Source organism: Euprymna scolopes, chromosome 6 (assembly GCF_053919585.1).
Source record: "Euprymna scolopes isolate OS-2025 chromosome 6, ASM5391958v1, whole genome shotgun sequence".
In the NCBI taxonomy this organism is placed as follows: domain Eukaryota; kingdom Metazoa; phylum Mollusca; class Cephalopoda; order Sepiida; family Sepiolidae; genus Euprymna; species Euprymna scolopes.
Window position 1 is genome coordinate 73,413,907 of NC_136487.1, and position 240,000 is coordinate 73,653,906.

At 33.4% G+C, this 240,000-nt stretch overlaps 4 protein-coding genes and 1 long non-coding RNA gene across 9 annotated transcripts in view; 4 read left to right on the forward strand and 1 right to left on the reverse strand.

Moving 5' to 3' along the window:
* Positions 1–67,978: 67,978 nt before the first annotated feature.
* Positions 67,979–87,367, forward strand: LOC145277694 (uncharacterized). Its single transcript, XR_013868196.1, has 2 exons — positions 67,979–68,114; positions 87,106–87,367. It is a non-coding gene; the product is annotated as an uncharacterized LOC145277694 (long non-coding RNA).
* A 2,035-nt stretch (positions 87,368–89,402) lies between these two features.
* Positions 89,403–204,482, forward strand: LOC145277690 (intraflagellar transport protein 52 homolog). 4 transcript variants are annotated; one of them, XM_080129376.1, is made up of 2 exons: positions 89,403–89,863; positions 199,728–204,482. In XM_080129376.1, exon 2 carries the CDS (start codon positions 199,746–199,748, stop codon positions 201,063–201,065), a length of 1,320 nt encoding a protein of 439 aa, XP_079985502.1. In that variant the 5' UTR covers positions 89,403–89,863; positions 199,728–199,745; the 3' UTR covers positions 201,066–204,482. The 4 variants fall into 4 exon arrangements, with proteins under 4 accessions (XP_079985502.1, XP_079985504.1, XP_079985503.1 ...); XM_080129378.1 differs by lacking the exon at positions 89,403–89,863 and adding an exon at positions 179,880–179,949; XM_080129377.1 differs by lacking the exon at positions 89,403–89,863 and adding an exon at positions 188,836–188,930.
* LOC145277689 (uncharacterized) lies at positions 93,424–111,424 on the forward strand. The gene has a single exon (XM_080129374.1). The coding sequence runs from the start codon at positions 94,100–94,102 to the stop codon at positions 96,275–96,277; it is 2,178 nt and encodes a 725-aa protein (XP_079985500.1). The 5' UTR covers positions 93,424–94,099; the 3' UTR covers positions 96,278–111,424.
* LOC145277693 (uncharacterized) lies at positions 175,521–181,813 on the reverse strand. Of its 2 annotated transcripts, none has more exons than XM_080129382.1 (2): positions 181,454–181,813; positions 175,521–178,391 (listed from the first exon to the last, which is right to left on the reverse strand). In XM_080129382.1, exon 2 carries the CDS (start codon positions 178,254–178,256, stop codon positions 177,465–177,467), a length of 792 nt encoding a protein of 263 aa, XP_079985508.1. In that variant the 5' UTR covers positions 178,257–178,391; positions 181,454–181,813; the 3' UTR covers positions 175,521–177,464. The 2 variants fall into 2 exon arrangements, with proteins under 2 accessions (XP_079985508.1, XP_079985510.1); XM_080129384.1 differs by having other exon boundaries at positions 181,446–181,813.
* Positions 204,483–225,391: 20,909 nt separating the features above from the next.
* Positions 225,392–240,000, forward strand: part of LOC145277692 (uncharacterized) — a 335,325-nt gene continuing 320,716 nt past the window's right edge. Inside the window, exons 1-2 of the mRNA XM_080129379.1 lie at positions 225,392–226,225; positions 229,681–229,785. The gene's annotated coding sequence lies outside the window, so the exon portion shown is untranslated. The remainder of the gene's footprint in view (positions 226,226–229,680; positions 229,786–240,000) is intronic.

Below are 240,000 nucleotides of genomic sequence, written 5' to 3' on the forward strand. Positions count from 1 at the left end.
AATGTTGCATCCCTTTATCCCGTTTGAAGAGTATTTTAATGGTGGATGCTCTGACGAACTACGCAAATACCCCCCCTCCGACAAATTCGACAAACAGCAAACAGCAAAGTCCCACCCCTACACAATAGAGATTCCTAGATTTAAAAAGGCCTTCTACTTTAATAGTTTCTTCCCCAGAACTGTTAAACTCTGGAACTCCTTTCCGGGTCCATGCTTCCCTGACTGTACTGACATGCAAAAGTTCAAGTGTAATGTGAATAGACATCTTGCTGCTCGACTCCCTACATAGTATCCCTGCAACTACTGTCTCCGATAGTAGCCCCCTACATCAAAGTGGCACTGTGCATATATATATATATATATATATATATATATATATATATATATACATATATATATATATATATATATAGCGAGAGAGAATACTAAGATCACTATATTAATACAATACATTCTTCTGCTTTCCTGTTGTATATCCTACATTTTATTTCTAATTAATAACTACACACACACGCACATGCACACACGTATATATAAAGAAGAAAATTATGGGCAGGATGAAATATATGTGAGTGTATATGAATTTCTTTGTTAGTTCAATAAGAAAAAACCTCAATAAGTGGGGTGTTATAAATACTCTTTATATCTAGGCATTTTGAAGTCTAATGCTTCTCATCAGAAGAGGATAAAGTGCTAGGTTACAGATTTTAAGCTAGGTGTCACATTTTCCCATATCTGCAACATAGCTTCCTTCTCTTCTTCTGATGAGAAGCGTTAGGCTTCGAGATGCCTAGGTATAAAGAGTGTTTTGAACCCCTCTTTCTGTTTGATGTTTTTGCTTTATAAGTGTTTATTGGCATTGGGTTTGAAGACGACTGCGTTGTAGAATGCAGTGAAGCAGTTCTGTAGTAATGTGTTCCACGGACGATAATCCCTTGTAAATAAAATCCGATCGTTGAAATTCTGCCTGCAGCTATACGTATGGAGAAGATGAACGTTCTCTCTCGTCGTTTAAGCGATCGATAGATAGATAAGAAATATTTAAAATGAGACCACTTCAAGCTATAAATGATTTTGCGCATGCAGAAAAGTAATAGAAATATGTCGGCAAATTTAAATTAACATTTTGTGTTTCAACTTGCCAATGTGTTTATGTACGAGTTATTCATCCATCCAAACAAAGATTTTACTCGTTATAAACCATGATGATTATATAGTATATTAGCATAATTATTATGTCCTTATAATTTAAGCGTTATGTGACCAATAGTTTAAGAGTTTGTCGATCAAATATTTACACACATACATTTTTACAGGCTTTTTAAAAGGTAGGATTTACAGGTGAATTCATTTTGAACCCCATTTGTCTTTTTGCGTATCAACTGTTTTATTTATATATATATATATATATATATATATATATATATATATATATATATATATATATATATATAAGTGAACGTGCCTCTGTGTGTGTCTGTGTACATTTCCCTACGCAATAACTCTGTCAATTTTTAGTCTACAGACTCGAAATTTGATATACAGGGTACTGAGATTTGGGAAAATCGATGTGATCGTTTTTGGCCAGAAATTTGGCGATTAAGGGGTCAAAGTTCAACGATTTGACCTTTGAGAACTCTACCAAACTCCTCCGACAATTTTGGGTCTACGCACTTGAAAATTTAGATATAGGTTCTTTGGATATGGATCTAACTTAATAACTTGATTTCAGCCCAAAACAATAAATTTTAAGGGTTCATAATAGGAGTCAAAGTTTTAAAAAAATTGACGTCTGCGGTCTCTTCCAAATTACTCAGGCAATTTCTGGTCTAAATATTTGAAATTTTACATAATGGGTATTCAGATATAGGGCTAGCTTTTTCATCAGTTTGGGTCGAAAATTTTTAGTTACCAATATATAAATGTATGTATGTATGTCTGTTTGCATGTCTGTCTTAAACTTTCAATAGAGGCGACAGATTTTACCAAGATCAGTATCGTTTTAAAGTTCAACCTTTCATACGATAAATATCGGAAAATTGGCTAAAAACATTAATATCTTCTCCTTCAACTAGGCACTTTTCTACAGGGGGGGTCGCTTTTTTCGCCGATATTTTTTAAAGTAATCCTCCCCTTTAAATTGTCTAGCCTTAATTTAAAAAAATGTCGCTTCCGGTTTGGCGGTGGTCGTAACAGCATAAACGTTACGTTTTACCCCGTTCTTTTTCTGCTTTGCGGTACGGGTTCGAGTCTGCCTTCCTACTATCACTTTTTTTCTTTCGTTTTTTTTTTTTTTTTTTTTGCTCAACATACACATCCAATCACCCGGGCAACGCCGGGCTGAAATGGTACTATATCTATAAAAGTGAACGTGTCTGTGTATCTGTGTGTCTGTGTACATTTCCCTACGCAATAACCCTGTCAATTTTTAGTCTACAAACTAGAAATTTGATATACAGGGTACTGAGATTTGGAAAAATTGATGTGATCTATTTTTGGCCAGGAATTTGGCGATTAAGGGGTCAAAGTTCAACGATTTGACCTTTGAGAACTCTACCAAACACCTCCGACAATTTTGGGTCTACGCACTTAAAAATTTAGATATAGGTTCCTTGGACATGGATCTAACTTAATAACTTGATTTCAGCCCAAAACAATAAATTTTAAGGGTTCATAATAGGTGTCAAAGTTTTAAAAAAATTGACCTCTGCGGTCTCTTTCAAATTACTCAGTCAATTTCTGGTCTAAATATTTGAAATTTTACATAATGGGTATTCAGATATAGGGCAGTTTGGGTCGAAAAATTTTTAGTTACCAATATATAAATGTATGTATGTATGTCTGTTTGCATGTCTGCCTTAAACTTAGGTTTTACCCCGTTCTTTTCCTCCTTTGCGGTACGGGTTCGAGCCTGCCTTCCTACTACCACTATTTTTTTTTTTTTGTTCAACATGCACATCCAATCACCCGGCGCAACGCCGGGCCGAAATGCTAGTATATTTATAAAAGTGAACGTGTCTGTGTGTGTATCCGTGTGTGTGTCTATGTGTGTGTCTGTGTACATTTCCCTACGCAATAACTCTATCAATTTTTAGTCTACAGACTAGAAATTTGATATACAGGGTACTGAGATTTGGGAAAATCTTTGTGAGCAGTTTCCGGCCAGAAATGTGACTGTTAAGGTGTCAAAATTCAACAATTTGACCTTTGAGAACTCTACCACCTCCTCCGACAATTTTGGGTCTAAACACTTTTAGATATAAGTTCCTTGGACATGGATCTAACTTAATAACTTAAGTTGATCCTAAAACAATAAATGTTAAGGGGTCATAATAGGGGTCAAAGTTTAAAAAATTGAACGCTTTTTTTTTCTTTTTTTTTTTTTTCTCAACATATACCTCCAACTATCCGGGCAACGCCGGGCTGAAATGTTAGAGTCTATATATGTATCTACTGTTTTATTTATATAGATAAGAAAATCAAATTTTATGATGAGGTAGACGGGAGAGCCGGGAGCCACCATGATTTTAGAATATGTTAAAACTCAATTCGACTACCGAGATTTTGTATTCAAAATAAAACATTTCAGTTTCGCTAAAAATATCTCCACACAGACATGCAAGTATTATAGATCCACTGTTTTATTTGTATAGATTATTCAATTACTTATTTATTATTGCTCATTTGATGTTTAGTTCTCTGTTTTATTATTTGCCTTATATTTTGTTTTGTTTTTATCTCTCTCGGCATTGCGTTGTTCCTTGTCTATTAACAGCTGAATCGGGGCGTTTAGTTTTGTCTTGCCAACAATGACAAATGCGGAAAGAAGCCCATTGGCGGCCATCTTACTTATAACGCCATTTCCTCTCTCTTGTTGGTGTTCGCAAATTTCCCATCAACGTTGTCATTCATAGCTTGACTGCTTTTCTGAGAATCTTAATTTGTATCATTTTACTTACATTCAACTTTGTTTTTTATTTACAAGCATACATATACATACACAATTACTTATATATATATATATTCATTCTTACAGAACATTGAAATGGCGATGGATAATGGTGTTGAAAATGAGTGAATGCGTACTTAGAAAGAGAAGATGCCATTTCTTAAATATACAATATGTCGAAGATTGCTGTTATTCCCATAATCAGACGTGAAACGTTCCAATTATGCGAGGTATTTATCTTTGAAAATGTATATGGATTGAAAATATGCATTCATTATGCCAAATTTTGATTCAGATTTTTTCATATGTGCCTTCCATAGAGAATCATATTTATTAAGAATCGTGTACATGTCTTTGTTCCTTTGTTTGTACTGTTTTATGCTTTTTATGGATTCTGTATCAATATGCGTCGTATACACCATATCGTGACCAGATTATGTAATAAACAAAATCCTGTATAGTTGTTTGTTATATATATTTACAATTGCTCAACGCCGACTTTTGGCACTGGTTAGACATGTATCTCGACACGATAAACTTGCTAGAAAAATGTTTCTGTGGTTCTCAGAGGTCAAGCCACGTGTATAATGAATTTTCTTTTGGAGAGGGACGCTGTCCTTTCGGAATTGAAGCTTCTGGTCGCAATTAGTTAGCGGGCATCATGGTACTTGGTGAATGTTTCACGATCGATTAGTTGATCATCCAAGCACCGTTTTCTGGGCTTACTACTTCCCTGCTGACTCGTGCTGAATTCGAAGCGGATGTTTTGTTGGTGACATCATCACTAGTATATCGCCGTTCAGAGCAATGAGCTCCCTCTATGCGGTTTGTTTTTTTAACAAAGGCCCTTTCCTAGATGCATTGCCTCTCACACGACTGAAGAGCTGCATCTACACCCCTCCCCCAGTATGATATCTTTCTGGTATATCAGAAGGAGGCTAACAGGTTCTATATATTGCACAAGGCTGACCTGGATGTGTGCAAGGTAAAGGCGTTCATTTCCCTTAGATATTATACATACTCGCTTACTTGAATACATACAGTGCCTAGTATTCCGAAATTGTCACCCATCTCTTACTGGACAAGGTGAATGTTGCTTAACTTCGGTAATCTACCGAGAATCAGTGTGTCAACATGATTATGATGTATATCTAAGCCTTGCTTAGTATATACTAGCGGGAGTGGCCGACGTTGCCCAGGTGTTTAGAGGGTGTAGTAAGAACCCCTGGGGGAGGGGTCAAAACAACAGTAGCGAGGGTGCCCGGGAGGGTGCCCGGGTGTCTGTAGATGGTGTAGTAAGGAACCTCGAAAAAAGTGGTAGTAGGGGGTGGGACGAAAACAACAGATGTGTTTAAAAAAAGTGGTACTAGTCAGTTAAGCTCGAACCTGTACCGTGAAAGAGAAAAAAAAAGGTTTAAAAAGACGTGACGTCTTAGCCGATGTCTCCATGGCCCGATCGGGAGTGTAAAGTGTTGAAATTAAGCGTAGTCAATCGAAAAGAAAACGATGACTTGCTAAAATGGCGACGCAAAAATCGACCCCTAATTATACAAAACGGCCGAGTTTAGAGGGAGGAATTAATGTTTGGGCCAATTTTTCGATATTTGTCGTCTGAAGGATCAGACTTTAAAACGATACCGGTTTCGTCAGGTTCCATCGCCTCTGTCGAAAGCTTTTGCGAGACATACAAACGCACATACATTTTGCCTTTTATATATGACTATCCTGGGTGCCCGACGTTGCCCGGGTGTTTTGAGGTGTGGGTTGAGCAAAAAAAAAAAAAATGTTGTAGTAAGCAGGCTCGAACCCGTGACGCAAGGGCGGCAAATAAAGTGCAGGTGTGTGTAAGGGTGTTGGTTGTGCAAAAAAAGAAAAGGAAAATTGCGAGTGCACAAAAAAGAAAAAGCGGTAGTAAGCAGGCAGACTCGAACATTTACCGCGAAGGAGGTAAAGAAAGTGAGAAAAAAAACGTGACGTCTTTGCTGTTGCGCCCATCTCCAAACCGGAAATGACGTAGGTTTAAATTAAGACTACTCAATCGAAATGAGGTGATGACTTTCGAAAATATCGGCGAAAAAAAGCGACCCCTCCCAAAAAAGTTGAAAAGTGCCCAGTTGAGAGTTGGGGAATTAATGTTTTTAGCCAATTTTTCGATATTTGTCGTCCTAGGGTCGGGCTTTAAGCTGATACCGATCTCGTGAAAATCAGTCGTCTTTGTCGAAAGTTTTAGGAAGACATAAAATATACATACATTTAAACAGACAGGTGAGATTTATATTATAGATTTATCACATCATATAACGCACTGTCTGGGCTGAAACTGTATTTTCAAAGTAAATAATCTTTTAATGCATAAAGAAACGTTGTAATACTGTGCCATAAATACGATTTTCGTTGATCTGCCATATTTTAAAGTTTAAATCAGCATTTTAGGGGACTGTCACACTAAGTCTAAAATAACATTTTCATTATTCTGTTAAGCTGAAGTTTTAAACACCATTTTCGTAAGTCTAGCATGCTTAAGTTTTATATAGCATTTTTGTTAAACTGTAAAACTGAAGTTTAAAATAACATTTCCCTTAATCCGTCAAGCTTAAGTTTTTAATTGCATTTTGTTTTCGTCGGTCATGCTTTAGTTTGAAATAGAATTTTCGTTAGTTTTGATCTGTCAGGATTAAATTTGAAATAGCATTTTCAAAATCGAATTAGCAGGTTGAGCGCCTTTTAAGGATATAGTGGGATCTCTAGATACGAAAGACTCAGCTTACGAAATTTTCAGCTTACGAAACATCGTGTGAAAATTCTTTTGTCTCTGCATACGAACAATTTTTAGGATACGAAACATACGAGTGACAGAAAACTATTTCCAGGCATCTAATTCTTCGAAAATCTTTTTTTTTTTTTAATCGGAGTTTTATTCGATTTAACATGTTTTTTTAGTAATTTTCTAAAAATATTTTTGTTGATTTTTATCTAAAAAAAAATTTTTTTCTTGGGCTTGAATTTATTTTTCAACTTCTCCGGCCATAAATTAAAATTATTTTAAACCTTGAAAAAAATTAAAGTAGTGATATGTCGTGTATAACGCTAAGTAAACGTTGAACAACCAACCCATTCTAGTTGGTCTCAGTTTATAAATATGAGCTATCTGCTCATATGCAAATTAAGTATAATTTGCATATTACTACGAATAGGCATTACAATTTTCATTACATTTAAAGAATATGAATTGAAGAAAGATCTTCTGATTTAATTTTCATCGTAAACTCTCTGAAAATTTTGTAAGAGGTGGAATAGTTTGTTATTATTGTCTTAGAAATCGCAAATTAGCTGTAAGGGAGTAAATAGTCCATTTCTTTTTTAATCCTTTTTCTTTCGCGCGCCTTCCTGTCCATAGATTTGATTGAGGTCGTGACCTTATGCTTAAAAATGAAAATAACAATTAAAAATTGTATCATATCTCTCAGTCGTTATTTATTAAAAAGAATTTTATATTTGGACTAGCGGGAGTACCCGGCGTTGCCCGGGTGTTTGGAGGTAAATCAAAACTCCAGGAGGGGGTGTCAAAATAAAAAAGTTTTGGTAGGTGAGTATGAGGATCGAACCCAAACCCTTGAAGCGAAGTTTGAAATTAAAGTGTAAAAAAAACGTGCGACGTTAACCATTGGGTCACCGCGACATACCAACGGAAGCACGTTTGAATTCATTTAATTACTTAGATTTGGCAGGTGCACGTTTTAATGACTTAATGAGGTCAACTTTGCTGGTTTTTTATTTCTATTTTCCCAAGATGTTGGGGGACCAGCTCCCCTTGTCCAATTTGAATAGCAATTATCTGATATAAGGAAAATATTTCCACATTGATCAAAGCTGATTGCTTTCGGACATTTCCGGCGATGGCGACCGGAAAAATACCGCCAGAATTAGTGTCGCTTTTATTATAGGAAAAAGCCTAATCCACATGCGGCGAGCGAAAACTGTTGAATATTTATCTTCCCGAACTCGAGCAAATTAAATAGACAAGTGAAATCCGCTGTTAACTCAGAGATATTATGATTTATATGTGATATAAAAAGTTTGAAGAAGTTGTGAGCCGATCGAGCGCTTCTCTGAAAAAAAGCCTTTCTTGGACATACACAAAAAGCGAACATACACACATTTTCGCTTTTATATATATATACTAGCGGGGGGGGGTACCCGGCGTTGCCCGGGTGTTTGTAGGTGTGTGTATGGAGGGGGGTAATTAATAATTATGCTTAAATATTATAAAAAAGACGATGTAAAAAAAAATCCAAACCAAAATGGAAAAAAAATGGCATAAATAAACCTGCGTATGGGGGGGTAAACTAAAGAATAAGCGAAGTAATAAAAAACGTTTGGTCGGAGGGAGGGATTGAACCCGGAAGCTTTGACGCAGAAACCAATACCAACTACTTAACGGTCTCGACCACGAGTGAGAATAATTGATTAGCGTGTTAAGTTAAAGCTTATAAAGCTAAAAGAGGTTTGATTGACAGGACGACGCTAAATGATCGTTATTTTTAGTTTTCACTTCACCCCAGATGATGGTGGGAAGGGGGGAAAGCAGAGCAAAAGCCGAGAACGTTTTTCACTGTATTTATACTAAAATGCAGGACGAACCGGACACAAATCGAAATAGCGCGAATCTCATAAAAGTCTACGTAAATATATCTAGAGACGACCTGCGTTCCGAAATCCTACATATTATGATATAGGACTCATATAAACAGTTGTAAGCGATAGTAACGAACCCGGGAGCGTGTGCTCGAACAGCCTTTTGAAGACATACACGAAATGGTCACACACATTTTGCCTTTTATATATATACTAGCGGGGGGTACCCGGCGATGCCCGTGTGTCTTGAGGTAAATCAAAACTCCAGGGGGGTGTTAAATAAAAAAAATGTTTTGGTAGGTAAGTATGAGAATCGAACCCGTACCCTTGAGTTGGAAATTAATGTGTGAAAAAAAAACCGGGCGACGTTACCCATTAGGCCACCGCGACATACATAAAACATATCCAGGTTTGAATTTATTTACTGAACTATAAAAACAGGCGTGCGCAATAAAAGTTAACTCTGCTGCTTCCATTTGACCTAATTAAGAAGGTCAAATAGAAGTCACTGTTTTTGTTTTTCCTCCCAACAGATGTTGGGGGGGAATCACCTCCCAATTGTCCAGATTGAATAACAATTGTCTGATGTACCACATTGATCAAAGCTGATTTTCCCGGCGCAATGCCGAGAACGTTGTTAACTTTCAATTAGTTTCGCTATTTATACGAAAAAGCCTCATCAACATGCGAGAAGCCAAAATAGCAATAATTTTGTAAAAGTCGACGTAAATAAATCTAGATGCGATGCACTTTCCCAAATCGTACATATTATTATTTAGGACCCACATAAACAGTTGTAAGCGATCGTAACGACATCGGAACCGTGTGCGAGAAAAGCCTTTTGAAGACATACACGAAATGGTCACACACATTTTGCCTTTTATATATATAGAAAGAAGAAGACGAGCGGGGGGTACCCGGCGTTGTCCGGGTATTTGTAGGTGTGTATGGGGGGTTAATTATTAATCCTGCTTAAATATTATAAAAAAGACGATGTAAAAAAAGGCAAAACCAAAACGAAAAAAAAAAAAGCATAAATAAACCTGCGTATGGGGGGGGGTAAACTAAAGAATAATCGAAGTAATAAAAAAAAACGTTTGGTCGGGAGGAGGGATTGAACCCGGAAGTGGAAAACAATACCAACTACTTAACGGTCTCGACCACGAGTGCGAGTAATAGATTAGCATGTTAAGTTAAAGCTTATAAAGCTAAAGAAGTTTGATTGACAGGAAGACGCTAAATGAGGTCATCGCACGATCGTTATTTTTAGTTTTCACTTTCCCATGATGACGGTGGGAAGTGGGGGGGGGAAGCAGCGAAAGCCGAGAACACAACGTTTTTCACTGTATTTATACTAAAATGCACGACAAACAGAGGACAGAGCGAAATAGCACGAATCTCATAAAAGTCTACATAAATAAATCTAGAGACGACCCGCGTTCACAAATCCTAGGTATTATGATATACAAACAGTTTTAAGCGATAGTAACGACCCCGGGAGCGTGTGCGAAAGAAGCCTTTGCGAGACATACACGAAATGGTCACACACATTTTGCCTTTTATATATATAGACTAGCGGGGGGTACCCGGCGATGCCCGGGTGTCTTGAGGTAAATCAAAACTCGGGGGGGGGGGCGGTAATAAAAAAATGTTTTGGTAGATAAGTATGAGAATCGAACCCGTACCCTTGAGTTGGAAATTAATGCGTGAAAAAAAAACCGGGCGACGTTAGCCATTAGACCACCGCGACATACATACAACACACTCAGGTTTGAATTTATTTATGAAACTATAAAAACAGGCGTACGGAATAAAAGTTAACTCTGCTGCTTCCATTTGGCCTAATTAAGAAGGTCAAATAGAAGTCACGCAGTTGTTTACTCAAGTTTTACTGTTTTTTTCCCCCAACAGATGTTGGGGGAAGGGGAACCAGCTCATAATTGTCCAGATTTAATAACAATTGTCTGATGTACAACATTGATCAAAGCTGATTGCTTCTGAACATTTCCCGGCGCAATGCCGAGAACGTTGTTACTTGTTAACTTTGAATTAGTTTCGCGTTTTATACGAAAAAGCCTCATCAACATGCGAGAAGCCAAAATAGCAATAATTTTGTAAAATTCGACGTAAATAAATCTAGATGCGACGCACTTTCCCAAATCGTACATATTATTATTTAGGACCCACATAAACAGTTGTAAGCGATCGTAACGACCTCGGAACCGTGTGCGAGAAAAGCGTTTTGAAGACATACACGAAATGGTCATACACACACAAACTTTTTAAAAATTAAATTCTTGTTTTTATTTTTTTACACATCTACACACTTTTCTTTATATTCGTGTGGAAGGTTTTAATCATATGTTTACCTTTTTTTTCGGTGCTCTGATACAACAATTCCGTCCATAACTTTCTGTCGTTTATTTATTTAAATATTACATACTCTGGTTAATAGACACATGAAAAACCATTAATTTCTGTCAGCTTCCAAGTTTTCAATAAATAAAATCTTTCTGTATTAACAGGTTTCTAACAGTTTATTCACAGTCAGTATTTTACGTGACTCGGACGCGTCAAATAATCATGCTTTACTTTGATTACGAGGTGAGGGAGATCTGTTGCCGAATCTGTTATGGTTTGTACCATTTTTCTACCGGGCAACGCCGGTACACGGGTTCTGTTAGTATATATATATATATATATATATATATATATATATACACACGCACACACACACACACACACACACAGGGTGACCCAAAAAAAACAGGCTCCAACTCTTTTCTTCGTGTTTTGTTTGAATGAGATGAAACTTTGGTCATAACTAGTTTATTATATTGAAAACATCACATCAAAACACTAGGGTCTTTGGTCTTTTTTTCTTCGTTGACTATAAAATGCTCAGAAAAACAATTGAATGTGCTCTGTTTTTTTTTTGGTCACTCTGTATATATATATATATATATATATATATATATATATATATAGAGAGAGAGAGAGAGAGAGAGAGAGAGAGAGAGAGGGGGGGATTCAAATTTAAGACTGTAAAAATATATTTTACATGAATTTATTGTTCGACGGGATACTCAAATAAGATAGGTGGAAATTTCCTTAATCCGCGGAGTTTCAAAGAAATGCGTTCCTCTCATCACAGGAGAGATATTAGCAAATGAATATTATAGTAAATTATGAAATGCATGACAATATAACGCTGCAAGAAGAAAATGTTTTTCTATCTAAGCAAAGAATTTCTATTTTTCTGAAGATTATATGCACGAAAAGAGACGGTATTGACGTAGTAATAACCGTTTCTTTCTTCATGACGAAACGGTATCTGTAAAGAAGAAAAAATGTACAAAAATTTTAACATGCTGGAGGAGCTGTTTTGCATGAAAAATAAATATTTGGATCTTGGAATGTAACTATATTGTTATTTTTTTTTTTTTTATATATATATATATATATATATATATGCTGTTGTTATATTTAACATACATTGAGCTTATAAACAAAAACGATTGGTATACTCAAAAACTGAAATGTAATTGAAAATTTTTTTACAAAAACAATACATATACATACTTTTTATTTGTTTTACATATGTCGCTATACATTTATGAGCATGTTTATATATATAGTGTTTTATTTGTCTATCTATATCTGTCTTTTCATGTAAGGCTATCATTTTCTCTATTTATCACAACTTTTTTCACACCAATGCGATGATTTCAAAGCCTTGTGTCATACACACCTGTCTGCCTGTCTCTTTGCCTGTATATCTGTTTGTGTATAAATCCGTCTGCCTCTCTTAGTAATAAGATCGTCTTTTCTCGCATTTAAAACTGGTCTACTTGCGCCGTGCAGTGACGCGCCACATTTTGTAAAAGGGCACTTCAGATCTGTCGTAAAATCGAAAGTGAGTGAGAAGAAGAAGAAGAAGAAGAAGAAGAAGAAGAAGAAGAAGAAGAAGAAGAACGAAAGAGAGTTAACGGTGCAACAAAGCCGACAACGAAAAGCCAGCAACCAGCCCCTAATTGGTCCGTTGGGGAGTCTCAGTTGTTGTCATCTCAAACTTAAGAATCAATTAAAAACGTTGAAGATAGCGGTAGGGAGAGCCCAGGAGACCGACGAGGTAGACACGCTGGCGATGTGAGCTGCAGCGTTCTGGAAAGACTACGCCAGGTAAAATCAGGGTTCCCGCATCGAGCGTTGTATATCATGGCTGTCACACGATATCAGAATTCCAGTTGACATGAAAGACTGGTAGAGACGAAAACGAAGTCTCCGTGGTCCCTTCATTTTGCGTCGTGGATAAACTGTTTCATTACGCATTGTGTGGTATCGACTGTAATAGGCGTGGATGAAACGGTAGTGGCCCGGATGATGACGTAATAGACTCCAGGGAGATTTGAAGACTGTGTGGTTTTATGGTTAGAGACCGTAAGAGATTGATTAGTAGATAGACAGATAGAAAGAAGAAGAAGAAGAAGAAGAAGAAGAAGAGGAGGAGGAGGAGGAATAATAAGAAGAAATGGAGAGTAGACAAAAATGCGAATAGAATGTTGTAAAAGAAACGCAAAAAGAAAAAAAGAAGGAAAGAGAAAGTTCGACCAAATAAAGAAGAATTATAATTTTCATAATTTCTTCCATTCGCGAAAATATCTCTGTCTTTGTCTGGAGGGATTTAATGATTGTGTAGTTTAGATACATGCATACATACATGATGATTGTACCGTCTTATCAGACGAGTGCCACTCCCTCAGTCACTGAAAGTCCATGTGCCCGAAGATGTCTTTTCAGTACTGACAGCGACTTGCACACCCTGAAGCAGACGTGACACTGTAGACGGTCATTGCTTTGGAAGAAACTAACAGCAACAGAACCTACATACATGCATGCATACATACATTGGTAGGTAGCTAGCTAGTTAGAAAGGCAGGTAGATAGGAAGGTAGGAAAATAGATTGTGATGTTGTATTTCTGATATTTTTATTAAATATAAACTAAAAATAAAAATGTATCTATATATAAATGATAATAAACTTTAAAGAATAAAAAAAAATAGAATAATTAACCTTTTTCTGATTGGTCTAAAACTTTTGGTTATTTGGAGCCGCCATAAAAAAGAAATAAAAGAACTGCCATATGTTAACATAGCTAGAAAGCAATCGTCACCTTCCCCCACCTTCGGCCAGCTATACTCTGGTAAGTTGGCCCGTTATATCCTACATTTTTTTTTTAATTTAATTTTTCAAGTTGGATCCAATTTTGCGGTGCGTTAGTTTATTAACGATGAAGATACAGAACAGTAACGAATGGATTTCTACATAACACCGTTGTTCCAGCGCGGTTCGTGTTCTGCATAAGTATCGAAGTGCGTTAAGGTCCTTTCCTGATCCTGGTGAACTTGAAGAAAGAATCTGATTAACTTTAATCATCCTTCTAGTATAAGGGATTACCTGAACAGATAAAAACCAAGTGTATTAAGTTTTGTAGGCCTATCTAATCTCTTGAAAGTATTCACAAAACCTACAGATAGATAGAATAAGAATAATAATAAGTAGAAGAACTGTGTGCATGTTGTGTGAATCAGTGTTGACCTGATGGATTCTATTGTAATCATTTATTTCCACTGATCTTTCAGGGGGGGGGGCACATGAAGGTTTCTGAAATGTGGCCATAGAATCGGCATTATTCGAACTTGCCACCTCCCAGTATTGTACGAATTGGAATATATGGTAATACATTCATCTCGTATGAATCAGATGATTCTGTTCTTGGTATTGGTTTCCCCGATATCTTTCTAGCTGGAATTCTTTCTAGAAGTACGTCGGAGAACATGTGAAAGTTACCAACATCCTAAGTAAAAGCGTCCTGTGGAAGGAACTGAATTCGAACTTTACACACCCAGGTTGTCAGTCTATGTCGTTAACCACTTAGCCACTGTCACCTGCCATAGCCGGTTAATAAGATGAATCAGCGTTAAGGCTGGATGCGGTAGAATTTACATTTTATTGTGAAATCATTTTAACACGAAGCACGAGATTTGTACTATTACTAATGTAGATGTCATAAGATAAATGGATACAAAAATGTTCATATATATATATATATATATATATATATATATATATATATATATATATATATATATATAATTATATATATATATAATTTAAAGGAGATTAGAACAATAGTCTAAAGAGCTGAGTGTATTTCAATGTAACAGTGAAGTTACTAGTTTAATTATAATACAGGAAAGAGAAAGTGCTCAACCACATTACTTTATATATATATATATATATATATATATATATATATATATATATATATATATATATATATATATACTAGCAAAGATACCCGTGCTTCGCACGGAGCTTTGTTGCGCACTCGGGTACCAAAATCTGTGGGCACCTTTCCAGTAAGTTGATGTTGTAAGAGCAACGATTGCATAAGGTGATTAACATTTTAACTACCTCTTGTAGTGACTGAAATTCAATCAGGAACTTCACAAAACATTTTCATCAAAAAGGAAGGTTACTTGATGTTACATAGTAAATTTTTCATTGAAGTAATTTTCAACTCTTGCTTAAATTTTATCTTGCACATTCAATACTAAAAACTTACCACAATCAGATCATGTCAGTTTTTCCTCATATCCATTTCTCGAACTTTTCACTGAAGAGCCTCAGGGTAAACTACATTTCTGCTGCTTTGATTTAGAGCCAGAATGTAGAGTTTTTCTGAACTTCCTGTCCGGCTGATGGAGACGTAGAACATACCGTGACTGAAGCAGTCTGATGTCAAGTCTACGCCAATGGTGTTAAATGTCTGACCTTGACTTTTGTTTATGCTCATTGCAAAACACACCTTCACAGGAAATTGGAGTCTCCGGAATTTAAATGGAAGTTCTGAGTCCGATGGAACTAAGGGGATCCTTGGCAGTAGAACGGTTTCGCCTTTGTAGGGACCACAGGAAATGATGGCCTCAAGTACATTGGTGTGCAATCTGGTGATAACACATCTGGTTCCGTTTGTTGTTTTTGGCGGTTCCAAGGATCGAAGAATCATGATTGGCGATCCAATTTTGAGATTTAAAATGTGTGGAGGCATTCCAGATATCTCCAAAGAGTTTAAAAACTCCACATGGTAGTGAACAGCTTCATATTCATTAGTAGCCGAATCAACTGACTTGTATTGCTTTGTGTCTCCTGGAAATTCATCCATTATTGAATTGTTCAAATGATTCACGTTGCTGTTTAATGGCGAAATAATAGCCCTCTCAGCAAGCCAATCCGGTGATTTTCCATTGTTTTGCAGGTCTGGGTACACTTTGTCTTTCAGTTGCTTCTGATTACCGACACATTTACCAAGCGCAGTTGGAATCTTAATTGTGTCAGGTGAAGAAGTGATAGGAAACTGACCATTACCGATTTGGAGAAGCAATTTTGAGAAGTCTGCTGCAGCTGTGTTATCAGAGATATAGGCTCTCATATTAGTAGTCAGTCTCTTCACTATAACGTGCCTCCAGAGATAGGATTATTTCAAACTAGCATTGACAATGTTAGCCCTTGTGCCATTTTTAACCACTAGGAGGATTTGACGGAAATCACCGCAAAATAAGGTTGGAATGCCACCCATGGGATTCTTGTTTCCTGTGATGTCTTGCAGTGTTCGGTCAATTGCTTCATAAGCACTCTTGTGCGTCATTGGGGCTTCGTCTACAATGATTGCAGAGGTGTCTCTAATTACATTTGCCAAGGCTGAGTTACCAGTAATTTTGCAAAATAGCTGATCCATTCGATGAGTATCCAAGGGTACTTTAAAAGTGCTGTGAAGAGTGCGGCCACCTTGTAGTAGAGTAGCAGCAATGCCACTGAATGCTGTTGCAAGCACAATCTTTCTCATGGATCTAATCTTTGCAAGGATCAAATTGATTACAAAAGTCTTGCCCGTACCACCTGGAGCATCAAGAAACATCATGTTTTTGTTCATTTCACCTTGTGCTTCCAACATTGCCATGAATGAATTGTAAACTTCTCTTTGAGAATCGGTCAGTTTTTCTTGCATATTTTCTGCTTGTAGGGAAAGTTCTTCAAGATTATAAGTAACTTCACGTTGATACTCTCTCGCGAGTCTTTCATCTCTCCCTTGCATTGGTGCAGGTAATCCATAGCTTGCCAATGGTTGACCGCACATAAGGAGAACTTTTTCTTCAATTAGACAAAGAGTTTTATTGTAGATGTCCTCATTAAAATCTGCTTCTGGATTGTTAACTTCTTGCCTGTATCTGTGAAGAATGTCTTCAGATATTACATCACGAAAAGCCATCCAGATCTCAAGAGGATTTCTTGGCTCACAGGCTGTTAAAATTATCACAAATAGGCTTCGCAAATTTGAAGGTGATTGAGTGGCACTTGCCTCTCCTACTGCTTGATGCAAGTGATGGTCATTTTCTAGAAGGCCTCGAGCAAGGCACGCTGCTCTGTATGTTTCAAACACCTGACCATTGTATGCTCGCAAATTTTGAAATGAAGTTGGACCAGCAACCTCATTGAGCAACAGGCGTAAGAAATAACACTCCCCTGCTTTTGGACTAATCGTGTAGATTCTCCCAATGCATGGTGCCTTCCATACATCATCATTTTCAGTACCTTCAACTTGTACCCCACGCATTCTTCTCATCCATTTCTTTGTCGATTTGTTCCAAGTGTAAAACTCAGGGACTTCTGCGTATTTGAGACCCCTTGCAAAGTCATCCTCATGGCAGAGTTGAAAAAATGCTGTCAAAGTTGTGGCAGGCGGTGGACCTTGGGCTCGTTCCAGAGCAGTATCAGCTGAGAACATGACACGCTGCCCATTTTCAAGATGAACAGAAAGTTGTACAATTGGGGGGAAATGTTCATAGATGGGATGTTCCAATATCCTCCAGGCCGCCTCTGAACTGCCGACATACCTTGCATTCTGGAACTGCTGGATCTCATCCACAATGTGACTTTGTACTTGGTCTTGTTGGTTAGCTGCTCCATCAGTTCTTTGTAGTTCAAACACTGCTTGATCACATCCTTTATTCACGTATTTGAGGACATATTTGATGCTTTGGATCGAGCTGCAAATTTCTACATTAATGTGAGCGTTGAACTGCTGAAGGAGGACCTTGTTGTACGGAACAATCCACTGGTTTGTTATTTCTTGATTAACATACCGACCATTTCTCTTCATCCTTATTGTACCAGTCTGGCCTCCATCTTCTGGTTTTCTTCGCCTGTACTTGGGGTAAGAGTCTTGACCTTGCTCGGTACACTGAAGAAATTCTTTTGGGTATTTTTTGGAACATTTGTTGTCAATCATACATGGACAATTTGGATTAAATGGTCCACAAGGTCCATGCACCATATGTGCCATCACTTTAGCATGAAGATCAGGATCTTCCTCTTTGTCAGGGATCTCTGCATATCTGCAGAGATCCATTTTTTCTGGTAGAAGTTTGTCCTCTGGGGCCTGCCAGGTAAGGATGTGTGCATGCGGCAGTCCTCTTTTTTGATATTCAATACTGTACAGGAAAGCCCTCAGCCTGCCAAATCCTCCCTTTTTAATAAATTCAAGTAACTTTTTTAGCTTCTGCCTGAAAACCCTGGCAACAATATCTGGACGATAGACAATTTTCTGTAATTTCTGTCCACTTTTGATTTGTTGTGAACGTGATGAAGAGGTCGGCTCGGCCCATTCGCCGAACATATGCCATGGCATCACTTTGACGCTCAAACATGTATCGAGGGCCTCCTGTATAAGTTGCCGGAAGTACAACTCGTTGACCAAACTGTTCTGGATTCCCATCCTCCCTAAGAATTGAATCTCTCAAGTTGCTATAATTGTCAGCTCTCAGGGTCTGTTGCTCACGCCTCAGGAACTGTAAACGTTCTGTTTCAATCTTGCAGTACACATCCACCAGCCATTGTTGAAATAGCCTTCGGTACCAGAGAAAATAGTTTCCAGGCCGAGTCATTAAATGGTACGAATAAAATTGCTGTTGGGTAACTTTTCGCCCATTGGATGCCTTCATGTAGATGTTGTAAGATGGAGAACCATAGGGGTACATTAACGGGTACATTAAAGTATCGTAGAGGGGATGTAGTTCGGAGATCCATTTTAATGTATCATTTCTAAAACGCAAGACAATATCCCGGTTAGCTGTTGGTTCATTCTCCATTAATATTCCAATCTCATACGTTGTTGTTGGAGCATTGAATCGCCGTGGATGCTCTTCTTGCGGTCTTCGGTCTTCCCTTATGACAACTTTATGTTCTACCAAGTGTTCTTCTTCAATCCTCTCCTTTGTTGTTTTCAGCTGACAAATAAAGCTGTTGTTCTCATGTAAAAATTCAGTCAGACTTTGGAGAATGTCTCTATTGAGTCTACTGTCACGTCCCCGATTATGTAGTTCCTCTTCCAGACTATCCAAGAAGTAGACTTGAATAAACTTTGCTGTTTCATCTTCAGGTGGTAAAAGACTCCCAATCTGGTGGCAAACCTGGCCTCGAATTCTAAAAGAAGGATTCCACCCATGTACTGCACCAATTTTGTGACCAAATGATGTCATTGCAAAACAATTGTTATAACAGCGTAGATTTTGCAGAAAATCTTTAGAGATGGGACCATTGCCGGAGAGCAAATCTTGAAGCAACTAAGGCAGTGGTGGAAAGCTATCAAGCACAACTTTGCCAGAAGAACAACAACAACCAGGGGTTTCTCCTTTAAATTTTACAGCTGAGCAATGTTGACATACTTTGTCCATTTTTCCTATATCAGCTGTAGTGAGAGAGTCATTTTTGTTGTAGAGCAATCCTTTTCTATTGCAGTGTTCTATTTCATGGTGTCTCTAAGCAGTCATTCGTTGTCTAGCTGCCTCGTTTTCTGTCAATTGCTGGGGCAAAGTCATACTCTCTCTCCATGCAGCCTCTCGTTGTTGCCCTTGGTATAGGCGAAAGCTTCGTTGGGTTTCCGATTCATTCTGATGTCGTTGAGCCACTCTCAACTGACCTTGTGTACGTCTACTTACCTCATATAATTCATTCGATCGTAATATTGCTTCTCTTTCCAGTGCATATCTTTGCCTTTCTTGAATTTCATCTTGTGATGAATTTAACCGCCTTACAGCATGTCTAGTTCTGTCAGCTTCACGTTGGGTTTCTCTTTCCAAATCTGACAGTCTTGCTCTCCTTTCTCTTTGACGTATCCTGTTAAGTTCTAGACGTCTTTCTCTATCTGAATTGTTTTCATTGGAGCGAATTGCAGCAACGCTTAGTCTATTAGCTTCCAATCTTTCCATTCTTTCTTCCTCACTTTCGTTTCTACTTCGTTTGGGTGGCATAATTTCGGTTTTAAACGGAATTGTTTAACGATATTAATGATTGTAAATTAATTAAGCGTAAAGGAAATGTATACTAACTGAAATGGACGAACTATAAATAATATTTCTGAATAGTACAATTATAAACAATTATATTGTACCTATTTACTATGCCTCCCCACGGGACAGAGTTAGACACCAGGGTCGTTTTTTAACGTGGAGAAAAGGTACAAAAATAAAAATTGTCTCAGTCGTGAAGGATTTCTCCTCCACCGAAAGAGAACAAGAAAATGAAGTGCAGCATCTGAAGAACAGATACTACACTTTGATCTTGACCAAAAGGAATGAATAAAAGCGACCTACGTGTGACTCATTACTTCCGGGTGTAAACGTCACAATCTAAAAGTAATAATTAAAAAAAAAAAGTAAATGTAAAATAAATGTAATACCAACTTAGGTTAACTAAGTAAACAGTACAATTAAAACAGTTCTATTAAAACAAATAATTACTAAGATCTAGGTAATTGTTAGTCTCATTGTTATGGTTTTAAAGAAAAAAATGTGTAAAAAAAGTTCTGCTTTTGTGAGTACGTGTATTTCTTTTAAATTACATAACCTTTTTATTTTATTAATTATATCTCTTTTAAATTTATATATTTTGTTAGTAAACTGGAAGAAATTCAGTTGAATAAAACCTTGTTCGTGTTCTTTACGTTAAACTCATATTTTTATAAAAGGTTCATCCGGTTTAAAGAAAGCGCTAAGTTTAAATAAGACTGGAAATAACTAATTCAATATATAAATAGAAAAATGAAATAAATATAAGCTTTAAGTCTTAAGATAGTAATAATCAAAATGTAATAAATTATTTGTAGTTCAAATCTATGATAAGACAGGCTTTCGAAATAGGCTCGACCAGAAAGATTAAATTGGAACGAAATTATAATCTCCGTGCCATTTTCAAAACAACCCCACAAAAGTAACGATATCCTGCAGTTGGTTAAATGACAATGGTTGTAAGAAAAATGTAAAAGAAAATGCGCTTATCTGTTTATTTTGACCTGTTTTATTTAATTAAAAAAACATTGGCTATAACTGGAAGAGAGCGTTATGTTTTGGGGGTTGTTTAAAAAATAGAATGGAAATAAAGTTAGTTCCGTTTTAATTGTCTTTAATTGCGGCAAGCGCTAACAAAATCGAAAAATCACTGTTTACATTCGAAATGTTAACTTTTATAGGTTTACAGGTTTGCTGACAAGGCTGGGGGTGTTTAATACAATTATTTTACTAAATTGATTTTTTTCATTTAAAAATAAAATTATTTCTTTTTTAATAAAGTTTTATTTTAAAATATTTGTTTTTGTTTATTTATATAAAATTACGATAGTTGAATTGTATTCTTTCAATTATATTGGCAAGTAAAATATAAAAGATTAAAACGGAACGAAATTGAAATTTCCATTACATTTTCAATACAATCCCAAAACATAAAGCTTTCCTCGCCAATGAATTGTTTTGATAATATACGTAAAGTGAAATAAATCGAATATAAAATTAAATGAAAATATATTAAATAATTAAATGTTAAATAGATTTTGTAAATAGTACAGTTGAAATGATTAGAATATTTCCAATATGTAATAAGGTCGAGGTAATTAGTTAAAGAGATTTAATATAATGTGATATGCAAATGAGCATAAGTCATTCGATATGGGGGTGGTTTGTAGACTAGTATATAAAGAAATTAGGCATTGATTCTTATGTCTCCTATAACAGAAACATCCTAAAATGGGTTCTAATGTTTCTCTACCAGGAGAGATCTACCCTCTTACCTCCTTTATATTTCGTTGATGATGGAGAGCTGTACACACAGACAGAAACACACGAACCCTATTACTTTATAAAAATATATATATATATATATATATATATATATATATATGATTCGCCGCTTATCAAGGTCCGAAGAACACTCTCGAACATAAGGTTTAATGAGTGTCAAGGGGTCGGTGAGACAACACAGTAGTTAAAACTTGGTATAATCTGATTATTTAAGAGGATGGTTCAACAAGAACTTTTTTACACTGGAGTTAAAAACGACTATATTGTAGTCAGCCGGAAAGCAGCCTCACGATATAGAGTTCCACGGGCGGGAAATTCTAGGAAAGCTCTAGAAAGTTCCAGAAAATTTGTTATAGGCACAGATCGAGAGTATGAGAAAATGATGACTGAGGTTGTAGCTAGACGAACGTTTATGATCTCTTTAACTCTTAAAGTTAGAGTAAACAAAGCAGTGAAGAATATTACTTCCCCACTCTCCAGTTCTTGTGATTTTTGCTTGCTTTGGCCGAATTCCAAAACAGAAATTCATTTGGTCTAGTAAGGTACCCAGCTTATTAGTGTTACTTGGGGTAGGAACAATAGTGTTACATATTAGGGATTCTACGTTAGTAACGATTGAGTTAGTGTGATTTTTGAATAGCTTCACCTTGAGTGATAACCCAGATCTGTGAAACAGAATCGTTTCCATAGTTGAATGAAAGGCGGATGGCTTAAGGTTGAGGCAGAAGGGAGCAGAGATCAAACACCGGAGACAAAACAGAGTGACAACGAAGAATAACGTCACGTTTTTCAGAACTAAAGTTTTCAGATCAGTCTCTCTCGGGAAGCCGTGCAAGTGGGACGTGGCCAGTAATGTAGAATAATATAGGGTGAATGTTGCTTTGATGTCCGTCCGTCTGCATCAATCATTCAGTTAAGTTTGAAGAGTTAAGTTTAGGAAGTAAAGAACTGGATAAGATAATAATAGTTTCTTTCTGTCTCTCCCTCTCCCTCTTTCTCTCTTTCTCTTTCTCTCTCTCTCTCTCTCTCTCTCTCTCTCTCTCGAGTTCATTCTCTTCAAATGAAACCTTGTATAAGACTCAGCAAACTTTTCCGTGTGTCTTTCTTGTATAAAGAGTTTAGTCGTCTTAATTTAAAGAACGAGATCGCCGAGAGCTATTCATGTAACGTGGCGAGAAAAAACAGCAACGATGAAGAGAATAGAAACGAGGCTCGGAGCAATAAGAGCATATGCGATTGGCAGGTTATTTTCCCCAACTATCTCTACAACATAATTTATCAAAACGAATACTTGTGGTCTGGTTAAATATAAAAAGAAAAAAAATCGAATGAAAATACACGTATTTTTTTTCATAATACGAAATAATATGCGCACTATCTTGCATTTTAAGATGTTTGTTTTGTTTATGAAGCTATATCGGTCAATGAAATAAAGGAATATTGCTACACGTGTGTATGAACACCTTTAGTTGGTTTATTGATTACTCATTAATGAAAATATACTAACAGGAGACAGTGTAGCATTCTTCGTATACAATGAAATGATGAGAGAGAAAAAAAAAGAAATAAAGACGTAATTTTTTATGCATATTTTGCATTTCTATTTTAAACTAACAACACTCGTGTCTCAGTGTTTCAAGAAAAAAATTGAGCAACCTAATAAACTCCTTCTCCCGCCCCTGAATCCCATATTACGCTATATTTTTTCTCATCACGCTTCCATTGTGCAAGCAGTGAGCATTAACGTAATGGTGGTTTTACTTATTAAATAATAATTTAAAAAAATATGAGTATATAAACTAATTCTCAATAATTGCCCAAATAACATTCTCCACAAATAATAACCATTAAAAGGAAACTGAAGTAACGAAAAAAAAAATCTTTGAAACTTTTATGCATTGGTGTAGTAGGAAGCAACTTGAAACCTGCATTTAGAAACTCCTGTGTTCTGCGACGCATAAGGTCGTCAAAGTAAACCGTCGTTTTCGATCTGAAACCGGATCCAAAGCGTCTCTCCAACATCTGTCTGTTGCAATCAAATTTCTTTCGCTGTCTCCTTCCAATTCATTCTTGATCTTCCTCTCTTTTCCCATCAGAGGTCCATTGTCTACTTGCAGTTCATTTTTCTTAAACGTCATTTGCAGGTTATTAACGATACTACCTGTTAGTTAGCACAGTTTCTGACTTCTAAAAGTTGCTGATTCATAATTTTGATCTAAGGATGATTTTTTTTAGATCTAGACAATCTGAAACCAGATCCAGAGCATTTCTCCGGCTTCTTCCTTTTGCAATCAAATTTTTTTCGATTGTCTGTTTCCAGTTCATTTTTGATCTTCCTCTTCTTTTTTCCCATCAGGGTTCCATTGTAGCACTTGGTTGGCAATTCTCTATGTGGTCAATCTTAGAGTATTCTGATCTATCTTAAACTTCCTTTGTAGACTAGTAAGGTTTCTGACTTCTTGGTTGGTGATTCGATCGTTTCGCTTGATCCCTAGAATCTTTCAAAGGCTGATCTCTAATTTATGATCCCCCCTGCCAAACTTCCACGAAAAACACTCGTCTGTCTGAAACCACTATCAATAATTTCCCCCACTTTATCTGTGCCTAAACCTAAATGTAGATTCCATGAACAAAGCTTCTTTCTTAGACCTGCACGCATGTGGAACTCTCTTCCGTTTGCCTGCTTTCCAACTGACTACAATTAAGTCGCTTTCAAGTCCAATGTAAACAAATTCTTGTTGAACTGTCCCCTTAAGTAATCCAATTTATCAAATTTCCGCTACTAACAATTACTACGACATTATCCCGTTGACTACTGTACACTCATTAATCCTTATCCTCGAGTGCCTCCGGGCCTTGATAAGTGGTGGCTCCTATGTAAAAAAAAGCACTTGGAATCAAATGCGTCTAATTTTCTTCTCTTGGCTGATTTTGAGATGCTAAGTTTCACTTCCATATTAGCAGTACTGATAAACATTGCTGTTATAAAATCTTAGTTTATATCTGAAGGTGATTTTTTTCCGGGTCTTGTCAAGCTCATTAAGCAATTTGAAAGCCGATGAAACTTCCGAGAACCGCACACAAAAGAAAATCCTTTTTTTTTTTTATGAATATGTCATATCGAGGGCACTGTCGCGGCTGCTGCGAGGAGGGTACGCTGTATTTATTTGCTTCCCCACGAGAGCAAATTAGGCATGAGGCCGTTTTTTAATGTGGAGAGGGGGAGGGAAAAGGGGACCAGCTCCCGAGAGGTGGGAAATGGGAGCTGGATAGTGAGAGTCTCTAGGTATATAGGGTTGCCCCTACATGGATCAGAAGTCCATTGACACAAGGACAATGGTCTTTGATTGCAGCATCTGCCGGAACAGATACTACACTTTGAGCTTGGGCAAAAGTCCAAAAAGACCCCCTTGCAAGTATTTTAATGGTGGATGCTCCGACGAACTACAAGCCCTTGAACTCCCCCGACGTAAATATCCCCAATAAACCTGACATGCAGCAAAATCCCACGCTACACATTAGAGATCCCTAGTACTTGCAATAACCCTTATCCCTGAGTGGCTTCCGGGCCTTGATAAGTGGTGATCACTGTGTAAAAAAAAAAAAGATGTCAGAAAGTCTTCTACTCTAATAGTTTCTTCCTCAGAACTGCTACACTTTGGAATTTCCTTCCGGGTCCCTGCTTCCCTGACTGTACCAACATGCAGAAATTTAAATGTAATGTAAACAGGCATCTTGCTGCTCAACTCCTTACATAGTATTCCTGAAAATTATGTCTCAGATAGTAGCTCGCTACATCAAAGTGACGCTGTTTTAGGTGGAAATGCAATAAATAAAAAAAATGCAGTGTGTATTTGATGCGTGAATTTAAAATACAGGGTGTTTCAAAAGTCTTGGGAACATTACAAAGTTATTAAAAATCGTTATGTTCCCAAGACTTTTGAAACACCCTGTAGTATATATAAAGTTCACCAATTAATAAATTACGACTAATAAATAGTCGCTGCTTGTTTAAAGTAAAAAAAATTACCCTTAATGAATGAATATATATTTAAGCATCAGTAGAGTTTAGAAGTGGTGAAGCAAATACTTTATATCTTTCGAAATATATAAGCCCAGTGATGCGAGTAGCGGTAAGAGAGTATATAACTGACAGAAGGGGATCTCTTTCGACTATCTCTATAACATTATTAATTAAAAAGAAACCTAATGATCGTCATTCCCATAAAAAGGAAAATTCGAATGAAAATACAAATATTTTTGTTCTTAATACGAAACAATATGCGCACCATCTTACATATTAAGATGTTTGTACATGTTTTGTTTATGAAGCTATGTCGGTTAATAAAATAGGGGAATCTTAGTGTACTTTATATAAGACAAGCGGGGCTACCCGGCGTTGCTCGGGACCGTATAAATAATGAGAAAATTGAAGTTGATTTTGAGTATAATTGTTATTCTTTGAAGAGAAGAATTTCTAATGCCTATGTATCATTTGCTATTTCGAGCAAAAGAATATTTTACCTACCCTAGGACGGCTATTATACATGTATAAAACAATTGTAACTTCCCTAGGACAAGTAATTTACAGAATGTATATGAAATAATTTTACTTTTTTGGGACGGGTAATTTACAACACATATTTAAAATATGTTTACCTATCTTCGGACGTATAATTTATATACATATATGAAACAATTTAACATACTCTCGAAAGGAATTGTACAACATATATGAAATAATTTCTCTTCCCACCAAGGCACCATAATTTTAAGAAAATTGAAATCATTTTTAGAAGATGGATCATTAGGATTTCCAAATTAATACATAAATAAATTGTGTTGGTTAATGAGTTCGCAACCCTTGCTTCATCATAAATTTCTTTCCTTCTTCACTATCGGCACAATTATTGTAAGAAAATTATGTCATTTTTGGACGATGTCTCAGCAGAATTTTAAAATAAATGCATAAATACATTGACACAGTTAAGTGATTAGACAACCCTTGCTTCATTATCAAATCCACATTACTTTGTTTCATGTTTCCCCACTACCGACAACAAAAGTTTTTGAAAAAAAAATTCATTTTCGGTTGATTACTCAGCAGGCTTTACAAACAAATAAATCAATATGTTGAGAAGGTTTGTTATTAGGCAACCCTTGCTTCACTACAAAATTCCACATTACTGTATTCTTTCCCTCCCTACTACTGACAGCATCATTTTAAGTGAAATGACATCATTTCTTGGCCATAACTCAGCAGGTTTTCCAAATAATTACATAAATGCATTGAAGCGAATGATCATTAGGCAACTTTATTTTACCACAATTTTCAATATAAATATAGTTCTCCCCCCTTACTACCACAACCGCCAACAACACATTAGTAAGAGAAACAATGTCATTTCCTGAATATGATTCCATACTTATTCCATATTTTTGGAATATGACATTGTGGGAGATTGCATAGTGACCTCAAAATGGACATTACTCTCTCCAGCCTCACCCCAAAAGTGAAGGTTTGTTAATTGCCAGAGAACTCAAGAGCACGTTAAAAAGCAACATAATCATGTGTGATTCTACTCACCACTACAACTCTGACGTCATTCCCAGAAGTTAACATTGAAAATTCAGAAAAATATTGTTGACCACCTACAGAAACTGATAAATTGTCTGTGCTTATTATTTCATTACAAACACACCAATCAACTCACATTTCATCATTTTTCATAATTCTTGGATATGTTACTAATTTCAAAAAGCACTTTTCATAATTTTTACCAACATTTTCTCCCCACCCACTTACGAAAATAATAACTGTGATACATTGTCTGGGCTGATTATTTAATTAAAAACGCGCCAATTAATTAATATTTTATCATTTTTCATAATTCCTGGATATTGTACTAATTTCGACAATCATATTTTATAATTCTAACCCACACTGTCGCCCCCCCCCCCGTTACGAAAATAATAACTTTGATATATTGTCTGGGTTTTTATTTCATTACAAACGCACTAATCAATTAACTCACATTTCATCATTTTTCATAATTCTTTGATATATTACTAATTTCGACAATCATTTTTTCTAATTGTAACCGACATTATGTCCCCCCCCCTTTCGATAATAATAACTGATATATTCTCTGGGTTTATTATTTCATTACAAAAACACCAATCGATAAATTCACATTTCATCATTTTTCATAATTCTTGGATATGTTACTAATTTCGACAATCATTTATATAATTGTAACCCATATTATGCCCCCCACCTAACGGAAAATAATAACTTTGATATACTGCCTGGGTTTATTTTTTCATTACAAACACACAATCAATTAACTCACATTTAACCATATTTCATAATTCTTGGAAATGTTACTAATTTCGACAATCATTTTCATAATTTAAACCCACATTATTGACACCCCTTGCGAAAATAATAACTTTAATATATTGTCTAGGCTAATTATTTTATTACAAACACACCAATCAATTAACTCACATTCCATCATTTCCCATAATTATTGGATATGTTACTAAGTGTACATAATTTTAACCTCTATTATTCCCGCTTACAAAAATAATAACTTTGATATATTGTCTGAGTTGAGTATTTCATTAAAGAAAACACCAAACAATTAACTCAGATGTTATCATTTTTTTTAATAATTCTTGGATATGTTACTAATTTAATTTTCATAATTTTAACCCACATCATCGCCCCCTTACGAAAATAATAACTATGTAATAATGTCTGTTAAGAATATGCATGAAATAAAGTAATGTTTAAATCGTAAACTGTTTCAGCCATTTCCGGCACTGACTTATTATCCCCACCCCACTGTTAAAAATATACATTAAATAAATTAATGTCTAAAACGTAAAATGTTATAGCCATTTCCGGGACTGACTCTATATATTCCCCACCCCACTGTTAAAAATATTTGTTGGTCCCGAACAACTCCAAACATATCAAAACATCCGGTTACCACCTCTCTCTCTCTCTCTCTCTCTCTCTCTCTCTCTCTCTCTCTCTCTCTCTCTCTCTCTCTTTCTCTCTCTCTCTCTCTCTCTCTCTCTGGCAGTCCATCGATTTCGATGATGACGCAGAGGTAGGTTAGTGTCCATGTCGAAGGTGTGAAGTGAGTCCGATCGGAGCTCTCTTCAGCAAGAGCACGACCATCATACTCCAATCGCCTGAGTGCAGAGATCACACCGCGGCTTCCAGTCCATCAAACCTGCCGGCACGCCCTCACTTCATCGCCACAGGACTTTCACCTCTCTCCCAGCCTAGGCAAAGTAGGAATAAGCAGATTGCCCAGTACTGCTAACATCCTCTCCGCTGAAAGCAAAAGTACAACAGGCAAGGACGGGACAGGACAGTCTGCACACATGCAATCAGCCGATGGCTGAGGCAGACCCGAGTCGAGTTGTACATCACCCTTGTTGACCGCGTCGGCACTGCGGTGCTGGTTCATCCGCTGCACAAGCCGTTGGGATTCCTTCCTCATCCGCCAAGAGCATCGTTGACCAGGCTTGGATTTTTTGTGACCCTTAATAGGGGGGGGGGGGCTAGTGAGTACTACACCTTGACCAAGGGTGACCCAGTACTGCAACGACTAAGGGGTAGTGACATTCTCCACAAAACCCTGGAGCTCCCGCACCAGGTCCTGGTTGCCGGATGTAGTTTTGCGTCATACCCAGGACACACACCCCACATCACACTAACTTACCTAATATAATACAGTAATGTTAGTAAAGACAATTTTATTCCTTCCTGACAAAGACCAGTGAAACAAAATATTCTGTTAGCTCTTTCCGCCCTACCTCACTTACTATAGTAAGCCAATGTTAGTAAGGGTGCTTCACAGCATTGCCAACAGTACGGTTCAAATCAAATTATGAAGAGAAATTATGTTGATAAAGACAATATATTTGCTATCAGACATAATCACGTTGACACACCGGTTCTAGTTAAATCACCGAAGTTGAGCCTGGTCAGTACCAGATGGGTGGTCAATTTGGGAATTTCAGGCGCTGTATGTAGTAGAACGTCGACACCTCCTTGCAAGAGTTGCAAAAACCTAACGTCGCGTCATTCCCCCCTATCTGGGATATACATGCGACTGGGGACCACTTGTGAATTTCATACTCATATGGAACTTCCTCCTTTGGAGGAAGATGGTTAAACCCGCATACGGTTAGTGCGGTTTCTATTTTTGTTCATCAGGCAACACCGAGTAGAACAAAAGTTGCGGCTACCCCCATCACTTAATAAGTATTACTGTACTTTATATAAAAAGAAAAGGTATTTGATTATTGATTAGTAAGCATCAGTTAAAGTTTTTGTTAATGTTAATAGTATGCGTTATAAAAGATCAGTATCCTTACATAATTAGCATATTTTTACAAAAGAGTCACCACTTATCTAGGCCAAAGGCTACTCGAAGATGAGGGTGGGTTAATAAGTGTACAGTGGTCAATGGGACAATGTCGAAGTAATTACTAGTGGAAATTTGGTAAATTGGATTACTTAAGGGGAACGGCTCATCAAGAACTTGTTTACGTTGGACTTGAACACGACCATATTGTAGTCAGCTAGAAAGCAGGAAAATGGAAGAGAGTTCCACAGGTGTGCAGTTCTAAGAAAGAAGCTTTGTTCATGAAATCTACGTTTAGGTTTTGGCACAGATAAAGAGTGGGGGAAATTATTGATAGTGGTTCAAACTATACAAGTGTTTCTCGTGTAAGTTTGGCGACTGGAATAGAAGTTAACTCTAGGAGCTTATTAAAGAAGGTTGTTTCCTTAAGGAAAGAGCTATTTGTTTCAACGGTAGGAGGAGGATCCAATCGATAATGAAGATGGACAGAAGCTTGGTTTTAAAAGTGTTAAAAATAAAAAATAAAAAAACTTTTTTATATTGCACCACGTCGAAAGAGTAAGAGAGAGAGAGGGGGGAGAGGGAGAGAGAGTCAGAAAAATCTTGGTCTTCAGTGCTCTTTGAAGTGCTGCTATAGATAGCTGCATCATCTTCATAGATATAAACGAATGATCTCAAAATACGATTTGGAAGATCATTTATGAAGATCAGCAAGAGAGTTGAGGCCAGAATAGATTCTTGAAATATGCCGTCATTGATGTTATAAGATTCGGACTTCTACCTGTTAACAATTACGTTGGTTGGTTGGTTTTGTTTTACGGCATATCAACCCTTTTCAGGTTATTTAATGCCGAATTCATTGATATTAAAGAGAACATTTTTAATAGAAAATATTTGTTTTTTCTTTTTCAAGTCGGTTTCTATTAAACCCATAGTTGGTACCCTAACAGGTACTACCACTCCGATTAGGGTAACCTGGGAGCAATGGCAATTAAAGGGTGGCTCCATACTCCCCAAAGCTAGCAGCTAGGGCCTCACCATCGGATATAGTTTAATGTCATATCCAGGACCGTTAACAATTACGTAAATAGGCTTATCGAAGAGAATGAAATATATTAAAGTTACAGATATTCCATAGCTAAAACGTTTGTGAGGCACATTTTTGCGCCAAACCCTATCGAAAATATTTGATATATTTAGACCTATCGCCATAGAAACGAAGTCCCATAGATTACTGAAAGAAAGGTAGAGGGCCAAAAAGAAATTGAAGAAAGGGAAAGAAAGGAAGACAAAAATAAAGAAAGAAAGAAAGAAAGAAAGAAAGAAAAATTAAGAAAAAGACTAAAAAACTTTTTAAAATGAAAATGTAAATAGTAATAATTTCAAACGACAGGGACTAAGTCACAAAAAGAAAGGAAATAAAGAAAGAAAGGACGAATGAAAATGATAATGAAAGAGGTGTTAGAAGATGAAATATATAAAAAGAAAACAATATAAAAAGGACAAATAAAAAAGAAAGAAACATAAAAATGTTACAAAGAATCGAAAACAGAACTGACTACTAAGAAGGAAAGACAGAAAACCGAAAGGAAGAAAGATCATGATAAAAATAAGATAGAAATAATAATATGATATTATTAAGGAAAACATATTTAAGAAAAGTAAAGAAAATAATAAAGAAATGAAATGTTATAAAAAATGAGAGAAAAGAATAACAAGGCAGAAGAAAGAAAGAAAGAAAGAAAAAAGAAAGAAAGACAAGACAAAAGAAAAGGGTTATGAAAAAAAAAGGAAATATATAGAAAATAATCTAAGTAAATGGTAAACAAAATAAAAGAAAAAAGAAGAAACGAAAAAAAGGTACAAAGAATCAAAAATAGGATTGAATACAAAGAAGAAAGAAAAAAGAAAGAAAGATAAAAGAAAGAAAGATAAAAGAACAGAAAGATTTTTTTTTTTTTAATTTAAATTGAGCGAAAATCTAACTGAACACAATCAATTGAATCAACAAAGCCGAATGAAACGAATGAAAAAAAAAACTAATATTTTCGTACGAAAAAAAAAAACTTCTGCTAAAACTCGGCGTTTTATTATTTTGGAGAGCAATGTAACTTTTTTTAATAAAATCTCCAGGAGAATATAAAAACATATTTTGTGAACGTGATCTGAATTCAGTGTGACATAAAGGAAATATTTGTTTATTTGATTGCGAAAAATATGAAAACTGAAGCAAGATTCAATAAAATATTGAACATTGAACGAGTTTAAATGTGTATACTTTACTTTTTATTATGTGGAGTATTAGATATTTAGATATTTGAAAAAACAAAAAAAAGTCAAAATGGTGGAATGACGATAAAGAAGTGAGCGATTTGTAACAAAAAGAAAACGTGATAAAAGAGTGAAAGAAAGAAAGAAATACAAAGAAAGAAAGAAAGAAGACAGGGTGGTTGATAGGAAAGGTGCACAAAAGTGAGAAAAAGACGGAGAAGGACAGAGTGAAAATTTGAAGAACCGAAGAAAGAGGAAAGGAAAAGAAAGAAAGCGACAGAGAAAGAATAAAAAACTGAGAACTCGAAGATAAAACTAACGAAGAGAAGAGGGAATTATAAAGAGAAAATTTCAGAAAAAAAAAAGAATGATTAAAAGATATTAAGCGACAATAGAAGGAATGAACGAAATAATAAGGAAATGAAAAGAAAGAAAACCGTCCGAAAATGGCGAAAAAAGATCAAAATAAAGACTAAGGAAGAAGAAGAAGAAGAAGAAGAAGAAGAAGAAGAAGAAGAAGAAGAAGAAGAAGAAGAAGAAGAAGAAGAAGAAGAAAGGGTAGGGGGAAACGAAATCGAGGCCACCAATAGAAAAGGCAGGAAATACTTATAAAAGAAGTTGAAGATCGGGTTAAAATGCGTCGAATTTAATTCTCTACGTTGGGAAAAGTGAGATTAAAGCAAAGAAAAACTGCAATTTAGACGGAAAAACTAAATAAATGAAACGAATAATAAAACAATCGTACGGAATCAAATGTCATAACCGTGGATTTACTGACAGTGATTGTATTTTCCACTTTTCTTTTTAAAACTAAACATTCTTAAAATGATCCTAGCAGCGCCATAAAGAACGGGCGAATCAAAAGGGTTTCGTTTCTGCAAACAATAGAAAAATGTATGGAGGATAAAAAGAAGGAAGACGAGGCAAATCAAAATAAACAGAGATTGTAGAACATTGGGAAAATATTAGGCAAGCGCATAACAAAAAGGAAAAGGTTGTTCCAGAGGGAAAGTTCCAGAAAGATGTGTAGCGGGGATGGAGAAAAAAAAGCGTAGAGGCAGACCACCTGAGAAAATACTTCTAGAGATGAAATGTATGTGAGAAAAATAGGGGGGGGGGGATGTCAGCAGGCAAAAGATGCGTTTAACACGGGGGGAAATAAAGAAAGAATTTTTTTTAAATATTACAAAAAGAAGAAATAAAAAAAACACAACCAGGTTTTCAAAGAGTCTAAGACATCTGGGGGCTAATACAATCGAACCGTTAATGGAATAAACTGGAATCCCGCTTTAAAAACTACCATCATGGCTTTCCGTGGAATTTTATTTACAAGAGAATCACTGCTTATCAGGGCAATAATAAGTGTAATAATAAGTGTAATTTTTTTTTACACAGTGGTCACCACTTATCAAGGCTCGGAAGCCACTCAGGGATAAGAGTTATTGCAAGTACATTACGTTAGTGTGGAGATTTGATGAAGTGTTTACTTAAGGGGGCGGTTCATTAGGAATTTGTTAACGTTGGACTTGAAGACATCCAAGTTGTAGTCATTATTAATAATATGTAATATGTAATATTATATCCACTACTTATTACTACAATTGGCCAAGAAGATTGTTATCTTTTTTGTATTTTTTTTATATAAATAAAAAATGTTTTAAAATTGGGCTTAAGTATGCACTCCCCCCTCCCACCACACACACATAAATACAAATTTAAAGGGGTAACCATGATAAAAGAGGCTGGCTGAGAGAAAAATCATTTAAAATTTACAACAGAGACGAGATGGATCAACCAACCTCACCATCCTCCCTTCTTTTGAGTTGGCCTTGTGCCTAAGTTTTTTGTTCATTTTCCCAATTGTATTTTTTCCTGTGAATAAAATATTTAATATCTTAAAGTGTAGTATCTGTTCTTCAGATGCTGCACTTCCATTTCTTGTTCTCTTTCGGTGGAGGAACAGTCCTTCACGACTGAAACAATTTTTTATTTCTGTACCTTTTCTCCACGTTTAAAAACGGCCCTGGTGTCTAACTCTGTCCCGTGGGGAGGCATTGTAAATCGGTACAATAATAAGTGTAAGGTGGTCACTGGGACAACAGCTTAGTGGTCGATGGTGGTGAAAGTTGGGTAGAATTTGATTATTTAAGGAGACGTGACATCAAAAAATTTACATTGGATTTGAAGACGACCATGTTGTAGTCAGCTGGAAAGCATGCCAGCGGAACCGAGTTCCACATGCTGGCAGTTCTGGGAAATAAGGTTTGTTCATGGAATATGCGTTTAGATTTAGGTACAGATAAAAAGTATTGGAAATTGTTGATTGTGGTTGTAGCTAGACGATTGCTCTTTTGTGAAAGCTTGGCGTGGGAAACAATAGACTGAAGCTGAGGTAAGCACTTGCTATAAAAATAATGATAGAGAAGAGATAGACTTACAACATCTCCTGTGTGGGAAAGGTTGCAGGGAGAAGAAAATGGCATCATCTACTAGGTTTCGAAGACAGTTCTGAACTCTGTCATGGCAGGATAGAGTGCTCCGAGCTGTAGAGACGTTTGGATTTTCAAAGTTTTCTATTTTTATTTATTTTTTATATTATTTTATTTATTTATTTATTGTAATCATCTTTTTAACAAATTCCACAAAGTTATCCAGCACTAGTGTTGTCGCCCTTGGATAAGAGTGAAGTATAGTTCTGTTTGATCCTAGGATGCCATCCTCCTCTGCATTATCTTCTCTGTCGGAAGCGTGATTGTAGTAGCCGTAGTAGTGCTGAGCCTGGTTTTAGATAGTGTATTCTGGTGTCAGTAAAGTCTTTGAAAAGTGCTAAGAACATCGCTAACAATAAATATAAATGTAGTTCACCCTTTACCGCCAAATTGTATATTAAAGAAACCTTTCAAAAAAAAAAAAAAAGAAAAAAGAAAAACAATATTTTATACTTTTATGGTTTGTCAGCCCAACTAGTCTTCAATGTACAGGTCTAGTTTCTCAGGTTCAACGTGCGTCAGTTCCACACTAACTTCCGTCACGTGTAGGTTTCATGATTAAAAAAAAGTTATTTATTGCATAAAAAAAATTCTGGCGATAAAAGGTTAAATTGGTGAATGAAAAAGATGGATAAAGACATGAATGTTATGAATGTGTCACCAGTTGGACAGTGCTTAATCAACAATGGGATTTCGAAAATAAAAGAGTATTACAAAAAGAAAGAATAAAAAAGCGATCGATCGATCGATGCCTCCGTTCAGTCTCGAAAGACAAAGGATACCCCTGTAGAGGCAGTTACGCATGTAATTGTGAGGCAAGGGTCGCGCAATCTCTAACCACACGTCTCCTGAATCGACACTGTTTGGGTCCAATGGCAAGGAGAAGACCAGGACGACTGGAAACAATGCCGAGATAAGCGGAGAGCATATATAGCGCCTGGAAGTCCCAAATAGTCACCCATTTAGTACTGACCAGGCTTAACGTTGCTTAACTTCGGTGATCCAACGGGAACCGGTGTGTCAACGTGATTATGCCGTATGTAAATAAAAAAGCGCAACCAAGTTTTCAAAGAATATTAGACATTGTGGTGTGGGAATAGGGGCTAATACCATCGGACCTTTAATGGAATTAAATATGTGTTAAATCTGAACTAGAACCGTGCTTTAAAGATTAACATTGTGGCATCAGGTTTCTAAATTATTTAGTTGGGGATTGATGATTCATATTATTTGAATAAATCGGACTACTATTCACAACCTGGGTGTTATTTCTAATCTACTACAACGGATAATGTTCTAGTGTGAATTTAAAGAGACTTAAATCTGTTCTTGTTTTTAGTTATGCATTATTATTCCTTACAATATATTATTATTTATTACTAAATATTATTAATATATATATATATATATATATATATATATATATATATATATATATATATATATATATATATATATATATATATATTAGTGTTGTGTTGAGACGATTAATTGGAATCAGGATTCGAAAAAAATCGAAATTTGAGGGGCATCAAAAGTTGGTATCGGAATCTGAAAAATTTTGTACCTATTTTCCAATGCCCAAACCGATTCTTTCAATTGTCTTTTCTTTTCTTTTTCTTTTTTTTCTTTTACTTTGTTTGACTACTGGTAGTAATGAAAAATAATAAATATTTATTGATTTTCAAACTTCCATTAAAACTAAAATCTATAGATTATTCACCACAAGTATATTTCTACACCTGAGAAAATATGTTTTTACTGTAATCGGAAATAAATAACAACTCCATTGTTAAACATTAAAAGATTTATAAAGCATCTGAATTGGAATCAGAATCAGGGCTTTAGTACGGAAGACGTAATTGTGTAGGAATCAAGGAAAATATTAGAATCGTCTTGAAGTTTTTTGATGTTTGTATTTTCATTCCATCAACTACAGTCGGCAACCTTTTGATATCAGGAATATTGCAGTGTCCAAGAATTTTATGCCATATCTGTAGATCATGGCAGGCAGTTTTCGATGGGACTACGTTATTTAAATAATATAGTCTTCCATTTTCTTTAATGTCGAATACAGTTCCATTCGGGTACACCAGTTTTGATTTATTGTGGCTAAAGTTCATATTTGCACCTTGTTTAATGGCAGCTTGTACAGAAAATATATTTTGTTTAAATTGTGGGATATGAAGAGCGTTTTCTAGAATACAGAAAAACAGTTCACCTTTATTGTTTCTTAACGAGATTTTAGCATCGCCTCTTTTCAAAACGATATCATTTAATTGACTCCCGTCAGCTAGTTCTACAAAATGATTTTGTGACTTAAAGTTGGGATCAAAATTGATAAAATCAGATTCATTTGTAATCACATGTGCCGTGGCACCACAATCGACGAGAAAATTATTATTCTTTGTTGAAGTGTTAAACTTACATGCAAATAAGAATGTATGTTCGCTAACGGAACTCTCCACATTTTTAATGGAGTTGCCATTTTGAATCCTGCATCTACATTGGAAACTCGGCCAGGGCCAAACACTAAATAACCTGTTGTTCTTGGCCTTCGGGCCGGGATTAAAGTGTAGTTCTGTTCCGGTAGATATTGCAAGCAAAGACCATATGTGGGGGCAACCCCACATATAAGTTATTGGTCAATGTAGGGGAAACCCTTCATACTAATTGTCACTATCCAGCTCCCCTCTCCCCGGGGAGCTGGTCCCCATTTTCCCTTCACACTCCACATTAAAAAACGGCCTTGTGCCTAATTTGCTCAGTGGAGAAGCAAATAAATACCATCTACATTGGAAACTCTTGTGATTAGGTCGTCCACAATTATAGCAAATAATTTTTGTGCTTTTCTTACAAGAAAAATTGTTTAAGTTGCGGTTCTTATTCCCGGCATGGGTATAATTTAATTTTGGTGTTTTTATGTGTGTATTTTTAAAATTCATGATATTTGTAGATTCGTTTTTTTCTGTGATCATTTTTTCAGTTTCCTCGTAACTTCTGAGTGCTACCTTGAATTGGCTAAAAGTCATGGGTTTTTCTTTCTAGGTTATCACGGTGGTAAATGGCTTGAAATCACTCGGTAATCCCTTAAGAACCATGGAAATTAACAGACTGTCGCTTATAACTTTAGACATTTTTAAAGAATTTGCAGTCGCTTCAGCTCTTATAATATAATTAGTAATGGTTTCGGCTTCCATTTGTTTTAGAGAAGTGAGTTCAGTATATAAAGAAATAATTTTGGGTTTTCCTTTCGATAAATAATGCTCTCTCAATATGTTCAATGCTTCGCAGCCATCGTCCAGGGCTTCTCTCATTATCAGTCAGTCATCTAAGCACTGTATTAATTCCGCAAAGACAGTTACGTTCTTTTCAATGAAGTCGGGGTCGTTTCTGTTTTCAGGTTGAGTTTGAAGTAGTTTGTGTAGCTTTTGAATTCGTAGATATCCGAGAAATTTTACTTGCCAGAATTCGAATGTTGATTCGGATCCATCGAAATAAAGACACGCGTTGGGTCCATAACCTCTAGAAGTGTAAGCCATGTTTAGTTTCAGAACAGTTTCTGATTGGTTGGTAGCAGAACGTGAATTAATTCGATTCGACAGTTCCTAACAGCATCATTAAATAATAGAATCGCCCGACTGTGTAGGATCCTACCCCATTATTAAAATGGGATGTGTCTCCTAGCAACTTCGGCTGCAGGGAGACAAGGTAGTCGTAACTCGTCAAGGATCTGTTCTTGACACTCAGCCTGACAGAAATGAGGTACACTGCTTCGGACTGAGGTACACCGCTTGGGTACTACCTAGGAGGTCCACCCTCCCAGGCCTTGCCACCGGACTTTCAGGTGGGGCAAGTTAATTGCTTGTCGCCTGAGGCGCCCCTACCGGAGAATGCCGACCGAGGTGCCCAGGCAATTTTTGTTGAGGCGAGAGTGCCCCTTCTTTAGGGAAGCTCGCCTGTTCTCCACCTTCCGGCCTTGTGTCACATTTTACTGTGGTGGGCAAATAAATAACTACCGCATTATTAAAATGAGATGTGTCTCCTAAGTTTATCGTTTACTGCCTGAAGCGCCCCGACCATGGGATGCCGACGGGGTTACTCAGGTAATTATTGCAATTGCAGGCGTGTCCCTCCTATAGGGGAGCCTGCTTGTATCACCACCTTCGGCCTTGTGCCACACATTGCTGTGGTGGGCAGCAATTAAATATCTACCCCATTATTAAAACAAAAAATATTGTAACACTGTTGAATTTATATGCTGGACATTTCTGATTATGTGGCAATAAAACTTCTTAAATGTGCGTGTGATGTTAGGTTGCGTAAGGTGTTCACTTTCGTCAAAATCACTTGTTCCTTCTTTCATCGGATTCTTTGGATTTTATTTCTTACATATATACATATATATATATATATACATATACATATATATATATATATATATATATATATATATATATATATAAGAATATAGATATTTCTTATATATATATAGATATATATATATATACAATATATATATATACATATTTCTTATATATATATATATATTTCTTATATATATATTTCTTATGTATATATATATAACTTATATATATTTCTTATATATATATATACATTTATATATATATATATATATATATATTATTTTCTTATATATGTATATATATATATTTCTTATATATATGTATATATATATATTTCTTATATATATATATTTATATTTCTTATATATATATATATATTTATATTTCTTATATATATATATTTCTTATATATATATATATATTACTTATATATATATATATTTCTTATATATATATATATATTTCTTATATATATGTATATATTTCTTATATCTATAATATAAAGCTGAATGTCTCTGTGTGTGTATATGTGTGTGTGTGTGTGTGTGTGTGTTTGTGTGTGTGTGTGTGTGGTCACGAATAGGCTCTTATATGGTTGACTATTTAAAAAAAAAAACTGATTGCGTATAATGATAGAAGATGTATCGAGACACAGGAATGGGTATGTTTGATCTGACAGAACGGTGGTTCATTAAAATTGTGGGGTCTGCGTACGCGCCTGGTCCACAAATATGGAAATAAAAAAGTTAAAAATTTTAAAAAAATGTTTACAAGTGTTTTTGATATAGATTTACATAATAATACTTTGATAAGTATGTTTTAACTTAAATAGGGATGGTATAATAAAAATGTTGGAGTCTGCGTTCAGGCCTGGCCTCCATAGAATGGAAATAGACACAAACTTTAATAAAGACTTTTCATATCTATCTGCGTAAGTATACTTTGATAATTATGTTTCAGTGTGAATAAATATGGTATAATAAAATTATGGAGTGTTCGTTCGCGCCTGACCTCCATAGAATGGAAATATGTCACAAAGTTTAACAAGGTTTTTTTTTTAATATAGATCCACAGAATATTTTGATAAGTGTTTCAGTGTGAACAGGTATGGTATAATAAATTATGAGGTTTATCTATTTTATTTTTACTTTCATCATATTTTGCTTTGGTTTTGATACCCCCAAACTTCGAAGCTATCTCTTTACAACCCTTCCTTTTCATAACCTATGATAAATCAAAGTCCATTTTCTGTAGGCTGTTTTTGAACCCAGTCAACGACGGATACTTTTGCTAGTATATATATATATATATATATATATATATATATATATATATATATATATATATATATATATATATATATGGATGAGTATTGGCTGAAGAGAGCTTTGTATGGATATCTGAAACGGTCCCTAATTATAAGGCTTGAAACCAACAGTACCGATGACTTGTCCCATCTAAGCTTTCTGTAAACAAAACATAAATAATACGCTCTTATTTTCGGATTTCCAAAAAAAAAATATAACTAATTATATACAGCCACTCTGATGAGTCGTAGACGACGAAACACGTGTCAGTGGATAATTACATTTTAAAAATAATATATATATATATATATATATATATATATATATATATATATATATATATATATATATATATATATATATTACTCGATGATTTGTACAAAAATGTCCATGTTTTTCCATGGAAGACGTAAAATCTAATATTGTGATCCAGATTAGATCAAAATGTTATGGAAACTCTATGAGTTTGTGTGTGTGCGTGCGCGCACGCGTGTGTGTTCTGATGAATATCGGAGAAGAGAACTAATGGGAAAATATCCACAAAAATGAAAATATGGAAACAGGAATACTGAAAATGAACTCTTCAAATTATCGGCTGTCTTCGGGGATAAAAACAATTTTCCAAATATTGTAATTCTTTGGAGAGTAATATAATGAAATTAATTAATGAGATTAATTAAATAAACTTGAATCGTATTGAAAAAAAAATAGAGCAGGAGAGAAATGGAAAATTGGGAATGAACTGTTGAAGAAGAAGAAGAAGAAGAAGAAGAAGAAGAAGAAGAAGAAGAAGAAGAAAGGAGGAGGAGGAGGAGAAGAAGAAGGGAGGAGGAGAAGGGGGAGGATGTGAATGAAGAGGGAAAGTGAAGAATTATATAAGAAGGAGGCGGAAAAGAAGAAGTTGAAGAAGAACAGTCTTAGAAGAAGAAGAAGAAGAAGAAGAAGAACAACAACAACAACAACAACAACAACAACATTCTGAAAAAGTTAGGAAAAAGAATATTTTAAAATGTAACCGATGTAGAGCAAGAAATGGAGAACGGAGTAACAGGAACGAAAAAAGATAAGGATTAAAGAATAAATAGAACAAAAAAGAATAAGGAAAAAGGAAAATAAAAAAAGAAAGAAAGAAAGAAGAAAAGTAAAACATTGTAAAATATTACACAAAAAAGAAAAAAAGAAAAACACGAAAGTGGTAAGTGTCATATATTAAACTAGCCCGCGTGCCCGGCGTTTCCCGGGTGTTTGGAGGTGTGTGTTGAGCAAAAAAAAAAAAAAAGTGTTAAGAGGCAGGCAGGCTCAAACCCGTACCGCGGAGGAGAAAAAGAACGTGAAAAAAAGTGATGTCTTTGCTGTTGCGCCCATCGCCAAACCAGAAGTGACGAAGATTAAAATTAAGGCTAGTTAATCGAAAAGAATGGATGACGTTCGAATATATCGGCGAAAAAAGCGACCCCTCCCTGTAGAAAAGTACCCAGTTGATGGTGAAGGAATTAATGTTCTTAACTAATTTTTTGATATTTGTCGCCGAAGGGTCGAGCTTCAAAACGATATCGATCTCGTGAAAATCGCCTTCGTCGAAAGTTTTAGGCAAACATACATACATACATACATACATACATACATTTAAACAAACAGGTGAGATTTATATAATAGACTAGCCTAGGTGCCCGGTGTTTGGAGGTGTGTGTTGAGCAAAAATAAAGTTATCGCAGGTAGGCAGGCTTGAACCCGTACCCGAAGGAGGAAAATAACGTGAAAACAAAAACGGGGCGTCTTTGTTGTTGCGCCCATCGCCAAACCGGAAGTGGCGTAGGTTTAAATTAAGGCTAGTCAATCGAAAATAGAAAAGAGGTGATTTTCGAAAGTATCAGCGAAAAAAGGTGCCCAGTTTAGGGTGAAGACATTAATGTGTTTAGCCAATTTTTCGATATTTGTTGTCCGAAGTGTCGATCTTGTGACAATCCGTCGTCTCTATTGAAAGTTTTAGGCAGAATACATACATACATACATACACACATACATTTAAATGGGCAGGTGAGATTTATATTATGGACTAGCGGGTGTAACCGGCGTTGCCTGAGTGCTTGGAGGTGTGTGAGGAATTGGGTAAATCGGAACAAAATGGAAAATAAAGAATAAGCGAACGGAAATGTTAAAACTTCTTTAAAAATTGGAAAAACAGAAGAAAAAAATCAGCGAACGGATGGAAAGGTAGAAAAAAAACGAACGAAAAAATGGCATATAACCCTGTTTCAATATATCGAAAAAAATATATCTGATATCTCGGCTCAAACGTGCAATTTTAAGATAGCGACGCTGCCACTACAACAACTGATCTATGATTGCGAGAGCGAGGTTAGGTCGCGTTTTTTAATATCTAAATTAATTCAAGAAAGAACGTTTTTGCGCATGCATGTTAGGCTAAATTGTCATGAAGGAACGATTTTTTGCTGCCCCTCCCTGTAGAAAAGTGCCCAGTTGAGGATGAAGGAATTAATGTTTTGGTCCATTTTTCAATATTTGTCGAGCTTCAAAATGATACCGATCTCGTGAAAATCCGTCTCCTCTGTGGAAAGTTTTAGGCAGACATACATACATACATACATACATACATACATACATTTAAACAGACAGGTGAGAAAAGAAAGAAAAATCGGAGAAACTATTAAATAAAGAAACAATGAACGGATGAATTCATCCAAAAAGAAAGAAAGAGATATGAAAGAAAGAAAGATAAAGAATAAAAGAAAAAAGAAAGAAATACAAAATTAAAATGGAACAAAATAAAAAAAAGAAAAGAAAAGGATATAGACAAATATATTTTGTAAAAAAATGTTATGATAAACAGAAAGAGGGACAATACGAAAGAAAATGGCTAAATCCTTTGCGATCTTCAAGTCAACCCTTCCCACAACTCAATTTATTGACGAAGGAATTAATTGGTTTGAATTCCAATTGTCTAATTTCGAATGAAAAAAAATCTGTGAAAAACTGAAATCTTGAACAAATATCTGAGCGAATGATCGTTATGTTCGTTTCGCTTAATTTATTTGTTTTATATAGCAATACAAGGGTTTTTTTTTTTTGGGGGGGGGGGTTAAACTCCGAAACACAATATCGAGAAGACATCTTATTACAGCAAAAATAAACCTTCATCATCAACGGTCTTCAAGAAAGAAACAACTTGGTTATATCTTAGAAAACATAATTACGTAAGTTTAATTTGAAAAATTAGAAACCAAATAATGTTCCCATTTACGAGGGCATTATCTTTTCTTTTATTTTGTTTACAGAAAAATCTTCTACTGTTGACAGTCATGATAAAGTAATAAATATTTATTTATTTCAAACTACTATTAAAACTCAAATCCATAGATCATTCCCTCACAAGTGTATTTGTATACGTGGAAAATATCTGCACATCTAAGGTATGTTTTTATGGTAATCGGGAAAACATAACGACTCTATAGTTAAATAACTAAGGAATTATAAAGAATCGAAATCGGTAATTGTATCGAATTTGAGAATTTAGGACGGAATCGGTAATTGTCTCAGAATCAGGAAAAATATTGGAATCGTCCCATCACTAATATATATATATATATATATATATATATATATATATATATATATATATATATATATATATATATATATATATATGACTACATCATTTAATCACATGAATTAATATACGAAAGTATAATTTTATGCTTAAACTTCAAGTATTTACTTCAACAGTGCTAAATACATAGGTAGAGCTAGGTAATAATTGCCATAAATTATATATAACTTTTATTGCTCATTTTTTTATTTTATATATATATATATATATATATATATATATATATATATATATATATATATACATATATATATATATATATTATTATTTTTATTATTTTTATTTATTTTTATATTTTTATTATTTTTATTATTATTTATTATTATTGAAAATAAGAAATATATATATATATATACATATATATATATATATATATACATATATATATATATATATATATAAAACAAATAAATGACAAATGTCTATATTCCAAATTTCATGATGTTGACCATCTTACAATTTATTCCTGTGATTCCGTTGACACTTACAATTCTTGAGAGTAACTGTTTCACAGCGCAAAATCACTCATTTAATTATTATATCAATCAATGAATCTGTTTTGCCCTTAACTCATCAGAATAAGTAGCAACTATCAATCCACCAAGAGAAAATGAAATACATTTGGGCATAAATACAAAATCCGAAAATTTGAAGAAAAGTTGAAATCACCTTATTTTTAGCTTACATTACGCCATTTTGAACTTATAAATTGAGTCACTAACATTTAAATATTCGTATAAATAAATGTTATTAATTTTTATATATACTACTGAAAATGTTCTATTAAGTATTAAATCAATTTATTATTTATAATTAATCTATTTATATTTACTAAGATGATATTAATAATTACAATATATCTACTATATGTCTATATATTTATTAAATTTTTATACGTAAATATAAATATATATACATATATATGTATATATATATATACATATATATATATATATATATATATATATATATATATATATATATATATATATATATATATATATATATATTCTATTCCTGGTTCTATTAATTGCTGATTTAACCTGATTTTTAATCCATACATAATTCAATTTTTATTACTATTTTAAATTAAATTTATTATTGCATAAATTATAATTCTTTATTGTCATTTAATTATTTTTCGTGAAGCTATTTAATTGCAATATAAGACTTCAATACCTTATATCTTATCCTATATATTTACATTTAGTTAAAAGACCAATAATTCGTATTTAAATTCAAGAGTTGTTTCTCTTTATTGAAACCGATTTATTATTTTTTTTATCCTTATATTTATAAATAATATTTACGCAGTTTTAATGCTATATTATTTTATATTATTTGTTGGTTGATTCAATTTGTACTATAAATTTAATTAACTGATTCATTAAAAAGTATATATTAATATTAAAAAGATTTCAATATAACATATATTATCTATATTTATAAGTTTTATATAAACTAAGCTAAATTGCAATTTTTTCGATGAATGATTAATTATCATTCTTATTATTTCTATTAGTTATCTAATATAATTATAATTCACCTACTCTAATTTATTGAATTCAAATATACCCCATTTTTTAATTTTACTTGTATCCTAATATATTGAAACTAGATAACAAAATAATTTATTTTACATTTTATCTGTCAGTTCTAAATTGATAATAAATCAATATGATATCTTTTAAGCTATTTATTTGTATTAATATTATTTAGTTGTGATTATTATCGATGGGTATTTTACTTTAAACTATTATATATTTATTAATTAATTTGCATATTATGTTCAATTTTTATTTTTTTCCTCGTACTTTCTTTCTTTTTATTTCTATTTTTAATTTTATTTTGTTTTAATTTAATTTATCTTCATGAATAGAAAAAAAAATTATTTTTCATATTTTAATTTGAACTATTAAATATTTATAGCCTTATCAGCTTAATATTGAATTTAATTTATTTAATTACTACTGCTTTATTTTTATTTATATAATTTATCTATAGTAGTAGTAGTAGTAGTAGTAGTAGTAGTTAGAAAATAATTGTTTAAAAAAAGCTTTTTCCCTATAATTATTATATATTTTAATATTCTTAAACCAAGTATTCATAATCATTTCCCAAACTGGTTAAAATTGTTTAGTACAATTTTCTATTTAACTTAAATAAATTTTTATTACACTTTTATTTGAATTTAAAAGTACACTAATCACAAAATATGTTATTTTAATCAATTAAGTGAGTGTTTAAATAAAATTTAATAATTTTATTCTTATTTTGCTTTTATTATTTTAGGATTGTTTATATTAAAAATTTTAACATAATATTATATATTCACTTACCTACTATTTCCCTTTTCTATAGACGTAATTTTAATTTAAACTCATATTTAACATGTTTAAGTACTGTAATTAGACTAACAGTTAGAACATTTCAAACCTCACTACCTCAATTACATATCTTAATTTAATAGTTTAATATATTTTTTCAACCTATAATTCAAAAACAAAATTAACGTTTAATTAATGCATATAAAAAAGACTGCCCTGATTCATGTTCAAATTTCATCCATAGATATATCTGCTTATAACTAATGTTTTTATGTCTATTTTTACAATTTGGCTTATTTATTTGGGTCAACACATCAATCATATAATGCTTACTTATTTCAACTAATTGAACGAGATTTTAAATCCACAATAAAAATTTGTCATTACAACTCAATTTCTAATATTCTTACCCTCATTCATTTGCTTTGCAATTGATTTATCAATAAAAATATTTTTTTATGTTTTATTTTATTTTATTTTTATCATTAAAGACTAATGTTTAACATTTCCAAGTATTGCAATCAAGTCAGTAGTTAGAACATTACGAGTTACTTCTGTTCCATGTGCTAATTAAATATTTAATTGATTAACTACATATAATTATAGAATTTAATTTATTAACTACCTATAATTATAGAATACAATTACTAGCTCTTAGCTATCAATTTTAAATTAAAAACTATATTATGTAAAATATATCATCATAATAGATTCCTTAATAAATTTTAAATATAAATCTGATTATGACTATTTATAATATTTGCTATCATTATATTCTTACATTTGGGTATTTTATTTTGTTTGTTATGATTTACTATTTCCACTTTATTTTACCTTATTTACTAACTTTTTTATCTTAATATATTTATCTCTATAAAGAAAACTGTTTCATTTTTCCATGCTATGATATTTTAATATATTATACTCTAATCTATTCTTCTAATCAGGTTTTATTCAAGACAAGATATACTTAGATCTATGTCAATTATATAATGTTTAACATATTTCAACTAATTAAACGAATTTTAAACTAACATTCGAGAATTTAATTCTACTTTTAGTTTATTATGTTGTTATTATTATTAGGGATTTATCATTACAACATAATATCTAATATTCATAACCTTTCCCGTTTACTTTTTATTTTATTTATTATTAAAAATATTTTTATTTGCAACTTATATTAAACATATCCAAATATTGCAATTAGATAAATTGTTACTTCTATTCCACATACTAATTCAACATTTAATTTAATTAATTACATATATGCATAGTGAATACAGTTATTAGTTCTTAGTTAAATAATTATAACATTATGTAAACTATATCATTATACTTCCTAATCTCTTCCAAGTATATATATTATAAATAGTGATTATAAATAGTGATTAATATTTGCTATCATTATATTATTACATTTAGTTAATTTATTTTGTTTATTGTGATTTATGATTTCCAATTTATTAAACCTTATTTGCTATTTTTTAATTTTATTTAATATATTAATCTCTATAAAAAGAAACATATTTAATTTTCAATGCTTAGATATTTTAATTAATTTAACTTAAACTATGCTTCTAGTCGAGACAAGGTATACTTAGATCTATGTAAACAATTTTGAATTACTTCTTATCGTTTGTTAAGAAGATTTTCTTTAGATATTACTAGCAAGGCCACCCGACGTTGCTCGGGATCGTATAAGACGATGAGAAAAATTTGGAACATACCTGTTATTCTTGGAATAGAGGAAGTTTTTATGTCTAATTATCATTTGGCATCTTGAGCAAAAGAATATTTTACCTACCCTAGGACGAGTATTACGCAACATATATGTGGAATAATTGTACCTTCTCTAGGACAGGAAATTTGCTGCACATGGGTGGAAAAAAATTTCCTCACCTAGGGCGGGGTAATGTACAACACATATTTCAAATTATTTACATAATTTTCTATTGTGCTAAATTTTCTGCATGTCATAGGTAATATTTTGTTTGTTTTTACATCAGAGTGCTATAGTGAAGAAGCACCGGATTTTTTTATATAAATGTCATACTACTCGAATATATTGCATGATTTTCGATTTTGATAACTTATGTACGTCACAGATAAGAATTTCTTTGTTTTTCATATGGGTACTTCACTATACATATACCTTATTTCCTGGGTAGGATACTGTAGAAGTGCCCTTTTTTCTAATTTAAAAATAAAAGAACTCAGTACTTTTTAAGTAATTTTCTGTTGTGCTAAATTTTCTGTGCGTATAGAGTAAGAATCTGTTTGTTTTTTCATCTGGGTAATATAGTGAAGAAGCACCTTATTTCTCATTTAAAAATCATGCTATTCAAATATATAACGTGATTTTCGGTTTTAATAACTTTTATGCACGTCACAGGTAAGATATTCTTTGTTTTTCATATGAGTACTATACTGCACAAGTACTTTATTTCTTGAGTAGGATAATGTACAAGTACCTTATTTCTAATATATAGATGAAACTACTCGATGATTTTCATAGTTTTCTGTTGTATGTCATAGGTGAGAGTTTGTTTTTATATTAGAGTGCTATATTAAAGAAGCACCTTATTTCTTATAAAAATGTCATACTACTCGAATATATTACATACCTTTCGCTTTGGATTACTTTTATGTGTGTCACAGATAAGATTTCCTTTGTTTTTAATATGGGTACTATACTGTACAAGTACCGTATATCTCGAGTAGGATACTGTACAAGTACGTTTTTTTCTCATTTAAAAATGAAAACTCAATACATTTATGTAATTTTCTGTTGTGCTAAATTTTCTGTACACCAGGGGTAAGAATTTGTTTGTTTGTTTTTTTTATCTGGGTACTATAGTAAAGAAGCGCCTTATTTTTCATATGTAAGTCATACTACTCGAATATCAAACGTGATTTTCGGTTTTAATAACTTTTATGTATGTCACAGGCAATATTTTCTTTGTTTTTCATATGATTACTATACTACACAAGTACCTTATTATTTTGATAGAATTTTTTGTACACATAGATACATTAAAAAGTAAGGGATCATTGTATGTGATTTTTTGTATACGACATCTATACAAATATAAAAACATATATAATAACTTAAATTTATAATGATCAGTTAATTAGTGTGAATAGGAGAATATCCAATACATAAAAATATATAATCATATACGCATACTAATCATTCATAATGATCGGTTAATTAGTTTAGGAGTGAATCAGATACATAGAAATATATAATCATACACATAATTAAAATTCACAATGATCGGTTAATTAGTTTAGGAGTAGATCCAAGACATACAAATATATAATCGTATACACATAATTAAAATTCATAATGATCGATTAATTAGTTTAGGAGTAAATCCAATACATAGAAATATATAAGCACATACAAATAATTAAAATTTATAATGATCGGTTAATTAGTTTGAATGAATCGAATGCATCAAAATATATACACATAATCAAAATTCATAATGATCGGTTAATTAGTTTAGGAGTGGATCCAATACATACAAATATATAATCATATAAACATATTTAAAATTCATAATGATCCGTCAATGAGTTTAGGAGTGCATACAAGACATAAAAATATATAAACATATACACATAATTAATATTCATAAAATCGGTTAATTAGGTTAGGAGTAGGATCATTACTTGATCTTTTTACGTGATTTTTGGAATGTAACAAATAAGCTGATATATCATATTTATTTTGAATATGACAATTTTCTTACGTAAATCAAAAACACTCTTCTGTATTTTTTTAATAAAAGTGTTCTTGTGTATTTATTACATAACATTTAAAAATCAAGAATATCGAAATGTGTAAAAAAAAAAAAGAAGCAAATTATGGAGATCGAAACCGCAACACTTGTGTTAGTAATCGGTCACGATAGCCATTGCACTAAAGGGACAACCGCTTTAACAACGTTGTGAAATATCTAAATAAATATATTTCTCTTTTATTCGCTGTACGCATGCACAGAATGACGCCATTGTGCTACGCTCGTCAAGGTGTCATTACTTTCAAGTTTGAACCCCTTTTTGAAGCCCTTAGCAATTATTTTAATCGATTAAATACCTCTAATAAAATTATGCATCAAAAGTGGAGCTATTGCACGCCGTCCAACGATCATCTGTCTATGAGGAGATACAATGGAGACAGACACATACACACACACACACAGTGTGATTAATGTATTAGATTATATGATAAGATTCTAGATTGCAAAGATTACATCTGCCTGACTTGTTTGGAGAGTATTTACTAGCATTTCCTAGTATCGACCATTTCAATTTGTATTCCATTTTATTCTTTCTTAATTCCCTAATCTAATTTGTTAATGATGTTTTTTTCATATTGTTAACTTCTTGTACTTTCAAGGACGCTATATGGTTGTTAAATCTATCTTTAAATCTACAGTTTGTGGCCCCAATATATGTTCTGGTTCTATTATTATCTATTACTTCACATTTATATACTACTAGCAAAAGTACCCATCGTTGACTGGGTTCAAAAACAGCCTACAGAAAATGGACTCTGATATATTAAAATATGATAGGTTATGAAAAGGAAGGGTTGTAAATTTGGGTTGAATTTTGGGGTATCAAAACCAAAGCAAAATATGATGAAAGTAAAAATAAAATAGATAAACCCCATAATTTATTATACCATACCTGTTCACACTGAGTCACTTATTACAATATTTTGTGGATCTATATTAAAAAACCTTGTTAAACTTTGTGACATATTTCCATTCTATGGAGGTCAGGTGCGAACGAACACCTATAATTTCTTCAAACTGAAACATAATTATCAAAGTATACTTACGCAGATTGATATGAAGTCTTTATTAAAGTTTGTGCCTATTTCCATTCTATTGAGGTCAAGCGTGAATGCAGACCCCACAATTTTATTATACCATCCCTATTTAAGTTAAAACATACTTATCAATGTATTCTTATGTACATCTATGTCAAAAACACTTGTAAACGTTTTTTTTTTTTAATTTTTAAATTTTTTATTTCCATACTTCGTGGACCAGGTGCGAACGCAGACCCCACAATTTAATGAATCATCATTATGCCAGATCAAACATACCCATTCTTGTGTCTTGATAGATCTTCTATCATTATATGTAATCAGTTTTTTTTAAATAGTCAACCATATAGGAGCCTATTCGTGACCACACACACACACACACACACACACACACACACACACACATTCAGCTTTATATTATAGATATCAGACATGAGGAATTTGCCCTACAACGGGCATTCATCAATATTTTTACAGTTGCAAAGTGAATTCCTTTCAATGTTTTGATCAGTTAAGAAACCCCCTTTAGTCTCTTTATCTATTTTTGCACTGCTAAAACTTATACTTTTCACTAAGTTAGTGGTAGTTGAAAAGGATAATTTAACATTATTTCGGTTTATGATTTTACTTAGATTAGTTTCTTTTGGAAAATTTTTTCAATAATTTGAAAAAATTCCTTTGCCAAATTATTTTATTATGTGTGAATTAAGGCGAATTAAACTTAAACGCAATTTTTACGTCTACTTTTCTTTTTATTTATATTACCGTCATTATATTATGTTCTTATATTGTGTTCTACAAAATTATTTTTACAAGTTTTATTTTTTATACTATTTTTAAACTTTTTTACAATTTACCCGTTGCCATATTGTATAAGATAACATGTGATGGTTTCGGTGTTGATACTTGCCCTTGTATTAATATCATATTTTCATTTTTAATATATTTTATTTCATCTCTATATCCTGATCTAACATTTAATTATAGTCATTAAATTCTTACTATTAAATATATGCTCATTATGTGATAATCTGGGTATTCTTTTTGATATGCTAGGTATAATTGATTTTTTTCATTAAGATTGGATGATTTGATTTATAGTCAATGTAATATAAAGTTTGATTAGGTTTATAGTATGGTTCATGTGTATTGTTAATTAGGTTTATAGTATGGTTCATGTGTATTGTTAATTAGGTTTATAGTATGGTTCATGTGTATTGTTAATTAGGTTTATAGTATGGTTCATGTGTATTGTTAATTAGGTTTATAGTATGGTTCATGTGTATTGTTAATTAGGTTTATAGTATGGTTCATGTGTATTGTTAATTAGGTTTATAGTATGGTTCATGTGTATTGTTAATTAGGTTTATAGTATGGTTCATGTGTATTGTTAATTAGGTTTATAGTATGGTTCATGTGTATTGTTAATTAGGTTTATAGTATGGTTCATGTGTATTGTTAATTAGGTTTATAGTATGGTTCATGTGTATTGTTAATTAGGTTTATAGTATGGTTCATGTGTATTGTTAATTAGGTTTATAGTATGGTTCATGTGTATTGTTAATTAGGTTTATAGTATGGTTCATGTGTATTGTTAATTAGATTTATAGTATGGTTCATGTGTATTGTTAATTAGGTTTATAGTATGGTTCATGTGTATTGTTAATTGGGTTTATAGTATGGTTCATATGTATTGTTAATTAGGTTTATAGTATGGTTCATGTGTATTGTTAATTAGGTTTATAGTATGGTTCATGTGTATTGTTAATTGGGTTTATAGTATGGTTCATATGTATTGTTAATTAGATTTATAGTATGGTTCATGTGTATTGTTAATTAGGTTTATAGTATGGTTCATGTGTATTGTTAATTGGGTTTATAGTATGGTTCATATGTATTGTTAATTGGGTGGACATCTAAAAAATTTACTATTTTATGATTTTTATCTATAGTTATTTTTGAATCAATATCTTTAAAACAAATTATATCGCATTTAAATAGTTCTTCCTAAATTTCTACCCCCAAAGTTGATGAAAAATAGTGCATTGTCTCTATACAGACCACCCTCCCCCTTTATAATTGATTACTTTATAGCTAACTTATTTAGTGTAGAGACCAACCAAGTCAGTGACCTGTGCAGAGTCTGGTACCCATCATAATATCAAAGTTTAATTCTCTGTTGTTCCTAGTCCAGTATTTATTATTGTATTTAATTAAGGTTCTTATGGCTAATTTTACTGTGTCAAGTTCTAATTTTGTAATATTTGTTTAAGATTTCGCAAATTCTAATGCCTTATCTAACAATTTCAGAGAAATTGATAGGTAATATGAATTAATGTCGAACATTATAAACTTACTATTCTTATATTTAGGTAATGTATGTATATATAGATATAATATATATATATATATATATATATATATATATATATATATATATATATATATATATATATATATATATATATATATATATATAATTATTATAATAATTTTTTTAATACCTACAGATACTAGAGTTTCATCCTTCCAGGAATGAACGTTGCAGGGTATCATGATTACTGCCTGTCGGGAGTTCCAAACCCGGCAACCAAGCCATCTCTGACTCCATTAACAAGGAACAAACCCACAATGTTAACCGTGAAATTTAATCATTTATTTTTAAATGTAAAGACGGTGATAATGATTATGACATCACGAGCCGAGTGTGTAAGCTTAAGTGACTGCCTTTTAACTTCAACTTAGATTGCTGAACAATAAGAACCGAGTTCTTAAAGGGGCTGACGAAATAAGTACTATAATAATTTTTTAATACCTACAGGTACTGATGTTTCATCCTTTCGGATATATATATATATATATATATATATATATATATATATATATATATATATATCCGAAAGGATGAAACATCAGTGTCTGTTGGTATATATATATATATATATATATATATATATATATATATATATATATATATATATATATATATATATGAGCAAACAGTTAATGAAATATGTTAAAAAACACTTTGAAATGAGTTAAAAACATATTTAATCTGAAAAGGAAACACTAGATAAATGGATAGTCCTTAATCCGCGGAGTTTTGGAGAAATACTCTCCTTCTCATCAGAGGGTAGGAATTAGCAAAATGCGGGATCGGATTTTGCATGCAGAAGTATTTGATGAAACAACAAATAAGTCAAAGATCTTACTTGAAAACAAAATAAGTTAAGCAGAGGGAATATGGTAAATAAAAAGGTGATTATACATTAATGGATAGTCTGGTGGAAGATAAAAAATCCAGTGACGGTAAAATCCAAATGTAAAACTTCAAGAAAGTTAAAAGAGTTTCCATTTGTACAAGTAAAATCCAAAGAAATCCCGTAATTGGAAGAAGATGATCCATAATCCAAACGCAGAAATCCGTGGAATAATTCACAAAAAAGTGTGTACAAAGAAAAAATAATATTAATAAAAGAAAAATAAGATGTGCTTTTCACTCTACTTCCGAGATACAACTATAAATAAAAAAAAATCTGGGAAGAGAAAGGAGAAAAAAAAAAGGATAAAGTTAAATATAAAATAAAGCGAAACAAAAGTCAAACTGCCCCAGACAGGAAATGTTAAAGCCACGAAAATATATATAGGGCAAAATAATATAGGTCAACTGAAAATGTACAGGTCACTTATAAAAAAAAAAGTGTCAGCAAGAATTGTTACACGACATTAAAAGGAAAATAAAAATTAAATAAATAAATAAATATATAATAAATAAATAGAAAATAAATAAATAAATAGAAAATGAAATATAATAAAAAATAAAATATAAAATATAATATATAATATAAAGTAAAGTAAAATAAGAATAAAATTAAAAAATAAAAAATAAAAAAATAAAAAAATAAAAATAAAAATTATTTAAGGGGAGAAGATTGCCGGTATCTGCAATTTCAGGAAAAAAATATATATATAAAAAATAAATAAAAAAATAAGTAAATTCATATAGTAAAATTTAAGTAAATATACATACAAGATATGAAAGTGTGGGTATATTGATATATTAGATAGATAGGAAAGTTTAAAGAATAAAACAGAAAATGCAGATAAAAAATAAATAAATAAATAAATAAAACAGAAAATGCAGATAAAAAAAACCGGCCATACAAAGAAGAGATAAAGAATTAAAATAAAGGATTATTAAATTATAAAGTATTAAGAAGTATATAGAAAAACGATAAAGTTAAAGGAAAAATAATTTATATCTATATAAAGGGTAAAAGTACTAACTATGTAATGTCAAAAATGCCATAATTAAATACATAAAATATATAAACAAAGTTAAGTCTTATATTCCAGGCTCTATGTCATGTCGCCTCTGCACAACCGAAGCTATAACTATAATTACTTCCCCTCTAAGTAACAATATAATAAATTCTAAAAATGAACTGATCTCTTTCTGTAAACATAAGTCCAAATTTAATTATGGCAATTTTGACATTACATAGTTATTACTTTTACCCTTTATATAGATATAAATTATTTTTCCTTTAACTTTATCGTTTTTCTACATACTTCTTAATACTTTATAATTTAATAATCCTTTATTTTAATTATTTATCTCTTCACTGTATGGCCGGTTTTTTATCTGCATTTTCTGTTTTATTTATTTATTTATTTATTTTTTATCTGCATTTTCTGTTTTATTCTTTAAACTTTCCTATCTATCTAATATATATATATACCCACACTTTCATATCTTGTATGTATATTTACTTAAATTTTACTATATGAATTTACTTATTTTTTTTATTTATTTTTTATATATATATTTTTTCCCCTGAAATTGCAGATACCGGCAATCTTCTCCCCTTAAATAATTTTTATTTTTATTTTTTAATTTTATTCTTATTTTACTTTATTTTATATTATATATTATATTTTATATTTTATTTTTTATTATATTTCCTTTTCTATTTATTTATTTATTTTCTATTTATTTATTATGTATTTTTATTTTCCTTTTAATGTCGTTTAACAATTCTTGCTGACACTTTTTTTTTATAAGTGACCTGTACATTTTCAGTTGACCTATATTATTTTGCCCTATATATATTTTCGTGGCTTTAACATTTCCTGTCTGGGGCAGTTTGACTTTTGTTTCCCTTTATTTTATATTTAACTTTATCTTTTTCTTTTTCTTTTTCTCCTTTCTCTTCCCAGATTTTTTTTATTTATAGTTATGTCTCGGAAGTAGAGTGAAAAGCACATCTTATTTTTCTTTTATTAATATTATTTTTCCTTGTACACACTTTTTTGTGAATTATTCCACGGATTTCTGCGTTTGGATTATTAGGAACCATCTTCTTCCAATTACGGGATTTCTTTGGATTTTACTTGTACAAATGGAAACTCTTTTAACTTTCTTGAAGTTTTACATTTGGATTTTACCGTCACTGGATTTTTTATCTTCCAACAGTTGAAGTAAATAGTGAAACATTTATGCATAAAACTATTTATGAGATTAAATGAAGTAATCATACATATATATATGTATATATATATATATATGTGTGTGTGTGTGTGTGTGTGTGTGTGTGTGTGTGTGTGTGTGTGTGTGTGTGTGTGTTAAATGAAAGATGAGGAATAAAATTATATATAATTTTATTATATCATCAGAACAATTAGAAAAAGTTATGGGTAAAACTAAGAAAAGACCTTTTTAGACCATGGCATTTCAAAGCTAAATGCTTCTCATAATTCACATTTATTGCCATTGCTCACACATATTCTTTATCTCTAGCCCTAGCAACACGTGTCTACTTTGTATAACCTATTATCTACATAATTACAGGTTTCCGTAGTTCCTTTAGCTCTCTCTCTCTCTCTCATATATATATATATATATATATATATATATATATATATATATATATATATATATATATAAGATAATATAGAATGTATACAATCACAAAAAAGCATAAAAATACGATAAACTGATTTTTATTTTTAATTAAAATTCTAGTCTTCCCTAATTTTTTGTACAGATGTTATGAAAAGGGACAGGCCTCAGTAAGTAAGAAGGCAAACTATATAAGTTTCAAAATGAGATTTGGAAAAGGTTAGAATCGAACCCAGTAAGAAAAGTTAAAAAAGAATGCATATTGGAATCTTAGGAATGCAGAACGATTGTCATTGTTCTTGCAAATAGCTAAATATTATTTTTGTCAGAGATAGATGTTTGATTTATGAATGCAGTCGATTGTTCATTCTTTTATAAATAATGATTAACAAATAGGTTTGATATTGGACAATTTAAATTGGGAATTCTTTGTCTGCCAAAAGTGTGTTTGGACATACATAGGTAAAATCCATGTGATTAAATTTAATGTGTCAAAACAGACTTTGATGTCATGAATAAAGGGGATCCCCAATACAATGAGACAGGGTTCGAACTTAGTCAGAGAAATCACAGTCACAGAGAGTCAGTCAGGCAGACAGTGAGAGACAAAGCCAGAGAGAGCTCCAGTCAGCCACACTGGAAGCTGATGGGGTGAAGAGGAGACAATATAGTCGTAAAGGCTTGAATCACTGACAATCATCAATCATCCAGCTGTTATAATTAAAGAAATCATCTAATATTTGTAAACTGTTGTCTTCCTCTGCCGTCATTCCACCCAAAAAGGAAAAGGTAAATGCATTTTGATCATCATCTTAAATAAACTTTGTATAACCCTCCTCCATCATCAGTAATGATTCTCCCCGTCTGATGTAAAAGAACTGTATTACACACACCCCCCTTCAATAATGAATTCACATCTCCTATGTGTTTAAATATGAACTGTGTGTGTAATACATGGTAATGTTATTATCATCTTTGTTCGGAGTCCCCAAAATATATGCCCCCCTGCAACCTCTCCGCTTTTGCCATATATATAAGTATATCAAAGAGATTTCCTGTTAATTTAGTTTGGAACTGCGAATTATACTTGCACGTTTTTATATACAAACACCGTTTTTTTTGGGGGGGGGTTATGTGTGACCCCATGTTACATTTTTTTTTTTTTTACTTTTCTTTCAAGGTAATGATTGAAAGTATATTTTTGGCTAAATTACTAAATCACAGCGTGAGTTTATTGCAAGAAAAATTTCTGTCTAGGCATTTTTTTTTAAAGGCACTTCTGCATTACACGGACGGCGCCATTTTTGTTGTCAGGTGGCGCTTCTCAGTCAAAAACTATAATATATAACATATATAACTTTATATATATTATTCCTTAATTGGAATTCATTTTTTTTTTTTTAGATGAGCATTATATATTAAAAAGATCCAAAAACAACAACTAATAAAGATGAGACTAATAGTCCAAAATAAAAATTAAAATTAATATATAACTTTGTTGACCCTTCAACAGGTGCCACAAAATATTTAAACTATATTTTGTTACAGTAGCAATTTTACTTTAATTTAAAAAACGTTTCGGAAAAAAAAAATCCAATGTTGTTTTAATTCCAAAATTATTTTATTAAAATTATATTTTCTTACGCAGACATTTCAATAAATGTTTTTACAATTATATATGGATACATTTTATGCAACGTTTTGGTTTTCAAATATTTTTGTGTTCGGAAAAAAAAAATCTTATTTGCAATGTTATTTGACCAAGAGAAAATTGGGTTTATCACCCCCTAACAATGGCGCCGTCCATATGATGCAGATATGTGGAATCTTTTCAAGTTTAAATCATAAATATCTAAACGCTAGGTAAAGAATATATTATCCAAAATAACCGTCTTTTGAATCCATATTGGATAACTTTAGCTAATGTTTACATATTTAAAATGTGTATTTCTCAATACAAAATGAGTATTTCTCAATAGATTTTAACTTTGAAAGATTCCTCAAATAATATTTAACAAAAAAATAATGCTTACACAGATTTTTTTTTTTTTTTTCGCAATAAACTTACGCTGTGATTTAGTGACTTTTTTCTTTACAGAAAAAATAAATTGATAAATAAAAATAAAAATAACACCCGGCAATAAATGTCCATCAACAGTGGATTGATATCGTTAGTTAAAAAACGTTTGTTAAAACGTTTTTACTTGCACTTTTGTAAATGTTTTGTGTGTGTGTGTGTGTGTGTGTGTGTGTGTGTGTGTGTGTGTGTGTGTGTGTGTGTGTGTGTGTGTGTGTTTGTGTGTGTGTGTGTGTGCGTGCGTGCGTGCGTGCGTGCGTGCGTGCGTGCGTGCGTGCGTGTGTGGTTTTAGGTTTTTGTTTTTAATTGTTGTTGTGGTTGTTTTTTCATTTTTTTTTTTTTTTACTCACAAGGAGTAATCACACAAGCCATCATCAAAGATTTCTCTTTGAGAACAACTTGTGGTGTTCCCTGGAATCTGAATAACAACATGTCTCCCCAGATTTCCAGTACTCTCCACCTCTTTCGATAACCTTTGCAGGTGAATTTGCATTACTGCAACAGTCGCTTATCATTGATTGCTTTCGGGTATGCTGAAAACAAATATCACATTTAAATTTGGTACAGACAAGTAGTTTTTTTTCTGGATATTAAGACTTTTATTATCCAATGTAATCTCACTGGTGACCATATTTTCCCAACTGAAAAGTACTAATGCGCATGCATGTTACAAAACATACCTCTCCTCCTTATTCATTAAGTAATGCATGAGAAAAAATGTCTTACTATCCAGAAAACAACTTGTTGGCACACAATTTAAATGTGATATTCGTTTTCAGCATACCCCAAAACCTTTTAAAGTCATCATTTTAAAGGTGAGTGTTAAGATGGAAAGAAAATAAACATTTACCTTATTTTACTAAACATGTGCACAAAATGATTCCAGCTTCGAAATTGTTACGGGGGAGGGGGAGGTGTACGCAAATACACACACGCATTTAAAGAACATATAAAGGTAGAAAGAGTCGTCTCCCTTGTATATATAACTTCGTTAAATTTACATATTTTATCTTTTATATATTTATACTTAAGTTCATTTGAAAATAATTCGAAATGCAAGTAAACTTTTAATAATATCGCTAGAGTAAAAAAAAATTTTTTTTTTTTTACAATATTTAAATTTTCGTCTCAAAACAAGAGAAGATTTCTTTCCAATATATAAATATAAATACAAAGTCTAAGGGGCATTACTCTATTTTATTTGGTTTCAAATTATTTCCCTTGATTCTAAATGATTTTATTGCTTGTTGTGTCTTTATTTTAAAAACTAGTACTTATGCACGACAGCGATCTGCAGTGATTTTTTTTATTTCACCTATAGAAGCGTGATGGTGGTGGGTGGGGGGCGATAACTCCTACTTTTTAACTTATTTTTCTGAAAATGGATATTAACTCTTCACATTTGGGTGATATTTTCTTTTTGATGTCGGAGCCCAGGAAACCAGTGACACCACTGTGTATCAGAATTTTTGTAGGAATTTTTGACACCCCTAACACGAAACTGCGAATAAAATATAAAAATCTCGTAATTTCTCTGTTAAAAGTGGGTTATTTATTTTCTTTATGGATTATACTTCCAAAATAAACTATTAAAGTTGTTTTAAAAGTAATAGAATTTTTTTTTAAACAGTAATGAATTTTCCCAACTCAATATTTTTCAATTTTTAAACTTTAAAAATCTATCAAAATTTTTCTATTGATTCTATTTTTACTATATTTTCAGGGTCAATGTGAAATTTTATGTTCTTTCCGATAAACTAAATGTAATATTTTAGACAAACGTTTTTTTTTTAATTCACGCCACCCCCATTTTCAAGTTTCTATTAAAAAGTAAATAATTAATTTACTCACCGAAAAGTAAATAATTAATTTACTCACAAATTGAAGAGAAAAGTTCAATAAATAATATATTCAAATTCAAACAAAAAAAACGTAGTGTTTTTTAGAATTTTACCTGTAAAGTTTGAAGTTTAAAACCTTTTTTTAAAACCACGTTATTTGTTTTTTCTTTTTTTTTTTAAATGGAACCTTGGTCCTTGCTCCTTTAATTGAAAAAAAATTAGGGCTTGAATTACATTTTTCGAGGAGTTATAAGCTTGGAAAGACAGGGGGTCGAATAATTCACACCTCCTATTTTGAAATGTCTATTAAAAAGTAAATAAGTAATTTATGTACTAAAGTGTTATATATCACAAATTGAAGAGAAAAGGTCAATAAATAATATATTCAAATTTAAAAAAAAAAAAATATTTTTTTAGAAATTTACCTGTAAAGTCCGAAGTTTAAAACCTTTAAAAAAAAAAAAAAAAACAAACAAAAAAAAACACGTTGTTTTTTTTTTTGTTTGTTTTTTTTTTTTTTTAATGAAACCTTGGTCCTTGCTCCTTTAATTGAAAAAAAAACTAGGGCTTGAATTACATTTTTCGAGGAGTTATAAGCTTGGAAAGATGGGTGGAATTAGTCACTATTTCCACGAAATTTCTGACACACCTACAGCACTAGGTGTATCAGAATTTGGGGGGAATTTTTGACACCCCTAACACAAAACTGCGAATAAAATAAAAAAAAAAAATTTTAACTCGTAATTTCTCTTTTTAAAGTGGGTTACTTATTTGGTACTTGTACAGTTTAGTCAAGGCATTAAAAAATGAAAATATGGAAAAAAGTTATATTCTACGTACCCGTTATAGTCTGAAGTTCTCTGAAAAAAAATTCACTTCATTTTTTACAACGAAAACAATTATTTATGACGGCCAAATAAAGGTAGCCATCTTGTAAATATTTGACCACGAAGCAAGGGGGGGGGGCACCAAAGGGAGATAACTGATCCCCCCCTTTTGTCCAAATTTCGTGAATTTAGCCTTTTTTAGCCCTCTTTTTTTTTTTTTCAACAAAATACTAGGAATGGACATTAATCAGCTATATAAAAAAGGCGCACATATGGAAGCTTTGCACTTTTTTATTTTTATTTTTTTTTGGGGGGGGGGTGCAATAATGAAAAAAATGCAAGAAATCCAATATTTAAATATTTTTAAACCATCGATTTTTTCTTGGCGCAATTAGCCTGTTAGACATTTACAATTTGGAAACAGAATACCCCAAAACGTCAAAGGTTTGTAATAACAATTTTGTGTGTGAATAAATTGAAAAAGAAAAAAGAAACGAGAAAAGAATACAGGGAAGGGGGGGTCACCGCTTTCACTTGTGCAGTTTGGGGGTGGGTAATTAAAATTGTAAAAAAAAGGCTAATTAAGCGAAATTTGGCCAAAAAATGGCGGGGGGGGGGTCTGTGATTTAGGTAGAGTTATCTCGCCGTGGCACGCCCCCCTCTCCCCTCTTGTTTCATCGTCAGACATTTCCAATATGTCTACCTCTATTTGGCCGTTATAAATAATGCTTTTTCGCTGTAAAGAAAAAAAAACTACTTGATCAAATTAAGTGAATTTTTTTTCAGAGAACTTCAGACTATAACAGGTACGTACAATATAACTGTTTTTCAATACTTTCATTTTTTTAATGTCTTGACTAAACTGTATAAGCGTCGTTTATTTTATTTATGGAGTATACTTACAAAATAAACTATTAAAGTTGTTTAAAAAATAACAAATATTATTTTTTATTTAAAAAAAAAGTATTCATGCAGCCATTTTTTTTTTTTTACGTAATGAAATCAATTGAATTTTACGAGTTTAATATTTTTCAATTTTTAAACTTTAAAAATCTATCAAAATGTTTCTATTCGTTCAATTTTTACGATATTTTCAGGATCAATGGGAAATTTTATGCTCGTTCCAATAAACTAAATATACTATTTTAGACAAACGGGTTTTTTTTTAAAAACCCCCCGCCCATTTTTAAATGTCTATTAAAATTTTAATAATTAATTTACTATTCAAAGTTTTATATCTCACAAATTGAAGATAAAAGATCAATAAATAAAATATTTTAATTTAAAACAAAGAAAAAGAGGTGTTGTTTTTTTAATTTACTTGTAAAGTCCAAAGTGTAAAAGGGGGCTCAAATTAAATTAAAGGTTTTTATCCATGTCCAGGTAACCTACATCTAAAATTTCAAGTGTTTAGCCCCAAAATTGGTGGAGAAGTTTGGTAGAGTCTTCAAAGGGCAAATCGTTGACAGACAAATTTCTGGCCAAAATTTGATTAAAAAGATTTTCCCAAATCTCAGTACCCGGTATTTCAAATTTCGAGTCTATAGACTAAAAATTGACAGTTATTGCGTAGGGAAATGTACACAGACAGACAGACACACAGACAGACAGACAGACAGACACGTTCACTTTTATAGATATATAGATATATCTATAAAAGTGAAAATGTGTGTGTGTGTGTGTGTGTCTGTCTGTCTGTCTAGCTGTCTGTCTGTCTGTCTGTCTAGCTGTCTGTCTGTCTGTGTACATTTCCCTACCAAAATAACTCTGTCAATTTTCGGTCTACAGACTCGAAATTTAACATACAAGGTAGTGCGATTTGGGAAAATCTTTTTAATTGGGTTTCGGCCGGAAATTTTGTTGTTAAGGGGTCAAAGTTCAACGATTTGCCCTTGGAAACTCTACCAAACTCTTCTGCCAATTTTGGGTCTAAACACTTGAAATTTTAGATATATGTTACTTGGCATGAATCTAACTTTATAATTTGAATTGAGCCTAAAACAGTAAATGTTAAGGAGTCAAAATTGGGGTGAAAGTTACAAAAAAATTGATCTCTGCGGTCTCTAACAAATAAGTCAGCGAATTTTTGGTCCAAACATTTGAAATTTTACATAAAAGGTATTCAGACATAGGTCAAGCTTTTTAATCTTTTTTTGTTTTTGGCTGAACAGTTGGCTTCCATTTTACCTTTGCGGTTTCTAGCAAACTATTCAGCCAATTTTGGGTCTAAACATTTGAAATTTTACATAAAGGGTATTCAGACTTTCAGCAAGCTTTTCATTTTTTGGGCAAAAGTTTCACTGCCAAGAGGTCAAAGTTGAAAGAGTTGACCTTTGCCGATTCTACAAAACTCCTCCGCCAGTTTTGGGTCTAAACACTTGAAATCTTGGATGTAGGTTACTTGGATATGGGTCAGACATTTTAATTTGATTTGAGCCCAAAATAATAAATGTTAAGGGGTTAAAATTAGAGTCAAAGTAAAAGAAAATTTGACCACTGTGACAACTTTTCACTATGGTAGTTAAGGAAGCCTAATATATAGAAAGGGATTACCATACATATGCACACTTTTTAATATATACATATGCATATAAAGTTATTAACAGTACATAGGGCTAAAGCAAAGACGAGCTGAACTGCTAGTATATATATATATATATATATAAGTGAAAATGTGTGTGTGCTCGTGTGTGTGTGTGTACATTCCCCTACCAAAATAACTCTGTCAATTTTCGTTCTAGAGACTCACGATTTGACATAAGGAGTATTGAGATTTGGGAAAATCTTTTTAATTGGTTTTCGACCAGAAATTTAGCTGTCAATAGGTCGACGTTCAATGATTTGCCCTTGGAAACTCTACCAAACTCCTCTGCCAATTTTGGGTCAAACACTTGAAATTTTCAATGTAGGTTACTTGGACATAGATCTTACTTTTAATTTGATTTGAGCTCGAAAAAATAAATGTTAAGGGGTCAAAATTGGGGTCAATTTTTTTTAATTTGATGTCTGCGTTCTCTACCAAATTACTCAGCAAATTTCTGGCCTAAACATTTGAAATTTTACATAAAGTGTATTCAGAGATATGGCAAGCTTTTTAGTCGGTTTTGGTCGAAAATTTGAGCAGCCAAGGGGGTCAAAGTTCCAAAGATTTGACCTTTGCGGTGTCTAGAAAACTACTCAGCCCATTTTTGGTCTAAACATTTGAAATTTATACATAATGGGTATTCAGACATGGGACAAGCATTTTAATCAGTTTTCAGGTGAAAATGTGGCTGCCAAAAGGTCAAAGTTGAAAGTATTGACCTTTGTAGATTCTACCAAATTCCTCCACTAATTTTGGATCTAAAGACTTGAAACTTTAGATGTAGGTAATTTGGACATGGGTAAAACTTTCTATTTGGATTTGAGACAAAAATAATAAATGTTAAGGGGTCAAAATATGGGTCAAAGTTTTAAAAATTTACCTCTACGGTCTCTACGAAATTACTCAGACAATTTTTGGTCTAAACATTTGAAATCTTAGATAAAGTGTATTCACACGTAGGGCAAGTTATGAACAGTACATTGGGCCCAAGCAAGGATGGGATGAACTACTAGTATATATATATATATATATATATATATATATATATATATATATATATATATATATAATATAAAGCTGAACGTCTGTGTGTGTGTCTGGTCACGAATAGGCTCCTATATGGTTGACTATTATAGAAAACTGATCACATATAATGATAGAAGATGTATCGAGACACAGGAATGGGTATGTTTGATCTGGCATAATGATGATTTATTAAAATTGTGGGGTCTGCATATGCACCTGGTCCACAAAATATGTAAATAAAGAATTTAAAAATTTAAAAAAAAAAAACGTTTACAAGTGTTTTTGATATAGATGTACATAATAATACTTTGATAAGTATGTTTTAACTTCAATAGGGATGGTATAATAAAATTATGGAGTCTGCGTTCGCGCCTGGCCTCCATAGAATGGAAATAGGCACAAACTTTAATAAAGACTGTGGAAATTTTTAATAGAGAAAAAAATTTTATTTATTTTTTATTTATACCCATTCAACATCTCCGCATTTGAGTCAAGGATCGCATTCCTTGACCGGCAGGTCACTTCTATTATCATCAGCAGCAGTTTAGGTATAGTTCGCTTTCTAGCAGCCAGCCCCTCTCCTACCCTCTGGAAGGGGGAGGAGGAGGAGGACGACGACGACGACGATGGGCCTTTTGCCCTTTTTTGTCAGTTCGAATCGAGCCGGCCAAGAAGAAGGACGCTATTCGGCTCCGTCAGATCAGAAAGGATTCTTGACGTTAAATTCCACGGTTTTTGTCTCTCCTCCTTTGGAGAAAGACGTTTGTTTAGAACTAAACTATTAACGTTATTTTATTCTCAGTCATTATAAGACAACAAGGTCTTACGACGGCAAGATTAATACCGGTTATTAAAAGACAATCATGTCTTACAACTGGTAAATTATTATTCTCAAAGGACTAACGAAGGAAACTACCATGTGTTGAGGAGTTCTTTTCTGTAAAGAACAAAAATTAATTTCGCCGACGAGACGAGCAGAATATCGCCCCTAGAAAGGAAATCCCCTCTTTGAAAGATTTTTCAACAGAAGTTTCCTTCAGAAAGGAAATCTTCCATGATTCAAGAATTTACCCCGTATTTGTACACATAAAGCCTACCAAAGCAGCTTTATGGTCTTCTCTCGCCTTTGAATTAAAAGGCACATGAGCCTTCACAAAGGAAATTACTTCTTTCTCCTATTTTAGGTCAAAGAAACTTTTGTTTGTCCTTTCGGAAAAGAAAAAAAAAGAACATTTTGTCAAAGAGAGACTGAACATTTCGTTAAAAGGACTGTTTTCCGTTTTTTATATTTTTTTTTTCTTTCAGCCTTTCTTGCAAATAAGGATTGACGCCTTTTTTGTATTTTTTTTATATGTATTTTAAATGTTTCTTAAGGTGTTTTTTTTTTAACCCCAGCCTTGGGAAATAAAGGCAATCGATAACTTTTTGTTTTAATAAACTTGGATCATTTTAAACTTAATCGGGTCTGTATTTCTTTTGCTCATTTCCTCTAGTTACTCTTTCTGAGAAATTTGCCATAAATGCTTTTTTCCCTTTTTTTTTCTTTCCTTTTTGTTACTATGAAAAGCGGATTTTGGTGACGAACCCAAAATTTCTTCACTGAGTGTATCGTTGTGTCTCCACAGAAAAAAAGATAAAAACTTGAATATATAACTTGAAATAAATAAGAAGTAAAAAATATTCATATTATTTCGATTCTTCACACTTATGCTCTCATCTAGAGTGCCAGTAGTCTGAAGAAACCAAATAATACGAATAACCAATCTTTATCTCAAAAATTCAGAAACATAAAAAAGTATTGTATTATGAGCTGGCCATTTGAGATTCCTCATTCAACCCAAGACAACATTGAATCTTCCCGTTTTTGTCCAAACTTCATTCAATATTAAAAAAAAAATGTAAGAAAAATATGTATGATATATGTACCAGTGACAGAAAGAAAATATCGTCTTCCAAAATATCACGTAAATTGATCAAATAGCTTTATTTTTTAATAAGAAAATCAAATCTTATGACTAACCGAGGAGCGATTGTTTCACGATGCCATTTTAAAAGCAGTTTCAAAAGACAAGGGAGATAACTCAACATAATTTAAACTTGCGAGATTTTTTATTGTAATGGCTACGAATTCCCATTATAATCGCCTTAAAATTATTTTATTTATAGAAATAAAAATACTTAATCAATTTAGGTGATTATTGAAATACGATATTTTCTTTCCGTCGCACATATTTTATTCATTTATTTATTTATTTATTTATTCTAATATAGAGGAAATTCTGGACAAGCACCAGTTTTCTTGCTAACTAACTGTGGGAACTAATATGAACGGTGAACTTTTCTCGGTCTTCACCGGTCGTTATTTATTTTTATTTTTCGGTGTATTTTTCTGTTTTGGGGCTTCAACATGAATCCTGATGATTGTGACACCGGAGGTGGAGGAGGAAGAGGTTTGTTATTATTTCGTTGTTGTTTATTTTTTTAAATAATTGAATGTCGCTTTTTATCACGAGGAATTTTGAAATTACGAATATCTTTTTAATATGTTAAGTGTTTTTGAAGAAATGACAATAATGATATGATTATGAATTCGTTCGATGTTTTCCAGGAAGAAATATTGGCTGCCATGCTAAGCCGTTTTAGAATGACTATACATTCCATCAGTTATTCATGCCTTGGGGCTTTTATTTATTTTTTATTTTATGAAGATTTTTCTTTCTTGGTTGTATTCGGGTTTATTTATTAAGGAAAAGAGGAAGAAGAAGACTTGTGAATGGAGTGATGCTGAATAATATGTACTGGTCAAACTTAATTGGTTTCTTGGCATATTTTTTCAAGGCCATCCAGTTAGCAAATCAATCATCTTGGCCCAGGCCGATTATTCGGATATTAAATATTGCGAACATGACATTTAGAGAATAGAAGAAATAAATGGTGCTATGCAGAGACGGTACCGTGCTATAATATATATGTGTGTGTGTGTGTGTGTGTGTGTTTTTAATGTAGTATTTTCAAATTTTACTGTATCTTTTGTTTATTAAATTGCTTAGTGAAAGTGCAGAATAGTTACAAAATACCCTCCCCCTCCTCATGTTAAGAATGGGTTTCTAAATAATAACGTTATTATTTCAACACGGTTCAGTAAATAAATTATTTACATTGCCTTTTGCTTTACTGATATTTACATTGTTGCATTTTAATTTTGTAGTATATTTTTTTGTAATTGTTTTCTAGTGTAATTTTTGTATTTCAGTCAGATGCACTACTGCAGATATTTTTTTTTATTATTCATTTTTATTTTAGTTTTTTGCTATTTTTTTTTTTTTTTTTTTTTTTTTTTTTTTTGGTAAATTTTTACGACGTGCCCCGCCCCACTGCCCCAGTGCCCCACTCCCCAGCGTATTATAAACACCCCAACCTAACCTCCCCTTTTAAGGACGGCTTTCGGAATAAACACCCCCAACCTTGAAAGCCGTTCTTAACATGGGGGGGGGGTTTATTCCGAAAGCCGTTCTTAACATGGGGTGGTTGGGAGTGTTCATACTACGCTAGGGCAGGTCGTAAAAAATACTTTTTTTTGTTTGTTTGTTTTTAATTTTTTTTATTTCGATGTTTGCTTCAGCTTTTCGTCTACGACTTTACATGAATATCGTTTCGATTTGTTTATAAAGATGGCGACTATTTATTTATTTTTTTGTCGAGCGAGTTTTCATTTCGGCGTTTTTTCTATAACTTGCTACTTTTTATTGGGGGGGGGGTCTACTTATGCAGAATACGGACCATGCTGAAATAAACTATATTATTTGCGAGAGCATTTCCGTTCACTTTTTTTTGTAACTATTCTGTACTTTCATCTAACAATTTAAGATGCTTGTTGAGATAATCGACAGATCGATTTAAAAAAAAAAATTGTCGTTTTAAGCCGTCAAGTCGAAAATAGTAATATATCCAAATTCATCAAATAGAACAACTGCTAATTGGCTTTTAGTAAAAAAAAAAAAAAAAAAAAAAAAAAAAAAAAAAAAAAGCCTATCTATATAAGCTGTAGCAACCGCTATGCCCGGCAGGAACATTTTGCAGCGATCACCTCCTTGATATATCTATGGCCTGGGTATTTATAAAAAAGGATTAGAGGTGGGAAAGGATGCCATAGAGGCCACAACCAAGAATACATGACATGAATAACGTTGGAAGTGTGTAGATTCTGACGCCATATAGTTAAAGACAGACGAATATTGAAGGTTGAGAACCGATTTTATTTACTACCAACAATTTGTATTAGGAGAGGCGAAGTGTTCATAGGATGGAATGTGATTTAACAAAGGAGATGAATGTTCGTAAAATGTTTGTAGGTATGTATGAATTGACAAGGAATGAATGTTCGTAAACTGTTTGTAGGTATGTATGAATTGACAAGGAATGAATGTTCGTAAACTGTTTGTAGGTATGTATGAATTGACAAGGAATGAATGTTCGTAAAATGTAACTTATCTTTTGGACGATGGAGAGGGTTAGAGTAGGCCGGTCATCCTGCTGTTGGTGATGCGTGTCCTGGCTTGTAACTGGAAAGCAAGTGACTCCTTTCATCAGCGCTAGCAGCCCGGTGTCTTTGTCTTCTTTCTCCTCCTCTCTTCTTTGGTTTGTGTGAATTAGGCATTGTTTAGAATTGAAGGTGTTTGGCCCATAACATGAGAGCGTAGTCGGCTTCAGTTCACTGGTTCCTTATTTCTTTTTCTTCTTCATCTCTTTAGGTCGGGAGGGAGAATCTGTCCATGCGTTCACTGACGCAGTAGGGCGAATCTCCTCTTTCCACCTTTTGTTTCCCTCAAACACCCTCGTTTTATAGTGACAAACCGGCTCCCAGTGACTGTGATATTTGAGGTGTTTATTTTAGGCGCGGAGCTCTGCCATTAATCAATAATTATTTTGTGGTTATCTTATTTTTTTTTTCTTCCCAAGCGGAAGCAATGCGTGGAGCCATGTGCAAAAGACGATTTTTCATTTTGTCTCACATGGTGGATGTGTTAACATCCGGTTCGTTGCTAATTCTCATCATGTTCCCACATATCCACACGTACGAAGAACGTGTAAGAAGATGACGTGATGCAACCACCGCACGCATAAAACAGAAGGAACTATGTTATGTTTCTTCGCATATAAATACAGTAAACAGGCTGGAATGTTCGAGAAGGCCTGTATATAAAGATTTGCCTGTTAAAAATCAAATCGGTTTTCTCTTCAATTTCTCAAGTGTTAGCGCATGTTCAAGAAACACCATGAAGGAAAGTATACCAGGCTGGACAGTTTTGCGAGGAAAAATATTTGTTCTTTGTTGTTTGCGTGAGCTTCATTATTAAAAGATTGAGTAATTTATCCGTTGCAGTTTGAATTTGGTTTTCTTGACGGTGCAGTTTTTACGTCCTTGGACAGAGTCTAACGCAAGCAACAACTACGGGCAGCAGCGATGATGACTTTAAAAAAATTTTTTTTTTATCATATTTTCACCCCAAACAAGGCACATTGCCACTTTGATGTAGGGGGCTACTATCAGGGACATAAGCTACAGGGGTACTATGAGGGGAGTTGGGCAGCAAGGTGTCGGTTCACGTTACATTTGAACTTCTGCATGTCAGTGCAGTTGGGGAAACAGGAACCCGGAAGGGAGTTCCAAAGTCTAGCAGTTCTGAGAAAAAAACTACTGGAGTAAAAAAAAAAAAAAAAACTCTCTTACACCTAGAGATCTCTACTGTGAAGGGGTGGGATTTAGCTGCTTGTCGGGGGTATTTACATTGAGAGGGGTACAAGTGCTTGCAGTTCGTCGGAGCATTCACCATTAAAATACTTGTAGAACAGGCAGAAGGATGCAACATTTCATCGATGGGACAGAGGCTAAAGCTTAGATGACAGTTCAGGACCTATCAGCTTGGCGACTCTCTTTTGAACCTTGTCTAGGAGCGACAGATTAGTAGCAGATGCACCCGCCCACTATGACTTGTGGGCACTAGACTGTTTTGTTTTTGGCACGCTGGCCCTTTTATATCGAGTTTCTAGAATATTTTGGCCTGTTTTACGCGTTGACAGAACTGAGTGGCCGACCGGTGACAAAATCAAATTGTTTCTGAAATTAATAAATTCCAGACGAATAGTCTTCTGATTACGTGACGAGTGATTTGATTTAGCTGGTCACGATATATAACCATGTTTTTGTTTGTTTTTGGTTTTTTTGTATGGAGGGCATGGATTTAGAGTTAGTGGTAGGATTATGGGATGGGGATGTTGTCACTCGGATTTAAGGTTAGTTGTAGAGTTAAGGGATGGAGAAACCTGAATCTCCACCCCTCAAAAAAACTTTTTTTTTTGTTTAATACGATTTATTTCTCATAACAAAAATTATTCTGGTTATATGCCCTTAACATCTTATCCAGTTAGTGATGGTTCTCATTAGATCACCGAAGTTAAGCAACGTTGAACCTGATCAGTACCAGATGGGTGACCAATTTAAGAATTCCAGGCGCTATATGTAGGACGTTGACATCTCCCTGCAAGAGTTGCAAAACCCTAACAATGTCATCCATCTTAATGGGGATATACGTGCAGCTGGAAACCGCTTGTGAATTTTATACTCCCATGGAACTCCCTCCTTTGGAGGAAGCCGGTTAAACTCATATAGGGTTAGTGCCATCCCAACTCCCAACAGCTGTAAATGGGTAATCATCTAAAAATCAAAGAAAATTTCACTGGCGGAGGGGAGGTGCTATCTGAGAGCCCTAAATTCACAAAACTTCTACCATTGCTAACTGGCAGAGCATTACCACCAAGTGTTTGGGTCAGTCGGGAAAAGAAATATGCATCAAATGAGTTTAAACTTCCAGACAAGAGAGTGCATTCCTCTAATATTGGGCAGAGTAATTCAAGGGAGATTTAGTCAAATTGTGGGACAACAGGATTATGGCAGAGCATGGTTTTTTTGGTGCTTGTTAAGGTAGAATCGACAGATTGTTTTTTTTTTTAATATGTGGTTTTAAGCAAAACCAACAGTACTTATCATGTCCAAAATAGTAATATATCCAAAAATTATGAAAACTCATTGAGTAGAAAATTATAGTTACAAGTAATTTTTACGGTAAGGTGGGGGAAATTTTGACAGTAAAGTAGGGGGGGAAACACCTCGAAAATTGCGAATGCAGGGGACACACTTATCTCCCTTTTTGTCACTTTAATAGCTGACATACTGTTTCAAACCATGGTGATGGACTTCTTTTTTATATCTAAAACACTATAGCAGTTGTTCTACTCAATGAATTTTTGTAATTTTTGGATATACTATTTTCAACATAACAAGTAAGTACTGTTATTTTTGCTTAAAACCACATATTTCAAAAATGAATCTGTGTCAACTCTTAATAAGAACAGATTTTTTCTTTTTTTTTTCAAATACTGAAAAAAGTGCAAAGTACAGGTGGTGGGAAGGAAGGGGTCCTACCAGTTCACAATTCACAATTTTTTTTTTTTTTTTTTTAAATTGAAATATTTTTTTTAAATTTCTAAATATTTCTAGCGTGCTGACATGTAATCTAAGTTTTCGATTATTCAGACTACAGCTTTCATCTTGAATGTTACTGTCACAATGTTTCGACAGCAGCGACTCAATGTTTTGGGAATCTGTACATTTAATCCAGGGGGGGATTTGTTCTTGTTTCTTGTTCCGACAGTCATCACCAGGTAGAAGTTTTAAATAATATGCAGTTTGGTTCCTGAGTTTGACAAGCTGCATCTGAAGAAGGTCGTGGGTTACGTCAGCCAAAATGTAGTGAGAATAACACTCAAGATGAGAACAGTAGTTCGAATAATCCCAATGATGCAAATTATCAATCATCATCTAAAGCAATGCAGAAACATAATCTCATTTTTACATTTTGTTGACAACAGTTTTTGCCTTTTTTTTTTCTGTGAAAAGTGTTAAAAATATTATTCTTTTTTTTTTTTTGTTCCATTCTTCATGTTAAAAAAAGGCCTTGGTGTCTAACTCTGCCCTCATGGGAAGGCAAAGTAAACAGGGACACTCAAGGTCAGAACAGTAGTCCAAATAATACAAATTATCAATCATCATCTAAAACAATGTAGAAACATAATCTTAATTTTATGTTTTGTCGACAACATTTTTTGCTTTTTTCTTTTTCTGTGAAAAGTGTTAAAAATATTGTTTTATTTTTGCACGTCGTAAAAAAAAAAAAGATTAATTGTCCGTATAACAGTTGTCCTGGATCTGTATTCATTACTAGCGCCCGATCATAAAATATGCTTAAATATATTTTAATTCATGCAGATTTCACGTTTATTACAGAGCCAGTTCTCTATTGAATATTATAGTATTGATTTCAAAAGTTTTTTAAAAAATGACTTAGGTGCCATCAGCTAGAATCAAAACCAAAACATTCCAGCCACATTCTCTATCATTTAAGCTATCGACAGATAGATACAAAAAAAAAAAAAGATTTAAATCACTTTTAACTATGATTGAATTTGCACATGCATAAAACTAATAGAAATATGCCGGCAAGTTAAAATGAACAGTTTGCATTTCAACTTACCAACATATTTCTGTACTCATTATAAACTATCCTTGGTGTATGATTACTATTTTGTGTTAATTTCAATGTGACCAGTAGTTTAAGAGTTTATCAATTAAATATATTTACAACATTTGAATCGAATGCAGTGGACAAATCAATGAAACACAATAGTTACCTGCTGGTAAAACCATCTTTGCTCGAGTAACCCCCATAAAAGATTAGATCAATGCAACCTTGCTCTCTGAGGAAGCCACATTGGTTGGTCTGAAAGTATTGGAGAAGAATGATCAAAAATATTTTGGATGCAACATCAGTCGGACTTATGTCTTGGTAGTTATTGCATATTCAGCGGTCACCTTTTTTGAAGAAAAGTAGGGGGGTGCCATGATACCAGTTCTGAAGAGCCAGCTCTGAGTGCTAGACACTGTTGAGGATTTGATGTAGCATCTTTGTCATTAGATCAGGACAACATTTGTATATCTCTGCCGGGAGATCATCTTCATCAGCAGCTTTGTTGTTTAGTTTTTTTTTGTTTTTTTTTATCACCTCTTGAATTTCACCTTCGGTTAGGCGAACGCAGTCTTATCCATAAGTGTGATCATTTGCAGTAATGCGATTGGACGGAGGCTCATGATTAAGAAGATTTGCAAAATGTTGCTTCCAGTCGTCGGTGTGACTGGCTTAATTAACCCTATCAGACCGATATTAAAAACCAACCTTGTGTCCAACTCTGCCCTTGTGGGGAGACAAGTAATTAGGAAAAACACTTGAGATGATGATGCTATGCAGTGATCAATCCATTTTACTGAAAAAGTTTCTTGCTTTCAAAAAAGACTTAAGATATTCTGAATCTTTGCAGTTTCTCTCTCTCTCTATTTGGGGGTCACCGTTTATCAAGGTCCCAAGGCCACTTTAGTATAAGGTTTAATAAGTGTTAGGTAGATGGTGAGACAACGTGATCAGTAATGGTGAAACTTAGGTAGAGCTTAATTATTTAAGAGTATGACGCAACAAGAACTTATTTACATTAGATTTGGAAATGACCATGTTATAATCAGCTGGGAAGCAACCGCACAGTATTGTGTCCCACACCTTTATCCTTGAGTGGGTTTTTACCTTGATAAGTGGTGATTCATTAGTAAATAAAAAAAAATATGCCAGTCCATATCATAGCTTCACTCTGTTCTTCACTTCAAATGATGGTGACACACATTTTTAAAATACACCCAACAATTTATCCTGCTGTTGAGTCCATCAAGAGTCGTCCAGGTATCCTCAATAAAAAAAAAAAATGCAAATTATGTCTACCTGCAAATATTTCCTTGCCCATTCTATCCTTAAACGGTTATCTTGGTCTAAGCGGACACATTTTTAATGGAATCTATGACTCTCCCTCTAATCAGATTTTTATTTTTTTTTTTTTACTTAGGTATGAAGCATCCTCCAATCGAAATATCTTAATATTTTAACTACTCCTTCAAGTACAATTGTTTGTATCTCTCTTGCACTTGGTTCACTGGGTATGTTTTCCAGGTAGTTTTTGGAATGATTTTTCATGAATCCAGTTGCTCCTATAATTACTAGAATAATAGAGATCTTCCTAAAATTCCAGTTTCTTTTCATGTCATACATAAAACTTTGGTATTTGATTATCTTTCCCTCTCACTACTGTTTAAACCAGCATCATTGGGAACGCTAACTTCCACTAAGGTTGCTGCTTTCTCCCTCTTGTCCCATATCACTATGTCAGGTTTAATAGTTCTAGGTCTGTAGCTGTAGGAATCGCATAGTCATAGTGGATGGTGTAGGACTTATTTTCAACTGTTTTTACTGGTAAACATATTCCCAGGATTTGCTGCTACATTTGATATTCAACTTTTTACTGATAGTTCTGTGGAGATATTTACACACTCCCTTGTGTCAAATGGTCTAAAAAAATGTAATTTCTTGTGCATTTTGATATGTCAAAATGACCTACTGTACTGAAAATAACATCTGGGTAAGGGATTTTCAACTGGGTCTGCTTGACTCTGAGTGTTGTATATATATATATATATATATATATATATATATATATATATACATGTTTTTAAGGACCCAAATCTGTTGTATCCGTGGGTGTTTATAAAATGTTCTTCTAATGAATGCGTGTATACAGAGTGTGATCAGTCTCAGTGTTGATGTGTGTGTCTATCAGACATGTATTTACGACATACCTTTTTAACTTCGTCATTGGCCCTATATCTTTCGGTCTACCTGAGAATTTTATCTGTTTTTGCAGAAGCTGGAATCTATTGGGCAAAGACGTTTCAAACATTCCAAAACGATGATTGATTTTATGTAAAGATTTTATTTCACTTCCCAGGTGTCGTTTGCAGAAGAATGGGAAGTGAGTATCTGGCCTCTGGGTTTCAGCTATTCTCCATTTTGAGACACGTCACCTCCCTCTCAGGTCTCAGGGGGAGGAAGACCATCTAATGCTCTGTTTGACGTTTGAATTCCAACTCAACACTATGTCCAGCAAACCAGAGCACGAAACGTCAACTTTTGTTCTTGTTCAGACCTTCTGGTGCAAACTTGACTAGGTCCAGTTTGACAAGGTCTGACATGTTTTGATAACCTTATCAAAACATAGATCACGTCTCTTATTTAGATTTAGTTAGATAAATAGGTAGACAAATGGATACATAGATGGATACACCGATAATTAGATAAGTTTAGCATCCCAACCCCATTTAGCCTCAAAAGTCCCTAAGGGACGTCAAATCCTGGTGAAAATGAACAAACAGTGCAGTTTTAGGCTTTAACATATGTAAATTTGAGTTCTGCACTATGCAAAAAAATGAAATGACTAAGTCTATCATTTGCACCCTACCCCATTTAGCCCCAAAAGTTCCCACCGCCTTAACATATTTAAATTTGAGTTCAGCACCATGCAAAACTGTTAAATAGACATACACCGAAAATTTTGGACAAATATGGTAAAATAGTCCCAAAAATGGAGTGTTTTTATTAGCCCTAAAAGAGTCCCTGGGGCACACCCAAGAGTTATTGCGAAGTATAAACAAACAAAATTATATAGAAATAAGTTAATTACAACTTTTCAGAAAGTTTTGTAAAAATCCAAGGCATCAATTTTTTCTAAGTACAAAAGTGTCAATTTTAGCCATTTTAACCTGAAAGGCACCTTTTGGGGATGAGGGGCAACCGGAGTTTTCTCAGAAAATCCGTTCTGTTACTTTATTATTCATATCATGTTTAATGTTTGTGCAAAATTTTAAAACATTCCAAGGTGTAGTTATTGGGAAAAGTGCGGACAGACGAACAGACAAGGGTGAATTTACAGGTCCACCCTCCTTTTGTAGGGGGACCAATAAAAATGCATACAAAAGGTTCACATATTTTCTTCATGCAAATTTGCTTATTTATTTTAAAGTAAAACAAAAAATTCAGTTTCGAACATTTTTATATCAAAGTTAGATTTTCACCTGACACCAGTATGGACAGACTTAGGTTCGCCTATGCTTCTGAATTGCTGGATATAATATAATTGATTCATTGTTAATCTTTACTTTCTTAGAAACAAATATTTGATTTTTTTTAAATTACTAGCAAAGGAGCCCTGCCTTGCCTGGTCATAAAATATGCTTAAATATGATATATTAATTTATATTTCATATATGTTATTATAGTGTCAATTCTCTATCGATTATTATATATTATATTGTACCTAATATATATATTAATGATTTCAAACGTAAAAAAAAAAAAAAAATGACTCGGTGCCATCAGTTAGAACCAAAATGAAAACTTACGCAGAATTTGGTAAAATTATTTATTACAAGATTCCAGCAAGTAAGGACACCCAAAGTGTCCACAGAGTTCAGGAATTGGAAAAATCCTAACTTTTAGGGGCATCAGTAATCTTTGATTCCAAAAACAATTCTTTGCATACTTTTTCAAACTTAATTTTCCATTGTTTGTACTACTGATGAATATTTACTGTTTTGAACGGTTAGTAAGACTAGAATCTGGAAATCATGATAACAAAAATATGATGTCAATTTTTTTTATTTGTGTAAAATACGCAAAGCTACTTGCAATTTTACATAAATTTGCTAGGTACACTTTAGAAGAATGCTGTTTATTTACAATGTTCGAAAAAATGTTTTAAAACTTAAAGAAATTTTTGTCAAGAAAAAATACTATCAGACATTATTGATAACTAGCAGGGGGTACCCGGCGTTGCACGGGTTTTTAGAGGCGTGTAAGCGAAGTAATAACCCTGTTTAAATATTATTAAAAAAAACAATGTTAAAACTATTTAAAAAACATTGTGAAAAAAGCAATTATACAAATTAATGTGATGCAATATGAACGGTCCAGCGGTGCCCGTATGTTTGACAAATCCCCAAAAAGTTCGGGGGAGGGGGGGGGGCTCGAACTGTAATCATTGAGGCGGAAGCGCAAAAAAAAAAAAAGAAAATGTGATGAATTAACCAAAAGTGAATTAGGTCAAATATCAATTCCGCAATGAAGTTTGTTTTGGTTTAGTTTCAGTAGTCACGCATCACACTCGAATTCTAAATGAATTTATTTGTTTTAATTTTAATGTACGTCTAATGCAAGTGTAATCACGATATCGTCGCGTTGTAATAATAAATGTTAAAGAATGAATTCTTTGTGTATAAGTAAATGTTGAGTTGAAAGTAGTAATAAATAAAGGTCATAGTTAGATTTCATGGCTAGAGTCGGTAAAACCGAAAGTAAGAAGCGGTTAGTCCCGCAGGTTGCGTCTTACACTAACTAAAAAAAAGCAAAAAAGAAAATAATATTAATAATCGCATTTTCTTTTTAAATTTTTTTATTTTTATTTTATGATGGGAAAAACAAAAAGCATAAATCAGGGAAAAAAGATTTAAAAAAAAAAAAATGGCATAAATAACCTTGTACAAATCCAAACCAGTGTTTCCTTGTACTGTCCTTGTGAACGCATCTGCTGCGGTGTAAATGGAGAGTGGGGAAAGGAGGAATCTAATAGAGAGAAAAGATGTTGCAACTTCTATTGAATCTGACCGATTTTGGCAGTGGACTCTCACCGGAAAAAATATAGGAATGTACCATTGTCAAGGAACTGTAGAGGTAATAGGCCTATAGCACATCTCAGATAATGTGCTACAGTTTGTACGCATTACATTTGCATGTAATGTCATGATTTTTAATCCTATTAAGGTCAAAGTCAGAGGGGGAAAAATGGGTTCCTTTTATTTATATAGAGATTAAATCAAAAATAGAATATAAAGTTTTTTTTTTCAAATCTTTTTAACATATTTATTTTATGCTCTCCGCTTTTGTCCAGCTGGATTTAGTTTGGTAAACTTTTTTCCATCCCTCATCTAGCACTTGCAAATATTACAAGAAGTGGACAAAACTTATGAAAAAAGCTTAACTTTAAATTGAATGAGATATAAATCAATTTTGGAATTTTCACACTTTCATGTGAGATCATGTTTGGCTTTGATTCTTCTTTGATTCTGTCTGTATTACTTACTTAGGAATTCCTTTGGCGCTCTAGGCAGTCAAAGTAATTCATAGTTTTCAGCTGTGAAGCCAGATCCACTTCCTAATCACATGTCTGTATACAGATTGTAAAATAAAATTAAGATTGTTTGGGATGAATATAGAAAGCCATAAAATCGAGACTACTAATAGAAAATAATTCTTGGTTTATTGAAACCTTTGAGTAGTTTATTTGTCACAGAAATGTTCCACTGACTAGACCCATGTGAAAGACTGAAATTTTGCTAAATTTAAGTGTATTTTTAAATATTAGTCTAAAGACATTTAAATTGTGTTTTATGAATTAAAAATTAATTACTAATGTTTTCCTAATTATTTTTTCATGCTTAAACTTATATTTTAATGAATCTTTATGGAAATTGAATAGATTCTTTTTTCTATGGACAAACTTTTAAATATTATTATTATTATTATTGTAGATTAACACCCTCAGCTAAATCACCCCTTCAAAGTAAAACGAGATTCAACTTTTTTAGGCGATTATGTGTTAACACCCTGACAAACTTGGGAGGAAAAACAAAATAAAATCGATTATTTAAGAATATAGGAGGGAAGATCTGCTTCATGTATTAATTTAACGTAAAAATGAGTTTCATTTCCGATACATTGTAGCATTTTAGAGCAGTTAACCAAAAATTATTAGTTTTCTCTGGGAGATAAATTTTGTACGTTTTTTTTTTTTTTTTTTTTTTTTTAGAGAGAGGTTTACACGACCTTGTCAGTCAGACTTAGTTACTACTAAAACATTTAGTGAACATCCCTATAAAAGTTAGATCATCTAAGAAATGATGATCATTATACATTAAACTTATATACAAAATTTAATTCCGTCTCATTTCTAAAATTATTATTGTTTTTACTTTCTGCCAAATTTTTCTAGGTGTTAACATATAATCACCTAGAACAAAAAGAAAATCTCATTTTTAGCTGAGGGTGTTAATCTACAAATTTAGCATCTATAATATAAATCTCACCTATCTGTTTAAATGTATGTATGTTTGTATGTCTTGCAAAAACTTTCGACAGAGGTGACGTATCATTTTGAAGCCCGACGTCTCAAACAACAGATATAAAAAAATTGGCCAAAAACATTAATTCATCAAATGATTATAATATCATGATCTACACGTGTGAGCTTAGGTGACCGACTTTCTATTTCAATTTTAGAGTGCTCAACAATAAGAGCCGAGTTTCTTAAAAGGGCTAACATAATTATTACGATAATAAATCTACTAATTACTGATTTAAAAACTATGGCTGTCAGATCAAGTAGCAGAATGTGCATGTCCAGCGCTAAACAGTACGTCATTTGGTATTACTAATATGAGGTTAAATTGGTTAAAGTCGAATAAAAAAAAATTAAAAAAATTTGAAGAGACCTCAGTTGATGATGTCACGAATATCAGGCTGGAAAGAAACAATGATTTTCAGATCTGTTTGCTGATGGGATGTTGTGCAAGAGAGTTGGCCAATGATGCTATAATAACTAAAGAAAAACTTTGATAATCCCCAGGAGTGAAATACTACCCTAAGATTTCTGTTTGCTGTGTCCACCCATTTGTCAGCTAATAAGATAGTTAGCAAATTAGTTAAAAGAATACTAGTCTCTCTCTCTCTCTCTCTCCGTCCGTCTCTCTCGTGTGTGATATTTCTTTCCAAAAATAAACTAATACTAAACTCACAATAAACGTTCTACTCTTTATTCTGTATATACATATAAAAACGTTTTCATTAAAACATTACAGACACGTATTATCATTTACTTATTTAAAGCTTCTTTCAAGTTGAGAAATTTGAGAGAAATATGACAAATTTCTATTTAAGCAATACTGTGAAAATCGCCTCTCCTGCAGTAAGTCTGAACACTTTCTGAAACTTACTATATTTGTAAACTAGCGGGGGTACCCGGCGTTGCCCGAGTGTTTGTTTCCGGGACGGGGGGGGGGGGGGTTAAAAAATGTTATGGTAGGTAAGTAGGAAGGATCAAACCCGGAGTCATGAGTAAAAGTAGGAAAATAAAGTGTGAAAAAAAAAAAAAAAAAACATCTGCAACGTTAACAGTTCGGCCACCAAGAAAAGTCCATTCCAGTTGTTTAGGAAAAAAAAAAACGACTACGGTAGGTCGGCGCGAACGTGAAAATATAATGTGAATTGTCCAGCACGCTAACCACTACGCCACAGAGCACTGCAGCTTAGTTTAGTGATTTTAAATAACTTCACATGAAAGAACTACGAAGCCAAACCGGTGTTCTCTTCTCAACTGTTCCTTGTGAACGATCCCCAAACGGTGTTAAGTGGTGGCAGAGGGAGGAGGAATTTATTAGAGAGAAAATATTTTACCACTTCCATTGATCTTAACCGATTTTGGCCGTGACTTCTCAGCAGAAAAAGTATAGAAATCTAAGATTATCGAGGAATTTGAGAAATAATAAGCCTATAACACACCTCAGATATTGTTCTGCCGTTTGTGCATATTATATTTGCATGAAATATCTTGATTTTTAATCCTATTAATGTCAAAATCAGACAGGAAAAACGAGTTCATTTTATTTATATAGAGATAAATAAATACAGTACAACCTTGGGATACAGTGTTTTGTTTTTGTTTTTTGTTTTTTTCAGGTTACGACATGGAATACAATGTTTTTCCGGCCCCTAGTTACGGTATTTGCTCCACCTTACTGTGTTATTTATAATGTTATTTGATTATATACATGTGTATTATATACTGTATTGTATTTTGTTACTAATTTTTAATGCCGTAACCCAGGGTTCTACTGTAGAAAGTTTATTTCTCTCATTTTCAATATAGCTGTCATATTGGTTGAATATGTAAGGATGTAGAATTGGAATCAATGGTGATTCAAGTCCAGAGTTCAAATCATTATGAAGGAAGAAACGAATTGAGGAAAATACATTAAATTCCGTAAACAGTGATGGAATGTCAAAAACTGTTTATATTGCTATATTGGATTGGTAATGAAGTTTCCGACATTTTTTAAATTTAAAAGTTTCAATTAAAAGTAACAATTAATAATGTATTCTCTCTTGTTAATTACAACTTCTTCCAATGTTCAACAAAATATTCAGTGTCTTCAAGTCCAATGTTAACAAATTCCTAATGAACCGCCCCCTTAAGTAAACACTTCATCAAATCTCCACACTAACGTAATGTACTTGCAATGACCCGTATCCCTGAGTGGCTTCCGGGCCTTGATAAGTGGTGATCACTGTGTAAAAAAAAAATAAATAAATAAATAAATCTATCTTGTTCTATAACTATTATATAATATATATATATATAAATATATAATGTCTTGGAAACTTTTTTAACCATGAAAACTATATAAAAAAAAAAAAATTATTTTTTAGTTCTGTGTGAAAAAATTATTTTGTCAGTAAGTCATTTAATCTCCTGCAATCGCTGAATAAACTTGCTTTTTAGAACTCATAATAGTCCTAAGTTTTCAGGAATCCTCAGTTGTTTACCATGAAACACTGTTTGGGGGATTTAAAAATCATAACTCCCTAGCATATATCTATTATAATATAAAACTCAAATCATCTTGCTTGGGTGTTGAAACCATCCATCCACTTTACATCTTCCGGTTTCCAAAATTCTGCACATGCATAAATAAATAAAAACAAAGCCTTAAAAACTTTTTGTAATCAACAATTTAGGGAATGTTTTCTTATTTTATTTATTTTTAAAATAGATTTATACATTTTATTTTTCTACACTCCGAACATAAACAAAACGAATATAAATGAATAAATAAAACCGAAAATATTTTTTTTTAAAATTGGTTTGCGTTACAAATAAAAAAAAAAAAACACTGGCAAGATTGGAGATTCAATTGATAATTGTTCCTTATGTATATGAAATAGACTGAGATAATCACAAACACACACATACTGGGACTATAAGCTGGCTAAAGGATGGATCGCTCCACTATGACCAGGAGAAGTTTATAATAGCTGCCCAAGATCAAGGCTTGATGACCAATGCGTTTAAAAAGATGAGTGGTCTCAGCAAAGACAACAAATGCAGGTTCTGCCACACAGAAGTAGAGAGTGTGAGCCACCTGATTTCTAGCTGTAAGGTTCTGCTAGGGGGCAGCTACTATACAATGCGACACAATGAAGTATGCAAATATCTCCACTGGACGATCTGCAATAAGTTAAATATCGAATGCAGCAAGAAGTCATGGGAACATATACCCGAAAGAACAGTCGGAAACAAGTCATATACCATTCACTATGACTATGCAATCCCTAGAGCCACGTACCTAGAAAACGGAGCTATAAAACCCGACATTGTAATATGGGACAAGAAGGAGAAGGAAGCAACCTTGGTGGAAGTTAGTGTCCCGAATGATTCTGGGTTAAACAGAGCTGAGAGGGAAAAGATTACCAAATACCAGGGTCTTATGTATGACATGAAAAGAAACTGGAACCTTAAGAAGATCTCTATCATTCCAGTAATTATAGGAGCAACCGGACTTATGAAAAAGAATTTTACAAACTATCTTACAAATATACCAGGTAAACCAAGTGCAAAGGAGATTCAAACAATTGCACTTAAAGGGACGGTTAGAATCTTAAAAAGATCTCTCGGTTGGAGTGTCTAAAATAGCAGGTGTATGTTTGGCATCTGGTAGGATGCCCCATCCCTGGCTTAAACAAAATGATAAGAAAAATGAAAAAATAGAGAAAATGGACTATAATTAGGTTTATTGTTGAAATGACTCTGAGAAATCTATCTCTATTTTTTTTCATTTTAATATACTTTCACATGAATGTTTCTGCTATTTAACAAAAGTATATATATATTCTTTACGTAATTGTTAAAAAAATATAGCTAGCTATAACATATACTGACCCAACACGTCACGGGTGGTCTAGTATATAATAAAGACCTTGGCCTTCTGCTATTCATTCTTCAAGCCATTTTAACATTGTATTTAGGTTGCTCAAAGCAATGGGCATTCTGTTTCTCTTACAACGTTCTTTCTGCAAACTTGCTCCTGAAATATTTCTCCCTTTTTGTCTCCCTTGTTAGAATATGGTATCAAGGCCTCTTCTCTATATCAGATAAATGATATCCAGCATCTTGTGAAAGTTCAAAGACTGGCTACTCTAATGATGCAGGGTCTATCAGATTTGCCCTGTGGAAGCTGACTTAAAAATCTTAACATTTTCTCCCTTGAGTGCTAACAATTATGTAGTGATCTCCTCTTGACCTACAATCTCATCAGTGGACATTATGATATAACCCAGAACCTATTATTTACTCTTGCTATGTGGACACTACAAGAAATTATTTCACCATCAATTTTGGATTTAATCAGAAACCCTAAACCTTAGAATAGATTTGCAATCGAGGTACTATGCATCCAACAATGCAACAATTCAAGGCTAGGCTATATGAGGTCTTTGTCTTTTTGTAAATTTCCACTATTCTTTCCCTACAAGTTTTTAGTTTATTTTTATTTAATACTAGCAGATGTACCTGGTGTTAAACGTAACATTAAATTCCTTTAAAAAAAAATGAAGTAAAAAAAAAAACGGAAAGAAACTGAGGCATATGCATGCAAGTATTATGTTTTTTCTTAATAGTTCACTTCCTGTAAGTAAAAAAAATATATAGATACCCGAGCTGAAATCAAAACCTAAAAACAGTGAATCAAATATAACTATTAGGTCAGCTTGCCACGATCTTTAAAAAGTGTTTTCAAACCTACTTATTCTTAGCATAAGGAAGCTGTCATGTGAACGCTTCACGTATGCACAGTCATGAAAGAGTTGGAAAAACAGGTAAAATCCAGTGACCCCCCCCCTAGAACTTTTTTTTTTTTCAATTTTTGACCCCTTTAGCAGCTCTTTTTGTCCAGAAGAAAACCGATTAAAAAGTTTTCCACATGTCTGAATACCTTATATGCCAAATTTCAAGTCTGTAGATCAAAAATTCGTTAAGTATATAGGTTGAGAACTGCCCTCACACACACTCACATTCTCACTTTTCTAGATATATAGATTTGTCATGAACATAAATTCCGTTCAGAATTCAGAATCAAACTTAATAGGAATGTTCAAAATTAACCAGCATTTCAATTTTATATTAAAACAAAGACAAATAAAAAAAATGTTCAGTATTTATTGAAAAATAGCATGGATACCTGATGTTGCCCAGGATTGAATGAGAAATCCTATGTCTTCCTACAGCTTATGTCTTACCTTTTTTTTATTTTTTATAATATTGCTCGGTTCTCGGGGGTGTACCTTCCCAACCTAATTATATTATATATATTAGGTTGTCCGAAAAGTTTGTAAACATTTGCAAAAATTAAAATTTAACAAAAAAAAACAAAATTAATCCTCAAAATAAAGACCATCATTTTCCAAGACTTTCTGCCATCGATTTGCAAGTTTTCAGATCTGATCAAAGTACCTTTTAGCCGGCTTTGAATCAAAGAACTCCTGACATGCTTCCTCAACTTCATCAAACAAGTCAAATCGGCAGCCGTTCAAAAGAATTGCATTGAGCGGAAAAGGACATAATCACTTAATCAATCTTGTTTTATAACCGACTATGTCTCTTGCCCTTTTTGAGCCCATCGCTGGTCTCAATTGTGCTGGATCAGATAAACCCATTTTTTGTCCGATGTCACAATGTGCTTCCAAAACCTTTGAGATCACCGCATATGCAATTGTTCCTTCACTTTTGACAGCACAAATATCTTCTGCAGCTTTTCTGGTTGAACGACCTCACTTTCAGCAGTAACGAATCAAAACTCACAGCTCAGTTTTATCGATTGTCATCTGGAACAGAAAAATGATCACTAAAAATATTAAAATTGCATAAAAATTCAATGTTTTGTAAGTGTTTACAAACTTTTGAGGCAAATTTAATTATATATATATATATATATCTCACTTCAAGTTCAAAAATCAATAACAATAACTAGATAGATTCTGACCTGGAAAACAGTAATTCTTCCTCCTTTTTGTTAGAAACAACACTTATGGAATGTGAGGACTAAATAAAGGAAGCAAGAGCTAGAATGCTACCAAAAGTAAACCAAAGGTCTACTTTTTACTCTTATTTAGGCTAGTTTCTTATATTCACTTATGTGTTTCATTGTTTCATCTTGTCTACAGAATCTATCTTTGCTGTTTTCCTTGCTCTTATCTTTATTTTAATCTGATCAATACTTCTTTCTATATTTTTCTATAAAAACATTTAATTTATATATATAATTTTTTTTTTTTTTTTTTTTTTTTTTAGGTTGCAGACGATGAGCTGAGAACTCAGGGGTTACGGAGCTGGTATGATAGAATCCGTAGAATACTTCTAACAGAATTATTTCAAAAGCCAAAGATAAAATGATACCGCACAAAACCAATTGGAAACCATAAATGTATTTTTATATCATGAATTAATACAATTGAATTAAACATGTCTTTCTGAAAATGTTGCAATGAGTATCAACATTGTCGGTTGATTTTGATTCAAATCGATTTAATTTTTTTTTTTTTTTTTTTTTAAACACAGAAGGAAATACATAGAATTATCTGCACACCACGATAAATCACCATTGACAATTGCAAATAGCATGAGATACCTGTTGTGAGATTTCATATTAGTATATATATATAATAAATTGATCTAAATTTTTTTCACCCTCTACATTTAATAATTATACGAAAATAACCAAACTCTTGCTATGCAAATCTTTTCCACTCAACACCAACATCACTTTCTTCGGTGTATTTCATGAAAATATTTCTACATTTTAATTATTACAAAATTTATTACCATTTATTCCAAAATTTTTGCCTCACTCTAAAACATGTTCTAAATAGAGGGTAGCAGCCATATTCCTTCCCTCTAAAATAAATACTAACACACCACCACTCAACACTGAGTCATTTGTATATATATAAAATTTTCTAAAATTTGTTACCTTTTTACCCTGTTCACTGGCTTCCCATTTTATATCTTTTATACAGAAAAGAAAACGATTCCTTTTGTAAACCTTGTAAATAACAAAACAAATGCTTGCTTGTTTGTTTTTCTTTAAATGTTTGTTGATTTTTTATTTGTTAATAACACTGTTTGCAACTTTATTATATATAAGCATTGTTGATGACCATTTCTCACCAAAGTATTAGTTTTTCTGTTTTTTATACTTTTTGTAAATATTTTAGATAGACACCACTTGTTTTTATATTTGTCATTTGTTTTTTTGATCAATGACTGTGTATATTTGATAAACTAAAACAGAAAAATAAAAAAGTTCATATACACAGTTTTGAAATTTTAAATATAAGTTACACTCATTAAAATTATATTATTTTGGGGGGAAGGTCGCATTAAAAAAAAAAATATTACAGTTCCATTGTACCTTTTGTTTTCTTGCACAACACTCATTATTGATAATATTATGTATATATACATGAAAAAATAAATTATATATATATACACAGAATTAATATAATTAATATTATTCAATACCAAGTTTCTGTTTGTTAGTAGTTAATCCAATAGTGCTCAATACATTTGTGTGGAGCTGTTTAATAATAATATTAGTAAATATTATTATTATTAATAATAGTATTATTAATAATAATAATAATAATATCAATGGCGTATAATCCTAAGATTGCCCTACAAAAAAATTTCCAATTTAAAATTTGTTTTATTTGATTAAATTTAATATTATATAGCATTTTTGAACTTCTATATATTGGCATATATAATATATATTATATGAAAATCGAATTAATATAATTCAGTATCAAGTTGGTATTTATTAATATTTAGTCCAATACATAATTTTTATATAGCTATATTCTTTCTTTCTTTCTCTCATATATATATATATATATATATATATATATATATATATATATATTTCTATCTATATACTAGAAGTGTCACCTGGCCAGTCATAAGATACACTTAAATAGGATATTTTAAGGTATGCGGGTTTCAGTATTTCTTATTATAGAGCCAATACTCCATTGATTATCATATTGCACCTAATGTATAGTAGTGATTTCAAAATTTTTTTTTTTTAATTATTATTTTGGTGCCATCATCTAGAATCGAAACCAAAACATATAGCACTCCAGCCTTAGTTGTTAAGTTTGAAAAGTTTACTAGAAATGACGTCATGACATTAAAATTTGAGACGGTGACAAATTCAGATTTTAGTATAATTCAAGCAAGCAAGGACGGACAGAGAGTTCACAGAATTTTATAATTGTAGAAGATATATTTCTATCTATCATCACCTCTCTACCATCTCTCTCTCTCTCTCTATACCTCTCTCTCTATATACCTCTCTCTATATATACCTCTCTCTCTCTCTCTCTATCTATACCTCTCTTTATATATATATATATATATATATATATATATATATATATATATAATCTTTTTATACCTCTCTCTCTCTCTCATAAAATAAAGCAGTGTCATTTTTTTTAAGTTCGCCTATAAAATATGCATTCAATTAAACATCTTTTTTATCTTCTAGAATCCCATACTTCGAACTTCACCATGGAATATACAACTTTTTAATCGCAGTTACAGTTTTCTACCTTCGTACAGAATAGAATATATTCCTTCTAAATGCAAACAAATAATTTATAGTTGTCCCCCTTCCCCACTCACTAATAATGCAACACTTCAAGCCCAGAATTGAGGTCACTCGCAGTTGGTTTGGATAGTGTTAAATTTCAATAGCACGCATTAACACTTGTCAGACAACAACATATCTAGTTGAGAATTTATTCAATGAACAAATGCTGTTGAACATTGGATCTATGATCGTGAATTTAATAGATTGGAATTTCTAAAAAAAAACAACAAAAAAACAATTATTTTCAAACTGAATATGGAGTAAAGTAGCAATATCATCCATAGACATGTGTTTTGTCTTTTGAGGACTCATCAGGGTGGCAAGACACTATGACCACATCAACCTCAACGGTTAAAGAACAATTTGTGCAGTCAAAATGTGACAATTCATGTCCAAGTAGGTGTATTTCCTCATTAATGTTTTAAGTTATTTTTTATTTCAGAATTCATTATTTTTTAACTGTTGTAAGAAAAAAAAAAAAAGCAATGGATTTTGAAATGGCCAAAATATTGTGAGAATAACACCTGTCGTCCAAATAATCCAAACAATACGAATGATCAATCTTCATCTCAAAAATTCAGAAACATATTAAATTGTTGAATTAGACAGTTATTTCTGCCTTCAAAATTCATAGGCAATTCTCATGTATTAATAATTTTGAATCTTGTGTTTGTATTTAAAAACAGAGTTCTTAATAAAATGATTTTGAAACAATTGTAAGTAGACTCTGCTATTAATTTTCCTTTGAAAATTAGCTAAACAAACAAAAATAACTATTTACATAAACTTACGTATGTTTATCTGATGGTATATACACTAGCAGAGATGCTCAGCATTTTCAAGAACTGAAAGTAGTTTTTATGAGATGAGAGAAAAGTAAATTCCTGTAAAGTAAGTGCTTGGATTGAATACTAGCTTAATAATTTCAACCTGCATTGTTTAAAACAGCAATTTGTGTTCAATTAATCATATATATTGAATCTTTCTAGTCAGTATTGTTTCAATATTAAATAACACAAAAGGGTTTGTTATGCCATAAAACAGACAAGCCTGACTTGATGATCAAGATCTTTTTATGAACTGATAAGGTTAAAAAAATGTGATAAACTAGCCCCATTAACTGAATCAATGAATCTTGACTGTAAGATATTAATAATTTAAATTCCTCTTTCTCTCGCATTAATAAAGTAAGTTATTACTTATTTATGCATTTATTGTATATTTTATGTCTCTAGATCGTTGCCTTAACTGAATGAATATTTGAAAATACCTCATTTTTAACTTAACATGTGATCATGTTCAATCAAGCATAGGCTGTTTTGTTTGTTTTTTTTTTGGTAATTTTTTTCACGCCATATTTAAAGTATTAAATTATAAATTGTACGAACCATTGCTGGTTATTAGTTGCTTCATAAGTTCCCAGAACCTTTTAATAATCGTTTCCTTTTCCAGGTGGCCATGAGAAGAGCATCATACCTAAATGCTTTGTGTCTCTTGTCAACTGCTTTAATTTGACTATTTCAAAACTCCCCTCTCTAACATGACGTCTGATATTGTTCGACAATCACATTGGTGTATCAATTAGCCTCCCTTTAACAACTCTATAGCATTTTTTTTATCATATACTAGAAAGAAGTGTGGCCCGTTGAGCTTCAGTTAGATTGAATCAGGAAAAAGTAAGATTGGAAAGCCAGTTAAATTTTTTTTTTAATTCAGAATATATTTTGCTTGTTATATATCCCCCTCTCTTTTTCTTATCCGCCTATCCAACTAATGTCTAAATAGTTTATTTATACTGCACTGTTGCAATCAAGTTTTATCATTTTATAAATTCCCAATACCTACCAGTGTGTAAAATAGATGTTAAAACAAAATATAACAGAAGAAAGTGTCACAAGCGTTAACATATAAAATAAGTGTGGGAGTGTCAAAACACATACTGTGAGAGAGGGTGAAAGTGATAGACACATAGTAAGAGAGGGATCATTTGGTTATTTAATTGCAAATTATGATTAATTAGAACAATTAAAAAGGATTTTTCCCTCAAATATAAATCAATCTCAAAACTGAGTAATATTTTAACAAGTATTTGCTGTTATTAACATATATAGCAAAAAAAAAAAAAAACTCCTTAAAAAAACAGGCATTGATTAAATCTGCTGCTTTAGTATTTTGTTTTGCTATCTTTGTTGGCTGAAGGAATTATTTGCTCTTAATAAACAGAATCATGTAAAAAAAAAAAAAATAAATGAATAAATAACTTTTTAATAAAACTTTTTTAATAAAGTAATGAAAAGATTTTGTGCAGACAGACTTAAAAGTTGAGACCAAGAATAAACATTTAACAAAGTTAAAAATATCCGGGTTTTTTTTTTTTTATTGTCACTTCATATTTATTTAATTTTATCAAGAATTACATTATTTTAATAAAGTGCAAGGGACCGCACGAAATACTGAATTTAAATTATTAAACCTATAAATTTATATGCTTTTATTTTTTCCATAAGGCTACTTTTTATTTGCTAAATGTGAAGAAATTCATTATTTTTAACCAACTTGAATTATTTGTATACTCTATAGAGCTTCATCACATGCTCTAAAACAAATTTCCATACTGATTACGGTCTTGGGCCAGTTTTTCAGCTGTCAGAAGCAGCATGGCAATCTAAACCAATACCTGGTCTATTTAGTGGTCGTTCTTTTGGTCTTTCTTGAAGTAAATCTTCTTGATAAGGTTTCTTAACATAGCTGGAGTCTGGTAGCCGGGAGGCATGTCTAATGTTAACTTTGTTTTTTTTATTTGAATAACATTTTTTATGGAGATATTATATATTTATAATATTTAAGAAACATATATAAAACAAATTTCTATAGTTGAAATCACTTCAAATAGAAGTCATTTTTTTTCACACCATATTTAAAGTATTAAATTATTAATTCTACAAACCATTACCGGCTGTTGATTACTTCATAAGTTTCCAGTACCTTTTAATAATCGTTTCCAAAAGTGAGTCATGCTCAGTATTTAAAAAAATTCTAAATAGCTTATACATATATAGAATGTGTATGTGTGTATTAAATTATTTCAGCGTTTGTTCTGTTACACACATTTCACATTTGTAAATTATTTCACTGCATCTTAAATTAAAAATCTTTTTCTTTTTACTAATAGTGTCCGAGTTTTGTATTCTGTTGCCTCTCTTGTGACCCTTGTCTATTTTTGATACTAGATAATTGTGCGCCCTTCCACCATATTTTCACACAAACTTTATGGTGTCTTTGACATGAGCTCCTAATGGGAGTGTTCCTTTGTATTTGAATGTTTATAACATTATGACGTGTGTTTCGTTTTTGTTTTGTTTTTTTCAAATTATTTTTTCATGTGCAAAGGGCACATCTCTTCAAAGTGCCTCGGTTAAATGCAAATAATTTTTGCTTTTTATTCTACTCAATTCTAACATACGTACCTTCTTTATACTGTTTCCAGATATATTTTGAAATTTCTGAGAAATTATGTACATACTCATATTAACTTATATCTGAAAAATATATATATATATATATATATTGTACCAGTAACAACTCTAGCTCATCAGTGTTACTCCGGCTTCTGAAATTTAAAACATTTTTTTTATAATAAACTGAAACAAAGTTACCAAAATTTTTTTAAATTATAAAAATAACCCAATTAATCTATTTGTTACTGCATAGCAGTATTTTTTTTTATTATAAGTGTTGGTATGATTAATCGAGAATCCTAAAACATAACTATTAAGGGTATTGGAATTAGCAAACAAAAACAATTTTTTTTTTGTTGTTTTTTCTTTGTTTTAAACTTAATTTTCCATTGCTTATAGTAATAATGACAACTATTTATTGATTTTAAACTACCAGTAAAGCTAAAAATCTATAGATTCCTCTCCACAAGTGTATTTTTACACATGCACATGTTTTTTTAGTTTTTTTTTTTTTTGTTTTTTAAATATCAACTCTACAGCTAAATAATTAATGATTTTAAAAGAATCGGAATCTGTAATTATATCAGAATTGGAGAAAAATATTGAAATCATCCCATCAATAATATATATATATATATAGTAAATGTTTCTGCCATTTTTAAAGCATACATTAGTTTAATATCAAAACTCAAGATGTTTTCAATGAATTCATTAGTGAATTTTTAGCATCAAAATGTGATTAAAATAACTAGCATTATTAACATTCAAAATTGTTCTCTTCATTTAAATTATTTTTCTCTCTCTTCACAGACCAATGAGAATTCTTTTTAATGACATCCTTCCATGGGTAAAATGTGTGTGTGTGTAATATATATATACATGAACACCATTTGGGATTGTTTTGTTTTTGATAGATCGGATTTAATTTTTAGTTTTTAATCCAATTAATGTGTAACTTATGGAGTATTAAGCAGTTTTAAACATGTGCTTGACAATTAGATAAGTTGGGCTCAGCCTGAGTAACCTGATTGCTAGAGTTGCCAATGAGAAATATATGTATTTATATGTGCACGCATATAATATTGGTGCTTTTAAAGAAAATAAAAAAAAGAAAGCTGCTAACGCACACAAAGACAACAGCACAAACTTCTCGTTCATTAAACTCTAAAAGAAGATGAAAGGTAAAAAGCTAACCGCTTCAAAGTTTACGTGTGATATTTGCTACAAGAACTTCACCCAGATTTCAAGCGTGATCCGGCACAAACGGATCCATTCCGGCGAGAAGCCATTTTCCTGTGAAGAATGCGGAAAATCTTTCTCTCAGTCGTCGACTCTGGTCAACCACCGACGAATTCACTCTGGCTCAAAACCGTTTGAGTGCCCCGTATGCGAGCGGAAGTTTTCCGACCACTCGAGTCTGTCTCGTCACCGCCGAACCCATTCTGGGGAGAAACCGTATACCTGTGATATCTGCCGCAAGTCGTTCTCACGCTCGACGTATCTCTCATGCCATATTCGTATTCATACTGGTGAGCGTCCTTATACGTGTTCCGTGTGCGAGCAGACCTTCTCTCACCTTTCGAGCCTGGCCCGACATCGCCGTGTCCACTCGGGGGAGCGGCCCTTCTCATGTGAAGTGTGCGGCAAGGCGTTTTCCCAGTCGTCCATATTGTCAAACCACCGTCGGATCCACTCCAAAGAAAAACCTTTCTCATGCCAAGTCTGTGACAAATCCTTTTCAAACCACTCCAGCCTCTACCGTCACGTAAAAATACACACCTTTAACAAATTGCCACCACCTATACCACCACTACTATCGCCGGTTCCGATTCCAGATAATAAATTTCTGAGCAACTCTAAGAAGGGTATTTATATCAACCATCTTAATCTTAATAATAATGATAATAATAATAACAAACTTGACGGAGAGAATAAAGAAGTGACGGATCATAAACCTTTCAAATGCACCCATTGTTACCAAGTGTTTCAACAGATCCGAGAACTTACTTTGCACATACAGGCCGATCATTCAAGTCTTACGCCTCCTATTTGCGATGGTGGTAGTATCTCTGGACTGGATTGGGACTACACTAATCCGAACACTGACAGGAAGGCTTTCTTCCCCCTTTCATCTGTATCGCCAACCAAACCTTTCAAAACTTCGGTGCAATTCTCACAGCAGGAACTCAACACGACGCCTCAAGCTAAACAATCCAGCCAAGACTCTTGTGTTACACAAGAACCAAACAATCCGAAAGTCCGCCATCATTTTTCGTGCAGATTTTGTAAAAGAATTTTCTCTGATCGTTCTAATATGTGCAAACACCGGAAAAAATGTCAGCTAAAGTGTGTCGTTGTTGCTCCAGTTTCTGAAATTAAACGACCAGAGTTAAAAGTAGAGTTGTTACCCTCTGTGACAGTTAAAGCAGACAATCCTACACCTGATAAATCATCACCCACGTCTTCCTTGCTTGTTCACTCCTCCTTATTAACCGCATCTCAAGTACGTGTTCATCCTGCATTCAAGCCATCAAATAATGCTGTCGAACAATCAACAATCCAAGTGATGCCAGATACCATTCTCCACACACCTTCTGTAGAAACCAAAGATCCAGCTATATCTGAAGGCACGCAAATACGAACTCCGTTACCTCATACGTGCGGCATCTGCAACAAGACATTTACCCAATCATCGAGTCTTCGTCGTCATCATCGAGTTCATTCTGGAGAGAAACCCTATCACTGCCGCGTTTGTCAAAAAAACTTTTCCCAATCGTCGATCTTGTACAATCATCTCCGGATCCACTCTGGCGAGCGTCCCTACAAGTGTCACCTTTGCCCCAAGCGGTTCTCAGACTCGTCGAGTCGCCTGCGACACATACGAAGCCACTCCGGTGAAAAGCCATTTAAATGCACAATCTGTTTCAAGTCATTCTCACGATCGACATATGTTGCTTCACACCTCCGCATCCATCTCGGTGAGAAGCCCTTTCACTGCCGCATCTGCGACCGGCGCTTCTCGCAGTCCTCTTCCCTCGTCCGGCACCACCGTACACACAGTGGAGAGCGTCCGTACACGTGCGAGCAGTGCGGCAAGTCTTTCTCGCAGTCGTCCGTTCTCGCCAATCATCGGCGGACGCATTCGAAAGAGAGGCCGTTCTCATGCGACATCTGTGCGAAAGCCTTCTCCGATCACTCCAGCCTGTCGAGGCACTTAAAGATTCACAACAAAGCTAAAAAGAAGTGCTACACCTGTGAGTTCTGCGGGCGTGTCTTTAAGCGTGCACCCTACCTTGCATCGCACATGAGGGCACATGTCAAAAAGACATCAGTCACATTCGACTGCAATTAACATGTTATTAACAATGACTGCCGTAATTTATTTATAGATCATTTATTTAGTCTATATCATAAGTCAGTATTTGTATGTCTGTCGGTTAGCTACTTATAGGCTCCAATACTACTGGACAAAATGGAACAAAATTTGGTATGAAGCATCTCATAGAAAGGTATACATAATAATACTATCACTACTAAAGCTACAAACAATAAACTTGTATAGGCTCTAAAACTATTAAGTAGAATTATGCTAAATTTTGCATGAAGCATCCTTGATATACCAGATGTGTAATCGGCATTTTACACTTATTACTATTGTTGTTGAAGATGATAAACAAGAGATGAACAGTGAAAATTATATATATATATATATATATATATATATATAAAGAGAGAGAGACAGTTTATAAAAGCTTAATAATATAGTATGAAGGAATGCTGAAAAATAAGATTTTTTTTTTTCACTTTCTTTACTAGAGTTGTACATGTGAAGCAGGAATATTACAATATTTCAGAGAAAATTACCTTTCTCAAATGCTTCTATTTCTTTTATCTCAAGCAATTTATTTTTTACCAAAAAATGAATACCCTTGATTGAGAAAAGAAATTCATCATACATCAGAAACTTATCTGATGTTAAGTAAATTTTCAGTATTTATTAAGTGAACGTGATATAGAGTATTCAGTTTATAAAAAAAGAAATTGTAATATTTTTCTTAGGTAACTTAAATTATTTTACCTGCCTCCGTCCTTCATTTCTAGGATGAAATTTCTTATATATATATCTATATGCGAAACTCTTTATAAATAGATAACTCTCTGAAGTATGAATAATAAACATGTATAAATAAAAGTATTTAAAGTTTTCGAGGCATTTATTTATTTTTAATTTTCTGATTTTTTGTTATAATTTTCTACTAGGGACCTCCCCTTCCCTCTTTTTTTTTAATCCTTGTTTTTTTTTTTTTTTTTTTTTTTTTTTTTTCATTCATATTTTAAGAGTGTTATGTCTTTGCAGGTGCAATCACCGAGTTTTGGCTATAATAAGATTTATTTAATTCTTTAAATGTATGGAGAGGAGAGGGGTGGGTAAAGTAATTTAAGTGACTTAAAAAAAAAAATAATCAAATTTATTTTTTGTCTTTCTATAAAATCAAAGCTTTAAGATTTATATAATAATTAAATACTGAAAATTTCATTAATATCAAATAATTATCTGATTCGTAATGGATTCCTTTCATTTTTTTTTTCATTTTAGCTGAAAAGACAAATTTACTTTGACTATCATTGCCTGTCTCTATAAAAAATGCTCAAGCATTAAAAAACATTAATATCCCACAAAATTTAGTATGAAGAAGCTTTAACATAACAGGTGTGTGTCAAAGTTATACTAATAATAATGATAATAAACACTTCTGGCACAGGCCAGGGTCAGAATGTAGTATCTGTTTTGATGCTACACTTAAATTAATTAGTCCTTAGTCAAGAGAGGGGAAGACCCTTCTATAGTAAGGCAATTCTATTTTTTGCAACTACCTGAGTGCCCCTTTTTTGGGGAGTTGGTTTCTCTCACATTAAAAATGACCTTGTGTCACATTTTGCTTTTGTGGGGAAGCAAATAAGTACTTACTACTAATAATAATAATAATAAGTACTAATACTTTAAAGTTAAACTACTATTGCTACTACTAATAATAAACGTATGCTTCAAAACTGTCAAGTAGAATTGGATAAGAATTTGTAACATTTAGATGCTAGTTATGTCATAGAGGATCAAAATTAACATGTTCCTACTACTATTATTAAAAATAATAATAATAATAATAGTATTATAGTTTTAGACTCCAAAATTATTTGATATAATTGCATCAAATTGTGATGCTAGATTTAATAAGATGAAGAATACTAATTATGATTCCCCCGGCAGCTTTTCCTTTGCAAAAGATATACTAAAACTCATTAGAGAATTTAAATGTTTCATATCCCGTTTTTTTTTTTTTTTTTTTTTTTTTTTTATCTTCAAACAGTTTCCAAGTATGGAGAATCTCTGATTGGTTTATGTGGGAAATGTTTTGAATGGATCTCCTTGCATTGCATGAATAAAATCTAGTCTTCCTTCTCACGGATAAAGTTGTTAATAACATTGTTTCTTGTCAAGTAACCAATTGATTCATCTACAGACTAAATGAATTTAATGATTGTTGTCTTATTTTATGTTTAAAATCAATGTACAAAATATAGACCTTTTAAGGGAACGTGGAACTTATGAGTTATTCTTCCACACAACTCCCTGAATTATTTATTCAACAACAAAATATATATCTGCTTCAAATGGAATATGAAGAACGAAAATTGGAAAAGAAAAAAGAAAAGAAATGCATACATTAAATTAAATGTCTGGCTACAGAAGAAGGAAACAAAAATAAAATCAGTTCAGAAAACAACAATGCAATATACAACATTTTATGGTACTGTGTTAAAAAAAGAAAATTTTGTTGAAAACCTGAAAATAAAGACTTGTACATCTATTAAACTTTATCAAAGGAGAAACCTACAATAACAAATATGAAATTTGTATGCATGAAGCAAGTATATGATGAAATTTAAATGTTTCATTTTTTTTATTTTATTTTTATTTTGTTTAAAAAGAAGATAACAAAAATTGACATGGTTGGCAACTTTCATGGATCTATGAGTGATTTTTTTTTTTTTTTTTTTTTTAACTGAAACACCTTCCCTTCTTTGTTTTACAACGTTTGTGAATCCAACAAAAAGATCTTATTTGAGAGTGATCAAGACGTTTGTTACAATAAAACCGCCATCACTAATTTATTCATCCCTAAAATTTCAAAAAAATATTCAAATATACCTTTTTCTCGGCCTTCTCCTTTCCTTATTTCAGTGAACTGGCCGTGGTGTCAACTTTTCCAATGATAAATGGGACACTGATTTGATAGGTCCCTATTTAAAAAAAAAAAAAAAAAAAAAAAAAAAAGGACTTTTAAGATATCAGGACACGAATAAGCACTGCATGAAAACTAACGAAACAGAGAAGGTAGTGGTGACATTTTATGTTATTGACATTAAATGATTGTATTCTAGTTTCTGGGTGAGGCTCTTTGACCTCTGGCAATCAACATTGTTAGACCCAGTCCAACACTGCACAAGGACACACACACCTTTTTTATTTTTTATTTATTTTTTAATAAGTATTAAGGATGTCTATAACCCTGACTCCAGTCAGTGATTTGTTTGTTTAGTTGTTGAGATTGTTAGAGATTTGCCACTAATGCCAGTGGCCTGTGTTCAAGTATGGGTAAAAGCTGCTGATTTTTAAGGAAGGCAGGCTTTTTCATTGCATATATCATTGTTTCCAAAGCTCCCTTCAGTTAGCCTTATGTCACATTAAACTAATCTTAGCAAAAATTTAAAAAATGGACCAAATAGATTTGAGGTACCTGAGAATGAGCAACGACCAAAAAGACACATTTTGCTTTAATACCGCTTTTTTTTTCTTCTTTTTTTTTTTTTTTTTTTTAAACGATTGTATTGTTTTGTTCATAATTCAATGTACACAGGCTGTTCCAAAAGTAATGCCTCCTATTTTTCTTCCACCTGAATGGATCAGAGGTGATTGCAACTTGTATTGTTATTGGTGATGGAACATGCATTCATGGCCTGAAAGTTTCATCTCTTTGTTGCAGATATTGACAGTGTGAGACTCTATGAAAGCAACCCCTTTCATGGATGAGCATCAGAAGCAGAGGTGTCATTGAATCCTGGCAGAAGTATACTGAGAATGATGGTGACTATAGAAAACTAAATTCTGGAGTACAAAAGATTGATCGTTTTAATGGTACTACTCCCGTCATCATAGCTCTTCAACTTTTTGTGTTAAAAAAAAAAGTAGGAGGCTTTACTTTTGGAACGACCCTCATATTCAAAAGGTTTTATTTTTGAAAAGTTTTATCAATAGTCTAAAAAGTGTATACTTTTTTTCTTTTTTTTTTATTTACAAACATGTTTAATTGTACACACGTTTTTTATTAAAAAGAGAAAAGCTTTATTTACAAAACCTTTTGTTTTGTTAGCTTTGGAGGTTTTTAAAAAAATAACAAAATATTTATATACAAAACTTTTTTTATTCAAGCAAAATGTCTCAACAAATCAAACAAACAAATAAATAAAAATATGTTGAACAGAGATGGTGTTACACAATTTCAAAAAAGTATTTTAAAAAAAATATTGGCTTACATAAAAACATTCTTTTTTACTTAAGAGGAAAAAAAAGGGAAAGAAAAATATGTATGATGTCCATACCTGTTATGGAAAGAAAATATCATACACCAAAAATCACATAAACTGATCAAGTATTTATTATTTGGATGAATCGGACTAATGTTCTCATTTTGAGTGTTATTTGCACAACATTTCAGTCGGTCTAACCTCCAACCTTCTTCAGCAGCATATGTTGCCATGTTTAGGAAAGGGAGGGGGGTTTAGCGCTAAACTTCCACGATTTTGTATTTAGGTTATGTTTAAAATAAATTTACAAAAAAAGTATAAATGTATTATTTGGATTTATCGGACTACTGTTCTCATCTTGAGTGTGATTTTTACACTGTTTCGGTCGATGTAACCTCCGACCTTCTTCAGGTGTATCTTATCAAACTCGTGAATTTGGATGGAATTTTGAGCGGAACCCTTTATTTAGTTCATGGGGATAGCATGCTCTTGTTCCATCAGCCATGACTGGATAGAGGTCCTAACTAATTCGCAATTGTATTTTTTGGTCGCCCACAATGAGGATTGAACCTTCAACCTTCAGGAGAATATCACTTTTACAATTGATTTTTCCAAGTACTCTAACCACTGCGCCATGGGTCTTTACATTACATCGACTGAAACTTTATGAAAATCAAACTCAAGAACAGTAGTCTGATAAATCTAAACAGTACGAATGAGATATGTCAAGAAAGTATAAAATCAATAAAAATGTCAAGCAAAATACTGGCTGATATTTCTGAATTATTTGTAACGTAAAAAAAAAAAAGAAAAGCAGTTAAAGTTTAATTAGACCATTAACTAGTTGTAAGTTCTTCAAAAAATAATTAAGTAAATTGATCAAGTAGTTTTATTTTAAAATAAAAAAAATAAAATAAAATTTTATGGCTAAACTATGAGCAGCAAGCTTGTGATGCCATTTTGAAAACAAGCTGAAGGAACGAGGGAGATAACTCTAAATGCTATGGACATTTTAAGTGCATGGATCATAGTATGTGGCCTAGAAAAATTAAGAGCATCATCGTCCTTGGCTTCTATCATCAAGGCTGCACACAGAAAAGATGGACCGATTGCATTCAATGAGGATTTGAAGAGCACCAGCCTCAAACCTGAACAAGCAGTGGACCGAGAATGGTGGCGAATGAACATCCGACGTGGTCGACATGACAGAACTTTTAACCCTTGAACACAGAAGAAAGGGAAGTAAAACCGGTGAATAAGTAATTTAAACTTTAAAAGCCATTCTTAACATGGGGAGGGGGTATTGTGAAAACTCAAATTTGCTTAAAAATGATTTTCTTTATAAAAATAAAACTGCATGACCAATTTATGTGATTTTTGGAATATGATATTTTCTTTCTGTCATGAATACATACATCATACAGATTTTTTTTGATTTTTTTTCAGTGGGGGTAAATTCTGGACAAGTCATATTTAATTTATCATAGGCGATCAAATCAGGTATCAAAAATAAACATTAAGGTAAAATGTGTCCTTCTGGTTGTTCATTCTGAAGTGCATTTGATCCTCAAAAAAAAAAAAAAAAATTCTTCATGCACAAATTTCACCAAAAACAAACATCAACCGTTTTTTACGAAATTGTAACATTGTCTTCATATTAATCAACATTAATTCTTTATCTATTTCTCATGATACATTGTGCATACATTATTTTAATCAATACTTTTATTTCAACTTTATCACAAAGAATATCTTTCGATAATATGGTAAGATCGTTCATGTTTGCACGTATGTTATTACCTTTCACACGATAAAAAAATAAAAAATGAAATCTTTTGATCAGCAAAGTAAACGATTCTGAATTTTTCCATTTTAAAATGAATTGTTCCAAAAATGAAACTGTCACTCTGTTGACTAAAACAGTACAATTTTTAATAAATGCATTTTAAAAAGTGATATTTTTGAAATAATACGATTAACCCTGATAGACATTTAAGAAAAAAAATTACTCTTTCTTCTTCTGTAAATAATTGTTATTGTCAGCTAAATAGTAATAAACGCATGTCCTTTATTATTATGCATGCCATATTTGATTCGATACTTTCATTTCAGCTTTTACAAAAATATTTAATAGCACATTTCTATGTATGTTCTCATTAGCTAAAGTAAAAATTTCAAGTTTATTTATTTTAAAATGAATTGCTCCACAATCAAATTATATTGCTCCATTATGAATTTTAAATACATTTCGAAAAGTGACTTTTTTTTTTTAATTAACGTGAAGAATATTTATCTGAAAATAATATTATTGTTAAAGACATATTTGTTTTATTTATTTAAAGAATATTTTTTACTTAGCAGTGAAAATTTTTCATGGAAGAAGTCCTTCCCCCCCCCCTTAATAATTGACCCTGACCGACATTTATTATTTCAAAAGTAATTTTATTTTTAACAAGAATTTTATACAGATTGTTGTAGAAGGCATCATGGAATTTCTACGGGGTTTCACTAGTATAATAATATAAGTGTAACAGCTGCTGATATGGAACCTCTTTTAATTTGGACAAAATCACGAGTGATAGAATTTGATCATTCTGCTGCCATCCGACTTGTTTACTGGGTGGCTGAAAAAATTGGCTGTGTGTGTAGCATGTCATCAATTTTACACTGCACCTGCTGGTGGTAGTCTCCTCTTATTTTGACATTATATCTGCCTTTGCTTAAATTTAACCCTAATTATGATTTTAATTGCTAGCGATTTTCTAGGTAGTCTAGTCCATAGAGTAAATGTGGTATTATGGTGGAAATGTCTAGTGAAGAAAAGACACAACTTTGATCCTCTTCCTGAAATTTATTGGCCTTGTGCCTAATTTGTTATCTAAATTTTATAGTGAATAAATATTTAACCCTAATTATGGCTTAACAGGAAAATTTCAGTGGCAGCAACGGTATTAAACGTAAACACTGAACTATTTCCATCAAAAAAATGTTTACCTGTTGTTTAGGTTCTGAACAATTCCCAATGATTTAGATATATGATATGTGTATAATTAGGGTGTGTTGAGGAATATATTATTCAGTTTAAAAAAACAGTCATGGCTCTTAGAAAGTTACATGGATCTCCTGGCACCCTTCGTTCAAAAGTCTTGCCAGATTAACCATTTTGCCAGACCATCCAACGCAATTTTTTCCCCAATTGAAATGAATGAATCTCCCATTCAGGAAGACCCATTTTTTGATAACCTCCTACGATTGATTTTCACTCCAGACCTGAAATGGAAGACTTGGATCAAATCTATTGCTAAGGTCACTGGAAAAATAGTCAAATCATTCTGCCACTCCAGAAAGTACCTCACTCTTGACCCAATCCTCTACTTAGGTAGGAGCCAGCTAGGTTCTTAGATGAGGTCATATTTGGTAAAGTCCCGCTAGGAGTACTCTTTCTTGCTTTACGAAATCGGTTTAGTACTCTGTCAATCTAGTTTTCATCCTCTCTTTCACACAGAAAAGATGTTGCTAGCCTCTCTCCATTGTATCATGATGTTCATGGTAGATGCTTGATAGCTCCAATCTCTGGCTCCTCTCCCCCCAGAAAAGCATTCAAAACAAGAATTCGCCTAGCTACAACCACAGAAATGAACTTTTCTTTCTACCTCTGTATACACAAAATCAAACAGAATTTCCATGGACAAAGTTTCTTTCCTAGAACATCTCATTTGTGGAAAAAAAATACCATAAGGCTGCTTACCAACTAATTATAACATGATCATCTTCAAGTTTAATGTAAACAAATGCTTGGTGAATCGTCCTCTTGAGTAATAAATTCCTCTTGAGTAACTTTCTGCACATCCCACCCATTTGATTTTAATTCTTTTGTAGTTGTGTTTATTTTCCAACCGAAATCTTTTTTTAACTTTTGCTTCAAGTCTGCAAGAACCTGTCGTGTAACTAATAGAAAATAATCAGTACTAAGTAACATTCTTTTGCAGGTTGAAGGTTTAATCCTTGGTACCGGGGATGCTAAGATTATAATTATAAATTACTTAGGACTTCTATTTGATTATGGCTGACAGGACGAGAACAAGCTACCCCCTGTATTAAATAAAGAGTTCTAATCTAATTTTCATGCACATTTCCGAGTTCATGAAGATCAGTGATGACATTGGCCAAAATGTTGTGTGAATAAAATCCAAGATAAGAAGAATAGTCAAAATAATACGAAAAATATTAATTTAAAGTCTTTTCAAAATCGAGGAATTGGAATACAGTACATAAATTTACCAACAAAAAATCTTGCAAAATCGCAAAAGTATTGAAATGAATGAGTTTAGCATCCTGTTTTAAAAACACTATCACAAACAAAAAGTTGGTTCTTATATTTTCGTTTTTAATAGTTAGATAATCAAAAAAATTATACTAAAAAATATTAACACAATTTTTCATATTTTTGAATACGTTCAAAACGTATCACAAAATTGAGGCTAAAAACTAAAATATTTGAGAAAAAAAATTCCAAATAATGGCTGACTTGGTTAACTATTATGTTTTCATTTTTTTTTTTTTTTGTTTGTTTTTTCCAAATCAATTTCAACGATGATTACAATATAACAGACGATTTGACAAAATTATAAAAAAAAATTAAAATTAAAACCCTTTAACAACTTCAATGATACTCTTCTTTAGAGTCTAAGAAATGCAGAAGTGCATATAGATTTTATTTCCTTGCCTCCCCCCATAACGGCAGAACTAAACCTAAATTTTTTTTTTTTTTTTTTTTTTTTTTGTAAATGTGAGGAAAAATCCAGTTTCTCTGGATTGGAACAAAAATAAAAATTGCCTCAATCTAGAAGGACCTATCCTTTACTGACTTAGAACAGAATAGACTCGGTGTAGTATCAGAGCATACTACACTCTGATCCTAAGGTTATGGTGCGCAAAACTAGGAGGCATAGTACTTTGCAGCAATTATAAAATATATACATCAACTTTATATATCAGAGTATACACTTTTGATAGTCATAAGTTATACCATGAAACTGCAGTAAAGCATTAAAATCAAGTTCATTTTATTATTATTATTATTATTGATATACATATGCTAGCTATCCTTACCCAGCCATTGCTCAGATGGAAGGCATAGAAAAAAATAAGAAAATATTCTCTCTCTCTCTCTCTCTCTCTCTCTCTCTATCCCTCCCTCCCTCCCTCTTGTATGTGTATATATATATATATATATATATATATATATATATATATGTGAGTGTGAAAGTATAATTACATGAGGATTTACTAAAAAATTTTAAGTGAGTTAAGGGAAAGAGAATTCAGGGACCTTTTTTAGATGTTTGATCTTGTACATTGACAACAGCTATTTGGACTGGCTATATGTTTTCTAATTGTAAGCATTTGAATTTGCTAAGCTCATTCCTAGTATATAATAAATAATATGTAAAGTCACGTTATGTTTATATGTACGTTATCACTTATTGCACACAAAAAATGAAACCGTCTGATTAGCAAAGATGGTGATCAATGTGATGTCAGTAAGGTAAAAAAAAAAAAAAAAAAAAAGACTTCCGTCTTAATAATTTTAAAATGACTTTTTCCCAAATCAAATTATCATCCCATCAACTAAAACAGTAAATACATGTAATAGAAATAGAAAATAAATACATGTAATAGAAATGACATTAATTTAAAGAAGATTTGTCCGAAAAGTATTTTATGGTAAGAAGACAGGGAATATTTATGGTTTTAAAAATAATTAAATTGCTACAATTTTTAAAATAATTAAAGACAAGACATATTCGTTTGATTTATTCAAAAAATATTTAACTGACAATGATAATTTTACTGAAGAAGAAAGAGTGCATTTTTTTCCTTTTTGTCTTAATAAGGTTTTATTATTTCAACATGAATGTTATTATTGTTGTTATTATTTATTATTAACAGTCAGTTATAGAGATCAATGTAAAAATCACCATGGAATATCCATGCAGTATGTAGTATATTTTATAGGGTCAATTTAATGATCAACAGAAAAAATAGAGATACTAAGAGAACTGGTTCCAAAACGAATAAGAAATGAATACTACTGATGCCTTTATCTCATTATGTACAAATTTTAAGAAACAAATGATGATTCTGACTTAAAAGATGCACATTAATTTATATTAATTTTTTTTTAAATAGCCTTAAAAAAAAATGAATGATTTCATTAAAAGTTGTAAAAAATCTTAAACAAAGCAAAAAAACATTGAAGAAATATTTTTGAATTGATTCCATATTGCTATTATTTACTTTTCCAACAATTTTTGACATATTTTTTACGCTGTGAAAATCCTACTTGTATATATAAGCCAACTCTCTCTTTCTCTCTCATATATATACTTATATATATATATATATATATATATATATCCCTACTTCATATACTTTATGTAGACATATATATACAAACGCTATTTATATGTATGTATGTATGCATGCATGTATATATATTAGTGTTGAGACGATTAATTGGAAAAATCGGAATTTTAGGGGTATCAGAAAAATTAGTGTCTGTTTTCTGATGCCATTCCTTTAATTGTGTCTTTTTTGGTTTTATTTTGTTTAAAACTTAATTTTCCATTGCTGCTACTAAAGATAAAATGATAAATATTTATTGATTTTAAATTGGCAATAAAATTAAAATCTACAGATCACTCCGAATGTGTTTGAGAAAATATATGCATATAATATACGGGTTTTTACCGTAATAAAAAAAAAAAGAAGAAAACAACAGCTCTACAACTACATGTTAAGAGACTTTAAAAATATCGGAATCAGAAAAAAAATTGTAATCATTTCATCACTAATATATATACTATGCATAGAAAAAATAAATGATTATGGCATTGCTTACCTTCCTTCAAAAATATCTCTCCGGTATTAAAAAAAAAATCATCAAAAATATTGTTTTTGTTACTTTGATGAAATTCTTTCATTAAAAAGGCTAAAAATGTTAGTCAACCAAAAATGTTTTTTGCTTTGATCTGTCTTCTGTATTTGGCGGTTAAACACTTTTCATACACGCACGCACACATATATATTATCAATCATATTTCTTTATATACAATTTCCTGTCCATCGCACAATATTTGTAACCGCTTTGACCGTGCACAGAACATTTTTGAGTGCTTTTATATATATATATATATATATATATATATATATATATATATATATATATATATACTCTTATACATTTTATAAAATGTAAACTCTTACTTGAGATCATTATTACCAAAAGAAAAATTTTTTTTATACAAACAAAATCTACAAAAAAAATTTTTTTTTCTTTTATACAAACAAAATCTACAAAAAAAGAATTTTTCTAATTGAATATTATTTTTGTTGACAGCCATTTTGAAAAAAAAATGATCAATTTGTTGTCTAAAAAAATATTTCTGATCAGCCGTTTTGAAACTCGAGACTTTGAAATTGTTAATACAGTTTATTTTTTATCACTTATGCATTTCGGCTATGGACTATTTAAATATTGATATTTATTGATTATTGGATTGCTACTGTTATCTATTGTTTTACCTTTTTGTGCATTGTACAGGGTGCACCATAAGTCGCGCACCAAAGGATTTGAAATAATTCTGATAGTAATAAACGTTATTTATTAAAACCAAACTTAACCAATAAACTGAAAAACACGTTGTACACGCTCGTTCGTCAATTGTTAAAGGCATGCCTGAAATTAAAATAAAAAATTTTTAAAGGCAGATCATAACTAAAAATCTTTGATTGAAATTAAATTTGACAGTTATAGCAACTGATGAATACAAAAAAGGTTTTATTACTTTATAAAAGAAGATGTATCTTATACACAAAGATAAGAAAATATATTTTGCCCTGCAGATGTTACAGTTTCACATCACTTAATTCTTTGGTGCATGACTTATGGCCCACCCTGTATTTTGTTTTGTCTCCCTAAGACATTTTTCCCCCTTGTTCCTATAGGTAGACAAGTAGCAACTATACATAAGTATATGTTTTGAAAATATATATGGCAATTAACCTATACAGAATTTCCATATTTCATCAGGTATTTAAGCTAACCTTGTTAAAAAAAAAAAAAATAATAACAAATCTACTGCTTAATTGTACTGTTTTTATTTTTTCTAATATTTTTGAGTTAAAATAAAAAAAAAATGATTCATGTATGTTCCGTATCTATCATAAACGGTTTTCGATTCTTTGTTGAATCATCGTCAAAGCAAATGAACAAAAACATTAGAGAAAAGAAGAGAATTTCAAAAGGTAGCTGTGAAACGGGCACGTGAAGTTAATTAGATACTTGTGGAAAGTTTTCACACTGTTCCAGGAAAGACGTTAATAATTTAAAATCCATGATGTCAGGATTAGCGTCACGGGATAAAATTACATTATGTTAAGCATTTTAAAATATTACTGATTTCCTAAGCACTGTTATTATATAAGTTATTGAGTTTTGATGAAGTGTGTGTGTGTGTGTGTGTGTACATAAGTGAATAATTATAATTTAATTATAATTATCAAGCCCCTTTAAGAATACTTAAGGATGGACACTGTCTGAGAAATATAAACTAAGAGGCGGTCAACTAGCATTTATGCAACGTTCACGGCATCTACTCGTTTGAACACTCTCTGATTATCTAATGTCTGCACCCAAATTGTGCGTTTGTTAGTTCCCGTCATCCTTGTGGCAATTGTTTAATGGCTTGGAGATAAAGGCTTAGCAAATGGAGTCAAAGGTGGCTTCGTGGTTGGATTCGAATATCCCGACCGGTAGGAATTGTTACTTCCTACACTGATGATTGCGTAAGCATAAAACACTAGTATCTGTAGGTATAAATGAAATATATATATACATAGAAACAAATGACTATGATACTGCCAACTATGAATTTGGTGTGGCTCCCACTTAATAAAAATAGAGACTTTGAAAATATTAAAACTTCACTTTTTTTTATTATCACTTATGCATTTGGGCTAGAAATTGTTTCAATTTTTATATTTATTGGATTTTTTGATTGCTACATGCTAGAAGAGATATTTCGTTTTACATTTTATGCGCCAAAGGTAGTTTTTTTTTAATTTTTTATTTTTATTTTTCTTCCTTAATTTGTTATTCCCATCTAACTCCAACTATCCAACTAGATAATTTGGTTTTTCTCTCTATAACAGAGGTGGCCCCAACTCCCAACTGAATAACAGAATTTTTTTTTTTTTTTTTTTTTTTAGAAAGAAATGCTAACCTTTTTTTAGAAAGAAATGCTAAACTTTATTTTTATAGATATAATATGCCAGTCTATGCTTCCATAAATGTGATAACATTGATGATCTAATGAGAGCTAGTGTGTCATTATAAGATATATATGTGTGTGTGTGTGTGTGTGTGTGTGTGTGTGTATGGGGTGCCTTCAATAAGTTTCCAGACATTTTTGTAGACATTTAAAATTGTCATAGACTCTTGAAAATTCAGTATATTATTGCTATACATCTTATGATTTCAGGTTCAAATGAGCAGCTACAGTAGGAATTCGAATACACCCCACTAAAGCTCAGTTGTCACAGCTAATGAATTTCAAAAATGCAATCTGAACATGAGGACACTTTAGAAGAACGATATGCGATAAAATACTGTTTTAAATTTGGAAAAAATGTCACAGGAACGTATGAAATGTTTCAGATTGCTTTTAGACCATTTTGCATGAATCAAACATCAGTTTTTGAGTGGTATAAGAGATTCAAGGAAGGCAGGAAGTCTGAGAGATGATGAGACGTGACGGAGGAGTAAGGAAGTCAAAATACCAGTTGATTGGCCAAATAAAGAACTTCATGGATAAGGTCCATCGTGTGTCTATAGAGACAATAAGTTTACAGTTTGATGTCAGGGTGGGAACTGTACACACAATTATTCTCTTGGAACTGAAGATGCGGAAGATTTGTGCAAAGTTTGTCCCAAGAGTGCAGTCCACAACTCCATCCTTGTCACAGACTAATTGACCAAAATGGGCTACAAAACAGTTCCTCATCCTCCCTATCGTCCAGACCTTGTTCCCTGTGACTTTTGATTATTCCCTAAGCTCAAGGAAAATCTTAGAGGCTGAAACAGCTGAGGGGATGAAAGAGGCTGTGACAAGTCATTGACATGCTCACACTAGAGAACTTCCACGGGGGCCTTCTAGAAGTTGTTGGAATAGTACAACAAGTGCATTGCAGCTGGAGGAGATTACTTCAACGAGGACAAGAGTGTCATGTGTGTATTATCAATAAAAGTGCCCATACTAAAAAATCTCGAAACTTATTGACAGCACCTTGTATATGGCATATGTTGCTTAATTTCTGTGAAGTTAAGCAGCGTCAACACTTTCAACAGCTCCTGCATCACACTTGGCTTCCAGTTGTGTGGACCCTGTCCTACCGCTGGATCGGACAAGTTGGGAAGAAAGAGTGAAGCTGGCTCTGCACAAGCCAGTTTCACTTTAAAACAAACTCCCAGCACGTGTCATCCATCATCCCTAGGATAATCAGATGGACTTCGTCTTTTCGATTTCTATTGTGATAGCATTGGATAGTTTAGCAGGAAGTCGGTATGCAAAGATTATTTTTTGACCTCCTTCTCCATAATGTTTGGAGCAATCTTCATTGATTTATTTCAATATCGTTTTAGATTAAAAATACAAAATCTGTGTAGAAAACAAAACAAAACAAAAATTGTAAACTGTTTTGTGGTAAGTAAGATGTGTTTTATATATCCGGGTTGTCCATAGGAAAGAAACAAACAAAATACCACCTTTTAAAAAAAAAAAAATGTAAGTCATGCCATTTTACAGGATAAACAACAAAACGAAAAAGTGGGTGCTTCTACATTGTAAAAACTTTTTTTTTTAAATTTCAAGTGGTGCCTACGTAATTTTCAGGTTTCAAATAGTAACATATCCAAAAATTGCAAAAAAACGATAAGGTAGAAAAATAATTATTAATGAAAAAGAATATTGTGAAAGGAAGTGAAGTCACTGTATTTAGCTTAGCAAGAAAGAGATAAGTTTACAGGGGAGATAATCAAGTTCTGTTGCTTACGTCACATGACAAACGTAATTCAAAATATCAGACAAAATTTATTCCCCATATAAGCTTTATCGAAAACAGTTTTCATTAATAATTATTTTCTACCTTATCCTTTTCTGTAATTTTTCGATATGTTACTATTTGTGACATGACAATTATGTAGGTACCATTTGTTTCACTTGAAATTTAATTTTCTTTTTGTTTGTACAATATAAAAGTGTTTTTAAAATATATATATATAAAATAAATGTTATCAAAGACAAGATAAGCTACTTTTCTATCTACCTGGATAAGTTTGTGTTTTAACTTATTTTAAAGCATTTATTTTTAAACACAAATAGTGTAAAGTCTCAAGTTAGAATAAGAAAAAAATGTCCTTGTGACATTTATTGGATGGGTTTTATCAGTATTTTGTTTAATTTTCGATTTTTGAGCGATTATTGAGACTCATCAGATGACCATCTCCTGTCAGTTATTTTTTCTTATTCTAACTTTAGACTTTATACTACTTGTGTTTTAAAGTAAATAAACGTTTTAAAATAAGTTAAAACAAAAAAAACTTATTCAGCTAGGTAGAAGAGTCAGATATCTTGCCTTTGGTAACATTTATTCATTATATATTTGTTTTTTTGTTTTCAATTTTTTTTTTTTTTCTATACTGCTAAATGCCTATAAGTCTTTCTTTACTAACTATTTCTGCACATTGTCAAAATAAAATTTTTTTGTGTGTGTTTTCCCAAAAAATTTTTTAGCTGGACATCTTCGGCTTAAGGGCAGGTAAAGAAGATGAGGAAGAAGAACTGTCATATATCGGTTTACTTCATCTAAAACATCTGATCTTTAAATCAGCTGTTTTATCCTCAACGCACTTGACCCCTTCTAAAACATCAGACACTCAGATCAACCTTTTTATTAAAACATTCGATATTCAAATAAATCGTCATTTTTACTCAAAACACCTGACTTCCTCTGAAACTTACGACATGCAGATCATTCGATTTTTTTCCTCGACGCACTTGATTTCTACAAAATATTCAAATCACAGCTTTTCAATATTTTTTATGAGAATTTTTGGTCATCATTATCAGAGTAATCCGGATTTAAATCCCAGGATCTTTTCATATTAATTTGAAACCCAGTCCTACGAAATGGTAAGAAGTGGGGCTTATTACATCTTGCTACGGTTCTGCCTATAGGGATATTTAATTGATATTTATCTGGCATACACTTTTGAATTATTTTGCAAGGGAGATAACTCAATTTGTCAACAATTTTTTTTTTTTCAAGTTGTCTTTCAAAAATTGAAACAAACTTTTTTGTACATAAAAAAATATTTTTCATCAATAAGTTCTAATAAAAGTACAAAATAGTTAACACTCAAGAACTTGTAAACCTATATAATTTATATAAAACGCACTAGAACAAAATTATCTATCGCATTCATCTAGTTTTAATGTGTAGAAACAATTTGTAAGATTTTTCTTACCATTTCAAAAAAAATCATATAAATCATTTTCGCATATAAAAACTAGGCACTTCCAACTTTTTTTTTTTTTTTTTTTTACAAATTCTCCTGTGTTAACTATTTTATACTTTTACCAGATTTCTTTTCCAAGAGTTCTTGTATTTTGCTGCTTTTGGTCTATGTTTGATTTTACACTTATTAGTAAACATACTTTTGGTTTTGTCGAAATCTTTGGAATCAGGAGTTATCATTATTTACATATTACTATTTTCCCCTATAGTGAGAGGGTAAATAGCGGGTTCATACCTTTCACAATAATATCAGTATATAACTGACCACATGAGTTTTTAAATCAGCATAAACGATTCCATAGGCTATAATCCTATCCATTAAACTATTCATACATTCCCATTTTTAAGAGAGGGGTAGAGGGATCTGAAACGAGACAACTGTATTTACATTGTGTGTATTAAATAAAAGGTTCAGTTCAAAATCTTGTTTAGAACAAACATACTCACAAAGTTTCTTTGTAAGATATGTACACACAGCTTGTTTGCATACATCATATATGATGTATGACATACTGCATATATATATATATATAATATATAATGCGGGGCCCGTTTTATTTGGGTCATCCTATATATATACAGATAGGGTGACCCAAATAAAACGGGCCCCAACTCTAATTAGGGGGCCCCCCCAAGTTTCTTAGTGTTTTGTCCAAATGAAATGAAACTTTGGTCATAACTAGTTTATTATATTACAAAACACTAGGGTTTTTGGCCTTTTTTTCTCCGTTGACTGTAAAATGCTCAGAAAAACAATTGAATGTCCTCTGTTTTTTTTTGGGGGGGTCACCCTGTATATATATATATATATATATATATATATATATATATATCATCTACTATGACATATATGACGGATGTGAACAAACAGACAGGAATACGGACATATTATATATATATATATATTATTTTACATGCATAAAAGTATAAATTTAAGATAGATATGTGGATACGCCCTTATTTTTATTATTAAATATTATTTTACATGCATAAAAGTATTCCTACAGACATGCATGTTTCTGCTTTTAGCCTTCGCAGCAGAGGTTAGGATCGAACTCATGACACCAGTATCTGTGTTCTGATACCGCACCAATGTACCACAGTCGATTACCACTTGATTGCACAATTTTTTATCATTTATTTATGTAAAGATTTGTTGTTGCCGTTATTTTTGGCAAAACGCTGTTATTTTTATTTTTTCCGCTACCTTAGCATTTATTTTTTACAAGGTATAAGGTCTTTTTGTTATTCATATATATGTGTGTGTGTGTGTGTGTGTGTGTGTGTGTGTGTGAATAGATCGTGCTTATTTTTTATGGGACATATTTATTTTTATTATTAAATATTATTTTACATGCATAAAAGTATGCCTACGGACATGGATGTTTCTGACTCTTAGCCGTGGTCAGCATAGGTTAGGATTGAACTCGTCACACTAGTATCCGCAAATTTATCTTAAATTTATAAGTAATAAAAAATCGTGCATTCAAGTGGTGGTCGACTGTGGTACAATTTCAGAATGTGGATACCTGTGTCATGAGTTCGATCCTAACCTATGCTGAAGACAGCTAAGCACCAGAAACATGCATGTCTGTAAGTATACTTTTATGCACATAAAATAATATTTAATAATAAAAATAAATAAATACGTCCTTAAAAAATAAGGACGATCTCTTCATATATATGAATGACAAAAAGACCTTATAGCTCTTAAAAAACTGTAGCGGAAAAAAATAAAAATAACAGCATTTCCAAATTGTTAATATCGCTAAAAACATGCCAACAACAAATCTTATATATACACATATGAGGGCCGTTCCAAAAGTAATGCCTCCTATTTTTTCTTCTACCCGAATGGATCAGAGGGGATTGCAAAATGCATTGTTATGATGACTGAACTTATGCATTGGTGAAAGGTTTATCTCTCTGTTCTAGATATTCATGTTGTAAGACTCTAAGAAAGTAACCCCTGTCATGGACGTGTGTCGGAAGCACTGATATGTCATTGAATTCCTCCAGGGAGAAAAAAATTGAACTGATCAACATTCACCAACGCCTGTTGGACGTTTATGAAGCCAATGCAGTTGATGTCAGCACAATTAGGAAATTAGTTTGTCGATTTCAGAGTGGTAACAGAGATGTAAGTGACAAAACACACTCTGAACTCATACAAGCAGGATATCAAGAGTCTAGCAAAAGTGCATTGAGAATGATGGTGACTATGTAGAAAAATAAATTCTAGAGCACAAAAGTTCATTTTGATAGAGTTCATTTTAATGCTACCATCTTCATAGCTCTTCAATGTTTTAGTGTTTAAGTAAAAAAAAAAATAGGAGGCCTCACTTTTGGAACGACCCTTTATATATATATATATATATATATATATATATATATAATCAGCCAACAGAAAGTCAAACACAAAAAACATGAATAAATGTGGGTGCTTATTTACATAAATACACAAGTGAAATGTTGCAGTTCCAAATAAATTAACAGAAAATCTCTATCAAGCAAAAATATGCATCAACAAATTATGAAAAACTACTAAGTAGAGTTTTAAATAAAAATAAAACCAATTTACTAGTTGTAGTCAATCAACTTTGATCCATAAAACCACATGCTGTCGTCATATTAGAAGAAGAGAGATAATTGGCACACTGGCTTACAGACGCATAATAGCAGAGCTTCCACATGTATGAGTAAGAAATGAATTTTATTTATTAATAAAATTCTACTCGATAATTTTCCATAATTTTTTTGTGTATAAACTTATTTTTGCCTGATGTGCAAATATATCAGTTTTCTTGTTAATTTATTTTGAACTGCCATATTTCAACTATGTATTTCTGTCAATAAAAACACCCACATGTTTGACGTACAATTAAGTTGCCACGGTTGGTTGAATGATTTCAGAAGCAAGACATTAAATTTCGTTTTTCTTTAGAATATTTTTAAGGTATTTTTTTGAGATCCTATCTGTTCCATTGCCTTAATCAATAATTTAAAGGAGACTCCTCTTAAACCTTTACTGCAGTTTCACTGTAGATCCAATTGTCAGAAGCATATTCTTGTCCCATATGCCTGTATATATTTGAATTCAAATTTTACCTATTCACATTATTTGGATTCTTCGGACTACTGTTCTTATCCTTAGTTATTTTCACAACATTTTGGCCGATGTAACCTCCAACCTTCTTCAGATGTATCTTCTCAAACTTCAAAAACTTTCTGTCGAATTCTGAAATCTGCACAGAATTTCTAACAGAGCTCTATATTTAACCCATGGGGGTAGCATACTCTTGTTCCATCAGCCATGACTGTCTTAAGTCACTCGCAATTGTATTTTGAGTGTGGACGACACTCAAAATACAATTGCAAATTAGGATTTCTACCCAGTCATGGCTGACGGAACGAATGTATGCTACTCCTGTGGATTAAATAAAGGGTTTCATTGGAAATTCTGTGCAGATTCCCAAGTTTGTCAGAAAGGTTCCTAAATGTGATAAGATACCCCAGAAGAAGGTTGGAGGTTACATCGGCTGAAACATTGCAAAAATAACATTCTGAAGACTCCAACTAATACCAAGAATCAATCCTCATCTCAAAAATTCAGAAACGAAATTTAAACTAGTTGAGAACCAAACTCTCATGCTAATTTTTAAAATTTGTTTGACATGACATCAGCGCGCGAAGTCGTATTTTTGTTATTACGACACAAGAATATTCTTAAGCCTGTGATTTGTTTTTCTAAGTTACTAATAATGCTATGTTTTTGTTTTAAGCTGGCCAGTTAGGATTGAGGGCATGTGCTGCATGGGGAGAAATGATATGAGAATGCTACGATAGTCTCAAAAGTGTGCTGATCTCATAAGAAGATTAAAAATCTGGATAGTATAAGATGCGTGCAGAACAAAGTAGACTTTGATGGTATGGTCACATTGAAAAAATTGATGAGAGGTCTTGGGTTCATAGAACAGTTTAAGTAGTAGTCAGCGGAAAGCCAAGAAAAACAGGTGAAGAAGTGATAAATTGAACTTGAGAAATAGACAATGACCTGACAAGGAATAGGTTAATTTGTTAATTAATTAAAGCTATCCAATACATGTCAATATGTAAAAACAGGCATTAAATGGATGATAATGAAATGTTAGAGATAAAGAGTTATACTTAACTAGCGGGAAAGGGAGGGGCTTTGCCTGGGCGTAAAATCGGCTTAAATATGATATTTTAAGTTGTCCAGATTCTGTATATATTATTATAGAGTTGTGATTTCCAAAATAAAAAAAAAATTTTTTTAGGTGTCATCAACTAGAATCGAAACCGAAACTGTAGTGTTCAAAGCTGGTGACGTTACCACTGTACCAACGTGACACGCATATAAAGGGATTAAAAATAAACTAAGATGAATGTACAAAATGTTTAAGATTTTTTTCAATTTTGATCCCTTAAAAACAATTTTGGTACTCATGCAGAGAGTGATCTGTGCTGAAATAATAACGTTATTATTTAAAAAGCCATTCTTAACATGGGGAGGGTGTTTTGTATCTATTCTGTTCTTTAACCTTACAATTGAATATAAAAAAAAACATATCATAAAACTTTAATTAAACATGGAAATACGAATTAAAAAAATAGGGTGGGTCACTCTCTGCATTAGCACCACAATTTTAGCCAGCTAAAAACCCATAAAAGAACGGCCCATAAAAAATCCAATCATTTGAGGCCTTTAGCACCGCTCTGCGACTTTTAGTTTGGGAGGAGATAGAGTTTGAAAATATGAAGACAGACAGACAGACATATAGTCGTTTATATATTAGATTATGTATAAAATCATATGACAGTTTAGAGTAATTAGCCAGAATCAAAACTCAACCATGCAGTTGACAGTTGTCTATTCTAACCATTAGGCCATTAAGAATAAATCAAGACTAAGCAAAATCTCAATATTTATATAAAAACTGTCAACTAACAAAGAGTTCTCTATTTGTTTTTTGTTTTTGTTTTTTTTAAGTTTTGCATTATCGTTAATCATAATATTCGATTTCACTTACCATCGTGCTTAACCAAAAGTGGGTGAGGGGAGGGCATATGTAGTCATTCACAGACAGAAACATTTAACTAAACTACCTATAACCTGTTAGGTTCAGGTTGATGCATTGTACATTCAAGTATACGTTTAGTGCTGTGAATTGATTGTGAAGGTCGATAGATATTTTGAAAGTAAATCTAGAGTGTTAAAGAATAAAAGTTGCTATCTGTTTTTCATTTGATAGAAGTTGGCTGTTACATAGTGAGGGCCATGTTTGGATGGAAGGGCTTGAGTGATATCTTGAAAGTTAGAGGCGATTTTAAAAGTGGAAGTTGATGAAGCTATACAACTTCTGGCCGAGAAAAGTTTCTATTTTTTAATGGCAAACAATTTAAGCAAGCAGAAGTGAAACAGCCATTCTATGAGAAGCACTAATTAAAATGGGAACAGTCTCATACAATGCATCTAGGTTAAACAAGACTACTGATCCGTCTCTCTCTCTCTCTCTCTCTCTCTCTCTCTCTCTCTCTCTCTCTCTCTCTCTCTGACGTTACAGTCCACATATTAAAGTCTTTGTATCACTCCTCCTAGTTGGGGATATGGTGGGGCATGATATGAATCATCCAAGTTATCTACATTAATAAACCCGAAGGCCTTGTTTAGATGGAATTGTTTGAGTGACACCTTAAAAGTCAAAAGTGATCTCAAAGAAGAAGTCAGTGAAACCATGTGACTTCTGTCTGAGAAAAAGTTTTTATCTCTTTTTGGCTGACAACTTAAGCAAGTGGAAGAGAAATATGTCATTTCCCCGGGAAACCCAAATGAGAGTGAGGATAATTGCATATAATGACTAATGATGGAATTCTCTGGTTGGTATTGATGAATATAGAACCTTTACTGAACATTGCTTTCTGAAAGGTAGTAAAACGGCATTCACTTTATTTTTTACAGTTGTTTTTATTAGTTAATCCTAGACTTGAGCTCTCGTAGCTTAAGCTTTTAGGTTGTATAATTTTGTTCTTTTGGTGAGATTTGCTCTCCTGAAATTCATACATCTATTAGATATGCAATGTAGTTATGTTATATATTCATTGCATTCAATGTGCTCTTCAGTCTATATAATTTCTAAATCAACTTTTGTTCCTGGTTTAACGATATATACACTTGACAGCAAATAAAACACAACACGGCTGATTTATAGAAATCTTTGTTTATTCCCCACTGACAACTTTTGATTTAATATGATGGATGTTGACATCAGTGAAGGCATGTGGTGGGGATGTGGTGCAGATGTTTTAGCAGTGAAGAAAATGTGTCAGCTTTTCCCCGCTCTGTGACCAACTCTTTTGCTCGCTTTCTGTTGTGTCAATTTATATAAATATTCTTTCATCCTGGAATGTTTAATATTTCCCATTGTCTATTGTCTCGACCTTTTGATTAATACCCTCTCACATAGTTCTAGTCAAATTATGCATTTCAATAGATGATAATGGTGGAAAGCATCGGATTCCTCAAATGGAATTAATTTGCATGTGTGCAACCTATCGAATGCCTCTCTTCTTGGGGTCACCTGCTAAATATTCAACAGTTAGATGTGATTTAAGTAGTAAGTCAGTGATATACCTTCTTGGAGCGGTCGAGATCATTTAAGGTGTAAAAAGACAGGCGATTTATTTCTGTCGCTCTCTCTTTGCTCTCTTTTTGCCATGACAGCCTGCACGTTAAAATCTTTGTATCCCCACCCTCCTTCTGAATTTATGAAGGGGAGCGATTTATCACGAATATAACCTTTTCGTGCACGAAAAGAATGTTCAATAAGGGAAAAACACGTGCGGACACGTAGTAAGACATAGTTTTTCACACGCACACATGCTGCTTGTACGTTCAACAAATACGTACTCGTGAGTTATCACCGGTGAGCAATCAAGAAACACAATTCAATTAAATATGTACATATTTGTGTGTCTGGCTTCATTCTCTCCCTCACCACTTTCCCCTGTGCGTGACCACCAGTTTATATCGTTGAGCGTCCAGTGGTTTTAATCTTCTTTTTCTCAAGACGAATAAACTTCATGCATTAAAATGCAAGGACACCTGATAATTTAAAGGTTTTATTGAGAAAGAAGGTTCTTTCAAAAGACAACGAGAGAGGCAGGATAATTATTCTTTATAAAAACAGATAGTTTGAGATTATTTTCTTCCTAATCTATATAAATAAGACAGTAGATGTATGTGTGTGTCTGTGTGTAAATATTTAACCGATAAACTCTTAAACTACTGGTCACATAACACTGAAACTAACAGAAAATAGTAATCATACACCAAGGATGGTTCAGAATGAGTCAAATCTTTGTTTGGATGGATGAATAACGCGTACAGACATCTATCGGCAAGTTGCAACGTAAAATGCTCATTTTAACTTGCCGACATATTTGTATTAGTTTGAGCATGCATGAAACTAATCATAGCTAAAAGTGGTTTAATTTTAAAATTTCCTCATCTTTCTGTTGGGTTGGCTCAAATGGTAGGGAACGCAGCTGAAGCACTAAATGTTTTAGTTTCAATTGTAGCTGATGGCACCCAAATCATTTTTTTGTTTGTTTTGTTTTACTCTTGAAATTACTATTATGTGTTAGGTACAATATAATATTCAAAAGAGAATTGGTTCTGTGATAATAAATACAAAATCTGCATGAATTAAAATATATTTAAGCGTATTTTATGACTGGCAAGGTTGCTGGTAATAATGACAAAATGATAAATATTTATTGATTTTAAACTACCAGTGAAACTAAAACCTATGGATCACCCCCCTCCCCCCTCCTCACACACACAAATGTTTGGTTTGGTTGTTTTTGTTTTACGGCATATCAACCCTTTTCAGGTTATTTAATGCCGAATCCAAAGATTTTGAAGAAAAATATTTTTAATAGAATATATTTGTTGTTTTCAAGTCAGTTTCTATTTAACCCATAGTTGGGACCCTAACAGGTACTACCACTCCGGGTCAGAGTGGACCTGGGAGCAATGGTAATTAAAGGGTGGCTCCACACTCCCCAAAGCCCACAAGCTGGGACCTCACCACTGGATATAGTTTAAGGTCATATCCAGGACCTCCATTGAGGACTTTTACTCTCTGCATGGGGGGCAGTCGGCGTATTCTAATGCCCCACGGACAGGGCCCACACACAAATGTATTTTAAATTTTGCAAAAATATATGCAGATATTACGTTTTCTTTCTTCTTTTTTTTTTTTTTTTTGATTAAAAAAACCTATAACCAAATATTTTGAGATTTTTAAAAGTATCTGAATCAGAATTGGTAATTGTATCAGAATCGGGACTTGAGAACAGAATCGATAATTGTATTAAATTAGGGGAAAATATTGGAATCGTCTCGTCACTACTTCCATTTAAAAAAAGAGAGAGAGGAATGGTGGCTGTACAAAAATAAATAAGACTAGAAATTATTTCCTGGAAAAAATTGACTCTGATTAAATTTTATTTGTTTTTAACAACATGGACCAACGTTTAGCAAAATAAAATGGCCATTCAGAATGAAATATTGATTTTGTAGAAAGGAACGTATTGATGACAAAATTTGAGAATTTCACTGACTTTGTTATTACAGAAAAAGATTACCAATATTTATTATGAATCGTACAACAAAAAAAAATGGCTTATTATTTTTTTTGGTTGTTTGTTTCTTGTTGTCGTTGTTTTTTTTTGTTTAGGGGGAAGGGCTTTAATACAAAACAAACCTGTTTGGAAAAAATTGATATACTTTCACAATATTTTTACCCAAAACTTTGATGTGGATATAATATCAAATTTTGACCTGGTTATCTTTTTGCTTGGTGACTTGTCCGTAGATGCTGTAGAAATGCAGTGTCCTGTACTATTTAAAAGTATGGTGCTTTGGGAGTTTGTCTGCATATATATGAATAGAAAAATTATTTTTTTATAAAAAAACGAATAGGCAGAATACACATTACTAATGCAGTAGTCTTCATGATATCACTAGCAGAATTTGAATCTTAGTTAAGTCTAAAGAATGTTTTAAACTGGATACATGTTTTATAAATTTAAAGAAATTAACGTATCATAATAACAACTACATAAACATTATATAAATATTTTTCTTAAACTAAGTGACCTTTTTTATATATAATGCATAAAAAGTAGACTTTAAATGTATTCATCATTAGTTTAAAACAAATTTTTGCTTAAAAATTTAACTTCTAATGTTTTTGCCAATAAGAACAATGCATAAATACATTTGTCTTAGTTACTTACTCTCATTCTAATACTAAGTATCATTCTTTCCCCACAAAATATTTTTCTTTGTACTTGCTATCAAGTGGTAGAAGCTAGGTATACTGTTTTTGGGAAGCGTGTATTTTGTGGAAATGTATGCAACCCTTAGATAGTTAGCATAAACTCTTGTCAATAAGCCAAACTCTGAGACATGGTATATTTCACAGGTTTATTGTCCGTCAACAAAGGTAAAACTGAAGGGAATTAAAAAAAACAAAAAATAACACATGTTTTCCGGAAGACGTAGATGTAAGAATTAAAGTGAAAATTTAGTAAAGCCCTAAGATTGCTTATAAGTTTATAGAATAAATCATTTGGGCATGAAAAATATTCTAGAAAGGAAATAATACAATAATGTTGTGTATAAATCAATTTTTAAAGAGTTCAACACATGGTGAGAACGTAAACAAAGGTTGTTCGAACAAAGTGAATAATACTAAATACTACTAAGAAATAATGCTTGTATTTTGGCCTTCGGGCCGGGATCAAAGTGTGAATTATTGTACCATTTTATTGTTATCTTTTTTTGTTTTTACACGTCAATAAAAAAAAAAAATGTTTTAAAAATTGGGAGTTAAGTAGGACATCCCCAAATATGAAAGGGTGAATGCGGTATTATGGTGAAAGAAGATACTAGCTGGGAGAAACTTTTAACTTTGTTTTAGTTCTGGAGTGACAAGGATGACCAACGACCCCCAAAATCCCCCCTTTTGAGTTGGCCATGTGCCTAAGTTTTTTGTTCATCGTTGATTTTGACTGTATTTTTTAACATGAATAAAAGATTTAATATCTCAAAGTGTAGTATCTGTTCCGACAGATACTGCAAGCAAAGAAAGACCATATGTGGGGGTAACTCCACATATCAGACCTTGGTCAATGTAGGGGCAACCCTTCATACCAACAGTTACTATCCAGCTCCCATTTCCCACCCATCGGGAGCTGGTCTCATTTTCCCTCCCCCTCTCTCCACATTAAAAAAACGGCCTTGTGCCTAATTTGCTCAGTGGGGAAGCAAATAAATACATACTGCAAGCAAAGACCATATGTGGGAGAAATCCCACATATAAGACCTTGGTCAATGTAGTGGCAACCCTTCATACCAATTGTCACTATCCAGCTTCCCTACTCCCCGGGGAGTTGGTCCCCATTTCCCCTTCACTCCTCACTTTAAAAATCGGCCTTGTGCCTAATTTGCTCAGTGGGGAAGCAAATAAATACCTCAAAGTGTAGTATCTGTTCTGCAGATGCTGCGCTTAAGATAATTCATCCCAGTCAATGGAGGGGAAATCCTCTATTCTTGGACAATTATTATTTTTGGTAACCATAGTGCCCCCTTTTTGCCTACTTTTAGGGGAGCTGATTTTTTCCCCACATTAAAAACGGCCTTGTGCCTAATTTGCTTTGGTGGGGAATCAAATAAATACAATAATTAGAAACGTTATAGAAAATGTTGCCTACCGAAGATGTCCGAAAATGTCAAGATATCAAAAGGATAGAAAAACTACGCTATGTGGCTATTGTGTGTGCGGCTGAATTAGAACGGGCACCGGAAGCGTTTAGCCAATGTTTAGTAGGAAATAAACTCCTTAATTAGAAGGGCTGGTAAAGGGAGATAACTCCTAATAAATCTATGCTACGCTAGACAGAACACTAGGTAAAGATGAAAAGCAACGTACTCCGGTACTGCAATAATGCATAATTTATTTATATTACAAGTCTTGAGAAACAATGGATACTTCATGTATACTTACCCACCCACCCCTACAAAAACAAGAAATTTAGATTTAAACCAGCATTTTGTATTTTTCACCTGAATCTTCATGGCCTTCGTTCAGTCTTGAAAGACAATGGATACCCTCTGTAAGGGTATCTGCACATGTAATTGTGAAGCAAGGGTTTCACAATTCATGAAACACACGTCTTCTCAGTTGGCATTGCTTGATTCCAGTAGCAAGGAGTAATCCAAGACGACTGCAAATAATGCCGAGATAAGCACTTGATATTTCCAAATGGTCACTAATTTTAGCACTGACCAGTCTCAATGTCTCTTAACTTTGGCAATCTAATCGGAATAAGTATGTCAATGTGATTATACTGTATACATTTTACCAGAGCGTAAACCAACTAATGAGAAGAAATGAATATGGTAAAAAGATGGAGCAAAGGCTTACACATCCAAGAACAATGTTGAAATATCTCTAACACAATTGAACTGAATGAATAACCCTAAAAAGTCCTGATTTCAATGTGATGGATTTTACTTAAGAATAATATTCCACTTGGAATCATCCAAATGACAAATGACAACTGGAAGTTCACACAACCGTCCATGTTAATCTGAAAAGCAAATTGGACATCTCTGCTAACAGTTGTGTTTTTCTTCTATTTTAACATGGATTTTCTTTTCAATGAGTCTTTTGTATTTTCAGCGATTACATATGTACATGTGAAATCATTCTGTTAAATTTCCTGAAATTTACGAGAATTATCTCCCTTTTTTGATTGTTCATAAAGTCAGGGATTAGCATCTAGCTTAAGCATTTCCCCATTTTATGAGACAATATTTTAATAAACTTCTCATTTCTTGAAATAAAACTGATTTTGTTATTGACAATAAAATAAAGCTCTACTAATTTGTCGGACTTGAACTTTTCTAAAATAATGTTTTAACTTAAAAAAATATTAATATTTAACTTAAAATTTTTTTTTTTTTTTAAAGTTTGGGTGCCCGGCATTGCCTGGGTGTGTTGAGCCAAAAAAAAGGGGGGGGTAGTAAGCAAGCAGGCTCCAACCCATACCACAAAAGAGGAAAAGAAAGTGAAAAGAAAAAGAAAAAAACCTGATGTGTAAGCTGTTGCGCCCATTGCTGAACCGGAAGTGATGTAGGTTTAAATTAAGACTAGACAATCGAAAAGAGGCAATGACTTTTGAAAATATTGGCGAAAAAAGCGACCCCTCCCTGTAGAAAAGTGCCAAGATGAGGGTGAAGGAATTAATGTTTGTTGCCAATTTTTCAATATTTGTTGTCCGAAGGGTCAAGCTTCAAAACGATACTGATCTCATGAAAATCTATCGCCTCTGCCAAAAGTTTTAGGCAGACATATAAACATACATACATACGTACACACACACTAACAGACAGGTGAGATTTATATAATAGATTATTACTAATAAAATATAACAGTAATTGAATAATATCAAACATAAATGCTCACACTTCAACAATAACTTAATTATTTTCTGGAAGTCTAATGCAACAAACGTCTTATAATTTCTGGATCCTGGAAAAATACACCTGAACCGATTGGTTAAATATGTATTTTTGGTCTTATTTCTCAAGATGAGGTTTAGCTCGAAAATTCAAAAAACATAACACCAGCAATGCCATCCTGGTGCTGTGCATCACGTTTATAAATAAATGACCAATAATTGAAAATTATTGAAATTTTTAATATTGTCATTTATTCTACTTACCTCGTCTCGTATACAACAGTGTGTTTCTTTTTTTTTTTTTTTTTTTTACTAAAGTATATTGTCATATACTTCAAAAGACAACTCTATAAAACTTTTTTTTTTTTTTTACATATAAGATTATTTTAAAGAAAAATGATTGAATTAAACCAAAATATTTCTGATTGAGGATTTAAATAAATTAGTAAGCAAAATAAAAAACTGGGCGCTTTTACAGTATTGGGACGAGATTTTCAGAACTCATAATATTGAATTTCACATGAAAACAATGATATCTATGTATTCCTCATATTTTTGAGGTGATTATATCCAAAGATTACGAAAATCGATAAAGTAGAAAATTATTTATTAAAGAAAATACAAAATAGAATTTGAAGAAAATGATTGTAAAACATAGGAAAGTCCAAAAGGGAGGTAATTTTCTGTTTAGATTCAAAGAAGATGGCGGCAATTTTTCACCTGCTAACACGATTAAAGTTGGGTTTGTTTTTTTTTAATAATTCAGTAATATTCAGTTAATTCCGACTGCATAATTTGGAAGCTACTACTGTAATTTATTAGAATTGACAAAAAATCAATTGAAACCATTGTTTTTTTTTATCAGAAAACTCCATTTATAAATTACGAAATCTCGTCCCAATAATGTAGAAGCACCAAAAAATGTTTTAAGTTAAAGTTTTACTTTGAAATTATGTCAACCTTGTAAAACATCATCGCCAAAATCCAAAGTCACCAGTCGCCATCGTCTTTACTGCGTTAATAACTAAACAACTTCAGAATATTGATTTGTTTTTTTTTTGTTTTTTTTACCATTTGACTGTTAATATCAAGGATGTTGTCAACCCACTTCTTCTTCCCTCTGCCTTATCTTCTTTTCCTCAGAACTGTTCCTTGCAGGATGATCTTTGCAAGTCCTGAACGTGTTACATGCTCATAATATCTATGTTTCCTTTTTTTTTTTCACCGAGGTCAGTTGGTTTTCATATTGACGCACTTATTGAGCAACCTTTCTGTGGACTTCATTGTTGGTGACATGATCCTTGTATGAGATGGTAAGGAGTCTTCTGACGTACCTCATTTCTACTGCTTGGATCCTCCTTTGTAGGGCTGCATTCAGTGTCCATGTCTTGCACATGTAAAGCATGCTTGAGATCGACTAGTGCTTTAGTAGATTTGTCTTCGGTTCAAGAGGGATGTTTCTGTCTCTCCATATTACCTATACACTCGCCCACAACCGCACCAAATGAAGCCAGCTGGTCCACCATTCATTTACCATACAGCGTACTTACAACCTGGATGGATTACGGGACTAGTAACATTAATCTTTTGTAAAAATATTGCATTTTTGTTTTTTAACTGAATTCAATAAAAAATATTTTAGAAGATGGGTTTACCTCAAAAATTCAAAGAATATAACACCGCCAATACCAACCTGGTTCGACACATTATGTTGGTAAATAAATAAATTGTAATTGAATTAAAATCTTTTAATATATTCATTTATCCTATTGGACTTGTCTCATATCCAACTGTGTATTTTATTTTTACCAAACTATGCCACAGCCTTCGAACACTGATCTTTAAAACTTTTATTTGTTTTCGTTAACAAGTAAAAATATTTTAAAGTAAAATTATTGAATTAAAACAAAGAAACTTTTTTTTATATATCTAAAATTTATTTGGTGAAAAAAGTTGGGGGTTTTTTCAAGATTTAAACAAATTGGTAACAAATTAGAAAGCAAAAAAAAAAAAATATTGAGTTAAAATTTTAGTTTTAAAATTCTGTCAACTTTCTAAAACATCACACTCAAAGTCACCAGTCAACATTGATAACCTTTCATACTGTCAACGATATAAAAAAAATATTGATTTTTTTTTTTTTTTCACTATTTGAGTTTCAATATCTCTTGTAAAGAATATTTCAGTCTTTTGAGCTGGATTTCCACAAAACTGGCCATGTAGGTAATAGTACCGATTCTGCACAATCACATTTATACTTTGATCAGATAGATGCCATTTTTTTTTATTATAATTATTATTATAGAAAATAATTTATTTTTTACTTGCCACTGGAATTGTCCTTTTTAGAAGTACAAATATTGCACAATATATTTTTACACCATTTTATTGCATTAATAATAAAAATAAAAGTGTCTTTGTCTTCATTGCCTTCGCTGAAAAATTGGAATTTTGCTATTTTGGGGGGAGGTTTTCATGTTTCATCTTTTTCTATAAACCCCGACAAGCCTTTTGTATCTGTATTTTTTATTTGAAAAAAAAAAAAATGCGGAATTTGTCATAATATATCTAAACCTGTATATCTACATTTGTAGAAAGCGTTAAAATAACCATAAAATAAAATTTTAAAAAATAATAATTTTCCTGCTTATCCAGAATTCTGCTCCCCACCCCTCTGAAAAAAAAATAAAGAAAGAAAAAAAAAATCTGTATGATGTATGTACCTGTGAGTGAAAGAAAATATCATACACCAAAAATCACGTGACTTGAATGAATAGTTTTATTTTTAAATAAGAAAATCAAATTTTATGGTTAAGCAATGTGCAATGATTTTGTAATGCCATCTTGAAAACAGCCTGAAGAAACAAGTGAAATAATTCTAAATCGAGATTTTAGAAAGCCATTCTTAGGAGAAGGAGGGAAAGGCAATGGAACAACTCAAATTCACTTAAAATTGATTTTATTTATAAAAATTACTTGATCAATTTATATGATTTTGGAATATGATATTTCTTTTTAGTCACGGGTATGTACATCATACAGACTTTTTATTTTTATTTTTTCATATAGGGAAGATTTTGGACGAGCATCGATCAAAACATTTTTAAAATGATGGCACAAGCCTCAGCAGCATACAAATTGGTCAGGAAGGTTCAGAGAAGATGGAAAGACTGAAAAGGGAGAATACCATCTTGTCTCTAGTAGGGAGTGTTTGAAAGTATTGGAGACTGGATGAGATGTATTTGCACTTAAATTCCAGCCAATGGTCGTTATCAGAAAAAAAATCAATGGTAAACGGTTGTTACAATAACAGAAAGAAATAGTTATGTAAAAAGGTAGAAAGTGCTGAAAATCTTGGAAGACTTGTCTCACACAGATTCCAAGGAACACCAGTTGTTATTGCCAGTGAGCAATCACTTGATAATGATTTGTATGAAAACTACTAGTGAGTTAATAATAATAATTAGTAATAGTATTTTTTAAGATAACATCTTTTTGCGTTTTATACTTATTCTTATGGCCATCTAGAAAGTCTATAACATTTCAGCTTTTTTTTCTTTTTTTTTTTTTTCACTCGTCGTAAACATCAACTCCAAAACACAAAGCGATCATTGAGCTTCTCTGGAATTAGAATGGTAATAAGTCTCCCCGAGTCTTCCAGCAGAGGTCTGGTTGGTGCTCTTCCTCCTCAGCATTTTTTAAATTATCTTTGACCCTTCCCAAGTATTTTATGTGGTATTAACCGTGGCTGGTACCTTCACTTGGGGAGTGAGGGGGTCAGTTTATTATTATTATTATTATTATTGTTGTTTTTTTTTATCTGTATATTATAATCTCTTGCCGAATCAATATCTGTGACTTAGAACTATAAAGAAATAAATGCTTATTTGTTTTTTAATTCATGTAAACGAAAACTGTTTTTAAGATACCTGCAATGTTGTTTAGTACTTTTTTCTTTTTTAATTTCTTGCAGGGTTGCTTTTCTTGGAACATCATTTATATGTTGTTCTTCATCATCATCATCATCATCATCATCATTGATGTTGTTATTATTACTACTATTATTACTATTACTGTAATTGTTGGATGGTTGGAGGAAGGGCAAACAAAGTCGGTTTATAAACATAAAACTTTTTTTTTTTTAATTTATGTCAAAATGTACAGGGTGGCCCACTTAAAAGTAGCCCCCCCCCCCCCAAAAAAAAAAATGTAATAGAGAGGAAGAACATTCTTTTACTGTTTAAATTATTTGCAGTTTTATAAAAGATGCTGGGAGTGCTCCCCATTGACATCTATGCATTTCTGGGCATGTTAAACAACATTTGCAGATACTGCCTGTAGATCTTCTTTTGTGATTCTCCTGATAGCGTTGGTAATGTTCTCACTTAGTTGGTCTAAATTGTGAGGATTATTTGCAGAGATCCCTAGATGTAAAAGATCTTTCTACTCCAGTAGTTTCTTCCCCAGAACCGCTAGACTTTGGAATTCCATTCCAGGTCCCTGCTTCCCCAACTGTACTGACGTGCAGAAGTTCAAGTGCAACGTGAACCAACATCTTGCTGCCCAAATCCCTACATAGTACCCCAGTAGTTGTTGCCCCTGATTGTAGCCCCCTACACCAAAGTGGCAATGTGCCTTGTTTGGGGTGAAAATGTAATAAAAAAAATAAACTTTTTGTTTTAAAGTCTCACAAAGGTAAAAATTACACGATGACAAGTCCGGGGAACGTGGTGGCCATAACCCTTTGCTTATTGTTCTCTCTTCCGTAAACATGTCATGAGACGTGTGGCATGTATCGTCATCTTGTTGGGAAAAGAATTGCATTTTGTCTTGTGGTGTCAGTTGGTCATTAAGAGAAAGATTAGAGAGAACAGGCTACTTTTAAATGGGCCACCCTGTACATCTACATTTTACATATGTACAGATCTCTTTTTTGTCTTATTCTACTTCAATCGAAGTTCTAAAAAAAAGAAATCAATGTCTCCTCCCCCGGGGGCTAACACTTGATCTCTATATGAGATGCATAGATGTTCGAATATTTCTTTAAAGTATTCTTTTGCCTTTCAAACGTTGAGTTATTAAATAAATTAGTAATATTAATTTTCTTCTCGCTTATTGACCAGTTAACTACGTCATAGTATGTATATCTTATGGTCTTACTGGATCCCAGGACAAAAATTAATCTAGTCTGGTGGAGTATCCAGCTTAGTGTTGTTACTATAGACAACATCACTTAGACAAGATGCACCAATGCTTGTATAAGCCAGTGTGGGGTAACCATGCCTAGGCGATTTTGTTTGGGCTTCAAATACTATGCTATTTTGAATATTCAATAAGTATTTACTTCTAGGGAAAAGTATCCTTGTGCCAGGTTGTCCTGACAAGTTCCTGTACAGAGAAACCTTAGACACTCGAGGATAGTGTCTAGTAGGCATTCAAGTTCTCTCTTATACTTATATATATATATATATATATATATATATATATATATATATCCGTACATGCAAATATTTATCTAAATAAATATATGCAGAACATTTTTTTGATCCACCACAACTATATTACCATCGAAACGGCTTATTTTTATTTCAAATCAATAATTAAACTTTGGTCTTTTAAAAAATTTTATATATAGTAGAAAGCAAAGACCAAAATACAGCTATTTGTACACCTAATTTGCATGATAATTTTTAAGCTGTTTATAATTAATTAATGTTTGGAGTTATTCATTTGTAATCTGATTGTCCTATTTTTCCTCTATATGTTATATATTCGTTGTCATTGAGGTTATCCTTGAGGAGTACCAAATTGAGCTTTCGTTACATTTGAATATGTTATATAGAGTTCTTCATTTAGGGGCACATTTTACGTTTTCTATATAACATAAGAAAGATTCTGTGTGATTGTCTCTAATATAAATGGTTGTGTGTTTGATTATCATAAAGGGAATCGTGTGTGTGACATGTAATTTCTGAACCTACCTCTGTTTCTCGCTGTTGAACCATCTGGCAATTTCTCATCCTGGAGAGAGACTTGATACCTGTTTGACGAAGATTTATCACTCCAAGACGATGAAATGGTTTTATAGTTTTTATTTCACTTTCCCCAGAGGTCCTGCAGCAGGTGTAAAGTGAAATCTGCTTGTGTGGTTCTTCTTCACACACGTCAGCGTTCGTCTCCCCCCTCCCCAGTTAAGAGGGGGGAGACCACGGAAAACGTCCGTCTTCTTCAAAGCTCAAATCAAATCTCTCAGATCTAGCCAACCACGTCACACATACGTAATTTGGTCAGCTGACCTTTGGTTCTGGTAAACGTGTCTACCTCCACGTTTACTCACCTCTCTCTCTCTCTCTCTCTCTCTCTCTCTCTCTCTCTCTCCTTCTCTATTCTCTTATAGAGACACAGAGAGAGAAAACAGAAAGAGTAAGAAAGCCAGAGAGGGGGGGGGGGGAAGAGATGCTCGTTAACATATATATGCAATAGTTTTGTTGATATTAACAGTAATTGATTAAAGTGATTTAATAAAAATAATGCTCATGAGTCATGACGAGAATTCCACAAGATATGTTATGTTTTATGTTAGATATAAATATTTCAAAAACAGGCAATTTTGTAAATGCGCAATTTTTTTTTAATGCAGTGGATATTAAGTTACTGTGCAACATGTGGGACCTGACTCACGTGCTTTGGGTACATTGCCCTAGTGCCGCAATGTGCTAAGGTTGTTTTTGGTAATATTTAACAGTTTAAAAATAACAGTTATATCATTCAGATGTGCTCCTAAACGAAAGAAAAAATATTAATACTCTCATGTGTCCCTCTAATATTAGTTCATTACATCACATAGCTTCATGACTTGTACGGAGTAACTTCAATTACACACACACACATACACACATATATATATATATATTAGTGTTGGGACAATTAATCGGATTCCGGAATCAGAAAAATTGGAAGATTTGGGGGTATCGGAATCGGTATCAGAATCAGAAAAATTGATGCCTATTTTCCGATGGCAAAACGTTTCTTTTAATTGTTTGTTTTTTTTTATTTGATTTTGTTTAAACCAAAATCTTCCATTGCTGGTAATAATGATAAAATAATAAATATTTATTGATTTTAAATTACCAGTAAAGCTAAAAATCGATAGATCACTCTCCACAAGTGTATTTTGATGTTTAGGAAAATATCTTCATATTTAACATGTGTTTTTACGAAAATCGAGGAAAATAACAATCTTATTGTTAAATAATTAGAGATTTATAAAGAATCGGAATCAGTAATCGGTAATTGCATTGGAATCTGCGAAAAATAGTGGAATCGTCCCATCACTAATATATATATATATATATATATATATATATATATATATATATATATATATAAAGAACAAGAAAACAAATAACTTTGCAACAAAATAGCTTACAAACAATTTTTTTTACATTTAAAAAAAATGCAAGACATATTTTTAGCGATTTCTGATAAACGTACAGAATAGTTAACATTCAATAACTCGTAAACTAAGGCAAAAAGCCTCATGCAATTTATATAAAACGCATAAGAACGAAATTCTCTATCAAAAGTAAAAGTTAAGAATAGTTAACATCTGCAAGGTTGTAAATCCCCTAAGATGGCAGATAAAAAAAAGTCTTACAAATCTTTTCCACATCTTAAAAGTAAGCTGGTTTAGGTAGAGAATCTCATTCTAATATGTTTTATATAAATTATGCCTTCATTTAAAAGGCTTCCTCAGGATGATTGACTTGATGAAAGTAAATTAAAAACGCGCGTGCATACTTGGAAATATCTGGTACGTATGTTGCGTGCAAAGAGGTTTTTGGTCCCATTTTTTTGGCGGGACACAATCTTTAGAATTGAATATGAACATGCACATCAGACATTTCCAAGTAATGCACTTAATTTTAATTTACTTTCTTCATCTTGAGGAAGTCTTTTAGATGAAGACGAAACGTTAATGAACTTACAAATGATCTAGGTTTTCCTTTTTATTTACAGGTTTGTTTTACAATACACGTTGGTATGAAAAAGTGATCGAATAACAAACATACAACAAATAAATGATACCATAGTTAAGATAAGTTACTCTTCTACCTATCTGGAAAAGGTTTCAGTGCTTTTATTCCCTTTAAAACGTTTATTCCGATCAAAAAACAAATAGTTCCCAAGATTACATGAGAACAAGCAAAATGGCTGCAAATTGACACCTAAATATTTGAAGTTACGATAATGGCTTGAAAATAAAAATAAAACAAAATAATGTTAGAAACCCACCCGTAAATGTTACCGTGACATTTTATTTAATTTTTTTATTTTTAGATCATTATCAAGACTTCAAATATTTAGTTGTCAATTCGTGGCCACTTTTTTTTTTTTTGTTCTCACCTTATGCTCGACGCTACTTGTTTTTCGAGCCAAATAAATGCTTTAAAGTGAGTAAAAACATTAAAAAAAAACTTAACCAGATAGATAGAAGAGTAACCTATCTTGCCTTTGGTAACATTTAATTGTTATATTTTTTTTTATCACTTTTTTGTATCAATGTGTGTTGTAAAATAATCATTACTTTGGAATATCATTTGGATATATTTTTTATGATAAATTATGTGTTCTGTTTTGTTTTTGTGCTTCCACCCAATTTCTTGTTAACTTATATCAAACATTGATGGTTATTGAGTCAACCGAATGTACATATTGAATAGGGATTATCAAAACGGAAACATTTTTTTTGTTAGAGGTAGGCCATTCTCAACAAATGTCATGCTTTATTTATGCTCTTAACTCCCCCCCCCCCCAAAAAAAAACATTAATTTTCTTATGCGCTTCGGCCGTATTAAGAAATACAATTGGTTCTTCTTTATTGTGGCGAAAATTGAAATATTGAATTTCAAGTGAAACCAATAGTATTTTCTAAATTGTTATGTCGCAGTAATGAAAATATCCAAAAATTACGAAAAATGGTAGAAAATTAATTATTAAAGAAAATAGTTTTCAAAGAAATTAGCAATTTTAACTTACATAATAGATTCTTTGTCTCCCTTGTGTTTACATCAAATGTCACACATGGAAAAACAAACATGGCCGAAATCATTTTTTCGTTGAATCACGGAAATACATGTTTTATGTAATATTCCAGAAATATTTAACCAAGTGTGACATGACAATTTGGTAGATAACATTGCTTATTGTTAAAATTTACAAAAAAAATGTAAGTAGTTATCATTGTTAGTTAATGAAAACTCATTTTTTGGCTGCCGTAATGAAGAAGAACCCTGCAATTTTCAGCTTGCATTGAAGTTGTTAAGGCAAACGTCAAGTATTATGGTTCATTTGTGCTACTAAAGCAAAGGAATACATTAACTTCCATGAGCGCCCCTGTCATACCAAGAAACCGACTTTTCGCCAACCTTCTCCTCCATCACTATGTTAAACATTGAAAAATTTCATGTTTTTATATCTGCTCGACAGTGCAACACTACACACAAATTTTGTACAGCATTTTAAAAAAATATATTTCCTGTAATTTATGAATGAAAAACTCATTTTTACGCACACCTAGTTAAGGAAAAAAAAAAAGAAAAGAAAAATTTCCTGTATTTTATGAATGAAAAACTCATTTTACGCACACGTAGTTGAGAAAAATAAATGATCAAATAAAAGAAAACGAATCGGCTTTGCAACAAAATAGCTTACGCACAATTTTTTTACATTGAAAGAAAAATCAAGATGGCGGACACCTTTTTTTATCAATTTCTTGTTATCTTTTATCAAACTTTGATGGCTATTAAGTCAACAAAATCTACATGTTTAATAATAATAATATTAGTCAGTAACTGTATCTATCTGGCGTTGCCCGGGATTCTTTTTACTTTCATTTCTGTTTTCCTCATTAAATACCTCACTTCCCCTCTTACCTCTTGCCTTCTCTTTTAATTTCTTGGAAGAAAATGTGATGTGCATTTTAGTTTTTTGAGAACACTTTTTGTTTTCATTTTTCGAAAACTTCCACTTATAGCAGGGGAAGACAGAAATTTTTTAAATTATTCAATAATGACTGTTCAAAACTATAAATTTTAATGCTTATTTTTATTTATTATGAAATTTTAATTCTCTAAAAAGACTTTTTTTTTTAAGTCATGCATTTTCATATAATGGTACCGTTATTCATTCCAGAATTTTCTTTTCTTAGCGATACTGTTCCTTAAAAGTCATTCATTTAAAAAAAAAAAAAATGTTTACTTTCGTTCATTTAAAAACGTTGTCATTTATTTCGAAATTCTAATTATTTTATAAAGGCTAAAAAATTATTTCAGATTATAGTCAGCTAACATAATTCCTAACTTCCGTGGTAGCGCTACCGGAAGCAGTGACAAGGCAAATCAGTGCCATCACTTTTATTGTTCTTCAGTATTGAAATAAATTAGAGAAAAGGACATTATTGAAAAGTATACCATAAAAGTTATAATAATTTATGCAGATAAAAATAACACAATTAGTCTTTATTTGCACTTTTAATAACAAAATTTATAAAATAAAAGTTTTTATTTTATTTGAAATATGTGTTTATAAAATAAAAATAACAGTTTATTTAATTTTAAAAATAAAAGTTTTTTTTTATTTGGATTTATATAATAAATATATGTTTATGAAAGTATAAAAATAAAATTATTGTAATCACAATAACAAATGAAATTATTGAAATCAAAATCACAAAATTTCAAACATCATAAAAAAACACGTCTCCAATGCATATTTCCAAAAGTTGGTTTTAATTTTCCGCCACCACAAAAATTCTTGCAGATGATTATCGAAAACAACTAATTTTTTTTATTCTTATTTCTATAATTTTATTAATTTTTATTGTATACTTTTCAACAACGTCTTTTTCCCCCTATTTTATTTCAATAAGTCGCCTCACCATAGAAATACTGAAGAATAATAAAGGTGAAGGAAGGGACAGATTTGCCTTGTCACTGCTTCCGGTAGTGACACCGGAAGTTAGGAAGTGTTAGTTGACTATAATCTTATTTTAATTCAATAAATGTTTAGACAATTATTATTTTATTTTGTGCTATTGTGTTAATTTGTGTCGGCTTAGTATGTTTGTTTGCTTTTACCAAAAGGTTATGTCGAACTTTAACATTTTCAGAAAAATTCTTTAAAAAACTTGTTGAATTGTCTCCCATGTTCTAAGTAGAAGTCTTCAAAATTGAAAACAGAAACATTGTCGTGAAAAACTAGAATCCACAAATGCTGAAAATATGTTTGTCGTTACTATTACAGACATAAATTATTTTCAAAAAAATTAGTCATAAGTAATTTAATTACCTTTACTACACATTTGTAAAATATTTGCATAAAAAATATAATATTTAAAAGAAGCAATTTACTTTGTCGTAAATACAAATTCCATGAACAAAGCTTCTTTCCTAGAACGGCTCACTTGTGGAACTCTATTTCGCTGACCAGTTTTCCAGTTGACTACAAGATGGTGGTCTTCAAGTCCAATGTAAACAAGTTCTTGTTCAGCCGTCCCCTTGAATAGTGAAATTCTATCCAGTTTCAAGCATTAAAGATCACTATACTGTTATTTCAGTGACCAGTGTACACTCATTTACCCTTATCCTTGAGTGGTTTCTGGGCCTTGTTAAGTGGTGACTCCCACGTAAAAAATATATAAATACCATGAGTAAGCGAAGCAAAACATATTAGTTTTTACCAATTTTCCAGCTGCATTTCAGTTTAAAATAATTTATGTCAGTAATAGTAGTAATTGCTGAAAATATTTTTTTGAAAAGATAATTCAGCGAAAGAATATGTCATTAAAAATCGATTTTGCAATAAAATCGATAGGATGATTATATATATATATATATGTATGTGTAATTATATGTATATATATATATATATATGTATATATCTGTGTGTTTGTATATGTATTAATACATGTATATATATATGTGTGTGTGTGTATATGTATTAATGTATGTATATATATGTGTACATAAAAAAAGAAAGTCCTATGGCGATAGGTGAGTGGCGACGTGCACAGGCTTAGCGGGCTGGAAGTGCATAGCTGCAAATCTGCACATAGGCGGCCAGTGATTTATCTAACATCGTCGACTAAATCGCTTACAGGGTGGAAGCAACTTCGGTGGATGATCTGGCGGCTGATCAGACTTTTCTAGGGATACACTGCTCACCCATGCATTTGGGAAGGGTCTAGAAAAGGTGACCTAAAAATTGTCTACCCTTTTATTAGTTGGTCCGCTTCCTGCGGTTGGCGCCTGCTCTATATTTGCAGGAGAAACAATAATAAACAAGGAAAATCCAAATTGTATCAGACGAGGAATAATCAAACTGTTGCTACGTGGAATGTGAGAACTTTGCTAGATGTCCTGGATAATGAAAGACCTGAGTGTAGGATAGCTATTTTTGCAAGAGAGCTCGCTAGGTACAGCATAGACATTGCGGCATTGTCTGAAACACGATTGAGTGCTGAAGATCAATTGGTGGAAGTGGGCTCGGGATACACCTTTTTTTGGAAAGGAAAACCATCTGGGCTGAGACGAGAGGGTGGAATTGGCTTTGCAGTGCGTTCTGATTTGGTGAAGAGGATTGAACAGCCAATCTGTGTAAGTGACAGAATTATGATGATGCGCTTCCCTGTTGCACACAGTAGGTATATGACAATTTTATCTGTGTATGCCCCTACCATGGGTCATGATGAAGACGCCATCACAGCGTTTTACCGAGATCTCAGTCGTACCATTTCCTCTATTCCTTTATCTGAGAAGATTTTACTCATGGGTGATCTAAATGCAAGAGTTGGCAAGGATCATCACACTTGGGACTCACTCGGCCGGTTTGGTGTAGGTAAAGTCAACAGTAATGGTCTACATCTTCTCCATCTATGCACTCAGTTTGACCTTGCTATCTATAACACTTTCTTCAGCCACAAAGAGGTCCATAGGTTTACTTGGACCCATCCTCGTTCAAAACAAGGTCACTTGATTGATTACATTATTTCCAGGAAGGCAGATTTGCGGGACGTATGTAGTGTACGTGTTATGCGTGGAGCTGAATGCGGCACAGATCACTTTTTGGTACGCGGGAAGTTGAAAATCTGTATAAGGAGGAAGTGTAGATTGGGTGGTGTTGGGATTCCTAGGCGGGTTGATGTGTCCAGGCTGGCTGATCCAAGCGTACGTGAAAAGCTTTGATCCGTTGTTAATTCTGCCGATTTTGATGGGTCATGGGCGCATTTTAAAAATACAGTCTATGAAATAAATGTAGATGGTCTTGGCTTCTGCAAATCTAAACATCAAGATTGGTTTGATGATAATGATTCTGAAATTACTCAACTCTTAAGTGCTAAAAATGAGTTGCACCATAAGATGTTGTCTGCCTCTCATGAAGGTCGAGAGTCCCTCCGACAGTCACTTAAAGCAAACAAGGGTATTCTTCAAAAGCGACTCCGCCAAATGAAGAATCAGTTGTGGGCTAAACTCGCCAACCAAATCCAGATGGCTTTTGATTGTAAAGACCTCAAACGCATGTACCATTTGCTTAAAAAAGCTTTTGGTCCTCAAACACTATCTACATCTCCCCTACTCTCAAGTGATGGAATTGCCCTTATAAAGTATCCTAACAAGATTCTCCTTCGTTGGACCGAGCATTATTCTGATCTCTTTGAGAACCCCTCTAATGTTGATGAGGACGTCATCAATGAATTTTTATCATAACAGAAGCTTATCCATGAAATGTCCGTGTTCCCATCTGAGAATGAAATTAGAGATGCAATCAAGGAAGTGAACGTTGGGAGAGCTCCAGGGCCTGATGGTATTCCTGTGGAAGTCCTCTTACATGGGGGTGATAAACTTGTTCATGAAATTCTTCATCTTATCACTGATGTCTGGAGGGGTGTTCCCGTCCATCAGGATTGGGTTGATGCAATTCTTATATCACTGTACAAGGGAAAGGGGCCCAGGACCGACTGTGGAAGTTATCATGGGATAAGTTTGTTGGAAGCAGTTGGCAAAGTATTTTCCAGAGTTCTACTCAATAGATTGTTAAAGTATATTTGTCCATCCGTCATTCCAGAAAGCCAAAGTGGCTTTCGTCCTGGCAGAGGAACCACGGATATGATCTTCTCTGCTTGGCAGTTGCAGGAGAAATGTACTGAACACCGTGTTCCGCTTCATCAGGTTTTTGTTGATTTGACTAAGGCTTTTGATACGGTGAACAGAAGTGCCCTATGGATAATTCTGGGGAGGTTGGGATGCCAGCCTCAATTTCTACGATTACTCGGGGAGCTCCACACTAATATGAAGGCTCGCCTGAACTTCAACAGATGCCTGTCGGAACGCATATCGGTTGACAATGGTGTGAAGCAGGGTGATATCCTAGCACCTACACTTTTTTCAATTTATTTTGCAACTATGTTATCGTATGCCTTTAGGGAATGTTCTCTAGGTGTTTGTTTGCGTTTCACAACCACAGGTAGGGTCTTTGATCTTCGTTGTTTTCATGCTTCTACAAGGACCTTTCAGAACCTGGTTCATGAATTGCTCTATGCGGATGACGCCGATCTCGTGGCCCATGGTGAGAGGGATATGCAGGGTATTATGGATCTGTTTTCAGGGGCCTGTGCATCTTTTGGGCTTACTATTAGTCTTAAGAAGACTAAGGTCATGTTCACACCTCCACCCGGTAGTTTGTATGTGGAACGAAATATTTTTGTCAACAACCAGAGACTTGCCCTGGATGCTGAGGTCAACTATAGGATACAGCGTGCCACTAAGGCTTTTGGTGACTTAGAGAAGCGAGTATGGTCTGACAGGGGTATAAATATTCATACAAAGATCAGTGTCTATAAATCTTGTATTTTACCATCCCTGCTTTATGCTCCTGAGGCCTGGACAACTTATGGTAGACACATAAAAGTCATGGAGAGAGTGCACCAGAAATTCCTGAGACACATTCTGGGCATCAGGTGGAGCACTTTTATATCTGATGTGGATGTTCTCATGCGGGCTGATGTACCTTGTATCGAGAAGTTGATTATACGCAACCAGATGAGGTGGGCTGGACATCTGACAAGGATGGACGATGATAGATTGCCAAAGCGCCTGTTCTATGGTGAAATTACACAAGGAAAGCGTCCACAACATAAACCGAGGAAACGCTTTAAGGATAACATCAAAGATAATCTTAAAGCTCTTGGTATTGACGTGTTCAGTTAAGAAAGTGCTTCCAATGATCGTAAAAAGTGGCGCTCCTTAGTCTATCATGGCTGTGATAATTTTGAGAAGAAAAAATATGAGCATGCAAAAATGAAGCATAACATCCGGAAGAAAAATCTATCAGATATATCCGGTCTGTCGGAGGATTTCATGCAGAACCACACCTGTGATTTATGCGGTAAAATGATTTTATCCGGAGCCTGGCTAGCCACAAGCGTTCACATGAAGATCAATCTTTCTTTGATATGGTAAACTTTGCAGGGCACAGATGTTCTGTTTGCTCTGTGGTCTGTAAATCGAGTGGAGGCCTAAAGTGTCATATGAGCGTCCACAGTAGAGCATCCCTCTATCTCAGTTTAAGTGTGACCTTTGCAGCAGACTGTGTAAAAGTAGGGCTGGTCTGAAGAGCCACCTTCGTTCGCACAGAAAATAGGAATTGATGCATTCTTGATCACATCTCCACATGTATATATGTGTGTGTGTATAAGTGTATATATGTGTATTATAATAAAAAAAAATTAAAAAAATATATATATATTTTCAAAAATACATGAAAATAATTGAGTAATCAACAATAAAACAAGGGAAAGATGGTCTTCTTATGTCAAGAAGTGACAATCACCATATGTATTAATATATGTATATATATGTCTGTATATGTATTAATATATGTATATATATGTATGTATTAATATATGTATGTGTATATTAATTGTCTGTATTTTTTAGATGAGGTGTTTTCATTGATTGAGATTGTCGGACTGACTTCCTCATCTTGGTTGTTATTGTCACAACGTTTCGGCCGTTTTGCCCTCCGGCCTTCATCAGGTGTTTTGTATCGAACTGGGGAACCGTTTGTTAGGAGTCTCGAACACAACCCTTTATTATTATTACCGTGTTCGGACTCCAGCTAGGCTCTGTGACATAGTTGCTGATTCTCTGTTTTGAATGTTACTTTTTCACTGCCTTCGTTCAGGATTGAACTCAGCACCTTTGGGTAACTGTAAACTTTGATACAACGTCTAGGACCACTCGGCCATATGTCTCTAGGACAATTCTTAGTTGGTTTTTTGTTAATGTTAAACCTATGTTGTTATTCAAGGTTTTCTCTCTCTCTATCAGAGGTGTCCAAATTGCATTCAGCTCTATGCTTGGTTTGCTCAGTAGGTTGTTATGTCCGAGCATGTGAGCTGTTTCTTTAAGTTTTCTCACTTTCCAGTGGGTCTCTCTGTTTATTATTTTTACTTCATCCCATAGTGGGCGATGGTCCCCCCTCTCCATCCAGACATGGTTGGCTATACCCGATTTTTCGAGACTCCTAACAAACGGTTCCCCAGTTCGATACAAAACACCTGATGAAGGCCGGAGGGCAAAACGGCCGAAACGTTGTGACAATAACAACCAAGATGAGGAAGTCAGTCCAACAATCTCAATCAATATATGTGTATATGTATTAATATATGTATATATATATGTGTATATGTATTAATATATGTATATATATATGTGTATATGTATTAATATATGTATATATATATGTGTATATGTATTAATATATGTGTATATATATATATGTATTGATGTATGCATATATATGTGTATATGTATTAATGTATGTATATATATATATGTATATGTATTAATGTATGTATATATATATATGTGTATATGTATTAATGTATGTATATATATATGTGTATATGTATTAATATATGTATATGTATATATATGTGTATATGCATTAATATTAATGTATGCATGTATGTGTGAATGCATGTGTTCATTTCCATGTGTATGTGGGGTGGAGAGGGCTCTCGTAAGCCATGGTGAAGGCAACCTCTCTAGGAGAAGCAAATCTCCGATTTAAAAAACCATAAAGCGGGAGACCAGTACCAGCATTAAGCGTTGCTGGCTATCTTGCTCTTGCTTGTTGTTGGGTGTCAACATTTTGAACCAAGAGAGAAATTTAGCTCTCGTACAAAACTAAAACTCTGTAACATCATCTTTGTATAGATACTCCCTCAGGCATTTGTCTATAAAAAATAGTCCTGTGGTGATGGAAAGTTGTGATGCATGTAGGCCTGAAATGATGGAAGCATGTAATAATTGATCTGCCATCATAATATGTATCTATGTGTGTATGTATGTATGTATGTATGTATGTATGTATTTGTGTATGTATGTATATGTGTATGTCTGTGTGTATGTATGTATATGTGTATGTATGTGTACATATATACATGTGGATGTATATCTATGTGAATATGTATGTATATATATATATGTGTGTATATATGTTTATGTGTGTTTGTATGCATATATGTTTGTGTGTGTATGTATATATGTATATGTTTGTGTGTGGATGTATGTATATGTATGTGTATATATGCATATGTATATGTATGTATATATATGCATATATATATGTATGTATATATATGCATATATATATGTATGTGTATGTATATGTAGGTAAATGTATGTGTATGTATACATATATATGTGCACATGTGTACGTATTTGTATGTGTATATGTATGTATATGTGTGTTTGTATTTGTATATGTGTGTATATATATGTGTATGTATGCATGTGTATATGTAAGTATGTGTATCTATGTGTATTATGTATTGTGTACGTATGTATGTATATATGTGTGTATGTTTATTGATATGCATGTGTATATGTATGTATGTATATGTATATATGTATGTATGCCAATGACCGTCTTTAGTGTCATATCTGCTTGAGCATGTAAATTCGCCGGACGGATTAAAAAAAAGTTATTTTCGGGCCTATGGACTTTCAGTGTCTGAGGGAGTAGTACTCGTTTGACAAGACGTTGCAATCATCATCATATATATATATGTATATATATGTCTATGCATTTATATGTATATATATGTATGTTTATATATGTGTATATATATTTATATATGTATATGTATATATATATATTTATATATGTATATGTATCTATATATATTTATATATGTATATGTATATATATATATGTGTATATATGTATATGTATATTTATGTGCATATATCTGCATATATATTAATATATATTTGTATATATATGTATATATATTTGTATGGATATATATGTGTATATATATGTATATGTATGACGATTTATGAATCTTTACTTCGTGAAGATCATTATGATCATACAACTAATTTGCGACAATACAAAGAGGTCAAAGCCACATTGCAATGTGAGCTAAGAAAAATGAAAAACCAATGGTGGATGAATATAACGGAGCAGATCGAAAAGGCGTTTGACACAAAGAATTCAAAGGAATTTTATGGACTCCTGCGCCAAGTATTTGGTCCTCCTACCTCTTCAATATCTCCCCTGATGTCAAAAGATGGTTCTGTTGTCATTAAGGATCCAGAAAATATCTTAAAAAGATGGCAAGAGCACTTTACTGATGTGTTTAACAACCCCTTAGCAGTAGATGCTGATGTAATTGATAGCCTACCACAATGTGATATCATATTCAGAATGGATCGTTTGCTTAGTCTATTTGAGGTGTAGTTGGCTATCGCACAAGTCAGCAGTGGTAACGCACCTTGTTAGGATGGTGTTCCGGTGGAAGTTCTTAAGATTGGAAGAGTGAATATTGCTAATACTATCCTTGGTTTTGTTGAGGAAATCTGGAAAGGTGCTCCTGTTCCACAGGATTGGATTGATGGTGTCTTGGTGACCCTGTTTAAAGGAAAGGGAGAGAAGAATGTTTGTGACCACTACTGTGGGATCACGCTTTTGGAAACTGCTGGGAAAGTTCTCGCATGACTTCTATCAAATAGGTTACTGGAGGATGTTTATCTTAATGCTATTCTAGAGTCACAAAGTGGCTTTAGGTCTGGCAGAGGAACTATGGATATAATTTTTTCAGCCCGGCAAGTCCAGAAGAAATGCATTGAACAACAGATACTGCTGCATCAAGTGTTTGTGGATCTAACCAAAGCATTTGACACCATTAACAGGGATGCTCTCTGGTTGATCTTAGAGAAAGTAGGGTGTCCACTAACCTTTGTTAGAATATTCCAGGAACTGCACAGGGACACAAAAGTTCGAGTCTCGTTTAACGGAAAATTGTCTAATGAAATTCCAGTTTTTTCTCTATACGTTTTGCTGGTCTACTTGCTCATGCGTTTTGGGATTGTGATAAGAGTATCATGTTAATGTTTGGAAGCACAGGTCGCATTTTTAATCTTAGAAAGTTTAATGCCAGAACCAAGCTGTATCATGTCTACTGTATGCAGATGATGCTGTTTTTTTTTTGTTTTTTGTTTTTTTTTGTCGTATAAGAAACGTGGTTTGAAATGTGAACGTGTGTTTTTGTGTGAGACTAGAAAAAGGCTTGCTCAATACTCCCATTCCCAGGAAAAAAAATATGCAGTGTATATTTTTTTTTATAAGTAATGTTTTGGGCAATTGACTTTTCGTCCTATTTTTTTGCTGTTGATCTGGTTGTTTTAAAAATAACGGAGTGTGTTCATAAAAAAAACGTATTTACTTATGCGTGGAAAAGACGTTTATTCTTTTTTTAGGCTGACATTTGTTTGTTTGTTTTTGTTTTTTTGTTTTTTGTGCTGACATGTGCAATGAGTTGCTTGGACAGTGAAGTGAATTGTTCGTTTGGAAGGAAAGTTTTTTTTCGTGTTGATGTGGTGTGTACAGTTGCCGGTGTCTTCGCAAGTGGGTCTGTGGTAGTGTGTGTACATTGTCTATATGGGCGCTTGTTGCACATTCGTTCATGTTGAATGGCGAGTGTCCAGTTGCTGGCTGTTGACAAAACTCCAGTTGTGAGTTTATCCGTGTGCGTGGTTCATCTCAACTCATATTATTGATTCAACTTTTTCCTATGTGTTAATAGGAATGTCCTGTTATTGTTACTTTGTTGTTGCCTCTGCCGTGCGGGAGAGAATGTGTATAGGCCTATGTGGTTTTGTTCCTCGCGTTTGTTGCAGTGTAATGTCAGGAAACCGTGAAAAATGTTTGTCACGCACAAATTTTTTTCTTAATTCGGTATGAAGTCGACAGCTCCGTTTTTATTTATCTTAGCCAAGTCTGACGAGGGGTTTCATCATTGTTGTTTGTCTGCTGCTGGAGAAATTCCTTTTTTCCTCACCGTCTGTATACCTAACATTGCTTGTGTTTAGTCAAATAACAGGGTGATGTTGTCTGAAATGGAAAAGAGTTCTGGAAAAATGAGGTCCGTTAGCGCGAAGAGGAAAAATGGGGGTTCGTTGCTTATTGAGATTCTTGTCGGTAGTAATTTACTTGTTGTTTTTCTTTGTTGAAAAGTTCGTTTTTTTGTTTATCAAATAAAACGCGCATCTCGCTCAAAACAATTAATTTTAAAAAAGTAGGGTCACCATGCGTGTTTGTTTCACGTCAGTCGGTCGCCAGTTTGTTTTGGGATTTGTGGCATAGAAGGAAATGTGTGTTCGTCTCACGTTCAGGTGTCACCAGTTTTTAGTGGACTGATGGTATAGAAGGAAATGCGTGTTCATCTCACGTCGGGTCACCAATTTGTAGATGACTGGCGGTTATATTATATATATCCCCCAGTCGTACGAAATAGGAAAAATGAATTGAATTGAGAAAGGAACGAACAACGTGTTTATTGAATTAAACAAACTAGAATTTATTTCATGAAGAAACAAATGAAAGAAAAGGGTACAGCACGTGTTTAGTTTGGCGTGTGTGTCTTGCTGTTAGCTGGTGAGAGGGAAAGTCTATTGTTGTAGAGAGAGAGAGAGAGAGAAAGTGAGAAAGTTAATCCTGGCCATGGAGAGAGAAAGTGTGTAAGGTGTATGTACTGTCTGTTGGCTCTTGCCCCACACATAGTAGCAGGGGATGTGAGGCATGCGGGCGCACACCCCGAAGGGAGCGATTGGTCCGTCAACCGCCCAGTTCGGGAGCCGAATCGAAAAGAAAGAAACAGTTCTTTTGCTTTTGTGGTTGTTTCCGGTGTCGTTTGCGCATGTGTGGATTTCCTTTAAAGGGGAAGTGACGTTTCCCATGTGTGTGTACGTGTGCGCGTATGTGTGCATACATGTGTGTACGTTAGTGTGTGTGTGTATGCACATGAACGTGAGTGTATATACGTGAACGTGAATATATGTATGTGTGTGTATGTGTGCACGTATGTTTGTGTGCGCGTATGTGTATGACAAGAAACGTGGTTTGAAATGTTTTTGTGTGAGACTGGAAAAAGGCTCGCACAAGTCCTAAATGGTCACCCATTTAGTACTGACCAGATTCAACGTTGCTTAACTTTGGTGATCCAATGGGAACCAGTGTGTCAACGTGATTATGCCATATGCAAAAGAATGATTTAAAAATGATAGTATTAGTATTCACAATTGGATTCTCCTGACTTGAATCCAATTGAGAATTTGTGGAATAAATTGAAGATAAAAGTTTATATGCGGAATCCACAAAATATCAAACAATTAAAGGAATTATGCAAGGAAAAATGGAGTAAAGTAATGGTGGACAGCTATAGAAAGTGACTGGAAGCAGTGTAACAAAACAGTGTCTACACAACAGAATATTAAATTAATGTATCCAATACATTTACATAATTTTGAATTTTGAACTTTACAAGATATTACTTACAAAATATCAGGCAAAATGGCAAACATAAACTAGAGTTATAACAGAAAATAACATGTATCCAATACTAATGTGTCATTGTATATATATATATATATTGATGCTGTGTTTCAACTTTGATCTTGTCAATTTCTTGTAATGATGATGAAATCTGATCTCAATAAAAACTCAGTAGTGACTAGAAAATCTCAGGTAGACTGTTTCTTATCAGTAACTGTATATTCAGCTAGTTCTCTAAATTTGTTGAGAATAGAAAATGGATGTTAGGTTTAATTTCTTATTTTGTCCTTTAGTCCTCACATTCCATGAGTGATGTTTCTGACAAAGGGGAAAATTTTCTGTTTTTCTGGGTCAGAATCTACCTGACACTTATCATTGGTTATTTTTTTACTTTTATTTTATTGATTTTCTTTTAGCCTTTTGCATCAAGTTGCTTCATGCCTTGATTTGGCTATTCCCATAAAAAATAAAATAAAATTTATTTTTGTATGGATCTACTTTTATTTATTTCTGATAGTGCATTTCATGATATAAAATTTGGTTACCTTGACATTCGAACACACTACTGAAACTGAAAAGAAAACACCTCAACAGATGCGTTTCAAATATTAAGAGTGAAGTTGTATTTAGCAAGATAGAAATATTGAATGAATTTTTGAGTGAGGGAAATTTACATTTTAGGATCGCCAGTAAACCATGCAAGGAGACAATTTTTTTTCTTTTTATGTAAAATCTTAATGAAACATATAGTTTAGTTTTGTTTTTATAGTTAAAAGCTTAAGATAAATTAATGTCTGCACTACACAAGCTATGTTTAGATGGCACATTTGGGCTCAACTGTTTTTATCTTTGCTAAATGGAAATTTCTATCTAGAAAATAATATTTAGAAAAAGAAATTGGATATTTTTACAACGAAATAATTTGTATCCAAAAGTTGTCTCCCTTGCTTCAAATAGATTTTGAACAGAATTATGTCCCTTACATTCGGCTAGCCGACATTAGGAAACTATTTAATAAACTTTTCGCTCAGCAGCTAAGTAATTTTTTAAGTTGTAATTATATAATAAATAATTAGGTACTTTTGCACTTTGAGTATCAAATTTCCGTAAATGTTAGCTTGAACTCTATTAACAGCTGACATAAACCACGGGAATATGCCAAAAGTGCTGATCAAATTGACCAGCTAATGAAAAAGGGATAACAAACACGTTTACCTAATAAAAATTGAAGCAGACGACTTTTAATAAAATTTAAAATAAAAAATTTAAAAAAAAAATTAGTTTTTAATCACGCTCAAATTTAATCAACCCAACAGTAACCCTAACCCTAAACCCAAACTAACTCTAACCTTAAAAAAAAAAATTTTTAACCATGCACAAATTTAATCAATTCAATCCTAACTCTAAAACAAGTCAAGCTTTCCTGAAGGTTCTTACAACGTTTCTTGAAAAAAAGAACATAAATAGAAAAATCTAAAGTTTTCCTAACACTAAACTTACAGAACATGTTTTTTTCCTTAAAATTCTCTTGAACAGAAAAAAAAAATAATAATTGTTTCTACTTATTTAAAACAAAAAATTAAAAAAAAATATCTATGCAACTTACAATAGGTTGTTATTATATATATATTTTTTTTTAAATTGTATTTCCATTTTTTTTAATTGTAATTAGTATGTAATAAATGTCGTTTTCTTTTGTTTCCTAGTGTTTTAAATTTGATTGGCATTCGGCATATTCCATCAGTTTACATCAACTGCTAGCCGAGCCCGAGCCACCATCATGGAAATTTGAAACATGAAAATATCAATAATTATATTTGTTGATCTATACAGAGATTCATTCAATTTATTTCTTCATCTTCGTGTTTTATCACTCATAAAGACGATGTTACTTTAATATTCAAGGGCAAACTTTTCATTTCCAATGTTGTAAACCATCTTTTGCATGTTCTTTCATTTAGTCGTTCTTCTTTATAAGTGAATATTTTGAATTGTTTCAGCTACACAATCATTTTTTTTTTAAACTCATACAGCATGATGTGCGTCAAATATTTGTTGAATAATATCATGTTTCCAGGGCTTTCAACAGTGAAATTTTCATTAATTTTTTTATATAAAATAGGACTTATAAAATTATATGTATTTCAGTACAGGACGGAACGATAAAATTTGTTGGCCTAAAGAAAACAACACTACAGCTTTATTTAAACAATTTTATTGAAAAAATCAATTTAGGTAATTTGATTATGTAGTAGACATGATATTTATTCAATGTAGCCACCTTCAACCTATATCACTACCTCAATATGGGTTCGGAACTGAGAGCAAGCCTTTATCACAAACGCCGGCGGGAGCTCAATGAATACTTGGCAGATAGCAGAGATCAGGCTGGTTTTGGTGTTGTGGAAGTTCATTTTGGTGATGCTCTCAATGTATCACTAAACAAAGTAGTTCAGTGGGTTCAGGCCGGGGGAGGATGGGAGCCAGTGAGAGAAAGGTACAAAGTTGTAGTATTCGTTCTGAAGCAAAGCTTGGGTTTCTTTGGACATGTGGGCTGCTGCCGAATCCTGCTGTCACACCCAGGGTCTGCCAGCAGCCACCTGATTGCACCAGATTACCACACTCTTCAGCACATCCAGGTACACTTTGTTGTTGACTTTCAAGCTGACTTCGAATATGTGAGGTGGCATGATGTGGCCCTCACTTGAAACCACACCAAAGACCATAACTGTGACTAGAAACTGTTTTCATCACCCTGAGCACGTCCCTGTTATTTATGGCAATCCAGTGATGTAGTTTGAGGATATTGGCAATAGTCCTGTTGTCATAACTTGCATCGGTAGAGAACATGAGTTGCACAGCGGCGCATCTCTGATCTTGCTTGTTGAACATTGTGTCAGTTTCAGACACGATAGAAGGCTCTTATCGCTCTTGGAATTTGTATACAACCAACTAGTAGATGGTCTGCAATAAAAAAAGAAAACTGGTTTTCATCAAATGGAAATGGAATCATATCATCTTTTCTAGGGTGACAATTTTATCGTTCCACCCTATACATACACGTATATCTTCTTTTATTGTGTATGTATATATATATATATATATATATATATATATATATTAGTGTTAGGACGATAAATCGGAATTGGGAATTAGAAAAATCTGAAAATTTGTGAGTATCGGAATCAGTATCGGACTCAGAAAAATAGATGCCTATTTTCTGATGTCAAAACAATCTTTTAATTGTCTTTTTTAATTTGATTTTGTTTAAAGTAAAATCTTCCATTGCTGGTAATAATGATAAAATAATAAATATTTATTAATTTTAAATTACCAGCAAAGCTAAAATTGATAGATCATCCTCCACAATTGTATTTCGATGTTTAGGAAAATTTCTGCCTATTTAACATTTGTTTTTACGAAAATCAGGGGAACATAACTGTCTTATTGCTAAATAGTTAGAGATTTATAAAGAATTAGAATCGGTAATTGTATCGGAATCAGGAAAAATATTGAATTCGTCCCATCACTAATATATATCTTATAATATAAAGTTGAATGTGTGTGTGTGTGTGTGTGTGTGTGTGTGTGTGTGTGATAGGCTCCTATATGGTTGACTATTTTAAAAAACTGATTACATATAATGATAGAAGATGTATCGAGACACAGGAATAGGTATGTTTGATCTGACAGAACAGCGGTTCATTAAAATTGTGGGGTCTGCATTCACGCGCCTGGTCCACAAAGTATGGAAATAAAAAATTAAAAAAAAAAAAAAACGTTTACAAGTGTTTTTGATATAGATGTACATAAGAACACTTTGATAAATATGTTTTAACTTAAATAGGAGTGGTATAATAAAATTGTGGGGTCTGCATTCGCACCTGGCCTCCATAGAATGGAAATATGCACAAACTTTAATAAAGACTTTTCATATCTATCTGCATAAGTATATTTTGATAATTATGTTTCAGTTTGAAGAAATATGGTATAATAAAATTATGGGGTGTTGGTTCGCACCTGACCTCCATAGAATGGAAATATGTCACAAAGTTTAACAAGGTTTTTTAATATAGATCCACAGAATATTGTGATAAGTGTTTCAGTGTGAAAAGGTATGGTATAATAAATTATGGGGTTTATCTATTTTATTTTCCTTTCATCATATTTTGCTTTGGTTTTCATATTCGAAGCTATCTCTTTACAACCCTTCCTTTTCATAAACTATCATACTTTCATAAATCAGAGTCCATTTTCTGTAGGCTGTTTTTGAACCCAGTCAACGACGGGTACTTTTGCTAGTGTATATATATATATATATATATATATATATATATATATATATATATATATGTATAATTTCGATAATCAAATGAGATGAAGAATGTTCAATGACGTTAAACGGACAAAAATTAAACGAGTAGATGCACATGTAAGCTGTTACGAGCTAGCAGAGGCCAGAAACATGACGATATTCCTCTGGACAGAAATTTTGATTCTGCTATTGTTGCCGCCATCCTATGTTACTTGCAACACGTGAAAAAAAATGATATGTCAGCTGTAATATTACAACGTTTATGACATGTAGTTTAGTTTGAGATAAGCTTCTCATTCAATCCCCAAGAGATGCATACGGATTGCAAGAATGCAAAATGCATGGTTAAACATATACGATAAAGAGAATTTTTATTACTGTAAAGGGTTCAATTTTAAGGAATTTTCACAAGAAAAATCAACTGGCTGAAGAAAGGATGAATGAAATAAATACAATCATGATGTCATAAGAGATGAACGAAAGGACAATAAAAAAAAAACCCATTGAACATGAAGAGTATTACAAAACTATAATTGAGACGATAGGAGATTGGGCTTGGGTATAAAAATAAAGTATTTGATTGTGTGAAGCAACCAATAAAAGACAAACTACATTCACTCATAAAGTTCTCTAGAAGTGTAAGCCATGTTTAGTTTCATAAAAGTTTCAGATGATTCGTTGTTTTAAACAAGTCTTGAGAGGTGACTGGTTCACAGTAGACAGAACAGTTTCCGATGGTTCGTTGTTCTAAATAAGTTTTGAGAGGTGTCTTGTTTGCAGTAGACAGTTCCACAGAGTAAAATATTCTTATCGTGTCGAGACGGGAGGAAAAAAACATGTGAAATTGCTCCAGAAAACGTTTAATATTTATGAAGCAATTCTGGTTTCTGATTGGTTGGTGGCAGAACGTGAATTAATTCGATTCGTCAGTTCCTAGCAGCATCGTTTATAAATAGAATCGTCTGACTGTGTGGGATCATACCCCATTACCAGTCCTCTGGACTTGTGATGGGATGTGTCTCCTCGCAGCTTCGGCTGCAGGGAGACAGGGTAGTACATGTCAAGGATTCGTCACTTGACACTCAGCCCAACAGGTAAGGGGCTGGGAACCGGCCCAGCACCTGTTGGACTGAGGTACACCGCCTGGGTAATACCTAGGAGGTCCACCCTCCCAGGCCTTGCCACCGGGCTTTCCAGTGGGGCAAGTTTATTGCTTGATGCCTGAGGCGCCCCGACCGGGGAATGTCGATGGGTTTACTCAGGCAATTTTTAAAATTGCAGGAGTGCCCCTCCTTTAGGGGAGCCTGCGGGGTTCCCACTTTCCAGCCTTGTGCCAAATATTGCCGATGTGGGCGGCAATTAAATAACTACCCCATTACAAGTCCAAAATATTGCAACAAGTTCTCCAAATTATTGGAAGATAGAATTATTGTTTGGGTATTTTTCAATCTCTTCTTTGTTTTCTTTTTTTTCTCTTTCTCTCTCTCATTCTGACGTGAGACCACTGCTGTTATACCTACTGGTTAGTTTATGTAATGTTTAGCTTTCCATCTAAGAATCATAAGGATTGATTGTTGACTACTCCTCCCACCTCTCAATCAAGCTTACTAACGCTATAACATTAATTTTTCTGCTGTCGTTTACTCACACATTCTGAGAGGATTTAATGCATGTTTTATGATCTGAGGGTATACACTGCCTTGGCTGCTTTTTACATATTTTCCTTTGGTTTATCCTTCCACATCATGCATCAATCATGCAGCTGCCATTTGCTCTAGCTAACATTACAATTATTTTCACAAGCAAGGATTGTAAGCTCTGTAAGCTTGGTCAGTCTTTCCCTGTGCCAATACTCTTTGCTGTAGTGAGGATTGAATCTTCAAGCGACTATCACTTAAAACTGATTTTTACTGAACACCTTTATCTGTTGCACCATAGGTTTACTTGGATCATGTGACAGTCTTTTGTAGGTTGAAATTCCCCCGGTTTGGAAACACATATCCCAAGAAGGTCTGGGCTTACATTGACAAACGTTGTGAAAAATAATATCCAAGATGAGAATAATAGCCTAGTCAAATTAATACAAATTATCAATCCTCATCTAAAAAATTACTTATCTTCTTCTCTGGTTTAACGTCTGTTTTAAATGCTCGCATTTATTGGATGGCTTTAAGGAATTGACTTCCAAAGTAATCTATCTGTGGTCAGGTATTTAGTTATAACTCTTTCTTTCAATTCTCTATTTTTATCACTTCAGCAATGTTTTTCCTTGTTCTTCTCCTGCGAACTGAATCTGTTATCTCAACTGTTCTTTAGCTATTAGCCAAACAGAACTCTCAACCATTCTTTTAACATGACCAATACCTTCAAAGTCTTTTGTTCTTCACACATCTCCCAACACCATCTCTTCCTCTGAGGTCATCAGAACTAAGCCTCTCTTTAAGACTTACATTACACGTACATCAAATCTGTTGCCAAGGCCGCTGGAAAAATGGTGGGATCTTTCTATCGATCCGGTAAATATCTCACTGCTGATGCTATTCTCTATCTATATAAGAGCCAGGTACGTCCAAGGATGGAATACTGTTGCCATATCTGGGCAGGAGCTGCTAGAAAGGACTTGTCCTGCCTTGATAGAGTTCAAAATAGACTTCGTAGCCTCGTAGGAGATGTCCTTTTCTTCTCCTTGCAACCTCTATCTCACAGAAGAGATGTTGCGAGTTTGTCTCTGATGTATCGTTATTTTCATGGAAAGTGTTCGACTGAGCTTCAATCTATGGTCCCCCCTCGCAAAACTTTCACAAGAAACACTCGTCTAGCTGTAAACACTATCAATAATTCCCCCCACTCTTTATCTGTGCCTAAACCTAAACGTAGATTCCATGAACAAAGCTTCTTTCTTAGAACTGCATGCCTGTGGAATTGTCTTCCGTTTTCCTGCTTTCCGGCTGACTACAATATGGTTGTGTTCAAGTCTAACATAAATAAGTTCTTGATGAGCCGTTCCATATAAGTTATCAACTTTACCAAATTTTCATTACTAATGATTACTATATTGTCCTTTTGACTACTGTACACTCTTTAACCCTTATCCTTGAGTGGCCTCTGGGCCTTGATAATGTGACGCCTATGTAAAAAAAAAAAAAAAAAAAAAAAAAAACATCCATCGTCTCATTCTGATATTATTTATCTCTATCCTTGCAACACATGTCCTTAACCCTCCCTAGCCTGGTGTTTATTTCATATATCACCACACTGCATACACATGCCTCATAAACCTTTTCCTTGATCAAGACAGTTAACACGCTGTTGGTTTTTAACGGTAGAAATCCCCTAAACTCACTTCATCTACCCTTAACTTTTGCACTCGCTCGGGAACTTGCTCCTTCCTTGTGTTCTCATTCTATCTCTAAAGTAAAAAAAAAACTTGTTGACAATTTGAACAAACTAGTCATACCAGGATTTGTACAGATTTTCAATGTCCATTTTCAAGGATTTTTCAAGGTGTTTCAAAGTTTTTCAAGGCCTTCAACCAAAAAAATTCATGTTTTCAAAACAAAATTTGATATATAAGCAATGACAAAATGAACAAAAAATCTTAATTGACAATAGGAAAAGTTATTTTTATTTATCTCTATATTTCCAAGGATTTTTCAAGGTAATCATAGAATTAAGACCTTTTCAAGGCAAAAGTCAAAATTCAAGGACTTTTCAAGTCTGTGCGAACCCTGCATACATTAATCATCATATATTATAAGATATTAAAATTTAGGAAGCTGTCTTTTATCCTTTCTCAACCTACCTGTACTTCCACTGCACTTTTTATGCATCCAATGTTTACATGTACCACAAAAAAAAAAAAAAAAAATTTTCATCTGACTCCTTTTTGATAATCTAAGCAAGCGATTTTTTATTTTTGAAGAGTTTTTCAATATTACAAATACTTATGGTTTTAGTGACATTCACTCTCAGACTTTTATTTTCTACTAGCAGGGAGACTCAACGTTGTCCGAGATTGAATGAGGATCAACAAATGTTTCACCCTCACACATTTCTATTGTCATTGAAATCGATAAAATTGACCATTTTTAAATCAAATTGATTGATTGCCTGCTCTAATTAAGGACCCCCCCCTCCCCTGAAGTGCATTGAGAGGAAGCTTATGCCTCCCTGTAATGACTTAGTCTAAAATACGTTGTAGTCTACATTGCACTGTAGAGAATCTACTGTTGATTTTATAAAATTATCTGTAAATAATGGTTTCACTTAAAGTTTAAAATACAAAAGTCAAGTATCATCATTCGATTGTGCTCTTAACAGAAAAATTCATTTCGAGCCCATCTTCTAAAAGAACCTGCTGTTATTTTATATGTCTGGCCATTCTTCTTGTGCGGTAATAAAACTCCTCAAATGCACTTGTGATGTTAGGTTGTATAAAAGTATAAACTATGGTCAAAATCAGATTTCCTTCTTTGATCAAATGTTTTCGATTTTCCAATTTTGATACTTATCAGATGCAATCCAATAAAAAACGTACATGAAAACACTCCCCGACACATAAAATACCTTCATGTGAAATTTCAAAGGAATCGGCCCAGCCGTTTCCGAGTTCATAGGAAACGAAGTCACACAAACACACACACACAAAGAAAAAGTCCCTTTTATATAATAGTAGATAAATAGAGAGATAGATATATAGATAGGATTCCTTCGAGTCTTTAACTTGAGTAGGTTTTCCATTGTTACACAGGCAAATCATCAGCATACAGCTTCTTCTGGACAATCCATACAAAACTTCCTGGACAATGCTTCTAAGACAAACATGAAAAGCAACAAACTTAGTACAGAACTCTGATGTGAACCTACTTTAATATTAAAAGCTGTAACTAAATTTGCTATTAATTTTAACACAACTCAGTGTTTCGAAACATCACTTGAACAATCTACAAAGAAAAAAAATACAGGTTCTTTTTTCTTATCAAGCTACTTCTCTTGTATTTGTCTCAGTACAAATATAGCACGATAGGTCGAGCGTATATTTGTTCTCTTTATCTTCAAACCAAATATGACTATTAAGGAGAGCATGAGAATATCTTAGAGGTGAGACACAAGGTCAGGCATGATTTTGAAAAGCCAGTGCACTCTGATGTAGAAAAAAAAAATGTGTCTGCAGCCAAATGTCACAAATTTGGCTTTAAGAAATCCAATCTAGCAACCCTGATCAAGAATATGAGAGTGACCTTCCTTTGATGTAGCCTCGCTTTCAAATATTATTATAATAATACATGATCATTGCTGCAATGGTGTGAGAAAGAAACTCGAAGTAACATGTAGCATTTTTTTTTTCACTGAAGAGAGAAGTCAGGAAATCGTTATTGTTGAGACACTTGTAGTCTGTCTAAACTGTACGAACGAACTGACTAAACCAAGATGGCCGACTCCTATTTATATCACCACAAGCAAGGGAGGTAACCATGTAACTGAAGCAAGGGAGGTAACCAATGTCTACATTAACATTGCTGCTGTCCTCAAGTGAATAATTTATTTCTGATTTAACAAGTCCCTTAGAAGCTCAGACGAAGCTCCTGCCTTGGTCAAACAATCAGAGACCTGATCACAACCCTTGATCCATTCTATCTGTATCTCCCCTCTACTCTTCATTTCCTTCAGCCTTGCTACATCTATTCTCAATCGTCGATCGCTTACCAGATTGTTGGAATTCAATGTCTCCACAAGTGATGCATTATCTGTCTTGCAGAGAACGTCTGGCAATTTAGATAACTGAAATACCTCTTGTATCATAACCGCAGTCAAAACACCAGCATCAGCTCCCTCATTCAGAGCAAGAGTCTCTGAGGCCAATGGGCTTTTTGTCACTCTGTCCAATTTCTTTGACGCCCAACACATGGGGGCCATTTTGTCAGTACTTCCTCCAATAAAGACAACAAAACCACCCTGTGAAGATCCATCTTCCAGACTGGCATAAGAGGCATCAGTATAACACAAAATGTGTAAATCTGAGGGCTTTCCCAATTTTGGAAATGTTATAGAACCCTTCTTAGATTTCAATTTTGATAAGGCTTTATTCGCCTCAAATAAGGCTTTTACTTTGGGATGCTTTCCAGTGTTGCTCATTTTACACACATCAAAAGCTATATCAGGGCGTGTTTGAGTTGAAACCCACATCATCTGACCTGCAAGTCTCTTCAACTCATGCTTTTCTTCTTCATTCAGTTCATCATTTTTCCTCAGTATCCTCCCTTTGCTTATTTCTATTGGAGATATGGAAGATACATATAGATCTTGTTCTACAGTGATCCCATTTTCCTGTTGATTAACATTCAGTCCAACATATTTGAATGTTCCACTTTCATCAGATCCCACCTTAAATTTTTCTTTCAATGTTGCAATCACATCCCTTTCAAACTCTGTGTTTCCACAGAAAACAAAATCATCCACGTGCATAGCAAGAATTCCAGTCAAATTTCCTTTAATATCATGCCACAAAAACAATGCATTATCATAAGCACTTGCTACTCCTTTTAATTCAATCAAAGCCTGAGTAACTCTCTTGTACCATGCCCGTGGAGCATCATTCAATCCATAGATGCATCTTTTTAATTTCCACACTTGAGATTTAGGACAAACATCAGATGGTGGCCTCAGGTACACATCTCTCTCTAAAATACCACCTTGCAAAAAGGCTGAGGTAAAATCTATGGTCTGCAGCATCCAATTCTTTATTGATGCGGTTAGCATGACCATTCGCATAGCTTCACGGCTACATGTTGGGGAGTCCGTTTTCAGATTACTATTTTCTTCATAGCCTCGTGCTACAAGGCGAGCTTTCATTGTTTTCTGATTATCCTTGAATTTTTCAGTAATCACCCATCTTGTGGATATTGTTTTTTGACCTGTGTATGGCACACATTCAAATACTTCATAGGTGTTCATGTTTTTTATTTCTTTATGCTTGGCATCCATTACAGCTTTCGACTGCTCTTGTTCAGCGGTGAGCAGGACTACATTTTCCTGTTCAGTATATTGGGGCACTTCTCTCCAATGATCAATATGATTCCAGTTGATACAAACTTGATCCTCGTTTTCATCCTCAGGTTCTATATTGATCCAATGACTATATTTGCCAGTTGATTTAGGCTGTACTGACATAACCTTTCCTTTCTTCCACTCCTCACTTCCATTTATTTTATAAGTTATGGTCTTATTTCGGCCAGGTTTTTCAGTCTTATCTCTTAAACTGGTAGAACTATCAACAACTTCTTCTCTGTCTATATCTTCACTTTCTACCACTTGATTCTGCAACTCCTCCTCCTCAACTGAAAGGTATTCATTCTTCCCTTCTGTAGTGTTTCCCAGCATTTCAGCTTTTTTTGTTCTTTTTTCGTTGTTTTTATTCACTTTCATCAATTGGCACGGATGCATCCTATAAAATGCTCCGCCATGTCTGATTAAGACAAACTGGCCTTCTCTGCCTAACACTTTTGCTGGACCACGCCATCCTTTAAAACCCTGCCTCCGATAATAGATTTGGTCTCCGGTAGCATAATCTTCATCAGCATAAGTTCTGACATTAGACCTGAGAGCTCTCCTAATTCTCTCACTGGACTCAGCTTCCAAAAAGTTTCTCCTTGCACTATGGAGAGCATTTAAATTTTTTCTCACCATGTCACTTGTAGTAGAGGACTCCATAGCAGGTAACTGGTCTGTCAGAATTGAGGGTGTATTTACATTGAAACCGAATACAAGTTCATTTGGACTGTGTCCAGAGTAATTGAGGAGGGCATTTTTTGCACAAATAGCCCATGCCAAGGCAATTTCAGGTTCACACTTCTCATCGTCAATTGTTTTTTTCATTGCCTCAGCAACTATCAAATTATGACGTTCTACAGTACCGTTGCTGAATGGACTTTCTGCGGCAGTAGTACAGGTCTCTATGTTGAGTTTTTCATTCATCTGTCTATAGTGTTCGTTGTTGAATTCACCCCTATTATCACTCAGAAAACGAACAGGAGATCCGAAATAGGTAATCCACATCATAAAGATGTTTTTGATGATCTCCTCCTTCTTCTTTGTTTTGATCAATGTTGCCGCTGAATACCTGGTAGCGGCATCAATGAGATGTAGTATCCACACCTCATTGTGGATGAACTCTTTCAAATCCATGCAAACTGTGTGATTAAATCTATTGCCAAGAGGCAATCCCACAACCGGTCGCAGTGGAGCTTTTTTAAATCTAAGGCAAATTTGACAGTTTTCACAAACCTCCTCAATCGCCTTTATAAATTCCTTGTCATTGAATTTGCCACTTTTTTTAACCAAGGAAACAAGTTTTTCCTTCGAGGCATGAGCAAACTGTCGATGAAGTTTTTCTGCTTTTTTTTTTTTTTCTGTGAAAGAACACTGACCAAAATTCTGAACATGTAATACAATGTTCTTAGTACCACTATGATCCAACAACTTATTTGTTAAGGGGAGACAATAGTGCCCTGAAGTTGTGGTCTTTAGTTCAATACATTTATCAAAAATCCAGCACATATCTTTCCGGAAATCTAGCACTATTCCTGCTGTCTTCATTGATTTGTGACTTAATAGAAGAGGCAAGTCGTTTTTCACAATATCTGCTTCGATATAAACTCTTATACCTCCGAGTGTAACCGGAAATTTAGCAACTTTAATTGCTGTGACAGCCACTCCATCACCAAAACAAAAACTCCGGTCTGAGTTCGTATACTTCACTAGTTGCAGGTCACTTTCATTTAAAGTATCTAAATAAACATCAAGCCACACTTCGCCAGCCAGTGTGCGAGTACAAGCAGAATCCAAGACTGCCATTCCAAATGTTTCCTTTACAAGATTTGAGATTTTTTCATTTGTACTGTTCAAATAAATATTTTCTTGAATGAACAACGTAATGTGTATTTGTTCTGTCGCTTCCGTAAACCTGGGCGTATTTCTAGGACACTCTCTAATTAGATGGTTCGGAGACTGACATTTGTAACACAACAACACGTTTCCACTTCGGTCACATGGATTAGATTGTCCTCGACGAAAACGCCTTTTGTTGTTACCCGGTTTAGAATAATTATAGTTGACGATTTCGGGCTCTGATTTCACTGCCGGTACATTTTCATCACGATAAATGTCACCAAATACTTTCTTTATCGATTCCTTCATGTTTTAATACGTTAAAACAGAACACGTTGTCCGCGCTAATTTTTCGTTCTCTTCCGACATGTTAACCGCGTTCAAAACAAGAAAAGCATGCACTCCTTCCGGTAGAATAATGTAGAATTTTTTTAATCTTTGGTACAAAAACTCATAACGAACAAGAAAGTCATTTATACTGGTACCTGACGGTCTTTTATAAGTGTAAAATTCCTTAAAAGTCATGTAAGCGCGCGTGTGTTCATCCTTTAAATATATGTCATCCAGTTTCTTTATTAAGATCTTCAAGCCATCTCGTCCGCCGATGTCACTTGTTGGCAATTCACGGACACATTCTCTAATATTCGGTGGTAACGTCAAAAACACTGCTGGCCCTTTTTTTTCCTCAGAAAGATCCGTGAACAACGACCACATTTCAACGTCTTGTTTCCAGTTCTCGTAAACATCCTCCCCCTCCAACAATGGAGGTTGTTTGTTCGAAGTTGCCATATCCGATATCCGATCTGTCTAGTGCTACAGACGAGCTGTACAAAAAAAAAAAAATTTTTTTTTTTTTTTTTTTTTCGTTTTGTCGCACACAGAGGGATATCTCTGCTACCATTTGTTGAGACACTTGTAGTCTGTCTAAACTGTACGAACGAACTGACTAAACCAAGATGGCCGACTCCTATTTATATCACCACAAGCAAGGGAGGTAACCATGTAACTGAAGCAAGGGAGGTAACCAATGTCTACATTAACAGTTATGTAAAAAAAACAACTACAAAAAAAAAAAACTAGGATCATTCGAAAGAAACAGGGCAGAAAAGAACATTGTCTGCCAAGAGGTGTCAGACTGAAGGTGTAAATTAAAGGTTGTCTCTTACAATGTGATTTTAATATTTTTATTTAACTATGTAATACAATATTACTTTATGAGTATTTATTAGTACTTATTAAGTGTTGCAATATTTTGGTGTTTTTATGTGTGTATTTTTGAATTTCATGATATTTGTGGATTCGTTTTTTTCTATGATCATTTTTTCAGGTTCTTTGTAACTTCTGAGTGCTATCTTGAATTGGCTAAAAGTCATGGTTTTTTCTTTCTGGGTTATCACGGTGGTAAATGGCTTGAAATCACTCGGTAATCCCTTAAGGATCATGGAAATTAACAGACTGTCACGTATAACTTCACCAGACATTTTTAAAGAATTTGCAGTTGTCTCGGCTCTTATAATATAATCAGTAATAGTTTCGGCTTCCATTCGTTTTAGAGAGGTCAGTTCAGTGTATAAAGAAATAATTTTGGGTTTTCCTTTCGATAAATAATGCTCTCTCAATATGTTTAATGCTTTGCAGCCGTCGTCAAGGGCTTCTCTCATTACCAGTGATAGACTTCGGTCATCTAAACACTGTATTAATTCCACAAAGAGAGTTGCGTTCTTTTCAATGAATTCGGGGTCGTTTCTGTTTTCAGGTTGTGTTTACAGTACTTTGTGTAGCTTTTGGATTCGTAGATATCCTAGAAATTTAACTTGCCACAGTACGAATTTTGATTCGGATCCATCGAAATAAAGACGCATGCTGGGCGCATAACCTCTAGAAGTGTAAGCCATTTTGAGTTTCAGATGGTTCGCTGTTACACACAAGTCCTGGGAGGTGACTTGTTTGTAGTAGACAGTTCCACAGAACAAAATATTCTTACCGTGTCGAGACGGAAAAGAACATGTGAAATTGCTCCAGAAAAGGTTTAATATTTATGAAGCAATTCTGGTTTCTGATAGGTTGGTAGCAGAACGTGAATTAATTTGATTCGTCAGTTTTTAGCAGCATCGTTTATAAATAGAATCGTCCGACTGTGTGGGATCATACACACATAAAAACACCAAAATCGAATTATACCCATGCCAGGAATAAAAAACGCAACTTTGTTTGGGTCAGTTCTATATTTAAAATACAAGGGGCACTATTCTCATAGAAATCTTAATAAACGCATGTTTGCTTTGTGTTCTTGGTTTTTCTATCCAAAAAACTGACTTTCTGTGTTATCCAAAAAAATATCATCTCATGAAAACATATTTATTGAGTATATTTCTCATTACGCGGAATTTTCACGTGCCCTGTTAGTTAATAATCAACATTAGTGAAAAACTATGCACAAGTACGCTGTTATTTCTCTCTCGCTCTCTCTCTCTCTCTCTCTCTCTCTCTCTCTCTCTCTCTTTCTCTCTCTCTTTCTTTTTCGAAACATATTTGTTGATTAAATATATTTCTCATTCCATGGAATTTCCTGCTAATATGTAATAATGTCTCAATGATTTCTTCCGGTTGTTATAGAAAGAGATAGGGTTGGATGGAATAAGGGAGGAGGAGATAGGAGAGAGAGAGAGCAATCAGAATAAGAAAGGGGAAGTGGAGAGGGATAGATAATAAGAGAGAGAGAGAGAGAGAGAGATAAAGAGAGAAATAGAAAGTTTTAACAGAATAATGTTACATCTTTTTTTTAACTCTTCCATTTTGTCATCCGTATGCCCGAGCAACATAGGATAGCCATGCTAGTCATTAATAAAATTCACAATCCTTTTGCTAATCCAACCATATATGACACAAATAAGCTTCAGTCAATGTTTGCCTTGTCTACCAAGTTTCAATCATAAATGTCCAACCGTCTTTGTCTTATCGTTGTCCAATATGAAAATACACTCTGGTAATCATCTTATCAGTAGGAGGTGTAATCCTCATTGGGTTTCACACTCACCGGATCTTGGCCTCCCTCCTCTGATTTTTATCTTTGAGGTTATCTAAAAAAATAATGTCCATTTACTTGCATCCTTACTAAGGTAGAGTTAGACACAAGTTAATTTTTTTTAATGTATAGGAAAATTCAGCTCTTCAAAAAGGATCACTCTGAATTAGAACAAAAATAAAAATTCCCTTAGTCTATAATAATTTCTCCTTCACAGAAAAGATTAAGTGTAGTATCACAACAGATACTGCACTTTGCTCCTAGCCAAAATGATGTCAATCCAAACAATTTCCAAACTATTCCTCCCAAAGTTATGAATGGAAGCGAGCCCATCCAACCAAAATCAATCATATCCATTTGGAGCATATTATTGAACAGCAATAGTATTCTATTTTCATGGTAGGTGATCGACTTCCCCCTCCCCTTCCTGTGTAAAAAAAAACGTCATAGCAAAAACTCGTTTAACTACAGCCACTGTAAATAATTTACCTTTTTTCTTTTGCATACTGAAAAACAAACGGGACTTCCATGAGCAAGGTTTCTTTCCAAAAACTACTAATCTGCGAAACAAGGTACTGCAGGGTTGCTGTTCAGCTGATTAACACATGGTCATTTTCAAGTCAAATCTTAACAAATTCTTGTTAAATCATCATTTTAAATAATCAAATTTTGCCCACTTTCAACCATCGTTACCTTTTGGTAGTTTGTATCTCTCACTTCCCTTATTTTGTTCTTTAGTCCTCATATTCCATGGGTGATATTTCTGACAAAATGGAAAAAATTGCTGTTTTCTGGGTCAAAATCTATTCCATATAATACTTATCATTGACAAGGTTTTGATCTTGAATTAGTATATTTATTTTTTTTAGCTCCTTACATCATGTGATTTCATGCTTTGTCTGGAGCGATTTTTATAAAAAAAACGTTTTTAAATCCTTACTGCGTTGTCTCATCATCCATCTGACAAAGTCAATAACTTTTATCCTCAAGTGGCCTTTAGGCCTTGATAAGCAGTGACTTGTTAGTACAATAAAAAAACCACACAATGACTGTTTGACATTCATCACTGAAAACTGAAAGATAGAAGGCAAGTCAGGTATATTCTAAAGTTTAATTTCATTTTTATGGAAATTGCTCCAGACAAGGCATGGAGCCATTTGATGTAATGATCTAAGAAGAAGAAAAAAAAATTGTTTTTAAATACCATGGTCAAAATAAAAAGCCAATAATAAATGTCAAGGATGTGAGTTTCATTATAGAGGCATTGATTTGATTTTAATACAATAAAATACGCATCAAGTGCGCTGGAGGCCAAATCACAACACAATATTACAAAAATAAACAAATATTTTAGTAATTTGAAATTTATAATTTAAATATACTTCGGAGTCAAACTCCATCCTCAGTATTTTGTACATCTTTTGTTTCTTTCTTTCTTGTTGTTCTTCTTTCTTGCCACGTCGTAAAGTTGGAGAAAGGAAAGTCAGTTGGTAAAGATCCGCACGTTGTCTCTCAGCGGTTGTATTTTGAAATCCCAGAACAGTGCGTTGGCTACATGAGATTAACGTCAGGGGTGTGAGTTCCATTATAGAGGTGTTAATTTAATTTGAATAAAATAAAATATGCTTCAAGAAACAAATAAAATATGTATAAAATACTGAGGATGGAGTTTGACTCCGAAATATATTTAAATTATAAATTTTAAACAAGCAAAATATTTGTTTATTTTCATAATATTGTGTTGTGATTTGGCTTTCAAGTGCACTTGATGCGTATGTTATTTTATCCAATAATAAATGTTATATGAATAGATTCCAATCCAGATAACAGTAATCCTTCTCCCTTTGTCAGAAACATCGCTCATGGAATCTAATTGTATTTAATATGGTTGCATTGCTGAAAGTATTATGAATTTTATTGCCGATTCCATGAGTGGCTGTTTTTTTTTTAGTCACCCTACAAAATCAAGTTATTGAAATTTGTGATAGGCATTTTATAACATACCAATACATTCTTGAGTTATTTAATGTCAAAGCAATACTTATAAACAAAAATCACAATATTTATAAAAAAAACAAAACAATTTGTTGTAAACAATTCGCTGAATACAAGTTGCTATTTTGATCAGCTGGGAACGAGTGTTCATACATTTTCTCCCACTGATAATTAGAATATAATTAAATGCAATAAATCCAACAGGAATTCAACTTTGGTTAACCAATTCCAGAGTCTGTGTCAGAATCCATTATACAAACCATGTAAGTGAAATAATATAAACATCCGAAAAATCCTACGCTGACTAATCTACGTTTCAACAATGTTAATCGTCTCGTCAAAGGTTCAACAATTTTATCTCCAATGTTCTCATCTTCTGAGACGATTAACATCGTCAAAACATAGATTAGGGTTTTCTGATGTTTATATAAATTCATTTATAAATGCTCTTAATATGTATTGAGCACTTTTAAATAAAAGTTTTTTAGTTTAATACATTTGAACTTATTTAATTATATTATATACTAGCCAAAAAAAAAAAAAAAAAAGTGGTAGTAGGCAGGCAGGCTTAAACCTGTACCACAAAGGAGGAAAAGAATGTGAAAAAAAAAAAGAAAAAAGTGACGTTTTTGCTGTTATGTCCATCGACAAACTGGAAGTGACTTTGGTTTAAATTAAGGCTAGACAATCGAAAAGAGGGAATGACTTTCGAAAATATCGGCGAAAAAACGACCCCTACCTGTAGAAAAGTGCTCAGTTGAGGGTGAAGGAAATTAATTTTTTGATATTTGTCTTCCGAAGGGGCAAACTTCAAAATGATTCCGATCTCATGAAAATCCATGGCCTCTGTGGAAAGTTTTAGGCAGACATGCATACATACATACATACATACATTTAAACAGACAGGTGAGATTTATATTATAGGTTATATTGGACCCAATATATATTAATGATTTAAAAAGTTAAAAAACATATGATTCGTGTGCAACCACCGAGAATCAAAATCAAAAGGTTTAGCTTACAATTTATTTTTTTCCTTTGACGTTAATGACTGACCTACGAAGACATGTTTGCTGCAAGGCTAAAAATTAAAACATGAAGCAATAGCTACTACGTTACGCATGCATATTTGTAATGCTGTCGTTTGACCTCCACCTGGCAAATTCCATTTCTTTAATTTTCACGCTTTTGTACCGATTTTCCCCAGTTAAAATGCAAATATAAAGTTTCACATGGGTTCGAATACCCTTTATATAAAGTTTAATATCTTTAGACCAAAAACTGACAGAGGAGTTTGGTAGGCAAAATTTTTAAACATATAAATGCATACATAACTATATATAGAGAGGTTTGTGTTTACTATAACCTTTTTATGTAAATATTACACAAGTATAAATCATGTAGGATATCTGCATGAATATAATTACATGTAACAGTTACTTAAAGATGATCATCCCATCAGAAAACTTAAAAGACTAAGAGGGAATTAATTAAAATGAATGTTTAAAAGAATATGCAAATCAGCTAGATCTTTTGGAGGATGAATGCAATTCCACGACCCATATATAACAAAGTTGTAACTTCTTTTTAAATAAACAGAAAAAAAGGTTCGCCTTTTTTCTTCTTGGCCTTTGGGCCAAGATCTTTTTTCTGTTATCAAAGTGTAGTATCTGTTCTGGCAGATACTGCAATCAAAGACCATATGTAGAGGCAACCCCATATATCAGACCATTGCTCTTGAGCAATCAGTTTTGGTCAATGTAGGGGGAAACCCTTCATACCAATTGTCACTATCCAGTTCCCTCTCGAGGGAACTGGTCCCCCTCCCCTCGCTCTCCACATTAAAAAACGGCCTTGTGCCTAATTTGCTCAGTGGGGAAGCAAATAAATAACTAAATAAAGAGAAAAAAAGGTTTTTAATATGAATATCAACAAACACACTCACACATACAAAATAATGATTTATAGGAGTACAGATAAACACGCACATGCAGAGTTATGGTGGTGGATTTGAGTTCTGTAGCTGACTGAGTTTTAAATTTGCCCTTGTACATAGTACTCAAGGACTTCTGAAGTTTTATAGTACTTAAAAGAATTTTGTTTTCCTTAGATCATAACCCTAGCTAAATGCTCTTTGTGACCTTTTAGATAGCTCAACAAATAAATTCTGTGTCAAATTCATGGCTGCTTGTTTTTTCTATCTATATGTTCATTTCTGGTTTAGGGTAACACTCTGAAGCTTAAAATATTTTTAAAATTAGGTACGAATTTGGTCTCAAATTCGTCTGTTAAGCCATCTGAAAATAGCAAAGAACGTGAATTAATGGTCATAGCCTATTAAAACCAATTCTTTTAAATAGTATATACTAGCTGAATGCCCGGTGTTGTCTGGTTGTACAATATGCTTAAACATGATATTTTAATTTATGAAGATTGTATATGTATTATTATAGAATCAATCCTCTATTGAATATCATAATTAATCAAGCTCTAATCTATCACCTTACAGCTGCTAAACTCCTGACCGACAATCAATATGGATTTAGGCAAGCTCGTTCCACAACAGATATCCTAACTGTAATCTCTGAACATATATACTGTTCACTGTACAAAACAGGGGAGAGTAGAGTGGTAGCCCTCGATATATCTAAGGCTTTTGACAGGGTATGGCACGATGATCTTAAGGAAAATTAGATCATATGGTATCACTGGAAGAATACATAATGTAATTAAATCCTTCTTAAGTAAGAGAAAAATCCAGGTTGTCCTCGACTGTTGTACATCTAAACAATATGATATAAATGCGGATGTGCCTCAGGGGTCTATCCTTGGATCTTTATTATTCTTGATATTCATAAATGCCTGATAAAATTGTTTTGGAGATGGGTATATCTGCTGATGACACCACTCTCTATAACAAGCACGAGAGAAAACAAATGAACACATATCTAAGGAAATGGCAGAAACACTAGAAGATGATCTCAAATCTAGTAGAATGGGGACAAAAATGGATGGTCACATTCAATGCTGCCAAGACTAAGCTTGTTTCCTTCAATAATTACAAGAAACCTTCTCTACCACCAATAGCAATGGCCAAGAACATATTACCTGAAAGTACTTCCTTTAAACTCCTTGGCCTAATGTTTACAGGGGACATGAACTGGGATAGATACATTGAGAGCATTGCCAAGGCTGCTGCGAAAAGGTGGGCTCTTTCTACCGTGCTAGAAAACTACTTACGCCTGAAAGTATCCTGTATCTCTATAAGGCCACCATTCGCCCATGTATGGAGTGCTGTTGTCACATTTGGGCTGGTGCATCTGCTGCTTGTCTCTCACTCCTGGATAGGGTTCAAAAGAGAGTCACCAACCTGATAGGTCCTGAACTGTCATCTAGGCTTCAACCTCTGTCCCATCAACAAAATGTTGCATCCCTCTGCCTGTTCTACAAGTACTTTAATGATGAATGCTCTGACGAACTACAAGTACTTGTACCCCCTCGACGTGAATATCCCCGACAAACTCAACAAGCAGCTAAATCCCACCCCTTCACAGTAGAGATCCCTAGGGGTAAGAAGGCCTTCTACGCCAGTATTTTCTTCCCCAGAACTGCTAGACTTTGGAACTCTCTTCCAGGATTCTGCTTTCCCAATTGTAGTGACATGCAGAAGTTCAAGTGTAATGTGAACAAACATCTTGCCACTCATCTCCTTTCATAATACCCCTGCAACTTATGTCCCAGATAGTAGCTCCCTACTTCAAAGTGGCACTGTGCCTTGTTTGGGGTGAAAATTGAATTTAAAAAAAAAAAAATATATATATATATATATATTACAAGGTATAATTTGCCCGGTGGACTAATTCGCAAAAAAAATAAAATAAATAAAAATGATTATGTCATTCATCAAATTCCGTCTTTTTTTTTTTTTGTTTTACATAGGCGTCACCACTTATTAAGGCCGATAGGCCACTCAAGGATAAGGGTTAAAGAGTGTAGAGTAGTCAAAAGGACAATATAGTAATCAATAGTAATGGAAGTTTGGTAAATGTGTTAACTTAAGTGGAACGGCTCATCAGAAACTTGTTCACGTTGGACTTGAAGACAACCATATTATAGACAGCTGGAAAGCAGGAAAACGGAAGACAATTCCACAGGCGTGCAGTTCTAAGAAAGAAGCTTTGATCATGGAATCTATGTTTAGGTTTAGGCACAGATAAAGAGTGGGGAAAATTATTGATAATGTTTTCAGCTAGTCTAGTGTTTCTTGTGAAAGTTTGGCGAGGAGGGACCATAGATTGAAGCTCAGTCGAACACTTTCCATGAAAATAACGATAAAGCAGAAGAGACAAACTTGCAACATCTCTTTTGTGAGATAGAGGTTGCAGCGAAGAGAAAAGGATATCTCCCACCAGGCCACGAAGTTTATTTTGAACTCTATCAAGGCAGGACAAGTCTTTTCTAGCAGCTTCTGCCCAGATGTGGCAACAGTATTCCATCCTTGGACATATCTGGCTCTTATATAGATAGAGAATTGCATCAGCAGTGAGATATCTACTGGATCGATAGAAGGATCCGACCATTTTTCCAGCGGCCTTGGCAACAGATTTGATGTACGTATTCCATTTAAGATCAGGAGTAAAGGTCAAGCCCAGAAGCCTGTCAAAACTTGAGACCTCCCCAAGACGAGAGCCATTCATTTTAATTGATGCCAGATGGGGATCAGAACGTTGATGATGTAAAGATAGAAGCTTGGTTTTAGATGCATTAAAAGTAACCAGCCACTCCTTTCCCCATTGTACAACGTGATCAAGATCAGAGGAGAGAGAATCGGAGAGAACTTGGTCGTTTACTGTCTTAGATGTGCTACCATAGATGGTAGTGTCGTCAGCAAAAATGTCTACGAATGATGTAAGGATGTGATTTGGAAGATCATTAATGTAGATCAGGAAAAGAGTTGGGCCCAGGATGGACCCCTGAGGGACTCCAGCATTTATACTGTGAGCTTCTGATTTTTGCCCATCAACTACTACTTTATGAACCTATCAGAGAGAAATGATTTAATAATTGAGAAGACATTTCCAGCTATACCATAGCTGGAGATCTTGTGAAGTAAACCTTTATGCCATACCCTATCAAAGGCCTTTGATATGTCAAGAGCAATTGCCCTAGAAAGGTTGCCTCTGCCGAGAGATTCGCTAATCCTATGAGATATAACTGTAAGCATATCTGCTGTAGATCTAGCAGAACGGAAACCATATTGTGTCACTAAGAAGGTTATTTTTGCTGAGATGTTTGATTACTTCTGTATTTAACACAGATTCCAGCAACTTACTCATGACGCACAGGAGACTTATTGGCCTGTACTGAGAGGGGGATGAACGATCACCTGAATTCTTAAATACAGGGCATACTGATGAGATTTTCCAGGGTGATGGGAAGCAATTCTCCTTAAGACAACGTTTAAACAGTTTTGCAAGTATGGGTGCTAGTTCTGGTTGAAGTTTTTTGAGTACTATAATTGGAATACCGTCAGGGCCAGTTGCTTTACTGGAATCAAGGTTTTTGATTAGCTTGGCAACATCACATACAGATATTTGTATATCACATAGTGTGTTTTCTGATACAGAAGGAAATATTGGGGGTTGGTGGCCTTGGTCGCAAAGGGTAGAATTGGCTACAAAGTTCTTGGCAAAGAGTTTGGCTTTGTCTGATGCTGACGAGATTAACTCAGGTCCATTGATGATAGTTGGAATAGAGCACACGCTTCTGTTCAGGATTCTGTTTGCGATTTGCCAAAACTAGTGGGAACCAAGCCGCTGATCAGCTACTTTGGACTTGACGGCATACAACTCTCTTGCATTCTTTATTACTTTCTTACAATGGTTACTGGCAGTCCTGAAAGCGGCTTTAGTTTCCATACATCTATTATGTTGGAAGCAGTGGAAAAAGTGATTTCTGTGCGCAATAGCAGCAGCACATTCTGGAGAAAACCATGGCTGGCTGTTAGGTTTTTGCTGGAACTTTTTTGAGGGTATAAAATTGTCTATACCTACAATTAACCATTCTGTCAGGTCTGATACTATAGACGACACATCCTTTTTAAACATGGAACGCAGAGGAAGATCCGATATAAATGTACGGAAACTATCCCAGTCAGCCATAGTGTATCGATATACTGTACGATGGAGAGGTACGCCTGAGGACTTATTACATTTCATTTTTATCTTAATTGATACAACTGAGTGGTTGGAAGATCCAAGAGGAGACAGAACGGAAACTGAACATAGTTCAGGGCAAGTTGTGAGAAAAAGGTCTAGGAGACTTGCATACTGGCCGTCATTGTCGGGCACATGGGTGGGTTCGTGAACAATCTGAGTGAGGTCATAAGGAATGGAGAAATCATGACAGAATCTCCCCCATCATCGGTCTTGTTTGAGTTGGTCAACCATTCCACATTGTGAACATTGAAGTCTCCACATAAGTGAATGTTAGCTGAAGGATATGCTGATAGAACTTGGTCAATTTTCTCAGATATGCTTTTAAAGATAGTAACTCCGCTGTTATGTGGGCAATAGAGAGTAAATATCAATGACGTAGTGTGAGCTAGTGCTACTCGGAAGCACATATAGGGTAAGTTAGGATCTTTTCTGGAGATGTCCCTACCACATGGAAAGCCATCTTTTACATAGGCACATATTCCATGCCCATGGCGATCTGGGGGTCAGATTTGGAAGTTAGGTTAGAGTATCCTTTAATTACGAACTCATTTAGGGAAATAGCTTGTCCAATTCCAGTTTCGCTTAAAAATAAAAGGTCTGGTTTAGTCTCCTGTAATTGGGCTTCAACCTCTGGAAGGTTAGAACGTAGACCCCTGATGTTGGAGAAGGAGACATGGTAGTGGGGGTCTACGTTGGAAGTTTCAGATCCGGGTTTAATCGTGTATTTTTTATTGAAACTTGTCATGATGGAATTTTGGAGTTTGTGGACTAGGTCGTCAGACTTGCTTAGAGCAGAACAGAGAGGGGAAACAAAGAGAGAAAAGTAACGTAGAATTTTTTTTTTTGTAGCACATGATAAGGTAAAGCCGTAACAATTACCCACTAGTATGGCATCGAGAGGCCCCACCAGAGATACTGCATGGTCCAGAATCCATTCACCAAATGGCAATACAGCAGCCCCAGTATTTTGCGCCTGCTGATAGGACAGCCTCCTTAGTGGTTAATCCAAGGTTCGGGTCCTTGACTATTAGGCGGATAACGTCAGCCCAGATAAAACGTCTGTATTTGTTTACAATATCGTATCAGTGACGATGAATGCCCTGGAAAGTCACTTCTGATTAATGTTTAGTTTTAAAATAATGCAAACAAAGAAATGATTTGTGGCGATTTTAAATGGTACTTCTTCTTTTATTGTAAATTGAATTCATTAATAAGAAAAACTTAAAATAAAATAGTGAGGTACAACCAGGCTTATACAAGGGATCATTCAATCTGTAGTTGGATGCTCTACCACTGAGTTAAATTTCAAAATGCCAATAATTGTTTTTTTTTAAAAGAAATAATTTGTTGAGATTTTATCTCCTTTGCCGGTGTAATGTAAAATATTCCCCTGTAAAAATTATTTTTTTTATAAGAAAGAAAGACTATTTTACAGATCTGATTTTTTTGATTTTTGATACTTATCAGGTGAATTTTTATACAAAACATATCTAAGAACACTGCCAGATACATAAATTAGCTTTGTGTGAAATTTGCAAAATATAGGCTCAGCCGTTTCTAGTGAATAGAATGCTCAATATTTTTAATAGAATAATAATAACAACAACAACAATAATATTAATAATATAGATTTTATATGATGTTGTAAATCGTTTCCATGCAAGTATATTTCTTTAGCTAAAAATAATTTCAATAAAGAAAAGATTTTAAAGATAATAATTTTAAAATTTTATTATTAGTGGCTTGTACAGGCCAAAGAGGAGAAAACCGAAGCAGCAAAACTGAACCTGCCTACCAGGACACTATATATACAAATGTAGGTAAATTTGTGCATTAGTGGTTTGAAAATATAGATTCTTTTCTACCAGTATATACATACATACATATATATATATATATATATATATATATATATATATATATATATATACACACACATAATATACATATATATACACACACAATATATATATATATATATATGTGGTTTTTGTTTTGATTTTTTTAAACGATAGTAATGTTTATGTCTCCACCTCGGAGAACCGGTGTTTTTCTTAGAAAGTCGCCCATCTTTTATTTGGACATATTATTTCTTTATTATTTTTAAAAACAGTAATCTATGGAGACGTGTGTTTCGGAGCCCTACTCCTCATCGGCGTAGCTTGACTGTTACTATCGTTTAAAAAAATCAATCCTACCAATAGTCAAGCTACGCTGATGAGGAGTAGGGCTCCGAAACACACGTGTCCGTAGATTACTGTTTTTAAAAATAATAAATAAATAAATAATATGTCCAAATAAAAAATGGGCGACTTTCTAAGAAAAACACCGGTTCTCCGAGGCGAAGACATAAACATTACTATTGTTTAAAAAAATCAAAACAAAAACCACTTAAACAGATGAACGATAAAAACGAAGCAGTAAATCGTCTATGGCAACATAGCAGAGTGGATTAGGGCACTGGACTGAAATACATAAGGTCCAAGGTTCGAATCCTATCAACAGTCAAACTACGCTGATGAGAAGTAGGGCTCTGAAACATGCGTGTCCGTAGATTACTGTTTTTTAAAATAATAAATAAATATATATATATATATATATATATATATATATTTCTAAACATTTCTCATATGTTATATCTCCTCCCACTTTTGGAAATAGGGTACGATTATGTCTATCTTCAGTATCAAATAATCCTTCTACACTGTGAAATTTACTTTATGTATGAAAACCAAAAAGGGGAAATATAACATATGAGAAATATTTGGAATCAAGTCACTCCTTGCTGTTATTTCAGATCATTTGAAACCATAGCAGCATGTTTTTGTCTCCTATCCATCAAGGCCAGAGGTTTGGGGGAAATGGAAATATCAGATATTTTGTAATTTATCTGCAAAACTAGGAAAACAAATGACTATGATTGAAACATTTTATGGCTGCAAAAAAGTGCCAAAAAATAGGCTCTGGATGATCCCCTTAATGTGCGACCTTAAGGCCAAATGTCACATAGCCCTCTACACAATTCAGGTCATTAGCTTTCCAACGAGCCTTCATTTGTTAAATTCTAATCAATAGTTGCTGATATTTGGAGCTTATAAAATTGCCAAAAGAGGTGATATATATATATATATATATATATATATATATATATATATATATATATATTCGTAGCCAAATTGCATATTGAAATCTTTGGTTCTATGGGACAAAACTACAGGAAAATTTACAGACTAGATAATTTTTGTCTTGGAATCCAGTAAAACCAAGAGATCACAAGGAAAATATAACATATTTAAATGGTCGATTGAGAAATGGGAAATTAGGTTCTCAACTTCTTTACGAACTCAACATTTGAAATTAATGGAGACTTTAATGGAATACTCGAATATCTATGTGTCTCATGTAGAAATCAATTGTTAGCTCCTCAGAAGGAGCTCCTTGATTTTTGAAAACTTTGACTGAAATAAAACAAAACGAAAATATATATATAATTTTATTAAAAAGTAACAATATTTTTTTAAATATGTATAATCATCAAAGAAATTTCTTCCATGGACCACAATGTATTTTTTTCATAAGAACAGCTTAAAAGACTTAACATTGCAATTTTTTATGGTTTATACTTTCATAACATTTTATCAACTTTGAGATTTGTTTTTTATCAACAGCATCTCTTCATGCACAGTTTTCTTCTTCTTCACTGGTCCTCATACATATAACACTTGGATGGGAGCATAGTGTAGTATTTGTTTAGATATGAGATTAAGTGTTCAGCAAGAGAGAGAGAGAGAGAGTTCCTTCATGACTAAGGCAATTTTATTTGGGTTCCTATTCAGAGTGACCCTTTTTGGGGAACCTGCCTTTCTCCACATTAAAATAAATCAACCTTGTGTCCAACTATAACCTCATAGAGAGGCAACTAAATACGAACACTGTTGGGACTTTATTTATTCTTCAGAAGTTTACTGATTTTTATTAGGTTTTATGGCATGTCAATGTTTGTTGGGTCATTTCATGCCAAAAATTGCACTTGTTTTTTATATGAATGGCGTGTAAATGAAACTGAATTGGATTAGATTTATGTTACATACAGCACTTGGTCTTCCCAGATGGTCACCCATTTAATACTGATCAGGCTCAATGTTGCTTAACTTTGATGATCTAACAAGAACCAGTGACTATGAACAATGAAAGAAATTACTAGGAGATTCATAAATATGAAAAAAAATGTTCCCATTATTTATTGCCACATTAAAATATTCTACTTATAAACACACACGCGATATATATATATATATATATATATAAGATAAAATACACAATATATCATAAGATGAAAAGTCATGGATTCAGAATATATGAAAGACAGAAAGGATTAAACACAGGAAAAAATTAAAAGATAAAATGTTGTTAAGACAGGATGTGCGAAAAAAGACAAAAATTAAACACAGGAATAAATACATAAAAATGAGAGCGTTCCCTTTTCATTCTGATCAAGCATTGTTTTCAGATAAAATCTTTTACATTTCTAAGGACGTTTGTTAGCCACACAAAAACTGGTAAAGCTCTTGGTCTTTTAATAATTTATTTCTGTGTTCAATTTGTTTTTCTTCTGGTCTTTATTCACACACACCAGGTTAAAGGTATTTAAGAGAGATAACTAGGGCTATGACAACAGAATATTCTTTTCATTGTTTTGACTCTCGAGTATATATTCGACACAGACACAGTTAATCAATCAAGAACCAAATCACTCTATATAAAAGCATGTAAGATACCAAAGAATATTCTGTTGTCCTAGTCCTAGTGATAACTAATGAATTTAACAAAGATATTAAGAGTCCTCAAAAAAGAAGAGCACAATATATTTTTAGTAATATAAACAAATTTACAAGGTCACGACACTGGACATGCTAATATTTCGGACAAATGGTTATTAAGTCACCTGACGAGGACTTCTAGTTTTAACCGACTATTTGTCCGTAACATTAGCATATCCAGTGTTACAACGATGTAAATTTGTTTATATATATATGTGTGTGTGTGTGTTTATATATGTGTGTGTGTGTTTATATATATGTGTATGTGTGTGTGTTTATATATATGTGTATGTGTGTGTGTGTGTTTATATATATGTGTATGTGTGTTTATATATGTGTGTGTGTGTGTGTTTTCATATATATATATATATATATATGTGTGTGTGTGTTTATATACATATATATATATATATATGTGTGTTTATACATATGTGTACTATGTATATATTTGTATGATGTATATATATATAATGCTGCATTTCAGTCAACACTCATATTTGTGTAAGGTAATGTTAGTAGCGTTATACATAACATATTGTCGGAAATAATTTCCGACGTTTACTTATACATGATATATATGTGCGCGTAATTAGTTACATTTATTTCTGTTCCGCATGAGCCCTCTGGTGTTCTGATAAGCTAGCCGCCCTGAGGAAGTCTTTACCACACTCTGAGCATTTAAACTTTTTAACTTCCAAATGGATCTGTTCGTGTGCTGTCAGGTGTGACAATCTTGAGAAAGTTCTTGTGCACACCTCACACTGGAACGGCTTTGAAGAGGACGAAGCGGAAGACAACGGTGTGGCAGGACGAAGTGTCTTCGTAGTAGATGATTTCTTGCTAACGTTATCACTCGAAACCGTACTGTTGTTATGTTTATTCTGATGTCCACGTTTGCTCTTTGCTGCAGTAGTAGAACTGCTTGCAACGTTTCCTGGTAAATACGTGTCGCAAATATCTTTATCAACTTGCATCGAGGATTGTGCTGCCGTTTGTCGCTGCGAGTGTGAGGTTCTCTGGTGAGCATCACGGTCGTGCACCGAGGCGAATATTCTTTGGCAGATTGGGCAAGGATATCCCAAAACCGATGCTGTGTAGCCTCCAAGAGTACTGCTTGGTGTTTTTAGTGAAGCTGTTGTCTCTCTCTGTCTGGGAATTGGCGACACGTTCACTAACGATGAATAATGATGGTGGTATTCGTGCTGCTGTTGTGGGTGATCGCTTGCAGAGTGTTCCGCTAGGATAGAATGTGTTTGGAAACTCTTGTGACAAATGCGGCATGAGTATGGCTTTTTTGTGCAGATGTCCGTCAGACGTTTTGCTTGCTCCGCAGAATAACTGAGTGAGGATTGCTTTCTCCCCCTCGGGTTGCTTCGAACAGGATTTCTCATGGTCGCTTATATGTATGTAATAGAAATAATGAAGGATATAAATCGTTTGTTTGTTGTATGGCATTTACTTTAGGCAGGTTGAACTGGCTTGCTCCAGAGGAGGAAGTGTCAAGGAAATATTAAATTCACAGCCGCCTGTATAAAATATATATAAAGGATATAAATACCTTGTCTTAAACAGTAAAGTGCATACATATAAATATATATATATATATATTGTTTATTTGTCAGTGGATAATCATATTGTAAAAAAAAAAAAACAATATATATATATATAGGTTAATCATTTTATCAAAACATTAGTCAGTTTGCATATACCAATTATAATGGATTAAAATTATTTTTTCTTAAATAAAATTATTTATATTAAAAATTTTTTTATATAAATTTTGAAAAAGTCTAAGCTCAATGCAGGCCTTTTATTTATTTATTCATTTATTTTTTATTTTATTTATTTATTTTTTTTTTGGGGGGGGAGGGGGGGTCTAGAGCATATATTGTGTTATATAATAATTCTCAAAGCTCAATAAATGCCTTTTGTTCTGGGGTCCCAGAGCATCTATAATGCAATATAATAATTTTCTAAGTTCTAAATATCAAGTTTTCTCGATTGGTCATTTATTACTTTTCAGACACACACGCACATATATATTTCTAAATGGTATAAAAGTTAATGAATTATTACTTTTGTAATTAGTGTCGTGCAAAAAAAAAAAAAAAAAAATATACACCGTCTTTCTAGGGATTAATCCTAATGTCTTTGAATCTCCTAATAAAACTAAATATTTTACAAATCTAACCAAACAAAACAGTTTTTAAAAAAATCTATAAATAATAAGTAATGAAAGAGTTTTATTTTTTAGTTTATTTATTCTATCGATTATATAAAGGACAGTTTTGTGTGTCCAGCTAAAAATAAAAACTATAAAACAAACACTCTCAAAGTTAGTACATTCTTGATCAGCGTTGTCCGTTGTCCTGGATTAATAATCTAAAATAAAAAAATTTAAAAATTAGTCATTCGGGGGGGGGGGGGGTAACTGGGCCAGGTTTCATCAGTGAGGTGTCGGTTTTTCAGTCATTTCCGATGTTGTTTATTATATAAAGGAAAGATGAATTATTGACATTATTTTAAAATAGAGGAATGAGCTGGCTAAGGAGAAAGAAGGTTGTACTAACATGAGAGCGGGGGGATAGACGGATTGAGAGAGGTAGGGAGATAATTTTAATATAAAAATGTTTCACACACTTTTTTTTATCCGCCCCGGGTAGCCTGCTAGATTTTTTTTTTTTTTTTTTTTTTGTATATATGTAAAAGAAAATTTGTTCAAAATTTAACGGCTAAAACGTTTGCCTAAATTATAAAATTAGACTTTTTTCTAAATAGACATATTTAGATTAACATCCTTCGCAACATCAAAGAATAGCGTAGGGGGGGAAAAATGAAAGTTTTTGAAATTAATTTTATTTTGCAAAAAATTAAATCCAGGACACTTTTTTTTCTCTCGTTTAACTAGAGTCTCTTAAATTATTTTACGGAATTTGATTTTTTTTCTTTCTTTATTAAATTAAAAAATTTTTATTAAATTATTTTTTTTTTAAATTAAAATTAATTTCAGTTTCATCATGTTTGCTTATATTTGACTGTGAAGTACTGAAGGCTTACCAATTGTTTCAGCAGAAGGAAACTAGGGTAAGTGTCAAGTTTCACAGTAGCTTAAGAATTTCCTCCTAATAAATAGGTCTCTGAACAAATTTAAATGGTCTTTAAAAATATAAAATAAGTCGCTCAAGAATATTTGAGCGAGAAATAGTCGTCAGATATAAAACACATTCTCTAAAAACTAAAAAAAAATAATGTTAGAAATTATTTGTTTTTATTTTTCTTTGGGGGGGGGGCGGTTCTTTTTCCCTCGACACGACAGGAAGAAAAAATGCTAACTTAAAACCATTAAGTTATAATAATTATTTAAATATTAGTTCAATTACACACACAAAAAAACTACAATAGAAAATTTTTTATCTTTTTCGTTTGAAAAACATTTTTTTTTTTTCTAATCTTATGACCACGTCTATGTTGTAGACAGTAGGTTAACCCCGAATGACTCGTCCCCTTTAGGCCCTAAAAATAAAGTTTCAAAAGTTTGATTATACACAAATATTACCTCGTTAGTTAAATTATATTACAATTATGCTTTCAGGGGAAATAAACATTCGGAATACATTGCCAGTTTTGTTATTATTATTTGGGGACAAAACGTAAACATCTTTAAACACGGATTTGACACAATAAGTGTTTTGTTTATATTGGGGTCAGAAGAACGAGGTGGGGGTCATTTATTATGAAATTCCAACATCGTTTATGAAGTACAAATAATATTTAAAAAAAAAAAAAAATCGTTTACTTAAAATGTTTTATATTAAATGGGACAATTTATATTTTTTAATGCCAAGGAAGAAAAAAAAGATGCTTATACTTTTTATACTGCGTTATTATTAATAATTTTTTTAATAGTATTATTTTCAAGTTTTAAAATTTCCTTTTTTTATTATTAAATTGTTAGGTGAAAGTACAAAATAGTTACAAAACACCCATCACCATGTTAAGAATGGCTTTCTAAATAATATTATTTCAGCACGGTACAGTAAGTCCACGTGCTGCTGAGTGCTGTGCACTGCATAGTGCATAAGTACCAAAAAAAAAAAAAAAATGTAATTGTTGACTTTTAGAGATTTACCTTTTTAACGTAACTAAAAACGTATTATCTGCCTAATTCACCCGAAAATACGAATCTTGTTTTTTTTTTTTTTTTTTTTACATGGGGGTCACCCACCACTAATCAAGGCTCAGAGGCCACTCGAGGATAAGGGTTAATAGGTATGTCACATTAGTCATTGTGATTTTAGCGTAGTAAACATTAGTGGGAATTTTGTAACTTGGATTACTTAGGGTGACGGTTCAATAAGAACTCTGAGAAAAGTTTGAAAATGTGATTAGTCTAGTCACTGACTAGATTTACAAATATTTCATTTAATAGAGGATGTGTAGATTTAAAAAATTATAAATTTGTTTTAGTCGACGTAAGTTTGTAAAAAGTACTAATAAAAAGTTTCATCTCTCGTAATATTACAACAAAAGTTTTCTTTTCTCTGTTTAAAAAAACATAATAAATTAGAATTAATCCATACAAAATTACATTATCGTCCGAATTTTCGTTCACGATAACTTCGCCTTGTCTCTGTTGTCAAAAATGTTCTTATATATAAAAAAAAAATGGAATAAATAAAATCACGCAACTGTCAGTTCGCAAAGCGAACAACAAGGTTGGGTAAAAAAACAAAAAGTGATTTTTCTGTTTGTCATTTTTTCATATGTACCAACGAAAGTGACAATGTTTGCTTTGCTGTATCGTGTTCTTATAAAGCGTGTCAGTAGTAGATAAACAATCATGGATTTGCAGCGAATCCAACAAGTTATCCTTTCGTGATGGCTGCTGATTGTCACCGAAGGGACGCAAGTCAGATAGAAACTAAAAATGAAAAGAAATCTTACATTTCGTCAAACGGTGTAACGAGAAAAATCACCTTGAAATAAAAATCAAAATTAGTGAGAAGATTGCAATCTTTCGAACTTAGCCTGCTTTTTAAACCTTCAGGTTAAAATGCAGAGCGGAATATGATTCTGCTGAAGAGGAAGCTGGATTCCAATTTATAAATTGATGCCATATCTAATTGTAATGAAACGGAAAACAGGGAAATATACTCTTTACTTAGAAGGTTCGTCCCAGATGTTCATATCATGATAGTTAAAGTGGGGTTGTTTCCCTGCTTCCCCCAGTGACAAAGTTAGGTACAGGATTAGTTTATAGTATTGGAAGCAGCAATAGCAGCGAATGTTATTTTTATATATCAACTCTCAATTGGACAAAATCTCAAAGCAGTAGTTTCTTTCAACCAATCACACAGCTCAAGAAATATTCATTTCCAAATATTTGTGCATACTACAAAAAAAAAAAACAAAAAAACAAACAAACAAAAAAAAAAACACAGAGTTTTCCTCCCCCGCCTCTTTTCTTTTTCAGAGACAACACACTTGTGCACGATACAATTATACCTAAGCCCTTTGTATCTGAAAAACCTTTGGTAAGTAACACATATAGCGAGAGCCATACATGAACTCCTAAACATAGCAACAATATATATACACAAAATCAGTTCATATACACACCACAATGCCTATTCTGTTTACAAATACATAAATACATAAAGCGACAGCTGAAATAAACATGTGTATTCAATTTCTCCTTACAGAAAATACACCTTCTTTCATCTAGAACGTTCTTGGACACATTGAATTCTCGTTCTTTACAAACTCTTTGTCTTTCATTGTGCAGTATGGATTTAGGCTAGCATATTCTTCTACAGATATTTTAATGGTCATCCTTGACCACATAAACTATGCATTAGATAAGGCGAGGGAAGCAAAAGCAGTAGCTCTTGATATATCCAAAGTCTTTGGCATTAAGGGTTCCTAATAGAAAATTAAATCATGCAGTATTACTGGACAAATGCTAAATATAATTACATCCTTCTTACACAAGGGGAAAATGCAGGTTGTCATTGATAAATGTATATCCAAACAACTTGCTATTAATGCAGGAGTGCCTCATTCCTGATATTTATAAACAACCTCCTTGATAAAATTGTATCTGAGATGGGTATATTTGCTGGTGATATAATGTTCTATAATAGGCATGAGAGAAAAACAGATGCACACATATCTAAGGCTATGACAGAATCCTTAGAGAGCAACTTCCAATATGTAGTGGAATGGCGTCATAACCGTCAATGCTATTAAGACTAAGCTTCTTTCCTTTAACAATTACAAGAAGCCTTCTCAACCACCAGTAGCTATGACTAATAACACTCTACTTGAGAGTTCTTCCTTAGAACTCCTCAGTGTAACATTCACAGGCAACACGAACTAGAACAAATATATTGAGGATATTACAAAAGCTGCTGCAAAGAAGGTGGGTTCCCTCTATCATGCTAGAAAATTACTCTCACCTGAAAGTATCTTCTGTCTCTACAAATCCACCATTTGCTCATGTATGAAGTATTGTTGCCACATCTGGGCTGATGCATCCAACACTAGTATCTCCCTCTTGGACAGGATTCCAAACAAAGTCTCTAATTCAATAGGCCCCACACTATCAATCAACGTCCATCCCATCCCATCACTGAAACGTTGCATCACAGTGCCTGTTTTACAAGTATTTTAATGGAATCTATTTATAAAATATCAATACGATAGCGTGTGTGTTATTTTGTGTGTCACACTTACATCTTTTTATTCCGAGTGACTGTCGTTTAATTGTTATGACCTTCCATTTTTTGTAATAAATAATTTTACCAAGAATTTTTCATAAGTTTTGGTTTCAGTTATGATTATAGCTGATGGCACTTGAGTTGTCTATTTTTTTTATAAATAATTTTACCAAGAAAGTTTTGGTTTTGGTTTCGATTTCGATTATAGCTGAAGGACCTCAAGTTATTTCATAAGTTTTGGTTTTAGTTATAACTGAAGAAACTCAAGTTATATATATATATATATATATATATATATATATATATATATATATATATATATACAGGGTGTCCACAAAGTCTGGCTACATTATGCAGCCAGACTCTGTGGGCACCATGTAGATTATGCAGCCAGACTTTGTGGGCACCGTGTAGATTATGCAGCCAGACTTTGTGGGCACCGTGTAGATTATGTAGCCAGACTTTGTGGACACCCTGTATATAAATATATATATATATATATATATATATATATATATATATATATATATATATATATATATATATATATATTCTTCATAAGTTTTGGTTTCGGTTTTCATTCAAGTTGATGTACCCAAGTCATATGGATATATTTTTTTTTTTTTTGAAATCACAATTTTATAATACATAAGAATCGATAGAAAATTGACTCTATAATAATATATATAAAATATGCATGAATTAAAATATCATATTTAAGTGTATTTTATGACTGGACTATGCCAGGCGTCCTGCTAGCTTAGATAAATTCCATTGCATTTTAACAAAAGAGCTACAATAATATCAGGGCATCTCCATTTACGCTGAACATCCACAGAATGCCAACATCAATATGTTACATATGAAAGAGTCCACTATAGGATTTCCATAGGTCCTGCTAGCATATATATATATATATATATATATATATATATATATATATATATATATATACTGGAATTAATGGAATGTGTTCTGATTAACTTGCACTAGTACTTTGTCAAGGTATATAATCCCGACAAGCCCATGTAGCAGCAAAATCCCACCCCTTCACTGACTGTAGAGGTCTTTAGATGTTGGAAAGCCTACTACTCTCATATTTTCTTCCTTTGCATTGCTAGACTTTGGAATTCCCTCCCTATTACCTGCTTCCCTGACTGTACTCACCTGTAGAATATTAAATGTAATGTAAACCGACATCTCGCTCATCTCCCCTAAACATGATCCCCTGTAAACATGGTCCCAAATAGTAGTCCATTACGTCCAAGCAAGAGGGCAAAACCCCCATCTTGCTGCACAACTCCCCACTTAGGATGATTCTACAGGTACGGTTCTTAATTCACAGTAACCCCTTATCAGTCTGAACAGATACTTTGATCTTGGTTTCAAGGTCAAATCAGTATTTACGTTTCTTCTCACAAAACTGGATTTACCACCAGATCGATTCTTTCACATGGGTAATCTAGCTGCTCTAAGGGAGTACTCTGGAAGCTTCTAGTAAAAGCTTGGGTCTAGCCTGTCGGCATTTTTCAGTAGGGGCGCCTCAGGCAATCCGGGTGCTATTTTGGCTTGACATCTACAAGGAAAAAATATCTACACTGTACGAGTGCGATTTTGACTTTACAAAATAAAAAACATTGCGGAATAATTGGCTGATGTGTTGCATGGTCTCTTCTTTTAATGTTGGGGGTTGAGTTAGGGTTAGATTTAACGTTTTAGGCTCAGTAACCACACATTCTTTCAGAACAAATTAAGAGAAGTGTTTTCCTTGCTCTTGTACCGTGTTGATTGGAACATGAAATGTACATGAGGCATAGATCACGTAACAAAGTTTAGATTTTATACCAATGTACGTTGCTAGAGTTGTCATAGCCGAGGGTGGTAATGGGGACAAACTCCCACTACTTATAAAAAGTTTTCATGGCATGTATCTCCAATAGCTTCTGACAACCAAAGTTAAACTTGTTGCCTTCATGTGTGGCTTAGCCTCTAAGCCCAGTGTTTTTACTGACAAGAAGGGGCAAAGGCAGGTCACTGACGTCTCCAAATTCAAAATCAGTTGCTCCGGGTAGACGGAGGTCGTCAGTTTTAGTTGGCACGCCATTTAGAGGAAGGAAAACCCTGATTTCAAACCTTTGCTGCCTTGCAGTCATATCTATCCATGGAAAAGGCTATGGAAGTAAATCCAGAGTAAAAATCAGGAGTGGAGTACCTTTAAGCGATTGGTTATCAGTAGTTGTTTCTTTCTGGCAACTCCTGCAGTCAAATATAGTGCTCAGCATTCCTATGGATCTTGCCAGTACGGCCAAGAGAGGAGCAGTGTTGCTTGGGCAGTTCACAACTTCCATCTTCTTCGTCCAGGCTTGCGCCCCAGAGGGAGATAACTCCAGTCTCACCTTTACCGGTCAGAGCATAACGCAGAGAACAACAGTTTACTGGTTCCAAGTCCACACTCAACTGGCATAGAGCTGGACACCACAGACTGTCTTCATTGGTGGGAAGGACCCTCACGCCCCACTGTTCAGTTACTACCCATCTCAGGCCGGGCAGCATGATTTGTTTACTTCAGTGGCTGCCTGGAGTTTAGAGTGTAATGCTTGATAGGCAGACCATTAAACCATGCACCTTGAAATCAAAATCAAAAGGAAAAGACTTCAAAGATTTCAGCTCTTCATATTGCAAGCTGGAATGTTTGCACCATGTGATGATATTCAGGAGATTGAAGATGCTTGCAAATCAGCTGTGATTAACCTCAAGCTGCACAGACTGGGAATCAACATCAGTTCTACAAGAGACATGACTCCCAGACAGCAGATCGCTGAAGGAGGAACACTTCATTGTCTTCTGGCAGTGAAAAGGGCTTGAGGAAACCAGGCAACATGAGGGTACTTTTACCAACAAGTAAACCCTGACTAAATATTCAAAATTATATAGTATTTGTGGCTCAAATAAGATCTTCTCCATATGGCTAGCCAAAACTGGCTTTCATGAGGAATAGGGCACCTCCTCCAAGTGATGTTACCTCAAGTAACAGCACAAAGCACCAGACAAGAGGAATTCTTGTCCTGGAATCCAGTTAGATCAAGAGACTACAAAAATATATGCTATAACATATTTAAAAGGTCAATTGAGAATAGGAAAATTATGTTCTCAACTTTTTTACTAAATCAATGCTTGAGATGTAAAGGAGAACTTTACTGGAATATTCAAATATCTATGTATTTCACATAGAGATCAAGTCTTAGCCCCCATGGAAGGGCCCCTTGATTTCTATGTATTTCACATAGAGATCAAGTCTTAGCCCCCACGGAAGGGCCCCTTGATTTCTGAGAACTTTTACTAAAGTAAAAACGAAACAAGTGCAAAAGACATTTTCATGACATTTTATCTGTGGTATTAGTCTTAAGAAACCCTTAGCAGTTCACTCTCCCAGACCTTGCCTTCCCTCTTTGGGGAGGAGTTTGGATGTTCATGCATCTTTTGACTCGAATTTCCATGATGTTAGTGTGGACTTGACCGATAGCTGCTGAAGACTACCGGAAAATGCCAAGCTAAATAAGAAACACTCAGACACATAATTAACTGTATTGCTAAGTACCTGGTGAATAGTTCTCATCCACTGAGGAGTACTTAGCTTAGCAGAAAAGAAAGACAGTGTTTTTGGACGAGAACTACTTGCCATGTACTTAGCAGTAATGGAAGGCTTTATGCAAAAATCACTGTGGCGAGATAAAAATGGTGCATGTTCAAGGAGATGCATGTCACTTGAAGAGATTGTTTTTTTAGTTCATTATTTACGCTTGAGGAGCAGACACAAACATATCAACTCATGTTGGTATCAGGAGAGAAAGAGAGAGAGAGAGAGAGAGGGGGGGGATAGAGAGGTATAGAAAAAGCAGATATTGGTACCGCCACCTTGTATTGAAATGTATAACTGATTAAGTAAAAGGGCGATAACTGAGCTAACTGAATTGTGTTTGTGTATGCGGTGTGTGCAAGGTTATGCTTGCTAGCAGTCTGACGAGTATATCTCTACAGTATAAAATTACTTCATTATAACGTTTTCTTTAAGTTACTATCTCTATTTGATAGTAATTTTTAAAGAAAACGTTATATTTATATAAAAAAACATTTATTTATATAAAACATTTATTTATATAAAAATAATGGAAAAATATGTAAGCAAAATTAGTGCAACTATACTATAATAGGGAAAATTCGGAAAACGAAAAATCGATAAAAAGAAAACAACGATGGTATCTACTTACTTTTCATGTCAATTTTCACTAAAAGCAATGATATCTACTTAATTGGCATGTTAGAAGTACTTAAATAATATCGCATTATTAAAAAAAAAAGAATGAGTTTTCAATCTTTATCATAAAAACCCTCACCATATTGTTTTAGGAATATGTAATATAATAACAAGGGAAATAACTCATTTATGCTAAAAAAAAACAAAACAAAGCAATTAACTCATATTTATGATTGTTAACACACAATTTATTAAAAAAATCGGCAATAGTTACAGGCGATTTACCTCCCGTTGGAATTCTCCAGTGTTTTTTAGTCAAACATTGTATTTTCGCTAATTTTTGTCAAAAAATTGTTTTCTTTAACAATTCTTTTTGTAAATTTTTATTTACTTTCCACCTTAACAATCACTTTAAAAATAATAACATTATGTGTTGCCGGGTATGCTGAAAACGAATATCGTATTTAAGTTTTCCGTGAACGAGTAGTTTTCTGGATATTAAGCAAGGTAATTCCTGATGTTATAAGCACTGGGCATTTTCGAACATGCAAATGCATGCATATTTTGGACGCGTCTGTGGGAAAAATATGCACGCACTTACATGTAAAAAAAAAAATAGCCAGTACTTATAATATAAGGAATTACATTGCTTAATATTCGGTAAAGTACTTGTTTGCCCCAAGTTTGAATGTGATATTCGTTTTTAGCATACTCGAAAATTTATTGAAGCCGTCATTTTAAAGATGATTGTTAAGGTGGAAAGTGAATAAAAATGTACCATTTTTTCTACCTTATCGTTTTTCGTAATTTTTGGATATATTCATTACTGTAAAATAGAAATTAAGTAGAAACTATTGGTTTGCCTTGAAATTCAATATTAGAAACTTCGAAATCCGTTATTATAGTGCAGATGCACTGCAAAATTAAAATATAAGCCAAATACATGTTTTCAAATACAAACTTCGTCAAAAAGAAGCTAAATCAGTGTTGAGAATGCCAAGTTGTTAAATAGCAAGGGAAATAATTTAGTTTATTCCCTTTTTTTATGAGGAACTTTTTTTGACTCGACACCGGCGACAGTCGTTTCCTTGGTAATGAAAACTTTTTCTCCATTTCATGTCTACTGAATTAAAAAAAAAGGATTTCTGTTCATGAAGTTCTACTGGGAACTTATAAAAGAATAGTGATAAAAGGCAAGATTATCTTTAAGATATTTTTATTCACCTTTATCGTGTGAAATAGTAAAACCTGTTGATTACTTATTTAAACTTTTTATTGACATTACTTTTTTCTTTGTTTGTATTTGTTTCTTTTTTATAATCAGGAAAATAAATATCGACATAGAAAAAAAAGGTACTTTTACATCTATGTTATCTTGCTGAAATAATGACGCTCTTATTTAGAAATCCAATATTAACACGAGGAGGGGAGTTTTTTGTACTTTCATCTAACAACTTAATTAAAAAAAAAAAAGGTGTAAATGCAGAGAGTGATTATTCGCGCTATTTTTTTTAAATCGTATTTCCACGTTTAATTAAAGTTTTATGATATATATTTTTTTTATTAAATTGTAAGGTTAAAGTACAGAATAGGTACAAAACACCACCCCTCCCCATGTTAAGAATGGCTTTTTAAATAATAACGTTATTATTTCAGCACGGATCCGGATCACTATGAGTACCCCCCCCCCAAAAAAAAAATATCGTAAAAATTGAATTTAAACTTGCAAATACTATTAAAAAAAATAACGCGGTAAATGGCATGAACACTGAACCAATAAATTAACAAAAAGAAGGTTTTAATTGTAGAGTAATTTTTACATTTCCTGACGTCGTTAGGCATAAGTTCCAAACTTTTTCTTTTTTTTTTTAATACAACGATGGCACTTATCAGAACAAAATTTCGGAAATCGTAAAACTGAATTTCACATTAAAGCAATGGTATCTTCGTATTCCTCGTATTTTTAAGATGATTATACAAAAAAAAATTACGAAAATCGATAAGGTAGAAAGTTATTTATTAAAGAAAATAGAAAGTAGAATTTGAAGAAAACGATTGAATTTGCTTATATAAGACACAGGAGAGCTCAAAAGGGAGATAATTTTCCATTTCGATTGTTTTTTTTATAAAAACAAGATGGCCGCAATTTTTCACATGCTAATACGATCAAGGTGTTTTTTTTTAATAATTCAATAATATTCAGGTAAATTCGACTGCATAATTTGAAAGGTAACATTGTAATTTAGTAGAATTGACAAAAAATAAAAAATCGGAAGAAACAATTGTTTTTTTTTAATTTTTTTTTTTATCTGCAAACTCCATTTATCGACTACAAAATTCCGTTCTGATAGTGCAGAAGCGCCACAACGATTGTTTGTGTATTTATTGGCTAGTATTATCGACATAAATTATTTTAAAGGAAATATCGGTAAAAAATTAATCAAAAACAATTAATTTTAGTTTACGTACGCATTTGTGACCTATTTACGTTTTAAACAAATTAATAGAATTTATAAGGATTTTAACTTGTCTGATCTTAGCCATATTTGTTTACGTTACCGACCAAGCAAGGGTGGCTAGACTTATTTTGCTCAGACCTAATATTTCCGGATAAAGTATATATTAAATATTTTTAACACAAATAGGTCACAAATTAGTAGCTAAAGCAAAATAATTTGTTTTTGACCAATTTTTCAATTAAAATATTTTTTTTCTGTAGATTTCCCGTTCTTTATATTTTCATAAAATTTGTGCTAGCAAAAAAAAAAAAAAAAAAAAAAAAAAAAGTGGTAATATAATAATAAAAAAGCAAAAAGGAAAGTTCCCCTGTTCAGTTTGTGGAAAAGGGTCAGATACAACTCAATGTAAGAAGTGCAATGGAATTATACGGAAGCTGAAAGACAATGGAAACGAATGATAACTTAATCTGAAAGCATATTTTGGGTTAAAGATATTGAAATTGTTTTAGAAATTTTTTTTTTTTTTTTACTTTAACTGCAACTCAACATTCACAGTTAAGTTGACGACTTTAATAGGTTGTCGAGTATGCTGAAAACGAATATAACATTTAAATTTGGATCAGACAAGTAGTTTTCTGGGTACTAAGACCTTTATTATGTGAGAAATCCCACATTGGTTTGCTCTTGGCAGAATGAAAGAAAGACAACAAAAATCACAACAGGCTCACCTTTAAATTTCAACGGAAACTTTATTAAATCAAGATGATTCCACGTTGCAAAAAGATGTGCCATCTTTAGCTTTCTGCTCGATAGAGTGAGTAACACCTGTAACGGGTAACAGTTCATGGATTTCTTTGGTGGTTGCAGGATACAGTCCTTTATGTGGTAAAAGAATTATTGCGGCTGGTCGAAGGGTTTTAAGTAATGCCTTCCAGGATGAATAAGGTAGTCGTCTCTAGAGTTCAGTGTATTGCGTCCAGACAGCAGACAATGGGGAGTCAAACTGTAGACTTTTATAATCATCTTGGAGAGACATTAATAATATATTAGAAGATTCAGTCCGAAGAAGCAGCACTAGTACATGATATATTTTGACCAATATAGTGCATAAGTGTTTTCAAATAAAGGCAACATTTCGCCCCACATCAGAGCTATTAATTATGTCTAAGAGAGATAAAAGGACTTGAGACTCCATGCCTCAAAAATAAGGAGAATGAGTTTTACGTCTTCCTCGATCGTCTTTTCTGAAACTCAAATAAGACACCGACGAACGTCAGCGATTAATAACAAGGACCCATCTGATTGATTCAAAACAAAACCATGGGCGGTCAAACCGACCAATGAGGTGCCTGCTTATTTCTGCGGAATTTCTAACAATTATCCAATGTAATCCCTTATGCGTTTACTGGCGGTCATGTTTTTTCACAATTGAACAAGTACTGATGCGCATGCAAGACGCCTCCTCCCCATCTCAAGAATCACGATGGCCACTAAAATTCATTGAGAAATTTGAAAAAAAAAAAAAGAATGTCTTAACATCCAGAAAACTACTTGTCGGCCCCAAATTTGAATGTTGTATTCATTTTCACCTGAAAACCTCTAAAAGTTGTCAATTTAAAAGCGGTTAAAGTAAAAATCTACTGAAGTTTTGTTACCATTGGCACACAATGGTAATACTGTGCACTATTGTGATGGCAATAGTTGGGATTGAGTGGCGTAAGCTCAAGGAACTTTTTCTATTACTAACTAGCAGAGCGTTATCACTGTCGACCAAGCAAAGATTCTTTGAGGCATGTGTATGCAATGTAATGAAAGTGAAACCTGGCCATTGAGGGTTGAGGACATGTGTTGCATGAAGTGAAATGACACAATAAATGTGTAATGTGGATCTTAGAGACAGACCTAAGTCTGATGACCTCAGAAGAAGATTAAATCTGGACAGTATAGAAAGATGTATGTATAATCGTATGCTTCATTAGTATGGTCAGAAAGTATGGATGAAAGTTCTGTTATTACTAGATGTAGAACAGTTGAGGTAGCAGAGCCAGTTTGCAGTAGAAAACTAAAGAAAACGGGAGAAAGTGATAAGGGTGAACTTAAAAGAAAGAGATATAAATAAAAACTAGCAAGAAATCTGTTCACAAGTCATTTTCTAAAAGCTGTCCAACACATGCCAATACTGTAAAACAGAGGTTAGTAATTGTAAAAAGTGATATTCTCCTAAAGGTTGAATGTTCAATCCTCAGTGTGGGCGACTGAAAAATACAACTGCGAATTACTTAGGACCTCCATCCAGTCATAGCTGACAGAACAAGAGCATGCTACCCTCGTAAAGTAAATAAAGGGTTCCGTTCAAAATTCTATCCAAATTCCAGAGTTCAACAGAAACATTCTTGAGTTTGATAAGACACACCTGAAGAAGATCGGAAGTTACATCGACCGAAATGTTGTAAAAAAAGTAGTCCAATGAATCCAAATAATACGAACCTACATAATATTGTGTTTTCATGCACATTTTTATTTTGATGTTATTTAAATTATTTGTATTTAATTTTAAAAAAAAACATTGATGTAATTTATGAGCAATATATTTTAATGCTGTTGTTTGTTTAGATGTTTTCCCAAATGATTAGCATATGACCTAAAACTATATCTGATGGTGAGGCCCCACCTTGCGGGCCTTGGGGAGTGTGGAGCCACCCTTTAATTGCCATTGCTCCCAGGTCCACTCTGACCCGGAGTGGTAGTACTTGTTAGGGTCCCAACTATGGGTTAAATAGAATCTGACTTAAAAAAAAAAAAATATACTCCATTAAAAATCGTTCCTCAAAATAACTAGATTCGGCATTAAATAACCTGAAAAAGGTTGATATGCCGTAAAACAAAAACAACCAACCAACCAACTAAATGATTAGCACAAGGTTGTGGATGAATGTCATGTTTCGTATGAGGTGGGAATTGTGATTTGTGTTCATCGTACACTTACTGCATTGATAAATTAATCCTTACCACAAAAAATTTTGTCTTGTGTCAGAAATGTGTTAAAGGTAGAAAGTTGTTAGTGTAATCCAAAAACATCTCCTTTTTCATTATGTGCTATCTCAAATTGCAGGTGCAATGCAGATATATGGATTTTGCTAGTGTGTGTATATATATATATATATATATATATATATATATAAGTGAAAATGTCTGTGTTTGTGTACATTTCCCCATCAAATAACTCTTTTCAGTCTAGAGACTCGAGATTTGACATAAGGGTATTGAGATTTGGGAAAATCTTCTTAATCAGTTTTCGTCCAGACATTTGGCTGTTAAGGGGCTAAAGTTCAACGATTTGACCTTTGAAAACTCTACCAAACTCCTCCGCCAGTTTTGGGCCTAAACACTTGAAATTTTAAATGAAGATTACTTGGACAGGGATCAAACATTTTAATTTGATTTGAGCTCCAAAAAATGAATGTTAAAGGGTCAAAATTGGGGTCAAAGTTTTAAAAGAAATTGATCTCTGCGGTCTCTACCAAATTAATCAGCCAATTTCTTGTCTAAAACTTTGAAATTTTACATAAAGAGTATTCAGACATAGGGCAAGCTTTTTAATCCGTTTGGATCGAAAATTTGAGCTGCCAAGGTGTCAAAGTTCAAAAGATTTTACCTTTGCAGTGTCTAGCAAACTACTCAGCCAATTTTGGGTCTAAACATGTTAAATTTATACATAACTGGTAGTCAGACATGCGGCAAGCATTTTAATCAGTTTCGGGGCGAAAATTTTGCTACCAAAAGATTAAAGTTGACCTTTGCAGATTCTACCAAATTTCTCCACCAATTTTGGGTCACAACACTTGAAATCTTAGATGTGGGTAACTTGGACACGGGTAAAACTTTTTATTTTGATTTGAGACCAAAATAATGTTAAGGGGTCAAAATTTGGGTCCAAGTTATAAAAAATTGACCTCTGCAGTCTCTACGGAATTACTCAGACAATTTTTGAACTAAACATTTGAAATCTTACATAAAGTGTATTCACACGTAGGGCAAGTTATGAACATAGGGACCGAGCAAAGCCGGGCTGAACTGCTAGTATATATATACAGGATGGAATGATAAATTTGTCACCCTGAAGAAAACACTACAGATTTATTTTGAAACTTTTATTTAAAAAATCAATTCACGTAATTTGATTATGTAATAGAGCTGACGTCTATTCAATGTAGCTACCGTCAGCCTCGATCACTGCCTTGATATGGGTCCAGAACTGGGAGCTTGCCTTTTGCCACAAGCGCCAGCATGAGCCCGGGAGATGGTGGTGATCAGGCTGGTTTTGGTGTTGTGAGAAACACGAGAAAACTCTCTTTCTATCACTGATGTTCTTCTTAGATAAAATGGCTTCTTTGCACACCTTTTAGAGGAAAATCACATTTCTTTCATTCGTCTAGATATTGTATATCTAGAAAGAGAATTTCCAGCCCATTTTGAATTCTTTGCTATGGTTAACATAAGTTTTCTTTCAATCCTTCAAAGCAGTTAATTTAAGCCTGTGGTCGTTCTTCAAAGTGAATGCTCTAAGGCGACCAGATCCAGATTTCCCTTTTACCAAGCGTTCGACTTCGAACCTTCAACCAATTCGCTTCACTACAGAACAAAACAAAAGAATAAACGAAGTACCAACCCTGTTTAGATATTATATATATATAAAAAAAAAAACAATGTTAAAACTTCTTTAAAAAAATCGTTTCCCAGGTGTTTGTGTTGGGGGAGGGGGGCGGGCTTAAAAAAAAAACAGTTTTGGTAAGTAGTAAGGATCGAACCCGAAGCCTTGAGGCGAAGGTGGAAAATAAAGTGTGCAAAAAACCTGACACGTTACCCGCTCGGCCAACAAAGAGCAACTGAAACAGGTTTGAATTTATTTAAGTATTAAAAACAGAATTGACACGTGCCCGCAATAAAAGTTAACTCTGCTACTTCTATTCGACATCATTAATGAGGTCGAATAGAAGTAGCGGAGTTAAGTTTTACTGCAGGGCAGCTTTTGGGTTTGTTTACCAAACTTTGGCTGGTTATTTCCCCAAGATTTGGGGAGGGGGAAACCAGCTCCCCATAAAAAGGGGATTGCCCAAATTGAATAGCAATTGTCTGATATAAGGAGTTTGGCCCCACATTGATCAAAGCTGATTGCTTCTGGACGTTCCCCCGGTGCGATTGCCGGAAAAAATTCTTAGCTTTGAATTAGTTTCGGTTTTATACAAAAAAGCTGAACGAACACAAGACGGGCTGAAATAGCAATAATTTTGTAAAAATCGACGTAATAAATCTAGATGCAACGCCGCATTTGCGTTTTATATATATAGACTAGCGGGGCTAACCGACGTTGCTCGGATTTTTAGAGGCATGTGGGGTGGGGGGGGGAAGGTAAAATGATTACAAAGCGAAGTTATAACCCTGTTTAAATATTAGGTATTTCTTTTAGAATAGGTCCACCTCCACAATTTTCTTTTAAATGACGACTTTTATAGGTTTTTCGACTATGCTGAATACGGAAATCGCATTGAAATTTTGCAGAAATAATTAGTTATCGAGATATAAAAAGTTGTTTTATGCATTGTATTCTTTGGCGACCATCTCTGTTACACGCGTAGATTTGATTATGGTGTGCGCAATACAGACGGCCACTAAAGAATACAATGCATAATACAACTTTTTATATCTCGATAACTACTATTTTCTGCAAAATTTCAATGTGATTTCCGTATTCAGCATAGTCGAAAACCTAGAAGAGTCGTTATTTACAAGAAAATTGTGGAGGTGGACCTAATCTAAAAATTTACCAAATATAAAAACAAACAATGTTAAAACTTCTAAACAAAAAAAAAAACAAAAAAAACAAATGGTCCGGCGGTGCCCGGGTGTTTGAAAAACCAAAAAAAGTTTGAGGGAGGGGAGGTTCGAACTCAAATACTTGAGGCAAAAGTGGAACCCCCCCCCAAAAAAAAACGTTATGAATTAACTAAAAAGTGAATTAGGTCAAATATCAATCCTGCAGTCAAGTTTGTTTTGGTTTAGTTTCCCCGAGATATTGGGTTGAAAACCAGCTCCCCATAAAAAATAGGGGTGTCCATATGAAAGCAATTGTCTGATATAAGGTTTCCACCGCATTGATCAAAAGCTGATTGCTTTCTGGACGTTCTGGCGCGATAGCCGAGAACACACCGTTTGAATTTAGGTTCACTTTATTTATACTAAAAAGTAAGACAAACAGTGAAATAGCGCGATTTTTATAAAAGTCGATGTAAATAAATCTAGACGCGGCACGCGTTCCCAAATCGTAGATCTTATTATCTAGTGGGTATATAAACAGTTCTAAGCGTTAGTACCCCCCCCCCGGGACCGTCGACAAAAAAAGCCTTTTCGAGACATACAAAAAATGCGTTTGCCTTTTATATATGTAGATGAGGAATTATTTTCTCAGTGGATTAATTTGCAAAAAAAAAAAAATGTAAAAATTGATAAGGATAATGTTGTCCATTAAATTCCGTCTGTGTTTGTTTACACAACACGTAAACAAATAAGTACGTCAGCTGATATTTGGGCTTGACAATGAATGCCCTAAAAAAGTTACTTCTGAATAATATTTAGTTTTAAAATATGCAAACGAAGAAATGATTTCTGGCAATGTTAAATGTTACCCCTTCTTTTATCGTAAATTGAACTCATTAATAAGAAACAATTAAAATGGTGAGTGTACACCCGGGCTTGAACACTGGATCACTCGATCTGTAATCGAATGATCTACCACTAAGCTATATTTTCAGATTATAATGAATCTGTTTTTTTTTTAAGAATAAATGATTTGCTGCAATTTTATTATCTCCCTTTGCCGGTGTAACATAAAAATATTCCCTTGTAAACATTATTCCTTTTTATCTATAAGAGAAAAAGGCTATTTTTCAGATCGGATTTTTTTGATTTTCAATACTTAGGTGAATTTCTATACAAAACATATCTAAGAACACTGCCAGGCATATAAATTAGCTTTGTGTGAAATTTGCAAAAGAGAGGCTCAGCTGTTTCCAACCCATGAGGTAGGAACTCAAACACACACACACACACACACAGAGTAACTTTTATATATCATTCAAACATGGTAGTATTAATTTTATTTTATTTCGGACTACTAGTCTCATCTTATCTTTTTTATTTGGTGCACAACGTTTCGGCCAACTTCCTCTGGCCTTCGTCAGGTGGTAACCGCGACGGATAGGAACTTCGAATCTCCTAACTACATTCTCAGCCATCACTGCCATCCGTAGTTGTTGTCGTCTCACCACATTTTTGACCAATTACCTCTGGCACGCTTTGGGTGGGATTGAAACCGCTATCTTCAGATAATGGGCTTCGGGGCCCGTGGCGCAGTTGATAGAGACGTTGAATCTCTACGGTTCCAGATAAACATTGTCTGAAGATAGCGGTTTCAATCCCACCCAAAGCGTGCCAGAGGTAATTGGTCAAAAATGTGGTGAGACGACAACAACTACGGATGGCAGTGATGGCTGAGAATGTAGTTAGGAGATTCGAAGTTCCTATCCGTCGCGGTTACCACCTGACGAAGGCCAGAGGAAGTTGGCCGAAACGTTGTGCACCAAATAAAAAAGATAAGATGAGACTAGTAGTCCGAAATAAAATAAAATTAACATACAATGCTCATCCAAAAAAAAAAAAAAAAAAAAAAAAAAAAAAAAATTCCAATAAGGAATAATATATATATAAACATGGTTAAGTGACAGTTTTAGTCATTCAGAACTGCTTTAAAGCTTTACCACTCACTCATTTTTCGACCAAATTTCAAACAATTATTACAGTCTATAGATCACCTTCTCAACCATATTATGAAAAAAAAATTTTCAATTTTCTTTCAGTAAAACAAAAGTTATAGTGAATTTACTGATGTTCAAAATCGGAAAAATTTGTAAGGAGGTGAGCAACGTTTTTTATGACTGGTTTCCATAGCAACTACGTCGCTTCAATGACTAGTGTTGCTACTAATTCACCGCTGTCATGAAAAGAGACGTAACAAGTGAAACAGAATGAAAGCAGACGAGTGCCGTACATTGTTTTACATATGTGTATGTTATGTTTATGGGGGCACAAAAATTAAGACTGAAATTAAACAAAAAAAACAAGTGAATTTTCTGGAAGCCTGGAAAAACCATGGATTACAATAGAAAAATGTTAGCATGAAAAGTAATTTGGTTAAGATTAAGCATGGAAAAGAAAAGGACAAAATGTTCTAGTAAAAAATATAATAAATTTATAACTTAAAATATTGAAGCATTAAGAATGTTTTTTAAGATTCCATTTAACATTATATAATCAATTCTTAATGCTGCAATATTTTAAGTTATAAATTTATTATATTTTTTACTAGAATATCTTGTCCTTTTCTTTTCCAGTTTTAACAGCTAGCTCTTTTACTTTTCTATGTTTAAGTTTAACCATATTACTTTTCACGCATATATATATATATATATATATATATATATATATATATATATATGAGAAAATGCAATCCGTTAAATCATCCAGTGAGCTTCGGTTAAATTGTTTAAATTGAAAAAATGACTTTACATAGCCAGTTTATATAAACAAAGACAAAATAAAAAAGTAGTTCTTTTTACCTAGGTATATCTTGTTATTCTTAGTTTCTGCCACATTCTCTCTTTTTTTTCTATAGTTACTGGTTGAATAATATTATTGATTGTTGAAAATATACTATTTTGTTTATAATGATCTGTCTTTTTGTTAATTCCATTTTTATTACATTCGATTGTAAAGAAGAGAGAGGAGGAGGAAAGATAGGGGGACAGAGACAGAAACAAGAGCAAAAGAAAGTGAAAGATAGAGAGAGAAAGTAAAATAGATAGATACTTTATACAGTAAAATATGATATATTACAATAGAAAAATGTGAGCATGAAAAGTAATATGGTTAAGCTTAAACATGGAAAAGTAAAAGGACTAGTTGTTAAAATTGGAAAAAAAGGATAAGATATTCTAGTAAAAAATATAATAAATTTATAACTTAAAATATTGCAGCATTTAGAATTTTTTAAGATTCAATTTAACATTATATAATCAATTCTTAATGCTGCAATATATTAAGTTATAAATTTATTATATTTTTTACTAGAATATCTTGTCCTTTTCTTTTCCATGCTTAATCTTAACCATATTACTTTTCATGCTCACATTTTTCTATTGTAATTAATCTATATAATGATCAGCTAGATAGAAATAAGCATTTGTACATCTTATGCAGTTAATAATTTAATTTTTTATTTGTTGATTTTATAGCAAATGAAAAACACGTGTCATATTGATTTTTATACTTTGGTTTGTACTGATTTATTTTCCTTTCTTTTCTTTTTTTCTAAAGTTAAACATCCACACAAATATGACGCCAATCACTGAAGGAATGGGAGGAAACCCATGCCGAAACTTGGTTCTCTTCGATACCAGCAAAAACGAACAGTTTACTCTCAACCGTGGATTCAAGGTGCTGAGCCGGAAGCTACGATCCCAATGGCGATTCCAGAGTAACAAAGAAGAAATCAGTGAAAAGAAGTTGTCTGAAGCCTGCATCTTTGTCCTCGCAGCACCTCGCGAGAAATTCACTCAGGAAGAATTCAATGTCATCAAAAGCTACATTGCCAGTGGCGGCAGCGTTCTTATATTGCTTCAAGAAGGTGGAGAGGAACGTCTGCAAAACAATCTGAATTTTCTTCTTGAAGAATTTGGAATCATGGTAAATGGCGACTCGGTGGTGCGGACATCATATCATAAATATTACCACCCGAAAGAAGTCCTCGTGCAGAATGGAGTTCTGAACCGTGCTATAAGTCTTGCTGCGGGGAAGCTCATGGTTGGCGGATCCGGTGAAGGTGACAATGTGAACAACGCTCAGGCTCTTTCATTTCTGTATCCATTTGGTGCGACGCTGAATGTGATCCGACCTGCCGTGTCAATCCTTTCTTCTGGGAGTGTCTCATTTCCGCTTAACCGTCCCGTGTGTGCTTTTAGCTTTGAAAGCAAGTCATCCCAGCAAGGTAAACTCGCTGTCGTGGGTTCTGTCCAGATGTTTACTGATGGTTATGTTGAAAAAGAGGAGAACATGAAAATTCTGGAAGTATTGTTCAAGTTTCTCACGACTGATGATATTGAGTTGAATCAGATTGATGCAGATGATCCCGATATTTCCGATTACAACATGCTGCCACAGATAGAAATTATGTCCCGAGAGCTCAAAACCTGCCTTCAGGAAACAGAGGACATACCCCTAGATATCACCACACTGTTTGATAACTCTCTATATATGCTGGACTCGTCCCTCGTGCCAACAGCAATTCAGGCTTATAATGAACTTCACGTCAAACATGACACTGTTGCTCTTATAACCCCGCAGTTTGAAACCCCGCTTAGCCCTCTACAGCCAGCCGTGTATCCTCTGTTATTCAAGGAACTTCCTCTGCCCAGCTTAGACTTGTTTGATCTTGATGATGAATTCTCGTCGGAGAAGGCTCGCCTTGCACAGTTGACTAATAAATGTTCCGACTCCGACCTGGAATACTATGTCCGAGAATGCGGAGATATCCTTGGAGTAACCAGTAAGCTGCCCTCGGACACAAGAGATGCTAAACATATACTCGAATATATCTTTCTCCGAGTGGTTGAATTTAAGAAACTTAATCAGGAAACAGAATATGAAAACCTGTAGATTGCATAGAATATAATTTTCATCTGATATTGTATCATAGAACAAACACAAAAAAACCCCAAATCAGGTGGACATATGTACTTTTTACGTGCTGGATGCATCACTTATGCAAACTGCAACCATATATAATGAAAGTCATATCAAATATAACATTGTCATACTGATTATCCCACAGTTTCAGATTCCACTGAACTTTCTACACCCTGCTGTATATCCTTTGTTCTGCAAAAAAGTTGCCTTTACTCAGTCCATCCCCCCAAAAAAAAACTATGATAAACTCTTCTAAACGTTCGGCTGCAAGTCTATACATGAAAAGGAAGTATATCACAAATTTATCATAGGCTTTTTGCTTAAATAGACCTACATAACTACATATATTCTAAAACTGCATTACTCAGTATGTGGAGAAATAGGTCCGTGTCCAAAATTCGCCCATATTAAAAAGTTTAAAATAAAGAAAAATCTGTATGATATATGTACCTGTAATGGAAAGAAAATATCATACACCAAAAATCATGTAAGTTGATTAAGTAGTTATACTTTTATATAAAGGGCAAAATGGGCATGGGCGTTTGTGTCCATAAAAAGATTTTTGGGCGCGGGTTCTCGCGTCGGTTAGATTCTGTGAGAAGTTTTCACATACTTCCCAGATTCTAATATCTCAGATTTGCAAACGGACATCGTCCCTATCTTTTTTTTTGATCGAGTTAAACAAAATTCCCACTGTGACTTTGTGTTGACTGTTTGTCTTTTTCGTATAAATAAAGCAAAACTATTTGAACGCAAACGCTAATGACTGGCCTTCGCCCGGGTAGTATCTGTTCTGTAATTGGTCTTTGGTCAATGTAGACAAAACCCTTCAAACTGAGACAATTACTATTTATTTGGATATTGCCAAAGTGCCCCTTTTATTTGGGGGGGGGGGTCTGGTTTTCCCGCCTCACATTAAAAACGACCTTGTGTTTAATTTGTGGGAAGTTTAAAAGCAACGCCATATTTTGTTTTTGATTGACTTCGTTAAATTTGAACGCTTTACACTTTTAGTCGCGTCGTGGAGTAGGGATAAGATGTCAGATTTTCTTTCACTTTCTTTTCCGCCTTTGCAGCACGGGTTCGAGTCTGCCTGCCTACTACCACTTTTTTTTTCTTTTGCTCAACACACACCTCCAAAAACCCGGGCAACGCCGGGCACTCAGGCTAGTACTTTTCTAAAGAAAACCATTTTTAAGCAAACTTGAGTTTTTCCAATGTCCCCCTCCCCTTCCTGTATGTTAAGAACAGCTTTTTTAAATCCTGCAAATTTGGATTATTTGGAGTTATCTCTTTTCCTCCTTTACTATTATCAAAATGATGCTTCAAGATTATCTCTTGTAGTTTTATCATCGGATCTGATTTTCTTATTTAAAAATAAAAACTATCTGATTAATTTATATAATTTTTGGTGTGCGATGTTTTCTTTCGGTCACGGGTACAGATTTTTCTTTACTTTTTCTTTTCTTAAAATAGAGGGAATTGTGGACAAGCACTGATAAGTATATTTCATTTTGATCAAATAGAGTAAAAAAAATACTTTGGTGTTTGAATTAAAACCAGAAATTCTTAGAAAATAAATGCCACAAACTCTTTCTAGAGTTTTACTGATAGATGCCCCCCTCCACTCCTCTAACCATACATATTTCGAAATTACATCACCCAATGTACATTTCATATTTATCAGAGGCAATACAATGTTACCAACTTATAGTCGTTCTTTTGGGATCATTATGAAATAAATTAGTGCAGAAGGAAAGATGGGAGTTTCAAAAAAAAAAAAAAAAAAAATGGTAGTTGTACACTTTAATCAAGACATTAAAAAATGAAAATATAAAAAAAAAAGGTTATATTTTATGTATCCGTTTTGGACTGAAGTTCTCCAGAAAAAAATTTCACTTAATTTGATCGAGTAGTTTTTATTTTTTACAGCGGAAAAAAAAACGTTTTTATGACGGTGCGTACAGAAGGTAGCCATGTTTGGATTTTTAGGACATGCCATGGGGAGATAACTCAGTCTAAAGCGCTGACCCCCCTTCCCCATCTTAAATAATAGCTTTTTTTTCTTGAAAATCGAAACATAGCTACCTTTTGATCGGTATAATATCAAATTGATTTTTCGCTGTAAAAAAAAAACTACTTAATAAAATTAAGTGAAATTTTTTTTTGGAGAACTTCATTTAAGCTGGTTATTGTGAAAGAAATATTGTTAATATTTGTTAGCATGGATCATTAGAGATTAAATTAATGCATCGTTTCTGGTAATTGTTTAAAAAACAACATTTAATCAAGGTCAGTCAGTTGCTGATGACTTTTTCTTGTTGTCTTTCTTTTTTTCCTGTCTTTCTTTTTTTTGCTTTTTTCCCATTTTCTTTTTTTCCCATTTTCTTTTTTTCATTTTCTGTTTTTTTCATTTTCTTTTTTTTCATTTTCTGTTTTTTTCATTTTCTTTTTTTCATTTTCTGTTTTTGCTTTTTTTGCTATTTCTTTTGCCATTTCTTTTTTTTTGCTTTCTTTTTCTTTTTTGCTTTTCATTTTTTCTTTTCCTTTTTTTTTCCTTTTCGTTTTTTGTTTTTTTTTGCATTTTCTTTTTTACTTTTTCTTTTTTTTTTCTTTTTCTTTTTTTGCTTTTTCTTTTACTTGTTTTGTTTTTTCTTTTGCTTTTTCTTTTCTTTTTTCTTTTTTGTGTGTTCTTTTTCTCTTGTTTTTTTTTTTTTTGCTTTTTTGCCTTTTTCGTTTTTGCCTTTTCTTTTTTCTTTTTTGCCTTTTTATGCCTTTTTTACCTTTTCTTTTTCTTTTTGTTTTCTTTGTTCTGTTCTTTTTGTTTTTTTGCTTTCTTTTTTATTTCTTTCTTATTTTCTCTCTTTGCTTTCTTTTTTTGAAATTCAATGAAAAAATATTGTACATAGATATTACTGCCATATTAAACACAATCAGGAAGATCCCACCTTGCTCAGGATTGAATGAAGAACTTTGTATTTTGGCATGCAGTCCATAATACTTTTTTTTTAAATACTTTTTTTTGCATTTTCTAATGTTTAATTTTTGAGTTGGTATTAAAGGATGTGCTCAGAATTGGTTGGGTGAGACGAGGTGTAATTGCAGTGACATACCCGGCATTTTTGAGAAACAATGTAGATGCCCATGTACTTCTGCTTCAAACCCCTTAACATTCTTCTATTCTTATTAACATTCTTCTATTCTTATTAACATTCTTCTATTCTTATTAACATTATTCTATTCTTATTAACATTCTTCTATTCTTATTAACATTCTTCTATTCTTATTAACATTCTTCTATTCTTATTAACATTCTTCTATTCTAATTTTCTTTTTATTCCTGTGATTTTTCAAGTTTTAAACAAAATAAAATAAAACTCCTGCTTATGTTTTACTTTTCTTTTAACTTTTTTAAAATGTCATTTTCACCCCAAACAAGGCACAGTGCCACTTTGATGTAGGAAGCTACTATTGAGGACATAAGTTGCAGGGATACTATGTAGGGAGTTGAGCAGCAAGATATCTGTTCACATTACACTTGAACTTCTGCATGTCAGTACAGTTGGGGAAGCAGGAACCCGGAAGAGAATTCCAAAGTCTAGCAGTTCTGGGGAAGAAATTATTAGAGTAGAAACTTTCTTACATCTAGGGATCTCTACTGTATAGGGGTGGGATTTTGCTGCTTGTCAGGTTTGTCGGGGATATTCACGTCAAGGGGGTTCAAGGGCTTGTAGTTTGTCAGATCATCCGCCATTAAAATACTTGTAGAACAGGCAGAGGATTGCAACATTCTGTAGATGGGACAGAGGTTGAAGCTTAGATGACAGTTCAGGACCTATCAGGTTGGCAACTCTTTTGAACCCTGTCAAGGAGTGAGAGACTAGTAGCAGATGCACCAGCCTAAATGTGACAACAATACTCCATACATGGGCGAATGGTGGCCTTGTAGAGATACAGGATACTTTCAGGTGTAAGTAACTTTCTAGCACGGTAGAGAGAGCCCACCTTCCTCGAAGCAGCCGTTAAAAAAAAGAAAGAAAAAAAAAGCAATGTTATGACACATTTACGTTATGTCAAAATATGCTAAACGAAATGTATTTACTCAAATAAACAGATATCTTGGTGAGATGGTAATCCTCGGTGGATTAATCGATAATGTTTTGACATCAATACTTGCAACTTATGTAACAGTGTTGACGTGCGTATAGCGGTTATTATGCAAATATCAAGCCATCTGCAAAATGATGCTATGGTAAGGAAAAACGAAAAAGACTATAAAGAGGAGAGAGAGAGAGAGAGACGCGTAAAAGGACAGGTGTTAGAGAAGATGATCACATTAGAGACGTGAGTAGCGTTACCGCCATAACGAGAAGTCATGTTGATGGAAGAAGGAGGAATAAAGTTATTTTCTTATTGTTTCTTTATTTTGTGACTGTGTCTACAACGTGCTGGGTCCTGGGTGTCTAGATGTTAATGCATGTGTAAACGTGTTACATTACACTTATTCTAATTCCAACTTGCCTCCACATAAGGACAGTTTGACGCATGATCGGTTTTTAATGTGGGTGAAAATCCAGCTCCTCTAAAAGAGGCAGTCTGTCTTGGAACAAAAATTTAAAAATTTGGATTAATTTGACTCCTGTTTTAGTCTTGAATGTTATTCACACGTTTCAGTTGATCATAAGTGGCACCATTCTTCAGGTGCATCTTGTTGAAAACAAGAATCTCAAACGGAACCCTTTATTTAATCCACGGGGATGACATGCTCTCGTTCAATCAGCTTTTATTGGGTAGAAATCTTAAGTTATTCATAATTTTCTTTTTTCTTTCTTTTTCTTTTTTGTATCACCAACACTGAGGATTGAACCATCAACCTCCAGAAGAGTGTCATTTAGAACTGAATTTTTACTAATTATGCTTAAGATTATATTATACTAGCAGGCCACCTGGTGGTAAAATATGTATAACGATTATAATCAATGCAGATTTCTTATTTATTATAAACAGAAACACCATAGGTATTAAACGTAACGTTAAATTCCTCTTAAAAAAAATGAAGTAAGAAAAAACAAAAAGAAACTGAGATGTGCGCATGCGAATATTATGTTTTTTCTAAACAGTTCAATTCTTGTAAGTAAAAAAAAAAAAAAAACTCAAGCTCAGATCGAAACCAAAACCTAAAGACAGTGAGTCAAGTACAATAACCATTAGACCAGCTTGACACGATCTTAAAAAAATGTTTTCAAACTACTTATTCTTAACACTAGGAAGCTGTCGTGTATCACGACCGCGCATGCACAGCCGTGATACAGTTGACAAATAGATAAAAATCTGTTGACTTCCAAATACTGATTTTTTTTTTTCAATTGTGACCCCTTAGCAACCCTTTATTCTGGATGAAAACGGATAAAAAACGTTTTCCACATGTCTAAATACCCTATCTACCAAATTTTAAGTCTATAGATTAAAAATTTGTTGAGTATATAGGTTGAGAAGTATCCTCTCTCTCTCACACACACACGCACACACATATTCTCACTTTTATACATAGATATATAGATTACTTAAGACTTCTGTCTGGTCATGGCTGACAGAATGAAGGCATGTAGTCTCTGTGGATTAAATAAAGGGTTTTATTCGAAATTCTGTACAGAGTCCCAAATTGACACGATACACCTAAAGAAGGTCGGAGGCTACCGAAATCTTGTACAAACAACACTTAACTATGAATCCCATAAGAGAGATTTCTTGGTCTTCGGGCCAAGATCAAAGTGTATTAACTTTTCTGATATTTTTGCTCTTGGTTAGTGGAGGAGAAATCCTTCACGATTGAGGCAATTTTTATTTTTGTTCCTTTCTCCATGTTAAAAAAAGGCCTTGGTGTCTAACTCTGCCCTTGTGGGGAGGCAAAGTAAACAGGGGCACTCAAGGTGAGAACATTAGTCCAAATAATAAAAATTATCAATCATCGTCTAAAACAATGTAGAAACACAAAAATAAAAATTGCCTCAGTCTAGAAGAACTCCAGAAATGTGTAGTATGAGGTCCAAATTTTGTATCTTTATCCTGTTTATTTTCCTTGCATCTAATTCATTATCAGATTATCTTTGATGAACGATATTTTACACCTGAAAATATATTAGTGAAATATTCCATTTATTAGTCTGTACTACTCGCATAAAGAAATCACCAAGTGTATATTCGCTTATTTTGTCAACTTGACTTGTGCATGGGACGTGGACGGCTATTGTAGAGTTTTGGGTGAGATGAGATGCTTATCGGAGTTAGCCATTCTGTAGTAGTGATGTTATGCTTGTATTCACTTGATTGACCTTGCTTGAGATGATTCATTTTGAATGAAGCAGATGATTATTGTTGGCATACATTTCTCCAATATCTTTCTAATTAGAATTCATTTTGCAAAGACACAGGAATAACCATGTGAAAGTTGCCAATATTCTAAGTGAAAATGTTTCAAACTAAACACCAAGGTTGTCAGTCTATGTTGGCCACCACTGAGCCACCATTACTCTTGCTTAAAATGAAGAAGAAAAAGTTGTATTCTACTGTACTCGAAAGAATAACAACGCCTTTGTCTATAAAATATGATAGCTTTATTGTGGCATTATTAGCAGGCAATGATGCATCCATTCAGAAGATTGGTGGGTTTTCGTTGAAGGATGGCGTGCACTCTGGAATTTAGTTTGACTTGAATTCTGCTCGCCAAAAGAAAAGTTCTACTCAATTCAAGCCACTGTTATGTAATCGACTGTGACCTTTTGACTGAGCCTTTATGACATCCAATAACTGTTAGCTTCATTCTTTTGTTTATCTATGGCCTTTCAACATTTTATTGTTGTTTTTGTTTGAATGGTTCTTGAAATTTTATTTATATTTTTGACTTTGACATTTTGCTTTTTCATACTCGCTACTGCATATAACCTTTAATCAAGAGTCACCAGGTTCCAGTTAAAAAGACTGACAATGTAATCAACTTTATTTCACAGTTTAAGCAACGCAAGGCAGGTTGGTTTGGATGTATTGGAGAGAGAAAAAAAATTTGAGTTCAGGTTTTTTGTTTCATCTCTCATTTTAGGTCATAACGAGAGGTGAGTTAGGAAATATATGCATCATGTCAGTTTGGTATCTCGATCGGAACTGTTCATATTAGGTGTGAAAGAAGGCCTGGATGGAAATTGGTAGAAAGATATGCATGTGCAAAGTGTTTTTAATCACCCAAAGTATTATTATATAAGTTTAAACATGGATGTGTTATTTGACCAAACTACGTACCAATCATTACGCAAGTGATTTCATGCTAATTCCAAAGAAAATAGATCTTAATTGTGTAATTGCTACACCATTGTCAAAATTTTTACCATCGATCTCAACACTTCTGCCAACAAGAATATTCCGGATAAAGACGATTCATAAAAGATGTACAGAGAAATGGAAAGCAATCACCAGATGTGAGTAATCTCCAGACGAGACACTTAAAGGAAGAATCATTTTAAATGGAATTTTTTTATCGGCATTATTCAGTTACCAAACACTATCATAATCGTTTGCTCTTCCTCCAAATTAATTGTTGATTTGTATGCATTTTTGATTGGTTTTACTATTTATGTAAGACAAATTAAGGCACAGCAAATGTATGACAAAGCACAAATGCTCCTGCTGATTCTCTATTCATCTGAAATTTAGGCACTGTTTATTTTCTTTTTTGTTTGCTAAAAAATCTTTGTAAAAACTAAACAAGTTTTAAATAGGAGACTTTTTGTCACATCTTAGAATACATTTCGTAGGTAAATTAAAATTATTTGAAAACCAGAAACTGCGATGGAACACCGAAAGTCTCAGACAAAAATAAAAAATGATTTTAACATTTAATAAACAAGTTTTTTTTTTGTTTTTTTTCAGACTTGGAATATTTAAAAACATGAAAAGAAAAAAAAAAAAAAAGAAAAGTTCCCTTAAATGTAACGTTATTGCTTTTAAAATGAACCCAAATGTTGTATGTAAAATATCTGCAAAGAATAGCAAACTTTCACACAAACTTTTTTAGATGCATTAAAAAAAATGATTTATTTTGTCTGTTTCATACGCAAGATGCTGACACATATTCATAACAGAAAGTTGTCCATTCTTTAGCATTTTTAAATTTCAGGCCTTCAGGTCTTTTAGCTACAATCTGCTGTTGTGTTGCTGTAATTCTTTAAGACTAACAGGTTTGCCGGCTCACTTTTGAAGAGATGGGAGGAGAAGGACCCTGCATGCTTGTCGAGTATACCTTTCAAATCACACATTTTTTCCTTTTTCTTTTTTCTTATCTTTCTTCGATCTTCATGCACATATATGAATTTAATTCCATGACATCGCACTAAACTTGGGTCGAATGAGTGCAAAGCACTCATTAACATATCCCTGATTGTTGTCGAATTGTAACATCACAGGAGCAGGTACGAGTGAGAGTTGGTGAGATTCATGACAAAATTCACGTTTGGAGAATGAGATTTGGGGGAGACAGTCAGTCTTAGGAAAGTGATGGGGACATTGGGAGTTTGTTCCTGGAAGTGGGAACACACAAACGGTTGAAATATAGCTGGAACTCAAGACACCCAGCTCCTTAAGATGAGGAACTAGCAAGAAACTGGAAGCACATCTTCAATGATGATAAGCAAAAAATAAAATTCAACTGTATCCAGAAAAACACAAAAGGCTTGTGCCCATTATTCTGTGTATGAAAGGATTTCTTTACGGAGAATTGGTTTAAAGAACGACGGTACAACTGTAGGTTAGCCCGAGGACACACGAAAACAAGAGAAAAAGGTGCAGGATATCTTATTGTACCTATTTACAATGTCTCCCCACAGGACAGAGTTAGACACCAGGGTCGTTTTTTAACGTGGAGAAAAGGTACAAAAATAAAAATTGTCTCAGTCGTGAAGGATTTCTCCTCCACCGAAAGAGAACGAGAAATAGAAGTGCAGCATCTAAAGAACAGATACTACACTTTGATCTTGACCAAAAGGCCAAGTATGTAGTTGAACACGTAAAATTCAGAAAGGTTGATGTGCCGAACGGAAGTAAATAGAAAACAAGTCTTGACGTTATGAACTGAGTACATGAGAACTAACAGAAGTTCTAAACTTTTATGAACAGAAACGAAGTAAACAGTTTTAATCACATTATAAAAATTATGAATGAAACCTATTTTACATACAGGGTGACCCACTTAAAAGTAGCCCGATCTATCTAATCTTTCTCTTACTGACCAACTGACACCACAAGACAAAATGCAATTCTTTTTCTAACAAAATGGCGCTACGTGCCACATGTCTCACAGATCACTGACATGGGTTCATGACATGTTTATAGAAGAGAGAACAATAGGCAAAAAGTTATGGCCACCACGTTCCTCGGACTTGTCATCATGTGAGTTTTATATTTGGGGGTACTTTAAAGCAAAAACTTTATGCAAATAATCCTCACAATCCAGACCAACTAAGGAACATTAACAATGCTATCAGGAGAATCACCATAGAAGATCTGCAGGCAATATCTGCAACGTTGTTAAATGTGCCCAGAAATGTATAGATGTCAACGGGGAGCACTTCTAGCATCGTTTATAATACTACAGGTCATCTTAACAATAAAAGAATGTTTCTCCTCTCTATAACATTTTCTGAGCTACTTTTATTTTGTTAAATCGGATATTTTTTTTTTTGCTCACGAAAAGCTATTGTAACATGCATGTAAATATTTCTTCCGCTTTCCTAAACATTATCCTAATAATACAAACCCAGCATTTACAATACATTTTATGCATCTCACTTCAAATATAAGTTTTCTTTTAGTAGTGTCTGACAAGAGTAGTTTAGAAATTGATGCAAGGCGAATGTGCTGGTATAAGCTATTCCTTTTCTTTCTTTGTTCATTTGGTTTACTCTTTCCTCTTCTTTCACGGCAATCTGACACCAAATTTTTACATTGAGATTCGACTGGGATGAATGCTAAAAGTAAACGGCTTGAATTGTTACCCCCTTTTCTTTCTCCACTTTGTTGCCATTCACTATCTTCTTCACTTCAAAAGCAAGTTAGTTTTCACAGGAATGTGTGAACTCAAAATATTTTCCACCCAATAAAAATTGTTTCAAACCCCCCAAAAGTAACAATCCTGTGTGAAATTAAACAAGCCTATAAAACTGGCTGAGACAACTGAAATCAGAGTTTTCAGGATGACACCTGCAATGTGCCTTGACTCTTAGCATCAACAATGCCCATCTTAAAAGATTGGAATGACCCACACTGAAATATCTTTAAACCTGCTGCTATTTCTATAGCGAACGCAGCCACCTAGAAGATAAACACACACACACACACACACACACACACACACACACACAGTAGAATTTTGAAATTAACTTTCTGATGCTCTTGTTTATGCCTTATTCAACAACTTAAAAACTTCTCCACAAACTTTAATCGTGGAAAGTATATTTTACACGTATATAAAATATATATTGATGATATACATAATATATTTTGTATGTTAACTCATGTTTTCTCATTTAATTCCCAAAATCCTGTTATTGAGTTAGGTCTTGCTAACTGGTGACCCATTCACTTACATTTGTACAATATATATATATATATATACATATATATATATATATATATATATATATATATATATATATATATATATATATACTCATACATTTTTTTTCTGATATCCCGCAATTATTGATCAGCAATTACTGATAGATAAAGATATCTGGATATATATAAATCGATCATAAATCGAATTTAGCATGCACAAATAGAACCAACATTGTGCTAAAAAGAAACTATTTAAATTATTTTAGATCTATAATCTTTTCCCATTAAAAGTTAACAATACCAAGTTCCCTTTTTACTGGTATTAACAAAATAATGTACCTATCTTCATCTAAAATTTGCTTACTGGCTGTTTGAATTATATTGTTTCTGTTTTAGCACTTAAAAAAAAAAAAATTAATGTATAAATTGTTAGAGTTACTGCCCCTTATCTGTCTTTCAAACCTCAGAGGTTATTCCTCATAATGTTCTTAAGAGCAGTTGTTGTCCAAAAATTCTATCCCTAGTTGCATGTTTAAGTCTTGTAATTGTTTGGTATGGAGTTTGACCATAGATGTTGATGTGTACTGTGTGTGAGAGGTTTTTCTCGATAACATTAAGTCATGTTTCCGGAGTCTTTCCCGCCTTTATATTGACTGGTCGAAATGCTTAATCGCCGCGATATGAAGCTTGTATTTGTTGGCGTCTTTCATAAAATTTTTCTCTTCCAAGTCATTCAATCTTTTTCGCTCCAAAGTTTAAGCTTATTGACATAAACCAGAAACAATACTTATCACATTCATCTGAGGAGATTCGAGGTAATTGTCAAAGATAGGCTTTCACCGTAATTAAATTGCATCCTCGCAGTCATGCAAACGATTTGAATTTTGCTTCCCTTTATACTGTGAAAAATATATTGGTGCTTGTTAAAATAGTCGACAAATAGATTTAAAAAAAAAAAAAATGTCGTTTAAAGCAAAAACAATATTACATACTTAATTGTCGGAAATAATGATATATCCAAAAATTACGAAAATTCATCTAGCAAAAAACAATTGCTACAGACAACAAATATTGCTGCCATGAATAAGTAATCTTAAATATTCATTCCGAGTTATCTCCCGTGTGTGTAGACTTTTACGATCTACTTTATAACGTTTAAGAAAAATGCAATTTTACCCAATTTCTATAAATGAATTTAACTATAAATAACTTTCTAATCGATTAATTTTCGTAATTTTTTTATATATTATTATTGTCGACATGACAATTAAGTAAGTAATACTATAACGACAGATTAAAACAGTTGATTCTGTCGACTATCTTAACAAACACCATATTTTTAGATTCTTCGTTATTTTAGCGAAGTTTGAAAATTAAAATATTCAATTTCAAGTGAAATCAATGGCATCTACTGAATTATTATGTCACAGTAATGAGCATATCCAAAAATTATGAAAAACGATAAGGTAAAAAATTAATTATTAATGAAAACAATTTTCGAAGACAATCAGCGAAAATTGAATTTTGCAAAGAAAAAAAAAAGAAAAGAAGAAGAAGAAGAAGAAGAAGAAAGAAAAAAAGAAACCGGAGAGTTCGAATCGTAACAAAAGCAAAGTAAATATTTTCTGACAACTGAAAATTAGGTACGGGCAAAATGAATGCCGATGCTCAAAATGGATAAACATTTTGACCCCTCCCTTTACTTAAAAAATCACCCAAAATCAGGAAATTAACCAATTTTAATGAAACTTTCAGTATTTATCAAATAATGATCGCGGAATATAACGAACTAATCATTTTTATTTAAATCTTAGTGGAAATGTATTATTTTGTTTAAACAAAAAATACCTTTTACTAAAGTTATGGTTTTCAGTAGTAAATAAAAAACGCAAGAATTTATTTTTGCTTTTTTATATATAAATAAAACATCGTAATTTGTAACAATAAAAATAAAATAATTTTTACAGGAACATTACGAAAAAAGCGCCTAAAATCCGTATTAATGAATTCGATATAACTCGAAGAAAAATGAATTTCTCGAACTACTGATATTACCATTGAATTAAGCATTATTTATTTAATATTTTCGCACAAAAAATTATAATTGCAAAAAATATTTCTACTTTTTTTTTTAAATTACAGGTTTCGCATGATTTTTATATGCAAGATTTTAATAATTTCCTTGCTCGCAAGAATGTGAAACTTTCAGCATAACATATTTTTTATATAATACTGAACAATAATTTAAAAACAAGAACATAGAAAAATAATTAAATTAAAAAATGGAAAAATTTATACAAACGTTCAGATAGGAATGTACGGATGCACGTCTGGGAGAAAAAATATCACACCCTTTCTCCCTTTTAATTACATGACATCATTTTTACAGTCTTTCGACTGCCTGAAATTTTGGGCCTTCGTATACTCCGTGTTTACAAAATACTAGTTTGTTACGTTTTGCGAAACGGCAGAAACACTCGGTTTTTGTGCTAATTAATTTATGTTTTGTACAAACAAGGTGTTCTTTTTTTTTTTTTTTTTTTTTTTTTTCAAATTTTATTTAATTCAATATCTTAAGACTTTACTAATTATCTTTGAAATAGACCCAGAAAACTAATATTTATCTTTTAAGAATTTTTACAATAAATTTATTTAACTTCAAAATTTAGCTGAATTGGGTAGCTCGCCGTGAAAACATTTTTCATAACTTTTTTTTTTTTTTTTTCACGTGTATAAATATGTTTTTCCTTTTGGAAACCAAGTTTAGTCTCCAATCTTTCAAATACAATCAAAAAGTAGTCGGAAACCTACAAAAAATTATGATGAATCGGCTTTCAAAACTAGGTCACCCTATATATTTTTGTCCGCTCATTTTTGCCCGTATCTACTGAAAACCTTCGGCCAATTTAGCAAAATTTAATTTTCGCTAACTGTCTTCAAAAACGATTTTCATTAATAATTAATTTTCAACCTTATTGTTTTTCGTAATTTTTGGATATTATCATTACTGCGACATAACAATTCAGTAAATATCATTGGTTTCACTTGAAATGTACTAGTTCAGTCTTCGAATTTCGTTACAATAACGAAAAATAACCGACATTTTTATAGGGTAAAGGGAAGCAACTCTAGTAATTTGTACCTTAATTTTCTCCCTTGTCCTATCGTTTGATATATGACTTTTTATCACAATTTATAAAATCATTTTATCAGGTAACACGTGGGCGAATGAGCCTAATTCGCTAAATTTAAAATAGTAATAGTAATTGTACTACTACTACTACTACTACTACTACTACTACTACTACTACTACTACTAAAAAGGAATAATAAACATAAAAACAACAACAACAATTAAAGATTGTATTATGGAAACAATGAAAAAAAAAAGAAGGTTGTTACAGAGCGTTAAAAGCTGAAGAAAGTAGCAAAGTGTTAACGGCAATAACAAAGAAGGATAAAAAAAAAACAGACGATCGGTTTAAGACGATGGATATCATGTTTTATTTACCAAGAGAAAACGGTAGATCGTATGGCAATGGGAATCGTGAATCAGGATCGTTGAGAGAGAGGATAGAAATTTGTGTGTCCCTGAAGTAGGAGAACATGCCTCAGGTTGGTCCGAGTCGTGTAGACAAGATCTGACGTCGGAAAAAATAGCCAGACGTCGACAGGGTACTGGACCTTGACGGGCACTGAAATTAGTAGCTGGTCATCAATGGATACTGGAACGGGGAGCTGGATGTCAGTGGACATTGGAGCAAGTCGCTGGAAGTCACTGATCACTGGAATTGGTAGCTGGCCATCGATGGGCATTGGAGCTGGAAGCTGGACGTCAGTGGGCACTGGAAACTGATAGTTGGACCTCAGTGGACACTTTAGATGGTAGCTAGAGTCGCTGGAAATGTCACACAAGTGTACTTTATATGCCTACCAGTGTTCTTAGGTTTTGTTTCGATAAGTATCAATAATCGAAAAAATACGATAAAAGAAGGAACAGGTGATTTTGAGTAAAGTTAACGTCTTATACAGCCTAACATCACAAGTGCATGTTAGAAATGTTATTACTGCATAAGCAGAAAGGCCAGGTATATAAAATCAACAGTAGATTATTTGATATTATAGGGGCACATTCGAAATTAATGTTTCTGTTTAGAGCAAAACTGAAGCATGATACTTGACTTTTGCATTTTAAACTTTAATTCAAGCCATTATATAAAATAATTTTATAAAATCAACAGTAGTTTCTCCACAGTGCAGTGTAAACTACAATGTATTGTGGACTAAGTTACTGCAGGGAGGCATGTGAAGCTTCCTCCTAGTACACTGTGGTCGGTCCTTAACTAGAGCAGTAGAAGTAAAGCAATTTCGACAATAAAATATAGAGGTGTGAAACATTTGTTGATCATCATTCAATCCCAGGTAAGTTCGGGTCTCTCTGCTAGTATATATATATATATATATATATATATATATATATATATATATATATATATATATATATATATATATTTATATATATATATACTTCTTCAGAATAATGAAATGATCTACAGCAGATGTGCTAGCGGCTATATCTCATAGGATTAGTGAATCTCTCGACAAAGACTTCCTTTCTAGGGCAATTGCTCTTGATATATCAAAGGCCTTTGATAAGGTTTGGCATAAAGGTCTACTTCACAAGATTTCCAGCTACAGTATCGTTGGAAATGTCTTCTCAATTATTAAATTATTTCTCTCTGATAGGCTCATAAAAGTTAGTAGTTGATGGGAAGAAATCAGAAGTGCACAGTATTAATGCTGGGGTCCCTCAGAGGTTCATCTTGGGCCCAACTCTCTTCCTGGTCTATATCAATGATCTCCCAAAACACATACTTAGATCATTCATTGATATTTATGCTGACGACACTACCATCTATGGCAACACATCAAAGGCCGTAAATGACCAAGTTCTCTCTATTGTTCCTCCTTTGATCTTGAGTGCATGGTACAATGGGGGAAGAGGTGGCTGGTTGCTTTTAATGCATCTAAAACCAAGCTTCTATCTTTACATCATTAACACTCCGATCCCTGTTTGGCATCAATTGAAATGGATGGCTCTCGTCTTGAGGAGGCTCCATGTTTTGACAAGCTTCTGATCTGAAATGAAACACGTACATCAAATCTGTTGCCAAGATCGCTGGAAAAATGGTGGGATCCTCCTACCGCTCCAGTAGATATCTCACTCCTGAGGCAATTCTCTATCTATATAAAAGCCAAGTATATCCAAGGATGGAGTACTGTTGCCACATCTGGGCAGGAGCTGCTAGAAGCAGCTTATTCTGCCTTGACAAAGTTCAAAATAGACTTTGTAGCCTAGTGGGGGGTGCCCTTTTCTCTTCCCTGCAACCTCTTTCCCACAGAAGAGACGTTGCGAACTTGTTTTTGTTTAATCATTATTTCCATGGCAAGTGCTTGTCTGAACTCCATTCTATGATCCCCCTTCACCAATCTTTCATGAAAAACACCCGTCTAGCTTAAACCACTGTCAATAATTTTACCCACTCTTTATCTGTGCCTAAATCAAAACGTAGATTCCATGAACAAAGCTTCTTTCCTGGAACTGCACGCCTATGGAACTCTCTTCCGTTTTCCTGCTTCCCCGCTGACTACAACTTGATTTTCTTCAAGTACAACATAAACAAATTCTTGATGGACCACCCCCTTAAGTAATCCAGTTTACCAAATTTCTATTACTAAAGATTATTACAATATTATCCCATTGACTACTGTACTCTCTATAACCCTTATCCTCGGATGGCTTCCAAGCATTGATAAGTGGTGACTCCTACCTAAATAAAAAAAATGAATTATATCTACTGATATGTAAATCCAGGGATTTTTTGTGTCTTACAAAATATTATTAGACGTAACATTTCATATAAGACAATACCAGCCAAATAAAATTGCTCAATATACAAAGCAAATGAATCAAAATTTATGTATTTAAATTTTATGATTTGAAAAAGTTAATTTTCAAATACAGAATTTTTATTGTTTCAAAACAAAAAATACAATTGAATAAATCTGTTTCCTTAACCCATGAGTTTTCGATGCTTGTACATCTCCTCAGAGGAAAAATATGAGCAAATGTTTTCATTGGTTTGCACCTTATTTGCTAAAAGCAATAAACATAGAAAATTAAAGTTTTTTAAAACATTTTGGATACAGAGAATAAGGGAATTAGATATTGAGGCAAAAAAAGGATATCGTACTTTAAATCCAAAATGAATGTTCAATCTTGAAATGGAAATTCCGGGTAGTAAGGAGGTAAAGAAATCCAACACACCTTGTAGTCCTTCCAAAGGTATTAGGTCGCAATCTCATGCATACATATTTCCTTCATTTCACCACTGGTTGTATAAGATATTCGACAACGATTTTGTTTATATAAGATTCAAAAATTAAATCCAAGTGGTAAATCCAAGTGGTGAATATATAATTTGAATACAAATATATCCGGAGGCAAAATAAAAGAATGGTTTATTAAAGCATAATAGTCATTAAAAAAATCAGATTCAGCTTTGATGAGCATATTTATAAAACCACGCTTTGATGAGCATATTTATAAAACCACATGAGTGAAAATATTTACTCCACCTGAAAAAATCTCAAATTTGATTTCTATTCTACGTTCTGAATTAATTTCGATGATAAGAGACAATAGGGAGTAGAGATGGAAGATAGTCTGAAAAGAGGAAGAAAGAAAGAAATATTGTGATAGTTGGCACGTTGCAAAAGTCTAGACATGCAGATTCAAACTATATAGGTCAAGATTTTAATCGTATGCATAGCAAAATTAGTATAGAAATATGAGAAAGGAGAAGAAAAAGAAAAGAAAAAGAAAGGCAAGTAATGTTATGGGAGGGAGATTATGTATTTAATCGGAGAAGATGGAGGGGAGTTGTCTGTATATTTATATATTGCTTTTTTCAGTGATATTCTAAGAAAAGAAAGAAAGAGAGAAAGAGGGGAAATAAAAACAACTATTAGGATTTAAGTTAATTGGAATATTGGAATATTCTCAACATATTTAAAAAGAAATATCTCAATATGACCTATAGTTTAGCATAATATTTTATTGTACTATATCTTGTTAAATATATGCAGTATTTTGACAGATTACTCTAACACCAAAATTTCGATTAAATATTAACATTAAAAATTGCTGTTAAGACTTCTTTATTTTGGCAGTTACATTTATTCCTAAGGACTAAATTATTGGAAGATTTTGAGCTTTTTTATTTTCATGTTATTTGTTGATATTATTGTCTGGGCTAAATTAGACATTGTAGAGTATAATATTTTTATAGAGTTTTGTTTTATATTGTGCTGTATTTATGTGGGTACTTAAACGAGTTTTTTTTACTATTCTAAAAAAATTCCTTAGGTATGTTCGTTTTTACATTTGAGCTAAAAGGTGTATTGAACCATATAGCCTTTTTTGTTTCATTCTTCTATTTTTATTATATTGTTTTTTGGTTAGGGATTGTATAAGGGGTGGTTTCTTTTGTAATGAGTTCATTATTGCTAGGAATATGTTGTCTTATTTTGTTATTATAAGTTTTATGGTCATATTGTGGGTAATTGCTGAATTCAATGTTTTCACTAAAGATTTGTTTTGTTATACTCTATATGTTCTGTATATCTTTCGAACATAAAAGACTCATCAAGGGAAATAACTTTACTCGTTTCTAAAAAATCAACGTCGGAAATAATAATTTAAAATAAATTAAATTAAATATATTATCAATGTAATTGTTATTCAAAGTTGATGAAATAACAATCTTAAATAAAACACTTAAAACAACTCTCTCGCTAGAAACCTCAAGTAACATATAGCTATTTAATAAAATCGGTTTTCCTTAATATAATATGCAAATGAGGTGACCTCTTAATCGTATATTTGGAAAGAACCATACTACATATAGAAATAAATGAAACATTAAAGTAATGGACTTTTTGTATATATTAATCAAATTGTGAACAAACAGACAGGAATACGAATTTATATATATATAGATGTAAAATATTTCACAAATAAATATCTTTTCTTAGCCAGAACAGGTACTGATGACAACTTGTGAAATTGTTCAAGCAACTCCCAACGCCCCTCCTCCCTAGAAATTGCAGATTTACACACTCAGCTAAGCCCCTTCTCCAAATTGTAGATTCAAACACTTAGCTAAGCCCCTCCTCCCAATATTGTAGATTCATACACTTAGCTAAGCGCCTCCCCCAAAATTGTAGATGCATACACTTAGCTAAGTTCCTCCCTGCCAAAATAGTAAATTCATATACTCAGCTAAGCCGCCCCTCACACAAAAAATATACTACCAATCTCAGCCGAACTTCCATCCCCACCCCAAAATTGTAGATTAACACCTTCAGCCAAGCCCCCCCCCTCCGCCACACACACACACACACACACACACACACACCTAAAAAGAAAAAATGAGATTTTATTTTTTTAGGCGGTTATATGTGAATGCCCTAAAAAATACTTAATGGAAAGAAAAAAAATTATTTTAGAATTTAGAATAGAGGATCCTTGTCACTCTTGTGAATAGCAGAAAAGAAAAAAATCAGTTGATTGCCCTAAAAAGTTAGAATGGCCCAGAAATGGGAGATCATTGTATGTTAAATTTATATATGAAACTGCTCCACCATTCCAAATTCTAAAATAATTTTTTCCTTTCTTCTTTCACCAATTTTTTCATGGTGTTCACATGTAATTGCCTAAAAAAAAGTAGAATCTCATTTTTATTAATGAATGATTTGGCTGAGAATGTAAAAATAAAAACAGCTCTTAGTAGATGATGCTTATTGGAAATTAAAAAAACAAAAATTAGATGTCTAAAAACAAGGCCCTGTGGCGTAATGGATAAAGTACTCAGTAAGTTCTAAGTGACTCTCTTCTAGGTGATGAAGGTTCAGTCCTTGATCCAGGTGATACTAAGAATACAATTGTGAATTACTTAAGACTTCTATTCTGTTATGGCTGACAGAATGAGAGCATGCTACCCATGTAGATTAAATAAAGGGTTCTGTTCAAAATTTTGTGCAGATTCCCAAGTTTGACAGAAAGGATTCAAAAAGAAGGTCGGAGGTTACATTGGCTGAAACGTTCTGAAAATAACACTCAAGATGAGAACAGTAGTCTGAATAATACACCATCTAAAGAGCTGCCTTAATTTTTTTTTTTTTTATGTTAAATTTGAAAATTTAAACAAGTGAAGTATGCATGGTCCCCCAATGAGTGTACAGTGAAAAAGGTATAAAAAATGACTAAGTTCAGCATTTCACCCCCCTCCTCTATTTAGCCCCAAAAGCTCCGATTAGGTCAAATCCTGGTGAAAATGAACAAACGGTGCAGTTAAAGGCCTTAACATATGTAAATTTGAGTTCTGCACCATACAAAAAAAAAAGAAATGACTGAGTACATCATTTGCCCCCCCCCATTTAACCCTTAAAGTTCCCAAGGTCTTAACATATTTTAATTTGAGTTCAGCACCATGCAAAACTGCTAAATAGAGATACATAGAAAATTTTGGACAAATATGGTAAAATAGTCCCAAAATGGAGTGTTTTTATTAGCCCTAAAAGAGCCATTGGGACACACCCAAAAGTTATCGTGAATTACAGACAAACAAAATTATAAGAAATCAGTTACAACTTTTTAGAAAGCTTCATAAAAACCCAAGACATCAATTTTTTTTTAATGAGCACAAAAGTGTCAATTTTAGCCATGCTAACCAGGGAGCCAACTGGAGTTTTCCCGAAAAATATGTTTTATTACATTTTACTCATATCATGTTTAATGTTTGTGCAAACTTAAAAAAAATTCCAAGGCATAGTTATTGAGAAAAGTGCGGACAGACGAACAGACAAGTTTGAATTTACAGGTCCACCCTCCTTTTGTCAGGGGACCAAAAAAAAAAAAATGAGTAATACTGTTTTTTTTTTTTTATTAAATGAAATACTGCATACTCATGTTTGACACCAAAGTTAAGCAACGATGAGCCTGGCCAGTATCAGATGGGTGACCATTTAGGACTTTCAGGTGCTGTATGTGCTCTTCACTTATCTCGGCATTGTTTCCAGTCGTCCTGGACTTCTTCTTGCCACTGGACTCAAACAGTGCCGATTCAGGAGAGGTGTGGTTGGGGATTGTGCAGTCCTTCCCTCACAATTACACGTGCAGCTGCCCCTACAGGGAGCATCCTTTGTCTTTCGAGACTGAATGGAGGCATTGCAGTCACAATCGCAGTAAATAAAAAATCATGTTATTATTATTCACTCACTAGGAGTAGTCACGCACAAGCCATCATCAAAAATTGCTCTTTGAGAACAACTTGTGGTATTCTCTGGAGTCTGAGTGACAGCAAGTCTCCCCAGATTTCCAGTACTCTCCATCTCATTTGATAATCTTTGCAAAAGAATTTGCGTTATCGCAACAGCCGCTTACCATTGATTTCTCGTTGGCAGCGACCATTGGTCTTCACCGGAATTTGGATGGCAATAAGCCTCCCCAAGGTCCCAGTCCTCTTTGCACTCAACCAACAGAGGTCTGGCTAGTGCTTTCTCTCCTCGGACCCTCCCCACTTATTTAGTGTGGTGCCGGTGTATGGTCTCTCTCTCTCTCACACACACACACACACACACACACACACACACACACACACACACACACACACACACACACACACACACACACACAATGGGAGGGATATCTCACAATTATATTATTTCAGTTTTCATGATTCCATGTGATGTTCCTTTGCGTTTTACATTTGTAGCCGTTTCTGTATGTCCAGTTTGTGTCTGTAGTTCATGTATGTTAGTCTCCGTATTCCAAGGGTTTTTCTTAATATTTCTACAGTTTTCATTATTGTTATCCGTTGTGCCTTATCAGCCATTCCTCTGATTCCAATCTCTTCCATTCTTTATTATTATTAATAATAATGTTATTATCATCATTTTTTTCTTTTTTATTATTTTATTTTATTTCTTTTTTATATTACCGAAACTGTCGGTGCCATCCACCGTAATAAAGAAGGCTTTGTAATTTTGTTTTCTTTTCCATTTTTTTTTTTTTTTTGGTCTCCTGTAGTTGATGGTGTTTAATTTAACCCAAAGAAATAATGTTTTCAAAAGAAAGATACACATATGCAAATTAAATTTCCACTCTATAAGACAAGAATCACTCGGTGTCTATTTTTCTCCCACCGCGAAAGGATGTGACACAAGGTTAGAAGGTGGAATAAATGAGCCAGTGCCCCTAAAGAAGGAGCACCCTGTTCCTGAAAAATAAGTCTGAGTAGCCCCGTCGGCATTCTCTGGTGAGGGTGCCTCAGACAACAAACGATAAACTTCCCCGCTTCCCCGAAAGCCGCACGGTGGGGCAAAGCCTGTGAGCCTCTTAGGGCATTTGTATCAGTCAGACAGTTAAAAGGCCACCGAAATGGTCCCGTTTCTGTCGGATTGATTATTGCTGTTGGAACATTGACTGGCGTACCACTCACTTGTGACTCCCTCTGTCATTGAATGCCCAAAGCCACTGAGAAATACAGAATGGTTGAATCAACACAGTGAGAGGGTGTGGAGAAAAATGCATAGATAGCTAAGTAGAAGATAGATAGATAGAAAGAGGGAAGAGGATCGGTCAGTTAATTATAAATTATGAGTTTGTATTACAATCCAGAGAGTTACGAAAAAGTGGTCAATATATATATCTATATCTATATATCTATAAAAGTGAACGTGTCTGTCTGTCTGTCTGTCTGTGTACATTTCCCTACGCAATAACTCTGTCAATTTTTAGTCTATAGACTCGAAATTTGAAATACCGGGTACTGAGATTTGGAAAAATCGATGTGACGGGTGTCAGCCAGAAATTTGGCTGTTAAGGGGTCAAATTTCAACGATTTGACCTTTAAGAACTCTACCAAACTCCTCCGACAATTTTGGGTCTAGACACTTGAAATTTTAGATATAGGTTCCTTGAACCTGGATCTAACTTAATAAAGTGATTTGAGCCCGAAACTATAAATTTTAAGGGGTCATAATAGGGGTCAAAGTTTTAAAAAATTAACCATTTTTTTGTTTTTTTGCTTTTTTTGCACAGCATACACCTCCAAACACCCGAGCAACGCCGGGCACCCCTGCTAGTATATATATATATATATATATATAAATCAACTGTTATCAAAGGCAAGTTAAGTTACTCTTCTACCAATCTAGAAAAGTTTTTAATGGTTTCACTCACTTTCAAACGGTTAATCGGTTCTAAAATCATGCAGTGTTTATCGATATACATGACGAAGACAAATGGCGGCGAACGCACTGTTAAATATGTAAAGTTTGGGAAAATGAGTTAAAACTAAAAAAAAATATACAAAATATTGTTAGAAACCCACCAAATATATGTCGCGGTAACATATATTGGGTGGGTTTCTAACAGCATTTTGTATATTTTTTTTAGTTTTAACTCATTTTCCCAAATTTCACTTATTTAACAGTCAGCTTGCTACCATTTGTCTTTTTTTTTTATATATATCGATAAACACTGTATGATTTTCGAACCGATTAAACGTTTTAAATTGACTAAAACTACTAAAAACTTTTCCAAGTAGGTAGAAGAGTAACTTATCTTGCCTTTGATAACACTTATTTGTCATAATTTTCAATTATTGACTACTTTTTCGTACGTCTGTGGATTGTAATACTAACCCAAAACTATAACTAATTAAAACAATTAAAACAGATTTTTTTCGAACATAATCCAATCCCAGAACTAAAGAATATTTTATATGTATGTTTTATTAATATGTATAGGAGAGAAGCCTCGGCAAATAAAAACATTCACTTGTATTTAGTATAATAGATAGATAGTTAGATTACCGGGTATAATAAATAGATAGATAAATTACCGTTTTTTTTTTTTTTTTTTTTTTTTTTTACACAGTGATCACCACTTATCAAGGCCCGTAAGCCACTCAGGGATAAGGGTTATTGCAAGTACATTACGTTAGTGTGGAGATTCGATGGAGTGTTTACTTAAGGGGGCGGTTCATTAGGGTTTTATTGTAACAAGTAAATCGAGTTCTTGCTCAGAAATCTCCCATGAAAAAACAAAATTAAAGAAAAAGAAACTCTGTGGTCTACGTATCCGTGACGGAAAGAAAATATCATTCGCCAAAAATCACATGGCTAAACAACAAGCAACGATCTCGCAGCGCTATCTTAAAAACAGTATGGAGGAACAAGGAAGATTACTCAACGTAGTTCAAACTTTTGCCATATTCTAGAAAGCCATTCTTAAAATCGAAAAAACTGAAATTCGCTTAAAAAAATCATTTTATTCATAAAAATAAAACTACTTGATCAATTTGTATGATTTTTAGTGTTCGACATTTTCGTTCCGTCACGGGTACGAACATAATAGAAAATGTTTCTTTATTTTTTATTTTCTTTCTTTCTTTCATTTTTATTGGGATGACGGGGAGGAGGGGAGGTCTGGACAAGTGCCGTAAATTGAACCCAGAATTGAGTAAGACAGACAAAAGAGAATAAAGCAACTTAACACCCCTAAACAGGAAGAATAGATGAGTCCAAATTATACCTGAGACTTTATATAGACTAATCTTTGAATATAGTGCCTATTTGAATAGAGCTGGAACCAGTTGGTACGGTCTTTACATTATTTATTTTCTTCGTCTTCTTCCTCTTCATTTCGAAACGTATAAAACAAAAATTCTGACAATTAGAAAAAATGCTGCAAAGAAATACATGTTCGTAATCCGAATTCGACGAAGAAATCCTAGCGAAATCTTTTGCCAATAGGTTTCGTTGCCCGTGCAAATTATAACCCAGCTATATCTAGACGCATTTAATTGGTTGTTCAACAGAATCGTTCGTGAACCAGTTGATCTTTCGCCGACGAAACTTTACAAACGATAACTTTACAAAGCGGTTCGAGTTGATACCAATCCCCAGTTTGGCGTGCAACGGCAATACATTTTTCGAGATAAAACTTTCTACGACTTTTTTTTCTGTGGAAACAAAACCGATAAACCCTCTTTATTTAACCAGGGGCAAAAATGCAGATTTCGTGTTGAAAGTCTTTACCGAATTCTGAACATTTTGGAATAGGGTCGAAAAATTCGTTTCTATAAACCGGAAAAAATATAGTTATTTATCTTCCATGGTGGAAAGGGCTACATGAGTCGGAAAATGGGATTGAAGAGTCGGCATCCCTTGGCAGGGACGCTTCAGACGACCAGTCAAATTAACCCCCCTTCCTTCAAAGATTAGGCAAAACCGGGAGGGTGGAGCTCGCAGTACTGCACAGGACCAGGAATATAACCAGTTAACGGAAAATCCACTCAAGAAATGGCCTAGACTTTGCTGATTCTGTGGCCAAGGGAAAAATTTCCGGAATCCACTATTTCTCACTTAAATGAATTCTTTGAACTGAAAATAAACTGGTAAGTTAAGTTTTCTTAAACTACTGAACTTCGAACTCTTTTCGGCAATAAATGGGTGAATGTTATCAAAGGTGCTGAAGTTTGTCGCGGCCTACAAACAAAATGGCTGGCTGGAAATATGAAATCCGTGCACTTATATTTTATTTTAACCGCAACTATTCATCATTGAATTCACTTAAAAGGTACAGTTTAATCAAGACCTTAAATGAAAATATCGAAAAGGTTATATTGTATGTATCAGTTTTGAACTGAAGATCTCCGAAAAAAAATTTCACTTAATTTGAGTATATTTTTTTTTTTTTTTTTTTTACACTGGAAAAACGTTTTTATGACGGCACGTTGAAGGCAGACATCTTGGAGTATTTTAAAATGTTTGGATTTTATAAACACCACGGGAGATAGCTCCAGTTAAAAGCGCCGACACTCCCTCACCATCTTTATTTGTTTCCCCACGAAAGCAAATTAGACACAAGGTCGTTTTTAATGTGGGGTTAAACCAGCTCCCCTTAAAACAAGGGTAAAAAGGGGGAACTCTGGCAGTATAAAAAAAAATAGTAATTGTCTCAGTATGAAGGGTTTCCCCTACATTGACCAAGGACTAATTAACTTCTGTGCAGCATCTGGAGAACAGATATTACACTTTGATCCTGGCCTGAAGGGCAAAACTTTTCTAAAAATCGAGCCTTTTGCTCGTTTTTGTTTCTTCACTGTAAAACAAACTACTTGAAGTTTTTTTTTTTTTTTTTTTTTTTTTTTTTTTTTTTTCTTGGAGAACTTTATTCCATAACGGATAAGTACAATTTAAACTTTTCGACATTTTCATTTTTTAATGTCTTGATTAAACTGTACCAGTTCTCGGGTATGCTGATAACTAATATTACATTTATATTTGGGTCAGACAAGTAGTTTTCTGGATATTAAAAACTTCTCAGTGTGTTATATAGTTGTTTCATTAAAGAGTCTTAGAGAGAGACTATTATAAGTGATGCTTTTTCTTGTGAGAGTTCTTATTAGTAATGATATGAGTCTTAGTGAGTTCTTGTCTTATTACATATGATGTTGTATCTTAGATGTTGTTGTAATGACATTTTATAACACCGACATATAACAATACAATTTACCTTTTTGTAGAAATCACAAACACAAAGATGAGCTTTATCACAAACACATGATGAATTTATTTTCTGACGACCGGTCGACTTCCTCATTAAGAACTCAAAGTTTCACATTTTAGTTTCTGAAGTAACGTCTCGCTTCAGACGTCCGCCTGTCTCTGAGTTTTCTCACTGACTGTCTCCCCTGACTGTCTCTGACTCTCTCTCTACTATATTGAGAAATCCATGCATCCCGGCCACGTGAGCAAAATTCACGTGTTTCAACATGCGCGACTTTGCACGTTTTCGACATTGATTTCCCAATAACCTATTTTTCTTGTGTTGTTTCCACAAAGGAATTTAACCTACATATCTAATTTATTTAACCATATTTTATTATCCTCATTCTTTTAACAATTGAATAGTTTATTTATTATTTCATCCGAATTAACAATTTACTGGACATTCCATTTAAACCTATTGTTCTTTAAAACTTATGTCCAGGGTTCGATTTCTGCTTTCTCTTATTTCCATTTTAACTAATCTCTCTATTTTTATACTTACATGAACAGGGGACAGCCCTTATGTAACAAGTGTTATCCATTTTCACTGGTCAACATATTTTTTCTTAACTGAAAAGTACTAATGCGTAGTGCAACCCTCCTCACGATGTTAAGAATGAACGCCACTAATATATTAAGTCTTAATACCCAGAAAACTAGTCTGGGGTTTGTATTACTGTACACATAGATTCGAAAAAGTTGTCAAAACAAATATATAACAAACGTTATCAAAGGCAAGATAAGTTACTTTTCTACCTAACTGGATATATTTTTCGTGTTTTTATTCAATGTAACATTTTTATTCAGCTCGAAAACCATAGTGTTTACCGATGTATTGGAAAATTCAAGATGGCGTTTGACTCCCTCTTTAACACGGTAAGTTTGGGAAAAGGTGTTATAAATAAAAAAACTGGATAAAATACTGTTAAACTCGCTCAATGTTACGGTGACATAGCTTGACATATATTCGGCGGGTTTTTAATAGTATTTTTTCTAGTTTTTTATTTATAACCTTTTCCCAAACTTACCGTGTTAAAGAGAGGCGCCATCTTGAATTTTCCAATACATAGGTAAACACTTCGTTTTTGGAGCTGAATAAACATTACATTGAATAAAAACACGAAAAATATATCCAGTTAGGTAGAAAAGTAACTTATCTTGCCTTTGATAACATTTATTTGTTATATATTTGTTTTTTGACAACTTGTTCGAATGTGTGTACAGTAATACAAACCCCTAGTCTGCCGCAAATTTCAAATTCATTTTGCCGATTCTCTAAAACCTGTGAGTACGATTACTTAAATTTTGCAAAGACAAAATAAGTGACTTATATGGATAAGTTTTGCATTTTAGGGCATAAACTAAGAATGGCATAGATTCTAATGGAGACCCAATAGCTATTGAAATTTAACAGAAATTAGTTTTCTGAATTGAGATGAGAATTGGTTATTTGTTTGGATTCTTCAGTAGTGTTCTCATCTTGTATCAGTTTCACGTTTCGGTCGATGTAAACTCGTTTCTTCAAGTGTATCTTGAACTCTGGAATTTAGATGGATTGTAAGTGACCTTTCTGAAGATTCAATTCAGTGTGGGCGACCGGAAAATTACTTGGGACCTATCACTCATGGCTGGCGGAACAAGAGCAGGCTACCCCCCCCCCCAAGAATTAAAGGTTGTTTGGAATTCCGTCCAAATTCCCGAGTTCAACAAATCTTAGTTCAAGATAGGTCTGATGTTACATCAACCAAAACGTGAAAATGACCCTCAAGATGAGAACAGTCTAAAGAATCCAAATATTAAAAACTTTTCTAGAAAATTAGTCAAAATCTAAATTGAATAAAACTAAGTTTTTTTTTTTTTTTTTTTTTTTTTATGAACCTGAAGTCTTGTCACTCATATCCTGAAGACTTGTGTACAAAGACAAACCTTCACATTAGCTTTCATAAGTCGTCTTTCATATCTCCGTTCCACAAAGTGTTTTTGTAAAGTTTTGACAATTAAGAAATTTCTTGGTGCTAAAAGCTTCATGTAAAGTGACTCGCTATTTTTTATTTTTTATTTAACCATTATGGCCTAATTGGATAGTTTCAAAAGTAGTCTTAAGGAAAACTGTCTGGTTTTTATTTTTCTTCTAACATGTTTAATTTAGTAAAAATGTCCTAACTAAATTTTTTTCGTTTTTAGTAAATTTGGATTTTTTTTTTTTTTTTTTTTTTTTTAACAGTGGGTGTGCTAAATTTGCATTTGTTTCCAGTTTTCCTTTATATTTCAATTTTAACATGTAAATCTTTGTTTACAGGTTCTCTGCAAATAAACCTTCAAGAATTTACCATGATCGACAGATAATGGTGAACGAGTCTGATCCAACTCTGTAGCAACAACTGCTAATACATCTTTTCAAACGGTAAAGTCCAACCATTTTGAACAAGATTGCTTTCGTCCTCTTTGCTTAACGTCATTTTCCATTGAACAGCGATTTAGTCTAACTTCAGATCTATCAATGTTTGTCAAGTGTTAACTTGCAGTACTAACATTGCTTGGAATCTTATTCCAATGTTTTTCCTGAAAATGGCAAACAAACCTCGTTGTTCAAGACTGAAGATGGACTATCGGCATATTTTAGAAACCTGCACAATGGCTTAATGTCTCAAGAGTTGAATAATCAAACCTTAAAATATTGGTTTTAGTCTTTTACAAAGACTGAGCACTCATTGGTACAAATTACAATAATTTTTATCCTACTGTCACTGAAACATTAGCAACAATTTTGTGGATTTCTTAAACGATCTAGTTTGCCTGTGTAGACATTTCAAGCTTAGAAAATATGAACCGTATTAGTTCTTAGGAGTTTGGTTCAATTTGACAATTGAAGATTGGAAATGATTCTACAAATTCTAGAACTTTTTCGCAACTTGCGACTTAAAGATCAAACTAACAATATAACCCTAAATTGGTTTGGGTAAGGTGTTCGCCCTAAACTGAAATCTTTCTTCCTTTTTACCCATCAACTACTCGCCACACATTGTCTTTAACACAACTGCATCCGGTGTTAAGGTCTTCAATTTGAACTTTGGAAAGTGCCATTTAATTGCCCAGTCCATTCTGACCAGAATTAAGTTGGGTCTCTTGATAAAATGCAAAATGTTAAAAAACCTTATACAAAACGTCTACAACACGAATGCAAAGATAAGAACTTTTAAAGATAACTTTTTTTAAATTAAAATGTCTGATTTCTGCATTAAATAGCATGTAAAGAAAATGCAGTGTATAACATCAGAAGCTTCAAGAATCCATCTTGATATAGAGCAAGTTTCATATTCTAATTAAATTTTTATTAACTAGATATAAAGGAGAGGGCAAGACATCATTCCACTGGAAAATTTTTATGAAAAATGTAGAAAAATTGTTAGTTGGAAAGCCGTTCCTCATCGGGCATCTTTTGGTTCCACATCTTTATCTGATGGGCATCCAAGGGAGACTCTGAGTGGCAGCTGTAAATTTTTATTTGTGAATGACTCCCTTTATAGACCAGGGATGGCCAATCTTTTCTCGTTAATGGGGTATTGCATGATTAAAGTTATTCAATAAGCCTCAATGCTTTTTTTCTCAAAAGGGGCAACGGAAATTTCAGGATCTAAAAATATCAAGATTAACAATTTAAAATTCTTATCAGTATCCATATGTAAGTTGGTACAGCCAACATTTTTTATATAGAAAACACAAATATCGATGCTTAAATTCGGTTACTAATGCAAATTCAAAATTGTCATTAAATTTAATCTTATCTAAAATCTTTTGTATACAGCTGTATGTGGGGAGGATACACTTCTAATCAAAACTGCAATTAAGGTATGCTCTTAATAACTCGTGTAGAATTGCCAAATGATGCCCATACCACTGTTAGACCAGGAATAGCAAACCTTTTTAAAGTTGGATTCAATATTAGTTCCACTTTTTCTTTTAAGTTAAAGAAACTGAAGTGAAAAAGGTTGGCCGTCTCTAACAATGTCTTTTTTTTTTTTTTTTTTTTATATAGAAATCAAATTGATACCGGTGTTTACCCCCCCCCCAAAAAAAAATAGTCCACCCATTATTATAAACTGATTGGAAACATGTTTAGATACTAAAACCTTGTTTATATGGCATTGTTTAATTGCCAATCAGCAAAATTGAAAAATACTAATGGCCAACTGGAACATTCTGTATTGGATAACTTTTGGCTATGGTTCATGTTAGGCCATATAAAAATGAATTTGTAAAATATTTTTTTCACTTTATAAAACTGAATTAAAAATTCTAATATTTTGTCCACTGTCGCAGAAGCTTTATCAAGAGAATACAACTAAGTGGTACATGATAAAATATCTAATTTTGGGAATATATAGTAATAGGATGTATCAAATTTGTGTGGAAAAGGAATATGTACAAAATGTAAATGCTAGTTGTACTAGCAAATAGAAAAAAAAAGCACAATTAAAAATGTAAGGGCTGTAAAGGACCTAACATTGAAAACTGAGCATTATTTGGTTTCCGTTTCTATTTTCATTCACTTTTAGATAGTGGGAGGGAAAGACATTAAGCTCTGTTTGAGCGACCTATATCAGTTGATTAAACTGTAGATTTGTCTTTGTTCCTACTTTTGGTGAGGAGCAAAGTGTATCTGGTCTGATACTGCACTTCTGTCCTCGGTCAATGGAGAAATCCTAAACTGGGGCAATTTTAATTTTTATTCTCATCCAGTGCCTCTTTTTGGAGCTGTCTTTTCCCCACATTAAAAAGACCGCTCTGCCTTCGTGGGGAGGCAAGTAAATAGGAACCCTTTGATCCCTTATCCAATTAAGCAATAATTAGCCAAAAAGACAATAGGCGATTAGTAAACTATTTAACAGATTAGAATGTTGAAATAGCTATGGTGTCGTTATTTTAGCTATGTTGTTAGGGCTGATATATCTGCCGTGTAGGGTTGATTAAAGAGTGACATTTTTATTTTTTATTTCAAGGTTCGACTGTTTATCCACTGTATACCTTATAACCCAGATAAGAAATGGTATATTTGCTAGCTTTAACTCCAGGTGTAATGTTGGATTTTGACTTTTAGTCAAATACGTAATTTATTCAGTCTTGTGTAAATGGTTGCTTATGGTGCTAGTCGGTAAATCTAAATACCTAATTATAGGGTTGATTTGTCGATCGTCTTTGTGATTAGTGAATCTGAAGAGCTTAAGCATTGTATGCAAAATATGTGTTCAATACATTTAAATTCCTTAGGTATACTCGTGCTGGTAAAAAAAATAGAACATGTTTTTTGGCGCTAAATTCTTATTGAGGACGATCTGTGAGATGTAATTGGTGCTAAAATATCCTATCGTGCTAAACTGATAGTTGTTTTACATTTTTTTTTTTTTTTTTTTTTTTTTTTTTTTTTCATATCAATTGCAATGTCAGTTTTTTAATTTTTCGTATTTCAAAATAGAAAAATGCAGGTAAGTAAACAAAATAGTTTTTTTATTAATACAAATAAAATTAATCAATATTTAGTAGCAACACCTTTTGCCTTGATAACAGCATCACTTCGCCGGGGTATGGAATCAACAAGCTTCTCGCAATCATGTGTAGAAACTGAATCCCATGTGTTCTGGATTGCAATCTTCATTGCTGCAAGGATAGGTTTTTCTTTTCGGAGCTTCCTCTTCATCTGGTCCCACAAGGCTTCAATAACATTAAAATCTGGCGAGTTTGCCGGCCATTCAAGAACAGGGATTGATCGTTCTTGCAGCCAGGAAGATGTGGTCTTGGCAGAGTGTGCCGGTGCCAAGTCATGTTGAAAAATGTCTGTAGCCTCCCTCTCAAACTGGTTATCCATCACTGGCAGTAAATTAGCTTCCAGTATATATTGGTACACTTTTGCATTTACAGTTCCTTTGAAGCATAAATTACCAATACCTTTTAGCACTCGTACAGCCCCAAACCATGCAAGACTGTGGGAACTTCAGACTAAACGCATTCTTGGTTATACCGTTCCATAGTTCTTCGCCAAACACATGGCCCTTGGTCGCCGAAGGAGATACAAAATCGAGACTCGTCTGAAAAGATCACACGCTGCCATTCGTCTGCAGTCCAGGTTTGGTGAGCAGTTGCCCATCGCAGCCTCTTCAACATCTGCTTCTTAAGGAGCGGTTTGGTGGCAGCTATACGATTTCGGTATCCCAGTTGCCGGAGCCTTCGGTAGGTAGTGCTTCTCGAAACGTCAGCACCAGAAGCATGTGACTTGTTGATTGGAATCGACTTTTCTTTGCCACCTTGTCCAGTGTCCGCTCTTGTCTTTCGGTGGTGCCTTTCTTTCGTCCGCATTTCTTGCGATTGCTGTTGGAAACACCCTCAGCCCCTTTCTGGAGCGCTTTGGTCACCACCGATCTTGGACATCCTACCTTGATTGCGATTTCCATGTGCGTCTTTCCTTCTGCCTGCAAATCAAAGATACGCTGCTTCTCAGGCAACGATATGTCTTTAGAGCGACCCATAATGATAAAGTATTATTAAATCGCTTTCAAAATCTTTTTAAACATGTAGAGCGAGAGCTTTTTTTTCTGACTTGGCAAAAAGCAAATGGCGACCTCCAATGTTTCAACTTGTAACCAGACTCGGGAAGTCACCCTCATTGGTATCTTTCCAAGAGGAGTCCATGCTACTATCATTAAGGGGGGTAACTGGTTGGGCCTCTACAAAACAATATTTGCATTTTTTTTTTTTTTTTTTAGTTTAATATTACTCAACGACAAAAATTTCTATTAAATTGAAATGTTGATTTTTCTAATGTGACAAAGTACTCATTGTCTGCCATATGCACCTCCTCAAATTATTAAAAATAGTTGCAATTATTTACATATAAGATATCTCGCCTGTACAATTTACAAGTCGAAAATTATCTCAAACGGAATGATTTTACAGTTTTATACATGTTCTATTTTTTTGACTAGCATGAGTAGTCAGTGCTGAGGTAGAATCAATTTTGATTTTTTTTTTTTTTTAAGGGCTTTTCTATCTTGAAGATTTTTGGAAGAAAAATTAAGATGCGATCTGTAGCTGCAGTATAACTTAGTCTATATTTGAGAGGCTGTTTCAAGAATTTCTATAAGATTAGCAGGATAGGACTCCATCTAGGGGAATATCCATAGGCCAAGCTTAAAACTTCAGTAAGTCGTGTTAGTGCATAGTTATAGCAATGCTATTAACGGAAGTTAATGAACTTTTTTAAACAAGTCGAGGCATTAGTGGGGATATATCAAACGGTTATTCATTCATGATTTTGTTAGTCAGATTAGAACTTGTGTTCTGGTAAACAGGTCCTTAAATAAGGGCTAATTATATCTAGTAATGGAGTCAGTGTCTCCATAGAAGTTGACTTTTTAATTTTATTTCGATTTTTCCATAATTATATTGCAGTCACTTTCATCCGTAGGCATTATATTCAAGTGAGGTTTTCTAGTGTGCTTGCGTTTATTGGATGAATTGGGTGGTTGTGGTAGAAATGATTTCTTAAATACTGCTTTTTCACAAAAGCAATATTCTCATATCTCTAGTTTTCGGCAACCATCTTGATATTTTTTGGTAATTTTTTTTTTTTTTTTTTTTTTTTTTTTTTGAATTTCAATCCAAAAGTGACTTCCATTTATTTAATGGGGGTAGTTTGCTTTCGTTTTGGCAGCTATGATTGGATAGAGGTCCTAAGTAACTTGCAATTGTATTTTCGGTTTCCCAAACTGACTTAACTTTTCCAAGTACTTTAACTGCATATAAATAAGTGGTTTCTTGCTAAGTTAATTGCTGGTAAAATTGAAGGATTTGATCTAATTTTCAAATGCATTAGAAAGGGAGCATTTTTCATGTAAATGACTTTGTAGATTTGTTTTAAGTGAAAAGATTTTAAGAACATTCTCCTCGATGTATTCTAGAAAAAATTTGGTATTGGAGTGAGTGGCAATTAATGTGTTTAGTTTCGCATGTCCTTGTATCATTCTGACAGCATTATAAAAGAATAAAATGACTGAATCAAAAAGGAAATGTATGTTCTGAAAACTAAACTAGAGTATCTCAAAAGTTTAATCTCGTTTTCAATGATAAAACCTTTTAATAGTGAAATAGAACCCTTTGAACACAAAAGACTAATGTAATTATGTTCACAGATGTTGAAATTGACCATTATTGTCCATACAATGCTAAGATGTCTTTTCTTTCCCCCCCCCCCCACCGACAAAAGGAGGGTGGACCTGTAAATTTATCCTTGTCCGTTCTTCTGTCCATTTTTTTATGCTTTGTTTACTGTGCACCCACGGGAACCATGCCTGTTTCACTTTTTTTACCCCTTGTACTATTTAAAAAAAAAAAAAAAAGCATTCCAATTATAGGAAATGTAAAATTTGAATCAAACAAATTGACAAATTTACCCCCCCCCCCTCAAAAAAGTATCCTGACTAAAATACAATATTAATATAAACACTAGTTTGAAATCTCAGATTAAAAAAAAAAAAAAACTGGCCATGACAATGGATATTCCCTATTTTAGCAAATATTACCGAGTGAGATTGTATCCCTCTTGGCAATGATTACATTGTGTAAACCTGAAAGAAAAGTTGTAGTTAGCAGAACAACCTTAATCAATTACCTCTGGGCAGGGTGGGGGTACTGGTGTCCTTACCTATGCGATCATTCATAGGAATAAACATCTAAAAAATGTTTTTTACACAGGAATCACTACTTATCAAGGCCCGGAGGCCACTCGAGGATAAGGGTTAATGGGTATACATTAGTCAATGTTATTATAGCGTAATAAATATAAGTAGCGGTAATTTTGTAAATTGGATTACTCAGGGGGACGATTCAAGAACTTGTTTACGTTGGACTTGAAGACAATCAGATTGTAGTCAACTGAAGAGCAGGCAATTGGAGTTTCACAGACGTGCATTTCTAAGAAGCTTTGTTCATGGAATCTACGTTTAGGTTTAGGTACAGATAGTGTGGAAAATTATTGGTAGTGGTTTTGACTTAGATTAAATCTTTAACTTAATTGAACATCAAACAAATCTGTTCAAACATTTTAAAAAACCTTATATAACGAAAATGAACCTTACAAAAATGGCATCTTATGAAATTGTGGCGATTGTGCAGTATAGTTAATGTTGGAAACAAATGTTACCAAACGCAGTAAAATTTACTATACTTAGCAGTTTATTTTTCGCATTTACTAATTGTAAGATTTATATATGCATTTGTTATTAACCACAAGTGCTTTTCAAGATGACTACCGATTTTTGTAGGACTTGGTCGCAAATTTCAGGTTTTAAAGATAAAAGCTTACCTAATCCGATGGCAATCACCCTTGAACTTAAGTTTACAGTTCCACTTTTTCTCAAATCTTAAGCCTGAAATTTGACACTACGATAATTGCTGGACATTTTCTTGGCTGAGTGACCATAACATGGTTAACAGATCTTACAACTGTAAAAACGTGAGAATTAAATGGATGAGTAAAGTAAATGTTATTGCATTTGGTAACAGTTTGTATAGCACAATTGCCAAAATTAGTGTTAAAAGATTTCACATATATATTAGCAGCCCCTACCCCCGGGCATTACCAAGCCATAAAATATGCTTGCATTTATTTATGCAGTATACATATATTATGGTTATGTATAGACCAATTTTATACTTGTTTGGAAAAATTTTAGGTTGTCAAATTAAAAAAAAATAAGTGAATATGCAAGCTGATTTGGAAGCTAGCTCAACAGAGCTGAAATCGAGCTTAAGCATTTTTTTTTTTTTTTTTTTTTATAAAGGGGGGAGGGACAATGAATTGGAGATGAAGTGTGTGTGTGGGGGGGGGGACAAACGGATCTTTTAAATAGAAACAAGATTAAGCCCTAGGATTCTTTCTGCTTACAAAGGTCTATCTTAATGCATATGGTTTCTAGAATTTTAAGATAGTGTAACTAATAGAAAAGTCAGCACTAAAATTAGAAGCACAAGCACCATTATTTATAAGGTGAATATAATATATAATTAATATATAATTAATATATATAATATATAATTGTGTGTACAAAATTTATAACGATTACAATAAAATGTACAGAAATTTTTCGAGCTCTTTCGGCTATCATCTCGTCAGGAGAAATGGATAGCATACAAAACAATATTACTGGCGAAATTAAATAGCACTACGTGGGGGGGGGGGTTAAATGTGCCAGAAATTTAAAGATTAAAAGAAACACTTAATCTGAAAATACTGCGTTTAAAACCGACTAAAACTAAACTTGGCTCAACGAGGGGGGGGGGGTCAAAGCTCCCCAAAAAGAAATAACGTTTTCGTTCTCCTTTTGCCGGCATAATGGTTTTCGAACCGCAATAGACACTCCAAAATCTTTAAATGGTTTTTGGAGTCTGCTCTGTGGTTACTTTTAAAAATACAAGATTTTTTAAGAAAAATTTGGCACAAAGCCGAAAAATTGGAATGGGGGGAAAGGTCGGTCTTGACTAATTTCTACCTAAGCTAACTTTGTTAAGTCCAGCTTTCACTCTCACCACAATACCTCATTTATACTACACATCCATCAGCGTATACATCCTCCTTCAATCATCAAAGGTACTACTTAAACACAATGTAAAACAATATGAATAAAGAAATTAAGTTATATTTACAATGAAAAGGGAACTGTTAGTAATAAGATCCCCCCCCCCCCTTATGAAACTGGCAGATACATGGATTTGCCAGTCGAAAAACGTGATGCGGGTCTGATAACACCTCTTACGAAAATATTGTAAGGGAACCCGCATCTCTGGCAAATCGCATGGTCTCAGACCTACTTGGCTTGATTTCCAACTTGCATTAATCTTTTTAAAAATCGTCTTAAAAAAAAAGGCAGTGATTTAAAGAAATTTTATTTCAACTAATCGTTTAGTGTTCAAGACTAGTGCCACAGCTAATCAACTTAACATGCATATAGATATTTACATTTATCAATTTCAAAACGATCTGATTTTTTTTTTTTTTTTTAAACTACGTGCTTGAACTGAAAGCTCAAAATCTAGTTGTGATGCCTTTTAATCACCATACTTATACCTAACCTTCTCTACTGTACATATTTGATTCCCAAAAGTTAAATCTAGTGTCTGTTAAGATTGCTGATATTTTAATAGAAATAATGCAACTCCCATTAAAAATATCTGAATATAATGTTCAAAGTTTTCAACTTTGAACTGACCTTTATCAGAAATTTACATTGTATATGGTCTTGGATGTAGCCATAAAAGAACTACAGTTGTGAGCCACATTTTGGGGCATCAGAATGCTCCTAATTACCATTGCTCCCAGGTCCACTATGACCCAAAGTGGTAATACTGTTCAGGCTTGTGGTGCTACCAGATCGGGCTGTACGAAGGTAATGGTTTCCTGACCAAAAATGCACAATTTTTTCCCCTCTTTCTTTGCAGAACATTAGTTCTGCAAAGTTTAAAAAAAAAAAAAAAGTGGGCATCTAGTTTATTTTGGCCAACTACTCCTCTGGTCTTCATCTGGTGGTAAACCATGAGTTAATACTCTTTTAACTGTATCTTCAGTAATTACTACGTTCCATAGTTATTGTCTCACCACGTTTTTGTAAAACTGCACTGTCGGTAAATCATGACCAAAGGATTTCGACAATAAAAAAAACAATTTTATGCTACAAAAGCCTCAAACCAAAAATGAATAAATATTTGAACATAAAGAACTTGAAGTATAAAGTTTTCCAAAATGACTGGATTCCACAAAGGTCCTGGATATGACCTTAAACTATATCCAATGGTGAGGCCCCAGCTTGCGGTCTTTGGAGAGTATGGAGCCACCCTTTAATTGCCATTGCTCCCAGGTTCATTCTGACCCAGAGTGGTAGTACTTGTTAGGATCCCAACTATGGGTTAAATAGAAACCGACTTGAAAATTATATATATATACTAAAATATTTTCTTCTGAATCTTTGGATTCAGTATTAAATAACATGAAAAGGGCTGATATACCGTAAAACCAACCAAATAACATCCACATAAAAAAAAACTTGGAAAGGGTTGATATACCATAAAACATTTAAATAAAACTTAATGTGCATGAATCCAAGATCGTTTTCTCTTCAACGATGGTTAATACTTTTACTATAAAAGTAAATCGTACAAAAGGAAAAAAACCTTTCCCAACGAAACTGTATTTGATAAAATTACTGTTCAGTATGGGTGGAAAAAAAAAAAAAAGATATCTAAAGTTTTAGTCTTCTTTAGACAGATATTCGGTGCTTAAGTGTCCAGTGGACAGGATTCTATCTGCTAACGAACCATAATTCCAAAGGTTCAAATTGATTCTTCAAAGGAAGGATGAAATCAATGCACCTTACAAGTTGATTGGTCAATATCTAACTAAATCATTTAGTAGGGATATTTCTCAAGTCTTTAAATGCTACATAGTCTCAAATCTAGGTATGGTGACATGGTTTATATTCATTTAAATTAAACTCCATCAAAAATGAAGAGGGGGGGGGGGTTAAAAATCTCCAATATTTGCACTATTGATATTTAAAACTAGCCTGAGTGCCTG

Bases quoted from the DNA above. Each gene is read 5' to 3' on its own strand.
- LOC145277690 (XM_080129376.1), top strand. From the start codon at position 199,746: ATGACGCCAATCACTGAAGGAATGGGAGGAAACCCATGCCGAAACTTG.
- LOC145277689 (XM_080129374.1), top strand. From the start codon at position 94,100: ATGAAAGGTAAAAAGCTAACCGCTTCAAAGTTTACGTGTGATATTTGC.
- LOC145277693 (XM_080129382.1), bottom strand. From the start codon at position 178,256: ATGAGAAATCCTGTTCGAAGCAACCCGAGGGGGAGAAAGCAATCCTCA.